The sequence below is a fragment of the Topomyia yanbarensis genome, chromosome 1 (genome assembly GCF_030247195.1).
Source record: "Topomyia yanbarensis strain Yona2022 chromosome 1, ASM3024719v1, whole genome shotgun sequence".
Lineage (NCBI taxonomy): Eukaryota > Metazoa > Arthropoda > Insecta > Diptera > Culicidae > Topomyia > Topomyia yanbarensis.
In genome coordinates, this window is record NC_080670.1 from 185,450,086 (window position 1) to 185,692,042 (window position 241,957).

The window sequence follows — 241,957 nt, forward strand, 5'->3', positions numbered from 1 at the left end:
AATTGCTGATGCATATATTTCTCAAAGAACGAAAAATAGTATTTTTCTAATATATAGAAAATAAGCCGATTCTGCGACGAAATGCATGAAGTGAAAATTGACAACAAGTTTGCATGCAAATTGCAGTAACTTAAAATAAATATGAGAAAAATACGAAAATAAGTGAAATTAACTAAGATTGATAGTTTTATTTAAATTAAATTTGACCGAGGATTTGTCCAAAGTACATTATTATACGACGAAACATTTAAATTTTCCTGTTTCCTGTTATAGTTTTGAGCAACCACGTTTTGTTGTCATGCTTGCTGACATGCTACGACTGTTAACCTTCTCCCAAACAAATTCGACAAACTGGAGTGTGCGCCAAAGTTAGCTATTTGGTCAAATAACGGCCGCAGATCCCAGTATTCTTTTGCACTACTCTACTCTTTTCGATTGTAGTATCCAGTCATATATTCCACCTTTAGATTTGTTTTGCTTTGCATGATCAAAGGTCATAGTTCCCCAATAACGTTTAATCATGGTATTCATAATCGATTTTTCATATTTGGAACCTTTGGCGATTACTTCTGTTGACCTCGTTGGATTTCAATATGAACGACCAAAATTATTTACGTCTTTTGCGTTCCACTTTTGATAACTTTTGAATTTGTTTACGAATCTCGATGAAATTTTCACGACTAAATACACAATTCTTTCTGATCAAAATGCAGTATTGTGCGACTCGCTATGACAATCGGAGGTGCAGTAGTAATTAAAAGTGCGAGTCCAAATTTTAATCTAAAAATCTTATAATCCATCTCCGTCTCCACTCAATCAAAGATTACTCATAACGGGCAAATTCGGGCAAGAATTTTATTATGTTCCAAATAGAGAATCGTTCAAGGAACACAAATTGCCTTAAAACATAGTGGACATACGTGGACAAAAAAAGTATTTCAATAATTTAGCAAAAATGTCTGTTTAAACCGTCTGCTACAAAAGCGTGAAAGTTATTGACATTTTCTATAGACAAACAAAATAATATGTTTTGACATCAATACATATAAATAAAGTACATACCGTCAGCATAACTTTCCATTATTACACATTTGAAACCGACACTTTTATCAAAATCTAGCTACACTTGAATAATACTGATATTTCGGGCGCTCGAAGAAAAATATGAGCAAAGCGCGATGGTTTAAACTGTTTGGATGTGTCAACACCTCAAATATGAAAATTTTGGAGTGTTTCACTTAAAATAGCATGCGGTAGCACCATCTGAAGGACAATATATGTACTAGACTCCAAAGTACTACCATGCAATTTTCGACTTTTGGCCAGGTTTTTAGCCAAATCCGCCACTGTGCGCCGCCTGTCTCTCATAGCATGAACCAAGAAAATTATTATGATTTTGACAAGCACCATATAAATCCCGAACAAAATCAATGGATACGCAGTAAAAACGTAATATTTCTTAATAAAACTGAAGGTATGGGGAAGAAAGTTGGTTTTCTTTGAATTCCAGTCTTATTTTTTGTAAATAAATAAACTTTTATTAAATATCTCTAAATTGCAGTTAAAAGTTTTCATTCGGCTCAAAAAATTTTTTTTAGCCGTTTGACGATTGAATTTGGTACGCAAATGATACCTTTAAAAATAAATTCCCGATTTTGATAACGAAAATTATATTTTGCTTGTATTTTGACAGCTCCATTAACAAACATGATCATTTTGACTGCAGAGCAGCTCTATGTGTCGTTTTGTCGTTAGATAACGAATAGGTTGCGCTTTTTAAACTCTTGGACAGATGTTCATTTCTTTTTCTAAAAATTCTCACTCGACTTAGTTTATGATATCTTCAAATGTGAGTTCGGAATGATTTGAAAATTAAGGATAATGATAAGTTTAGGTTTCGGGCTTACCTTCTTCGTGGCTCTTTTTGTGTCAGTATTATATTTATTAATTAAATGTTAAAAATTATGAGATCACTATTATACCATTTTCAAGATTAATAAGTTTCCGCAATTTTTCGAAAGCTTTTTCAAGGGGGTTTTAATCTTCCCCTCCCCACTTCTCTCTGGTTAAGAAACTGCAATTTTATACACATTTTTGGAACGGAAAAAGTGAAATAAATCAAAATATATCCGTAATACTTATTTAATTATTCTTAGTTTTAAAAATAGAAATATGTATAAAATGAAAAAAAAAAATATTTGAATCTATTGAATAATTCCAATAAAAAGTTTGGTATTTTTGTTGAAATCGACATGAGCGGATAACTAGATTGCCTCAATAAAACCAACAACAGGCATAGCTCATTCACCAATTTTGTCATGTTCAGTGTCTCACCTGTAATAATTAGCATCTATGGACGCCGCCGCCGATCGCAGTCGGTTTAAAATAATTTGTAAACAAAGTATAGCGAAAAAACAATTGTCACTTCCCATCAAGAACAGAAACAGAACTGGAAAATTATTTCATTTGACAGTTCAAGGTCAACATCCAGTAGTTCAAGTTTAGCTCCCAAACGCCGTATGACCTATATACTTGCTCATTCCGTCCCACTCACCAAAATTGAAATTCCAATCAGCAAACACCTGCCTTCAAACGAGAGTAGCGACCGGACTAAGCAGCGCCTAAATAATGGTTGCAACAGTTGACCAACTAGTTTCGATCATCGTTGTCCAAAGATCTGTTATGCAACGCCCTTTTCAAAACAGTGCCGAAAAACTAGAAACACGCTCCGCTGCCCTCGTTGCTTGCTGTCGTCATCTGGCGAAACCCATAGATTTTGGCGTTCCGATTCCAACGCACACACAGATAGCACAAGCGACGAACCTTTGTCGCGCGGAAGGTTCAAATTTCAAAAAAAAATCAAGTTACTCGCAACATTTTAAATCTGCACGTTTGTGTTTTGGGAAGTTTTTCTGCTACGTTGTGTTACATTGATCTTCATGCGGCGACGGCTGATGCTGATGCGGCATTGTTTCCACCGTGACGCGAGATTCGATCAGAAGTTATAAATATATGTTGGCGGCTTAAGACAAGACTAGTCTGTTTTAAACTTTCGGTCGCGGTCGCACGAGTGACAGTTAGCGAAAAGTGATCAGCTCGCGGTAGACGACCCGGAGTTCCGCGTGTTTGCCGATCGATCGGTTGATTGGCCTATTTCAAAAAAAAAAGTGCAAATTCTTTATTGGTCCCCTTCCGGTGATATCCGTTGTTTGAGGTGGGATAGATTCGAGTTCAAGCCGGAAGCAAAGTTGGTTTGTGAAAATGTTGCAAGTTTACCTGAAGAATAGCTGGGTGCTGACGAAAACGTTCAAATTGTTGACGTTTTTTTCGCCCATCACTCTTATTCTGACGACTACGATCCTTGGTGCGATCTATGTGTACAATAAGCGGAGAGCTCGGGTGGTGAAGTTGATAGAAAAAATTCCCGGACCTGCTAGTATGCCGTTTTTGGGAAATAGTTTGCACATCAACGTGGATCATGACGGTAAGGGCACTTATGTTTTCGGGACGATTTTGAAATTAGAATATTTACAGGGAAATGTTAGCAGAATTTCAAATGGTTAAAATTTATTAAAATTATAGCTTGGCGGAGAAAACAATGCTCAACAGTAACAAAACGTAATAGGTGTAATTGATTCATCTGAAACAGTGACGAACGAACGTGTTGAAAAGTTTTGTCTATTACTCGAAACATATTTACTCGCCGTCAGTTTACATTATTACTGGTAAAATAATCGTAAGTTATCTGGCATGTTCTAAATGTATATTATAATCACAGCCAGAAAAAATGTATGCGTCTTATAGAATTACAGCATTTTTTTTTGTTGGACCACTGCGACCAATATTTAGATCTATTGTGGTAATTACAGCATTAGTCCTGCAATTGGTTTATGAGCAGAGAGCTGGTTGCGAAGTCTATTAAAACAGAAAGTTAGTATGCCTTAAATAAATAAATATCGACTTCGTCTCATCATAATCCGACACTAACTTAGTGACAAGACTAAGCCAGTGCCGGATTGACGCTAACTCCAAAAACGAAAAAACTGTTTGTGTTTTCGAGCAAACCCCAAGTCCTACGTGATGTCCCGCAAGAAATTTCTTAAATAGATTGTATACAGGGGCGGATCCAGGAAAAAAAAATCGGGAGCGATCAGAAATTTCGATTTTGAAATGAGAATTGTACAATACCTAATACGTAACACGTTTAAATAAAATCCTTGAAAATTTTGATTTGAAACTAATTTAAAATTTTCCAACGAGTTCAAAATTTTCGATTGATTCCCTAGGATCCACCCGCTGATTGTATAGGCAGTTTTACTACTTTTTTCGTTAATTCGTTAGACTCCACTTCGATTCTTCGCTATTTAATGTATTACAGCCTGAGAAGAAAATTAATATGCGTGAAGGGCACAAAGCTTGCAGCTTTTGTAGGTCAAGCAACACGCGCTTCCACTACGTCTCATCAGCATGCGGCAGAATTGGCTTGGCCACCATATAGACGAAAATTTAAAAAAAAAAACGTAATACAACTTGAGTTCACAAACAAACAACTAATCAGAGCTGTTTATTTGTTACCAAAAATCGTTTATTTTATTCAATTGTATTTAGCGTCTAACTTGTGACGTAATCGGTTCTGCCAGATGAAACAAAGTCAAAACGCAATTCCTTGACTTTAAATTCTTTACTCGATTATTTTTTGGTCACGTGCCGGTTGACCGCTTACACGAATGGACCCTAGACTGATGAACTCTATAACTTTAACTCTATAACTCTATAACTCCATAACTCTATAACTCTATAACGGCCTAAGGCCGTTTGGTCGAACCACAGACTAACAGACATAACACTATGACGGAATGTCCTAAAAAAACATCCGTCCGACAACTTTCTTAGAACACTAGCTCCACCTTTTGTTCACGGTCCCAAACACTCATTTACGGGTGGGTTACCCCTCAGGTTTGGGAACAATTTTTCACTAGTGGTCTATCCCCCATATGCTTGTTCATATGTCAGTGACGCCATAATATCAAATGTGGCCACAGTCCCAACTACAAATATATTTAAAATGACCGTTAAAGCAGGCGAAGCTTTGTTTTTGAGTGTTATGTCTGTTAGTCTGTGGTCGAACGGTATTTGGCCGACTGCCTCTTATCCGAATGCCTATTGGCCAAATGAGTCATGTGACCGAATGCCGATTGACCGAACGGGCCGTTTTGCCGAATTCCATTTGGCCAAAAGCCATTTGGTCGAATGTTGTTTGGCCGAATGCTGTTTGGCCAAAAGCTATTTGGTCGACTGGCAGTTAACCGAATGGGTCATTTGGTCGAATGCCTATTGGCCGAATGAGTCATTTGGAAGAATGCCGTTTGGCCGAACGGGCCGTTTGGCCGAATGTCGATTGGCCGAACAGGCCGTTTGGTTGAATGCCGTTTGGTCGAATGTCGATTGGCCGAAGGCTGTTTTCCCAATTGTCTTTAGACCGCCTAGTTTTGGTACGAGAGTTATTTGGCCGAAAGTAATGCTTACAAAAATACCCATTCCATTTGACTGATTAAACGTAATAGAGTAATAAATAGAACTCACCTAATTATTAACGCATATGATTTGCTTGTCTAATATTGAATATTGTTTATTTATTCTTATATTATTTGTTACTATTGGTTTAAACATTCTGTGTACGTTTTCCTTCTTTTTAGCATGAGCTGTTCTTTCTCTACATTTCATTTATGTATGAGCAATATTTCCATATCCTTCATAGAGTTCGATAAGGTTTCAAGCTTTCAGAAAAAGAGGGAGAAATATTGATGGTCGGTTTCAAGATATTAAACTATTGCTTATTTTTAGAGTTGATGGATTTCTTCAATTTAACTTTTTATGCACGAAAATCGACAAATTTATTTATTTCTCTTCTCAAAAACGTGAAGAAAAGAAATTTAAAGAAGCTTCAACTATTTTATATTATGTCTGTTTTCATAATGTTATTGTCCGTACCTTTGTTTAAGATGCTTGGTAATGTTCAAAGGAATTACATACTGAAGTCATTCACATTTAGGTCTGTTATTCCGTTGGAGATTTCCTAAAAATCTAAATTAACAAACAATTTGTAGCTCGCAAATAATCCTTAAATAGGTCTGGTTGCGCTGAGGCATGATATTGCTCACATAAGCTCATATCTCAAATGAATAGACTTGAACAGTAGCTACGCAAAATATTGGGAACGATTTGAACAAATTGCGGCACGGTCAAATGACATTAGTTTGGGTACTCAAAACATTCCCAGGTTGAGATGGATCTCTTATTTAGATTTTCAAATTGTTTTAAATTTATGGACAAGTTGAAAACCTAAATGTAGTAGAAACATCTTAATACTGCTCCGAAAAACGTCATTTCACACAAATGGGCAATCGTTATATTATAATGAAGCAGTACAGTTTAACATCTTTCCTTATTTACAACATGAACTGTTCTTCACAGCCTATTGAACTGTTTACATTGTTAGCCCTTTCATGCCCAACTTCTTTCTCATGCATTTATGATTCTAAAACTATGGTGGGGCCAAAAATACAAAAAACTTTTTTTCATAAAGATATGTGCTTCCCTCGCAGTGTTGAAAGCTGCTAAATTTTTACATTTCAATTCTCAATACAAATTGCGTGGAAAACGTAGTCGACTACAGTCAAAATTAATAAGTTTTATTAGTTGTCAATAATATTACAAAATAGCGAAGATATACCAAAACTTCATATTTTGTCGTCTACGTAAACTGTCTCTGGCAGCACTGCTCCATCGGAATCCAACAATTTCAGTTCTACAGCTAATACTTGTAGCTACTAGTGCCCAAATGAAATGTAATAGTAAAATGTAAATTATTGGCCTTACTTGTTTTTGTGAGCAAATCTTGCACAAACCATAAGTTATAGCAGTTTAAAAACGTTGTTGTCTGTAAACAACATGGGCATGAAGGGGTTAATATATTGCTATACACTGTGCAAATATAAATAAACATTAATTGTCAAAATCTTATTATTGTTCGATTATTCGAACCGTAATTATTGTATTTTCCTCCATCCACCTCTACAATATATCCAGTGAAACGATATATCGTATATATTAAAAAACGAAAAAAAATCAATAAATTTGACCCTTACGACCGAATGACCCTTTCAACCAAATGACCATTTCAGACAAATGACCCTTTCGGCCTAACAGCTTTTCTCCAAACGATCGCTTCGGCCAAATGGCATTCGGTCTAACGGTATTCGGCTAAATGACGTTTAGCCATACGGCATTCGGCTATATGGCTTTCGGCCAATTGACCTGGAATCGTTCATAGTGTTAGCTCCCTGTACAAAGGTTCGCCTATGTATTGGGCATCAAAAATTTGGATCCTCAATTACTTTACTGCTGGAATGTTTCATATCGGTTAGTATGAATTTCATAAGCGATTTTACAAAGATCACATGAATAATACTCAGCATGCTGAGCAGTAGCCGTAAGATAATTAAGTTGAGTCAACATTTCTCAAACGGGACACCGAAGTTAAATGAAAATACAATTTCGATAGAAGATCTAACTTTTCGGTAGTGATTGGAATTGTAAGATCAAGTCCAAATGGGCCTCGCGAAAAAAAAACTGTTGACTATAATATTGACATTTGAAGTTTTTATCCCGTTAATGTTTAAAAAATTGCTACATGAGACCTAATTGACCGATTATAATGAACTAACCAACAATGAAATTGTTCTAACACATAGATTGATCATGAATTACCCGGTACAGAAAATTACTTGTTTGAATATTTTATTGGAAATTGGTTATAATAAAATGATACAAAAAACCTGTTCTAAACCTCTTTTCCGGTCGAAAAAAAACCACATATACTACTATTAGTACGATACAACATTCCGCCGAGTAAAAAAGGCCCACCATTTATAACTTATTCTATGGCTAACGCAGCTGTGTGCGGATTTAGAACAACGGATTGAAGGCTTGAAATAGCTTGCATACCCGCGACCCCGCATGGAGCAACATGTCTGTTGCAGATTTGATCGCATTATTAAACGATAATGAATGGAAGCGCGGCAAGCAAGCGTGGTAAACATTTGTTCGGCCTATAACTTTGATGATGACCTATATTTATTTGTACATCAATCGATTGCAATTAGTGCATGCTACAATTTATGGAAGAAGGTTTTTTTTTGAAATTCATTGAAAATATGTCGTTACGTTGAATTCAAAGATATTGGCTGAGTCAGTAAAAATTCTAAATTTCTTCGTGTTTCTATTTTTTAATATTAACAATGAATTTCAAAAAACTCTTCTATAAATTTTAGCCTGCTTTAATGAGAATAACTATGTCCTTGTTGTTTAGTTCGTTAAAATCGTTCAATTAGGTCGTCCGTACTATTTTGTTTTTGTACTGCTTGATGCGGTTTTGCATCAGTACTTCCTCGAGTAATTATTTTGGGGCGACTTTGAAGAGACACCTTCTGGCCTTCACAATTAAGCTGGGGAAAGAAAATGTTCCCCCTTTTTCTATTGCTTTTAGACACAGCAGAAGATGTTTCCTCCTCAGGGTCATCAGAGTGACATTCGTCACTAGACAAGTTAGTATAGATACTGGTAGAGACAGGTGGCGTAGCTATCTTTAACATTTCTGCAAATGATCGCTTAGAGTGTCCCTGAAGAGAACGCGTCAGTTACTCCTTGTGCTGTTTGTACGTGGAACTTTTCGTTGGATTATGTGAATTCTTTCCACAGTAGAAACACTTTAAAACAACCCTTTCGCAGGAATCATCCACATGATTCTCAACGCATTTCCTACAACGAACCTTATTGCTACAATGGGACGCTGTGTGTCCCATTTATTTACCGTTAGTACAGTTCATAACCCGCGGCACAAAAAGGCAAACAGGTAGACGAACCTTGTCAAAGAGGAGGTAGTCGGTTAGAGCAGACCCATATGTTCTCTTCCCTAAAACATGGAGTCATTAAAACAGCCAATCCCATATGTCAGCAGATCCACGCTATTCAAACTCGAATCGGTGACGACTCCGTAACATTCAACCTGAATCGCTGGTACATATACTCTGTACTACTTTGTAGAAGGCCCGTATCCAGCAATATCTTTTGCCTGCGTCATACTGTTTACTCGAAGCGAATTTTCGATATTTCTGACATGGCCGATTATCGTTCCATCAGAACTCAAGAAATCTGCAACAGTTTTAAAAAAATGTCTTCAGTCTGGAAGAAGATTACGAATGGCCCGATTGAGTAGGATGGGTACAATTTCAGTCGGGGTGTCAAATTTATTTCGGTATCCATCTAGTCGTGTGGCGAATCATTGCCAGGGGGAGTTATTTTTGCACGGGCCTATTGCCCAGTGAGGGATGGTATTGGAGACAAGAGGGGAAAATGTAATATTATAGCGGTACTAGTAAATGTAACGGCTTACAAGGAAAAAAATCACTGCTCTGCTGATCGAATAACAGTTAATGTGGAGACACAGAAGAAGAAAAAATTCCGAAACCTCGAAGAGGTGGAGAAGCGCAAGATAACCACGAAAGCTGATCAGCACTATTCTTTATTACGTTGGACTACACGGGCTGGGATATACCAGTCTTGAAATATAGTATCCTGGACACCTTCAAAATATCATAAATTTTCAATTCAAGATATGCGGCTGGTACTTTCATGAAACACATAGTGACATTCAGCAAAGGAACCACCCAAATCTTTAATAAATTGTCTGCTCTGAAAACCGATCTGTACGTACGGTTTCCGGGAAAAAAAAATCTACATCCATCGCATTCAAACACCTAGCGCCGATTGATTTCACAAATATTCAGCTCAAGATCGCTGAAGTTTGCAATGAGTTGAGTGACAATCAAACGTGACGGACACAGACATAGCCTCATAACCCTTTCTGATACTAAATAAATTTTCCTTAAGGGGGTCTAACAGTACAAAATTAAAAAATTAGTTCTTTTTTACATATTTTGCACCTCTAGTCTTCCCAGATATTGTTCAAAAATACCAGACAAACTCGGAGCCAGGCCCGTAGCCAGTATTTTGTTTCGGAAGGGGCTTAAATTCAATTCCTGCCCGCCGCGATGAATGAAATGTTTGGTTCGTTTCTCTCGTCATTCATTCTCCCGACATAGCTATCTCTTATTGAGCGAAAATGCACTAGACATAGATTACGCCGCTCACTAATGCTCGAACTGCCCACATAATAACAAATGAATGCTTTGGTTGGTGAAGGAATTCATATTTCCTCTGCACTCAAACATTCGATTTTGCATGAAATTTCAGTCAGTTGGAAAGTTAATGAAAGACCGAGGCGTTGAATCTGAATGTCGGTTTCGATAAGCAGAAATAGTGAACTGATTTTGAAATTTAGAAGCACTGAATGTAACATTGATGACACCACTAGAATTACTCGAAATTATAAATATGGATGAGCTAAATAATTTTAGCATCACACTTGCTTCCGACAAATCAAAGAAAACACATCGCACTTACTTCTCCTGTGCCGAAGAGACTTTCTTTCAGATTTCTATGTTTTTAAATTATTGTAATTTATCCAATTTCTGTGCATCTTTTTCAAATTTTTTTGTCAGCGGCAGTTTTCATGATGCGAAGATGCTTGCAGTTACACTTTCTAAGTCAATTCAAACAATCTGCTCAGTAATTGGTTCGTTTTTAATTAGCTCAAGTTTTTTTACAATTATCATCAAGATTGGAAGAGATACATGATTTTTGCTTTGATGCTTTTTGATTACAGGTTTGTTTTAATAAAATTTAGGAAACAATTTCAATCAAGGTTGTTCCACCTAACGTTGAATGTTGTGCGGATAACGAAGACGTAATGTGTTTTCGAAAATGCGGTTTTATTCAAACCGAATTGAGAGAATCAGAGCGAAATTCCGAAAGCACTCGTTCTAAGTGCATAGAAAAGATAGAAGAGGTGCTCTTGAGGCTTCTTAGATCAGCTGGTTCTTTTTTCCTCCTCCGTGATTTCTAATCAACTCTTATTTTAGTCCAAAACGAATAAAAAACAGATCGTGAGACTGCTATATACTGAAGACATACAATCGAAATGATTGGACTAATAGATTCAACCAGTCACAACATATTAGTCGCAACAGTGTTGCGAACTCGCATGAACGGAACGAATTCCTTGCATGAAAGTGCCAATGAAAATGATGATGCGTTAAAATGACGCGAAAGCAAAAACTGTCGCCTCAGCTATATCGTTCTCAGTAAATTGAAATATTTTTTTGCCTAGTACGCTTGAATTGTATGTCTAGTATTTATACTAAGAGTACAGAGTGCACAGACCTGATACAGTAATTCAAATTGGGTACAATTCAAAAACCTGTCATTTAAATTTAAAATAGAGTTGCCAATATCGAGTAATACATCCGAGTTTTGTTAAACGGGACAATCACTTACGATGATGCGTTCACTTTTGGAGAGTTTTAGTACTCAGTTGTCTATTAAGCTTCTTCTACTATTTTTCAAATAAATTCATAAGTGAACTTAGTTCAATGCTTTAGCTAATCGAACCAGTGGTTCTGTTATCTAATTATATCTATTTCCAATGATAAAAATAATAAAATGAGTTTTGCTGGTTGTCCAACAGATCTCACACAAGCTCTTAACCATTGCACGTAGATACCTGTCTACGAAGCAGGGAAATATTTTTTCCTCACCAACTACGTATAGGGGGTCGTTCATATCTATCTTGTTATTGAACACTTCCGTGTCATAATCGTGGTTGCTGCCTTTATGTTCAAATTAACCTCTACGCACCAACCCGTGTCCTTTGTTCTCGGACACTGCTGCACTCTGAAATGCACAACCCTAACTAAGCTGCCAACAACCGATATTAGAAATGACCCGACGCTTCAACGATTATAACGACATCTTCGACTTCGTCATTAGTTCCGCGCACGCCACTTTAGGTCATTTCTCTTTATTAAGACTCAATTATTTAAATACAAATACCAATAGAAGAGAATTTCGAAATTCGCTCCAAATCTTCTGGAAGGCGATATGTAGATGCGCAGAAACGGTTCAACTCCTATTCAACTCAAATTTATAATAATTTTCAATTTAAATGATGATACATTAAAGACTATTTTCAGACAAGTGAGAACAACTAATTATTTATCTATTTAAGTATTCAGATTTTTCACATCCTACTCCTTTATGAAATTAATATTTTTTTATATCATTAGATCCTTGAAACTATGGCAAAAGACAGAATAGTAATTTTTTTTGTTGACATGCCTTTATGTTCGCAAACATGCTTGCTTGTTGCCTTTATGATTGTGAATTTCCTCAATGATTGTGCTGGCTGTAGATTTTGAGATATTGACGCAGCTTTTGTCGTTGTCAATATTACCTGAACATGTGCCACATATTTGGTAATTGTTTGTGTTCAGCGGTAAATATACCGTACTGTGACGTTTTTTCACAGAACTGGAACGTACTACAGGTCGGACTCGATTATCCGGGGATTCGATTATCCGGGGATTCGATTATCCGTGATTCGATTATCCGGGGAAAATGATTCGATTATCTGGGTGTTTTGAAAAAAATCAAATTTCAACTATTATGTCTTATTATAGTGCTAATTCGATCATTGCAGTCAATAGAACGTTTTTTTCTGGCAATTGGGGGGTCTAGGGTTAACCTCCTCTCAAATTTTAACCTGCCTCAAAAATAGCTTATATATGAGTTATTCCGCGCAAAGTGACCTAAAAAAACAAAACTTGGAATCGACCATCATGGATTGGAACCAGTTTTGAAGAAATTGTTCATTTAGAGATAATATATAATAACCTAAATTGTTGTGTCGTTTAAACAGCCCCTCAGTCCATGGGAACACTCCTAACCGTTATGTGTCCGACGCGGTACCCGGATACCTTTTTAGGTTACAAATAATGATATTCCGATATTTTATCCGTAGCTGAATATTGAAACTTTGTGATATCTTAGAACTTCACTAAGTCAAGCTTTTGGGGATAATAATGTTTTTGATATAGTAAGAAGAGAGTGAGGAGGGGCTCCGAATTTTTTACTATGTCACAGGCCGACGTGGATACCCGGATACCCCCAAAACTGAAATGCCAATAACTAAGGTAATTTCCAACCGATTTTGATGCTTTTGGGTGTTTTGGATTCAAGAACTCATCCACTTTTAGACTTCGTAAAAATGAATCGGGTTATTCCAACCGGTTTCCGGGAATCCGGATGTCCGGAAGCATGTTCCAGTGCTTGGATACTATTTGTGAATTTCAATGGAATACTAGCAATGTGGGTATCAAAATTCTTGGCATAGCATCAATAGGCTGTACCTCGTGGTATTGGACCATTTGGTGATTTCACCCCGAAACAGACATTCCGGAGCAGGCTCCCGTAGGGCCGTGAATGGCCATTCCATTCCAATTCCATTTTTCAAACTACCATAGGATCCCGTAACAATAAATAACAGACTTCCGAGACAATTTGAAGAGTTTTGATACTCATTTTGCTAGGGCATTATTTAAATTTACAAGTCATACCCTAGTACTGGAACATTACTCCGGAAAATCCGGATTACCAAGCACCAGATTCATTCATTGGGTTCAATGTTACAGAATCCAAAAGTGGACGAATTCCTGAATCTAAAACATCTAAAAGTGTCAAAATCGGTTAAAGGAAGCCATAGTTATGAGCATTTTAATTTGTGAGTACCCTGGTACCCTTGTTGGCTTGTTATAGGTGTTTTTTTTTGTTGGACACATAACGGTTAATTTCAACAAATTGTTTAAAAAGATGTTTTTCTTCGGATTATATCTCTGGTACTGTTTGCACTAGAATCAATCAGCGAGATATTTTTTTTTAAGATTTGTTTAGTGATTGCAAAAAAAATTAAAAGTTTTTAATGCCAATTTTGCCAAATATGCAACTTTTTAATTTTACACTAAAAGTACATTTTTCTCGTAATACATCGGTTACTGTAGGCCACATAAAACGTCATTATACCTACATTGCTCGGTCGGTTTCTGGCTATCTCTTGGGATAATGATGACATGCTTCTCAGGATTCTGTTTGGGATACTTTTCAAGATTCTGATCGAAGTTTTCTTAGCATCCCAATGGATTCTATTTCAGAACTTCGATTCAATATTTATCCGTATTGCTACGGTTTTTTATCTAAATTTTGATGCAGAGTTCTAGAGCTTCTTAAATGTCTAGTGGAATCTTTCTCAAGATAGAATTCCGCTGAAGATTATGCTTTATTCCAGATACTGACAGAATCATGGTCCTATTATCATTGGAATCCGGTGTAATGTTCTGATGAATATTCTGCTTTGAGTTCCAGTGGACTTTGACACAAACAATATTGCTCTTCTCCCATTGTCCTCTTCAATAAGTGATTTCTGCTCAGAATTCCAATAGAATCTTTATCCCGTTCGTGCCCTTCTGGTTGATGAACAACCATGTTTCTATATGACTTTTGGTTTACACAACGTCAAGTAAGGCTAATAACTGCGACTAAGATCTTTCATTTGAGCACTAAAAGTTATAAATATTAGCATTAGAACAGAAGTTATTACAATTAATCTGATTGGGTTCCGCTGAAGCAGTGCTGCCAGGAATAGTTTCTGTTAATGGCTAAAATGACATTTCGGAATATTTTCTTAGCCTGGGAATATTATTGAAAACTGCTAAAACTTTCTAATTTAAATTGCCCTCAATTACCTTTTTTATGCAATTGCACTAGATCGGAAGGTAAATATTGAGCAGCTGCAAAAGAAGAACCTATCTTTCTTAAACCAGGTTTTTCGTGTTTCTTGACGCCAACAGTTTTAATGAAAAATAATTTTGGGACCCTATACGCGGTAGAAAAAGTTGGTCAAGAAACGGTTAACGAGATTCTGAAAAGAGACCCGGCCGTCACTGGAGGTGATTTCAATTCTAGGGTAGCTCAGGCAAAGATGGATGATAGGCTTTGTAAAGAGGGCGCCAGCAGTGCTTCTCGCTGAGGCGCCCGGGAACCTGGTAGTCCTTCGCTAGTGACAAGTATGAGTGGGACAGTTTGCGAAGACTACGCGCGTAGTTATTACCTGACAATCCAATATTGGTCAACTAAATGATGCTACAAGGACAAGGACAAGGATCTCTTTGTGGGTGCGAAACACGCACTCTTCTAATTAGAATGACTAGACATATTAGCTGTGCTATGTGTCACTCCACGTAAATTAAACTGGAGCCAAGAAACAGACGACCCCCAGTTTACTTACTGACTTTATGTTTTCTGGTATTGGAGTAATCGAATCAGTTACCTCGGAAAATCTAAGCTCTGGGTAATCGAGTTTGACTTGTATTGCAAAAGACACACCTTATTAAAAAGTTTATCTTAGAATTCTTGTACAAATAGCTATAAACAACTGATACATATCGTTAAGTCGTTACCAATATGAATAATAAATGAAAACCAACTGAAAATGCAAATCACACCCTGAAAGTCTGAAAAATCGACTAGGGGCAAAATAGGTACATTTACCATAATAGGAAAATTTGCCCTGGTCATTTTTTTTTTATTTATATATATAGGTCTTCGACTATTAATCGCACAGACTGGCTTATCAACTAATCCTAATACTAAAAGTACATCTTGCAACATTAAAATCGAAAAAACATGAAACTTGATTAAACACACGACAACATACATTTAACGGGTTGTTTCGTCCGAATTGCGTACGGCACAACGGTAAACGGAAAAAGTCCACTTGGCGTGTTTGTCTTCTAGGTGCATTGAAATTAAGTTGACCCAAGAGTTGGCTGCTTTCAATGTTCCCGTCCAGGATGTCAAAAATAAGCATTCGTTGATGTTTGATTCTCCTGTCAGCAAGCGTAGGCAGGTGGATTAATGCGCAACGTTGCACATACGGCGGTAAACGAACTGGGTCGGTCCAAGGTAAAAGGCGAAGAGCATACCTGATGAAACATTTCTGCACCCTCTCAATGCTGTTAATGTGGACTCCGTGATAAGGAGCCCAAACATTAACGGCATACTCCAAGATGCTGCGTACAAGCGAACAATAAAGCGTTTTCAAACTGTACACATTCTGGAACGACTGAGTGTTTCGCCTTAAAAATCCTAACATGCAGAACGCTTTGGCGATAGTAGACGCTACATGCTCGGAGAAAGTTAACTTGTTGTCCAAATAAACTCCCAAATCTTTGACGACGAAGTTGCGGTGCACGTTGGCTGACGACATTTTATAGTTAAACATGTTCGGCGATAGGATCCGAGTGAATGTAATAACGCTGCATTTTTCTATATTCACCTCCATTCCATTGATGGTGCACCAATTTAACAAAGCGTCAATGTCTAGCTGAAGTAATTTACAATCCTCCAAAGATTTTATAAGTCGGTAGAATTTCAAATCATCGGCAAACATAGATTTCGGAGATTTCAAAACCGTGCCAAGATCATTTATAAACAAAATGAAGAGCAATGGTCCAAGATGACTGCCTTGTGGCACACCAGAACAGATATCAAAAGGTGTAGAAAGTGTATCACCTAATCGAACAAAAGCGCTTCGTCCTGCGAGATAAGAAGCAATCCAATCTGTTAACCAGTCCGGAAATCCGATGCGTTTAAGCTTCTCGACAGCAAGGCGATGCGGAACACGGTCGAAGGCCTTTGACAAGTCAACATAAATGGAATCAACTTGTTGTCGCTTGTCAAGTTTGTCGATGATGCTGGATACATACGCCATACGGTTTGTGGTTGTAGATCGTTTACTGACGAAGCCATGTTGTTCCTCAACGATGATATGACGCACGGACTGATAAACAACATTTTATTTCCAATTTCTCCACTAATGAAGCTTAAATTCATGAAATAACGCAAAAAAAAGTTTGATTCGATTATCCGGGTGATTCGATTATCCGGGGTGAGATTTTTTTCAAATCCCCGGATAATCGAGTCCGACCTGTAGTTTGCCTTTGATATGTGCAAAGAATAGATACTATGTGATATGTATCTGCAAGTAAGCGGTATCCGATCTTGTAACCGAACATTGATTCTCTCACCGTCCATTTATATGAAGATCTTAATTACAGCATTGTCACACACACAACCATTAAAATTTAATGGCTTTAAATTATTCCAAATCAATGATTTCGCCTGATCCAATTGTTAAACGCTATGAGCGCAGAATACCTGAGGTGGTAGAGCTCAATAAAGGTGGCTATCGTAAGTATAGCCTCCATTTTCACCTTCAGAAAATGTTCCTCATCACAAATACTTGGTCTTATGCGAATCACCACTAATCACAGTATTTAGCCGGTGCACCACTTCTTGCTTCTGCGACTCACTCATCTCGACAGATTACTAGGGCATAGTATAGTAGAGTTTTCCTTTGTTCTTCAGACAAAGAACACAATATAAAAGTAACTTTATTTGTCGTTCGCTTCACACCGGCTGGGACAGAAGCATAAACCACACTGAATTTCGTGACCATTGATTTTGGTTGTTGGAAACAGTAATCTTCTAACTTTATCTCAAACCAAACGAGCTACAAGCTAAAGTCGCTGATAATAATGTTTTTGAAATTTATTTTCAAAACATTTCGGGGGGGCTTTAGCCCCCTATCTCCCTCTCTAGCTACGTGCCTGCTCGGAGCATTCTTGCGCGGTAGCTAGACTCCTGGTGAAATCGACACAGGAGTAAGCCTACGACGGTCAAACTATTGAAGATTAGATTTCTATCTGCTCCGCGTAAAGCATTATACGCTATGAACGTGATTGAATATTCTCTACAACAGACGGTCAATTAAGGGTCTCCCACAGAGCACATTATCAATACAATACAACTACTTAGAATAATTATACACTTCACGGAACCTACAAGCATGGATAGCGTTGTGTCAACATAGTTTGCACATCTCAAATTCAGAACCAAATCAGAATCGCCTTACCTTGAATCAATCAATATTCCCCCCGTATGCTAACATACCGTGTTCAGCATAGAGGGATGATTTACAGAAGCGGCCATATAAGTATTCAAAAACCGTGAACTGAATTTAAATTGATTCATTTTGCAAACAAACACTGTTAAAATCACTCTTCGAGTGCGTACTAGTGTCTTGAATGAACGAACCGTCAAAGGTGCGGTATGATCTGAGTTATAAATATTGTTTGTCATCTTAAAATAAACTACATTTTAAATTGCACCGGTAGACACAGCCTTCGAGCTCACACGGTGATAATTTGAGAAGCGATTTGGGATATTTTTTGCGAACCATGTTACTCCATCCGAAACGAAAATTAACCACGGAATGCGGGCTCTTCACTTAACCTTACTTGTTTTTTTTTTCGTGGAAAGATGTACCGAAACGGGCTAATTATTATTCGTCGTACTACGCTGCTTGTAGGTAGGCACGTGTCCTGCCTTGTGTAGGGGAGAGAGGGTAACAGTGGATCAGCAGGAACTATGAAACATTCGCAATAAAATCACAATGCATGATCGCAATCGTCTAATTCCCTCATATTTCACAATTTCTAATTCTTTACACGTGTTGCTATATTTTGGAAGAGATCTGCTAACTCTATCTCTTTTAATGGATATTTGTTTGTTTTGTGATAGCCAGAGTAAATTTGCAATGATAAACATTATTCCATCTTTATGAATTACCATTCATTGAATAAATGTTTAGTCTATTGCTATTTATAGCAAATTTTATGCTCAACATTTGCCGCGAACAAAGTTTTTTGGTAACTACTCATGGTTCTGTGTGATTTCACAATTTTCATGAATAGACCCATTGGGTAACTGTGAAACGATGGCGTATGGGGAACAGTGATTTTTGTTTGTTTTTGTGGTCTGTCTCAAAATGTCAATGGGTTCCGATTTTCCACACTAAATACTACTCATATAGTGCAAAATTAGTAAATTTGGCCAAATTTTGTAGAAATTGTCTCTTATTTCAGGATTGCAGCTAATATGCGATGATATAGTGGATTCTTTCGCAAACAAACGATTTTCGCCTCAATATAACTTTAATTCAAAGCGTTAGGATCATTCTTCGTCAAAACAAAAGAATAAAATTTATAAGTAGAATATTTCACTATAGATGACATCGTGTTTCATAGTTCCTACCCATGGGGCACACTGATACATTTTACCACCAACTGTTTATTATCCAAAAAATGTTATTTCCCGTGAATTTTACCAGCTGGAAAAAATATATGTATTAGTTAACAACATAGTGGCACTATGTATCACTTTTGATTACACAAATAACATGTATTATCATCAAAATTAAATTGTAGAAAAAATGTGTTTCATTGTTACCCTCTCTCCCCTACATATATTGTAGGAATGAAGTCAGCGCAGATCCTCCGTTTTCGGTTTCCTTCCATTGTGTAGCAATGTGAAATTGCAATTGACGGAACAGCCCAAATATGAAACACTCAGACCACCCAGGCAGAGAAGTGCATCCGTAGAGATGTGCATCGATATCATCGACATGATTAAATTTGTTAATGTAGCAAAGATCAACAGATTTTCCTTAATAAAGATTTGTTTTTAATATCTACATGAAATCCCTTGTGTTTTTTGTTCGTCTTGGATTGCATGAATCAGTGATCGATGCACAAAGCTTCATAAAGTGCTCAAAATTATTTAATCCGAATTTGTTATTACTGTATTCTTCGACTAAATGATGATGCCGGTATCAATATTGAAATATCGTCTCTATGTTTTATACTGTTACTCGAGAATAGTACAACTTTGCAATAAGGAACCAAATTTGACCAAAATATAACTGACTAATTCATTTCAGTGCAGGTTACTACCCAGCTAACCAACAAGCATTGGTATAGGCAGTCAAGTAGCATATAATTTGCATTTCAGATGCTTCTTGCAGTATATTAGCATTTGTTATGCATAACTGCTGGGCCGGCGGATAGCGTGGGTAGTATGGGTAGTACTACCCACTCGAAAATAACCGAGACGGGAAATACCCACTCGAAAGTTTGGAACAAACTAAAACCTGAAATTAACCGCATATTTGTCTTGCGCATTAGTTGCATGCGTTTGAAATTATCGATGCACAATAATTTCAATTTTTTATTGAGATACAAATGTCTTTTGGCTCACAATTTAAATTTCTTGAAAATATGGTATAATATTTAGGATTTGTTTAAAAATTAAACTTTTTAGTAATACTAGGGGGAATATACTTTAACACACAATTTGTTATTTTTAGCACAAACTATTATTTGATTAACAATTGAAACAAGGAGAAACTCTATTAGGCTTATTATAAGAAAGACAAAGGATATACACAAGAGGAATTGATTTCAACATAAGAGTAGAAGAGACCGTATCAGGGAAAGTGAAGAGAGGCCGGACATCAATGTTAGGGAAAAGAAGAAATTAAACTTGCAGATTTTTGGTATGCGGAAGAATACTGCAGGACATCATGAACCGGATCGCCGACTTCCCTCCGCTGGGAACTCTGTAGCAGACAGCATATCAATTAAATGAGAAGAGATAACTAAATTTGGCTATCTATCGCGTTAAAAAATCTGTATATGAGAGACATATAGGAAGATCAAGGATAGCTAGCACATCTCGGACTAGAACGAGGCCGAAGGGATTCGTTTAACGAAGATCTGGCGTTAGGGCACTAGGTGCACGACCAGACAACATGTTTAATGTTTCGATAATTGTCATCATAAGCGCTGAGACCACTCTCCACGACTCCACTACACCGGAGATGATCATCCAACGTATAATGACTTGACATGACCCGAGAAATCATCCGAATGAAGTCACGAGCCTTATCCATCTCCTTGAACCAAGGCTTGTTTGTGACTTTGGGATTTCTAACCTTCCATTGTTCCACGAAATTTCGAGCGTCCTCTGATAAGAAATACTGGAAAACTCGTTGAAGCAATGTGATCTTTCATGAATATCACCTTTTAATGCCCAACTGTACGCCTTTTCTTTGCGCCACTCTAATCTAAGTGTCCGCCTTCTCATTATCAGGAATGGAGTAATGCAAAATAATTCAAACTAAGGTAATCTGATATGATTTATCGCATACATAACTAAGAAACTTCCATGTTTCCCCATAAAATGCAAAGAGTGCATTCCATACTTCATCGAATGGAGAGCATCCTTGGAACTCTAATAATGTGGGCATGGTTGTTAATGTGTAAATATAAAACCATCAGATTTGTGGGGAGAATGTATGCAGCACAGTCTCTTTTATGATCACCCTCACCACTACTGCCCAGTGATGGGAATTATCATTCATTCGCATAATCCTTGGCGAATCCGTTCATTGCTATGACAGCAGCCAGTCGTTCATTCACGATCCGAATCAAACTCTCCAAAAGAACACAACTGAACGTAGGTGGAGATGAACTTTCGAAGATGTGAGACAGGTAAAAGAATGACACGTACTATGTTGAATGAAGAAGATCGTGTTCTTCATTCGCGGATTCAATCGGAAGATTGTACTGTAAACATTCACAAGTCAATTAACTTTGAGTTAACAAATTAATGTGACATTGTATTCTCTGGTTGGGTTAGGTCAACTTTATAGTGCAAATGTACACTATAATCAATTTTGAGAAGTAGATTGCACTACAATCCACTTGAAATTGATATTGTGATATGCACGGAATCGTTTTTTTCACCAGCACATTGCAAACTACTTACTCAACAATAAGAGATCACCAACAAGAACGACAAGTTTTTTTTTATTAGAACGATCCGGTGAATGTTTTCAAATGAATCTTTGTGAATAAAAGAATGCATTCATTTGCGATCCGTTCTGCTTTCATTCAAAACACTACGTATGCGATGGAGAATGAATCATCGCCGGGCGCTGTCACTTTGATCTGTTTTGTGTTTTGCTTCTCGCTTTCGCATAAACGCGTAACTCTGCACAAGAAGGGTTGACGAGATCGGGTTTCACAGTAAGAGCATGTTGGTGGATGATTTCAAATTGATCGTTTCGTGAAATGATTTTTCCCATGCCTGCTACTGCCATAATAATTAGCATTGAAGCGATGCGTAGCTGTCATCATCTAACGAATGCTACAGTGATATGCGCACTACAATGCTTAGAGCGAGCATCTTAGCTGCCATATAAATTTGTGTGTACCAGAGCAATCATTACGTTTAAATGAAGTATTATCATTTCATTGCAAAATATCAATTGTTTGAGTGTAGATCTATATGGAATGCTGTTGTCGCCGAAAAAAGATTCTTGGTTCCGTGCATTCCGATCAACGGTTGAATAGAATACACAACGTAGGACCTAGCCGCCAGATGAAACACTATTTCTCTTGTTAATCCTTCGACAAACCGGTGTCAATAACCGCGTTTCCAGCATTCATTAACTCTTTCATTTGCGTTTCTAACGTTGCGTATATTCGGAAAAATTCGGGCGATCCGACATTCAAAAAGTTCTTATAGGACCTTTTCACACACAATTCTGAGCGCGAAGAGAGACCGTCCACTGCTGTTTGCGCCGGATCTCGTTTCTTTAATCACAGTGTCGATAATCAAGCCAGTTAAAACCTTGTATGCTTCCAACGGAGGAATTTTTTGTTTTGATTCGATTGTTTCGGATATAGTGGACGCATAGCTGTTCCAATCACTAATTGAGGCCGAATACAATGATAAATTCAAGTAGTCATGATCATATTGAATTTGTCGCGAATATCATGCAGTAATATAGATCGGTCATCAACGTGAAGACAACCCTATGGCATACCGTGGGAGTTGAAGTCGTCTTAAACCAAATGAGAAGCTATGTATAGGAGAACAATGTCTGCCTTTGATTCGGACTTGACAACCGACAACTTCAATATCTGGTACCGAGGATTAACTCGGCCCTGGCGAATAATGGTAAAATTGTGAAAGATCTACGTCGGAAGACGGAAGATAACCAAACGTTTCGTGTTAAACCTAGGAAAACCATGGGAATGAAATATATTGACAATTGAATGAATGACAATTGGGGTTTTTGATGTCCCATGAAGAAATTCCTGTTAGTTTCTAAGATTTCCAAGACGAGGAGCCACTTACTTCGGTACTAGCACCCATCGAAGAACACTCTCAGGCATGTACGAGGCAGCTTAGGAGAGCAAATGATTATTTTTTTTTTGAAAATTTTTAGGCACATTAGAACATGTTCCCTCAATGGGATTGTTGATTGACTCTCGCTAGTGGAGAAGGGAGCGTAGAAATTAGTTGTGGTTTTTATGTTTCTACATTGGGTAACTGTATGAACCAATTGTTCGTAATGACGGCATACCCTGAGGCACAAAAAGGCGAACAGGTAGACGAGCCCCGTTCAAAAGTTTAAAGTTTAAAAGAGTAGATCCGGCGAAAGTCTTGACATGAGACTGATTGAAAATAAGTTCTTATACTCCTCGATTTATGCTGAACGCATTTACTTGCAAACCAGCATTTTCACTGACTGAAGCAAAGGGTTCTGGAAAGTACCAACGCCATAAGACCCCTGTCGAAGACAACCCATCAATCTCTACTTCCCAGGCGGGTACGTAGACAATATAATTCTTCGTAAACGGCCAAGTGTTGCTTAGCTAGTTTTCGCGATATATCGATGATTTTAAATGGGTTATATGCGGTCCGCAAGTAGACCTTCCAGGGGCCTGTTGTATTAGATGAATATAATCTATATCGAAAAGGAGATTTATTCGCATTATTTTGCAATCGAATAAATATTCAAAACGAAAACAGAAAATTAATGCAACTAAAATTAAAAGAATAGAGTAATTGGTACTTAGCTGTGGAACATTTGTAGCATCAGTAATCAACAAACACATTTTCGCTCAGTGTCGGTTACACAGCCCGTTAACAAAAGGTATTTCCAAAAAGCCACCAGGTATTATCCGGTAATTTTCACTTTTACTAACATACACCATGTCTGAACTTTCGTCATTACGAGTAGAAATCACTCCGAAAAAAGTGTTTCGCCGGCCCTGCATAACTGTTGTTAATCAGCATCCAAAAAACTGTTTAAAAACTTCTTGGCTATTGGCAAGCAGCATTCTGAATGCACATAAGCAGTAAAGCAGCATTTTCATGGCACAGCAGTAATGTAAGTGTATTTTTTGCCAAGAGGTCGCTAACTTCTAAATGCTTATGAGGTAGCCGTAAAACCGCATTTAGCATGCTTATTGGTTAGCTGGGTCATTTCAAAGAGTCTGTAAAAATACATTCTGCTGCGCTGGTTAGTATATTGAACATGGCCTTTTATTGATTACTAGTATGATATGGGTAGAAATATACCCCTCCCTCAAACCCTTTTCATAGACAAACATAAATGTTGACTCTAAATGTTCCCCCTCATGAGCCAATCGGGTTATGACGATGAAAACTGTCAAAGGGTGGCACTGACTATTGTTATGGAATTCGAGCAGTAGATGTTACAAAACGCATTCGGTCACTGATAATGAAATACTAGTAACCGAAACACGATCCACATAATCACAGAAGTGAAAGTAACCCACCACAGGTGAACACATTACAACTAATACATATACGATGATGTATGACATAAGAAAAGTAAAAAAGTGGTCATTTTTTTTGATCACCCAACGAAACAGTGAACCGAAAGTCAAGGTCTCGGCTCTGTACAATATCCATAAACCATCCGTCAATTGCACCTATTCAACTGCTTTTCAACCAGGTAGTTATTTGTTCACCATTCACCCACCCACGGTAAAGACCCGACCAACCCGTCGCAAGTGTTAAGTTTAAGCGAACCATTCATACTTGGCTGTACAACTGCTGCCACTCGAATGCAAGCGCCGTCATTCATAAAGTGGGTAATAATGGATATAATTGGACAGCACTTGTGGGCTCGAGCAACTGCGCGGGTATACAGGGTGTGTACGGTAAAGTCGTATAATTAATAATAGAGAAAAAATGGGACCATTAGAGGCTGCGTTAGACAGACTTAAACTAATAGATTTACATTACTGAACACCGCCAATAAATGAAGAATAATGCGAAATTTTTTTCCAATTGCAAAAAACGGGAAAAATGTAGGTGATCTACAGACAACTATCCTAATTAAAAACAAACGTTTGGCTACTCAATTAATGAAATGGAATCGTTTGGTATATAACCAAACTAGTTTCCCGTAGCAGCTACGAAACACTATGATTTTATATGGATTTGCCAATTTATACAATGTCAAACGAAAAAGTGACTAGTGGAGAGACATTAGATACTAGTTCACCACACCATGCATCGTTCGTTCAAAAAAAAAAAAGAAACCCAAACACGGTATAAGATGAAAATGCAACTTTTTGGGGTGTTTAGTTTTTTATTGGGTCTCACCCGTCTCACAGAACTGGTTTTGGCGATGACAATGACTGGAAGAAACACAAAGACGCACTAAGTAGACACATTTAAGCTATAGGTAAATATATACACACAGAGTGTATATCTTTTCCGTTTGTGACCTTGCGGGGTTATATTTGATTTCTACGTTTTAGCTTATTTTTGTGTACAATTTGGTTTAGAATATTTGTAGCCTATTTTGGCCTTATTTGGAAGAAGACCGTACTGATTTTACTGATTTATTATTCAGTCTCATATCGACGAAATGGCTAAAAATCGATCTCAATATATTTGCTTCGTAATCGTTCTATACACGTCTGATGCTGAATTGAATTATACCGTTCATATTTATAAAATCGAGTAATGTTGTTATTTTGCTTTGAAAGTAATTTTGCGCCAATATAGATCTGTGGGTCACGTGAATATCGAGAACGATGTCTTTAAGCACGACAGAGTGCAAGAACCAAGTCCGGTCCTCCGGTTCGTTGTTCTGTTCGTTTTAATTGTTAACCTCGTGCTGATTATAGTGTCCGTGTGCAGCACCTGCAAGCAATTATGCGCGATATATTCACGATGATTCGTCGCGCGGTACAATAACTTCTTTCGCAAAAACGTGCGATTAAGTATGCGAAATCGGTAAAGTGTACTACACAATTTATTTTGATGATTAGAATAACTTAATCGGATATACGAAACTCGTAGGAAAGCTTTAAAAACTATTTTAAGGGTCATCCAAATATAACGAGTAATAACTTCTAAAATATTTAGTAAAGTAAATTCAACAAAGATATTAGCGAAAGCACGTTGTCGAAGAAGTCAGCTCACTTTTTCTACAAAAATATTATTAAAAAATCCTACTTCTAGAACGATTTATCACCAAAAAACAAAGCACCAAATGACATGCGTTGCTTTTCTTGATAAGCGTTCCGAAGACTTAAACTCATACGTTTCAACATAAACAACCAATCACTGTTTGAATCACCATATTTTAATAACAGACGAAATCATTTCGAAAACACATGAGATAAGCCAATTAACAACTTTCTATGTTACAACAAAGAAACACGCGCTCAAGCACATTTATAACACCCACAGGTGTCCCGCAAGGCAGTCATCTGGGCCCGCTAATTTTTATTCTATTTATTAACGATATCTGTAGTCGGATCAAGTCTGGGAAATTGCTATACGCGGACGATCTCAAAATCTTTCGAACTATCGCTTCCTCACTTGACGCCGTAGTACTTCAAGAAGATATCTGTACTATTCAAGAATGGTGCACGCTTAACGGAATGGAAGTCAACGTTAATAAATGCAAAGTAATCAGTTTCGGACGCTTGCTTACTCCAGGACGTTATGAATACAGCCTAAAAGGAAGAACAATTGAAAGCGTCGACTCGATCCGAGACTTGGGAGTGCTCTTCGATAGGAAGTTGAGCTTTTCCGACCATATCACCGCGACAATTGCTAAGGCTTTCGGAATGCTGGGCTTCTTAAAGCGGACTTCGATGATTACTACGCACTAAAAGCACTTTACTGTGCCCTGATCAGAAGTGTTTTGGAGTGTGCTGTGCAAGTGTGGGCACCATACCATGCCGTTCAAATTGACCGACTAGAACGTATGCAGAGATGTTTTGTGCGATTCGACCTTCCATGGAATGATCCAGTTGTGTTGCCTCCTTATGCCGACAGATGTATGCTACTCGGTCTGCAGACTCTGGCGACTCGCCGTATCTTCCTGCAAAGAGTTTTTGTTTTCGACTTGCTGTCAGGTAATATCGACAGTCCGGATCTTCTCTCGGGCGTTAATTTGTATGCGCCTCCTCGTGTTCTTCGTAACCCCACTCTGTTGTGGATCCCTAGACACCGTACTTCATACGGACAAAATAATCCACTGAAAAAATGTTGCCGCAGATTTAACGAAGCTTCTCCAGTGTATGATTTTAACGTTTCCAAGCATAGATATATGTTATTAATAAGAAATATATAGTTTTAAAATGTGTCTGTACGGTGTATACCGAAGATAAGAAATAAATAATAAATAATAATAAACAATATAGAAAATTGTTAATTTTGATAATACAAACCTCTTTACGGAACATACCGAACTTCTCAGTTCTCCAGCTTCAGAATGGGGACACTTGGACTCGACGACGGATTTGAACATCAATCTTCGACTGATTTCGCAATTCTTTCTGTTCAAGATTTGCCGCTCGATGCATGAAATTAGCTCCAATTTTTATGGTATTAAGAGAAATGATTTAAATACTATGATGTACAAGTTTGAAAAAACGTTTTTACTTCTCAATATTTGTAAGGAAAATTCGATTAAGTTTTATTATGGCTAGCGGGTTTCATGCATCTTTGACCCAACTGACGAAGCTATGGTGCCTTAAACACAGCCAAGGCCATCATTGAAAAGATAAGTTCTGCGTTTCAGATGCACTTCCCCCGGTTTCCAGACGAATACCTGCAATTATTGCGTATGACTATGCGTTGCGTTGTGACGATAATTTTGGCGGATTGCACACTGACTTAATCATGTATGACTGCTGATTATCTAATAAAAGTTGCTTAGGAAGTGGTAAGTAGGAATTCATACCAATCCGACCCATATTAAAACCTCAACAGCATGATAGCCATCATTGCCGGCCGCCCCCATCTCCATCGTTCACGGGGAAGGATAAAGGATAGGGTAGACGAGAAGTATTGACGATTCATCAGACTCTTCCATAGGTGTCGCGGAGTTGGTGGTTTGGAAGGGTATAAGGTCTAGGATTCGCTCCAAGCAAGCGATGCGACCTGTAAAGAATATTTTATTATGTAGTTGCTTAGTTAGTCTTCGAGTACATAATCACTCGAAATAAAAAAGATCTTGTTTAGTTTTTGGTTCTTTTTTAACTCTAGGCAGCCGGCTACCGAGAGTATCCTATGTTTCCTAAACAAAAGCAATTTGAACTCCACACAGCTGACCGTGGGAGTATTGCCTAGAAAAGCTAATCTTATCTGCGTAATGGGCCGGATCACTATCTATTGTAACGGTATTTAGACAGAATTCGCTACTTCTTCTCTACTGTAATTATTGCGTGTGACTATGTATGTAAAAGTCTAATTGTGAGTCCTGTGGTGGCTTGTGCGTGGAAGGTGTGAGTTTTTGCGTCCAGGGGTGCATATCCGTCTGGGTTGGCGTGGGTGTTCACTAATTGCGTAGTAGTGTGATCACGAAGGGCACGAGCGTTTGTATGTTAACGTGCATGTCGCTTGCGCTAGCGCGTGCATAAGTTCGATTTTATAATCGTGTGACCATTCCCATTTTTGCGTGTATTCTTGAATGATCTCGCGTGCGGAGCGTGAATCTGATGTTTAATTTTTAGTGTATGATAGAAATGCTAGAAGTGGGTCAGTTTCCCCATATCATCAGAGTTCCCAATCATGTCGCCATGGAAGGTGTTGTCTAGTGAATTTTTTATTCGTCCAACTGAAGGCATGAGTCTAGGCTGCTATGACCGAGGGTAGAGACTTACAGATGTGTCAGATTCATGATTACGCGAGTGGTGGGTTGATGCTTGAGACCGCGTGTGTTATTTTATATATGCAAAAACGCTCACTTAATTACCGGGGTGTTAGAATTATGGCGATAACGTGGGCGTTCGCGTTTGTAACCAGGTTTATGATATCGCGAAGGCCACGTTTGTACGTTTGGAATGAGAGAGATTGTGAGTGTATATGACAGAATAAGCAATTTATTATGTTAGTGAGTATTAGACTAGATCTAAGATATAGCAATAAAAGAAAAAATAACATTCCGAATAAAGAAAAAAAGGAAAGAAATTAAGTAGAAGCGATATTGATCACTATTATTTTTGGTACACATTAGTAGTGGAAAAGAAATCTATAAAAGCACAAAAAACATAACAGAAAGTGCAATATGCAACGTGCAAATTAATCGTACCTTAATTTATCCAATTCGATCTTTCCGAATGAATCGAATCGAATGCACGAATTGAACACCTGTAAAAAGTGACCACCGAATCCCAGAAAGAATTACCCGCAATTCTATCATATAAGCCAGTTCTGACACATCTGTCATAAATACTCAGACGAACACATACATAGATAGACATCCGACTAGCACATAACAAGTGTACACTAGTACTAAAAACTACAATTATTCAACACAACACAACTAATAGAGTTTAACTGTTATATTTTTTAATGCGCCTGTGCAAGTTGACCAGGCCACAGAGAACAGACATCCATGACCGAACAAAAAAAATTAAAAAATGTGTGTAAACATTTGAATTAATATACGATTAACACTAGCGCCGCCACACCAACGTATCCCAACTATTCATCAAATCCATTCCGGAACCGGTTCGAAATCCTGAATGGATTCAGTATGGAATCCTGCTCAAGGAAAACAACAGATTCTATCGGTTGATGCATTTGAGCTGGAATTCATGCTGGAAGTCCGAACCGGTTCCCCTACTAGTTTGACTGGGTAGAGGAATAAGCACTGTCAATTCTGTCGAACTCAGCCACAAAAAAACATGACGACAGCAGCACACCTGGTTTGGATATCCCAACTACCTTCGAAACCGTTGGAGATTTTACACAAGTTGCATGCTGAAGATGAACGTGACCAGGCCGACCGATAAATTGACACAAAATGACTGTCACTGCGAGCCGTGCTAACAAACACTGCCATTAAGCTGTTGAACAATGTCTGCAAAAACAGCCCACAGAAAAAGTCAATCCACGGTGATCCGCTAATCGGCCACGCCAGTGTGCACAAGATCTTAGCTGACCGTTAGTTTGGGCTGGTGCAGAGTATGAAATGTATAAAATGTAAATGTATAAAAAAGGCTCATAGTTCGGTCTCCTCGAAGCACCACTATCGAGGCGTAATAACCATCTATAACCATCTAAGCAATTGTCTGTCAGAGGATCTTTAAAACAAATGCACAAATATGCTTGATGATGTTTGCAATACCGTCAAACCCGTCAACCTAGGGGAGGAATAAAAAAATCGATTAAGTTTTATTATACTGCATTCAAAAGCTAAGAAAAATGCGCAAATTTCATGCCTTTACAGTACAAGCGATTTCAAACGTGGAAATTCGACACAAAGAATCTCAAAAGTTCTGCCTAAATAATTGAAATAAAAAATAAATGTTACTACTAAATCTAAAAAAATAATTTGGGACAAAATTAGTGGCAAATTTTGCGTGGAATGCCATATGTATGTACCTTCCAACACCACCACGCATGTTCGTACAAAGAGTAACCTCGCATAGTAGATTGAAAACCGCCGGATAAACTTTGCACACAGCTAGGAAACGGGTGCGTGTGTTACTGGCATGTGAAAAATATATAGTCAGTTTAAATGTGTACAGGTTTACACGAACATTGCAGGAAATCGCTTCCTGTACCGTCTACATGTTGCTCGTTCAAAAACCAAGCAACGAACTGTGCAAACGGCTCATATTGACAACTCTGCCTGGAATAGGCAGCGTTGTTTTGTTTTTTCTACGCCACTTTCGAAAGATGTTATGAATATTAGTTTTTGCTTTATTTATAGAAGTTAGAATTTAATACAAAATTTATGCACATATTTCCAACTGTTTAGTACGAATGTGCTGAATGAAAGTTACTAGCATTCAAACACTCTACCGGCTGTTGCTTCCGAAATTTTGAAAAGGGGCCCCAATATTAAAAGATAAGTCGTAGTCACGACAAAATTTTCGTATTCCTTGATGCGTTTCCGCTGAAAATATCTTAAATGCTTTCAGCAGTACGGTTTTCACGTTTAAATCGGAGTTTCTTAACACTATGTTATTATTGCGATTATTATTTATTGTGAGCAATAAAAAAAATAAGCATTCCTGATGTGATGAAACTGTACCGAGTCGATATCAAACTTCGTTAAAATCACATATTCTCTTTCAAAAACATTACACTTCGTCGGATCATTCAACCATTGAAACCAATCGAAATTGTATTGATTCTAAGCATGCGTATCGCCTTGAGAACAATCAATATCGATCCTCCTAGTCCTTGCTGTAAGAATAGAAATAACGGTTCTTTGTAATAATATACTTTTTTGAAATAAAATACTTCTAACGTTTCGATTCTTGGGTCCCGTTTCAAAAATTTCTGCCGAGTTTTTTGCCCAGTTTTCAAATGCGAATAACTTCCATTGTTTTGAACGGAATCGCGATATTTCTGCTTATCTTAACCGAAATACCTGCACCTGTTTTCTGTTCAATTTCGCAAGATGTGCGACAATTATAAACAGAACAACAGCGAATTTTCAGAAAATCTTTCGAAAACACCGAGGAAAATGCGAAATCTGCAACCCTATTTCAGACAGAGCCGTCAAAAGGGAGCATCGAAGCGTTTCATCACATACGGGAATATCACACAGATCTCGCGTGTTCGTTTTATATCAGTCGTCGCTCACATACCAAACGAGACACATGTTGACCGTATTGTCGTTGGCATTTGGACACACTCTCACCTAAGTGACTCCGTCAAAATACGGATAGTTTACAAATTGAGGTTCCGTGTGTCCGTTTCAATCATTCGTCGCTTCAGCGCCAAACTAGCAACATCATGGCTATATCGTCTGGACGGTACAATCGTTCGTGTACATGAAAAGTTTCAAATCGCACAGCGTGCTGAAGAGCGCACGATCAAAGTTGGAAGTTGGATTAACCTTAGCGTCATTCGCCTCTTTTCGAGTTAGAGAAATCTCTGTGGGAAAATCCCTAACTCTATGTGTGGGGTTGGGAATCGAACCCAGGTGAGCTGCGTACAAGGCATTTACCACCTACGCTATATTCGCACCCCGTTGGATTGAGTTCAACACTGTAGGGTGCGACATATGTGTGCAGCCTGTGAGTTGCGTTGGGATAAATTAATTTACTTTTCTGCTTGTGTATACGTTGGGTTGATACGGGTGAAATTCTCCTGTCAACATGTTAGTCGGCGATTTGTAGGTACATAAGGTAATGAGCCTAATGACACACACATAATTCTAAAAATGTTCATAAAAATATATGTCCTTGAAGATTTGTCCGTTGACGGTCCAGCATAGAAATAATAATTAATTCGGCAAATTTAAGGAGAAAGTATAACTATAAAATATGACTTACAAGCTTTTTCTCTTTAATCCCTTAATATAGAAATATTCAACCGCATTATATCAATCCGTAAACTGTATGGGCGCCACCAGGGCTTCAGTCGTGCATGGAATGGACCAATGCCTTATGTAATGATCTCGAAAGCTAGTGCCGTTGAGGTAAGTTGAGTTCCGTATTGTAACGTTTTGAAGTAGAATATCGTAAATTTTGGTAGAAAAATGACTTGAGACATTCAACGTGATAAAAATTAAAGTTCAATAAAACCATAAAATTAATAATGAAAAACCTTAATAAAACGAGGCAGTGAACATATTCTACTGCACTCCAGTTATGATTATTACAATAGCAACTTTGAGAATTTAGAATAAACATCAAAATACCTGAATTTATGCAGTTAGTCAAAGGACAATTTCTGCAAGCATCTCTAGCAGTTTCTCGAGCAGTGCCGGCTTACAATTCCGCAGAATTATATTTCAGCTTCACAGAAACAAAATTTCGTGTATTTGATATATCAATACATAGATAGGTAAATATAAAACTGATATTAATTCGTATCATCTTTTGATAAAATTAACTAGTTATTGGTACAAAGTTGTTTATATATTATCTAGCTCGAATGACCTGTTCCTCACTTAAAAGTTTTGTTTTCAGTGTTTCGAATTCTCCTCATCAGTAAGTAGCACTATCTTGGTGTCAGTTAGATGATAAGTCAAAACTAGCAACAAATTAGCACCAGGTAGACACAACCAAAAACAAGATTTTGATTCCGCTTCCTCATTAGAAACGAGGACTTCTGTGAGACATTACACGAAACCTGCAAGTTGTTTAGGCATTCACGTAAATCCTATGAGTTTTGTGGTATCAGTGATTTGGTCAGTTCGATGCCAATTTGGTGCTAGTTTTGACTAATCATCCAACTGACCCAAAATCTACTAATTAATGATTAGGAAAATTAGGAAACACTTGAAAACCAAACCTACTAATTTAATGCCCTCATGTAAAAAATTTGGTCCAATCAAAAAAATGCATTGTTCCTAACATTTAATGTTTGCAACAAACTATAGGTACCTCTAAGGTGAACGAATAATAAAATGCCCAGGAAAAAAACAATGACGCAGTTGCTACGTTGCCGATTTCGTTCTCATATGGTCGTATTTCCCCAAATTCCATGGCACAAAGTCGAAGACCAAAAACGAGCAAAATTCTCCTCGGGTGCTAAAGAAACCAGTTTAGCAAGAACAAACTCACAATTTTTACGATAAACATAAAACGAGTCACCGATAAACGCCAAAGATGCGACAAAACAGACTTGAAAACGGATGTAATTTTTGAACTGATATACTGAATTGATATACTGAACCTATCAAACCTGCACAATTTTGTGCAGTTTTCGTCAATGTCTTTCAAGTACAGTCAAACGAACTAGTACTGTAAACTATATCGGCATTAATCAGGTACGGCTCTAAATTGAAAGCAGTGATGAATAAAACCTTGAAAGCACCGGTAATGCCGCAATTTATACAGTTTAGCAGTCAGGAAGTTTACACAACCTGTTGACGCTTCACAATTCGTATCGAGGCGCTAATTCAAATATTCGACAGCCCAAAAGCCTCTTTAAAACGTATAACAACAACATCGTTCAGCTTCGTCAGATGAGTAGACCAAAACAAATCACACCTGAAGTGTGGTGGCGTTGTGTTACTGCCGCATTTCATATCGCACTTGCTGGGGTCAATTACCTTTGCGCTTTAGCCACCGAAGTGCACGTTCATTACGATACACCTACCTGCTCAGTACTCGCGCATTAAGCTTCCCTGACCTATCCAATTAACGAGCACATCCACCGGTCGTTGTTTGTGGTCAAAAATAGTTTGTACATGTATTGCGTAATTAATCCGTTTTGCGTCCCGATATCGCTCGCTGTAGTTACTAATAACTACATAACTGGATTTAGCTACACATTGACGAAAGTAGTTTTGATGAATTGTTCTCATTCCGGTCCTTGGGCTTTGGTATGTCTCCCTGTGCATGGATACGGAATTTTAATCGAGAATAATATAATCGGCCAATATTGCACATTAAAGCATAAGAGTCCCATGTGGATTTCTGTCAAAAATGAGCTACCTGTTGGATTGTATTCTGTATAACCACTGAATCACAATGCACAAATAAAATTACCAGGTTTGTTTTTAAAAAATATCGAAAAAAGACCAAAACATGTTTGTTCCATGAATAAGGAATGAATGAAAATGTAAATGTTGAACGGCGTTGTTCTCGGCTTGCTGTTTTTCAATATGGGACTCTTATGCGGGCAGAATATTACCGTTGTGACAAATGACAGAGATAGCTTAATTTACATTTATTTGATTCTTTGTGTACCGTATCCGTAAAAAGGTTTTTACATTGAGTTCTTTAAATGTTTGAGCTTACTGAATTTCGCCAACATATTTTATGACAAAAGTTGGAATTTTTTTTTTATTTATTCATATTGATTAAGGCAATAAGCATTGATTTAATCACTATTTGGGGCAATGACTGCTTAAACAGGACGCTCAAATGCTCCGCGTTTTACTAGCAGATAAATGAGCTATTCCTGCTTCTCTGATAACTTTTCTCATCGAATAAAGTGTCCGCAACGTTCTGACTTTCACAGGCGAAATCGTCTTGGAGCTTCTGGCGGTCGTCTAAATGTAGGTTATGACGCGACTTACTGACCTTACCATTCAGTCTAACGTCGTCATGCACTTTGCTGCATTAAGAAGTCGTCTCCTGTTCACTTGGTTCATGACTATTTTTCGCCTGCCTCGCAGGGCACAAAGACTTCTCAGGTCTCCTTCAACTTGGTCGATCCACCTTGCTGGCTATGGAGCTTTCCTCATTGAACCTGTCGGATTTCTTTCAACAACCAATTTTATAGGGTTATCGCTCGCCATTCTGACAACATGCCCAGCCGACCGTTACCGTCCAATTTTCGCTGTGCGAACGGCGATGGATGGTTCTCCGAGCAATTGTTGCAGTTCGTAGTTCATGCGCCACCGTAGATCGTTCACAACACCTTCCGTTCGAAATAATCCATGTGTCGTGGCCCTTTAGGTCAGCCGGTCTATTAAGCGTGTTGTGGATGGTAACTTCGGTTGGACGCTCATTTGGTTCGACCGAAGGAGTATTTTTTGCTAGTGTCATTATCGGCTGTCGCCAGTGAGCCCACGAATTGTTCAATCATCTCGATATCGTCAGCATCAATAAACATATTCGGTGGAAGGCATAATGTTTCTTCGTTCGAACCTCTTGCCGTCATGTATTTTGTCTTTGATGCATTTATGAACAGCGCTTTGCTTCATCTTTCATTCGGGAATATGTCTACGTCATTGTCTCAAGATTACGTGCCACATTGTCAAGGTCATCGGCGAAGCCGACGGAACGGACTTGCGGAAATTCGTACCACTTGTATCAATCCTCGCTCCTCTTATCACACCTTCCAAAGCGACACTGAACAGCAGATAAGAGAGACAAGTGTCCCTGATATTTGGAAGCGATACATCACTCGATCCATCGATCCATTGATCAATCGTATTAGTTTGTCCGGGAACCCGTATTCGTGTATTACATGCTATAGTTGATCTCATTCGGTTGTATCATATGCGACTTTGAAATCTATAAACAAGGGAGGAGTAAGCGCGTTGTATTCGAGACATTTCTGCAGGGCTTGTCGAAGCGCGAAGATTGGATCCGTAGTGGTGCATGCACCAGTAAAACCTGATTGATACTGCCCTGTGAACTCCCTTGCTCACGGTGTTAGGCGGCGACAAAGAATTTTGGTGAGCCTCTTGGTAGTTGCAGATATCCAGTTTATCACTTTTTATATAAATCCACCTAATCCTTCGCTAAAATTTCCCCCTCCCAGACCCCAACGTGCGTGAACAACTCACCTGACAGTCGATCGTTGCCAGCGGCTTTATTGTTCCGCAGCCGTCCTATCTCCTCTTGGATTTCAGGTTGATCCGTTTCTGGGAATCTGTGTTCGGCTTAACACGTCTGCACGCTGATTTGTACCTATTGATCACCTCATACTCGTTCGTGAGAAGATACCCATCAGCGTCTCTGCACATATCGATTTGGAACTCTCGTACGTAGTACGGCCTCAGTAGTACTGCCTATTCTGGTTCGTATGTTGGTCCAACCATGCTCAAGAATAACCGCGCCTGGCTACTCTTCCTTTGGTAGCGTTGTATCTAGCTGCAGTGCGTATTCGTCGGCAGCATGAACGTCTCTTAGATGTTTGTTGCTGAGCCTCGACGTCCACGCAAGTTGTGGTCCGAATCTACTTTCGCACTACGGTTTGTTCGATCCGCGGGTTTCGCTTCGTGAGGGCGATGCACGTTGATGATGCTACAGTTGAAGAGCCGGCCTTCGACCCTCACTGATTTCGCTGATTACCTGCCACTTGATCACGCATTGTTGCATCTTTCCCAGCACTATAAAACCGGTCCCCAGTTCTCTTATTGTGCCGTTACTCTGGTAAAATGTAGCCGCTCGATCTGTACTTTACCACACCTGTCCAGTGGCGTAGTAAGAAAATTTTTCGGGGGGGGGGGGATATGAAATTTTTTGTATATATATGAAAAAATGTTCAAAAACATTCTGAGCAGGAAAAAAATGTTCAAAACCAACAACTCAGGGAACGGATTTGGGTAGTCAAGGTAGGAAAGCTGTTGGTATAGAATTAATGCTCTTCCCCTACGAGGACAATCTGGGCGGCAAACTTCAGACTGTCTAATTTACTGAGCCCTCCAGTTCCCTTGTGCCATTCAGTACCACTTCCTCGTTGAGCTTCCGACTGGTTCGCGAACTACTCGGTCTAGTCCCCGACGATAGATCTAGCCTACTCCGACGAAAAGTTCCCCGGCGAGAGAAGTTCGAAAGCAAGCCAACGAGCCAGGTGCTGCAAGCAGTTCGGCGATTCCGGTAGAGTAGGGCATCCGGTTTGCTGGAGCCCCGGCGCGGCTGGTGGTGTATCGTCGCGATCTACGCGGTCTGGTTCCCGGCGGTGAATCTGACTACGCTGACGGAGAGGTCCCAGACGAAAGAAGTTCTCCCGATACCGATTCTTATTTGGTTTCAGTACTACAACTTCTTGAGCCCTTTGGCTCCGTGGCCGGTGCCATTTAGCACCCCAACTCCTTTAAGCCCTTTAGTTCTCTTCTTGGGCCATTTAGCACTACTTCCTTGATGATTCATTCAGCTCCTCAACTTGTTCGCGAACAACTCGGTCTATTCGATGGACGATGGACCTGACCTACTCCGACAGAGAATTCCTCGGCGCGAGAAGTTCTCCCGAGATCGAGCTAATCAGCTAGGTGCCAAGGTCAGTTCGGCGATTCTGGTGAAGCAGGGTGTCCGGTGCACTCGTGCGCCGATGACCCGTGACTAGTGGTGCCTCGTCGCTGTCTACTCAGTCTAGTCCCCAGCGGTGAATCAAGCTTACGCTACCGGAGAGTTCCCTGGCGAAAAAAGGTCTCCCAATATCGATTCTTCTTTGGTTTTCGCTATTTTCTATCGGAACAACCGGTGGGGTGCCGTGGTCCGTCTGACGAATCCGCATGGAGCGTGACGTCCGGTTCGCTGGCGTTTCGACGACTCATACTCGCTGCTCTGTTGCAGTCTACTCGACTAGTCCTCGGAGGTTCGATGTCCATTCCGTTGTAAGACGGTCATGATCTACATCAGCGGTTCTCAACCTTTTTCGTACCAATGACTCTTTAGATATCATACTGGGTTGCTGCGGACCCCTATAGTTAAACATCAATTTTGTATGCTATCAATATGTTATTTTCAATTTGTTAGGAAACATGACTTGAAATTTCAATATGCACTCGGAAAATATATTTTTCTTCGCGGACTCCCAGCAATGACTTCGTGGCCCCCTAGGGGTCCGCGGACCCCTGGTTGAGAATCACTGATCTACATCATATCTCTGTTTACTGCGTTCCACGTCTTTACGTTGCTTGTCATTCTGTAGGCTACATTATCCGGGTTGATGATGGTGAGGACCGTTTTAAGTAGCTCCCTGCACATCACTCCAAACCTCGGACATTCAAAGACTCTCCTCGAACATTCAAAGACTTCAAACCTCGGACATTCAAAGACGCTCTGGTGTCTCCTCGACGATCTCACACTCCAAGCACAGTGTTGACGTTGCGTACCCACACCGATGAAGATACTCCTTAAGCAGCCGTGGCTCGGTAGGAGCTGTGTCAGGTGGAAGGTCATCTCTCCGTGCTTTCTATTGACCCACGCCGATAGGTTTGGATGAGCCGGTAGGTCCACTTTCCTTTCTCCGTATTGTCCCATTCCTGCTGCCACGTCACCATCGAATGGATTCTCATCATCTTTCTCACGTTTCTGGCGTTTCATTGCTTGTAGCACTTGATATCCTCCGTCAGGGTAATGCAGATGGGGATCATCTCGGCGACAAAGCATACTGCCTCCGGTACGCAATCGCAACTCGTACGACCAGCAGTCGAAGCGTCCTGTTCAGCTTTTCGCGGTTTCATTGTCTCCGTCACCGACACCTCCATTTCTTCAAGTGTCTCACCGTTAGTGACACATCGTCCACGAAACCAACGATTTTCACTTTCCTAGGAAGCCGCAGTGTTAAGACTCCATCGTACATCCCATTCCAAAGTGTTGGACAGAGAATGGAGCCCTGAGGAACGCCCGCTGTGACTCGCATTGCATATTGCCCGTTTGTTCGTCTGGTACAGCAGTGTTCTACTCTGGTAGTAGCTCTTCAGAATCTGGCTCATTCTTTTATGTCACGCTGCGGCATTGGTCTATTCGAGGCTGGATGGCCCGGTGACTTCCCTGACTTTAGCAGCAACATCAGTTTCTGCACCTTCCTCATTTCGGGGATTACCATCATCTAAAGACTTCAGCAATAGCATCCTGAATATGTCCGGATATGTCAGGATCGCAGCTTTCAGCGCCACGGTTGGTATTTCATCCGGACAGAGGGTTTTCTCTGATTTTAGTCACATCGACGCTTCTTTGGGCTCGTCGTTAGTCACTTACCACTCGGCTGTGTTACCTCCTTCTTCTTCGCCGTACGGTGTCGGTGACCAGGTAGTTGAATCGTGATTCGGGAAGAGACCCTCAACGATTATCTTTAGCTTACCCGGGTATATTTCAGCTGGTGTCGACGGACCCTCGTCTTCGTCATGACGACTCAGTACGCGTCCCCCAGGGATTGGCGTTTATTTCTCAGCACAGCTACTTATGGCAATTGGCTTGCTAAGCTTGATCTCCCGTTTTAAAGAGTCCCTACATTCTCGAAACGTCGCTTGCGCTATTCTCTCACTCTCCGTTCTTACGATCTGAGCCTGCCTTCTGGATCTATGACAAGAAGCGTGTACGCCGTCTACTGCATGGCCCTAGTTTTCGTGACATTGTATCGTCACAAGCCGTCACAATCCTTCTTGTTAGATCAGCCGCATCAACGTACTTGATTACGTTGTTCGCCGAAGTAACTAGGTTTTCGTTAAAGTCTTTCGTCTTCCACTTTAGCTTGCGGCCCGTCCTTCTTCATGCTGCAGCAGGGTTCCATTGGCTGATGCGGTAGCGAATCGCCTGGTGGTCTCTATGGGGATACTTCTCTCACACTCTCCAGTCCATGTTCGCCGTCAGTCAAGGACTACAGAATGTGGGGAAATTTTTCTCGGTACCGATATCCGTTTCGTGAACCAATAAGCTCCCAGCTCCTCGCTTCGCCGCGATCTACTCGTTATAGTCCTCGGCGGTTGAGCTAGCCTCCACAACGTGCCGACAGGTAGGTGTCGAGTCTGCAATCAATTTCCACTACAAGAAATTTTTTTTACAAGATAACTTTTGCAAATGAAACTTTGAGAATTTTATTTAAAATTTTAGGCATATTTTTGTTTAACATATTGAATTTTTGCAAAATTCTCCAAAATATTTCGGGGGGGGTTTCGTCCCCAAAACCCCCCCCCCCCGCTACTACGCCACTGCACCTGTCCCACTAAGCAAAGTTCCTGTAATGCTATACAACCTCGAAGTTGCAAGTTTGCAGTTCGTCGCGCAGGATGCGGTCGAACCCGCGGTAGCCAAGCGACTTGAAGTTCCTTGTTCCAAGTTTCCAACCGTAGTCCTTTCTTGTCGCGCGGCTCGATTGTTCCTGTTCTATAAACGACGGCCTTTTTAAAGTTTTTCTGATCGGATGTCTTCAAAAAAATAGACTTGAATCGGTTTCATGCGTCAGCGGAGCATCAAACGCAACTAGTCGGTGCTCCGGTACAATCTATGAATATCGCAAGAGAAAACGAGACCGCTCAAGCGCAGCAGTCACGTGCATCTGGGGTATCAGTTCCACTACCTGCACCGTTAGCATTGAAGGGAGGCATGACGGAAAATCTCGACTTTTTCGAGGAAAGATGGTTAGAGTACACAAGTGCTATTGGTATGCAACAATGACTGGCTCGAAAAAGTACTTCAATTTAGACCACTCAACTCAACAAAAAGTGAATCCGAAAGAGACCTTGAAAACTATCAAGGCAATCGTTGTTCCGAAGCGAAACTGCCCACGATCACTTCTTGATGGCTGGCTCAACTACTGCAGTCAACAAGCGGATTCCGGTAAGCCCTCCGATTTAACTTGGGCACGCTTTAAACCTAACTCAATAAAACGGACTTAGTTCCAAAATACGTGAACCGTGTTGGCTCGCTCACAGCTCACTCAAGAAGCACAAAAAAATTTCTTTGTGGCGGCTTCTTCCAAGTCGCTATTGTTGATCGGATGAACGATTGCGCGTCAAATGAGTTGTCGACGCTATCGTTTTTCAACACACTAACCTTGCTGGTGTGCCACGAAACTGCTACTTAAGGAAGTTAGAACATTTTCCTATACAATCAATCCGAGTTTTTGACGGAATGCCACCTGTAGCTCCTATTTGGTGCGAAAATATCACCCCTCTTCACGTGGGGTTTCTTTTGGAAACACTTTTCTTCTTCTCGTTTTCATTGCACTTTTTCAAATGCACTTTTTTCACACACCACTGCAAAAACACACGCGAAACTTTAATCGTTTACTATCAAAACTTTAAATTTTCTGCCAATGTGCAGATGACCAAAGGAAAATGTTCGGAAACTCTCAATTGTGCGTTTGAATTTTCACTTCAGATTTCAGTTTTTCTCAATGTAAACAAGCGAGTCGGTGCCTAGCAACGTGGCTTCCATATCTTTTCTTATCTTCACCTTAACCTCACTTTTCTTGACAGTTCGCTTGTATTGTTGGGCTTAGAAAAATTTGTAGACTACTAGATTCGCTCGAAGCAAATCGTAAAAAAAAATTCTAAGTCCATGTAAACAATACAAGCGAACTGTCAAAAATGAACACTCAGTTCATTTGTGACGTCACCGTAAAGCATTCAATTAGCGCTGGTGGTAGGATGGGGTTTACCAAGTTGTAATTGCATACTTTACGGTGACGTCACAAAAGAACTAAGTGTTCATTTTTGACATTTCGCTTGTACTGTTTACATGGACAATTTTTTTTACGATTTGCTTCGAGCGAATATAGTCTACAAATTTTTCTAAGTCCATGTTAACAGTACAATCGAACTGTCAAGATAAGTGAGGTTAACTGTTTCAGTAAAGAACCTAATTGGCAGTAGCGGTGGGATGGGATAGGATTCACGAACGTTAGGGATCCCATCGCCTGCTGATCACCTCCTCATCGAGTTCATCCCAGAATGCGTCAGGTGTCCAAACACCAGGGAGAATGGATATCAAAAGTATCATCGATTTTCCCCAGCAGAATCGCTACAACCTCCGCAACTTATCATCAGCAGGCCAACGGTAAAGCAGAAACGGCCGTAAAAATTGCTAAACATTTACTGGAGAGAGTGGAACGGATTACTGGCCTTGTTGTGCTGGAGAAATATTTCGAATAAAACTGACCCTAGTCCAGTTGCTCGACTCTTCTACTCGGTGTGCTGTGCCACACTGAGGCTCGTATGTGTCCATCGATGGTTGAAGATGTTCCATCTTGAATTGAAACGAATCATAAAAAAAATCTAAATTCTACTACGAAGAAATAAGCACCTAAGTAACGGCTCGGATCACCGGTTCATGTCCGGTTGAGACCCGATACTTCTAAACTTTGGACACCAACAATCGTCTCTAGCCGCGTCGGTCGTTGTTTCACCTCAAGCCATCCCTCTAAGAACGGTTGGTTTCAAAATCGTCCAATGAAGGACGTTCGTTGGACCAATTTGGACATCGTCCAAATAACCGTTCAACGAACGTCCGTCGTTGGACCCGTGTTGAACGATTTTGAAACAATTTTTTGGACGTCTTAGTGGGATGTAATGATCCCGTAACGCTGACAGTGCCAACACAACTGAGTTGATGCCTGCTTTCCCACTGAGACGTCCAAAAAATTGTTGCAAAATCGTTCAACACGGGTCCAACGATGGCCTTTCGTTGAACGGTTATTTGGACGTTGTCCAAATTGGTCCAACGAACGTCCTTCATTGGACGATTTTGAAACCAACCGTTCTTAGAGGGTTGTTTACACAAACTGAAATTACACCCCCTGCGGGAAACGCAAAACGGGCTCGTCCCTTTACACCGGCAACAACTACACCGTCGTTGAGATCTCGCGCGGTATCGATCACTATATTTAATGAATTTAAAATTATTTCGTTTCAATGAATCGTTGTTTTATATCGGAAAGTATAAAAGTTCCGATCCGTAGTCTCTTCTTGATTGTTTTCTGGACGACTCACTGAGTCTGCACCAACGCCCTGTTTCGACGGAGAACCGCCGTCTCTTTGTTGTTCGACAGTTGTTTTGTTTACGGTAGGGCTAAAGCGACCATGTTCACTCGTACCTTCATATTTCTCTACGACTGTAGAAAGTGGTAGTCGCCGGTTGACGCCAGTCTACAGATGGAATGTCATCAATAGACGCACGGGGATGTATGAGATAGGAACCTTTGAAGACTGGGAAGTATTTACCATTTGACGAATACTATCCTGCTTAGCAAAGAGGCAGAGCGACTCATGAGTAGATTTAATTTCTTTGCTAGCTATAATAACGGATTTTTAGCTTCTGCGCTGAGTAAGATAATACGCCATACTGTTTGTTCCATGCTGAAAAAAACTGCATATTGGTCTGGTCAGATCTTAGTGGATCTTTGGCTGCAACGGGGCAAAATCCTGTTGCTGCCATTTCCGTCAAAACTAGTATACGATTTCAGAGAATAGGATTGAATAGTTTCCTATGGCAGCACCCAAATCATTACCATTTTTCATGGCGAAATTTTTAATTACATCCCATTCATACAAGAATAATAATCCAGGTTAAGATAGATTTGAATTCAACATGGCGAAGAACCTGCTTGGTGTAGCAAAAACACGTTTACGGAATTATTTTAAAAAGGCAGAATATTGTTCCGCATGACTGGAGATAAGTCGAAAAACCGGTAAAACCATCATCCGATCACAATTCGTATCGGCCGATTGTGTGTGCTAAATTCAAGGGGACCTGTGCAACCAAAAGTGTATAAAAAAGAGCTGCTTCTTATTTTGAGTCGTTAAGTTCAGTACGAACTTCTAACAGCAGCTATGGAGTTTTTTAATAAATTGTGTACTTTTCAAGTATGATAAATTGAGCATGAATGGGGCATCATAACTGTCCAGTGCATGATTCAATTGATCATCTTACTTTTCGTTCCGTTTTCGTTTTCATTCGCAAAATAACAACAAGCTGTTATCGAATATATCATTTCCTCTCCTTTACTCCACAGCCAATCCTCGGCAGCCCAAAACACATCGAGAAGAGTCACGACTATGAATTCCTGAAACCATGGCTCGGCACGGGTCTGCTCACAAGCCAAGGTCAAAAGTGGCATCCACGGCGAAAGATTCTCACCCCAGCTTTTCACTTCAAGATATTGGACGACTTCGTGGACATTTTTCAGGAACAGAGCGCGGTGCTAGTGAAGCGACTAGAGCGAGAACTTGGCAATGAAACAGGATTTAACTGTTTCCCGTACGTGACCCTGTGTGCGTTGGATATCGTGTGTGGTAGCTATTGTTTATATTTCCATTACTTCTGAACAACTTACGACATAGATACTTTGTTTTAGAAACTGCTATGGGACGGCTGGTGAACGCTCAAATGAACTCCGATTCGGACTACGTTAAGGCTGTCTATCAGTACGAACTCGAGATTTTGATCTGTCGTGAAGAGTCATAATAACTCTTCTCTTCTATCCACAGAATAGGTAGCATCGTCCAGAATCGTCAGCAAAGGATATGGCTCCAGCCGGACTTTATTTTCAAACGAACTGAAGGCTACCGTAATCACCAACGATGTCTCGCCATCCTGCACGAGTTTTCCAACCGAGTGATCCGCGAACGCAAAGAAGAAATAACCAAGCAAAAACAGTCAAACAACAACCCAAGCGAGAGTTCAGCGGAAGCCAACTCCACCCTAGATGGAAACAACAACCCCGAAGAATTTGGCCGTAAAAAGCGTCTCGCTTTCCTGGACCTGTTGATCGAAGCATCCCAAGATGGCGCCGTGCTATCCAACGAGGACATCCGCGAAGAGGTTGACACCTTCATGTTCGAAGGCCATGACACCACCTCAGCTGCCATCTCGTGGATACTGCTTCTTCTGGGAGCTGAGCCAGCCATCCAGGATCGTATCGTAGAGGAAATCGATCGGATTATGGACGGCGATCGGGAACGATTTCCAACGATGAAAGAACTGAACGAAATGAAGTACCTCGAGTGCTGCATCAAGGAAGGTCTCCGATTGTACCCGAGCGTTCCGTTGATTGCCAGGAAGCTGACCGAAGACGTCCAGATTGAAGAGTACACTATCCCTGCCGGTACGACAGCGATGATTGTGGTCTATCAGCTGCACAGGAATCCGGAGGTGTTCCCCAACCCGGACAAGTTTAATCCGGATAATTTTCTGCCGGAGAACTGTCGCGGGCGGCACCCGTACGCGTACATCCCGTTCAGTGCGGGACCGCGAAACTGCATCGGGCAGAAGTTTGCCGTGCTGGAGGAGAAATCGATTATTTCGGCCGTGCTGCGAAAGTACCGCATAGAGGCGGTAGATCGAAGGGAGAATCTTACCCTGCTTGGGGAACTGATTCTGAGACCGAAGGATGGCTTGCGGATAAAGATTAGTCGACGGGAATGAAAAATTTGTGTCGGTTTTAATTTTAATCACTGTTTAGGTTTATTTTATGAAATATATGGTGTATAAATTGTGTATGATTTTCAATGTCATCGTTTCTTATACGGATGCAGCACTAGTACAGGAATTAGAACCATCCGTTATTATGTAATCCATAGAGTGGAAGCATGCCAGTCGCTTTGATAACGCAGGAGCATTGTACACAAACAGACCAATCGAATAATAAATAATGCTTTGTATAAAATAATAGCTTCAACTGTTCTAGCAGCCACTTTCATTAACTTTTCCGAAATTGATAAATGATATAGGATGATCTTAGGTGTTCATTTTTCTGTAATTCTGACAAGAATATGACATAAGTGTAAACTGCCCCTAATCGCATGTTCGATTCTTGTTCTAGGAAAGTTCCTGTCTATATGTGACTGAGTTGCGAATATAATAGCCAGTAGATAATTAGTTGGAACATATCTAGGGATGACTAAGGAAAGAATCGATGGCCGATGAAGTAATTTTCAATACAGACAAGATATTACACAGTAGAAAATGCATTATATTCTCTTTTTATTTATTTTTGGGTAGTTCATTTGATATAACCGCTTTGATGATGACTCCGCTAACGAATCGGTTGCGATGTATCTGCGCAGATTAATATGCTAATATGCTTTTAGAAAGCTCATATAATGCAATCTTTTAATAACTCTAGTTTGCCTATATTTTCAAATAATTTTTATATACTGCTTCGCAAAAGCGAAACAATGTAAATCGAAACTAAAACAGACTTTTCTCGTAATACATACGCTTTGACGAACATATAAATCGTAATCATTGGAACAGAATAAATATCTTTAAAAATACATCCTAACATAAATCCTTAAGACTCGTTGAGCCAAATGCAAAGCAAAAATATATGATAAATACAACATATCAATATTATACGTTTGATGTGAGGCCCGCTACTAAATATTACAACAAATAGAAGGCAAAATTTACTGCGATCGTAATTTGTTCGGGTCGTGGTAGTGTGACGGAACTACCGTGGGGTGTGGTGGAGGAGGGAAACAACGTACATGTTCCACATTGGAACCTTCGACGTCGTTGCTCTTCAGATACTTGTTCAACACTGCGAAGATCTGTGAGTTCAGCACCTGGAAGCGACGGATGCGGTCGACCATGCGTTTTAGATTCTGAAAAAAAGCAAAATCCTCATCAACTATCTAGTTCATTCAAACATAAACGGCAAGCTTCACTTACGATTCCCTTAACGGTATCATCCTTTCCATCGACACGCTGCACTCGTAGAATGTGATAGCAGAAATCCAGAGCCTCGAACTTTCTCTGTTGATTCAACAGAACAATAATTGCACATCCAGCCCAGTGGAGACCTTCGCCGAAAAGTTCTCTGAAATTAATAAATTCCATATTATCTTTATTCCACACACACGCACTGACATAAACTCACTCTACGGTGTACTCCGTTCCAGCCACCGGTATACAGTACACGAACTGTAGCGCCGACCAAAGTCGATGGAACTCGGAACACTCGTCAATGTGCATTACGCCGTTCACTGGTGGTGGGCCAGCCCAAACTGGATCGTCGAGGAAGGACTTTACCCGACCGAGGATAACTTCGAATATGCTGAGGCCACAGCAGAGTCGTTCGCGGGTCAGAAGATCTCCCTCTCTAGCTATCATTGTTTGCTGTTTGAAAGGGAAGAGAAGGAATACTTATTAGCGTGTTGCACTGAACCTCAAGTCGATTTGGTTTTAATTTTCGTAATAACAGTTTACATCATCAGCCTGCTTCACCATCATCAGTTCAATCAGCTATGACGGAATAATTCAACCACCATCGGGACGCATGTCACTGCGTACAATTTGCCGTTCAGTGGCGTAGTAAGAAATTTTTTCGGGGGGGATATGATTTTTTTTGTATATATATGAAAAAATGTTCAAAAACATTCTGAACAGGAAAAAAAGTTTAAAACCAACAACTCAGGGAACGGGTTTGGGTAGTCAAGGTAGGAAAGCTAGATGTTGGTATAGAATTAATGCTCTTCCCCTACGAGGACAATCTGGGCGGCAAACTTCAGACTGTTTAATTTACTGAGCCCTTCAGTACCCTTGTGCAATTCAGTACCACTTCTTCGTTGAGCTTCCGACTGGTTCGCGAACTACTCGGTCTAGTCACCGACGATAGATCTAGCCTACTTCGACGAAAAGTTCCCCGGCGAGAGAAGTTCGAATGCGAGCCAACCAGCCAGGTGCTGCGGTCAGTTCGGCGATTCCGGTAGAGTAGGGCATCCAGTTTGCTGGAGCCCCGGCGCGGCTGGTGGTGTATCGTCGCGATCTACGCGGTCTCGTTCCCGGCGGTGAATCTGACTGTACGCTGACGGAGAGGTCCCAGACGAAAGAAGTTCTCCCGATACCGATTTTTCAGTACTACAACTTCTTGAGCCCTTTGGCTCCGTGACCGGTGCCATTTAGCACCGCAACTCCTTTAAGCCCTTTAGTTCTCTTCTTGGGCCATTTAGCACTACTTCCTTGATGACCCATTCAGCTCCTCGACTTGTTCGTGAACAACTCGGTCTAGTCCCCGACGATGGATCTGACCTACTCCGACAGACTCGCATTCCCCGGAGAGAGAAGTTCTCCCGAGATCAAGCTAATCAGCTAGGTGCCGAGGTCAGTTCGGCGATTCTGGTGAAGCAGGGTGTCCGGTGCACTGGTGCGCCGATGTCCCGTGACTAGTGGTGTCTCGTCGCTGTCTACTCAGTCTAGTCCCCAGCGGTGAATCTAGCTTACGCTAACGGAGAGTTCCCTGGCGAAAAAAGTTCTCCCAATATCGATTCATCTTTGGTTTTCGCTATTTTTCTATCGGAACAACCGATGGGGTGTCGTGGTCGGTCTGGCGAATCCGCATGGAGCGTGACGTTCGGTTCGCTGGCGTTTCGACGACTCATACCCGCTGCTCTGTTGCAGTCTATTCGACTAGTCCTCGGCGGTGGATCTAGCTTATACCTGCGGAGAGTTCCCTGGCGGTGATTGCTCTCCCGAAACCGTTGTTCGATGTCCATTCCGCTGTAAGACGGTCATGATAGATATCACACAGGGTTGCTGCGGACCCCCATAGATAAACATCAATTTTGTATGCTATCAATATGTTATTTTCAATTTGTTAGGAAACATGACTTGAAATTTCAATATGCACTCGGAAAATATATGTTTCTTCGCGGACTCCCAGCAATGACTTCGCGGCCCCCTAGGGGTCCGCGGACCCCAGGTTGAGAATCACTGATCTACATCATATCTCTGTTTACTGTGTTCCACGTCTTTGCGTCGCTTGTCATTCTGTAGGCTACATTATGCGTACCCACACCGATGAAGATACTCCTTAAGCAGCCGTGGTTCGGTAGGAGCTGTTTCAGGTGGAAGGTCATCTCTCCGTGCTTTCTATTGACCCACGCCGACAGGTTTGGATGAGCCGGTAGGTCCACTTTCCTTTCTCCGTATTGTCACATTCCTGCTACCACGTCACCATCGAATCGATTCTCATCATCTTCCTCACGTTTCTGGCGTTTCATTGTTTGTAGCACTTGATATCCTCCGTCAGGGTAATGCAGATGGGGATCATCTCGGTGACAAGACATACTGCCTCCGGTACACAATCGCAACTCGTACGACCAGCAGTCGAAGCGTCCTGTTCAGCTTTTCGCGGTTTCATTGTCTCCGTCACCGACACCTCCATTTCTTCAAGTGTCTCACCGTTAGTGACACATCGTCCACGAAACCAACGATTTTCACTTTCCTAGGAAGCCGCAGTATTAAGACCCCATCGCACATCTCATTCCAAAGTGTTGGACAGAGAATGGAGCCCTGAGGAACGCCCGCTGTGACTCGCATTGCATATTGCCCGTTTGTTCGTCTGGTACAGCAGTGCTCTACTCTGGAAGTAGCTCTTCAGGATCTGGCTCATTCTTTTATGCCACGCTGCGGCATTGGTCTATTCGAGGTTGCATGGCTCGGTGACTTCCCACAGTTTGGCAGCAACGTCAGTGTCTGCACCTTCCTCATTTCGGGGATTACCATCATCTAGACTTCAGCAGTAGCATCCTGAACATGTCCGGATACGCCAGGATCGCAGCTTTCAGCGCCACGGTTGGTATTCCATCCGGACCGGGGGTTTTCTTTGATTTTAGTCACATCGACGCTTCTTTGAGCTCGTCGTTAGTCACTTACCACTCGGCTGTGTTACCTCCTTCTTCTTCGTCGTACGGTGTCGGTGACCAGGTAGTTGAATCGTGATTCGCGAAGAGACCCTCAACGATTATCTTTAGTTTTCCCGGGTATATTTCAGCTGGTATCGCAGACCCTCGTCTTCGTCATGACGACTCAGTACGCGTCCCCCAGGGATTGGCGTTTATTTCTCAGCACAGCTACTTATGGCAATTGGCTTGCTAAGCTTGATCTCCCGTTTTAAAGAGTCCCTACCTTCTCGAAACGTCGCTTGTACTCCTCTCTCACTCTCCGATCTTACGCTCTGAGCCCGTTTTCTGGATCTAAGACAAGCAGCGTGTAGCGTACTGAGCTACTCATTCAATCCGTAATCTGCACGCCGTCTACTGCATGGCCCTAGTTTTCGCGACATTGTAATGTCACAAGCAGTCACTATCCTTCTTGCCGCATCAACGTACTTGATTCCGTTGTTCGCTGAAGTAACTCAACAAAGAGGTTTTCGTTAAAGGCTTTCGTCTTCCACTTTAGCTTGCGGTCCGTCCTTCTTCGTGCTGCAGAATCGCCTGGTGGTCTCTATGGGGATAATTCTCTCACACTCTCCAGTCCATGTTCGCCGTCAGTCAAGGACTACAGAATGTTGCGAAATTTCTCTCGGTACCGATATCTGTTTCGTGAACCAATAAGCTCCCAGCTCCTCGCTTCGCCGCGATCTACTTGTTATAGTCCTCGGCGGTTGAGCTAGCCTCCACAACGTGCCGTCAGGTAGGTGTCGAGTCTGCAGCCAATTTTCATTACACGGAAATATTTTCACAAGATAACTTTTGCAAATGAAACTTTCATTTCATTTGAAATTTTAGGCAAATTTTTGTTTAACATATTGATTTTTTTTCAAAATTCTGCAAAATAATTCGGGGGGGGGGGGGGGGTTCGTCCCCATGATCTGAATGACATCGCGGGCTTTCGAAGACCACACGCTCATACCTTTCCTCTGTATCACCACACGCGGTGCAGAACGGTGATCTCGCCCGATCGAACCTGTTCAGATACTTTTTGAAACAGCCTTGAAAGACCCGACAAGAACTGCATCATGGGGAAGTTCACTTCATCTTGCGCTCTGGTCACCCGTCGATGTGGGTATGGAATTAGTCTATGGATATATCTACAGTTCACGTTTTCTCACTGATATTTCCACGAGCTTAACGTATCGGCTCGTGCTCGGTTTTGGACTCTTCTCGTGACACGATTTCTGTAACATTCGCTATCTTATTCGAGTAGAATGCTTACGCGAATCGTTCCAGTAATCACGTAGACTGCCTCTGACGAGATAGTTCAATACACACTAATAACCCACGTGGCCCTCAGCCTGAACGTGCTGTTCAGCGGAGATCTGTTCCTCTTCGTCTGCAGTGATGTCACTCACCCAAATCCCACGTATCTGAGGACCGATGTGGCCACACTCGCCAGTGACTTTTTACTACTGCTGATCATGATCCGAGATAGTGACGAGATCACTTTTACGGCGCTTCCGCATACGTAGTCCATATGGATAATAAAACTTAGTCGTTTGTCTCTCACCACTCCCAGCCTGACTGGCCGCTTTTAGCCGATGATAATGTCTCCGACCGAAATTATCGCCTATTGCACGGCCTTTCGATTGGGTACCACCTCAGTTTTGGGATGAGTTCGGCTCTCTCTCATCCAGTCTTCCACAGCATCTACCGTCTCTGTGCCGAGTACTTATTCCTCTATTTATTCGCTGTTCATTAGAACACCACGTTGTCCGCAAAACCGACAGTCTTCAAGCCCCTGAGGAGACTTAGCTCAAACACTCCGTCATACACAGCATTCCAAAGAGTCGGACCGAGTATAGAACCCTGTATAATGCCCGCTGTGAGGGTTATTCCTTTTTCCGACTCAGTTTCCCCTTTTTCCGACTCAGTTTCGTAATAGAGGTACTCGGGAACTCTCAATCTGTTCAGCGATTCCGCGATTGCAGTCCAAATAGCACTGTTGAAGGCATTTTTTACCTTCAGCGTGTTTTTGGTTCCGCGCTGTCTCCATAGGTTCCCCGACCGTTTGTATGGCGTCCACATTGAATCAACCTTTCCGAAAGCCGAACTACATATTGGATAGGCCATGTATGTAGCAAGCCTGTACAGGATTACTGCGGCAAGTACTTTGCCGATTCTATCCAACAAGCATATCTATCTGTATACTGAAGGATCTCCAAGGGGCTTGCTTGGTTTCGGTAACAACATCAGCTTTTGTCGCTTCCAAAAGTCGGGAAGTTACCATCGTCGAAATACTTTTACAAAGCGGTTTTAAACATGTCCGGGTTCGTTAGGATTGCTGTTTTCAGAGCCACGTTGGGAATACCGTCTGGTTCCAGGGCTTTCTTGATTCTCAAGGCGTTTGCCACCGCTATCAACTTCTCCTTGGTTAATCGTGGTCATCCTGTACGGCGTGAGCGGCCATACCACCGGTTCATGCTGTAGAAATACCGCTTCCTATGTTCACCATGGCATCTCTATAGGCGTACCAGGGTTGTTAATACGATACATTTTTCACGATAATTTATCGGCGTTACTCGTTAACGATAATGTATCGTCGCCTTCATCGTCATCGTCGGTTCATCGGTTATCGCGATACATTTTGCGTTATTTTCCCATTTATTGGAGTTGAAGTTGATCCGGTTAACTTTCAATTGTTTAGAAATAAATACCTATTCAAGGACATGTTGTTGGCAGTTGCACAGCGGGGTCCAACGATGCGTCAAAATGAAATTATTTAAACTTTTCGACAAAGTGTATTATATTGAAGGGAAAGTTGTTGGCAATTGAAAATCAATAATTTTGGACATTTCAATACCCAGAAGGGCCCGACGATGTGTCAAAATTGAATTTTTCAACTTTTCGAGTAAGTTTGTCCACAGAAGAGTCCCAGGTGCACAGTGTTTCCAAGCGGCAAAAAGGTGATCCAAATTGTTTTGACCATGAAAAAAACAAATTTTGAGCTATTGTGTAATTAGTAATTTATAGCACGCAAAATTGTAGTGTATTGAAAAAAACTTCTAAACCACTATTATTAGGCCATACACAAATCACACTACACATTTTAGTGGTGTGGTGATTAACAGATTTTATTATAATTTTAATTTAAACTAGAAGATTTCGGAATTTAAAAAAGAGAATATACATACATATTTCCAATGTTTGATTACCTTTTCTAGTTAGGAAGCTTTTAGTCCCCTCTTTCTTCTCTACACTATGTAACAAGATGCTTCATTCTTCCTTCTTTTACCCTTAAATATGTAGTGTAATTTATGAACGGCCTCATAATAGAGTTTTAGTCGTTTTTTGAATACAGTGAAGACCCGTTTTTATCAGCCGAAGAGAATTTCTTTCACCTTTTTGCCACTTCGGAAACACTGTGCACTGGTGGATCCTCCTGTGAATTGAAAATGTCCAAAACTATCGATTTTCAACCGCCAACAACTTTTTTTTGGTGAATTTTAGGCTGATAAATCGATGACATTGGCAATATCGGCACATTTTTTTCTGGTTCTGAAGAGACGAAGTCGAAACGCAAACACCTGGACTAACATATTTTTTCTTTCTTTTTAATAAATCGGAGCGGTTAAAATATTCTTCTTTAGTCCCTCGACAAAGCCTCTTAACCCGTTCTAAAAATTTCCCTTAAGGAGGTCTTACAGTACAGTATTATTATTTTTGTATATTTTGCATCTCTAAGATAAGAAAAATATGCTAAAGAAGGAATTTACTCGAATTTGACTTGAACGTAGGCTAGAGCCCACCAAACGATTTTGATAGTGTTTGTTTTACAGATTCGTATTGGTATTCGTCTGCGGAAATTTGCGGCTTCCATACCAAAATATTGCTTTTTGGGCACTAAAACATTCGATAACTTCTAAGTTGTAAGAGATACAAATAAACTTACATTTCAAAAATTCTGAATTTTCTTATGCTGAACAAAATCTTGGATCATTTTGAAATTCTACAAAATTACCTGGAAAAGTATTTTTTAAAAGCAATTTTCAGGGGTATACCAAAGAAATCTCTACAAATGTAATTTAAAATCGACAGATAGACACATAGTCTCTTCAGCGAAGGTAATACTTAAGATATTCTCAACAACTTTGCCAAAGAAAGTTTTTTTTATTTTCATAAATGACCAAACAAAAACTTGCTGCTCAGCTTTAGAGAGATTAATCACCCAACTAATACTTTTTAAATGCAAAAAATATAAATAAACTTTGCTGAAGACACTATAGCTAAAAATGTTTTTCGTGGTTCAAAGAATTTCTTTCACCTTTTTGCCACTTCGGAAACACTGTGCACTGGTGGATCCTCCTGTGAATTGAAAATGTCCAAAACTATCGATTTTCAACCGCCAACAACCTGCCCTTCAATATAAAAAGTTCGCGAAAAGTTGAAAAAAATTCTATTTTGACGCACCGACGGTACATTGAAAATGCCCAAAATTATTGATTTTCACTTACCAATAACTTCTTCAATATAATAAACTTTCCCCAAAAGTTGAAAAAATCCATTTTGGCACATCGTCGAACCCCCTGTGTATTGAAAATGTCCAAAACTATTGATTGTCAACTGCCAATAACTTTCGTTTCAATATAAAACTCTCCTAAAAAGTTGACAAAAAATTCCATTTTGACACATCGTCGGACCCCTCTGTGCATAGAAAATGTCCAAAACTATTGATTTTCAACTGCCAACAACATGTCCTCCAATAGTTATTTATTTCAGAACAATTGAAAGTTAACCGCATCAACTTCAACTCCAATAAACGGGAAAGTAACGCGAAATGTATCGCGATAACCACCGATGAATTATCGACGATGACGATGAATCCGACGATAAATTATCGTTAACGGAGTTTCCGATGACATTGACGGGTGATTAACGTTATCGACGATGACGATTAATTATCGATTAACAACCCTGAGGCGTACCCACGCATTAGAATGGACATTGCGACAAAGCTCCTCTAGGCACGTCAAAGTGACGTCACACATAGTTTCTACCGTACTGTTGCTGTGCGGTGTCACAGTGATTCAGATTTTCCTGCCGAGTGTCTAAAACCCAAACACTTGAAGCATTTCTCCTTTTGTCCATTTACTCGTGGGGTGGCTCTCAGTGGGCATCTCGATCTTTGCCTACCTCCAGTGCCTTATCTGCAGCGGTCACCGGTAGACGCATCATCGCTTTGTTGCTCCGTACTCCTTCTTTAACAGGATCATCCTGTGCACTTTGTCCAAACTGCACCTTACCTTCAATACACCTTTCACTTCATCTACCGTCGTGATCTCAGTAAAGGCATATAGGTCCTTGCACACAATCACTGTCTCCAGGCTTAAAGCTTTAACTTTTGCTTCTTCGGCCAGTGATTTGGTCATAATTATCGCATAGTCGAGCTGTTAGTAGTTTAAAAGATCCCCCTTCAACCCGAAGTGCGTCTAACCTTCTTGAGGAGCACTGCATACGTCGTCGCGTCATTTGCTTTGACAAACCAGCTTTTGCCTTTGACGCCTTCTGACGAGCCGGAAGTTTTTCTTTCCTCATTTGTTCTACTTTTCTCTCCGTGTTTGCTGTTTCCTTTACTTCTCCTTTCGACCTACATCGATACTACAACCGTCTCCCTATTGAGTGGCGTCCTTCCCTTCGGCAGGGACAAGCGTCTGCCTTTTGAACCTGCCGGGTCTCCTGACGAGGTACCTGCCCTCTTTGGAGCCAACTCCAACCAACTTCTCTTTCCCTTGCTTCGGGGTAGTTAAGTAAACGGTAGCCTTTACTGACGCAGGCGAGCGCTGAGCTGTCGCATCCCTAAGTGTTGCTGTTTTGTACTCCTTCACAGCAGACACTAGCGCCTTTTCCTAGCTTTATCACGATCAATTTGGATATTTCCCGGCGGTAAAACTACCCTACTTCGACTGAGAGTTCCTCGACGACGGAAATTATCTCGGAACCGATGTCCGTTCCGTGAACCAATTATATCTCAGCATTGTTTCAATATACTTGCATAATCCCGGGCGGTGAATCTACCGGACTTTGCATCCGGTACTAATGCTCGTTTTTGAGAACCACTAGATCTCCGCTTCGTCTACTCGAGCTAGTCCCCGATGGTGGATCTAGCCTAACTCATGGCAACCGGTAGTTTGTACACATTCAAACTGTCCGCTGAGGTCATTAGTTCGTTGATCTTTACTCCATTTTCTCTGCAGTTCGGCTAGGATCGGCGCGACTACTCTCTGGAAGATATTTAACGTCCCCTCTTCATTACACATTTCTTGTACGACATTCTATGCGCTTAGAGATGGCATCTCTCTGTACCTCTTGGGACCGACAACTCTTTGCCGAGACTCTGCTAATACTTCAGCAAATTCGTCATTGCAGCACACTATTGGTCGTTATTCTGGCTATACCCTCTTCCGCAGGCAAACAATGCGAAGGTTGGTCCGGCGGTTCCAAGTGGGGCATAGTTTCCGGTACGCTGGTACCCCGACGATCCGCAACCAGTACTTCGTCTCACATCACTGATGTAGTCCGCGTCGATGGACTTAGATTACACCGACGGAGAGTTTTCTCAGTCTCAGTCTATCGTCTCTTCCGTCGACATGTCCACATCCTACAGGATCTCGTCGGTTATCGTTATAACTACGTCAGCAGCAAAGCCTATGACCTCGACTTCAGTATTAACACTCCATTGTACATCATCTTCCACATTGGGCTTAGTATGAAGCCTTGAGGTACTCCCGACATGAGCCTAATCAACTTCTGCCCCATGTTCGTCTCATAGACCAGCATTGTGTTCTGAAAGTACCTTTGCAGATGCTTGCATTGGCGCTGTTGAAAGCGTCCTTCGCGTGGATCGTAGATTACCACTTCTTCTTGCTTTGATGCTTTCTCCGCAAGATCCTTTCTCTGTCAAGATCCCTTTTCGAAATCCGAAATGCCAATGCGGTAGCAGACATCCACAAGAACGGTGCTGCTCCGTGTCCTATTCCTGTGCACTGGTTCATAATGTGTCAGAGCTAAATCCATTGAGCTAGTGTGCTGGTTCCCGATGAGCTTGAGTTTGCAAATAGCACGACCACCGCAGAGCGAGAGCTCTCGCTAGCACGGTGATAGCTAGCACGCTGCACGGAGCTATAGCTCAGCTATGGCAAAGTAGAATAAAAAAAACAATGCGTTAGTGTAATGATACCTGCATCGTTTTTTCAGCAACCTGTCGCACATTTACCAACGCATATTTCTTGCTTTGTCTGCTCATCGGACAAGCTTACCGTGCCAGCTCATTGAGTTAACTCGTGCTCGCTCGTCGAGCTTGCACGTGCCAGCTTACCCAGCTAACTCGTTGTGCTAGCTCTTTGAATCCTACAGCTCGAGCACGAAGGTTACCTAGCACGAGCGGTGTCAGTGCTTATTGATTTTGGTTCGTTCAAAGCGGCCGCTCAGCTCGTGTTAGGATCTCGTGCTGGGCTTCGTGCATCCCTGTGCGGTAGCCCGTCCTCAGTTTCCACGTAGATCATCGGAATGTTATGGATGACCCTTTTCTGAATTTTACCAAGAGTATCCTGTAGAAATATAGGCCGATACGATGCTGGATGTCCTGGTGGCCTCTGGATCTTTCATCTATCTGGGAAATACTCTTACTCCAAGCATGTTTGTAGCACTGTTCAGAACATGTTCGGTACCGGGAGAATGGCGATCTTCAGTGCCACGTTTGGTATACCGTCTAGACCGGGAGATTTCGTCGTTCTCAACCCTCTTTCAGCTGTTAGAAGCTCGTTATTGGAGAACGGACTGTAATCGTACGGTGCAGGCGGCCGTGCGGCTGGGCTGTGCTTTGGGAAGAGTCCATCTACACTAGTCTTCAGTTTTTGAGCGCACATTCCAGCTGGAGTCATTGGACTCTTGATCTTGTCCTACACGACACGGTAAGCGTTGCCCCAGGGGTTGGAGTTTGTTTCTCTGCTCAGCTCCTTGTAGCGGGTCGACGATCTCACGTTTAAAAGCGGTCCTTGCCACCCGCAAAATTACCGTACGCACTGTCTATCTGAACGCGTCTTCTGGTTTTCAGACCGGTAGCACGGAGGGTGCTGAGTCTTTCATTTCACTAATACGCCGGCATTGTTACGTCACACTCCTTCGCTATTGTTTCCGACAGCTCATCGGCATTCGGAATTGATGTGATGCTGTCTGCACGAAGTGCTCCGACAAAAGGTCCTTTATTTTCCATACCCTCTCGCCAAACCATGTTATCCATCAGCGACGGACTGCAGAATGATAAATTCCCGATCGTCTGCGGCATGTGCTAGCGGAGCTTTATATCCAGCTTCGCCAGGGTTTCCAAAAAGCTGCAACGTCTCACGTTGATCAGCCTGCTTCCCGAGTCCATGGTCCAAGCGTTAGTCTCGTACTATGATAACCGATTTTCGCCCGACTAATCCAACATCCGATTGTACTGCTCTGGTATCCACCGTGGAGGATCATAACAGCCACATACGAATTTGCCATTGATCCCAGTGATCACGAAACCTTCGTTTGTACTATCTCCCACCCTTTGGAATGGAAGACCACCCATCACTTGGATTGCCGCCATCCCTGCACTATCCACCACCAAGTTACCGTTGCCGGGAGGAACACTATACGGCCCTGCATTAATTACAACGTCGCACTTCGTTCTGTGCTTGACTGCCACACAGTTGCTGATGAATGTCGGAATGATTGAGATTACGCTGGACTATCTCTATCATCATTGGCCTGCTTTCGCCTTTTTGTACTCTGGGCATAAGAAGCCTCCTGTCCTGTGATCCTTTCTGCCTTCCTTTGTGCAGAGCATGCATTTCGGTTGCTTTGTGCAGTCTCTAGCAATGTGTCCCTTCTCCCTCACATTTTCTGCACAAATCAGATCTGCCTGATGGCCAAAACCCAAGCACCTTAAACACTGCTCCGTTTGTTTAGTGACTCTTGAGACTATCAGACTTTGACCTTACCGGTCGACATAAGCTGGTTGACTGCGGCAGGCAATACGCGTATCGCTGCTGTCTGTGTGCCATTATATGCCTCCCTCAACTTGATTGATATCTGGTCTTCTCCAGGTTCATTGCTCTATTAGTGCACTCCTCACATCGTCTTCCGTTGTAATTTCGTCCAGATTCCTGCACTCGACCACCGCTTCTTGAACTAAAGCTCTCACGTTCGCTTTTCCTCCCACCGATTCTACCACGACCCCTCGAGGTTGCTCGAGCTCTTGATGAAAGGATCCTTCTTCAATTTGAACAGCATCTCACCTTTCTGAGTGGGCTTGGTTCTTACAACGTTCTCCCCCTGGTTTCTTCAGCTTGGGATCCACTCTCACACTTTTGAGGATCGCAGCTTGCATCACGCCGTCGTTGTCTTTAACGACTAGAGCGTCCCCGCAATAGCTCTCCTGACACGACCGAAGGTCTTTCTTCTTTTTTACATCTTTTTGTCTGTTTTTTTTTCCATTTGTCGGCTATTTCGCTGTACTTCACTGACCTTCTTGAGTTTCTTCGGTACCCCCTTCTCTTCTAGTTTTCCTTTACTCTTTTCACAGGACGGGAATACCAGTCACCCTTAGGCGTCTCATAGGCTTCGACCGATTTGATGCTAATCACTAGATCCCTGATCTGTCCGTGGACGTTGCGCTTACTTTTCACGAATTCGTAGAACTTCTCGAGCCTCTGAACTTCTGTCCCTGCTGCGGCACATGTTATGGAATCGTAGCAATGCAGCTATTCTTTGCTCGCTTTCGATCGTCAACGAATCGGGAGTATCCTCACGACGACCTTAGAAAGATGATCGATAAGAATTAGCATTTGGTCCAGCTGGTGTAGATATAGAAACCTTTCTAGTGATTCACGATATTTACTGATAATCTTCAGGCAACTTGGCCTTTAGTTCTGCACAAACGGCACACATTTTCTCAGCAATAGCTCCCAGGTGAAGAAATAGTATTACGAAAACTGGTGTCTTGCTTCATTAGCTTGCAACATTCATCGCACATCTTGAATAAATTTTAGGATTCTCAAAATCGGATTGGTGGAATTTTCCCCGCACCGTCCACCATATTTTATGTAAGCCTGTGCATTCGATGAATTGCCCGATTTGGCGCGCTTGTACCAGTCATCGTATGCAGTTATAATACTGAGCGCTGACAAATTCCGAAATTATTCTCAGGACCCCAATTTCTAAAAACAAAGCAAGTTAATCAAAAACCAACGAACAAAACTTACCTTAGCGGTTCCCAGCTTCTCAATGTTCGGCACAATCTGCAGCGAAGCATACTTCGTTTCCAGCCGCTTCTGTTTCGTTTCCGGCTTCTCGCCCTCCTTACAGTACGGACGGGGCAGTATATTCTGAAAGGGTGCTGCGTGCAACAGATCACACACCTCCTCCTGGGACAAGGCCTGCTCAATCAACAGACAGAACAGAAGTGAGTTTCCCATTTCACGAAACAGTTGAAACAGTTCGGTTTTCGCATCCGGATACTGTACAATGTCCACAAGATGCGCCTGATAGTAGCTTAGCACTCCCGGTGAACCATAATCGCAGCGGGGCAGTTTACATGATTTTGGCATAGCGGACATCAGTGTTTTCGTGAACTGAAGTAGATTACCTTGGATCAATGGTTTTACGATGTCTTTTAGAATAATATCCATAACGACAGCGATTCCTTGGTACCCGAGAAGGCGACAAATTGCGTGGAAATGGGATGAACCTACGAATCCCGTGTACTGGCCGTACTGGGTGGAGAAAGCAGCATTCAGGGGCTTTGAACCCCACAGGTAGTAGTGCGACATGACGGGAGCTTTCTCGCGAGTGATGGCTCCCGAAAATGGAATTTGTAACTTATTGCGCACGAACCGATTTGTGGCGGCGTTGTAACAGTAGTTCGATAGAAAATCGTAATTTAATTCGACAAACACGTGCAATGTAACTCGTCCGTACGGGGCAAGTACGTTGTGGTTTGCCTCCTTCAGCATTGCATCGAAATCATCCAGCGCAAGGAATCGGGACAACAATTTGTGACAGAGTTTGTTAACTGCCAGCAGAGCTTCCAACTCAACGACCCCGGTGATATCACTGGCTTCAAAGCGACAAATCGCCAGCTCCAAACTTTTCTGCATATCCGCATTAATTCTCTGAGTAATCAGTTTGTTTAGATCGATAGATCGGCCCAGCAATTGCACGTGTCGTTGTTTCAGCAATGTTTCATAGCGATTGTTCTTTGGATGAGACTGAAAGTTGAAGCCAAGAACTTCACACTCAACGCGAAAACGTTTGTCCAGATAGATGCTGCCGGCCAACTGTTTGTAGTGAGCAAAAACTTGCTCGCTCAGCTTATACACGAACTGGTCAAAGCATAGATTAACTTCCGCCTCTACTTCATCGTACAAAAACTGCTTTCGGAATATGGTTAATGCATACAAAGCGGAATCATTGTACAAATCCAGTGGATACAGCACGTATTCCATCATCGAAGGTTCCTTAGTACGAAGAATGTGATCCGTTAAAATCCACGGCATGGACATTTCGATTGGAAATTGAATACGTTTCTCCATTGTGATGAGGTCGTTGCATTCCTCGTTGTGTTGATGGCGAACGAGACATTTCTGAAATAGTATAATAATTAGGACAAGTTTATGTATGTTAATTAGTCTGACTTACATTAACTTTACGACCCATAGTCATTTCCAGATAAAACTCTCGATACCAAAGCTGCGACAAATCGCAGCACTTTTGCAATGTCTCACTGAAGCTCAGCAAATACGTCCAATAAAATGACAGCTTATGAAATGCGTCAATTTGCAACAGACAAGAACCGTCGATATCCTTCCGGAGGGTTCGCTTCCCGCCTGATTTATCCGCTATCAACGACTCCAGCATCGTCCTCACCATGTACAACTGTGTGGATGATGGGCCCACATTCAGCCGTGGAACATTGATCTGAAATCCACCATCAGGATCCTTCTTTCCTTTAATCACGGGATCGTGCGCCGGTTCCGTTCCCTTCTGCCAGTCAGCTGAGGTCTCCCGGACCGACATTATGATCGACCGGATAAGATCCTTCTTATTTTTCACTGCCTTTCGTAGCGGCTCACGCAATATCAACTGCACAAAATCCTGCAGTTCGGCGTAAATACTGCGACGAATCGCCTCGCAAAGAACTGTTTCGATTCGAGCCATTAGCACCTGGAGACCTTTAATCATGGCAATCACCTCAATCAGCGCAAACTTCTCATCGTCCGAATAATTATAACGTGTGGCTCGCTCATATTCTTCTGCTTCAACTGGACAATCTTTGTTTTGATGGTGATCTGTCGGATGCAGAAGCTTCCACGAGTACAGCTCCGTTACTACCGATGTCCACTCGGCCAGTAGCTGTAGGCCTCGTAAAGCCAAATCGGCTGTAGCTTTGTTCTCCGCGTCGGTGGCATTGTCCTGTGAAATATTTGAAAAAAAAAAAATGAATTTAAATGCAAAGTTTCATAGAAAATTAAAAAACATACCTTATAAGTGGTCGTAACCTCATTGCTGTACCGCGAAAGCTCCGAAATGTATTTCACATGATCCTCCCGAATCGTGGGTAAATGCACCATCAAATCAGCCTGCGGACTGATAGCCTGCGAACTGGACAACGGCCACTTGCTCGGATCAAAATGTTTGCTTCTCTTGATGTAATTAAACGGTGCAATCTGCATGTCTCCGAACAGTGGCACCACTTCCAAATTTTTAAAAATCCTATCGATCCTATCCAGGCGTAGCTTCTTCTTCTGATCAAGTTTATTGATGTTGCATATTTCCGAATCCATCAGAAACAGTCCGAAGCCCATAACCTTGACCAGCATGTGCTTCTCCTCCGGAGTCATGTACATTTTCGATTCGTACATGTGAACGCAAATATTGACCACGTCCGAGAGCAAATCCTCATAACCCGCAATCTTCTCCAGCGTATCCTTAACCGTGTCACGTATTTTATTCTGCGTAGCCAAGAACATCGATAAATTCTGCGACTCCTGTAGTGTATGTGAATCACTCATCACTTTCAGAAACTGGGCCGCTCGTCTATAGGTACTGTAGTCGTTCTTCACACTCGATTTCATGTTCTTTAACTCGTCCAACACCGCAAACATGTTAATGAATTTACCCAACGTCAACAGATAAGCCTCCGACACAAAATCTTTCCGCTTTTCGGCGTGACATAAACGCTTCACCTCGCCGGAGAAAGCTTCAATAGCTTTGCGTTGAAAGTACATAAAATTTAGCAATTTATTCACCTCCGGTGCTAGCACTTCAACCGTTTTCTCGTAAATTTCCACTCGATTAGGTTGCTCGTTAGATTTTGGCTGAGGGATTGCCCGGGAACAACAACGCCAAGTGTACAACATAACTGCGTGCTTCTGACCCTCGTCCAATAATTGATTCTGCAATAGAAAAAAATACATTCTATACACCATCTAGCACAATTTTAATTTATAACTCACCAAATTAGCATGTGTAGTCGCTTCCTCGATATACTTCGCAATTCCCGTGACGAACCCATTCCGATCCTCAAAATTTGTATCAAAATTAGCCTGATACACCACCGAACAGGGTTGCGCTTCAATACACGGCTGTTCATCGGGTAAAGGCAGCTCGTCCAGCACTTCTACGTTAGAAAGCGCATCGGCCAGGGTGATCTTTTCCTGAGCCATGTCGTGTTTTATTTCCTATCCAGTCGGCTGCTTTCGTTTGAATGAACAGAGCCTGCAACAAAACCGATTGATATTAGAAAAAAAAAACAGCCAGAGCAAACGTTATCAGAGCTAAACGGCTTGATTAACAATCCGCGAAATTAACGAACAGAAAGAAAAAAAATAACACGCGAATCACTCCCACGAAGGAGAATGTAAATAAACCGTAGTGCTATAAAAAATATAGCACACGAAAAGTTTGTTTACATCTTTACTCGTGGGCGAGGGGAAGAAAACAATCACTGGTGTGGGCGGGAAGGGGGAGAACGAGAGGAACAAGAAAAATGGATGACAAATGGGTCTTCGGATGTAATCCGAGCTGAATAAGAATTGCTTTTCTCTGTTGTATTCGTACGTATTTCCCAGAAACTTCATCATATTGGCACTCGGGACACTTATCACTTTAGTTTGTGAGTATTTTCATGTAAAACAACACCGAAATTCCTCTAAAAATGCAAAATATATACCTCACACGAATCACGCCCTCCGCACACAAATTTTTACACATACCTAATCAATGACATGAACTGTTTGTTGGACAGGCAGCATAGAGTGCTCATTTGAAGATGGCGCTGTTCAAGCCAACCGTGCAGTAGTTCGCAAAACTGACCGAATTATAGGGTGACCAATTCTTTTCACATAATATTTTAATGTGAAAATTCCGTGGTTTCAGATGCCAGCTCTAGAGCTCAGTAATATTGACATCGTCGGGAGAACTTGAAAGAGGAAAGAATTTCAATTCATGTTCGCTGCGTTGGAATTTATGTTTCGGTTGTTTGCTTTCGTTCAATTATATTTTATTCAAATTCAACTTCATTTGCAAACCTAATTTTGTTACTTTTCGCGATCTAAAGCTGGATGTAGACCGCAAGATGACACGAAGGTGCAATGATTGTGTTTTTTTTTATCTGTCAAATCGCATCTAAAAGTAAATTTTGAATTTCATAAACTCAATCAATTTTATAATTTACTAGCTAATACCCATCGCGCGTTGCTGCGACTATCAACGAAATATGAGAAAAACACAATTTGTTCTAAAGCGCCATCTGGCGGGCAGATAATCTCCAACCAATAGCACACAAACACGCTCCAGAACAAATGCCTACTATGTATAAATTTTGACGGCAATCGGTTAAGCCGTTTGGGAGTCCATAAATCATATACATACAAACATTGACTTTTATATGTATAGAAGATAGAAGATAGAAGATAGATAGATTGATAGATAGATTGATATTTCTTCTAATGAAAAGTAATATTAATGAAGAAAATATGTTTCCTACCTCTGAAAAATATCTAGATGGTAAATTTCTTGTTACATCACTAAAAATTCGTTCTTCCAGTTTCAGTTTATACTAAAATGAAATGAAGAGATTGAAATCTCGAGAAAAAAACACAATGGTGGGCGAAAATCACTGGATTGCAGAGTACAGCTATTGACAGTCGAGGTTATCCACTGATAAATCCAATTTAATGGGATGAGATGTTTTCCGCAATAAAATATCGAATTCGACTGAATGTTATGGTGTTAAACGAAAGAACGAGTGTTTTCTTATCACCTCCCGAATAGAAAATGCACAACAGTATTACAGCATTTTTTATTGTTACATTACAACGAAAAGCAATGTTATTCTGGAAAATTTATAATGGAAATATAATCACATTTGTTGTTTCTACATCCATTTTCATTGTAAACACGAATGGAAACATGGAAAAAGGGGGGTCGTTAAGGGATATAACAATGAAAGAATTGATCTTTTCCCATACATTTTGATATCAAAAACATCGAATTACATTGTTTTTCCGTTGTAGATTTTGGAGGCATGAAGGACTGCATTATAAGTACATTGATGTTACAAGAAAAGTTGTTGTTAACAAATAAAACTGTTATAAATTCAACGTTTCTACGATCAATTTCGATATTACTTTCTGTTCGGGCTGTAATGAAACTTTTTCGGAAACTAAATAAAATTTATCATAAAACAATTGAAATAGAACAACCGGGTCGTGCGGATAAGTTTCACGTTTGAGGGCCAATTTTGACGTTGAGTTAGATTATCGAACAAAAATGCACCAAATTACGTAGTTTATTAATGCTCGAAAATGTAAACGATGTACGCCGGAAGAAGCCTTCAATTTTGTCCACATATAACAAATTAAATCTTTGGGTGGTGAATGAATTTATATTTCCTCTGAACTGAAGGCATTCGCTTCTGCGTGAAACTTCAGCTAGCTTGGAAGTTAAGCGCATCCGACACTATCCAACAAATGCTGGCAATGGATATCTGTATCAACAAATCGGCCTGACACTCTCACTCAATTTAATTCGCTAGTTGGACCGACTGACAAATGTCATAGAAGTCATTAGTAAAGAAAATTGTGCTGCATATACTCGATCTGATTGTAGTCATCCTGTAGCAGAACATTTCCTCGTACGAAAAATGAATTTCACAGTCACTGCTTGAGTAGCTCCCCACATCGTTCAACTCTAGCAATCTTCTGCTTTTCCGTCAAACTGTACACCCGCTTTTGTATGCATGTCGCCATTAACCTTCGCTACAGAACTCCCATCCCTAATTTCTCTGCGGTGCCAACTGAGGTACGAGCCACTTTGCGCTATTTTTGTTTGAACCCGGGGCTGCGTCGGGTTCTGGTCCAAACCGCTGCCTGTTCATACATTTTAATGGCGGTTGAGGAAGCCTGGCTCAGTTACGTTTTAGACGAAAGCAACATTAGTGAAGATCTATGGGTCGTATGCTGACAAGGAAGGGGAACAAACGACGCGTGCGTGAAACTGTTACAGCCAATTTCTTCATTGGATGAAAACCGGTTTTCGCTGAAAACCAGTTTTCAGCTTGCTGGTGTCCAATTAGCCGAAAACCGGTTTTCATCCAGGTGCAGAAATTGGCCGATAGTGAGTCCGTCATACAAATTAAAGCTTTCTGTTGTAGCTTAGGTTTGTTTACTACGCTCAATTCTTTTTTCGAGATTATTCTTTTTCCTTTTCCTTCTATCAAAAATATTTGTAAAAATATCGATGTAGTATGTTTTTAAACCTTTTCTCGCTATTTAACGTGAAATTCAAGTTCAAGCTTAACGAAAACAAGTTGTATGAAAATTACGTCATTACTCACCTTACACGAACATTAAAAGTGGCATTACTAGCGCCTCGTGTAAGGGGCCCTAATAAGAAGCAACACTCCCGAAGGCCGGCTGCTCGGAGTTCAAGTTGCGCGAAGAAAATTTTCGGAAATCGATCGCGAACGACTTTCGTGCATATAGCTTAGATCGTATTGTCAACCAAGACATACCTCCTGATCTTTTCCCTTTCCTACTAACACAATTCCTTTCCAGTGATGCTCATGGAGATGCAAAGGTAGTCTCGGTCTCTATCAACAGTGAGTGTCAAACTAACATTCCTTCCCTTCTTCGCACAGTGAGAATGGTTTGCTCTTCTCAACCATTCTTTAGGTGCATTGTGCATTTTCACTCATACGGTCAATCACGAATTGCAACCAGTCTACCTAAGCTAAGCTATAAATCCGAGGTTATCTTTCACAATAGTTAGGATCATTGATAGCGGCAGCCTTAGTTTTATGGCCATCTTACAGTCAAACTTATAAGGATTCCGCCAAATTTGCTCTCTCACTCATTTGGTCGCTTCCGATCTCCTAGCAGTGCATTTACGGCCAGGTCTGGTAGGGATTTTTTATCGTTCGATGATGCAATTGATAAATTTCTTTGTTTATTCCGACCGGTTTCAGTTTCTTTATAATAGGACACAGTCGAAAACGTTGTCGAGTCTCAATCGAATGAAAATTCATAACAACTGGCAAGAAGTATTGATGTTTCAATTCACTTTAAAAATGTGCAGATGAGTCTGTGAAAATATAAATTAGAAGAGAAAAAGTGAAACATAAAATGCAAGCGTGAAAATCGCAAACCAATGTATGGTGGCAAATATATTACGAGATCACGAAATCTTGAAGACAAGAATCAACAACAAAAAACCAAGGAACCCACCACAGCAAAGCAGAGCTGCTACCAAATCCAACTAATCAAACTTGGTGCTATTCTTATAAAGATGCAAGTAATGATTGAAAATGTAGCGGCCTAGCAGAGCTTCAGATGAAGGCCAACACAGGGCCACTGATTAAAACAACGGGGGAACATCTCCAATCATGGAGAACAATACACCTACCATACAAAATTGGAATACTGGTAAAAGATTCCCAACGTAAGCTTCAGCTGTCAGATCAAAACAAAATCAGATGCCATAATTCGGGGATCAACAGGACGAGGAAGCGGAGCTACCGTGTCTACTAGAGTGACAGGAAAAAAATGACACCTATCGGCCCACCCCTGAGTTGATTCCGGATCCCACCAGGAGTATTTGTACCAAATTTGAAGCAAATTGGACAAGTCTAGCTACCAGACCAACGTGCCTGAAGTTTGTACAGTCGTGATTCGCTGGTTGGACACTTTTTAACCGGACTGCTTTTTAGTTGGACCTCCGCTAGCTGGACCATTGTCCTACTAAAAAGCATCTGAACGTCAAAATCTCGTTCAAATTTACTTCGACAATCAATCTGACATTATTTAGAGATGTGAACAGATGAATTTACACTGCCAACATCTCCTTTGGAGAGTTTTTGACATTTGTCAGTCGGTCCAACTAGCGAATCAAATTCGTTAGTTGGACAAGTCTGTAGCCCAACCAGCGAATCACGACTGTATGAGGTTTTTCGACAATTTACATGGAGAAAACCCACTTTCTCGCATTTTCGCCGCTAGATGGCACTGTATGCATCGTATTATAACTGTAAGTAAAAATAAGAAGATAATTTAATTGTCTACAACTTTGTCGAAGACTGCTAGTGAATCCGGCTTTGTTGACAGAAGTTATTAAACTTTTAACGAAGTGATGTCTGAGTCAGTTTTGCATGGGGCCTAGCAGAGCATGGTGGACAATTTACAAACAAACTTCAGGTACGTTGGTCCGGTAGCTAGACTTGTCCGATTTGCTTCAAATTTAGTCCTGGTGGGACCCGGAATCGACTCAGGGGTAAGCCGATTGAATGTTCAAAAATTGATTATTTTTCTGGGCAGTCTAGTGTGGAATTGATATTCCTAAAGCTCATCATCAGCCCAAAATGATTCGCATAACACATAAGCCTCCAGAAATCTGAAACTTTTGAATCTTGCTCCCAACAATGTGAAGATCTTCTCTCTTTAGAAAGCTGTTAAAATTAACCTATTTGTAAAAGGAGTGCCAGCAGGTTTTGAAGACGAAAAGAGTCTCGAGATTTTATGATTGCAAAAACAGATCCCTTTGCAGATGAATGGGGCAAGTAAATGGAGAACAACAATTTGGTTAGCACAATTAACCAAGAAATCACGATTGCGTTCCCAGTGTAACTGAAATTTTTTGGAGATGCATTCCGCCGTGAACTATACATCTTTCCAATTCGTCAACGTCAAAATTGCTGCAGATTTGAACACGTTCTCAAAAAGTGAACGAATAAACCAACATGCAAAGTCTGCTGGAAAGGATATGGAAGAATACACTGTGAAAAAACACGAAATGTACCAATTACAAATGTGAACATCTATCAATTCCATATCAACATTAGAATAGGGCTAATAAGATTTGTAAACAAACTTTTATTTTGCTGATTTTTCTTAATTTGTTATATTTTCAACCCAGAAGACATTTGAAATTGATTCTACCAAGGGTGAAGATGTTGATTCATGCGTATCTTTCATGAAATTCGACTCGCGAGCGGAGTAATGAGCGAAATAAGTTTGTTTATAAAAATCTCATTAGCCCTTTTGAAGAATTGATATTGAATTAATAATGAACGTCCGGAGAGGAGATGGAAAAGTTGGATGCTGACGAAATTGGCAGACAGACAGAGGCAGGTTATCCTAAACTTTCCAACCGATTCAGTGATCTTGAGGACAAAGTCGTCGAAACGCCCATAGAACTGATGGAACTTTGAAGACTAGAAAGATTCTGTAGTAGTAAGAAAGCAAATTCCAATGATAGTAACTTTCCTGAGCTTCGTTCTAATTCCAAAGAATTACAAGAAATACAAGAAAAAAACGGTATTAGATCTGGGCCACATTCTTCGAAAGATTTGCGAAGGAACTCTACCATTGTCTAGAAGAAAACAGTATTCAAATAGCCATTTTACAAAAGATCTGGCTGGAAAACGATGAGCAATTTCCAATGTAAAACGATGGAAGAAAGAAGGGTTCAGAGGTGTGTGAATAATGATCCATCAAAGTCTTGAATATGATCTGTTTTGTATCGACTTACCAGCATTTACTCTACTTCCGTCCGGTCGGATAACGCTAAATCCGAAATCCGTCGTAGCCGTGAACTTAGTTGAAACCACCGGCAGAAGCAAGCAGAGGGAAAACTTAGAGAAGACGCTCGGTAAATAAAACGCACTTTATAACTTGGAGGTACAAATCGATCTGAGGCGAGATCGCCTAGATAGAACTTTTTATTCTATCTTTGCTTGCAACAGTGTTGCCAAAAACTATGATTAGTTTTATCTTTAACTGTTTCCTGGTGTATACCAGTTTCTAACAGTACACAACATGATCCAATTACCTTCAATAATATTCTGCCGGTGGAAGTAATAGGCATCTCATCAGGTTTGTATCAGTTCACACCTCTCCGGGACAAGACATACATCGGAAATGTCTGAACAAAATAGATCTCTTTGCAGAGCTTGAGAATCTGCAAGGATAATTTTATGTAGGATGAGATTGAAATAGGAGACTCCACATCAAGCCATGTCAAAAATGTAACATTATCAACAGTCTCAGCCGCTTCTAACCTGATTCTGCTCAACACCGAACCGTAACGAGGTTAACCATATCAAACAGAGAGAGTACAGTCTCCTTAGTAACTTGAGTACTAATTAGAAAGTCAATCTTCAAAAGCTTGGAAGTAGTAACTATTGGCAGTACGATTGTGATTTTCTCTCGCAAGGAAGTTAAAATAAACCAGAAGAAGCTCATTGACAAATTGAAGATGATTTATGCGGATACATTATACAGTCAAAAGAAGAGAGCGAAGTACTTGAAGAAATGCCGATCTGAAGACGGACAACATCAACAAAACACAATCAAATCAAGTAGCTTTCTAAAGGCCAAAATCTATATCGAAAAGCAAGATTAGAAACGCAAATAATACTTTTGTAGGATATAGACGAAACAACGTCAGTTGAACACGCGTGGAACATAGTTAAAGGTCCGGACGTTGCTCTTCGAAAACCAGTTGACCAATATAACAAAATGTCAAAAGAGGAAATTAAGGCCTTCATGAAACACTACTATGACGGGATATATAAATCATAGGATCGACTTGTGCGACTACTACCAACCCTAACATTAAAAAATTCAAAACCTGTCAGCAGAGGAAATTCTAAGGTTCCTGAAAAACAATATGAGACACACAGTACCAATGGAAGATAGGATGTCTTCCACCACAGTAAAATGACTCAACATCGGACTGCCACTCAAAACGTGCGAAATGCTAAACCAAATTTTCGAGACTGAGAAGATTCTTGAACACTGGAGAAACACGAACGTTATATCTATTTTGAAGCCAAATAAATAATAAATTTAATAAACTATAATATCAAATTAATCGACTTAGTGTTGAACAATAAGCCAAACGAAATAGCAGATCAAATTCCCAAACATTCGTTTGAATTCAAGAAGCATTGTTCAGCAACAACTTGTGAAATTTGGAAGAAAACAACCAATTGTAGCTATGAATAATACATTTGCAGCAAAATCGGAATGTAAATCGGTAGAACGGAAGAAAGAAAGTGATGCGTTAATAATATCAGGAATCGTGAGATTCATGACTAAAGGGATCCGTATTTGGAATAGTCGAGGTATAGTTCGGAAACCCAAGGTAACGAGAAAACTCAATGATTCAAATGCGATGCGTTGAAGAATTCTGGAATCTCAATGAGTTTTTTGAATCCGGATATAGAACAAGGTGCTGAAGTGTTAGTCTTTTAAAATCAATCCAAGAATGCCTGAGGTAAGAAATCTCGGAGCTCAGAAAATATTCAAACTAATGTAACCATGAAACTATTAATTTAACAGACAGTTAGCAGACATTACATATAAGCAATCGTACCTGAAAAATATAATGAAATTTAATTAATCTTTCATTCGATAGTGGATAATTTCTCTGGCAGATTAAGATAAATTAAAAGATTGTTCTGAAGGTTCGAAATGTATGTTATATCAATTAAAATGATGAATGTAATAAAAGATTTTTTTCACAGTCGTTAAGCCATATGTTATTGTGGTTATTTCCGATGCCAGATGACGCTAAAGTTATCTAGTCCAACACACAAAATGATAATTTAATACTTATTTTTGAATATTAATTACAGGGTCAAACCTTCCATTCAACCACTTATCAAATTGGGCATGCCACAACGTCACTGACAGAGAATTCTGTATGACTTTTTAGTGTAAATCGGTTCGTAACTCAATCCTGTTGGCTATGAACACGACACCGATTGAAACAACAGTTTTATACTCCACAAAAAGATATTACCAAATTATTTAATTTAATTCGTTCATCATTCCAAACATGTACCCCCATCCCACCGTGTAAAGCTATCTTTCTCGCGATGATGGGGGAATTAGTCACCCAACTACACAATACATTAAAGCGTGTGCGTTGAATGAAATTCACCAATGAACTCCACCATCTCATTCATCATGCAATCCACGAGGCTTGCTGAGTGCTGACTTGAATTCGCTACGTTTCGCTCTCATTATTTATCTCCCTCTCTGAGCTACCTGCCCGACCGCAACGAAGGCAGGCATACCGTACCGAGCAAAGCTCTAGAGGCACAGACTTCACATTCGGCAAAAAAACATTACTCAACGTTTAGCCGGCCTTCACAGTGCACTGGCTGTAGCGGTACACGGTCAGATCTGGGACTATTTGGTTTGGAGTTTTGCATTTGGTTGGATTCATGTGGGATAAAGTGCTGCTTCCATCACGAGTCGAGTCGAGGGTTAATATATTGTGGTTTCAGCACCGTTCATTGCCTTAGTTTATTGTGAGCCCTGTGTTTGTATAATTATTACCGTATATGTGGAGGAGCCTTTTGTGAGTTTATCACCGACCGACCGAGTTGTACCGTGAACAAACTGAGTGTAAATAGTGCAGTGTTTCAAAGTTACGATTGCATCAATCAGGATAATAATCTGATTTATTCCAGCCGATGGACGGTTTAGTGTGACGTTTTGCTGTTAATTGCTATTAGCTGGGGGAAGTGCTATTTTGTCAGTGCGAACCGATTTGGAATGTGCAAGGTAAGACGTTTCGATTCCTTCTATTTCGCGATTGATTCGTCAATGTCGAATTCATACGGTGACGTAAGTTGCAACTTTGATCGGGGAAATGAAGTACTTTTCGATTCAAATAATCCAACTTATCTCTCTAGTTGTAGATAGTGATTATTTTGTCAGTTTCGGATCGTTTGAAATTGTTGAAATGGACGATGCATAGTTTTTTTTTTTCATATTACTGTATGAGTCACAAAACGATCGTCCATTATTATATCTTGGTTAGTTCTAAGCACAGCCTACTACACGCCAGCAAAGATATCTGGGCAAGGGTGCATCGTAAATATAAGTAGTGCCAGCGTGCAGAAGCAAAATTTTTAATACCTAGGCACATTCTGAAGCGCAAAAGTTTTGTGTTTTGTGGTGTTAATTGGATACTACAGGTGCTATGTAGTTTTCATAGTTTGAGGATCTTTAAATAGTCTGTAAAAATGTTGGGCTGTTTTCTGCTATTCTATTGATGACTATAGTGCTTTCGGTTTAGGCCAAAGCGCACCATATGGAGAACGCTCCCTCTTCTCAGTTCTAATTCGATTTCATTCTAATAATTACGGTGCTATTATTTTTGAATATCATAGGTGTACGTACGCGTGTGCCTGTCTATGTATACATGTAGGCGCGTACGCTTTTAACTTTTTGTAAAATGAAAACTTAAATAACTTCTGGGTCTGTAATTAATGAATTTTTACAGATATTGGTATCAATCTCCGTCTGTGTTCAATCCTAGCCAAGGGAAAAAATATTTAGTCACGTCTGCATTCATGGTACTGGGCGTCAATCATAGGTTTAGCAACTTTTGCATTTTCACTCATTTTTGTTCGCGTGTCACATGAGAATTTCTAAGAGTTTACATTCTTCTGAATATTGTCAATTCTTCGAAAATATTTTTGGAATATTTTAGATTTGAATAAGAACTTGAAGCGTCTGAGAACTTGGTTTATTTTATACATATGTAGTTTGCTTTAAACTTTTATTTTTAACGGGTGCTTAATAAAAATAGAGAATGATTTCAATACCTTTCTGTAATTAAAGTAAAGATCGTAAATTTTTTCTCTCCAAGAGGGTTGCTCTCCGGACTCCCTACAAATGGGTGGCATGTTTCTTTTCGCTCGGATGCTGTCAGTTCAATCGAAAATGGCGTCTAAACAGCAAGCACTCCGCGAGCGTGTTGTAGGGTTTTACGAAACGCGTGATTATCGTCAAAAACAAGTTTACGGTAGACTACTTTCGAGACGAAAATGTGTCCGTGAGTACAGTTTACTGGATCATGGCATCCCTGAGCGAGCAGCGAAAGGCCGGTAGCGGCCGTCCGGCGAAGATAATGACGAAGAAGAAGAAGGGAACGTTGAAAATGTTGCTCGACAACAAGGACGGAACGAGTTTGCGTGTCGCCGGCCGAAAATATCATTGCTCCCATACCTTGATTCACCGAACCTTCAAGATGAAGGACATCATCTGTCGGAAGAAGACTCGGTCCCCCGAGTACACGGACGAACAGAACAGTGCCGGTGGATGACGAAGAACTGCCGCGCGACGTCGTTCGTGCTGGACGACGAAAGTTACTTTCCGCTCTCGAAGACCCACATTTGAGGAAATGACAGCTACTATTCCAGCGACAAGTCGGCTACATCCCCCAAAGTAAAACATAGGTTTAAGTATGTTTGGAAAAAAAAGTTATGCTGTGCATCGCCATACCGGACAGAGAGATTTCAAAGCCGTGGTACAAGCCGAGCGGTCTGGCCATCAATCAAAGCAAGTGTCTTGAGAAAATTCTTCTACCGTTTTTAAAGGAGTATCATGCGGATGAGAAGTACGTCTTCTGGCTGGACTAGGCGTCTTCCCATTACGCCAAGAAGACGCTGGAGTATCTTGAGCAGAAAAAGATACCGTACGCGACGAAAGAAAGCCAACTTGCCCCAGTCTCGTTCTTTTTTTTAAGATGAACATTTTTTTTAGATTTGTTAATACAAACAGAAAAATATAATTTTTTCGCTGATTCCCTCCAATTCCCTTGACCTGGTCAGTAGTTTGAAACTAGCAGGCTATCATATCAGCAGATTACAATTGCGGATTTTTTGGTGGATGATATTTTACAAATGTGTTAACATTCATGCAAGATGACCAACATAATTCTAAATGCAAATGTTCTCCATGCTGACTTTAGTTTTCTATGTAAACACAGAAATATTATTCCTTCTTTCAAACATGAGCAGTTCTCGGAATCGCACTTATTTCAGTAAATCAAAATGCCATAAAAATTTGAACTAATATTTCCATACATTACACCAAATGGCTCTTATGCCAAACGGCCCTTCTGACAAACGATTTCTATGCCAAAAGACTATTATGCTAAATGACCTTAATAGCATTCAAAATCCTTAACATTTTATGCCAAATGATCATTCTGCCAACCTGTTATTTTGCTTTTTCTTATGCCTAACGGGCATTATGCCAAACTGGCATTATTCCAAACGATTTTATGCCAAACGACTTTATGCCAAATAAAGACCTTGGCTGACATTGCTCCTATATTGGTCCAACATTCGTCCGACGTTAGTTCTACATTGACATGTAGTTGGTCCAATATTGGTCCGATATTGCTCCAACAGTATTGATCCGATATTGGTCCAACATTTGCCCGATATTGGTCCAACATTGTCATGAATTGACCAAGCGTTGGTCCGACACTGATCCGAAGTAGGTCCAATATTAGCCTGACACTGATCTAACATCAGTTCAACATACGTCAGACGTTTGTCTAGCATCAGTTCAATGCTGGTACAACATTAGTTCGATATTTGTTTAACATTGGTCCGACGTTGCTCCATTGTTTGACGTTAGTTCATCATAGACAAGGTTGATCCACTATTGGTCCAACATTGATCCGACATTGCTCCAATATTGACCTGATATTGCTCTATTTCGGTCCAACATTTGTCTGATATTGGTCCAACATTGTCCAAAAATGGCCAAGCGCTGGTCCGATATTAGCCTGATCAAAAATAGTCTAGTATTTGTCCATCACATAGGAGGAAATTATTCAGCATATGTCCGACATTGGTTCAACATCAGTCCAATGCTGGTGAAACATTGGTCAAAAATTGGTCATGCGTTGGTCTGATATTGATTCAACTTAGGTTCGACATTGGGGCATTGGTCTGCCGTTGGTCCGACATTTGTCTAACCTTGGTCAGATATTCGTCCAACATTCATCTAGCTTTTATCTTGGTCAAACATTACACAAACCGATCCGATGTTAGTTCAACATCGGTCCGATATTGCACCCAGCTTGGTCCGACATTGGTTTGACAGTTATTCAACAGTAGTAGAACATTCATTCGTTATTGGTCCAACATGTGTCCGAAGTTAGTCCAATATTGGGACACTTGTCAGGCGTTTGTTCGAAATTGATCCGACCTCGCTTCATTTTTTGTCCGTCGTTGGTCCAACATAGGTCCAACATTGACCTGAAGTTGGCCCAATATTGGTACTTCATTGGTGCTACGTTGGTCCAACATTGGTCCAATATTGGTTCATAATTGGTCAAACGTTGGTCCGAAATTGGTTCAACATTGGTCAGACGCTGGTTTGACATTGGTTCGACGTCAGTCCAGCATTGGTTCAACATAGGCCGGCGTTAATCCAACATCCTATATTTGTCCAACATTATTCCGATGTTGGTCCAACATTGTGCCTATATTGGTCCGGCGTTGGTGAGATATTGGCCATCAACTTTGTTCTGATATGGGTTCAACACTGCTCTAACATTTATCCTATATTGGACCAACCTTTGGTCCAACTTTGATCACATATGCCCTGCTACGGGCGAACTGTGTTGATGTTAACTTTTCGGAATGTCCTGTAAGAGCATTTGTTCGTGAAGTGAAACAATTGTTGAAAGAGAATGTGAAGCTGAACATAGCAGAAGTTAGCACAGTGCAATTTCACCACCTACGCCATTTGATATGGATTAAACCCAAAACCGATATCCAAGTAGTTCGCTTCGTAGAACAAAATGGAACACACCATCGAATGCAATGACGTTTTATGTAGACGAAGACACAAATGAAGACAGTGTATCGATTTTGTTGGCTATTTTCGGCAAATTTGAGACTAAGAGAAACGAAAGCAATGAAATTGAAAGACGGATAGGTATTCTAGAGCGAATCAGTTATAAACTTAGAACTGAAAACTAGAACTAGGCAGGCTCATATAGGCATGATCGAAAGGAAATGTGAAGAATTCTTTGCCTTCTGCTTAGTAATAGCCAACAAAATCGATACAGTAGAACCTTGCGGCAATTAAAAAAAACATAGTAACATACAAATGAAGACAGGTTACATGATCGGGTATCACGCATTAATTTGAGCGTTTCAAACATGGAGAGGGGTAAATCGATCACCTTGTACGCAGCTCACCTGAGTTCGATTCCCAACCCCGTACATAGTGTTAGATGTTTTCCAAAAGAGATATCTCTAACCCGAAAAGAGGCGAATGACCCCAAGGTTAAAACCGCTATAATCAAAATAAAAAAATGCGGAGAAGTGGAGAGAGTGTTAAGGATGATGCAGGGAGTAACTTTTTTCAGATTTTAGTTTAGTTATTTATTTATCATTTATTGAGCTTAGTTTCAGTTGGCTTCTCTCTACCAGCAGCACCTTCAATTAGGCGTAAAAACCACTGTCTTTGCGTACGGTCAAGTGTAACATGTACAATATCTAGTAAAATCCTGCTTGAACTCGTTGTATGTACTACCTATATAGGACATTCCTTGTGACTACGAAACACCCAAATTACCGGTAGAGATATCTTGGCCGCCCTGTCAGTTAGGGTCCGCCGGGCATATCAACTAGAACCCAAGTACATATTGGGCAAATCCCTATTTACATGTTTTGTCCCAAAGAGCCCGCAGCGACGATGTACTCCACGCTGAGGAAACATGCTGTCATTTTACTTCAAGATTATTCTTTAATCAGTCCAAATTATTCTGCAGATGTTTACAGTAATTTCAACCGCATCAGTGTTTTCTAGGTGTGTTGATCAATCCATATGGCGCGAATAATCACAGCTCGAAAAAATCAATCCTACGGTGTCGTGTGATCAAATGCGTCCGATAAAGCATATTTCATCCTACCTGATTATCCTGAGCAAATCAATCTAAGGCGTTCACAATATTCAGACAAAGTTGGTCACGCATCCAGGGCAGATCCCTACGTGCGAATCTGAGATCAACTGATAAAATTTCATCTACCATGAACAGGACCGTCTTATGCTGCACCACAAACGATTGCTAAACCAATGACTGACGCGTAGTACCACGAAAACAATCAACGATTGCACCTAGTATCTCTAAATCAAGAGTCAGCATTAACTGTAAACAAGCGAATGCCAATGAAGATGGATTCACTATACAGATCTGTAAGAACAAGAAACAAATAATGCTGTCCGACTGTGAATTGCAAGAAAGCAGTACCCATAACGACATGAACGTAAAGGATAACGCGAAATAAAGCAGGCTGGATGATACAGACAACGCAGTTAATGCTTCACCGCCAACTGAGTCGTATAAGAAGCAGTTCAGTTTTCACCTTCTGATTCTCAATACAGTTCCTTATAAATAAAAATCCAATTACATGGAAATTGTAGCCAAAGTTTGTACGACAAACCTTGATAAAAAGGAAAAATAAGTAATCAAAACAGATCTCCGTATAGTGTGAAGGACCACAAGCTGGTAGTCGAAGCTTTCAAGAGGAATCCCAATAGATCAATAAGAGACGTGGCGAAAAACTATGTAATCTAAACTGTTCAGCAAGATGCGAAAAACGTAACGAATTCCCAGGTATAAAGTCTAGAAGGCACCGAATCGCGCTAAATGGCAAAATAAAGTGGGGAAATCACGAGTGTGGAAGCTCTACACTAATCAGTTGACGACACCGCTTTGTCTCACCATGCATGACGAGACTTATGTGACAGTAGATTTCCGGCAGCTTACTGGTCTACTTTTCTTCACTGCTCGTCATAACTTTTATGTCTCTGAGGAAGCTAGAAAATAGAAGAAGAAGTTTGCACAAAAATACATGATTTGGCAGGCTATTTGCTCTTGTGGAAAGCGGAGCCTCCAGCTCGTGAGAACATGAACTGTTAATGGGCAGGACTATTTGGAAGAATGCCCCAAAAACCGTCTACTTTCAATTCTGAGGTCATACAATGGTCCTACGCTTTTCTGTCTAAATTTCACCTCATGCTATTACTCGAAAGATATTCCGGAAAGGTACCAGGCTAGTGAGGTAAATTTCGTGACAGGATCTTAGACATTCGGACACATTGAGGGTCTTCACAAAATTGGTACTCCAGAAGAAAGAAAGAAGCGGAAGTGAAAGCGGAAGCAGAAATTGAGGAAAATGCATTTCCACACAAAAACAAGTTGACCCAAACCTTGTACAAGATAGCTATGTAACTGATTGAAAGAAAAGATGGGTGGGTAATGTCTGCGACATAACCGGAGAGATGTAGAATACATAAGGAACACGTTCTTCAAATATGTTGATACTCATTGGAATTTTCGGACAAAAGGTGATTTGGGCGAGGAATATTTCAAATTATTCTTTACAAAAATGATGGTGGTCCTGAAAAGGACCGGTTTTGTTGGCGTTGTTGGCCTTGGTGAGGGAGATGGCTAACGATGAAATTAATTGTTAGCATGAGGAAGTCGCGTAGTACTGGCCAATGGAAGAACAGATAATAATTGATTCCTGAAAATCAATTTTTCTTTATTCATGTAAATTATACATACTTACAAATCTAACAGAAGATTCCTGATCATATTTCTGAATCATTAGTGCGAACATTGTGTAATTTGGTTAAGTACAATGAAAGTTACAAACTTTCCAAACTCGACCTTCTGTTCCTTCAGAAATATTGAAATGGGGTGTCTATATTAAACCGTTAGTCGTGGCCACAATTAAAAAAGATGGGTGGGTAATGTCTGTCACATAACCGGAGCGTCGTGATTTCAATTCGAGACGTTAATTTAAATCTAATAATATTCAACAGAATCACGTTTGAATGGGAAATTTTCAAATAATTCTCTATGGTAATAATGGTGGTTCTGAAAAGAACCTTTGGTATCGGCGTTGGTGTTGATGGTGATGCGCTGGATCGTTGGATATTTTTGGCATGATAGTTACGTGCCTGGCGAACTGTTTTGTAGCCTCGAACAAAACGACAAGACTGGCTTCTACGGGTACCATTACAGCTGAACTTATTAAGCTTAGCTCGACTTTGAAATCCTGCACAATCTCACGAATCAGACACTGGTAGGGCCATTTTGTTTGCTACTAGCACGGAGCTGCACAAAAAAATCATTTAATGCAGTTAGTTCACGGGGGCTGCCAAAAAGCTTGAATAGAAGCATGCGACTTCAACGTTTCTCTTAAACACATGCAACAACACATTCGTTTTGGTAATACTGATAATAACAGTAGAAAGGAATGGAAAAGCAGTGCACGAAACGAGCGAGAGGATAATTTAAATTTTTGTTCCGTGTGCAAGCTACTTCTTTCCACCCAACGTATTATGTTGCTTGTTGAAAATTTGCTACACACCTTAAAATGAAAGTTTCAGTTTAACTCTCACTAGAACACAATTGATTGGTCCTGAAAAGAACCGTTGCTTTTATTGTAATTTACGCCCACTCCCACAAACCGACCAAGTAGGCATCAGTGGCTTCATTACGGCTGAGTTTTGTAAGCGTAGCTCGACTTTGAAGTAATACACAACCTTACGAACCAGACGCTGGAATGTTAGCCAGCGGATTAGTTGCTCCGTTGCCCTTTAGTTGGGGCGAAATACTAGCATGGCGACAGTTCCTGATCGGTAGTTGGTTGCGATGGGCCACCAGTAGCTGGGGCACTTTTGCGGACCGTCATCATCGCCAACTGCTTTCCTCCGGTGGACTGGCTGCTTGCTAGTGCTTGAACGAATACGAATGATGAGAAAAACCGACCGACCAATATTCATATATGAAAACACGAGAAAGCACTACTATCGCTCTCCCGCTCGTTTTCGTGCCATTCCTGTACCTTTCCTTTCCGTTCGGCTACCAATACTAGCATAACCAAAACGAATATTCTGTCTTTCCATCGCCTTCAATCTAGTGGCCAGTGCTAGCAAACTTGCATGTTCAGTTTTTCAATAACAACATTCCAACAATATTTTCAAAGAATGTTGCAGATTTGAAAAGAAGGAAGGAGAAGATTTTCACAAATTTAAATTCTTTTGTTTTATTTGTTAGCGCTGATAAAGGCTATTTAGTTTGCTACTAGCAAGGAGCTGCACAAACAAATCGATTTATGCAGTTAATCAACGGAGGCTGCCAAAAAGTTCGAATAAAAGCATGCGACTAGTGTACTTTGCATGTTCTATATTTTATCAATACTAGAGAGGATCAATAAAATAATTCAAATTGTTATAGCGACATGGAATTGTGGCAACACTGGCCATGAGATGGTGGGGGAACACGCACATTCGTTTTAGTTATGATGGTAGTAGCAGCAGAAAGGAATGGAAAAGCAGTGCACGAAAACGAGCGAGAGAAGATAATTTAAATTCTCTTTCTTTCTTTCCACACATCGTATTTCTTATATTGCTTTCTGAAAATTATTTGTTATACACCATAAAATGTAAATTTCAGTTTAACTCTTATTAGAACACAATTAATTGGTCCTGTAAAGAACCGTTTATTGTTTTATTGCGGGAGCATAATTCAGACGCACTCCCCGCGGACACGGTGAGCTAGAAAGCACTATTTTGCATTCTCGAACAAACCGACCAAGTAGGCATCGTTGGCTTCTCGGGGCATCATTACGACTGAGCTTTGTAAGCGTAGCTCGACTTTGCAGTCCTGCACAATCTCACGACCCAGACGCTGGAACGATAGCCTACTCTGTTGCCCTTTAGTTGGGGCGAAATTCTTGCAGGGCGACAGTTCCTGATCGGGTTGCGATGAGTCACCAGTAGCTGGGGCACTTTTTCCGCCGTCGTCATCGCCGACTGCTTTTCTTCGGTGGACTGGCTGCTTGCTAGTGCTTGAACGAATACGAATGATGAGAAAAACCGACCGACAGATATTTATATAATCGCGCTAATATGCACTACTATCGCTTTCTCCCTCGTTCTCGTGCCGTGCATGAGCCTTTCCTTTCCGTCCGGCTTCTAATGGCCTAACCAAAGGAATATGCCGTCTTTCCCCCACCAAGTGCTCTCGTCCAGCAACCCAATGCGAATAACCATACGAACAAACATGTAATGGACCTATATATAAACTTTTCATTATTTTATTGTTCGGTTGGTCTACCATAACGACGGCTCTGTGCGGGATGGGCTGAAAATTTTCACTTTTCCGAGTCGTTTTCGAAAGATTTTTCAAAACACATTTTTTTTGTTATTAGTACATGTTATACATACTTCAAATTTTAATACAGCATAGAGGAACATATTTGCAACAAATTGGTCTAAAAATCAAATCATTCTGTTAAGTATGATAAAAGTTATTAACGTTCAAAATCTGACGCGGCGCCGCAGCCGATATTTTGAAACGGGACCCCTATATTGAAACCTTAAATGTATTCTACATTAAAAATGGAAAAAAGTTTAAAAATATGCTTTATTTTATTCCCTGAAAGTCGATCGGTTAAATGGGTCAATTTTGACAAGTTTTTTCTTGTGATGCAATTTGATTCCGTACACCTTTTATTCCTCATTTTGATGTTGAATCATCGGAAAATGACATGAATAGAGAAGCTGAGATGAATTAGGGATCAGCTACCCTACCACTACATTCCAAATGTGTAAGAACCAATGAGTCATTAGCTCCAGACCATCGCTTGTTTCCTTTGCTCTCGGCATCTCCAATTCGATTAACTGTTCATTATTAATTTATTGCCTATTATTTTAATGGCATTCTAATCAAATGGACATGCTAATTCCGCAGCAGAATCTAGTACCGAAATTCTATTTCCATTAAACATGTACAAATGCGTCATCACTATTGCTCAAATTTCTACCAAATCACTCACCATTTCGTTCTCCGGTGTTATTTGCGAAGGATAATGAGATGCAGCCTGATTATATTTATCTCAGGTTAACAAGTCGAACCATCCACAGGGAAATACCATTGTTATCGTGTTTTCTTTCCTTATATACGAGTGACAATCATACTGCTGCATCTATATTATACCCATAATAATCCCCTGAAAATAGGCCTCCTTCTAACACAGAACGTGTATGTGTTCAGCACCCGAACCGAGAGTGTGAGTTCATTTTGCCAATCGAATTTTTATAACCCACCTAATAGGAAAACGAGAATGAGTTCGTTAAAAATTTTATGCTTCTTCGAAGTGTTCATCAACAAATATACATAAAGGAGGCCTTGTTCGAGTCTTGTGACCGCATGCCGAACCGAGAGTAGCAAATAATGATGAGTCAACTACATATAAGGGCCCTTACACGCGCAATAAAAGTGTCATTACTAAGTAGTGTCATTACTAGAATTGTATAGGAATTCCGTCATTACTCACCTTACACGATCATTAAAAGTGACATTACTGCTCAGTAATGACATTACTAGCGCCTCGTGTAAGGGGCCCTATACGTCACGTATCGGGAAGAGGCACTATCGCCATCATCGTCATTGAAAACGAGAGTGGCTGTTCATCCAAAGTAAATCAAAACTGTTCGGTGTGTGGTTCCGATTCATAGTCAGTCAGTCTAAACGGTATAAAAACGGTGGTTAACTTGTAACTTGTCGATCGACCGACCGACCGACTGAAAACAGTGAGACGAGATAAATTGAAGCACACTATCGTCGTTCGCGGTCATACCGTCTGCTCGTGAGCCATATCGTTTGACACATGTTTCATAATTGCAGCATATTCTGTCGCTTTCCCGAACGAAAAAGTACTGTGTGAAGTATAGTGAAAGCCATTGAAGTGAGAAGACAAATTGTGTCATGCAAGCAGACATTCTTCGTCGAAGCAACTAAGAAAATTTTATTCAAACGAGGACGGAAATTGGGTTTTTCAATTTTTTTTGTGAGCTCTTCTTTCCGCACTGGCCTGCTTAGGTAAGTTTTATGTTTGCAGTGCAGCGGAGTGGTCATACGTCAAACCGTCATCATAGCGATACGGATTTGTTGCTCTTATATACTACATAACATGGCTACTTCGAATGAAGTGTCTCTTTTTCTACCCGGTCGAAAAGATAAAGCAAACCTCGTGAAAAGCAGATAAGGTCGGAATTCTTTATTAAATCTAAGTTTCTTCCGTCTCATATGTATGTTGTTAATGTAGGTGTGTCATAATTGTTTGCAAGGGCAATTTCGTAATTTTTGTTGTAAGTTTATAAATAAGCTATGCGACAACACACATCAGCTGCATCCTAGTACAACAGACAAATGGTAGTTTGGCTACGACAACCGGTATGTTTAAATTGCGCTAAGATTTTGAAAATCACTCGATTTGCATTTTGATCAAATTTGCGAACCCATAGGAAGGCTGGAGAAACAGTTTGGTTCAATTCGTATACAGTGGTAGACATTCCTTTAGGCATACGCGATAAAAATTAAAATCCGTTGCATGAATCTTGCGTGTTTTTTCACAGTAAAACTTATTTTTCTTTGCGCTAGCGTAACTAAATTTTTTTCATAGGATGGGTACCACGTATATGGCACCCCTATCCCATTTATATTGAACTGACGTAAGTCAACATCTCAGCGGGCACAGAAATTATGGGCCCCACTGACAGTTCAAATTGTTCTGCTCGTTTTGCTCGAAGCTCGATTTTCACTAGTCAAACACCGTACGGCCTGATTCAATTTTTGAACATATGTTAAAAAGCGAAAATATTGGAAAGCTAATTGAAGAAATGTGTTGTTTTGGACATGTTAGTGAATAATAAAAACTTTACACTACGGTGCACCAACAAATTAAACGAACTCGACTATCACAAAATTGTGTCGAATTAAATTGATTGTGTTTATTGTGGATCGACCCTAACGCGACGTTTTAGATGTTGGCTTGAAAATCATGGCGGCGTAGCAGATACCTGATGGGTACTCACTCACACACCAGATCGGCAGCGCCAGAAGTTAGTATACGTGTGTCATTTTTGCTAAACATTCGTTTAGATCCAGTGGACGGAAATTGGGGTTTGAATACCTTTAATTTACTCTTGCGTTTATCGTCGGTTCGTGTATTGGTGTTTTGTTTTTAATGTGTGGTTTTCAAGTGAAACGCGGTTTGTATTGTCAGAAGGCATTGTTGTAAATCGCAAGTAGGCGCAAGTCGTGCCCACTTTCGATTCGTTGCCAATAAAGCGTCTGTAATTCGATTTTCTTGGTACGTTTGATATACTCGGGAATCAGTCTACCTTCTCATCTCGCTCAGAACAGTAGCTAAAAACTGCTGCTCTGTTGCCGGATTTTTTGTACTTTTTTGGTATATTAGCAGCTAGCAACGTAGGATTTTTATCGTTTTTTTATTTATCGAAAAATGGCGCTAGAGAAGGTAATTCTGAATAAATAAATAAAAATTTCAAAACGGTCAAAAATAATTTGTTTGCGTTGCACTTCCGCCAGCTCGAAAAAGTGGTTTAAAAAAAAACACGGCTAATGTTTTCAGTGCGCTCAGGATATACAGTAACGACGTGTTTTTATCAGCCCCTTCGCGAATTTTAAGCTGATAAAACAGGGACATTGCTAAAATCGGGACATATATTTTCCTGTCTTTTTAATAAACCGAAGCTCTTAAAATATTCTTCATTGTTCCGTAGATATAGCCTTGCAACCTTTTCTGATTATTTACTTTAAGTTTCCCTTAAGGGGGTCTGACAGTGCAAAATTTAAAACAAAATTATTATTTTTGTTTTTTCATTTTTCGGATCTCTAAGATAAGAAATATATGCCCAAGAACTGATTTACTCGAATTCAACTTGGTTCGTCTGCTAGAGCCCATCAAACTACCAACTATCAATTTTCATATGAAGCTGATAAAATCGGGTCAAAAAGCTGATAGAATCGGGAGTAGAAAATCGGGTCTCCATTGTATTTAAGAGCATGGCGGTAGAATTGACAATTCGAGCATTTAGATGTTTCTGCCGCCTTCCATTTTTGAAGTGTCATGTACAAGACCCTAAAGCACATTTCAAACCAATCAAAAGTTTCGATTTTTTATTAATTATACTGTTGCGTAGCCCCTAACTGAGTAACTGTCGAGTTTTCGAAATGTTCCGTATGACCGGCTATCAATGAAATGAACCATGATAATCGAGGTATTTCAAACGGTGTTTTTATTATGAGGATGCTTCCGACCAAACCAATTCCGTCCTACCTGACCATCCAGTGAAAATCTTGCGATGTTGCTACGTACAGCAAGAAACACTGCTCACGCCCTCTGAGTAGAATCCTGCGTGCCAATTCTGTGATATTAGACACCATGCACAGATGCTAATAAGGAAAATGCATCTACCAACCCTAGCACACGTTGACCAACTTCTTACTAGCAAACAAGCCAACAACAGCAAACCGAAAAAGTTGAATACACAACAGCTACCCGTACTAACAAGAAACAAGCAAGAACATGTGATCGTGAACAACAAGAGTGCAGTACCGATGACGACATGGCTGTGTGTGTGATAACGCAAAAGAAGATAAGCGGATTTACCCACAGGTTTAGTGAATAACGCAGCTAATGCTTCACCGCCAAGTAAAAAAATCTAACACGCAGCAGTAAATTGCGAACACAGGATCCAACGGATAGGAATTCAGTGCTTTGTTTTTCAATTATTACACAATTAAACCCGTAAATACTTACATTGTAGTATACATCATTAAAAAATGACAATGATGACATTTTTTATGTATTGCAATATTTACTCAAAAAATAGTTCATTTTTGGTTAAAGGTATATACATGTTTCTATCGAAATTGAGATAAACTATTCTCTTTCAAATTATCTGGAAGTATTTCTAAAGTCATGTTAACGAAAAAATCAAAACATCCTTATTGTTTTTTGAAAATTTTTTTGCAAAATGAAAAGTACAGCTCCAGTGTCTTCGGCAATGTTTTTTAAATAAAATATACTTCAATTTTCTGAAAAGTCAATTTTCAGATATTAAAACATTTAACCCCCCCCCCCTATTCATTATATGAAATAATAGAAAAAGTCTTGTAAAGTGCAAACTTTTGTCGGGAGAATGAAGCAATATCTTCTATATTGTCCACCGTGAAAGTAATTTAAAGGGTCGATTCATGAAAAACCATTTTTTATGTAATTTTTGCAGATTTTATTTATTACTATCGAATCTTTTACATGATTTGCAGAGTTTTTGAAGGCGAACATTTTCGAACTTATCAAAACTCTAGCTTCTACTTTTGAAAAAATAGGGGTATTTACACGTTCGAAATTTTTTTTAGATCGATTTTGTGAAATTTAAAAAATATCGCAATTTTTTGCTCAATTATACCTCTAATCACAACCTTATATGTAGAGCCATAGTGTGGTATTCTGGCGTCTGAACTGTATATTCGTGAAATCAGTTTGCGTTAGGTGTATGAAGGCGATGAACTGAGCATTCATAAAGGAGATTATATCAAGACCCGTGATATAAAGGTGCTTTCATGATCTGGATTTTATACATTCTTTTTGCCGTTTGCTAAAAAAAAATCGGTTGCATCAAGCCTTACATCGAGTAAAGATAGGTGAACACATTCTCCTGACTTGTCTTTCCATTTTTTATATCTTCCGTATTTTCTGTTTCTTCCTTCGTGTCCCTAATCTTTTCACTTTGCGCTGGGTAACCTGAACTGATTCGGACAATACCTGATGTTCAGCTGTGACGGATATCTGATCGGATTCGTCCAGAAAAGCTCAAAATGGTGATATTCTGTCTAAAGCAGCAAATGTTATTACTGACAAGTATTTTATGAAGGACTATCTTGTCTACATACCCGCTCCACAAAGTTGAGATCGACGGTGTAGTCACCGATTTGAGTTTGCCTTGCGTGGATCTAGCGAAGGTATTAGGTGACGATGAGACTGTTTTACCTCTATTACGTCTAGTTTGACAAAGTTCGTCTGTCTGTTCGGCTATTTGCACTGCGCCTAATATATTCAACCAAATACAAGCAAATGAGCCTTTGTACCAATAAGCCCAGATGTGACATGTGCACAGAGAATTATTAGGACGACTCTTGAATTTGAAATGCTGGAAAAGATGCCTATTGCGGGGCGAGTCCACATGATCTATGAGCATGCCTCGCATACAAACTCGCATACAAGAAGGCAAGATATGGTACAACTATACTGACTTATTTTATGACTTATACCACTTATTTTTTCAAGCAGGTCAAAATTTCAGCGCTCCCTAAGGCTTATATGGTCAGTGTTAGTCAGACCGGAGTAAGTGACATTGTATTAATTTCGAGAGAAACAATTTTGAAGTTTTAATCTCAGCATTCCTTTTTCAAAATTAATTTCGCCAGAATTCTTGCTCATAACATATTTCAAATTTGGCGAAATTCGAATGTAGCGGAAGAAATGTTTTATCCGTTGCTTTCAGTATCTCATATTTTGAGATTTTGCGACTTATTCTAATCTGACTTGACTCCGACCATTTGCAATTGAAAAAAAAATTGTCTTTCGTTTCCCCAATCAGCGATATTTGAACTGAAACAAATTATACGTCCTGAAAAAATCTTAGTTGCCAGAAGACGACCTCCAATTTTAAATTAATACAATACAAAAGTTATAGGGGAGAGTGGGGATCGATAAACCACGGGGATAGGTGAATTAATATGGATATTATATCACATTCTACCAATTTTAGTGCAAACCTTATGCGTTTTGGTAGCTCTCTCGGTAAACTAACCTCATACATATTTGCGATAGCATCAAGTGTTTGTTATCACTTTTACCGATAATCAAAGTTATTGTACGTTAAAAGTTGCCTCAATTGACACTTCGCGTTTTTTTTTTTTTTGGAAAACGTTTGTGGTGTCCCTTCTCTGAGACTAAACATCATAGAGTTCTTCGTTATTGTAAGTATGTGCAAAATCTGTTATTTATATGCAGAAATTTGCGAAGATAAATATTTCCTGCCAGCTTAAAATTAATTCAAATTTGATTATGGCATGTGGGGATACATAAACCACTTTTTGCGGGGATACATGAACCTCTTTTAGGTTCGGATTTTGCAACTATAAACGCTAAACGCAAACAGGTTTGACTATGAGTGTAACTATGAAGTCTGCGCCAATTTACAATCTTGTGAAGGGACATAGAGTACATCGAGCATGTAAAATACACAATATCTCGTACCCTATTTTAAGTCGTTACGTCAGGAGCTTAAAAAGACGAGAAACGTAATTGGAAGCTGATTTTGGACAACAAGAAACAGAAATAACTGCGCTTATCTTTTTCATTGTTTATACATAAGATTCGGATTGAGCAGTGTGGAAACTCCTTTTAGAGGAAACGAATCAAATCAGTCTGAGATCTCGCTGAATATACCTGTAATGTTCCATCGTCAGGCAGAAAGTATGGGTTTCTACTAGGTTAATCACCAGAAACTTGCGCGGATTCCCAAAAAACTTCAACCACGTGAGTCTAGAAATTAGGAAAGAAGATGAGGAAGAAGTAGCATCATGATCGACTAGCCATAAATGAAATTTATCAAAGAAAAACACGATGGGAGAAAGGAAAGAACCATTATTTTGCCATTATCGTATCTTTCCTAAAGTAGACATTTAAATGTAGCGAATGCAGTGGTCTTATTCATATATCGAAGCACGCAGAATATTGTATTAGTAGAATAAAAGTAGATAGGCTGGGTGGAAATAAATCACGTGGAATCAATGAATGTAAATAATAAATTTTCGTTGCGCTTTCCATCGATTCGCGTAAATTTATTGCTACGAAAGTTTTCATCTCTGCGCAACGAAAGCACAGATTGTTATCATGGACGCATGCAACCGCGTATACACGTATACGTAAGCGCTAAAGAGATTTTTGTAAATAAACTTGTTTCGATGATTCTTCCGCTGCAGAGTGTAATTCCATGAAAACTATACGTTAATCCACATCTTTACCCTTCGTAGAAGCTATTTCAAATGTTCTCTGCATTGAAATTATAGCAAATTTAGAGAAATCTACAAAACAAAAGTTCATTTACAAATCTTATTAGCCCTTTCGAAAAGTTAATATGGAAATATGCTTGAAGTAAAAACAGCACAAGGGTTTGATCAGACAAAGTCAGTCGCCTTTTGAATGGCACCGCGAAGCGTACCTCCAGAAAGCACGCAACGAAGTGCTCTGCCTGCAGTTTAACAGGCATGTGAACCTGGCTTGTCCGACCAGATTTGTTCCTTAAATAGTCGATGATGACGTCATTCATGGAAGCGTAGTGTGCTAGGTACCTAAATCTGTCGTGCCAGACTTGGGATGCGCTACTCTCTGTGTACAAATGCGTGGTATTTTGACTATGTTATACATTATTTAATTTTTTAATGCCATGATATCAAAAATCTATGTGTTTATCCATTGTAATCTGTTCTTAGAAATATTTCTGAGCGATATGTGCAAACATTCCGAAAATTTATCGTGAGATGGTTACAATATAAGCGTTTAAAATCTGACCACTTTTCGTTACATACCATTTTTGTTGAATTTGCAACGTGCATATCGAAATCAAAGACGTAATCCTACGTCAAAAGACAGAATGAACGAACTTTTTTCGTATGGTTCTACGTGTTTTTATGATAGTCTGGATAATAGTTTAAATATCCCCGTGGGGATACTTGAGCCATTTAACATACTTAACAAAAATGCATATAATTTTGATAACAAGTTACTTTTGTTTACAAATGGTATTGCTATCTTTCAGTGGTTCATCTATCCCCGCTTTTCTAAGTAGTACTCAGAAACACCCTAAGCTTTGATTTTAAATTTCTTGTAAACTGAAAAGTATGACAGATAGAAGTCAGCACTTAAAGGGATCAATGTGACTGTTCCCGAAAACTGAAAATAGCAGTTCTCGCATAAGTTTAGAAATCAACATAACTGAAAATAAGAGCCTCTCATGGCATTCTTTTCCCATTACTACGGCATTATTACAAAACTTACCAATAATTTTACAGAACGTCTGATAAAACGGGGACATTGATAAAATTTTCTTTCTTTTTAAGAAACCGAAGCTCTTAAAATATTCTTCTTTTGTCCGTAGACATAGCCTCATAACATTTCCTGATTATTTAGCTTAAACTTCTGACAGTGCAAAATTAAAAAAAAAAATATGTTCAACACAGGATTTACTCGAATTTTACTTGGTTCATCTGCTGGAGCCAACTATCAATTTTCATATGAAGCTGATAAAATCGGGTCAAAAAGCTGATGAAATCGGGGGAAGATAAAACCCGGGGCTGATAAAATCGGGTCTTCACTGTAGTACAAAAAGCAAACGTAACAGCGACAGAGTTACGGACAAAATAATACCACTCCGGTGTTAACAATTCCTTTAGCACTGCTAACTTCCACGTTATAACTAAAACTATGCCGTATAAGGGCGGACACAAGTACACTAAGGTTTTTTACACGGGAGATACATACCGTGTAAAAAAACCGCGTTACATTCAATGCAAAAGACTTAGACGATTTTAGGAAACGGGGTTATTTCGTAGTTTTATCAACAATGTTCTTTTGAAGGCAAAAGACGATTTTTGAAGAAGTTTTTTTTTTTGCACGGACTTTGCAAGTCTGTGACCTTTTTGAAGATAAAGATTCCGGTTCAGTGAAATTCTCCAAAACCCGTTATTATGAACATTTTTGCAACGGGCTTTAAGATTAGACGCCAAATATGGATGTCTGGGGCCATTTTGAATACCAAGATGGCGACTTTCAGTCTAACGAAATTTTCTATAACCCAAACAGTATGCATATGTTCAGAGCGGGCCTAATGAGCGCATGATAGAGATCAATGTCTGGTCATTTTGAAATACAAAATGGCAATCTATTCGTAACTCATACAGCGTGGAGTGTTTTGCAACTTGATTGATAAATATGCAGTTGTCAAAGGTCTGACGTCATTTGCATTTATAAGATAAGAAAAATGTGCTCATGCATGGATTTACTGGAATTTAAGCTAGTTCGTATGCTAGAGCTCATCGAGCGTATTATCATGCGAGGCTCATAAAAGGACCATCAAACTGACAAAATCAGGGAGAATAATAAAATCAGGTCTTCGTTGCATTATTAAGATGAATGTCCACGTATCCACTAAAACAGAACTTACCATCCTAGATTAATGACTTCCGGAATTGACATCCGGTATTTATTCATCAACGCTGTTCCACAAATCCTCACATTGTTTTGGTAATTGAAAGTTATACTAAACCAAACAGGCCATCTTGGTTTTCGAAATGGCCTCAGACATCGATATTTGACATCTACTCGTCAATCCCGTTCCAAAACACCCATATCGATGGCGCATTAGTGAATTCCACTGAACCGGAAGTCGCCATCTTGGTTTTTAAAATGGCGTCTCACAATGATCTGTATCATTAAGCCCGTTCTAAAAATTTGCATACTGATTGGGTTGTAGAGAATTCCGTTAGACCGTGAGTCGCCATCTTGGTATTCCAAATGGCCTCAGACATTGATGATATTTGACATCTATTCTTCAAACCTGTTGCAAAATGTCCATATTGATCGTGTTTTAGAGCATTTCACTAAACCAGAAGTCGCCATCTTGGTTTTCAAAATGACCCTAAACATCGATATCAGATGTCCACTCATCAATCCCGTTCCAAAAATACCCATATTTATGGGATTTTGGAGATTTCCACTGAACCGGAAGTCTTGCCATCTTGATTTTTCATATGGCTTCAGACATGGTCATGGAAAACTTGATCAAAAATCGTGTAAGTCTTTTGCCTTCAAGAGGACTCAGAATTGCGAAAACAGTGCAAAAAAACCGTACTAATTGCGAAAACCGTGTAAAAAGCTGCGTAAAAAACCGTGCAAAAAACGGTGTAAAAAACCTTAGTATAATAATGTGTCGAAGAGCGTTAGCAACTTTGTGGCATGAAAAGTAATGTGATGCAAATAGATCAGATATTTTAACGGGATGCAACAAAAAAACATCATAAATATAAGACCGCATTCGTTATCTGATCAGAATCTGAATATTTTAAATTGCTTACAGTTTACTCTTGTTAGTATATTTAACATAGGAGAAAACAAGCATTTGTTGCAATCTTATAGATGAAAAGGAATCGAAAATATATATGAAGACTTTTTTTTCATAAGGTCCAATCTGCAAATGAGAGCCCTCTTTTTTCGCTTTCTCTTTTGATTATTACCGCAAAACTATTAAACTTTTTAAACATTTATCAGTATGTTTCGAAAGACCATGGTTTTTACTAGCTTATTATGCATAGGCAGTAGACGGGAAATCAGAAAGGTGACCGAGTAATTCGCGGAAGAGAAAGTAAATAAAGAGAGGCTCTATATTGACTTTTTCGAAAAAGCGACAGATGTTGATGAAAGAACTGCTGAAAGACAGAGTATCACTTTCGTCTTCTAGAATGGCCAACAACATGTTTCCAATGTTAATACTCTATTCTCATCTCATTAATAAAATGCAATAATTAATTGATTTGAGTAAAAATAACTCGTGGTCCAATTATTTTGTCCGACACTGTACGTTGTTTTAAAAATAACGCGAGAGTTGGTGTTGTAACGAAGCAAAATGTTTCGGCACATGCCCGTGTTTTACCGAGAAGAGCAGATTAATTAGCTTGGTTTTCTCCAGTATTAATTGTGGCAAAACTAACGTTTCAGAGGAGTGAACAATAACTCCCCATGCGACAATCGGAATAAGTTTTATTAGCTCTCCAAAAGTGTATTAGTCGCAGGTCGTAATAGCACATACTCTAGTACATCAGACAAAAAGTATTCTCATGAGCGACACCGTGCGCCTTTGAATGAATTTTTACGTTTAAAGTTTATAGTCGACTACTACATTCTAATAAAATTAAACAGGTTTTACGAAGCCTGTCACTTTTATTTTCTACCGTTCAATTTGTATTGCACCTTTTCGGTCTTTTCTTTTATCAATATGCCGCCGAAATCACCGAAGAATGGAGCAGCATGTATCGGTAGAACAGCAACTGTTCCACAGCACTCCATAGATATGAGAAACACATAATCATGATTGAACAAATCATGTTAGCAAGTTTCATTCATAAAACATATGCATATCATCATCACTACGTCCACTCTCAACATGAACAACCAGATTACACCTTCACTTAGCGAGAGGCACTTCGTCTCGTGAGTACCACCCATCGCATGAAGTGAACCTTTCCTTCCCGTACGTGAATATGAAATGAACGAAACAGGTCGCTCTCTCGTGAATTTCCACCCTTCAGTCTTTCGCGTACTGTTGTTCGAGTTGGATCGTGGTTCTTTCGGTCTCCGTACATCGCCTGCTTAGTGTCGTGCAGAGTACCTTACATAGTCCTATATCGATAGTAAAGAAGAGCGCGTGGCTCAACAGTTGCCGTGGTGTTTATTTGCCACTAAAACTGTGTTCTATCAACAACAGTGTAATATCATCGGTTAAATTGTTAGTATTTTTCACTCACACCCACTTGTTTGTTTCTCGCTCTCATTCAGTTAAGTGTTATTGCTTACTTAACATTCAGTACCCAGTCAGTAAATGTTTAGCAAGTTTGAAGTTTGGGACGAGAAGCAATAAGCTGTGTGCCGCGATAGAGAGGGGTGTGTTGAAAAATGTCCCACGCTGAGGGAATGCGTTTCGCAACTTTTATTTTTGCTATAGGTACCACATGCCGCGTTTTCCTGGGTATAAAGGTATAAGATAGCTAAATTTAACTAATCAGTGATTGACAGTGACCACTCGAGTGTGATGATGTAAGATTTTTCCTCTAAATAGGAAGAATCGATTATGGTGGGTCGTGAGTGTATGTGAAGTTTGTATAAAATTCACGCCCTTCAACGAACAGACCGTGTATGCAGCCTACCGAATTCAAATTTAGGCTAATTAGAATTATTGCGGTAACCTAATAAGTGGAACCATCGCGATGAATAGGATAGTGTTTTTCCTAGTAAGACCGTATGCCAGTTACGATGTGCACGAGAATCATTAAACTAACAACCACATGGTCCTTCGAGAACGCAGATTATTTTTGCAATTGAACCCGATGTCGCCAGAATAATGTTCCAATCTATATTTTTCAATAACTGTATGTATTGAAATTTATCTATGAGTTTGTGTGTACATATGTCAAACAGCAGTTGAATTCATGTTCATCTTGATTTCAATTAGCACATATGTATTAAGAAATCAAAACCAGATTTACCGTCGATCAGCTTTGTGTGGAAAAGTGAGCGATTCATCATTACATTGTACCTACATCACAATATCCGTACCGGGCTCGGCGAAATGAAACTACAATTGTATGCTTTTTACAGCAGTGTTTGAACTACGTCACTTAATTTAGCAGTGTGAGCATTTTGAATGCGTATGGTGTGCCGATAAATGTGTGCGATGTTTTGGTTTCACATGTGCGCTAATTATTGAACTAATGAAGATTTTCACTGCAGAGAAACAATCTGATCGTACTATACTTCATGTTTTCAGTTTCGTGCGATTTAGTAGTGGTAATAGAGTGATGATGAATTTGAAAGTCTATCTCTCCAGCATTCTTTGAATAATTGAAAGCATTCTTTATGGCTCTGCTATAGACTGTAGCTATTTCTCGTTTTGATTTTCTCTTGAAATTAATGCTCGACAGAATCTACAAAGTGTGCTCGTGTTACATTGTGTTCTTGGAGATGACTAATCCGATTTGCACCAGTTGAGGCTTTTATTGCGAGTTATCTACCTACATAAGTTTTAATTGCATGTGATCCTTATCGGATTTTTGGCTCATGTAATACGGTGCGGTCCTGGAATATCTGAACATTTTAGTTCTAGAATTTTGCATTATTAGTGTTATCATATGATGAAATTCCTCTGATACTTGTTTTCTTCCTTTCGAAACTTGTTGCATCAGCTTGTATGCGAGAAACATCAAGTGGCCGAACAGGAGCCAAAGAAAATAAGTGCGTCATTGAAGACATTGACATATTGCGGTAGAGTTTAAAATTAAATGTAAACTTTTCTTTCTCCCAAGCGCATTTTTTTAATGAATGCTTGATATTTTGTTCTAAATTGCTTGAATATTTAAACTAGAACTACTGTATAGATTTCTTTATTCGAAGTGGCTTGTGTGAAATTAGTGTGACCATATCAGACGAGTAAAAGCCCAGGACAGTCGTTGGTTTCGCCAGGTTTTCGGAAGTCATTAGACATTTATGGGGGCCTTGTAGGAAGAGCTCTGTCAGAATGTCTTTCGTGAGAATTCGATCACCTTTTTCGGATTTATGCTACACAACAATCAGTGAACATTTTAAGCTGTTGTTGGAGAATTTTACAATACTCAATTGATCGAAAGAGATGATATATTTTGAGATCATCTGCGAAGGTCTGGCGAAGAAACTTCAGCACTAAATACAGGTTATTGAAGTAAAGTAAAAACATCAACCGTTTCAAGTAGCTTCCCTGGGCTATTCCTGACGCCGAAGAAAGCGTTTGTTCTTGGCGATCTTCAACGTTGATTACTTTCTCTCGATTTATGATGTAGAATCGAAGTAACTGCAAAAACTACCGTTGATTGAAAATTTCTGCATTTTGGCCATTTTTATAGGGTGGTTCACTCTATCAAAAGTGGCAGAGGTGAGTGTAAATAATATAAGTTTGAGCGCAACGTTCCATATTACCTGTTATCTAGGCTGATAGACACGGAAGGTTCGTTGTTCAATGTCTGAATATGGCACCGGCATCTCTCATATAAAGAACGATTGTGCAATCGCTCTAAAATACAACTTCTCCAGCAATGCTTGGCTGAATGTCATATAATTTTCGACTCAGTACGTCATGATTCTACAACTCTGATTCGAGAAACTTAAAATTCGAGGAAAATTTATCAATGCTAATCAAATTATAAAAATACCGTGAAAACCCGTTTTTATCAGCCCCTTGGTGTAGAGGCGTGCGCCGCCGGTTTCGGGTAAAAATCGGCGCAGCTTACTATTTTTACCTGCAATCGCAGGCGCGGCGCACACCTCTACCTTGATGTATTTTATGCTTACAAAATGAGGACATTGTCAAAATTCCCTCGGCATGATACTGTACCTTGATGTGGTCCGGGGGCTTTTCCACCAAAGCAGTATTACAGTGATTATATCACAGAAACTTGGGATACGATTAATTTCTTTTTAGTTAAGCTACATTGTGATCAATTTTAGTACTTAACTTGGCGACCTTTATTATTCACTGCCATGGTCAAATAATATACAATGTGGGTTTAGGGCCCAATTCTCTCTGCAGGCACCCTTCTTTTGTTGCTATATTTTCAATTAGATCCATGCTAACACTCACTAACACAAATTGCTTATTCTCTCATATACACTAACAATCTCTCATTCCAAACGTACAAACGTGGCCTACGCGATAACACAAACCTGGTCACAAATACGAACGCCCGCGATCTCGCCAATATTCAAACACCCCGATTGATTAGGTGAACGTTGGAACCTAAGAACCTAAGCTCACGCAATCATGAATCGGTCACCTCCGGAAGTCTCCGCCCTTGATCCTAGCAGCCCAAATTCATGCCTTTAGTTGGATAGAAATAAAACTAGACAAGACGTCCACGCGCGATCATTGAAGAATACGCGAACATGCGAATGGCCACACGCTTATAAAAATAATGTGTCCACGAGAAGTTACATACATACTAGCACACGCGACAAAAACGTCCACATACAAACGCTCGAGTCCTTCGCGATCATCCACGCACGACCACACCCACGATCTCATAAAAAGTATAACACCCCGGTGACTAAGTGAATAGTTTAGCACTTATAAATTAACAATCCCAGTCTCGAGAGTGAACCTCCAAATGCCCGTGTTCACGCGATCATGAATCGGTTTCGTCCGGAATCCCCTATTCTCGGCCCTAGTAGCATAAGTCCAATGCTTTCAGGTGGACCAATCAAAAATATAATGCTCATATCCACTAAACTACATAAAATCGAATGTATACACACAAAGTCACATACACGCGACAAACAAATATAAAAATGCTTGAGCCCTTCGCGACCATCCACGCAACCTATACTCGCACTCTTCCAGACATCATAACATCCCGGTGATAATATGAACGTCTCAGCACTTGTAATCACTCAAACGCAGTCTCAAGCGTGAACCTACAGTCTCCCGCACTCGCGCATTCATGAATCGTTCACGTCCGGAAGTCTTTATCCTCCATCCCAGAAGTCTAGGTCCACGCCTTAATTGAATCAAATAACTCCACAGCTCCAGTAGGACAACTCTAGAAAAAAAATCGGAATATTATTAATACTCAATAACAATACTAACTCTTCTCTTTATTTTATTTTTATTTATTTTCGGTCTCATGCGTTATATTCTTGTGATGACCTTTTCGAGCTCATACATCCAAGAAGAGCAACATTGCTGCCAACAATGATTCTTCTCTGCCATCAGCCGTCGCCAGGTTTTAGAACAATGGAGATGAGTATGAAAATAATACTTGATGGAATCAGATAAGTAGGAACAATCAACAAACTGCAAGTAGTATATGACAAATTTCTTGTTTTGACGTATAAATTATTATTCGTATTAGAATATTATTTACAGGCTCCACACATATCTCAACATACACAAATACACAAATGCTTGACAGGTGACTAGGCCAAATGCATTCACTCGTAGGATCTATCATTTCGATGATCGCCTCGATTCTACGAAACCAGTGCACAAGTAAGCTGACATAAGCTAGTCTCATCTGGTGAATGCATGTAACCTGGAAACCCCAGACACGACAGGACGAGACTGACAGACTGGACTCGACGGCCTAGTTCAGAGTTTTCGGGCATTCTGCAATGCACGGTTAGTGACCTAAAAAAAGAAACATTCGGCATGTTATTTTTCCTTTTATTACTATATCTTAAGTTAGGTTCATACTCATACTCACTAACACAATCAATAGCATATTCTCCCATATACACTCACATCCAAAGCGCACAAACGCCCCTAACTTTCGCGATTACACAAACCTGGTCAAAAACGCGAATTTACATTACAATTTCAATCATCCACACACACCTACGCTCGCAATTTCGCCAACATTAAAACACCCCTTACTTAAGTGAACTTTTCAGCACCTATAACTTTACAACCGCGGTCTCAAGCATTAACCCACCACTCGCGCGATCATAGACCAGCTACGTTCGGAATTCTCTACTCTCGACTCATGCCTTCAGTTGGACCAATCAAGAATGATGCAATGAATGATGCATATTTACCAAACAACACGTTCCTCTACCATACACTAAAAATTAATTATCATATTCACGGTCCGCGCGTGATCGTTCAAGAATACACGTGAATATGCGAACGGCCACACGAATCTAAAATCGAATTTATGCACGCAAAGTTAGAGACACGCTAGCATTCAAATGCTCGAGCCTTTGACGATCACACTATTACACAATTAGTAAACGCCCACGCTAACCCAGACAGATATGCACTCCTGGACTCGAACGCTAAAAACCACACCTTCCACGCATACACCACCCAGGACTGAACATTAGATTCATACACACAAAGCAACAAGTAATAATTGCAGGTATTCGTCTGGCAACCGGGGGAAGTACATCTCAAACGCAGAACTTATCATTTCAACTTGGATCTGCGTTGCCTGTGTTCAAGGCACCATAGCTTTGTCCGTCAGGTCAAGGATGTATGAAACCCGCTAGCCACCACCCTCGGCCCTAGCTGCCCATAAAGGGATAAAAAAAAAAAAAAAAAATGAGGACATTGTCAAAATTGGGGCATATTACAGTAAAGACCCGTTTTTATCAGCCTCTTGATGCATTTCAGGCTTACAAACAGGAACGTTTTTTTCTTTCTTTTTAATAAACCGAAGCTCTTCTTTAGTTCCTAGACATAGCCTCATAATCTTTTCTGATTATTTTGTTTAAATTTCCCTTAAGGGGGCTGACAGTGCAAAATTTAAAAAGTAATTTAAATTTTTTATTTTGGCGCATTTCGGATCTCGTTAGGATAGGAAAAATATGCTCAAGAAAGGATTTACTCCAAATCAACTTGGATCGTCTGCTAGAGGCCATCAAACTACCCACTATCAATTTTCATATAAAGCTGGCAAAATTGAGTCAAAAAGCTGATAAAATAGGAAGTAGTCAAAATCGGGGGCTGATGAAATCGGGTCTTCACTGTATTTTCTTTCTTTTAAAAAAAACCGAAGTTGTTGAAATATTTTTCTTTAGTCCGTAAACTAGTCCTTTCTGATTAGTCCTCCAGTGAAAAATCGAAAATAAAATTGATATGTTTGTATATTTTGCATCTTTTAAAGATGCAAAATAAGCAAAAAGTGCTCAAGAAGGTTTTACTCGAATCTGACTTGGTTCGACTGCTCGAGCCCATCGAACGGATTTCCATGGGAGACTGACAAAATCACACACATCTTATGGAAAGGACCTGATTTAAAAATCAAATTTTCGTTATTGCTTATTTACTTTAGAAATTTCTAAAAATTACAATTTTTTTTAAAATTTACAAAATTATAGGTATAAAAATGGCGAAATTTGTAAAAAATGCATAATTTTGTACTAATTGCAAATCTTTGTAAAAAAAATGCAAAATGTTGCAAAAATGCGAAATTTTGCAAAAATTACAAAATTTGGTAAAAATCTACAAAATCAGGAAATTTTGTAAATGTTAGAAATTTTATTATAATCACAAAATTTTGTCAAATTTTACAAAATTTTGTGAAAATTTATGATATTTTGTAAGAATTGCAGTTTTGTTAAAATTATAAAATATTACAACTTTGTTAAAATTATAAAATTTTGTAGACTAATTACAAATTTTGCAAAAATTACAAAAAAAGGAAAAATTTTGGACTACAATTTTTATAATATTTACAAAATTCGTGATTTTTAAAAAATTTTGTGATTTTAACCATATAACGTAAGTTTCTCAAAAAATTTGAAAGCAATTTTTACAGTTTTTCGTAATTTTCACTAAATTTCAAATTTTTAGATTTCGTGACGCTTATCGTAATTTTTACAAAATTTCGTGATTTTCACAAAATTTCGTGATATGTATTTACAAGATTTCGTAATTGTTGCAACATTTTGCAATATTTACAAGATTCCGCAATTTTTTAGAAATTTTGCAATTTTTGCGAAATTATTATTTTTTTTACAAAATTTTGTAATTTTTGCGAAATATAATTTTTACAGAATTTCCAAATTTTAACAAAATTTCTCAATTTCTACAAAACTAGTTTTTACAAAATCTTGCAATTTTTGAATAATTTTGTAAGTTTTATCCTATTTCTTAAAAATTTGGAAATTTGTGAAATATTAAGCAAGTGTTTACAAATTTTCATAATTTTCACTAAATGTCAAAGATTTCATTGTAATTTTTACAAAATTTATAATTTTTACAAAACTGCCATTTTCATAAAATTTCGTAATTTTTACAAAATTTTGTAATTTTTACGACATTTTGCATTTTTAACAAAATTTTGCGATTTTTACAATATCGCAATTGTAACGAAATATAATTTTTACAAAATTTCTCAAATTCCACAAAACTATAACTTTAACGAAATCTTGCAATATTGAAAAAAAATCACAATTTTTACAAAAATTTGTAATTTTCTCAAAAATTTTGAAATTTACGAAATTAAGCAAATTTTACAAATTTTCGTAATTTTCACTAAATTTCAAATTTTTAGAATTCTCAGCGCTTATCGTAATTTCCACAAAATTTTGTGATTTTTACATAATTTCGTAATTTTTTCAACATTTCGTAATTTTTACAAAATGCATTTCGTAATTTTTACAAATTACATTGCTGCACAATGTTGAAAAATTTACAATATTTCGCAATTTTCATAAAATTTCGTAATTTTCATAAAATTTCGTAATTTTTACAAAATTTCGTAATTTTTACAAAATCTTGTAACTTTTACAAAATGTTGTAAATTTTACAAATTTCGTTTCCGCAATTTTTTCAATATTACGTAATGTTTACAAAATTATGATTCTTTACAAAAATTTTTAATTTTTGCGAAATGTAATTTTTACAAAATTTCGAAACTTTTATAAAATTTCTCACAAAACTAACTTTTACAAAATCTTGCAATTTTTACAAAATCTTGCAATTTTTCAAAATTTTGTAAATTTCACCATATTTCTCAAAAATTTTTAAATTTGTGCAAAATTAAGCAAATTTTCGTTATTTTCAGTTTTTCACTAAATTTCAAATTTTTAGAAGATTTCGTAACTTATCGTAATTTTTACAAAATATCGCAATTGTTGCAAATGCCTGCAATTTTTACAAAATTTCATAATTTTTGCAAAATTTCGTAATTTTTGCAAAATTTTGTATTTTTTACAAAATTTTCTAATTTTTACAAAAAATTTGTAATTTTCACAAAATTACGAATTAGTTGTTGCAAAATTTTGCAAATTTTACAAGATTTTGCAAATTTTACAAGATTTTGCAATTTTTACAAAATTACGATACGATATCGTTTACAAGCGAAACCAAAATTACGAATTCTTGTAAAAATAGCAAAATTTTGCAACAATTTTGTAAAAACTACAAAATTTTGTGAAATTTGCACAGTTGTTAAAATTACAAAATTTTGCAGAAATTGTAACTTTAACAAAAATTACAAAAAAATATAAAAATTGAGAAGTTTTGTATTAATTTGGAAATTTTGTTAAAATTACATTTCTTAAAATTTTACGATTACAAAATTTTGCAAAAATTACAAAATTTTGTAAAAATTACGAAATTTTGTGGTAATTGCAAAATTTTGTAAAAGTTGCAAATTTTTCTAAAATTTTGAAATTTAGTGAAAATTACAAAAATTACTTAATTCTACACAAATTTCAGAATTTTTGAGAAAGTTACAGTTGGTAAAAATAATAAAATTATGTAAAAATAATGAAATTTTGTGAAAATTAAAAAATTACGAAATTTTGTTAAAACTGCAAAATTTTGTAATTACTGCAAAATTTAGTAATTTTAAAAAAAATTGGTAATTTTTACTAAATTGTAATTGTAATCGGAATTTGTACGACATTTTGTATTTTTTATAAAATTTTGTGTTCTTTTACTTATCACAATTTTTGCGAATTTTAATTTTTACAAAATTTCTCAATTTCTACAAAACTGTAATTTTTACAAAATCTTGCAATTTTTACAAAATATGATTTTCTCAAAAATGTTGAAATTTGTGCAAAATTAAGCAATTTTTACAAATTTTCGGAAATTTTCACTAAATTTCAAATTTTTGTAAGATTTTGTAACTTTTATCGTAAATTTTACAAAACTTCGTAATTTTTACAAAGTTTCGTAATTGTTGCAAAATTTTACAATTCTGCAAAATTTCGTAATTTTTACAAGATTTCGTCAATTTTTCAAAATTTTGTAATCTTTGCGAAATTTTTTTTTTTTACAAAATTTTGTAATTTTTACAAATTTTTTGCAATTTTTACAAAATTTCGTAATTGTTGTGAAATTTTGCAATTTTTACAAGATTCTGCAATTTTAACAAAATTTAGAAATATTTACAAAATGATGATTTGTGTAGGTTTTACAAAAATTTGAAAATTTTGTTAAAATTGCATTTCCTAAAAATTACGCCATTTGGTAAAAATTTCAAAATTTTGTAAAAGATCCATGATTTTGTAAAAATCACGAAATTTTGTGAAAATTACAAAATTTTGTGAGTTGCAAAATCTAAAAATTTAAAATTTAGTGAAAATTACAAAAATTCGTTCAAATTAAAGTGAGTAATTTTGCATAAATTTGAAAAATTTTGCGAAAATTGCAAGATTTTGTAAAAATTTCTTTGTAGAAATTGAGAATTTTTCTAAAAATTGAAAAATATTGTATAAATGAGGAATTTTTTAAAAATTTGGAAATTTTTTTGAAAATTACATTTTGTAAAAATTTCAGAATTTCGCAAAAATTACAAAATTTTGTACAAATTACAAAATTCTGTAAAAATCACAAATATTTGTAAAAAAACAAAAAAAAATCGTAAAAATCCTGATTCGAATTACAAAGTTTTGTGAAAATTACCAAATTTTGTAAAAATTACCAAATTCTGCAGAAATTACAAAATTTTCTAAAAGTTTGAAATGTTGTGGAAATTACAAAATTTTGTAAAAATTTCGTAATCTTTCAAATTTTTGTTAAAATTTTCAAATTTTGAAAGAATTTTAAAATTTTGTCTGCGTTGCAAAATTTTGTAATTTCTACAAAATTTGGTGATTTTTACAAAATTTGGTAACTTTTACAAAATTTGATAATTTTTACAAAACCCTAATTTTTACAAAATTTTGTGGTTTTTACCATATTCTGTAACTTTCTCCAAAAAGCAAAATTGCAAAATTAAGCAATTTATACAAATTTTCGCAATTTTCACTAATTTTAAATTTTTATCGTAATTTTTACAAAATTTCGTAATTGTTGCAAAGTTTTGCAGTTTTTATAATTTTTACAAAATTTCGTAATTTTTGCAAAATTTTGTGAAAATAGTGTAATTTTGTAAAAATGGCAAGCATTTGTAAACAATGCGAAATTTGGCATAAATTAAAAAATTTGGTTAGAGTTACGCAATTCTGCTTAAATCACACAATTCTGTAAAAATTCACGAAAAAATTAGAGAATTTTGTAACAGTTACAAAATTTTGTTGAAATTCCAAAATTTTGTAAAAATCGTAGTTGTTATTACAACTTTGTTTTTGTTGCAAAAAATTACCAAAAAAGTTGTAAAAATGGAGTTTTGTAAAAATTTGGAAATTTTGTTAATCTTACATTTTATAAAAATTACGATATTTCGTCAAATTTTGTAAATTTTACCATACTTCGTAACTTTCTTAAAAACTTGAAATTTGTGCAATTTAAATTTCAAATCATTAGAAGATTTCGTAGCTTTTATCGTAATTTTATGAAAATTACATTTCGCAAAAATTGCGATATTTCGCAAAAATTGCAAAATTTTGTAAAAATTACAAAATTTTGTAAAAAAATACAAAATTTCCTTAAAATTCGGATTCCAATTACGAAATTAAAAAAAATCCCAAATTTTGTAAAAATTACCAAATTTTGCACAAATTACAAAATTTTCCAAAAATTTGAAATGTTGTGGAAATTACAAAATTTTGTAGATTTCGTAATCTCAAATTTTTGTGAAATTTTCCAAATTTTGTACCGAATTGCAAAATTTTGTAGTTTCTACAAAATTCGGTAATTCATTTCTACAAAATTTGGTAATTTTTACAAAATTTGGTTATTTTTACAAAACTTCGTAATTTATATATTTTATACTTTTTACAAAATTTTGTGTTTTTTACAATATGTTACAATTTTTCCAAAATTTCGTATTTTTTGCGAAATATCGCAATTTTTGCGCCATGTAATTTTTACAAAATTTCTCAACTTTTACAATTTTTTTCAATTTCTGGCAAAATTAATTTTTACAAAATCGTAATTTCTATTCAAAATTTTGTAATTTTTACCAAATTTCGTAGCTTTCTCAAAAATATTGAAATTTGTGCAAAATTAAGCAATTTTTGCAAATTTTCGTAATTTTCACTAAATTTCAAATCGCGATTTTAAAAAAAAATCGTAATTTTTACAAATTGTATAATTTTGTGAAAATGGCAAGAATTTTAAAAAAATGCAAAATTTTGAAAAAAAATTAGCAAAATATACGAAATTTGGTATAAGAAAATTTTCTTAGAGTTACGCAATTTGGCTAAAATTACAAAGTTTCGTAAAAATTTACGAAAAAAATAGAAAATTTAATTAATAGTTACAAAATTTTGCTGAAATTCCAAAATTTTGTGAAAATTGGAGTTGTTAAAATAACAATTTTGTAGAAATTACAAAATTTTGCAAAAAAAATTACAAAAAAATTGTAAAAATGGAGTTTTGTAAAAAATTTGAACTTGTTAGAATTACATTTCGAAAAAATTACGATATTTCGTAAAATTTTGTCATTTTTACCATATGTTATAACTTTCTCAAAAACTTGATTTTTTTTGCAAAATTAAGCAATTTTTACAAATTTTGGTTATTTTCACTAAATTTCAAATCATTAGAAGATTTCATAGCTTTTATCGTTATTTTTGCAAAATTTCGTAACTTTTACAAAATTATGTATTTTTAACAAAATTTTGCAATTTTTACGATATATCGTTATTTTTAGAAAATTATAACATAAATTTAGATGAAGGTTCAACAGGATCAACACGGACGGATACAATATCGTTTACAAGCGTAACCATTGCAAACTCTCGACGCAACTTTATTGTTTGAATGCTGAAGCGCACGCATCGTGCTTTATAAGATGAAAGCGGAAATCTATTCTAACCTATACTATCAAATGGAATTACAAAGTGGTTCCATAAAACAGACTCCTAAAGATTTTTTAAAATACTTTCTTTATCTTATCAAAAAATTGGAATCTTTTCCAAAATATTTCTCTGATAGTTCAGATTTATTCACTTTAAACTTATTCGAAATTGGAGCTTTTCAACTTAACTATTTGCGATACTCTTCTAGGGACACTGGAACAGATGACTTCGGAATATTGTTCCATGCTTTTTTGATTGCAGTCATTAGAGCATCCTTATTACGTTTCGGTAAAGCGTTGGTAACTCTCTCAACAATACTCTTTTCTGCCTAATAAAGTTTTCAGCTACAACTATATACTATTTATTCACAGAAGACCTCAAAACTATCGTCACACCTCGCTCTGCGAGACTGACGAAAACCCCGGAGCACGGAGCTGTACCCGAAAACGAGTCTCCAAGTCAAATTTGGAGATGGCATCTTTCTATTTTGCAATAATTTCTATCGAACCTCTTTACAAGCTAACGAGGTCGACTACATTTAACATGCTAAAATTTCAGCACCATTTACAGATGCTTTGGTTCAATGACTAAGAACCGTTATTTGTTCTTGCATTCAATGCAAGCTGGCCGTACAATTTTGTTCAATGACAAAGTCGTCATAAATTCAGAGTACAGATTAGCTCATTTAATCGATGTTACGTGAACATTATGTCAATGTCTCCAAACTATCCGCATGTGGTAAACGATAGCGTTTCAAATATTATTGAACGTTCTATAATCACAATTCAGTCCCATGTAGATAGGAAACGTTATACAACATGGGACTGATTTGCAATTATGGGCAGTGAAAGCGTCTGTATTAAACTATCAATTATTATAATAATTATTTTAATTGTCTGTGAATTCCATTACTTCATTCACAGAGTTTTCAACATAACATAATTTATTTAATGAATAATTCCAATTCTTCCTTTCAGAATTTCTAGTCGATGGCCACCAATAACGCTCTGAATCCAACATTCCATCTCCACACCATCTTCCACGTCAAGTCATTGTCTGTACAGTCTTGAACCAGCCGAACCATGTGATTTTCAAGCAACCAAACAAAATCTACCAACACCGAGTACCTAATAGAATTAGTACGTCCTAGGAAGCTGTAGTTCCTTCACAAAAAACAGCAAAGAACGGTTCAGCAAAATGCGCGCAAAAAGCGACACACTGGACGAGATTAGGAAATCGATCGCCGAATCCGATGACGATGCAACACGTTCATCGTCCGGTGGGGGCTCAAGTGCAACCCACCAGCGACAGATAGATTTGAGTTTGCTTCGGAAGCCGATTCTGACGGCAGTGACTGGGTTTATGGAAGCGCAAAAAGCCTACCAAGCCGGTACGGAAGAAATTCGCAAACTGTTGGCCAGCGAGTGCGATGTGCTGTACGAGTGCCGTGTATGTCGGAACATTTTTCGTAGTTTGACCAATTTCGTATCTCACAAGCGGGTGTATTGTCGAAAGTTGTTCAATGCGGCGCAGCATTTTCATTTTCAGAATGATGGATTTTTGGTAAGTCTTATTTGATTGTTGTGAAATGCAACCTATTAAATTCGTTTTTTTTTTCAATTATGTAGGATCAAGACATTGCAACCATTGTGCAAGCAGAGCAGGACAGTCAGCACAAGGCGAAGAAAGTTCACGCCGACGTGCTGAACAAAGATCTTTCCAGTATAATCGAACGGCTGAGGCGAAATCAGCACCGATTTAGATCCGAATCAACATTGACTGACTATTACGCTAAGATTAACCATAAACTAACACAAGATGATCTCAACCGGCAGCAGCATCTGCTTCAACTGGATCAAGTTCCGAATTCACAGGCAGCGGTTTATCAAACGATCCGGCATGATGTCATTGAAGATAATATGCGGTCCCAAGTGCGTGAGTTGGAGAATTTAGTCGACAAAGATAACATTGTCGTGGGACCGGACGGGAAGGTGATAGAACCTATGCTCAAAGGGTCATCAACGACACTACCGGTCATTTTTGATCCAACGAATTGCTATTTCCAACCGATTGAGCTAGACAGAGCTAACGATGAAGACAGAGTGAATCGTAGTACAAATAATAGTGAGAATCCATCGGTGTATAGGTGTCAGGAATGTAAGTTTCCATGTTTTAACGATGTTGAGACAGGAATTTGGGATATGTTTATTTTGTAGGCAATTTACAATTTGACACGGAAAAGATGCTCAAACTGCACGGTGAAATGAAGCACACACCTTCCACCTATGTCTATAGCTGTCCGTCATGTACGCGAACGTTCCTGCAACCGGGGTCCGTCATTCGGCACCTGAGCAATGACCATCAGTGAGTATGTTTCATAACTGTATTTGCTAAGTTATTTTGGTGACCGTAAAGGGTAAGAATGTTATGTTTCACAGTTCAATATGAATCACAATCAATGTCAGTGGCAGATGGTGAAATTTGTTTCCAAATTGACCACATTTTGACATAGTCTATATCTCTTCGATGGTATTGATGTCTCCCTTTCGAGATAACCGACCGTTGAAGTTTCCTGATGCTGTGTGCTACTCGCGCAATACTGTGTATCTTAAGAATACCTCCATAAACCCAACGAGGGTATCAAAGAACGGAGCAGAGATAATCCGAATGCAGCCTGGCAGCAGATCTATGAATCGTTTAATACAGCAACCACACTCTTAAGAGTGTATAGTGTTTGCAGTGGCGACAGGCTTCAAAACAGGGGATTATGGTCCCTGTCCTCACAAGTACGTCATCTAGCGACTCGAATGAAATTTCATTCTTGTAATTAACTAGGTGACGCGAATATGAGAATAGGGCCCTTCATGTAAATTTTTCTCATGGTCAATAGGGATCGGCCTAATACACGATGAAACGTATGTACGATGAAAAAGATCTCGCGAGGGTAAAGGAAAGCTTTCCAAGATAAACAATATGAGGAAGAAAAGTGTCCTGACACGTGCCATGACGCAATTTTGGCGACAGAAAATAAAGAAGAGTCTACCAGATGGAATATGTACTTCGTTAAACGGACGAACGGTTACAGAAGGCATACATAAAATAAGGATGATGGACAAATTGTGAATCTACCCAGGCCAAACGAAGTGTGAAACGCTATCCGCGAGTTGAAAAACTAGGGACGGATGCCAAACGAGTTTTCAAAAGTTGAGAGGGACCGGCTGTTCAAAGTGATCAAGATTATCTAGGTGTAAGGAGAAATAGATCTCTTATGTCATACCTACAGGATGGGTCATTAACTTCAGTGTAGTATCTATCAAGGCATAGCGATCTTCAATACCGCTATTCTTATTCGTGTTCTCTTTACCAGACTGCGCCTGTTGGTTGAATCCTTTTTTGGCAAATATCACAGTGGGTTTAAAAAAGTGCGATCGACGACGACGATGTTTATCTTTCGACAAATTCTTGATGAGTTACGGGAATACAACTTTTGGATTCCGAGTGGATTTTTAATGCAGCGCACGATTCAATGAATCAAAACAATATGTTGCTGATCAGAAGAGCCATCTTTACCGTTGTGTCGACAAATGTGCTTCACACGTACGAACAGGCTCCGTATGCCATGACAGAGGATACAGAAAACTGCATTGTTTGTCACACATCTAGGAACTTGGATTTTGGTGAGGTATGAAAACGAACCCCTGCCACTGTTGTACATAATTTTCATCAACATGGTCAACCTGGTACCTTGATTCTTCAAAAACGTTGCGCTTATAGCTTGGTGAGAACGATGGCTGCTGTGTACAGTCCCTGAGGATAGTAGAACGGCCCAGGTCCAATGCACAACATATTTTGTTGCTGGCTTGAACTGGTTAGTGAGGAGTTGTGTATCTGCATCTGGAACCGTGAGAGGACCTAGAACCCTAATGATCTTATTCATTTCATATTGCATAAACAATACTTGGGTCTCTTCATTTTCCGGTGACACGTGCTGGAGGAACTCCAATGAATTGGAACTGAATTTGTGGATGATAAAACCACAACCTGGTAGCAACTGATTTAGTTTCCGTTGTACTTCAATAGCCTCCAACACAGAATCGGCATCAAGAAGCATATCGTTCATGTAGATCTCCGTTTTGATTGTTGCGGCTGCCATTGGATATTCAATCTTCTCTTCCTCGGCTATCTATGTCGTGTTGCTTGGTATGAATCCGGTGCTGTTCCATACTGTTTGCGTCAGAACATTCGCTGGTGATATTGATGTTCAGGTGCCATCACAATCTGAATCCGACGAGGAGCCTGTCGTTTAAAGCCAGGATTGGTTGGGAGCAATATCGCACTGACATTGAATATTACACAACATTTTGTGTATGAGCTGGACGAGCGCAAAATGTCGTAATTTGGCAAGTAAAAACTCTTGTGGTTTTTTGGTCACTTTATGGCGGCGACCGCAAGCCTCGTATTCTCGGATTAACTCGTACTGCGACTGGAGCTTGCGTTACGTAGCAATCTTCTCTACTATAAGGGATTTCTTCAATGCTAAATCTCGACTGTCGCCCAACGTTGGCAACGGTCATTCTACAAGTTGTGCCGCATCAGCAAGCCATAACAAATCAACTCCTTCTACAGCACGAAGAGTCGCGACAAATTCCTCATTTTTGTCAGGAAAATAACTGTCTCTCGAGATAAGCTTATCGAGGAGTGTCGACGATTAATAAACCACAGGAACGACGCGGCCATAATCGAGAGTCAATCCATCGCGGCAGACCCCACAGTACAAGTTATCAAGGGGAATCAGCCACGCTGGAAGCCTTTGCAGAAACCCTTCAATGAGCAACGCAGCTACAAGCAGCAGATTGGATCCTGTCGTTAGCTGTGCCAGTGCAAAGAGATCAACGAAGGGTAGGCAACCTCAAAGTAAGCAGTTTTCCATTCAAACCGTCGTGTCTGTGTAAATCTGAGTTATGTTCCGGTTCGCCTTGAGTTGGACACGGCATCAGACATCACCATCGTGCTAAAGCAAGCGCATGGGATAAGTAAGCTAAGCAGCAGCAGCTCCAATTTGTGCAAGATGCTAAGACTGCATCAGGGAAGAGGCCTCGTCTCGAATTTGAGTATCCTTGCACTGTTTGCCCCAACGAATACGAGAGTACTGGTCACATTTTCGTCTATAATAACTCTGAATCTTTTGGCACTCTGTCATACATTGCATTCCATAGAGTCGAACCGAGTACGCTGTTACGGTTACACTTCTTTTTTCCGGCGTCAGTTTCGTAGATCAGTGTCCGGTTCTTAAAGTAGCTACTCAGAAGTCAACAGAGGTACTAGGGAACTCTCAATATCTGTGCAGTGACTGCAGCCAACCTAGTACTGTTGAAGGCATTTTTTATGTGCAGCGTAACCACCCCTCAGTAACGATTCTCTTTTCTCTTTTGGTTCCGCGTAGCCTCCATAGTTTCCACGACCGGTCGTATGGCGTCCACAGTGGATCTACCTATTCGGAAGCCGAACTGCATATCCCTCCGTGTAATCCTTAACAGGCTGTATCCAACAGCCATATTGGTCTGTATGCTGAGGGATCTCCCGGGGGGCTTGTCTGGCTTCGGCAACAACACCAGCACGTGTCGCTGCCAAATGTCGGGGAAGTTACCATCGTCGATACACCTTTGCAACGCGATTCTAAACATATTCGGGTTCGTTAGGATTGCTATTTTCAGTCACATTGGGGATACCGGCTGGTCCCGGAACCTTCTTGATTATCAAAGCTTCTGCCACTGCTATCGGTTCCTCATTAATTACTCGAGCATCTTCTTCGTGGTCATTCTTAGTCCCGTACGGCGTGGGCGGCCATGCTGTGGAAATAGGACTTCTACTATGACTCATCCTTTCCAGGCACCTATCCAGCTACTGTACCTTAATTGACCTTCTCTTGACATGGTTGCATCGCACGGTCTTGCTAATGCCGTTAACACTGAAGTACATAAACCTACACGCTTCAACGAAAACCCTCTTACCGATATTCGTTGTTCTGCCCTTCCACTCGTTTGATTGAGTCACACTCGCTTCCAACTGCCTATTGCTGATTCTGATAGTGTGCCAGATCACTTGGTGGTCACTGTCACTCCTTGCACATTTTCCAATTAAAACTTTCCGCCAGCCCTGGAATGCAGTAGCTAACGCCAATAACTGATTCTCGACCTTCCCGGCGGTAAATGCAGGTTGTACCATCATTGGCAACATCTACTAACTGATCAAGCGTTGAAATCTATGATTACTGGTCTTCGATCGGCCAGCTCTGGCGGTATCTGACATCCAGTTTCCATCGCTGACCAGGATAGCTACATCGCAGTTAGACTCCGCTACAGATTATCGCAGCAAGTGTTGTGTTGTGTCGCTGTGGTTGAGGTTGATTTGATTTACTTCCACTGTGACTTCGCTGCAGCCGCCTGCTTGAAGTCCGAACATCATGGGCCTCCTGTAACGTAGTTGCTACTTTCTTCGTTTGCGCAGATCTGACATCTCCGGGGCCTGTCGGTAGTCTTTTGCATTGCAGCCTTCTTCCCCGCAGCTTCTGCATAATTTGCTCCTGTCAGGTCCACTGCAGTTTCTAACAAAATGGCCGAACTCTTGACACTTGAAGCATACTTCCGGGTGTTGGCAGACACTCAGTGGATGTACCATCTGATCGGTTTTAAGTACCTTGTTTGTTGCTTCAGCTGGAACCCTAACCGAAGCCACTTGCCTGCCGAAAGGTCCCTTCCTCACACTATCCTTCATATGGTAGGGGTGTTCAGAGCTAGCTCGGCGTAAAATCGGGATTGTTCCATCCAAACCTAGCATCACCAGGTATAGCTGATGAGTTTTGAACGTATCCGAAGACCTGCTAAGGTTTTAAGGGTACGGAGGCAGCCGTGCTGTTAACCCACTTGCTATGTCAAGTCGGTGTCGTTCTTCCCCTTATTCAGGTAGTAAAACAGCCCGCTTGTCAGTCTACAATCGCCGTGCAATTCGTAATACGTGTCTTGTCCGCTGACGTTCGTCAGGACCAGCATGCTGTAGTTATGATGTTACTGGCGTAGATCCTGATGTGCTGGCTGGCACTTTAGTTTGGCTAGGGTGCTTTTATGCTAAGATTTTTGATAGATTCTTAGCAAAAGCGGTACAGAATCGCTACTTTCGGAGCTACTTTCGGAATTTTTACAGAGGTTTGCTGCATATGATCGGTCCCATAAAGATAGGAAATCCCATAGAAAATGGGCAAATATGCGAGAGTGGAGAGTTTAATAGAGTCCAATACTGTCCAAACTCCACCATGCCCTAGAAAGATTTTCCAACTCACAGTAGGCCGGGGAGGAGGTGTAGTTAAGCCTCTACTACCCCCACTGCTGGAATGAGTTGCAATAGCGGATATAAGTTTTACGAGAGAAGACAACAAAGGCCATCGGTAAATCAGCCGCCGGATAAATATTCTAGTAGCACTCCTAAGTCGAAGAAGACACACTGCAATGTTGGCTGTAAAGGAATGCGAGTCAGGTTGGTCGGCATATACGAATCAGTTGACGACTCGGCAGATCTGTTCTACCGGGAAGATTGGGCAGGGTACTTCCTGTTAAAAAAATAAGGTATTATCCCAACCCTAGCTGGGTCGAATGGTAATCGAGACTCGGTCGTTCGGGAAGAATTCTTCAATATTTGAGCGGTGGCTTAACCTTTATAAGGAAGACATAAAATCGAATATTTTATAAGTAAGGACGAGTTTGTCGTAAATAACCGTTTCAAACGAAAGAAGCTTTCGAAATTTGCTTCCAAGTATGTGATTTGGCAGGTCATACGCATTTGTGGAAACAATAGTGAACCATTCGTGATTAAAAGCACCATGAACGATGAGATACACAAGATTGGGTGCCTCAAAAAATGGCCAACGGAGAGGGAAAGGCCGAAAAGGAGATGATCAGGAAATGGAAAAAATTGAGAAAAACTTAGCAACGACTGGACAGGCTCTGATGGAGAGTTTCAATCGCGAATGTTGAGCATTTCATTCGAACTCTTTCTAGAATATAACCAGTGTATGTAAGCTGAAGTGCTGAACTACTGTAAAACCTTGGTTTCCTTTCAATAACTATCACCGATTGACCAATCCATAATTATCGATTCATCCTTAAGTTTTCAACTCACTTACAGATATCAGATCCTGCCGAACGAAATTCATTCAAGACCCTCGGAAACCATTGGATACCTCATCAAGCTATCCAGGTGAATCAGATGCAAATATGTGCGACAGTGTTAGTTCGAGCGAAGGTTCAGCAGTATCAGCAGTGTTGGCTGTATGATTTGAAGTATCACGACCCGGTACACCTATCCGTTAAAGGATTCCCAAATAGACAGCCTCCACGGTTTCTTACATGCGCCTGAAGAAGCATACGCGGTTGCTGAATGCCTTTGATCGGTCAGTGACATCGATCGTGCACAGATTTTCCTGGTTCCTCCTTGAAATCATGGGGCTGAGGCTGATGAAGCACATAGTAGATTAATCTTTTAATCGATTCCACATTGTGAAATATGCCTATACAGCCAACAATAGAGTCAGAGAACTGAGTCTCATGAATTTCAGAAATTCTGCCACGACGATAGCCCATGCTTACGTCCATTCACAGGAAAATACCGCGAATTACTCGTTGTGCGGGTTGGTGGAAGTAACGACGCCGAATCTCTGAATAGAGAAACATAGATTCGGCGTCTTCTTGGGTGCGGAAGAACTGGATCTGCAGAATGGTCGTGCCGGTCTGTCGCTGTTGATGGAAACACATTCATCGTAACTGGATCAAGGGCTGCCAACGGATCGCCAAGCAAGTGATAGGCAGCTATCTGAAGTGCTGTTGTTAAAAGACTAAAACAGCCAAGTAACATATTAGGACTCTTCAAGCGATTCGATCTGCGACGATGATCTGCGATCTAGGGATTGTTTGGAGATCCATTTCCCATCTTGACCTGACACAGAAGGGCATCTGGCAAGCGGCCGGTGAGAGTGCCAAAGGATTAGTTTGGCCGTTGGTTGGGAGCGCGAAACTAGTCTTGGAAAAGTTGTCCACACTACATATAACCGTAAGTCAGTACCATATAGATAGGGAATCCCATAGAACATGAGATATGACCTGCGATTAGGGACAGTGCAGTGCTGAACCGGCGATGCAGCAGACGACAAGGATGGCACGGTAACGCACCTGGGAGCACGCGCGGAAGACATTACACTACCGGCTCCGGATCTCCAAGAAATCCAGGAGGAGATCAGCCGGCTCAAAAATAATAAAGCCACTGGGGTTGACCAAATACCAAGCGAGCTACTAAAACACGGTGGCGAGCCACTGGCTAAAGCACTGCACTGGGTGATTACCAAGATTTGGGAGGAGGAGATTTTACCGGAGGAGTGGATGGAAGGTGTCGTGTGTCCTATCTACAAAAACGGAGACAAGCTGGATTACTGTAATTACCGAGCAATCACCCTGCTGAACGCCGCCTACAAGGTACTCTCCCAAATACTATGCCGTCGACTATCACCAATTGCAAGAGAGTTCGTGGGGCAGTACCAGGCGGGTTTCATGAGCGAACGATCTACCACGGACCAGGTGTTCGCTCTTCGTCAAGTACTGCAGAAATGCCGCGAGTACAATGTGCCCACACATCATTTGTTCATCGACTTCAAAGCCGCATACGACACTATCGATCGAGATCAGCTATGGCAGATTATGCACGAGTACGGATTCCCGGACAAACTGACGCGATTAGTGAAGGCCACGATGGATCGGGTGATGTGCGTAGTACGTGTCTCAGGGACGCTCTCGAGTCCCTTCGAATCACGCAGAGGGTTACGGCAAGGTGATGGTCTCTCGTGTCTGTTATTCAACATCGCGCTGGAAGGTGTAATAAGAAGAGCAGGGATCGACACGAGTGGTACGATTTTCACAAAGTCCGTTCAGCTACTTGGCTTCGCCGATGACGTTGATATTATTGCACGAAACTTTGAGAAGATGGAGGAAGCCTACATCAGACTGAAAAGAGAAGCCAAGCGCGTCGGACTTGCCATCAACACGTCGAAGACAAAGTACATGATAGGAAGAGAATGAGAACCGCCCGCTTCGAGTTTGCATCGGTGGCGACGAAATCGAGGTGGTTGAAGAGTTCGTGTACTTGGGCTCACTGGTGACCGCCGACAATGATACCAGCAGAGAGATTCGTAGACGCATCGTGGCAGGATATCGTGCTTACTTTGGCCTCCGCAAGACACTTCGGTCGAACAGAGTCCGCCGTCGTACGAAGTTGACCATCTACAAGACGCTGATTAGACCGGTAGTTCTCTACGGGCACGAGACCTGGACCATGCTCGTGGAGGACCAACGCGCACTTGGTGTCTTCGAACGGAAAGTGCTGCGTACCATCTACGGTGGAGTGCAGATGGAAGACGGCACATGGAGACGGCGAATGAACCATGAGTTGCATCAGCTGTTGGGGGAGCCGCCCATCTGTCATACCGCGAAAATCGGACGACTACGGTGGGCCGGGCACGTAGCCAGAATGTCGGACAATAGCCCGGTGAAAACGGTTCTCAATTGCAATCCGACCGGTACAAGAAGACGTGGCGCGCAGCGAGCACGATGGATCGACCAGGTGGAAGACGATTTGCGGACCCTTCGCAGACTGCGTGGCTGGCGACGCGCGGCCATGGACCGAGTGGAATGGAGGAATCTTTTGTATACGGCACAGGCCACTTCGGCCTTAATCTGTTAATAAATAAATAAAGTGCTGAGCCAAATTGACCAACCAAACTGATGAACTGTCCAACTCTAGCAAAAAATCTGAGTATGGTGAACGAATATGATCCGTTGCTGAATGGTAGGTCAGCCTTTGACGCCCATTATATGTCAACCAAGTACCAATTACCTAGCTTCATCGTTGGAAGGGAGTTCACCGTTACACCGCCAAATTCTGAAATCGATAGCGTGATGGATGCATCACAACTGACAGACCAGGGGAAAGTAGAGATAAAGCTAGCAGGGCAAGCTGGTGCTGATTGAAAACATACCGCCTTCGGTGTTGGCTTGGTGTATATCTGTTTCTACTTCATGGTAGAGTCGCTGTCTTGGCAAACTTCACTTTATTTACGAACGTGACGCGAAAAATACGTAGCTGATAATGCTCTATTTTATTCAACTTACAGTTATTCATAAACTTCTCCAGAGTATCTCCAAAGTCCTATCTACAGTCCACCACGGTGGAAATGCTAGTCACAAGCGAGTCTCCAACGACGAGCTCTTTATAGGGTTGAAAGCGAAGAATGCTCCCGATCCGGACGATATCACCAACGTGGCACTGAAGACCGCGATCCTGGCAACTCCGGACATGTACAGGATAGTTCTACATAAATGTCTGAACAAAGGCAACTTCCCGGATAGATGGAAGATTCAGAAGCTGGTGTTGCTGCCAAAACCCGGGAAGCCACCAGAAGATCCAGTATCATATCGGCATATATGCCTGCTGGAAACTCTTGGTAAACTTCTGGAAAGGGTCATCCTCAACAGGCTGACCAACTACGCTGAAAGTGAGAACGGATTCCAGAAAGGGTTTTCGATAGTGGACACCATTCGTAGTCATCGCGAGCGCAGAGAAGCGGTAATCGTATTGCGCAGTGGTAACGGTTGACATGAAGAACGCGTTCAACAGCGCCAGCTGGGTGGCTATCGCTGTAACGCTGCGCAGAATGCGGGTTCTCGGCCCAACGCTCTGGAATATAATGTACACCGTAGTCTTAACAAATGCTCCAAGGAGTCGAGATCGGGCTAGTACTGGTCAGCAACCGTAAAAAAAATCCAGCGTGTCGTGATTAACGTCGGAGGACACTCAATCCTACCGATGCGTGCGCTGAGACACCTTAGTGTGATAGTCGACGATCGGTTAAATTACAACAGCTATATCGACTATGTATGTGAGAAGACTACGAGAACAACTAACGTATTGGCAAGGATCATACCGAACATCGGAAGACCAAGATGCAGCACAGCACGTCTCCTGGCGAGTGTCCCATCCTCAATACTGAGATATAGTGTACTTCATCCCAAATGTGTCGGTGTAAGTGCATAGGAAGCATGGCAAGGTGAACTTTTATTTGACGCAGTTTTTATCTAGACACGGATGCTTGCGGAAGTAGTTTTTTGGTTCAGTGTACTCCTACCGATTAGTTGTTTACAAAAATCGCTACAACTATTTTTACTTTTTGACGAGATTTGTGAAGTTTTTATCGTTGTCTGACGTGTTAATCGACTGAGAATTTTGTTTTTAACATTGTTATTGTGCAGTGTGAAAGTGTCTCCTGTTTGATTTTGTGTTGCGAAAAAACCAGCGAAGAACGCAATTGAGTGAACTTCTGTGACTTAACCACCAAAACTTTCCACCGAACGCAGCGCCATCTATATTTCATTGTTCGCATTCTCAGATCGGCACGCATTATGGCAAGTGCATGCGATCACTGCGCGAAAACTGTCAAATCGGATGACGACTTTATCGAATGTATGGATTTTTGCAAAAATGTGGTACATATGCAATGTGGGAAACAACTTAACAAGCCGTTTTTGAAAAAAACTTGCGGAAAACCCAAATTTATTTTGGATGTGCAATGAATGCGTCAAGCTGATGAAGTTTGCTCGCTTTCGCGACACCGTTTCTTCACTTGGATGTGTTATCGCTGCTATCGTTGGGGAAACGAATGACGTCTGTGCTGAACTAAAGGCCGAGTTATCCAAAAATAACCAGCAAATTTCGCGTCTCGCTAGAAAGGTTTCAAGAGCTACTCCAATCCGGCCAAACTCCGGCACCTCTCGACCACCTCAGAAACGTCGTCGCGAGGATGGCCCTGATTCGAGCAATATTCTTGTTGGTGGTCGAAAGCAAGTCGATAATAGCAACATTGTTACGGTTCCACCTCCCGCGCCGTTGCTCTGGATGTATCTTTCCAGCTTTCATCCTAGTGTTAGCAAAGAGACTGTCGAAAAAATGTCTAAAGAAAGGCTAAATTGTAACGAGGAGATAAAGGTTATTCCGCTTGTTAAAAAAGGCATAGACGTCAGTACTTTGAACTTCATATTCTTCAAAGTTGGAGTTCACCCAAAGTACCGTGATGCAGCTCTTAATCCTGACACATGGCCGCAAGGCATACTGTTCAGGGAATTTGAAGACAGCCGTACCCAGAACATTTGGAGCCCGCTGACTGATTTTCCACCGCCTCCAGAAGAAGCATGTACTTCTCTAATGCAACCCGGCCCATCAATGGTCTTGCAGAGGACTCCGCAACGATTGGCCATGCCACTATACCAAGCTACACTGCCCTTGTGAAGGAGTCGATGTCGATCGCATACTGGGACGCACCGCAGTTGGCACTATGGAAGCCCTCGATCCCCCTGTCAGCGTTCAGCAGTCTTTGCTTTACCGCCAGCGTTCAGCAGTCGTCCCTGTCCTGTATGTGTGGGTGGAGAAAGGGTCTTCCAAGCCGCCTTTCTCGGCAAGTATTATACAAATTGTAATGATACAACGGTTGAACCGATTCACGCGTCTAGCTCATCGTACGACTTTCCCCGTAAGCTGCAACAAACCCGTTCCTGCTCTCCGCATTCCGCCACCGGGTTTCAACGCATACGGGGACGCACCGCAGTTGGCACTATGGAAGCCCTCGACCCCCCTCCCCCGGGACAGTCGAGCACTTGCAGCCAGCGGTCATCAGTCGTCCCGGTCCTGTGTGTGGGATGGGTGAAAGGGTTTTCCAACCTGCCGCAAATTGTTCCGAACACTTCAAGCGCTGATATATTCTTCGCTTCCAGTTTTTTGCCTTTTGCTCCGACATCTTGTTATCAGATGCCAACCATTTCTCTCGACGATGACGATAGTCGTATTTTGGGGGGCGACGCAGTTGATTCGGGATGCCTCGAATCCCTCACCACAGTCGACCAAGCGACCGGGAACCGTTCCGATACTGTTCGTGAGATTGACGAAATTATCTTCCTACACGGCAGCATGGCTTCGCTCTCTGCTGTACCTGATCCGTCCTCCAACAACATTACTACCAGAATGTTGGTGGCTTAAATTCATCAACGGACAGCCATTTGCTCGCGACCACGGGTTGCTGTTACGACGTTATCGCCTTGACCGAGACGTGGCTCGACAACCGTACTCTGTCTCGCCAGGTCTTTGGTTCAAAATTCGATGTCTACCGCTGTGACGGCAATGCCCTCAACAGCCACAAGACATCAGGCGGTGGTGTGCTTATCGCCGTTCGCCGTGGTATAAAAGCCCGAGTGATCAACAATGACCAGTGGGTGAGCTGCGAGCAAGGGTTTGATATCAGTGAAACTTGCCGATTGCAATCTGTTCCTGTGTGTTGTGTATTTTCCACCTGACAGAATTCGTGATTCTAGCCTGATCGATGAACATCTTTCCGCCGTTTCTTTTATCGCCTTGATCGCCGCCCCGTCTGATGATATTGCTATATTGGGCGAATTCAACTTACCTGGCTTGACGTGGTGCCAGGCAAGTAATGGTTTTCTACGATTGGATATCGAAAAATCTGCGCTTATTAACAATGCCAGTTCTATTTTGGACTACTACAGCAGCGCAACTCTTCGGCAAATTAATAATGTCACCAACGAGAATAGACGTACATTGGACCTCTGCTTTGGAAGTGCCCGGGACTACGCTCCGTACTGCTGCACTTTACTGACTCCTTTAGTCAGGCAGGTGCGTCATCATCCCCCACTACATCTTGTATTCGCTGGTAACCTAGGAGTGAATTTTGAAGACGTCTCAAGCTCTATCGTCTACGATTTTAAAAACGCTGACTACGACAGCATCGTTAGCACGCTGTTGGATATAAACTGGGACGAAAATCTTAACAATGACGACGCGAACGAAGCAGCGATGACGTTTTCTAGTACCTTATCGACCGTCATGTGCCAAAACGAACAATTAGTACCGATGAACACCCTCCCTGCCAATCAACCGTCCTTAGACGTTCAAAATCTGCCAAACGAGCTGCATTTAAAAAATTCTCGAAGCATAAGACACTTGCATTACGAAACTACTACTTTCAACTCAACCACGAATACAAACAGCAAAGCAGACGGGCCTTTTTTAGACACCAGCGAAAAGTCGAACGTCAACTGAAATCCAAGCCCAAGTCGTTCTGGAAGTATGTTACCGAGCAGCGAAAAGAATTCTGTTTACCATCTTGTATGTCGTTTAATGGAGTTTTAGGCTACGACACTAAGGAAATTTGCCAAGTGTTCTCCGACAAATTTTCAAGCGTTTTTTTTTTCCAACGAGCGCCTGCCACCACAACAAGTCGCTGCCGCCGCCAATTTAACTCCTTCTCTAGGACGAACCATCAACCGAATTTGTGTCGATAATGCTGCCATTCTTGCAGCAAATGCCAAACTGAAAGCATCTTGTTCCCCGGGTCCAGATGGTGTTCCCTCGATTTTTGTAAAAAATGCATCAGCGGGCTTCTTGAACCACTTCGGCGAGTCTTCGAGCTATCACTTACTACTGGTACATTCCCTTCCTGCTGGAAAGCGGCGCACATGTTTCCAGTTCATAAAAAAGGAAACAAATCGAATATTGACAATTATCGGGGAATCTCGTGCTTAAGTGCTGTATCAAGACTGTTCGAGTTGGTTGTGTTAGATCCTATTTTCTTTCACTGCAAACACTACATTGCAGATGACCAACACGGTTTCATGCCTAAACGATCGACAACGACAAACCTGCTCTCGTTCACAACATATGTAATGGATGGATTCGCTGACGGATTGCAAACCGATGCTATTTACATGGATCTATCTGCGGCCTTCGACAAAATCAACCATGATATCGCAATAGCGAAGTTGGACAAACTCGGCATTCATGGACAACTTCTGCGCTGGTTTCGTTCCTACCTCGATGGAAGGCATTCTTCGCTACATCCGGCATACCACAAGGAAGCCATCTCGGGCCAGTAATATTCCTCCTCTACTTTAATGACGTTAATTTCACATTACAAGGATCCCGCCTTTCTTTCGCTGACGACATGAAAATTTTCCAACAAATATGGGATAAAACCGATGTCGAGCTTCTTCAGAGGGAACTGGACAGCTTTAGTACGTTGTGTGATCTAAACAGAATGGTTTTAAACCCGAGCAAATGTTCACGCGGAAACGCCATCCGACTTAGTGTAACAACCATTTTTTCGACTCGAGCATTCCAAGACACTCTCACATCAAAGATCTCGGAGTCATCATAGATTCGGCACTAACATCCAAACCACACACGTCATACACCGTGGATAAGGCATCACGACAGCTTGGGTTCATCTTCCGAACAGCGAAAAACTTCAGGGACGTATATTGTCTTAAATCGCTTTACTGCGCGTTGGTCCGCTTAACGTTAGAATATTGTTCAGCTGTTTGGAATCCGTACTACCAGAACGGGATTGACAGAATCGAGGCTGTCCAACGCAGATTCATACGCTTCGCCCTTCGGCATCTGCCATGGCGAAACAGATTTCACCTACCGAGCTATGAAAACCGTTGCCAGCTAATACACCTCGATACACTCAGCATTCGGAGGGACTGCTCTCGAGCCCTGTTCGTCTCGGACTTACTCTCTGCCAGAGTGGATTGCCCTACAATCCTCGGACGTCTGGATCTTCAAGCCCGCGTTCGAGCTCTACGCAATAACTCCCTTCTGCGAGTTCCGTTCAGGAGAACCAACTATGGTTGCCAGAGCGCTGTTACCGGACTCCAACGAATTTTTAACAGTGTGGCGACGGCCTTTGACTTCAACAGGACGCGGAATGCGATAAAAGTGAAAATGTTGTCAATACTAAAATGTAATTAGTTTAAGCAACCACCATTGGGGCCAAGGAGCCTGTTGGTGAAGGTAATAAACAACATGAAGTGTTTAGCATAATCTTTCTGATCAAAAGCTTGTTCAGCTTTCGTTGTTTGTTCACGCACAGAAATATTTTTTAACTTCAACAATATACTGTATTGAAATCAACTAAAAAAATTGTTGTTTCCCGGCTAACAATAAATATTGTTGACACCAACAATTTTTTTTTTGTTGGATTCAATGAAATATTTTTTTGTTTTGACGTAGGACTACGTCTTTGTTTTCGATATGGGGGTGCACTCTGCAAATTCTACAAAAATGGTATGTAACGAAAAGTGGTCCAATTTTAAACGCATATAATTCAGCCATCTCACGATAAATTTTCAAATTTTTTGCGCAAATCGCCCCGAAATACTTCTAAGAATAGATTCCAATAGATAAACCCAAAGATTTTTGATATCATAGCATTAAAAAATTAAATAATATACAACCTTGTCAAAATATCGCGCATTAACACACAGAAGATAGCGCTTCCCAAGCCCTGTACGACGGTTTGGTGTACCTAGCGCGCAACGCTTCTATGAATGACGTCATCATCGACTGTTTAAAGAACGGACTTGGCCAGACACGCTCAGTTCCCTGTTGAACGGCTGGCGAAGCAGATCACTGCGCTGTGTTTTTTACAGCCAGTGTAGCTGAGCTAGAAGTCCGTTACACTGGCTGTGGAGGTACGCTACCCTGTGTCGTCCAACAGGCGACCGCTCCAACTGCTTCCTAAATGCCGCTGTAATGTTGCCAGTAAATTTTTGGTTTAACTAGCACATGTATTTGCTATTTGCGCTTGAAATTAAGTAATGTAGTGGTAGTAATAAGCTTCCCATTTTGGTTTAAACGCAAGGACAGTTTTTAAAACAGGATTTGATTAATTAGTTTAGCTCATCTAAGCAATTTTATCAATTCTGCAATTTAAAAGGAATTTTACGGAACTTGGTGAATTTGGCCCCACTTGCAACTAGTATAATCAACCTGCACAAAGTGTTGCATAACGCAGGGCTGTTTTTGGAACAAAATCATTCAGCCCTTCGCTATGCAAAATCACGACATTATAACAGATGGGCTAAGCGCGGCCGTTCCTTTCAATCGGGAATGGCCGCGTTGAATTTTGGTGAAATGCGCTAATAGTGTCGTGGTGGTACTAGTTGTCTCTTTCGCTCTACCCATCATCATCAGCGTTGACTTATTTTGCATTGTGCGCTTGGGTTCAATGTTTGGAGCGAATGTGCAAAGCAATGTCATTATTTTCTAACTAATAAGTGAATGAGATATTACAATCACCTTATATGTTTCTTGTTAGACATGTTTTGTACATATCTGGTAAAAATACTTCGTCATAAACACATTTTTTCAAACATGATTCTTGATTTCTAAACATGTCCAAAAATAAGACATGTTTATAGCAAGTGGGTAAAATGAACAGCTTCTGGTGACCTGCAAAATTCCAATGCGCAGCGTTGGAAAGCATTTTCCGATCAATGCTAATACCCAACAAATCATGAGCTTTGCATACACACAGGGCATTTTGCAGGCAAAAAAAAAATGGTCACGGAAGAATTGAATTTTCATGACGTAATATTTACCATTTTACAATCCTGTGGCATCGAAAACACATCTACAAACTTGGGGTTATCCATGGGTGTTTGAACTTTTACGATCTGTTTGAGAGCAACTAGAAAGCTTGTCCTATACATGAGATGTGATTATATTGTCTAAAATTTGATTTTTCTTCACCGGTCCGGGTGTTTTTCCCACACACTAAATATTTTACATTAAGTAGTATAGTCCTACGTCTACAGTTCGTGCAACCCCATAAGGCTGCCCCTTGTAGTTTTTAAAATACAGATATCCCATGGGTCAACAATTTTTTTTTTTTGAAATCACAAAAAATTGTTTGAACAACAATGTTTAGTTGCTGAATCAACAATTTTTGTTAGTTGAATCAAAAATATTGTTTTTTGAAATAATAAAATTAATATTCGAAGCAACAAGTTTTAATTTATAAAACAACTATTTCTGCTAGTGGAAACAAAAAATCAGTTTTTGAAATAATATAAAGAAATCTTTAAAGCAACGAATTTAAGTTTCTAAATTAACCATTTTTATTGGTTGAATCAAAAATATTTTTTATTGAAATAATACTCAAATCTTTGAAGCAGCCATGTTCATTTGTTGAATCGAAATGGAACCTTTGTTGAATCAATTATTTTTAAATATCGATTCTACGATATGTAAGTCAATAGTATTCGTTTTTTATTGTAGTTTGAAAGAACAATATTTTTTAATATTTTATTTATTTTAAATATTTAAAATATTTACAAAATTACAATGCCTAAAATAGAGTCTACCGTCTACTCTATGTAAATTTATAGTTAGTGTTTGCAGCTTTTCTATATCAACAACTATCCTAGGTTCATTTATTATAATTACTTCAAAAGATTGTAAATGTTCCACAAATTTTTGCGCGTGAATGCTATAGCAAACTAAAAATAGTTTTTTATCATCGTCAGTTAGAATGTCTTGTACTTCATACATGCTAATCAAATCTTTGTTGCTGATATAAAAATGGTTCCTTTAGTAAACAACGAACCTTGTTTCCAAAATTTATCAATATGACATGCTGAATCTTTGTTAACTTGAAATTTTTCTCGCAGTAACATTTGAAATTCATGAGCAAGCGGTCAAAATGAAATTTTAGATTCGCTGTAGTCAATTACAGGAGCAATAAATATATTGTTGAATACGCTGTAGGCGAACTTATAAGCTCCTTTTATGCCTAATGATTTACATAAGTTGATCTTATTATTATTTATCCTGCTATACTGTTTCGCGTCGCGGTGTTTTGCTTCGCCCCTCATGGCCCACTGATGACGGGGTGTGCCGGAATGCATAATAAATGAAGCGTAGTGGACAATGTTATGGTGCTTAGGTTTGAGAGTATCTTTAAACAATATTTGGTATTGTTCATGATGAATAATTACTAACTGTCTTAAAGTTTCTATTAGACTTTTAGGAATTTCACGCAGCATCACAATATGACAAATTTGTATTAATATGCAAAAATGTTGCCATACTTCGTCATGTTCAGGAATTAATTTTCCCACAATGAGCGGTAGAAACGTAACTAATGTCTTGATTTCGCTTGCTGTCATTTTAATTTTTGTTTTCAATATGTTAATATCTTTAATGTCGTTGGGAATATTTGAAGAATTCAAGCTCCCAAATACGAAAACATTTTTTCTATTATTTAGCTCATCAAGAGTAAACAGTTTTTTAATATTAATAGAATAATTCAATAGATGTCTGAGACCATATACACATATTCCTTCCCATACATCATGCATAGAATCAAAATATACGTTATATGTAATATGAAAAGAAGGGATGCAGTTAAAAATACTGTCGGTCTTAATACCGGTCAGTGAAACGTCATTCATTTTTAAATCTTGTTCGTAATTATCTACTGTCCTAAAAGTTTCCTCGTATTCACGGACATCAGTCTCTCTCTCTGTTCTATTTCTTTTACATAGTCTACAATAAAAATGAGCACGTACTGATTCTACCATATCTAGGATTCCTGACAATCCTAAATTATCGCCCGTAATAAAACCTATCATAAAATGAACATGTATTAGTTTGTTTTCATATCTTACTTCTAATCCTTCCGTTTCAAGTTCAATTAATACATCTATCAGATTGCTGCACAGATCTTCATTGCTGAATTCTTTCCTATCCATGGACAGTACATATCCTGCTACAAGAATATTCACTAATTTGGCTAATATGTAACCTGGCAAACTTGGTATGTAGTAGTAAATACCGCATACCGAGGTTTGAGTAGCATGTGGAAAAACGGTGTCCCCTGAAGTAAAATCATCAAAAAAAAGATTTAATGGTATGATGATTTTCGACGCCGCATCTTGTGTCCGTTTCTTCCATACAGAACCATCAATTAAACTGCGAATGTATCCATCGTCAGATGGGGTAAGATTGTCTAAAACAGTTTTCATCACGTTATTCGATTCCAAATATTTTCGAAGATGGAATTTGATAGGCATTAATATTCCTGAAATATAAAATTGTGTCATTAAGCTAAGGTAAATTTAAAAATCGCCTTTATACTAACCTGTTATTGGATCACTATCCATTAACTGTCTACTTCTTACAACTCCTGGGCGCAGTTCATTACTAATAACAAATTCCTTTGGTGCAATGTAGAGGTCAGTGGATTTCAATTTTTCAATGCATTTATATTCTGTGTCAACGCTACTAAATTTTTCACACATTTTATCGAACATGTGTTTCCCTTCTTTTGTAATTAAGCCTCTAACTTCCATTAGTTCTGATACCGTCACGAACGGCTTTAAAATTTTCGTCTGTATATCCTTGTGTACTTCAAACACAGTTTTTCTTGGCATCGAATTCATATTTAGCCATTTCAAATTGAAATCAATTGACATTTTTTCTATTTTTTCTAACACAGTACTCATATCACTTGTATCGGACGATAATGAATTTTGTTGTTCTAATGATTCCAACGAAAACTCTTCATTAATTTGTACACTTCTACTCTCCTCTACATATTCGTGTCGTACATTTTCGGAAGTTTTTGTTACAAATTCATTTATGCTATATTCGTTGCTAACAGATACGCTTTGAGCTTGTTCATCTTCTTCCAGGTGCTTTTTAAAATGGCGGAAAAACGAATATCGTACGCTAAATCTTCGGGTACAGGTTATGTGATTACAAGCATATATAGGCAGTTGATCGTGGAATTTATTTAAATGATCATAAAAACGATGTAAAAACTTCGATTGCCATGGACATTGCGGTACAATACAAGAAATCATGACGATGCTTTTGCACGAATAGCTGTAACCATAACCGTGATGTTGGTTTGTTCACTCGGGAGAGTAAAATCGTACAAATAACATGCCAGTAAATGCCAAACAGAAGCGGTCTGTCGTGGAAAATCAAGAGAATATGATTTATAGAGCTTCAAGCATATGTCCAGTGCTTTTTGAAAACTAGGAAGCTTATACGACACCACGTTATTCCACACTGTGAATCCTGTGGGATGTTTTAAATCTTCTCCATGAACAACTATGGGTTGATGCTATGTCGTAATCACGCCAGGAGCTAAATAGTTTAGCAATTGTTGCTTGTAGCTCTGACAGGTCTTTAACAAGTACTACGATGCTGTCTCGGGATTCAAGAATCGAAGGTTTCCATCGTCGTTTTCCCGAACAGATCAATAGGGGGCTAGGCAGTACGTGAGCCAACAACCAAACAGTAATCAAGGATTGACCATCTATGGATGAAAATGAACATATAATTGAGTCATGCAATTATTACTAAATCTAGTTATTTCCTTACCAACGGATATATCATCGGCTTTAAGAAGCTCAAGCAATGCTTTTCCTTCTGTATCTGAAACTTCAACCTGCAAGATATGACGAATTCCTTTTAGAAAACTCGACCAGCGATCGAAAAGGAGTTTTTCTTTATCAGGAAATTGCAGCTGAAAGTCTATTTGTATCAATTGATATCCTTGATGGTTTCTAAAGACTGGATACTCAGATAATAGCAACGAAGCAGTGCGGTTTTTGAGTTTTAATATTTCGTAAATCCTCTGTGCACTTGTGTTTTTCCATTTATGTTTAACTTCATCCCATTCATCCTGATTGTGAGTTATCCAGTTTATAGTTTGTTTAAAGTCGGCAACTATAACAGGAAGCATATTATTGGTAATATAGAGAAGCACTTCAGTTTTTGATTTGGCTTACCTTGCTGATCCGTAAAACAATGTCCTCCTTCAGCTTGTTGATGCTGTTGCGATGATGATGGCTGTATCGGTTTGTCTTTCGTCGCTTCCTTATAATTAACGTTACGATCATATAATCTTCCCTTTGCCTGTTTACGTATTTTGATTTTTTTTACCAGCACTGTCCTTGGTCCATGTGGGCTGATACCAAATTTCCTGTAAAAAATATCACAAAATTGCAATATTTACTTTTATTTTCTACGAACAATACACGGTTACGCCTACTGAGTAACGTACAAAAAAGTATATATGATACAAGATATGATATCAATAATCTATGAGGCACAAAACATGCGCAGGTCTATGGAAAGGAGGGTTAATTACAAAACAGTGAACATTAATAGGAATTACATACACACAGCACCATTCTGATGATTTGCAGGGATGTCTTACCTGTGGCTCGCTTGGAAAAAGTCTATGCAGTTCGATCGCTCTATCCAGCAACTCAGTAGGAGTCAGTTTGGAAAACCGATCCTTGAACTCATCTACAACAATATGCGTGATGCTTTTTTTGTCGCTTCGTGACAGTAACTTCTCGTCCCTATATTGCTGGATAATTTGTTGTCCTTTGGGTGACGAGCCAAGCAAATATGCAGCTGTGCAGTTTTCTCGGGTTACAGTGTTCTCCGTGGAAGGCAAAATTGACTGCAATGGTATACGATCTACCAGCGTGGGGAGGCCTTATAGGAAAGAGAAAAGAAAACTATATAGTGGCAGTTATACACAAAAAATAATTTCTTATGGGTAACAATTAACGTGAACAAAAAATACCTGAGCTTTTCTCCAGATATTTAACCCGTTGATACATTTCGTTCGCTCGGCCAGAAACGGAACCGGAATCAGCTCTTCCACCTCGCGTCGCTCGATGATGCGCAATGTTTCAGCGGTGTATTCGTTAGCTGAAAACAATAATACTTTAAAACAATTGGCACAAATAAATAATAACTTACTCACCGATAAAGCTCTCAATTATCGACACCGATAACCCAAATCCATTTAACAAATCGACGGTTTCAATAATTTCAGCGGACACTTCTTCCACTGCAACCTCCTGCTGTACATGTTCTTCCGGCGAACACATTTTATTTTTTGAATGTTTGCAAAATGGCGGTTTCTTTGCTGACTATACTAGACCTATCCACTGAAAAAAAAAATCAACAATTTGTTTTGTTGATTCAACAATTTATTTTTCAAATAAAAAAAATATTTTTTTTTAAATTTACCAGCGAGTATTGTTGATCCAATTATAATTATTTTTCGAAATAACAATAATGAATTGTTGAGTTCAAAAATGGAATTTTTTGATTCAACTACTCGAAATTTCTCTGCGTGTTGGAAAGGGGCCAACAAAGTAGCGCCGTTGGCTAGAAACCCGCCGTGAGACCACAAATCGGGTTGCGAGAGAAACTCCACCGCCGGGAACTGGAATCGCGGCACCGACCTCGACTCCCTGCCGATTGGCTCGTGAGTAGGCTAGATCCACCGCCGGGGATTAGCGCGAGTAGATCGCGTCAAATAGCTAGCATTGGGTTGTTGGGATGTCAGCGAACCGGAAGCTACACTCACCCGGAATTGCTGGACAGACCTCAGCACCTACTGGCTGGCCCGTGGAGTAGGCTAGGTCTACCGTCGGGGATGAGATTGAATAGATCGGGACGAAGCGGGGAGCTAAATGGTTCACGAAAATGAACATCGGTATCGGAAGAAATTTACCGCCAGGGAATTCACAGTAGGATAGATTCACTGCCGTGGGCTATCCGACAATATCGTGACAAAAATGGGAGTTAATTGGCTAAAGAAACAGACATCGATATCGAGAGAAATTCCGCTGCCAGGGAACTCATAGTCGGAGTAGGTTAGTTCACCGCCGGATAATATCCGAGTAGATCTCGATAAAGCTGGGAGTTAAATAGCTCATGGAAGCGGGTAACGATGTCGGGAGAAATTCCTCCGTTGGGGAACTCTCAGTCAAAGTAAGGTGAGCACAGCGCCGTGACTATTCGAGTAGATTGTTATAAAGCTATGAGCTGAATGGCTGGGACGAGAGCTAAATGGCGACGTAATAGATAGAGACAAGATGCAAGAGAAGAGTCGAGAGTTAAATCAAAGCTCAAAGGTCGAACCATTTCATAGATCAAGTGACAATAAAACAAAACAAAAAACTTGCAGTTCACCCATTTGCAATCAGTAGAACAAGTAAAAAACTAATCAACCATTACAATCACTGTAAGATTAATTTATGCTCTTATCCCCTTCTCCCGCAGAAAATCAATGCGCCGTATCAAGCAAATGCGCGACACCATCCTCAAGCGTCGCACCCGCATCGACGAGGTAGTGGTGAAAGGTCCCTCCCGCGAACTCTCCCGCCTACTGCAATCAACCGGCGGTTCCACCAACAGTACAAACTCGTCCGCGGACTACAACCAACATCCGGACGAAGAACGCGATGAGGCGGCAGCCACCCGTGCCTGGATGGAAAATCTGGAACATTTCGACCAGGGACCAATGTGTTCGTACTGTGGAAAAACGTTCGAGCGAAAGGCCGTACTTAGCACGCACATGCAAACATGTGCGCAGAAAATCCGCCAAACCGAGAACGGTGCTTCATCGGTTCCGCCCTCCTCTTCGGCGTCATCGGCATCCGGTAGGCGCAGTAAGGTGAAGCATGCATCACCAGCGCTAGCAGTAACGGTCAAACAGGAACCGGTGGATCCGCCCAGTAGTGATGATTCGAATTCGATTGATGTACCACTGTCGGCGCTACAGGCACGAATCAGTCAGCAAGTGAAAAAGGACGATAGTAGTCAAATTGAAAGTGTACTTACCATTAAGCCAGAAGAACTTGTTCTGTCGGGTAGCAACGAGGAAGGTAGCAGGCGAAAGAGAAAGAAACCTACGATAATGCTGCGAAATGCTAGCGATGACATTAGCTGGGAAGTTGACGAACAGGAGCCGAAATCCGTTGAAGATAGTACCAATGCAACCGTGCAAATCAAACAAGAACCGGTGGAAGTTGTTGAGATGAAAGCTCCGAAAGCAAAACGTGGACCAAGAAATCGAAAGAAGCAGGCACCGGAAGAGGAGATGAGTGATAAGGACATGAAAGAACGACTTGAGGCAGATGGTAACATAGTTTGTAGGTGTAGCAAGCGATATGATGATCCTGAAAAGTACAAAAGGCACTTGCGAGTGTTTCACAGCCGGCAGCGACGCTTTTGGTGTGCGGTGTGTGACTTCAAGGGTTACCGGAAGATAGATACCGTTAACCACTTGCTTCAGGTATGTGATTGATTGTTTATTCTGATGAATTAAAATTGATTTGTTTTCGTCTTTCTGCAGGAGCATAGTTATAAGGGAGATCCGGAGGATATTTGTTCTCTGATAAACTTCCAACCGGTTGAAAAATTTGAAAAATTATCAATTGAAGAACCTAAACAATCAATTGAATCTGTCATTGAAGCTGTGAGTCGAAGTTGTGATACGAATGCTACGGACATATCCTTCGCTGAGTTTAGTGCTGATAAAACTGGTATTTTGAATTCTAAAAGTATTTCCCATAAAGTGCCAACACTTGAGGGTGGCTCCCCGAATAAGCGGAGTCGTAGCAAAACCACTCAAGACACTGTCTGTTCTTCGGACGACTCAAAGAGTAAAACTAAATGCAATGCAACCGAAGACGATAGTTCTAGTCCTACCTCGAAGCGGCCTATACGAAACCGCGTTAAACCCGTTGACAAAGATTTCGTTTATGATCTGACACATTTTATGTACAAAGATGAAGAGATATATGACTACCCCTTGCCGGAACCCGTCTTGGATAAGCCTTTGAACAAGCCAAACAAATTCGAGCCTAGCCTACCACCGGCTGTCAGTCCACCGGAGAAACGAGAAACCAAACGGGAAGCTCTCCGATCACATGCTCCAAAGCCAAAACCTGTCCCATCTGAATTAACTCGAGGGGCCGCTTATCAGATGGCTAAACGACAGGTCGATCTGGGCTTAGCAATGTTTTTCCGCCCACCTGACATTCCCCAGGAACGTGCCTTCATTCCGAAGAAAATGTCCCCGCTAAAACAACAACGCTCGCTGACATCCCTTCACGATTGGCCGGTGGTGAAGAAGGATCGTAAAATCGGATCCATCACCAAGCAGCCGTCGGATACTCGAATCAAACGCCAGTATACAAAACGTGCCTCAACCGTGCTGACCGGTACTACCAGCCTACCGGAATTGATCCGCGAAAAACGAAAAGCCATTCCTCGACGCAACAGTGTCGTTCCGTTGCCGCAAAAACTGTCCGCTTCGATTGAAATCCTTAACAAACTGAATGCTTCTCGGAGTGCCGCCGGGTTGGATGTAGTACGGATGTCCGATATCCCGGTTATGGCTAAATGTCCAACGCAAGCCGAATTCCGACGGTACATTGAGGCTAACCTTAAAGATCACCGTGCGAAAATGTCTCAGGTTAATTTGAACGGGACGACTGCGGCTGATTTGAGCGAACAGTCTGTGCCGCGGAAGCGAATCACGCTGATGCAACGGTTAGCAGAAAACAGAAGTAAACGGATGCAGGTAAACATTGGGAATTAGAAGATTTAAAACCATTTATTAAAACATACTATTTGCAACAGGAAAACGGCATTCCAGTGGTTACGGAGCAGCAAACACAGTCAATAGAATCGTCGCCAAGCGGAGCTTCCAAATCTATTAATGTGACTGAGCTGCTGCAAGCCAAATTGAAACGGTTTTCATCGATGTAAAAGGAAGGGGATCAGGATTGATTTCTCTCAACACAATTTACACGTCATTAGTTACTCTCGTATTTTAGGTGTTTAATTACTATTTTGATTTCAACGTTTACTGAAGATACTAAAACTGTATAGTTTAACGAAAAGGCATGCTCGTCTACACACTTGCATGGTCTAGCATTTCAATCGTTTTAGATTCTAAACACGTTTCTGTTCGATCGTACAAATACACGGTCAAATTGTTGTGCGTTTATATTATTAGCTCGGAAACTAATAGGTTTAAGAAGTTCAATAATACATATTTGTCATTCGATGATAGGATTAGATTTTAATTTGTGATGCTTTGGAAATTGGTTCGTTACTAAATGGAAACCAAAGTCTTGTTGAAAATCATGTATTAAAGAAGTGGAATCTAGTTTCAATCATGTGTGCGTATTGTTATGTAGAATGAATTCGATCGTAAAGAGAACGTGTATAAATAAAAGACATTTCTCAATCCAATTTTTCTAATTGCGTTTTTTATCGCCTACGACAACATTCTCGTCATTCGTATCGGTGGGTGAATTTTTCAATAGTTCAGAAGCTTCCTCCTCAAAGTCAGAGTCCTTTGCCTTGCTTTTGTTGTTTGTGGGCACATTCCTTCTGTCCTTTGTCAATACATTCCGAGAAGTTTTATTTTCCAACTGCTCGTACAATTTGCCCTGGGTTTGCTCTAAATATCCTGGTAGCCAGAACACCGCTTGTACTAGACTTAAAAAATAATATTTTTATTTCTTACAATAGCACCATGAACTAGCTAACTTACCGAAAAAGTACCCATCCTGAAATTACCAAACATAACACAGTTCCCGAAGTTTGTACCATCGCTGTGTAATCGGGAACCACTTGTTGATGTCTCATAGTTGCTGTTTTCCGTCACTGACAAATTGCTTACAAGAAGAGATTTACAAATTTCCTCGAATTTTAAAGTGTTATGGACCTACCTGACGATATCAAGGGAAATTGGTCCACGTCAATACTCTGTTTAGCATTTTCTACCGACAGTGATTGCGTGATGGCCAGCACAAGGGCAACCATGTGTTATGGTTTTTTCAGTTTCCATGGTAACACTCGATAGATAGCTGGGTGTAAAGGTCAGTCAAACAGAAAATTCAGTCACTGACGTAGCGTCCGGTCCTGTTTGAAAAGTTTCAAAGTTGCCGTGACGACACCGTCTCGTTCACTACAGAAAGCAATCCATGATTTCGGAGATTTTTCAAACTGCGCATTGGCGCTCCGTCGGTGTCAGAACGTTCTGTTTGACCCTTGCAACTCCACCGTTGTTAAGCGTTCTTTGAAAGGTGATCCTTAAATTATTAATTCGATCAACTTGCATTCCTGTTGATTAACGAAATTAATTTAGAATAACGTACCCGAAAGAGTAGTCAAAATTGAATACAAACTGCTTTCTTTAATTTTTTCCTGCAAACATAAATTCTTTAAATTCAAACTCCGAATTTCATTTTATTATGATAATATGAATTAAGAAATAAAACAAAACGCATCTGCTACTACCGCTACTATTCTAACTACTGATCTAGAAATTCAGTTTTATTCAATCTTTCTGAAGACTAGTAAAACAAAAACAAACATCAAAATACACATCTAATTCAACAACTGCCCGTCAATCTAAACCTTTCTAACCCTATCCATCCAGCTGCAGTCGCAAAAACTCCTCCACGAACGATTCCTCCCCAAAGTCCAACCCCTGTTCGGCTGTTTCGAGCATCAGCTCCTCAACCAGCTGATCGGATATCCGCGAAACCGTCTGCCAGGGTCGTTCGAAATTGTCATTCACGTAGACCGCATTTTGGGACATCCGGCGTACGGCTTGGATGCGATCGCGGCACACTTGCTTTTTCAATTGCGCGTACAGCTCCTGGCGCCGTTGCTTGCGTTGTCGATTGGCAACCTCCGTGGCGAGATCAAGGTGGGATTGAACTACCGGAAGATTTTGCCCGATCGGACCGGCCTGTGGTAGGGTGATCTGCTCGTCCGGCGGCGACACTATCTCGAGGTATTGCAAATTGTGTGAGTAGTTGACTTTTTGCTGGTGCGGAAGATTGTGGGTGGTTCTGGGGAGAAAAAGAGAGGAAAAATCAGATCGATTTGTTGTAAATAACGAAAATAGTTTTGTATTGTTTTGTATTGTTTACGACTTTCTGAATGAAAATAACAGGGTGGCAACGAATAAATGATACACCCATTTTTTTCATAAAACTCAAACCGACTTTTAGGTTTGTTCCAGTACACGGAAGTCACTCCCTGTTGCTCCGGAGCAAAAAATTTTTGCTCCTTTTCACTCCGATTTGCTAACAGAAGATGAAAAAGAAAAGAAGATAATACAGGAACGATTTTCTCCCTGTTTTGTTCCGGAGTACTTCCAGTTTCTCCTGGTACTGGAACAAACCTTTTATTTGCTTTATACTGAACGCGCAATAACACAGCAAAGCATGTCAAATCTACTAATATTGCTGTCATTTTTTCTGTACACAACAGGATTGCTACGATTGGCGAGGCATTATTATATTATACAGCGTATCACTATATACACACTCAGTCATATCAAGTGAGTAGGGCAGACGAACAATCGCTAGTGCAACGGAGCGCTCAGTCGTTAGGACAGTCGGGAAAATCAATATTGTCATCTCTCTATTTTCTGCGTATAAAGCGTTTAATACAAAGTGTGTATCTAATAGTGATTGTGTTATTTCTCGTGTTCATATCACAAGGTTGTGGTGAGAGTATTCTGAGTGAGTTTTAACTTCATTTTCGTATCCTGGTAGGTTGAGCCGTACGCGTACAGTAGAGATGGGCGGGTACAGGTATTTTTACCCGATACCCGACCCGTACCCGTAGGAATCGGGGCGGGTTCGGGTTTTGTTATCACCGGGTACGGGTCGGGTCGGGTACATTCAAAAAATATTTATTCCGGGTACGGGTCGGGTTGGGTTTTTACGAAATATTTCGCATTTACCCGTATAAATATTTTTGAGTGTTTGGGTGACCTTTTCCCGTCAACATCAAAAAGTGATAACTTATCCACGTAGAAAAATATTAAAACAAGCGTTAAATTCCCATTTTGACATACAGTCGTCCTATAGGTCAGCGTGTATTGAATGAACGGGACTATCCATAGATTTTGAACTGGAAGTTCATAATCTAAATTTTGCTGTACCCTTAAACGGGGAAACAATGCTTTTTGTGAAGTTCCTCGAGCATTTTTTTTTATTAATGTTGTAAATTTCCTTCATCTTACCAACATTCAGAAAGAAAAACAAGTGTATGGGATGTATGTTCCTATCGACCTGTTTAAGGAAAATAGTCTAAATTAACACCAAACATAAAAATGTAGATTTTTTATGGTTTTATTGACAAAAACGTTTAGCGTTACTACAAAATTCCCTGGGCTTGGGTGATGAGCCTAATGGGCCTAATGCTTGGCCGATAAGAGTGGGAGATCCGAGCGAGTGCTGGTTCATTGATCTCTGAATCTCATGACTAATAATCATTCGATCGAGTGTTTTGGCGGACGGCTGATATGGATGTTTCTACTTTCAAATGGGGAACATACTGGTTCGTTTGTTCGAGGACTCATTTGATCTTGAGCATAGTGATCGAGTTATTCGATTCGGATCAATGGACTGTCATCTATAAGAGATGATCAGACTGAAGGTGTGTGTGTTTTTATCTCTTAAATCGCTCTGTCGCTCTGGCTCGTGAAGATGGCGAGTAACACTCGTCTATAACGAATCAGATTCGCTATGGATGGAACCATCTCTTAAACATACTGTTCAGCCACTAGTTAATGCTCAACTAGATCAATTTAATAAACTGAAACACGTAGTTTTTGAAGAAATCCAATCCACGTGAACCACATCGCCAAACACCTAAAAGTAGTTTAGATGCATGTAATATCTATTTCTTTATCGCTCTCGCAGGTTGATGAGATTGACAATATTGTAAACATCATCAAGCCACAATAGATTCAATAGAGTTATCTAAATATAAGGACCTGCGCTCTTTTTAGTTTCTATTTGCACCAAGTTCTACTACTACAGGTTAATTAGTTCTCAAGTTAATAATCCACCAATCATTATGACTACTCAGGATTTTATTTATATAAGAAATCCGCTTCAAGATGTTGATTACAATACGCCTCGATAGTGGTGTATCGAGGGGGCCGGGAGGGCTGATATGAGCCTTTTTTCTGTTCCATACCTTTCCTCTATTTACCCTCTCATAACCGACAATCAACCAGTAACAAATAGATAATTGAGAAAGGATGTGCTATGTGTGGTGGTTGACTATTCAAGTATTGGTAGAGTTTGAAGTACTAATGTATGTCTTTCATGTGATGATCATGAATTCAGCTGTGTCTTGTACCTATCTAATCTATTACGTCTCTCATATGTTGTCCTTTATTTCTTCTTTTCGAGTCTTATACTGCCATTCTACACCCGCCTTCAGCTGGGTCAGCAAAGATGGTGATAGCGAACGTCTTAACACTCACACATTCTCAAACGCGGTCTCGAGCGGGAACCTATAAAAATGCCCTCGCGCACGCGATTACGAATCGATCACTTCCGGAAGTCTATCCTTCAAAATCGAATTTATACACGCGAAGTCACATACACGCGAGCACACGCGACAAACACGTCAACATACCAACGCTTAAGTCCTTCGCGATCATCTACGTACACCTATGCCCGCGATCGCGTAAACTTGATAACACTGCGGCAATAGTGTGAACGTTTTAGTACTTACGAAGTTACAAACGCGGCCTCAAACGCGAACCCGCTAACGCGCGCGATCATTAATCGGTCACGTCCGGAAATCTTTAGCCTTCATTCTAGCAATTTAGGTCCATACATTCAGTTGGACCAATCAAAAAAAAAAAATAAAGCTCATATCCACTAGACCACGCGTTCTACGACGACATGATTGAGAACTCTTATGATATGGAAGAACCCACTTTCTTCTGGAATCTGAACCGTACACAAAAAATTAAGTATCAGATTCACGGTCCGCGCGCGGTCATTCTAGAACACACGCGAATATGCGAAATGAAATAGAATTTATACGGGCGAAGTTACATACACGTTAGCACACCCGACATACAAACGCACACGTGATCGAACACGTTAACGTACAAATGCTTGAGCCATTCGCGATGATACACGCGATCGCGAGTCCCTACGCCCGCACATACCTGTACCGTACAATGAATATCACATTCAGAATCACGGCCCGCTACAATTGGCCTAATGCAGTGTTTTAGTGGGCGACATTGCCTGTCTCGTCCGCAAATTGTAGTATGTGATTCTGACGGGGAGCCCTTCCGAGAACCTAGCTCTATAGCTCCAGTAGGACAACTCTCGAAAAAAAAAGTTTAGCGTTACTACAAAATTTATTGATACACAAGATTATTCCGATTAATCAAAAATTATCAGATAAATTGTACCCTTTTAAATTGTAAGATCACTTAATAAATTACAAAACAATCATGGATAGAAAGTGGGCGTGTTTAGAATGAAATTGATTTTTGTTTAGATGTTTTTGGAAGAATTTATCTTATCGAAAATTTACTGAAAGAAGCCCATATAAACTGAAATATACCCTGATTTTAAGGCAAAATAGTTTCGTAAAAAATGTCCTCGCATCTCACTAACTACACCGTGATTTGTGACAGCTTCTATGTAAAATGTTGTTGCCGAGAGGAATCTGGAACTGTGCCATTTCTGGTTTCGTTCACATGTAAAGATTTATGCCGAAAGATAAGCATTTCTGAACTCAATAAATTGATAGTCATTTTCAATGCAAAATCGTATACTGAATCCAGAATCCAAAAAGTCCAAAAATTTTACCGTAGAACAGTTTTCGACTTAGAGTGAAGAAATGAATTTCATCTTTAAAATAAAATGTAAGTTTGGTAAAGTACAAATATCTACGGTTAAAGTGCATCGACATAGAATATTATTATGTTAAAGTTAGGGTAATTGGATGTATTTTTGGTTGTCCGAGCATTCTGTTTTAATGCGACTAATAGCTCTGACCGTTTTTGCGAGTTTGTTGAACTTTTTCTTATTTTTTCCTCGTTCCTCTAGAAAAATGAGTGCTTGGTCAAAATTTTGAGCAAGATAAAGCAATTTTAAAAAATTATTTTTGAGGGAAACTGAAAGCTTGCTAACATCCAATGAAAATAAACACTTGTTTGTTTGAATCAGATGAAAATTGCGAAAGTTCTTTTTTTTTGTAAAATAGAAATTTTTTGAGTTTCTCAATTTATTGAACAGTCTCGAACTTTTCTAGGGCTCATAAAATATGAAGCGCTCAAAACTCTGTTACAAAAATGAATTTTGAGAGATTTTGAGCTGTGGTAATATTCAACAATAACAATAATTTTAGGCTCATTGAAGTGATAAGTGAACACTGAGAAACAAAAATATGCATAGTTAGCATACTTTCTTTTCCCGTTTATTTTCTTCTGTTGTGATTTTTATACATTTTCATGCATATCTTGATCGGATTCAGCACACAAATCTACATCGAAAATGGAGGTGATATATTGAAGTTCAGAATTTTATTATTATTTTGTTTACTAGTGTAATAATAGGAGATCCTTGGCCTAGTTCGCGGAAGGCGAAAGTTGGCGGAGTTTCTTTTTCTTTGTTTGAATTCAGCTCATGACACTGTCTCTTATTTTTTACCTCAAATTATACAAAATATGTTTTCATATATTGTATTTCATTTTGTTCTGTAAAATTAATGGATAACAGTTTTCGAACGTAATAAGCGACATTTTTTTAAAAATAAAATACCGCTATGTAGCCTTGGGCTCGCCTACTCCTTCGAATCAAGTAGATTAAATTAATTGACTGAAAATCGGGATCGGGTCGGGCACGGTTTTTAATTTTTTTTTAATGCGGGTGCGGGTCGGGTTTGGGTCGGGTTCGGGTCGGGTACGGGTCGGGTTCGGATTCTTTTTCATGCCCGGGTACGGGTCGGGTTCGGGTTTTGCATTTTTATAAAATCCGGGTACGGGTCGGGTTCGGGTAAGCTTACAAAAATAATATTCGGGTTCGGGTCGGGTCCGGGTACGAAAAATCTCATACCCGCCCATCTCTAGCGTACAGGTCTGGTCTGAGAAGGAATTCCTCTAGCCTGTTCGCCATTCTCCTACCATTCTATTCTCATAAATTCACCATAATAAGGCAGGATAATCGCATGAATAATCGCTAAAATCAGTCCATTTTTTTAAAGCGCAAATGAATCCTGTTCAAATATTTTGCTTTTGCATTTGATCGAATGTAGTGCACCTGTTTTGGAATCTGCATACGTTTCCCGGAGTTAAATCGAAAGTTTGATAAGCTGCCGCTACTTAGTCGTATCTCTGCGTGTACCGACGATTTTAAATTCGCTATAGATCTGTACGAATCGAGTCACTATCAGCTATTCTCCGAGTTCCCAATCGATATAGTGACTATCGAACTCGAGAGGCCCATTTCGTTGAAGGTTTAGCACGGCTAAGACCTTTGCAGCATCTTCGATAGGGTGACCATATCAAGAGAGTATAAAAACAAGACAGTTCGAAGGGGACTACCTCCATTCATCACCTCCCCGGTCAAACCATTCGGAATTTGATTCGGAATCCTGAATGGAGTCATTATGGATTCCAAATCAAATGCAACAACCGATTCTGAGTCGGAACCGGTTGTTGCATTTGATTTGGAATCCATAATGACTCCATTCAGAAATCCGAACCGGTTCCGGAATGAGTTTAACTGGGTCATAATCGATTTGCTTTTCGGCAGCCAAAAGGTTCTAGGTTCTGGCAGGCAGAGCTTCATTACGTTGCGTTGTGACTATGATTTTGGCGGATTGCACACTGACTTTATCATGTTTGACTGCTGATTATCTAATAAGAGTTGCTTAGGAAGTGGTAAGTAGGGATTCATACCAATCCGACCCACATTAAAACCTCTACAGCATGATAGCTATCATTGCCGGCCGCCCCCATCTCCATCATTCACGGGGAAGGAAAAGGGATAATGTCGTTCTCGATTAAGAACCTAAAACTAACCCAGGTTAGTTGCTTCAAACAAAAGTTTTTAATGAAACTGAGTTGGGTTCTCGCAAAACAGCGGTGGTGTGAGCGAACCCGAAATATATTTCAGGTTAGTACCCAACCCGGTTTTCAGTTCAGTGGCGCATAACCTAGGTTCGAAACTGGGTTCAAACAAATGGTTTGACGGCAGTTAGGTCCAAAACTGAGTTAGTTTCTGCCTCAAGCGAAAACGACATAACACAGTTTCGGATCTAACTGCTGTCAAACCGTTTCTTTGAAGCCAGTTTCGAACTTAAGTTACGCGCCACTGAACTTAAAACCGAGTAGGGTTCTAACCCGAAAAATATTTCGGGTTCGCTCACACCACCGCTGTTTTGCGAGAACCCAACTCAGTTGCAATAAAAACGTTTGTTTGAAGCAACTAACCTGGGTTAGTTTCTAGGTTCTCAATCGAAAACGACTTAAGTTGCAATTGTGTAACGCAGACAAAAAAGCACGAATATTTTTGCTCTTTATCGGCGATGAAGTTTGGTAAACGGATTGATTGGATATTTTTAACGCTTTATTTCTAACTTTATCAGTACATATTGTCAATCTCAAGATGATTTAGCAGTATGTCAGATTATGGAAAATACTCGAGTGTGAACGAAACAAAAATTACCATCAAAAAATGTGCCAATAATGTTCAAATATTACCCTAAGTAAGATATCACTGGACATTTCCTGCTGAATTTGTGTGTTTTGATCCAAGTGCAGAGTGTTGAAACCACGATACACAAGAACCAAAATAAATCAGACACCAGATGTAGCGTTCGTGATGCAAACAGTGAATAATGTTCGGAATAATGGTACGAAGCAAAAAATATCATCCTGAGACTTCGATTGAACAAGTCATTTCCTGCCTTGGCGAACGAAATCAAGCCGATCAGTCATCAATTTGAAATGCCATTTCCTTACAACGTGATGTTGTATTTACCGATCGAAGCGAATGCGGAGGTTCCCAAGATTTTAAGCAGTGCAATTCTATCATCACATTGCCCGCGTTTCATTTTTTCTCCCACGACATATACGACATTAGGTTAGCAGAAAAATAGTGATCAACCTATTAATAAATAACATTTCTAGCAGTCAGCCTGTGACCAGTGAGAACGACAAACTTCAATGAATTCGTTGCAAATTTGTCAATACTAAGCACATTCACCCATTAATTACAGTCGAAAATACCTCCTTGGAAGTAAGCCTTGACGACAAACATCGTTTTTCACGCCGCGCGCCGCATCGTCTCTCGCGCGGGGGACACATGATTGATCTTAGAAAATACATATACCTACACGGAGAAACTCGTAGATAAATAATAAAGAGATTTTCTTGTCCGCAGAATCTATTAGTGCGACAAGGTGGGTTGCACGTTTATTTTATTTATCTATTTGTAACTAAAATCGCTAATGAAGAAAAACCTTAGTTCAACAAGAATTCTGTTGCGAAAGTTGGACCTTCTGTTAGAATAACCACAGATAACAGACGTTTAGGCTCGATTTGAATCGTGTGTAAATACCCGCTACTGAAATTCCGAATAAATAAGACGCCTGAAACACGTTTGGCAAACGTTTGTAGATGTCGCAGTGATCGATACAATGCAGTTAGAGTGCAGCTGTCAAACATGTGTAGCAAACCGTTGCGCAGATGGCAATAGTGAAACACGGATTTCCAACGTTTATCAATTTGAAAGTTTACACAGGTTTTTGAAGAAATTTTGTTCTAGCCTAAACGTCTGTTATCTGTGGAATAACCAAGCAGCAGATTCACACTAAGAAGAAAAGCAATAAAAAGATGTTATATCATGAAGTAAGATCACTACACAGAAATGTAAAAATGAAGTGTAAATAAAGGTACATTTAACTTACTAAACACCTGCTGTAATGACCCTTTTTAAAAGTAATCGAGGCTACTGGACAGGAGTAGTTTATTTATTTGATAAACTTGAAGTGAACAAACGTTTTAAATTGAAGAAAAAATTAGATAACCCTACTTTATTTAGGAGACAATTTGCGTCTCCTAGAAGTATTTGGTCATGTTGGAAGAAGCACAATGAAAAGCCATCAAAATGCCGTCAATTTTGTCCAATCGAAATGTATTGGATCGTAATGAATCCAGAACTCACAGAAAAACCAAGGAAACAGTTAGGAATATAGAAATAATATGATTGAGAGAAAATTAATGGATCTTATGGATGACGTGAAGCGAAAGTGTCGTAATTCGTGAATTGTGTCAAACAACCTCCAATAATTATATTTATATACCGGGGTTCGGCACTCAAAGTGTAACCAATTAAAAATTAAATTTCTATTTGAAATACTATTTTTATTTAGTTTAAAGTACAGAATGTGTGAAAATAGTCAAAAATTCAGAAAAAAAAACGCTTTTACTCAAATTAAGTCATATTTTTTGTGTATCGGATTCTCCTCTTCGTACACATAACTTATGTGTAGGGTAAACGACTGATCTAGACTGATGTCCTGGTTAGCACAGAAGTTCTTTTTTACTAACGAGGACCAAATTAAACCGAAACTGTTTGTGGCAACTCAAATTAAGTCATATTTTTTTGTGTTTCGTTATGTTTTATGCATAAATACAGGGGTTTACGCCAATCAAGATTCTGCATTATTTTTCCACATTAGCGTGTAAGCCAATATTTCCATCGGTTGTTATTGAATTTTGTGTCGATCGGAATTCCGGTTCCGGAGTTACGGATCGAAAAGTGCGGACGAATAACAATTTTCCATATAAACTGGTATCACTATAGACGAATGTCGAGCCAACTCGAACAAATGTTGGCAGCACCCTCTCAGATTTTAATGAAACTTTCTGTACATTAGAACTTTGTTACAAAAAGCCACTTTGCATACTTTGTTTTTCCAAAATTGATCTAGACTGTCTTTTGAAAAGGGCCAAACTTTTTTTTACCAATTTTTTTCAAATGGCTATAGTCTAAAATGACAAATCCTACAAAAAATGTCGTAGGAGTGATTTTCACAAAATTAGTCTATTTTTTGAATAAAAATATTGAAAAAATTTTCACCGACTCCCACACTGAAAAAATCGATTTTAAAAATATAAAGTCGAATTACAAAAAAACCCATTTTTGATTTGGATGAAATTTTGTTGCAAGACAGGTTATTATGTTCCCTACCTACCGTCAAAAATTCAAGTTGGACACTTTCAAGAAAAAATGTTATACATTTTCCCAGATGATAGTTGCCTGATACATGCAAAAAGTATCAGTAACGAATTTGGTATGAATATATAATAAACTTGAATGAAGACTGGAAGACTGGACGATTGGAAGACTAAAAGACTGGAAGACAAGAAGACTTGAAGACTGCAGTTTATTTGTTCCTCTCAAAACTGATAAATTTTATGAAACAATTGACAAACTTTTCTAAAATTTATTTTATGTCTGATGGAGCAGCAGCACAGTACAAAAATAAGAAAAAACTTTGTAGATTCCAGCCAAAGTACGAGTTAAGCGCAGAATGGCATTTTGTTGCAGCATCCCATGGAAAAGAACCCTGTGTTGCTAATAGGGGCACTCTCAAGCGAATGGCAAAAAGAGCCAGTCTTGCTCGCGACTATGGAAATACCATAACAACTCCCCGAGAGGTATAAAACTGGGCAGTTGAACAAACTGATAAAAATATCACAAAATTGATTTTCTGCTACATATTCACTGAACAGTACAACAAAATGTCAGAAGAACTCTAAAAGCTGTATAATAACGCCAAAACAATATCTGGAACTCAAAAATTCCACAGTTTTGTGCCTGTGTTTTGGGCAAAGTAGAGACGAAAAGGTATTCTAATTCAGAAGATGAACCAAAAATATTTTTGTTGTATAGAAATAATGCTATTTTGTATGAAGAATGTATGCATGAAAATAGTTTTAAGTCAAATGTAATATATAAAAATAAATAAAAAATTATGTAAAATTCAATACATAATGTTGTGGTGGTTATTTCTTTCTTTGCTTCTTCCTCAGCACTAAAAATGAAATTAAAAAAGTAATAATGGAATAATTGTTTAACGATATAAACTCTTTGCTTGATTAAGGGGTTACATACCTTTTAGTGATAAAAATGCCAAGAAAGTTTGAATTTACGTAAAAGAATAAAGCAATGATTTCATTACATAAAACTTACAATATTTTGGTAGTACATTTTTCAGTAAAATAAACAAGCATAAGTTTATAAAAATAAATTGATAATTGGCGGAGCTATGGCTTTTTCCCCGAAACCCTTGTAGTCCAATTTTAAACCATTAAAATTCTGCCATTTCACGATAAATTTTCGAAATTTTTACACATATCGCTCAAAAATACTTCTAAGAACAGATTCCAATGAATAAACCCATAGATTATCGATATAATGGCATTAAAAATTTAAATAATGTATAACATAGTCAAAATACTACGTATTTGCACACAGAAGGTAGCGCTTCCCAAGCCCGGCACGACAGATTTGTGTACCTAGCGCGCTACGCTTCTATGAATGACGTCATCACCGACTATTTAAGAAACAGATTCGGTCGGACAAGCTCAGTTGCCTGTGGAACGGCGAGCAGACAACTGCGCTGCGTGCTTCTACAGCCAGTGTAGCAGACTGATAAGTCCATGTACACTGGCTGTGGAAGTACGCCACGTAGCACAGTGGGACGAGCCCGGACTTATGTCCATATATGAATGTTATGCGATATTTTCGCAAGTATTTTTCTCCTATCCGCTGGGCCACCAGAGACAATTTTGCGAGATTTTAAGTGATTTGAGCGTAAAATGAATTTTTGGTAGCTTTTTAAAGAGCGTAATTCAAGTGTTTTTTGCATATTTTGACCATAGGAACTACATCCGGTTATTTTCGTTTGTCAAAGAAATGGTTGATTTTATGCATTATATTGCTTCACCAAAATTATCGGTGTGATAAAATTACATCATAAAATCGCCAGAAATAAGTCACTAGTTACTTTTGTTAGTGTTTAGTTAACAGTTTGTCATGATTTTGTATTGAATTCAAACTTCAAATGCGATAACAACAACGACGCCCGTGAATGCTCGCGATCACACTATACTCATTCGAAAGCCTTTAAGTTTCTCTTTCAAATGAGTATATGCTAGTTTTGCGAAAACTTGCGATAAGCACTCAAAATTAAAAAAAAAACTGAATGGAGACGCATGGTTATTAGTTATATTGAATTTGAATAATCACTTTATAGCTAGAATAATTACATGAATACATGCACAACTTTCAAATAGCATTGAGAGCATGATCTACAAGGATTTTACTAGTGATCAGGACTAAGGAGCCGAGTGGGAAGTATGTTTTTCTAGATGGTAGAGGTATTAAGACTGATTGAAAATCAGCAAATATTTTCAACCATCTGAAATAGGGTATAAAATGTTTCTGGAATTATTTCTTGCCAACTTGCGCAATAACTGTCAAATAGAGTGAACACAGTTGAGTTCTAGTCATTTGGTGAGACAATTTTGATCTGAATTTGCATACCACTAATATAGCTTAAGGGTATGCGATATTATCCAAATAACATAAGACCATTTTTAAATGAACCATATACACGAAAAAGGGTTTTGGATTTATTCTCATTTATGATATGAAATAAGCAATCTAAGTAACTTAAAACACCCTTACGAAAAAATCGTTAATAATCTTGTTGATTAGTGAATGTAATTAAACATTCCACTAAGATGCTCAAAATGTTTGTTTTGAAAATGATAGAAAATTCAGCTTTCATATCAAGTAACCCACTAACGAAATAAATATTCCAAAATTAGTCGAAAACATATTATTTGATTCGTAAAAACAAAATAGTCATTTCTGAAGTCCCATTATGAGTTGTCAATTAATTCATTTCAATATGGAAAATAAATTCCAAAATTACTATTGAAAAAAATCATTATAAAAGACAGTATATTTGAGCCACTCTAATAAGTAGTAAAGCTAATTTCTATTTTTATAATTAAAATAGAAATTTAGCGCACAAACTTTTTTTAAAAGAATTTTTTATCTTCACTACAAAATAATTCTTTGAGCCACCCTAACGTACAATGAATTTTTTTTTACATGTGTTAATATCAAAAACGATTTAGTACACGAAAATTAATATACACAAATTTTAAGAACGACTTCGAAAAAAAATATTTTGAGGCACCCTAATGAATTGTAAACGCTTATTTTTGAAATGTTTTAATATCAAAAACGAATTCAGCGTACCAAAATCGCATAAAATCGTCCTATTTAAACCGATACGGCAAAGTTTGGACTTTAGTCCATCTTTTGTTCTAAGTCGTCCCACTGTGCGTAGTGCCGTTCAACAGGCGAGTGAACTTGTCTGATAAGGCATTGTGCTGTGCTCGTTTCAAGCACACATTATATGTACCGGTGGGGAGGGGGGGGGGGCAATGGGGAAACATTGATCTTATTTTTTTTTTAAAAATTCGAATAACTAGCTTCAAATCAAATAGATGTAATTGTTGCATTTTTAAACCAAGTACTGCTACCCATAGATTGAAAATGTTCAAATTGTTGGGATATAGCTGTAACATTCGATGTTGATACTTAAACTGTACGAAAGAAATATATTTGATTTATTATTAATGTACTAAGAAATAAAATATTTCACATTGAGTAGTGTAGTCCTACGTCTAAAGTTCGTACAACCCCATAGGGTTGTCCCTTGTAGTTTTTTATTTAAGAGATTTGCGGTGATCACTATTGGAGACCAGCAGATCATCTAAAATCCCAAAACTCAAAAAATCCCATTAGTGTTCCATTAGTATAGTACCTTAACGATTAGTTGAATAAATAATTTATTCCTGCATTCGAGAACGTTTTTAATAAAAATTGTATTAAAAAATTCTTATCCATGAAACAAAAGTTTATGAATAAAAACGGAATCTTTCAAGTACGAGAATAATCAAGAAGAATGATCAATTAAAAAAAATTAAGAAAATTGATTGAGTAGTTTTTCGGCAATCGTGATTACGGAAAACCCATTTTAGTAAAACGAGATAATCGAGTTTAAAATTTCAAATTACCACTGCTCTTGGTAGACGAAGCGTGTTTGGAAGCGCTGTAACTTTCGATCTATTTCTCGGATCTTTCAGATAAAGCAATAAAAAAATTGCGATTTCATGAAAAATGAAAAAGTAGTTCACCACTTAATAAAAATATCCTTAGTTGCTAAATTAGACAACATCATCTCACAAACTAAGTTCAGTTTTCGATAAAAATGCCCTGAAGAAAAAAATTCAGTTTGGACAAGGAAAAGTTTTTTTCAAATAACTTTTTTTCCTTAAAAGTGCTCAACTTGAATTTTTGACGGTAGGTAGGGAACATTATTATCTATCTTGCAACAAAATTTCATCCAAATCAAAAATGGTTTTTTTATAAATCGATTTTAAATTTTTAAAATCGATTTTTTAGTATAGGAGTCAATGAAGATTTTTTTTCAATATTTTTATTAGAAAGTTTGACTAACTTTGTGAAAATCACTCCTATAACATTTTTTGTAGCATTCGTCATTTTAGACTATAGCCATTTGAAAAAAATTGGTAAAAAAAGTTTGGCCCTTTTCAAAAGACAGTCTAGATCATTTTTGGAAAAAAACAAAATATGCAAAGTGGCTTTTTGTGACCAAGTCTTCATGTACAAAAAGTTTCATTAGAATCTGAGAGGGTGCTGCCAACTCTGAATACGATTTGGCGCGAAATTCGTCCCATTAATCTCAATCCGCGTCAGCACCCCTGCTCACAAAGTTGAGATCGATGGTGTGGATACCAATTGGGATTGGGTGATCTATTCAAGCATAGGATTGGCTGCTTCATGAACCTCTTCCTCAACTGAGAAGATTTTTAAAACAAATGACACTAGACGGGGTAAAAGTGTGTTGACATACATGTAAGCTCATATCTGTTGACCTTTGGTAGGAGCGCTTTGCGTTTAAGCACGTCTTCTTCGACAAGGATTATGTGCCTGTTTGGCTCTTTGTACCGCGCGTCGTTCATTGCAGTTTTGCACTAAATATAAGCAAATGGGCCATGGCAGAAATTGACCTTGGTGTCTAAATAGAATCACGAGGCTCTGGCTCTTGCATTGGGAATGCTAAAAAGTGTGCATATTGTGGGAAGAGTCTACATGATCCATTACCATGTCTTGCGTACAAACAGCACCCAAGGAATCTAAAGCGTTCCCTTAAAAGGCGCTTTTCTACAGAAATACTAAAGAGAACTACGTCACTCGCCATGACAAATCATTGTGCTCTATTGGCTCAGGAAGAGTGTCACTTTTACTCCTCCTAAAGGTTTAATTTTTCCGCTTGAGAGACTGCCAAATATAACAACTGGAAGAGGAAGCTCTGATAAAAAAAAGCCAAAGCAAACAGCTCCCGATCTTACAAAAATTGGAGATCATATCTAGAGAAAATTTTCAATGGGACGTAAGTGACATTGAAAGTCTCTCTTTGTTTACTTTCTGTTTCGTTTATTACAACGTCATTACAACACTTTGCACTAATTTTCCAGTACCGTAAACCGGGGTGACTTTGATCATCGGGGTGACTGATCACTCGAAACTTTTTTCGTAGATCGCTTATTAAACCAGATTAGTCTACCGAATCATTTTAATTTGAAATGATTTTTACTCTAAACTTATAAAATACTGATTTGTTATACTTTTTGAGCATATTGTTCAGTTTTTGGGTACAAAAACTACAAAAAACCGGAATTTGACTTTACCTGATTTTTACGTCTATTTTTTATAAAACAAATTAATCTCAGATTTGAGCAAGAGTAATAAATTACAAGCGAGTTTTTATTTTCCTTTGCGTTGGGATATGCTAAATTTAGTTTTAAGAGTTTGTTTATTTTTAATACATTTTCTGTGAAACTAGTTGGCAATTATTTCAAATTATTTTAAGCTAAAATTCGCAACATTTTATTTATTGTTCAATATTCCAACGTGTTAAAATGGATGAAACTTTTTGTACATTGATAAAACACTGCAACAAAGCAATTCTAGCAGTTTTAAAGGTTTTGAGAATCTTTTATTCTAGTTGGACACAAATTATACGAATTTTGGTTACTCGAATTTTACAGTACATTGAAATACTTTGTATAATACTAATTAACAATGAGTATCTTTCCAGAATTAGATTAAACAAACATTTGAATGAAAAACATTGACATCAATAACTTTTTTTTTTTTTTTTTTTTTTTTTTTTTATTTCAATTATAGAGGTTTTAACCTTAAGGTCATTCGCCTCTTCGGGTTAGAAAAATCTCTTAGGAAAAATTTCTAACCCTATGTACGGGGTCGGGACTCGAACCCAGGTGCGCTGCGTACAAGGCAATCGATTTACCAATACGCTACGCCCACCCCCACATCAATAACTTAATGTAGGTGAACATGCAGGTTATCAAAGTCACCCCGGACTACGAAAACGGACTTCAACTTGAAATCATTTTTGAAAAAAAACCTGCAAGAGGACAATTTTAGGTAAAACCATCCAATCTTGTTCTCCATACATCAGTACATGGTTCAAAAATATTAAACTTGAAAAAAAATGTGTTGCGTCTAAAAATATGTAATGATTACTTCAAAAAGTGATCAATGTCACCCTGGTTTACGGTACATATCGAAAGCCGACGGTTTTTACTAGAATATTATGCAAAGAGTAGAGTAGTAAATGTTGAAATGCCCTAGTAATGAACAGAAGAGAAAGACCCCAAAGAGAATCTCTCATTGTTACTTACGTCCTATTGAAAATTTTCTCTAGAAATAAGCAGTTCAAAGCATTTTAGGAACCCAAAAATCTTATGAGACATTTTAACCAGAGATTCAACTTAGTGTAGGACTAATTGGACTACGGTTGGGCACAACTTTTTGGCGACACTCCTTCCGGCAGCGAGGAGACTTCAATTCACACAGAACGGTATGCCTATGACCATATATCTACCCCAATTGTGTTCGTATTCAACTTAAAAAAAGAGCCTAAAGTTTGCAATAATGTTGGTTTGAAGTCTTTGCCGATGAAATTTTAGTGCCGTGCAATTAGCGCACGTTCGTTTTTGCCTTTCTCATACAAAGAAAGGCTATGCAATCACTGTAAAAATCGACTTTTTAACCGAGGCCCGGAGGGCCGAGTATCATACACCATTCGATTCAGTTCGTCGAGATCGGCAAATGTCTGTGTGTATGTATGTGTGTGTATGTGTGTGTGTCATTTAAACTCACGCAATTTTCTCAAAGATGGCTGAACCGATTTTCGCAAACTTAGTTTCATCTGAAAGGTATAACGCTCCCATAAGCTGCTATTGAATTTTTAGTTGATCCGACTTCCGGTTCCGGAGTTACGGGTTGAAGAGTGCGGTCACACAGCAAATTCCCATATAAACTGGTACCACCATGATGTTAAAATGATGTAAAACATATTAAAATTGATGTAACATTACTCTAGTTTGCGGGTCTGGATCACTAATGATCAATCAAAGCAGCTTTGACCACATTGGTCACCTATGACAGTTCATGACGCCCCCGGGGAACCCGCCAAGTTCCTAAGCTAATACCACACTCATTCCCCAACGAATTCTCTACCGATTTTTACAAACTTGATTTCAAATGAAAGATACAGTAATGCCATTGACTGCTGCTGAATTTCATTCGGTTCTGACTCTTGCTTCCGGAGTTACAGGGGTGTTAGTAAGGAATTTCCCATATAAATCGGTACAATCGTAATACCTCAGAGGCTAAAAACTATTGAAATGGTCACCAAATTACTTCTAATCGCAGATCTAGATCACTGATTGCCAATCAAACATTCTTTGAATATATTGTCCACTATCGACGATTCCGGAAGTTCGGAATTCCGGGCATATTCCACAATTAAAGTCACATCGGTTCATCGGTGATGAATGAACCGATTTTCTCAAACCAAGTCTCAAATGGAAGGTAAAATATGCAGTTGAGTATTGCGTCGCCGCCACTCCCCCCCCCCCCCCCGCCTTGCTCTTACACCTCCCTCCTTCGTCACTCCCCTTCCCTTGGACCACCCTCACGCCCGCATTTCCTTCATCCACCCCGTATACCGAAATAAGATGAAGGATTTCTGACTCATCCTCCACTCCCACTCTACTAACCCCCCATTCCCTCCACTTTCAAACCCATTCCACCAACATTTCAAAATATAATCACATGAAGATAACATTGCACAGTGGTCCGAATCCAGAATTTAGGATGACAAAAACATTTGTGACTAAACTACTGGCTCTAGAGATTTCATGTCTTCGGAACAAATAATCTGTGTCAATTGAGGCATCTTTTGAGGTGGGTGACATTAGGGTGGTCCTTATTGTTTGTACGATCTGAAAATTATTTTCGAAATAAGAAGAGATAGAACAATGAAGTGTTCCGTAAAATTTTAGTACAACCTTTTTCAAGCAACTTTGCTGAGGACGTCATATTTGTAACTTTAATGGTTTTAGTTTTACAGCTATTAAAATGTTGTGTGATAGGGTATCCCTAACAAAATCAGTTTTTTCGTTATAACTTTTTAAATAATTTTTTTTCGTCAATAGCGTCTTCACAAAACTTTTAGAGCTTATTGAGGCAAATATTATTTACCTAGAAATATATGAGATAGCGCATTTAGTTCAAAAGTTATGAGCTATTTTAGCAAAAAAACACAACCTTTTCAAATATTGATATCTTAAAATGGAGTAAGTGAAATGGATTTCTTCTTTTTGCATTCGAAAGACCACAATTGATAGTATGTTTTATGAAAAAATCTCAGAGGTCATTTTTGTTTAACTCATTTTATTTTAGTTTGAATATTGAGAATATTACTACTATTTGTAGCATTAAAAGTAAAACGGTCAGTGTAACCTAGCAACTATTTTTAAAATAAGACCAGATAGAACAAAACCTCAAATAAAACTGCCCGAGTGTGACAAAGGGTCCACTGAGTTGTTGTTTCTAATGTAGTCGTGTATCAATCCATCTGAACAGCGGAGAACGTAGTGTGATGTTTGGCTAGCCATCCTAGTCACACATATTTCAATTTACAGTATCAACTTTGTTAGCTATTTTCGGAAAATTTATGAATAAGAGAAATGAAAGATGTTAAAATCGAAAAACAGATAGGTATTCTAAAGTTATTCATTCGTAAACTTAGAACGGAAAGCTAGAGCTAGGCAGGATCATATGGGCATGATCGAAAGGAAATGTTAAGAATCGGTGGTCGATGACGACGTTTTGGGAAGGAAACACCAAAGTGGCGTGTTGGAAAGACGAGCCTTCGAATTAATGAGCCATTACCCAGTTCCAGCAATTCCAATGATGGCAACGCGACAAGAAAAGTTTTTGCTGAATGGAGTTTGTGAGATCACGGGTTTGAATGCAGATTTATTGGAACGATTGCGTATTATTCTCGCCGTTATCAATAGCAAAGCAAAAATAAACGCCCAAGTTTTTGCAGGCTATTTGGAAGCAACGAGCATGATTTACGATCACGAGTACGGTTGGATCCTCTATCTCCATCTCCATAAACTTTTGGTACTTGGTTCGTCTATCGTCAAGCATGCTTTTCTTCCTGTTGGTAGCGTATGTTCAATGTTGATGTCCGAATCTTTTTCAAAAACAAAAATATCAAAAAACCAACACAATACTCTTGTTCAACATTAATTTTTACGTAAGAAACAACTCACTTGATGTTTTTTACGTTGATTAAATGTAATGTACTGAGGAAGAAAGACAATTCGTTTCCGCAGAACAACACGCGAAAACATAAACGACATCGTAACTAATACAGCTGTTCACGGCAACAGCCGAAATGATAGTCGTCAACGATGCTCTCTACCGTGTATCTAATTCACGCAACAGGAGCTACCTCTGCAATAACATTGCAAAGATACTGCCCTATACTTATTGTACACCCGTACCTGTTTGACCCCATTCTACTCTATGTATTTCTATGGGTTTCTCGAAACTTGCGGATAGACTTATTCCTCGTTTCTAAAGCCATTTCACTGAGGCATTAGAAACGAGGAATAAGTCTATCGGCAAGTTTCGAGAAAACCATTCAACAAAATTTAGCAGCGTTGCCAATATTGAAGATGTATTAAAAAAAATTGCTGCTTACTTCGGACCCTATGATCTTGTTGAAAAATAGGTCAAATAATGTTCCAGATTTCTAGATCTTCCGGATGCTACCCGGATCTTGATTACTCGTGCCAAATTAACAGCATGCATGGGCCTTTCGCCGCACTTAAGCAGGGTGCTGGGAAGGTTTTCCGATTCCCAAATGGATTCTACCACTGAGAACTGACATACAAGTAAAGTTTTCAACTTGTGTAAGAAATAAAACTGTCGCTTTGAAATGACAACAGCAAGTAGCAACTTGCCACTGGCCGGCGCTGCGATCAGCCAGCAATCGCTATACGGGGCTTGTATGCAAACTTGGATACAATGGTGATTCACGCATGCGAACCTGTATGCGATGGTGATTTTCAACGTATTTTCATTTAAATGTTTACACAGGTTTTTCGGGAAAGTTTGTTCCAGCTTATATGTCTGTTCTCTGTGATTCTACTAAGGCTGTGACTAAAATAATAATTCAGTGGACTCTTCGCCACATTATGACGTAGTGCTGGAAAGGTTTTCCGCGGCTCAGGCGGAACGAAATAAATCGGAAACAACTCAGCGGGCTCTTCGCCACACTCGAGAGGTTTTATTTGAGATGTTGTTTATCTATATGATCTTATTTTAAAAATAGTTGCTAGGTTACACTGACCGTTTTACTTTTAATGCTACAAATAGTAGTAATATTCTCAATATTCAAACTAAAATAAAATGAGTTAAACAAAAATGACCTCTGAGATTTTTTCATAAAACATACTATCAATTGTGGTCTTTCGAATGCAAAAAGAAGAAATCAATTTCACTTGCTCCATTTTAAGATATCAACATTTGAAAAGGTTGTGTTTTTTTGCTAAAAATGCTCATAACTTTTGAACTAAATGAGCTATCTCAAATATGTCTAGGTAAATAATATTCGCCTCAATAAACTCTAAAAGTTTTTTGAAGACACCTTTGACGGAAAAAAATTATTTAAAAAGTTATAACGAAAAAGCTGATTTTGTTAGGGATACCCTATCACACAACATTTTAATAGCTGTCAAATTAAAACTATTAAAGTTACAAATATGACGTCCTCAGCAAAGTTGCTTGAAAAAGGTTGTACTACAATTTTGCGGAACACTTCATTGTTCTATCTCTTCTTATTTCGAAAATAATTTTCAGATCGTACAAACAATAAGGACCACCCTAATAGCACCCATCTCAAAAGATGCCCCAATTGACACAGATTATTTGTTCCGAAGACATGAAATCTCTAGAGCCAGTAGTTTAGTCACAAATGTTTTTGTCATCCTAAATTCTGGATTCGGACCACTGTGCATTGAACTCATGCTGATTAAGCTAATTAAATATTATTCTTTTGCCTTTTTCATATAGAAAGGTTATGCAATTGCTCCAAAAACCGACTTTCTAACCGAGACCCGGAGGACCGAGTCTCATATAACATTCGACTCAGTTCACCGATATCGCAAAATATCTGTGTGTATGTATGTGTGTATGTATGGATGTATGTATGTATGTGTGTGTATGTGCGGATTTGTTAACAAAATGTACACATCGGTTTCTCGGAGATGGCTGAACCGAATTTTACAAACTAAGATTCAAATGAAAGGTATACTATTCCCATAGGTTGCTATTGAATATCATTTTCAACCGACATCTTGTCTCGGATTACGAGTTGAATAGTATGGTTACAAAACAAAATTTGTTGATTTGTCCACATCGGTTTCTCGGAATTTTCTGAACCGATTTTGACAATCTTGATTTTAAATGAAAGGTCCATCAGCTGCTGTTGAATTTTGTGTGGATCCGAGTTCTGGTTCCTGAATTACAGGGTGATACGTACGATCACGCAGCAAATCCCGATTCTAACGAATTCTGCGATGAATGTAAAAAGTTGAATTTTTTTCCAAAATGTAAACACAACTGTTGAATTTGTAGATCTAGGTCACCAACAGTCATTCAAAGTCTCTTTGGCCACACTGGCCACCATCGACGGATCCGGAAGCATCCATATTCAGAATAACGGTTATATTGGTTTCTCAAAAATGGCTAGATCGATTTGATCATCTTAGTCTCAAATGAAAGGTGTTGCGTCCCCGGAAACTGATATTAAATTCCATCTCCATCCGACTTCCGGCTCTGGAGTTACGGGTTATGGAGTGCGATCACATAGAAAACTCCGATTAAAACGGATACCGCGCTGAATGCAAAAAAGTGCTCTTATATATACTTACCAAGTGTAATAAGAATGAAAGACATTTCCATAATGTTATATTGTACGAACCAGCTATTAAATCATGGTTTGGAGAAATGAGAAAGGCACAATTGCACCTCTAGGTGGATTAAAACAGGTTTTTTTTTCTTTTACTCACTTTACAATAGATAGATTAATTGTGAATAAATCTGAATGGGATTGACCGGGTCGTAAAACGGTCTTTTGGCGTCTCAGCGTAATGAGACCTATAATCCTGTTACGTAGACTAACAATGTTTTAATTAATGATAACGGTACTGGATTTGATTCCGTGTACAAAGAACGACGACAAACGTTAGAATTGTACACATTTTTCCACTTTCCGTCAGGATCAGCACAGCTGCTGATAGTAAACTAAAAATTTTCTTTTCGTTAACTACTGTGAACGGTGCTTTGCCAAAAACGGATTATTCGGAAGTGCACCTCAAAGTGCAATTTGACAGGTGGATTTTACGCCCTACTCCTAAATTAGTCCAAAAATGTTTTTCCTTTTATTGTTTATTCGCCGTAACCGCTTTTGCAATAAAAACGGACAAAATATTGTTTATCCACGGGCACTCGAAGAATCAAACGATCCGCACCTGCCGGCGAGTGTTGACAAATGAGCTATACAATTTGAACAACCGCCAACATCTGAATGCCATGAACCATTACTTCACGATTTCACCCACATGCACGGTCAATTAAAACAAGTGAGAGCCGTTCACCTGTGCGAAACAATTTAATTGGCTGTTTGTAACCGGGACTTACTCCCATGCATAGTACATAGACAGGATCGACGAAATCCATTTGTTAATGGCGTTCGATGTCGTGCGGATGTTTACCTACCATCAGAGACCACACCACGCTAGCCTAGCTAGAAGGTGTTTGATCGATGTATGTAATCTCAAATGAGGTGTCAGAATGGTGCATGCTCAATCTAAGCTCGTACACGAATGGTGTCCGCTTTATCGTCCTTGCAAATCAGCACATTTCTATTCCAATTAGAACGACGACATTGAAATTGCCCTGCCGGACGAATCGTTCTCTCTTGAAGATCCTAACTCGTGCACCCAAAACTGGAGTCTATTGGTACACTCAAAATTATAGTAAAACGCCGTTTAAATAACACGTTGTTAGCAACAACTAGTTAGTCTGACTAATTCTACGTAGAAAAATTTATATTCAATTTGAAGTTAATTTATGTGTAATTTTGTGGAAATAAGTACTTGGCAAAAATAGTAATGTTGTTGTATTTTACGACTAAAACTGTAAGGAAATTCAGCTTACTGATTCAGTTAATAATCCAACTGAGACAGGCTGTGTACAGAAAATATTGCGAAGCAAATTTAATTTTTTTTTGAATAGAAATTTGCGCCAAACATAAAAATAATATTTTAAGTGTCATAAGCCCCAACGATTTAGTTGAAATCCAATTTATCAACAACGATAACAAATTGGCTAAATAACAAACGATGTTCTTTCACCAGCCTGCAGTAAATCGCTTTTCGTCGACATGCACACGCCTTAGCTATCGCAAATTGTTAGCCCGAGCAGCAACCTACGCGCAAGCACCTGTCGTTAAAACAACACCGCAGCAGAATGTCAGAGCGAAAAAAACCCAACCGACTTACCCATGTTTCCGGTCCTCGAGTAAGCACTGTCGTACATTCGATGCTTCAACCGCATCCTTGCTCCTGAACCTGGTCGAGGCCGCTATGAAATGTGCCTGCGAGCTGGTTTCCTCGTTAAACCGATTTCCACCACTAATCTCCAAATCAACGCCCTTCTGGACTATTTTCCCCAACACCTTGCCGGAATCGCTCCCCCGACTGTCGCCCACGCAATTGATGATGGCAGCGGCGAATCTTTTCGCCCGATTCGAATTCATTCCTTCGGCATCGTCCCCACTGGCACCACCGTTCGCTGCGTGAGAAATTCCTCCCGGTTCCTGCTCCTGGGGCTGTTGTTGTTGTTGTTTGTGGTGCACCAGCATGTTGGATGGAGGTGGTGGCGGTGGCGGCAGCGTCGGCGTCGGCGATTCAACGGAAAAACGCTTTTCCACACATTTGGACCGATCAGTTGCACCCGTGACTCCGGTTGCTTCGGACGATTCTTCTGCGGTGGTTTTGGTGGTGGATTTGTGATTGCTTCTGGCACTTGCATGCTGGAAATATATAGTGACGTGTAGTGAGAGATTTTTCCGGTTGAAAAAGGAGATTTTGAATAATTTTTCAAAATGGTACGTATTTCAAGGCGGATAGTTAATAATTATCTAGTTAGTCATTAATTTATATGTTTATTGTAGCAAGGATAGAAAGCCTTTATATTCGTGGACATTACAAAAGTGTTGTAGCTAAACCTAATACAGTAAATTTTAATATGCATTAACCGAAATTTTTCCAATAATAGTGTTTTGTGTCTGTCCGAATTAGATAGCTGCTAAGCCAGTGATTGTTTATTTAACAATGAGTCAGTGAATAATAACAACCAGTTAGAGTGTTACCTTCGAATGTTTAAAATATCAATCCGTCTATTATTTATGATAATTGAGTGATTTCACGTTTTTCAACTAAATTATATTTATAAATTACCAACAGTGAAAATATTAAGTTAATTTTTTTCTGAAAACGATTATTTATTGGCTGTATTAAGAATACATCATTGAAATAGTTTGACCTCTAATTTGAACATTTGTGATGTCTATCAATGGATATTTATGTGAAATTCATGTTTTTACCAGGGCCGTCGTAAGGCCACTCGAGACCCCTGGGCAATATTGAACGAAGGGGCCCGTATAGTTGAACAGAAGTAAACAGATTAAGAGCATCATTCGATGAATATGATTAAGCGTTCCATCACAGAGAAGAAATCGGCATATCAGGCCATTAGGATTTTTTGTTCGGGAGGGGCTTAAAATTTATTGCATAAATGTATTAATTTTGATGATTTGAGATAGTCAAAACTAAGACAGTAGACACTAAAAACCCTAAAAATATGTTATCGGTTACAAAAAAGGCTATAGTGCACGGACGAATTGAATTTGATTATTATTATAAATTTACAAGTTACAATTAACTCTAGTTACAAAAATGAATATTCAAGACTTCAAAGTATTTATGGGTACTTCAAAATTCTAGACGTTTAGGTGGAGAAGACGCTAAATTGGAATCGGTAGAAAAACACATAAAAAACCCGACTCACGAAACTTTACACGCTTTCGCTAATCAAATCGGGTTCCGCAGCGAAGGAGGACGAAACCAACATTAAGGTTGTCTCCATGGATAGGAATAATCAGTGTGAGTGTCCGATCAAAGTGGATGTCGAAATTTGCTTTAAATCTTCTGATCAGGCAGGCGATTTGTAGATGTGGAAAATAGGTTTCTGTTCCTATTTTCATGATCCGACACCTTGCTACTATTACCAGCTCTGTGACTTCGCCTGAAGTTTGCGTTAACTCAACTTTATGAAATTTTCAATTTAAGTGATTCTGATCGTATTGTAATCTTAAATATCCTGAGAAAAACACATGTTTTTTCGTTCGACTCTCGTGGGGATCGGGGGAAAGACTATCTTCGACAATATTATCAGACAACTCTCTTATTTCTCTATTTAGGTAGATTCATTCACAGATCCTAATTTTTCAAGAAATTGATACATTTTATATTATTGGACTTACGAACTAAATATCGTTTTTATAATTCGGAAGAATTCCTAAATCCCTGAAACTATGGAGAGGAATTACACGAAGATCTCCGAAAATCTCCAAGTTCCAATGAAACTTTATACATTTCACCGGCATGGAAGACTAAACATTTTTCACAATCAGTAAGATTATTTTGACTCAAGAGCAATTTTTTAAAAGGGCGTAGACATTTCTACGTGCATTAATTTCAAAAAAATTTTGTTCGATTACTATATTTTATACAGTAAAACTTTCTGAGAACGAGTTACAGGGAATGAATATTTCTGTACGAAAAATATACGCTAAAAATTTTTTTCATGAAAACAAAAATTTGTGTTAAAAATTTAAGTTGCAAAAAACATTTTTTATCATTTTTTATATTTCATCAACAAAAACCTAAAGAGAAAAGGAACATTTTGAATGTGATTGCATGATCGAGAACTTATCGGTAAAAAAGTTTTTCTAACAATAAATTTATACATGTTTTTAAATTCCATACTGATTGACATACAAAACTGTAATTTTATTACAGAATATAATTCTAAGTTTCATTTTAAATCAAAATGCATTTAACAAAAAAATCTTCCAAAATACGATAGTTTTCGCGATATTTTTTTTTAGCAACCAAAATTTCTTATAAGGGACCTGCTTAATCTTCTATTTTGTCCGATCCGTTTCGTGTTCTAATAGCGGCATTTTATAGTTGAACATCTTTGGCGATAGGTTCCGAGTGAATGTTTTCAGGCTCTATTTTTCTGTATTGAACTCCATTCCGTTGATGGTGCACCAAATTAGCAAGGCGTCAATGTCCAGCTAAAGTAGTTTACAATCCTCCAAAGATTTTATCAGTCGGTAGAATTTCAAATCATCAGCAAACATAGATTTCGGCGATTTCAATGCCGTGTAAGATCATTTGTAAACTAAATGAAGAGCAATGGACCAAGATAACTGCCCTGTGGCACACCAGAATAGAGGCGTAGAAAGTGTGTCGCCCAATTGAATAAATACTAGGGTGTCCCAAAATGACATCATGTTAAAAAAGTCATCGGGCTCACTTCTTAAATGAAAGGTTAGGGTATTGGGACCAGTTTCTTCTTCGGAGTGAGTTTACTAAAACGCTTCCTACTGGTGGCGACTTTTGATTTTTTGAAAAATGGGCCGATTTTGGATAAAATTTCAAATTTATGCCTGTTGATGTGGTCCTGAACTGTCTTAGATTTTTTTTCAGCATTTTTAATTTTTCTGGAGATCCAAACGGAGAAGTTTGGTTAGTTAATTTGTACAAATTTGGAATTATAAGAGCGGCAGGGCCATTAAAACTTAGTAAAAATTGAAATTTTTGGTGCTTTTAAGTATTTTTTCTTCAAAACTGGGTATCTACAAAATTTTAAAAGTACATAAAACACTTTATATAGTTGAGCCGAATTCAGGGGCGTAATTTTGCTAAAGAAAGTGTATAGCTACGGCCAATGGGGTATAAGTTATTTACGTTTTTGTTAAATAACCTTTTGACATTTTATGATATTCATAAAAAATAACACTGTTCTACAAAATAAAACAACTTAAGTGGGCTTAGTCCGCATATTATTTTTCGGAAAATAGAAGGAAAATGATGAAAAATGGCGTTTTTCGCTTGTCTCTAGTACATCAGAAGCGGTTTTTATGAGCATTTGACGATTTTTTTAAAAAATATTTTCTATACTAATAGCCACTTAGCGGGTTTGAAAATCACTAAAATTAAACAAATATGTCGAGTTAATGAAAAGTTATGGCGTATATTTGAAGGCTGAATTGATTAACGTACTTACATTTTGTATATAAAGTCTTATTTTCATGTTAGGAACTTTGAAGTGGAGAAAAATGCAGAAGAGTGCGGTGAATGTTGAAAAACTGATATTTACTGTTTAGATCATATAATTCCGAAATAGTCAAATTTGGGCAAATATCCTTGAAAAAGTTTTACAACAGAATACAGCGCATCTTCTGACACAATCGTTTTGTTGAAGATGCCTCCTAGAAGTAATTATGGAGAATTAACTCTTCAAAAAATAATTAGAGACTTGGCGTCATTAGCAAAGTTATTATTTTTATAATTTAAGTTACAAAAAAAATCATCAGATGCTCATTAAACCTCGTCCTGACATACTAAAGACGTACAAAAACGTCATTTTTCATGATTTTCCTTCTATTTTTCGAAAAAAAATGTGTGGTCAAAGCACATTTGACTTGATTTACTTTTTGGAACAGCATTATTTTTGATAAATTGCTAAAAATGTCAAAGGTTATCTAACAAAATCCTAAATAACTCATACCCCATTAGCCATAGCTATACACTTTCTTCAGCAAAATTACGCCCCTGAATTTGGCTCAACTATATAAAGTGTTTTCTGTACTTTTAAAATTTTGCAGATACCCAATTTTGAAGAAAAAATACTGAAAAACACCAAAAATTTCACTTTATACTAAGTTTTAATGGCCCTGCCGCTCTTATAATTCCAAATTTGTACAAACTAACTAACCAAACTTCTCCGTTTGGATCTCCAGAAAAATTAAAAATGCTGAAAAAAATCTAAGACAGTTCAGGACCACATCAACAGGCATAAATTTGAAATTTTATCCAAAATCGGCCCATTTGTCGAAAAATCAAAGGTCGCCACCATTAGGAAGCGTTTTAGCAAACTCACTCCGAAGAAGAAAGTGGTCCCAATACCCTAACCTTTCATTTAAGAAGTGAGCCCGATGACTTTTTCAACATGATGTCATTTTGGGACACCCTAATAAATACCCTTCGTCCTGTGAGATATGAAGCAAGCCAATCTGTCAGCGAAGGCTGAAATCCAATGCGTTTAAGCTCCTCGACAGCAAGGCGATGCGCAACACAGGCAAAGGCCTTTGCCAAGTCTACATAAATTGAATCAATTTGTTGTCGCTTGTCAAGTTTGTCGATGATGGTGGACAGTCTTCCCAAATTAACATCTAACACCATGTTCGCTCTAGTTCTGTGCTCTTCTTAAACCCACATTTCGTGTGCAAACTTGAACGCGCTAATGCGTACCAAAACACGTGCACATGTTCGCCTGCACAACCGAACTCCATGTACATACGCGGTGTTTGTGCACACATTATCTTGGCACTAGTTTCTCTCACCCATCATCAATAGCAAAAACTCATTCTGTTTTGTGTTTGTGTCTTTTTTGTGTACGTACACGGTGTTTGCACATTGTTTGTTTAGTTTCTTTGTTCGAAGTAAACCTGTACACAGAGGCGTAGCGTGTTTGAGGTTGAACGCGTGTTCGAAATTTTGTACACAGGTGCAAACTTGCCGATGTTCATGGGAAGACTGATGGTGGATACATAAGCCATAAGGTTTGTAGTTGTAGATCGTTTACTGACGAAGCCATGTTGTTCCTCGACGATGATACGACGCACGGACCGATAAACAATTTCGTATAACATACGTTCAAATACCTGGGGGAAGTAGCTGAGGATCAAGGACTGATTGTGCAGCGGAAAAGTGCTCAGCTACAAGTCCAACAAAGGTGGTAAGTTATTACTTAACACGCTTTGGAAGAACGACTAAAACAACTCCGAACTTTCTTTATAACGAACATTTAGAGGTATTTCTTTCGAATTCCTACCACGGTTGACGGACGACCTGAAGGATTTAGGATAACGAATCGATGCGTCGAATATAGTTGCGATAGCATCGCGCATGCAAATTGTTGTGTTGGCCCTACAAATCACGGAGTTCAGCTTTGTGCAATGTGCTCCTAGACTTCAGGTATCTTTTCCTCGCTTTCCTTACCCGGTTTCTAAAATTCTTCAATTCCGCATCAAACCATGGCTGATTCTCCCTTCTGCTAACACGGGTTCCAGTCAAATCACATCGATTGAAGCCAAAATCGCCATCGACTGCAGTATCGATACATTCCATCTCAACATCCAATATCATTTTTAACGGTTCGTGATGCGAATCAACTCTGATCAATAACAAAGGGCGCTCAGTTAACTCAAACACACTCGGAACAAAATCAAGATCAATTAATCCATTGCTGTGATTTTCGAGATAATTAATTCGTTTCAATCCGAAAGAAACAATAAACTCAAAAAGAGACGATTTTCGTTCAGAGATTGCATGCTGGACAGAAAAGTAACTATATCATTCTCGTATGGCCAGTTCAGATGTTGTACGTTATAATCTCCAACTACGACAATAGTTTCACACTCAACTGCTCGATCGTTTATTTGCTGCAGGGCCGTGCGTAGAAAATTCTTAAGGGAAGTGTTTTGACTTCTTTTGCGATTCTTATAAAAGAAAGGAAAAAGAAACCCTAAAACTTTAAAGCTTTTGCCGAAAATGGGAGAGCCGAGTCTTGTGTACACCCAAAACAAGTACTCGGGAGCGATAATGCATCAGTTTTTGCCTTTTTCAATAGAAATGTATTGCAATTGCTCTGAAAACCGACTTTTTAACGGAGGCCCGGAGGGCCGAGTGACATATACCATTCGATTCAGTTCGTCGAGTTCGGCAAATGTCTGTGTGTGTGTATGTATGTGTGTATGTGTGTGTATGTGTGTGTATGTGACCAAAAATGTCACTCATTTTTCTCAGAGATGGCTGAACCGATTTTGACAAACTTAGTCTCAAATGAAAGGTGCAACGTTCCCATAGGCTGCTATTGAATTTCTAATGGATCCGACTTCCGGTTCCGGAATTACAGGGTGATAAGTACGAACACGCAGAAAATGTCGATTTTAATAAATTCTGCAATGAATGTATAAAGGTGAAAATTTTTCCAAAATATGACCACAACTGCTTCGATTTGTAGTATTAGGTCACTAACATCCATTCAAAGTCTATTTGGCCACATTGGCCACCATCATCGGTTCCGGAAGCCCCGGCGGAAGTATCTAAATTCAGAATAACAGTCACATCGGTTTCTCGGAGATGGCTAGACCGATTCGGCTAAACTTGGTCTCAAATGAAAGGTATTGCGTCCCCGTAAATGGCTATTTAATTTCATCCCGATCCGATTTCCGGTTCCGGAGTTACAGGCTGTGGCGTGCGATCACATAGCAAATTGTGATTCAAACCGATACTCCGATGAAAGCAAAAAAGGTAAAAATTTCGCTAAAATGTCTCTCAAATAACTTAACTTTGCAGTTCTAGGTCACCGACGGCCAACCAAACTTTCGTTGAGTACATTGACCACCATAGACGGTTCCGGAAGTGCCCGGGAAAAGCGGCTTTCAAAAATTTACGAACTCACATCAGTTTCCCGAAAATGGTTGGGCCGATTTTCACAAACTTAGTCCCAAATGATAGCTATAATATCCCCATAGATGTCAATAAAATTTCGTACGGATCGCTTATATGGGTCCGGAAATATAGACTAAATCGTCCGGTCACATATGAAATACCCATATAAGCCGGAACTCAATTTTTTATTTTTCAAATGGGGGACCTCATGAAATTTCAGAAATCGAATTCGTATTTTTGATGCCAAACATCTTTAAAATGCATGAAACGTCGAGATTTTATGTTATCTCGAAAAATTTTTTTTTTATAAAAATCGACTTTTTGGGACTTTGCCGATTTCGCACCTTTTTTCAGTTCAATATTACCATGGCTGTTTTTTCTTTTTCAAAATTTTAGAATGATGTATAATAATAAAATGTAATATATGCATTTAAAAGTTTTTAATGAATATAAACAACGCACACATTCTCGTGATTCATGATTGAGAAAGGCACAATTGCACCGCTAGGTGGATTAAAATAGGTTTTTTTTCTGTTCTCGAACTGTGAGTTAAAAACTCCCAAATGATTCGTTAGTGTTCAACCAACCTCATACTTGCATAATACAATACCGAATCCCATTACTATACGGCCTTGGCTGTCCAGTGCAGAGATAACATGAATAACACATACCGACGTGTCCATGGCGTCCCACTTGTGGTCGCTACTGAAATGATGACAAGTTTATGTAGATCATTCGAAGAGCTAGTAATCATGTGTAGTTATGGCCTAGGGTATAAAAAGGCGTTTTAACGAGTAGATACTTTTCGGTTCTAGTCTTAATGGTATAGGATTAGTTCCAACACATACATACAAAGTTATTTATAACAGTAGGAAGGAAAATGGTACAAAAAAATGAGTTAATGTCTGTTATCGAGAAGGAACCTTCAACAGACAGCGCTGCCTGCTAGCTCGTGGTAGTGTCGGATTGGTTTGTAGTAGTTAAGACTACCGGCTAAACCTAAACCTTTTGTATCTCGCAATCCTTATCCTTCCGGGGCAATTGTTAGGCACTCCTTCAATAGGGGTTGCGCTCTTGTTCTTTTTATTTTGTGTTAATCGTTCATGTTTTTCCATCACTGAGTTTCCTTGCATGCTGTCCAACCTTCGCGGTACATCTTACCTGCTCAGATCTGCTGTAAATGTAGTCATCTGTTGAAACACAAATCGATCCGGAGATATCGACTATAATGATTAACATCTCTTTACAACAACCTTCGCAGAGTTTCTTATCCTTGGCGCCTCACGTTCCTATTTATCTGCCAGCTTGTGCTGAGAGTTCCTTAGCGGCGGAATTTCTCCAGATACCGATGCCCATTTTCGCGAGCCATTAAGCTGTTTGCCATTACGACGGAGGCTCACAACTGTTGCTAATATCGAAACTTGTCAAAACTACCTATCCAGAGAAGCCGACAAACTTGGCTTAAATCCGTTCCCTCGCAAGATTTCTTCCCGGTTTTTTTTCAACGACTTCTTTCTAGAGTGACCGAACTCAAATGAAATTTTATGTGTCAATACGGCTCGTTCGCAGCATAATTTTTTTTCTGAACAGGAAGTTAATAATATTTTTAAAATAATTCAACTGCCTCATGGGAGGGGTTTGAGAACCTCCAAAACCTTCCTCTTGCGCACGGATCTGATTTGCTGTATGCACAACGCTTGCTATTCGTATTTGTTCAAAGCTATCATCATCGATGAGGGAAACTTTGCAGCTGTTCAAATGATGTTTTACATCTACCATAACACAGTCGCCGCACCGGTGTGTACTGGTACAAGCAGTCTTCCCATGAACATCGACAAGTTTGCACCCGTGTACAAAATTTCGTGCACGCGTTCAACCTCAAACAAGCTTTGCCTTTGTGTATAGGTTCGCTTCGAACACCGAACCCAAGCGAACGAAGTGCAAACTTAGGTTTAAACGTGAGACGTATTGGCATTTTACTGCAAAGTTCAATTACGTTCTGCGACATCTACAGATTAATAGCGTAAACAAGATAAGGTGGATGTTTGTGTATTTTCATAGCTACGCTAAGTGTTTTGTTTCAATTTTTTGATATTTTTCCTGAAATACACATCAATCATGGTGAACAGGCATTGTAATTCTCTCTCACTCACGCGAGAAGAGGCTTATCCGATGTCCAACTTTTCCGAGATAAGATGAGTCGCAAAATTCTCCGTCTCGATAAATAGCGTGAGAATAAATTTTCCGGATAAAGTTTAATTGATTTTTTCCTTCTCACCGGAGAAGGTGATAATATTTTAATTTCGTAGAAATCAATGAGAGCGTCAAAATATTAACTTAACTTCAAAGAAAAGCGGCAAAGAAGTACGACAGACTTTTTTCGTGTTTTGGAATAGCGACAGCAAGGCAGCGAGCACAAAAAGGATACCATGATAAACTCATTCGTTCATTCTCCGGTGGTTTTCTTTATCCGGAGAAATAACACGTTGTATTTATCCGGAGAAGTTGTGTGAGTGCCAATAACTTTTCGTGTGAAAATGTGATTTTTTATTGTCGCAGTAGCAAATTATCCGGACGCATTTACTCATATGAGCGATAAGTGCAATTCCTGATGGTGAATAATGGGCTCAGAGGGGAAGAAAAACGATTTTGAAGTTGAAGATCATATGTTTTGGTAGATGCACTCAAGTTAAACAAAAGAAATTTTAAAAAATGTGTATACTATACTTTTAGGTTAGGGTTCATAACCATTCAAGAATATTTAGTCAACCCATCATAGTGTGACAAATAAAAGTTCACTTTTGGCAATTATTAGCTCTCATTTCGAGCATACAAAACTTTCTAAGAAGAGGTTTTATACTATGTTCACACTACAGAGTTATAACACGTTATAATAATTAGCAACAAGAAAAATGTCATCAAGATAGCGTTAAAACACGTTTTAACTCGTAGTGTGAACGTAGTATTATACCAGCTCTGAAAGAAAAATTAAGCAATAAACTGTAATCTCTCTATTGCAGAAATAGTCTATTATCATCTTAAAGGAAATCAGTTTTCTTTCACTTTACTTTCGGTTTTTTTTATGGAGATATTGTCAACTTTCTTAGAAAATGCAAAAACTACACAAACTTTTGAAAATGTCCTACCGATTTGACAGTTCATTCGCAAAACATCCACCTCAAGCATGTAGCGCCCCCTATATATATTTTCAGCGCAAAGATGCCAATAGGATTCAAAGAATCATCATTCGACCAAGTCGCGGTAAACGTTATAATATTGCGACCCACCAACCTGGACTCCGCACTTTTAAAGTGCGAGTGATCAAACTGTTACTGAAAACTGCGAGCTGTCAAAACACATGTATTTCAAGTGATAGAGATGGTACTTTCATAGACAAATCAGTCGAACTAACCAGTCTATGAGAAGAATTTATTACAAGAATAGTAAGTGCGGTTATGATCCAGTTTTTAGTGCCACAAGCAATATCGTACTCACAGACGGTGAGTACCGCATACAAGTTGTTTGTTTTTGTTCGGAGGCCTCGTGATTTACCATGAGCTCGCCTTACCGTTGCTGAGAAATCAGGAATGAAATTCAAAGCCTTAGCCTTTTCCCAAGCGAATTATAAATTCGAGACAAGTGCCGCAATTTTCACATTACATTGTGTGCCATCGTTATGAATAATAAAAATTAATAACGTGTTCGCATAGTTCCACGAAAAACCTATACACTTCAATGATTGACACACTGATTTGGATGAAACACTTTTAACTCATCCTGATCACTACAAATACTTCTCGCTCTAGTAGCATTCTCCGAAACTCGAACGAATAGTAGTAAATAAAATGATGAATGAAGTACGCTCGAAAAAAGAGCGTCCCCGTAAACCATGAATTAATTCGTTTCCCCCCTTCGCCACGCGACCGCACACGAGATGGAATAATTCAAAAATACAAATCGGAGTGGCAGTTTGTTTTGATTAATATATCAATGCTAAGATTTTCCACACGGCTCTCGAAGAAAAGCGTTCGGCAGAATTGCCCGCGTGCGGTCATCAAGTGGGGATATAGCCTCGGGGCAGTATCTTGCTCACACCGCACCGTAAAGAGCTGCGAATCGAAACGGTTTACGAGCGACATAAAGAAAAACTATGTACCTACATCTACAAACCGCATTATATGGTGGTGCAGACGATTTCGTTTTCAGAGGATTGTTTGGGAAGGTGATGATAGAAATGTTGAAGGTTCGTCATTTAAAAATAACTTGTTTTGTCATTTATCATTGCTGGTTATGCAAACAGGCAGTTAGTCTATCCAAATTTCAGTGGAAAAATTAAATATTTTTTCTATTTGGATTATCTATTCGAAATCGGTCGTAGCTCTTATTATTTTTCTTCTTAGTATACCGGTCTGATGCACAGTCTCCTGAACAGGTGTTCCATCGCGTATGAACACGTGACTTTGAATGATGTTATAGACAAAAATTCACTTCTATTGTTTAGTGGATGCAGTTTACATAAAATGAGCCGTACCCAATCAAGAAATCTGTTGGATATGTTGATAATCGGTTTTTCACGGTGTTCAAGCATGTTTCCAAACATCCAGTATAAATATAATGATTATTAAAGGAACATTCTTATTATTCCAATATATTCCTCAGATTGTCCGATACTAGCTCTAATAAGTTTTTAGTTGTATGGAAAATGAACTGATTCCGCTGCAGAGTTTTTTTTTTCTAATTGCCAACTGCTAATATCACGGAAGACGGAACAGTATCTCTAATTGAAACAAAATCCACCAACCGGTCGCAGCGTCTAAAATATCTTCTCCTTAAATCGGTGTTAAACTCTTTGAACAAATTGTACGTCTATATTAGGGTATAAGAAAAAAATTACATCCATCGACCCACCCTTGAGTAGATTCCTAGTCCCTCTGCTCCAAATTTGAATTCAGTCGGACACGTCTAGCTCACGGGCCAACTTGATTAAAGCAACAATTTACAGGAGCAAAGATGGGTGCGAGTTCCTAATGTGGCACGTTTTTTCCTCGATTAAAAAATAGTTCTTGGTACTGCAAATTTTGACGTTTTATACTGAAGTAATGAGCCGTTCAAACTGTGAAGTATTCCTGTTCTAGTGTGGAAAATAATAGTGTTAGTTTAGTGAAAACATCAGCAGCAGAATTGGTGAAGGAAGAGTAGGCTTTGACCAAGGTTGGACGTAATTTTTTGATCTGTCACGTTTTTTCACAAAAGAAAGTTCTTGGTGCTGCGTCTTTCGGATTTTTTCTCGCGCTGAGGAGATTTCAAAACTGCGATGTATTCTGGCACATTCGAGTCTGTTGTGTTTAACAGTCTACACAGCGATATACTCTGCCTAGTGGGAACGTCAGCAGGTATCGGTCTGTTAGTGATTTGCAGTCAGACCATCCACCCGGATCATCATCGATGCCTTCTTCTTCAAATTCATCTCAGATTTTTTATTGTTGCGGAATCCAATCTAAGCGAAATGCTCGGAAAAACTAACAAAACGTTGTTTCCTGAAGCCTACACCTGTTACGGACCAGCAAAGTAAATTTGGTGAGATCAATCTAATTTATAATTAATTTGCATTATCCAATTAGTTGAAAATCATAAAAATCACTCCAAACCCACATTTTCCTTCTCTACTAATCAATTCTAACATCCGTAATGCCCATGGAGATTGCGTGGGTTCCCCGCATCTTTTTAAGTAGGTATTCAACTAACATATCCTTCCCTTTGGCGCTCGTAAGGACATGGCCAGGTGTGCAGTGAACTATACTATTGTTTGAAAAGATTTCACTGTATCAGCCACCCATGATGAGTGCGGTCGTTTTTGCTATGCTATACTATTTGCTGAAGACATGCAAGCTTTAGTTTTTATACTTTCCCTTGCTCGAGAAATTCAAATGTAAGCTTTAGGGTGTTCCTTAAAAACGGTTTATTCCCATAAATTTTGTAGTTTTTATTTTACACTAAAGTACACTTTGGACCATTTGAAGATTATTTTAGGGCGCATAATTTGCTTTCAAACATCAACTACTAAACTTTTTTCGTTTGAAAGTTATGAGAACTTTCATATAAAAATATAATTTTTCCAAATAGCATTATCTTCGATTAGGATATTTGACATTAAATACCGCTGCTGTCATATGAAATAGCGTGCTTTGAAGTTTGGATCACTAAAACTGGCAAATACGATATTTTTTATATCTTGCAATATTTACTCAAAAAATAGATAAGCTAGAGGTACGGTATGTTAAAACAAATTATTCTCCTTCAAAATATCTGAAAGTATTTCTAAAGTGATGTCAATGAAAAATCAAAACTGCAAAACTTATATAGCAAAAACCATTTTTTAAGAAACACCCTAATTTTTTTTTTGGTAAATTTCTTGTAAAATGAAATGTACACGACATAGAGTTCCAGTGTCTTCGACAAAGTTTTTTTGCAATTCTATTTCATTCAATTTTCTGGAAGACAGCGAAACTCTATCGCGAACCATTAAAAAGTTAATTTTCTGATTTCAAAAAATTTAGAATCATCCTACTCACTGTTTTAAATAATGGAAAAGTATTGTAAAGTGGAATTTTAAATCATGAAAACGAAACTACATTTTTTATATTGTCGGTCGTGAAAGTAATTTAAACATATTACAAAGGGTCAATTCATGAAAACCGATTCTTAATATAACTTTTTCAGTTTTCATTTTTTTCAACTTATCCTTCAGATGTTTTTCAGAGTTTTTGGAGACGAACATTTTCTTCTAAAACACCAAAACTCTAACTTCTATTATTCAAAAGATATAAGCACTAAATATATTGAAGAATGATTTTTTTAAAATCAATTTTATGAAATTTTAAAAAATATTGTGCTCGCTATTTTTTGCTCAATTATAAATCTAATAATGATCTTATGAATTATCGTTTGTTTGCCCCAATGAATTGTTATACTAAAAAAACCCATTTTTATCGAAAAAGTACTCATAACTTGTCAACGAAAATAGCTAAGGGACCATTCATAAATTACGTAATGCGTTTAGAGGGTAGGCGGGTACGACAAGTTGTGACATATGGGAGAGGGGGAGTAAGCTAGATCGTTGCGTAACATGTTTTTACTGAACAAAAAAATCGAAGGGGTACGAGCATAGCGTAGTTGGTAAATCGATTGCCTTGTACGCAGCTCACCTGGGTTCGATTCCCAACCCGCACACAGGGTTAGAGATTTTTCCAAAAGAGATTTCTCTAACTCGAAAAGAGGCGAATGACCCTAAGGTTATAACCTTCATAATCAAATTTAGAAAAAGAATTCGAAGAATTTGTTACGTAATAGGGGAGGGGGGATATAGAAAATTGTAACAATTTGTTACCAGGGGGGAGTCAATTTTGGGCAATTTTCGCGTAGAGTAATTTATGAATGGTCCCTAAATATGTGGTGCCATGAAACAAATTATTCGCCTTAAAACAATCTTTAAGTTGTCCGAAGACTACTTCGGTTTTTAATCAATACCGCAAAAGTTATTTAAATAAAACAGTTTTTCTAAGAAACACTAAGAAACACCCTAACCTTCGATTTTAAATTTGCTGTAAAATAAGAAGTATGACAGATAGAGCTTAGATGTCTTCAGCAAACTTTTCCAAAATTGGTCGTTCTACAACTTCGCTGAAGGTCGTTTGGCTCTAGCTGGAATGATTGAAAAGTTAATTTTTTAATCTTGGTGAAATTAGAACCACCCTAACTGTTGTTTTAACAGAAAAAAGGAACTCACAAACTTCGAAAACTTCTCCAAAGACTTAATAAGGCTAAGTTGTTAAGTTTTAGTAAAATCTCAAAATTCCTGCTAAACTTGCATTCTGGACCACTGTGCACCTCACTGAAAACTGTGAGGAAAAAGTCTTTTTCTCTTTCTTTTCTTCATGATCTTTCTGTCCCTTGCACCGCTTGAATTTTTTTTAAGAATGGCGTACGTTCCAGGCGCGAAATTCTGCCTTTAGAAACTATGCGGTTTATTTTGCTCCAGCACGCTTGCCATTTGATCCATTTGGGCATTGGGTAATATACATGATATTTGTCGTTCATAAATTGAATGATTTCTGTTGTGATTACACTTATAAACAGGCGCCCGCAATAGCATCTTTTTAAGGTGGCGCCCATATTCGATCTGCCTCAAACCAATTCAAAGTTCTGTTAGACATGCTCATGTGAAAGGAACGTGCCTGTCACCAATGAAAGCGCGTCAAATGTGTCGCGTGGGTTAACATAATAATAATTTAAGGTGTTTAAGATAATAGAAAAAACATGATCGGAAAAGAAGAGGAAAAAGGAATCCAAAAAAATGCTGCGAAGCACAAACGTGGTCGCCCAACGGGTATGCAACCATGTGAACCGGAATGCACAACTTCCATTCCACACTCTGGCGACGACGAGGACACCGAAGAAGTCATTCGAATAAACAAAACCAGACGCAGCTGCTTAAAAACACGTTTTTAGCACTTTCTTCGGCTGTTTTTCATGATTTTTATGTGCCTTTTGAAAGACTTATTTTAGTTGATGGAGAATCGCGAATAACTTATGAAAAGGTCATAATAAAACAAAATAATTGTGTTGTCAAAATAAAATTTAGAATATCTCGATAACTTCTACATTTCAAAAAAAAATTGTTATAAGCATTTTGATTTAAAATGGCGTTTAGAATCATATTAAAAAATAAAATTGTATTTTTGACTGCATATAGTAAGAATTATAAAAATATGTCAAAAGTTGTTGTTAGGAAAGCTTTTTTATTGAAAGGTTCTCCATGATCAAAAGTTTCTTTTATGTCTTCAAAACGATAAACATTAGATTTTTGACACTTTATGATGGGGTAACACAAATAACTTTTAAAAATGGCAACAAAATTTGGAACAATATCGCATATCAAATATCGCAAAAACTATCGTAGTTTGGAAGATTTTTGTTAAATGCATTTTGATTTAAAATGAAACTTAGAATTATATTCTGTAATAAAATTACAGTTTTGTATGTCAATCAGTATGAAATTTAAAAACATGTATAAATTTATTGTTAGAAAAACTTTTTTACCGATAAGTTCTCGATCATACAATCACATTCAAAATGTTCCTTTTCTCTTTAGGTTTTTGTTGATGAAATATAGTAAACTAAAAAAATTGACGAAAAAATCGAACCGTTCAATGACACGGCAAATAAATTACGAACAGTTAAGAAAATTAAATCGGTTAAAAGCTTCTCCGGTAATCGTTGTTTGAAAAACATATTTTCGAGATAATCTCGTTTAAAGCTTGAAGTAAATATGAACTACACCCCAGTAAGGGAGCAAGATGAAAAACGCTAATGCTTAAGCTTCTACTGCTTAGATCTCTATAAAAATTTAAGACGACATTCTTAAGAAGTTATATTTTAAGATAAAAGAATCGATTTTTCTATAAAAGTGGTGACAGCACAACAACTTGAGGACATCCGCAGACATTTAGTTTCCTTAGTTTCTTGTCTTAACGATGATCATAGATGTCGCTTGCTCAGCATTGCGTGTATCCAGTACGTGATGCATAAATTTATTCCATAAACTTGTGCTGCTTTCAAGATGGATTCGGAAAACACGTTGTCAAAAGCTTCCTCAATCTCAAGAAAAACTCCAATCTTGATGTAGTAAACTTCCCCCACTGATATACATGTTGTATTGCATGGAACGGATGCTCAACCAAGACGCCGAATGTAATGATCAACTGACGATCCACTGATGTGAGAAGGAAGGAGATCAGACTAATCGGTTTACAGCTCTTTGCATCCTCATAGGCATCTTTGGGAATGAATTCACCATGAGCAGCTCTAATTGAACTGACATGAAAGTAACCATGGTGGTTTTTCTATCCACTTCGCTCAAAGGATCGAAGGGCGTTTCTGTAAACCGACTAAAACTCCGCCGACCCGAATGTTTTGTAGGGTAACAGCTCCCTGATTCATCTTAATACCTTAATCTTAATAATTCATCCCAGCCATTTAAACACAATAGTCAGAGCGGTGTATGCTATCTCTGTTCAACACATTAGCTTAAATGGTAGGATGAATATGGGTGCGTTGTACTCGATTTTGCACTTCGCTTAAACGCGAGTATTTTACGTTTTCCAGGCCAGATTTTCCATTGTATTACTTCTTAGGAACGAAGCAAAGATGTTGAAACCTATTTAAGTGCAATCCAGTTACAGTGGGTCGATTTATCAACGAAATGGTGTGACATTCTGACTATTGAGATGAATAAGGGCTCGTCTACCCTACCTAATCAGGCACGTAGCCAGAGGGGGGGCTAGGGGGCTAAAGCCCCCCCCGAAAATTTTCAAAAATAAATTTTAGAAACAACATGTTTTTCGGTGACTCTTAAAAAAATTGTATCTTGTTTGGTTTCAACAAATTAATGCGAGAATTGTGAGGAAGATTGCTATTTCGAACCACCGAAGACAGCGGTCAGGATATCTACTCAGTATGCTGAGTGTGATAAAACAGTTCCCTTCATATTGTGTGACTCGTCGGAAGACAAACGAAACTGTTACTTTAATTCTTGCTGTGGGGATCTGTCGAATGATTGAGTCGCAGAAGCAAGAAGTAGTGCTCCAGCCAAATACGGAGGCTATTGACTTCAGGTCTTTTCGCATAAGATCGATCTTATGCGAAAAGACCTGAAGTCAATAGCCTCCGTATTTGGCTGGAGCAACATTAATGATGTGAAATATTTGCTGAAGGTGATTATGGAGGTTATGCTTACGAACATCGCCTTTAACGAGTTTAACCATGTCAGGCGTTCAGTGCTGATGCCATTTAACAAATTAGCCCAGACGAAACCAGTCATTTTGCATAACAACTTGTAACATGTGGTTGATCCTCATATATATGGACGATGAGAAAATCAATGCTCGGCTACAAGATCTGATACCACTTACTTGCACCGTGGCTATTAAAAGATTCCTGTCACATTTGGAAAAAAATGGTATTCATTATAAAGGACACATCTAGGAAGTATATTAAATGGTGTTTTTGTGGTGAAAATCTAGGTGAACAGACATATTTCCTCCAACCTGACCCTGCACGTAAAAACTGAATGCGATAGTATTATTTTACACATTATATCTTTGCATATACATAGTCTCCAAAACCATTTCCTGAAAAACAAACATTTGCCAAATTTTGGCTGCTGTTCGGATAATATTGACGGCAAAAACTGCGTCTAGTATCTCAAAATCAACGGTCGGCACCATCATTGAGGAAGTCGACACTCGTGACCCGTCAGAAATTCGCGAACATGGACATGGCAGTAACCACTATGATGATAAGGAAGTGTACGAGATAGAAATGAACACCACCGCGACACTGTTGGTTAGGAAAAATATTTCTCAGCCTAGTAAATAGTTCTCCACATGCAATCGCTAGTTGTTCGCACGAGATCTGTAGGACAACCATTTACGTTTTATCACTTTCATTGTTCACATCATGGAAATATATTGAAGACACAAGGCTTCATTTAGCTAATGCATTGAACCGAATAAAATAAACGAAATATATAATAAAATTGCAGAAGTTTTATAGAAAAGTGAGCTCAAAAACTGTCCCAAAATGAGAACTTTATCGCTAGTGGTTGTGTCTAACAAAACTCAGATATTATGTTATATATTAGCCAGAATAAAGTTAGTTAAAGCATAAGCAGATTGAACTTCTGTAATAGGTTAGTGCACTGTACGCTTAGTAGAAACATCAGGCATCTCACTCAAGCGTGCTAGACAAAAACATTTCCGTTAGTTGATGACAATATAGTCGAGAAGACAGTTTTTGTTTTCGCGTCATTTTAATGCAATAGTATTTCTGTTGACATTCAATTTCATTTTATGCGGAGAATGCGGTCCGTATTTAAACATTATTAGTCCGCAAAGTAGTGATATTTCAAACAATCGAACAATAAGCAAGAAAAATGCCAAAAAATAAACAAGCCAAAAAGTGGTAAAACAGCGGTTTTTCTGAGGTGTTCATCAACCCAAGAATTGTTGTTCACATACAGAAACGTACATAGTAGCGGTAGGACTATCTGTTGTGATTTTATCCTTACTTTTCAACGGATGTCAATAGATGCTAAACCACATATTAGTCAATCAATCGTAATAAACTTAATGTTGTAAGCAGCAGCATTTCTGTCTCTTTCGATGGTTTCCAATTAATGTCCATGTAAGTCTAAAAACGACGTGACGATACAGTGAACAAACATCAGTAGCCTATCACGGAGAGCGACTAAAATGTTGTAACTAGTTGAGTCTACAGTCAATAAATTGGGATTAATGTTTCGATTTCATGTTTTCGTTTTATTTGTGTTCGTTATGGAATAAAATGAGAGAGATGAGCAGAGATCACGAAGAAAAAGAGAGAAAAAATAATAAATAAATTGAAATCGACCCAAGAGCAGCTGTTCTATATTTTCTGGGCACTCAACTACAGAACAACAGAAATCATCAAAGAAAGTTGGCCTTACACCTACGTTACTCTTCGACAGAGGTGAAGTAAGTGCGATGTATACCCGTCCATATGTCGGAATAAAGAGATGCTGAAATTATTGAGCTTGTTCATATTTATAATATTTCTTTTTTTTTTTCAATCTAAAATTTTATTTGAAACGGCTCAATGCGTTAGCACAACTGATCCGTGGGTCTTTTAATTTTTTTTACAATAAGTAAAAATAAAAAAATTCTAAGAATGTCGGTCTGCCAGATCTTGTTGACGCAGTTTGCTGCTGCGTGTTGAGATCTTTTTCCTTGGCGGTGAGGCCGCTTGGTGGTCATTCAGTCTGCCTTCTCTCGCGTTATCGTTCCCGTCCATGTCGTCATCGGTACTGCTTTCTTCCTGTTCACGATCAGAGGTTCTTATTTGTTTCTTGTTCTTATGGGTCGCTGTTGTATATCCGTCTTCATCGGTATTTGCTTCTTTATTGGCGATGCTAGTTGTTGGTTTGGGAGCGGTTGTCGTGGTCGTTGCACCTGCATTATTGGGTAATTGGATCGTTGTTTTAGGTTTATCTGAAGGTATCGCTGGCTGCTTGTTAGAGTTGGCTGTAGTAGATGAGTTTTGACTAGTTGCTTCGGCGCATGTTTTTCCGTAGTAGGCTGTATAGTTACAGAATTGGCATGTTGGGGTCTGCCCGGGATATGTAATTAGCGTTGTTTGCTTATAGGTCATGCCATCCTTCGGTGATTTGCATTCGATAGTCATGTAAGAAGGTATTGGTTTAGTCACTCGCATTCTCACAATACGAACGCCATTGGGAATGCCGGAGAAAAAATTTCTCCAGGTGTCATTCGTAATAGATTCTACTTCTCCATATTGCGACATGATTTGTTTGATGAAATCCTCCTTCGTGCGCGGGGCCAAATCATGGATACGCACGTCCACCATGTCGTTTTCCATATGCACGGGGATCTTGATTCTGGTGTTATTAAATTCGACCTCGTGTTGCATGTTGTTCTTTGCAATAAAGTTTTCGGCCTGTGCTAAGCTTCTAAACGTGATCAAAACACAGTTTTTACGTGATGTAGCTGAATGTAGGTAACTTCAGCGAGATTAAGCTCCATTTTCACTTTATCTAATTGTTCCACTTCCTTAACTGTTCGTGTTATCCCGTAGCACAGGCACTTTTGCTTCATTTGGCAAACTCATTTTACTCCGCAGCCGGGGGCAACGATACAATTTGTATGTGCACTGATATAGAACAATAGCTAGCTTGATTCACTGGTGCCTGTAGCCTGCTATAGCGTAGCAATTTTTTTTGCTTCTGCTTTTTGCGACATCAGAAGGTAGACCTTCTAGTTCTTTTGGTAATACATTTAACAAATTTCACGTACCGTCAAGTCCCCAGTTACCGTGCGTTTAGGTGGATTTGACGTGACTTCAAATCCTGTTTTTTTTATCAAAATGAAAACCGCCCTCATAGTCACCGTAAAAATACCTATCTAAATACGTCACAATTTAGAAATAATATAAAACTATTACCAACAAAACGAGAATAAGTAGTTGAGGACATTTGTTTGGCACCAGTGCACGTTATATGATCAACTTACGGTGTATTTAAAATTTTGATTCAACTTTAGTTGGAATGTTTCAATAAAACGATGAAACGAAAGGATTTGGGATCTGGATCTCTCCGATGGATTTAGGGAGCTAGTTCTTTAAATTTCGTGATTTTGAAACTGCACGGTGAACGACACATGCACGGCGACTGGCGATTTGAAGGAAAATTAGAAGATATTAGTAATCAGTGTTTTCATTCGATTTGTAGACAATTTTCTTTAATCAATTAAATTGTGGGCAGTTTCCTTCAGTTGATTTAATCATTTAAATTTATATTTTGATCCTATTGATTACCAAAAATCCTTCCTAACTGGGGTTCTAATCTACCCGACCAAGGCTAGTCTTGAAAATAGTTTCATTTAAATAAAATATATCAAAAAATTGTGTTAGCATGATGCCTTGGAACTGGTAATACTCGCAGAACACCAGACAAAGAAAATGGAAGTTGAACCGTCTCTGCGCATCTACAAATCGCTTGCTAAATCAGAAGATTTTGTACGAATTTCGACATTCTCTTCGTTCGAACATTTTATGGATATTTTTCTACTCATTTCGGTTTAGCATCTTCTACGCCTTTTAAAGGTGTAGCTTGGAACACCTGGTGTTTTCCAGCACCGTCAAGCATTGTCATATTCGGTTAGCGCATAAATACTGTGAACTCTAGAATATACTTTGTTGTAACGAGAGTAAGTACTATAACCTTTCTTGTGACAATGAACATATTTTTAGGATTGTCTTTGATTTGGAATTGATTTCATTATGAACTTTTCAAAATTTAATTTAGTTTCTAGTGACTATATCAAATTGTCAGAATTAAAAGCTTTATGCAAATTTTTTTAAGCCCCTCCCGAAACAAAATCCTGGCTACGGGCCTGTACCTAATTAGTAATGTTATTATTGTCTTATTGTTCTTATCTATTCGTGATAAACTTTCTCTTTTTAGTGGTTTGAATGGTAATAAAATACACGCGCGTGTACAAGATAAGGTTCTCGGTGCAGTAGGTACTTATTTTGGACCCCTCAAAATTATTTCATATTCTCGTCTCGAAAACAATCGATATTTGTTTGGTTAAAGCCAGTTATTTGAATTTAGTATGTTTCTAGACATTTTCTCCCTATTCTTCGTTACAATATTTGGTCGGTGTTAAGTCAGACCGGACTGACAAAATATTGATTTCGAAAAAGTGTTTAAAGTTTGAATCGCAGCACCTTGTAATTGAAAATTATTCTTTCCCATAATTCTTGTTTATGGTTACATATTTCAAATCTGGCAAAAGTCTAGCAAAGTAGCTGAAGAAATTCTCTATCCAGTGTTATCATTATCTCATTGTTTGATGTTTTACGACTTAGTCCGGTCTGACTTAACACCGACCATTTCTAAAACGTGTTTAAGGGATCTAGCGAGTCTCCTGGTGGCCGGTCGCTCAGAAACCGTTCAAAACTAGAAATCACACGTAAATCCCAGCACAATTTTGTATCGAATCCCTATTCCTACTAACAGTCTCCATCCTCTCGTGGCACTGGTGGAGTGCACAGTAATAGAAACGGCCTCTGGCAAAACAAGTGTCGGACTAACATTCTTTGTCTTTCCTGATGCGAACTACGTTTTGGGGCTAGCCGGATCAATAATCAACTTGGGATTACCGAGAGTTGTAAATTGAAAGATTATTTGTTACTCCCAGGTATTATCATGCATTGATTTTCTATGTAATTCCAGCTAGCTTCGGTCAGGAACGGAGTAGCAACAGGCTCTTTGAAAAAGTTTCATTTTAAAACATTTGCTTTCCAACTGAGCATTGGAAGAATTATTTCTGTTTACCCTGCGACATATTTATTATTGATAGATATCGAAAATACAGCTTAATCTCTTCGTGCATTTCTAAGTAGTGTAAGATTCAGTGAAATGAAACGAACTGCGGCAGATAGTACTAGAAAATTCAGTAGCGAACATGGATTTCGAGTCTAGGTCTGGATTCATTATATTTGAATTTTGGTTTTCATAATCAGACTTTTGCCTTAAAAGTAACCCACACATTCAGCTTAAACATTATCCATTAAACTTGTCAGTTTGTTCTTATCCACTTTACTCTACTGCTTACAGAGTACCTGTTACGGCTGCAAGGAGGAAATCAAGGATAAAATGCTGGAAGCCCTCAACAAGTGTTGGCATCCGGAGCATTTTGCCTGCAAGGAGTGCAAGAAGCGCATCATCGAGAACAAGTTCCACGAGAGCGACGGCCACCCGGTGTGCTCCAAGTGCTTCGACTCCAAGTTCCAATCGATCTGTGCCGCGTGCAGAAAAATCGTTACAGAGGTTCGTATATTACGCATTTTTACCGAGGTGACTATCACTGATCACGTAGACATAAATGAGAATAGCTCGCATCAGGTGTCAGTTGGTCCATTCAGGTGCCGATAATTTGTCACTTGATGGACAAGTTATGCGACGTACCCGTCGCGTAGAAAAAACAATCTGGACCAGCAGTGTGTCGTAAAGGTCACCAGAAATATCCGACTACGTGCGGTACTTGCGAACCGTGTGCATCTTTTTCGCGCCACCCCCGCAGCGAAACGACCCATAGATCACTGCCATTACGGCTTGCGTGTACATTAGCGGGAAATTTCGTCGTGATTCCAGAAATAGATTCCAATACGGTGATATCTCAGTTTCATTAATACCCTCCCCGAGTCCGAGTAGATCGGCTCTTACCGCACTGAGCGTCGGGATCTTTCTCACTATTCCCGGCATGGCCGGGATGGTAAATATTTACTTAAAGCGGGCCAACCTCCGCTCCGCGCCACCCACGAACCTGCGCTATTTTGATACAACAAATTCATCAGAGCAGTTTTGTCTATTTTTCTGGATACACTTTTCCCACGGAAACCAGAGAACAAGAGCACTTTAGGAACCGGCGAAAATCGCATGTTTTATTGGGTGTGAAAAATACCAGAAAGCAGCGCGTTGATGATCCGTGGCACTGAGGAGGATGAGTAAGTCAATTCACGGTACATGTTTGATGTTTTCCGAGTTTTAATTGGTTACGTGATGTCACGTGGATGAGTTGGAGGTTGACCACCAGATGTTTTTTGCCAATTTGACAATGATAAATTTTTAAACAAGTGTTCCTATTTATCAGTGGAACATGTGAATTATGACAAACAAACCATAAATACTTGTGTCCGTGGTAGATCCAGAAAACTGGATCTGGAAAATAAATGTTATTCGATTCCGCTCAGACTCAAGTTGATTCCGAAACAAACTGTAATTATAAGAATTGGACTGTTCACATTCCATAAACAATGACTCACTAATTCGTGATTTTTTTCCGTTCAAACCCCTCCTACAGAAAGTGGTCAAAGCAATGGGTAAGACCTGGCACCTGGAGCATTTCATCTGTGGTGGACCCTGCAAACAGCAACTATCCGGTCAGACCTTCTTCGAACGCAACGGCAAACCGTACTGCGCGGCCGACTACGAACGGTTGTATGCACCGAAATGTGGCGGTTGTAAGAAAGCTATCGCCGAAAAGGCCATCTCGGCACTGGAGATGAAATGGCACAAGGATTGTTTCAAGTGCAAGGTGGGTACTGTCATCGAATTTCAATGATTCTAAACTAAGGAACCGTTCATTTCAGCTCTGCAAGGCACCGATCGGTGTGGAATCCAAGTTCCGTTCCGATAAGGACAAACAACCGATTTGCGAGAAATGTGGAGTTTAAGCAACTAACTGATCGACGACAGACACGTTTCCATCTCTCTATCCAATAGAATTTCAACACAAGCAGAAAGAAATGAACAAAAATCCTCTCTCTCTTTTCACCTTTAAATCTTTGCTGTTAATGTGCTACAAGTTTATTGTTCGAAAGTGTTTTTATATAATTTAAATAAATAACCTACAAGAAAAGCACCGTATTATGAAAGAAATCAAACTTACCTCCAGTGACGGGATCAACTGTTTCAGCTGCTGCTGGGTAATGTTCTGAATCGTATCCATGATCAACTGCCGCAGCTGTTGGTTAACTTCCGGACTAATGGCCGCGTCTCGGCTAGTGGACATCTTCGTCAGAGCACTGGACACTTCCTTCAGCAGCCGGGAGTTGGCCAGCGGATCAGACTGATGCTGAACTTGAGTCACTACATCGTCAATGGTCCCAGCTGGTGTCCGTGCCGAACGCACCCGGGTTCTACTTTTGCTTTGACCAAGCGAGGAAGAACTTGATTTGGTAACAGGAACGGCAATGATTTTGCCACATTGTGGCTTTTTCGTAGTATCCTTTGGCGGTTGTTTGGCGTGGTGAGGTTTTGAGCTTGAAGACTTTTTGGTAACAGAGCTTATACTTTTATGAGTAGGTACACTACGTTTCTGAACGGAAGTTGTTACACCATACATTGACAGTTTTGTGGTCAGCATCGGTGATGCCGAAGGGTGACTTGAAACTTTAGATCGTTTTCGTGAATAATCCTTCCTCTTTTTCCTACTTGCTTCCTCTTTCAAAGAGTATTTTAACAGTTGACACTTTTCGTTGATTTCTTCGACTATCAAATCATCCTCGTCAAAGATTCCTTTCTGCATGCAGACCTTCGTTGAACTAATTATTTGTTTCACCAACGTCCAAAGTTTATCCGGGCTTACGTTGATGACAAAGTATTTCATATTTTTCAAGTAAAATTTAAGGCCTTGACAAATAAGCTTATACAATTGGTAAACTTTTTGGGCGAACTCAAATGAATTTTTGGCCATTATATAAACATCTTCTTCCAATCGATTGATTTGGTACAGATAATTTCTTTGAAATCTAATAAAAAATTCGGTAGTTCGCTTTTCTCGCTTTCGTTCTTCGTACTCGTCTTCGGGTTCTTCAACTTCCTTCCCCAAGCAGTGCCGAATATCATCAATCAACAAACACGCCTTTTTCTGCAGTTCAGTAATTTTAACGAACGTATCAAACTCTTCAACTAGTGACTTTCGCGACGCTTGCCGTATTAAGCTATTAGAAGGAATTTTCGGTATTGGCTCCTGTTTGCTACCGTGGCTACTTTTGTTACTGCGTTCAATCGCAGCAAAGTCTAAGATTGGCTGAATACTAGTCACTGGATCGGTGTCTTCTACCTCATAGGTCTTGATAATCGCTGAAGCCGGTCTCACAGGGGACCGTACCCGAATCACAGGTGCCACATTTATCGATCCTTCCGAATCACCATCGTTTTCGTTATTCTCCTCCAGCTCTTCAACAATTGATTCGGAATCTAAAAACTCGAAACAGTTCTCCATGGACCTGGACGCAACTACCGGTGGATTCTTGGAGATCATCACAGAATCGTTGAAATCATAATCTTCATCACCAATCAAATTATCTTCGATGTCTGCGGTTAGCTCATCCGAAGTCGCTTGAAATGTGTCCTTCGAAGGTGAACAAAATACGGACGAAGCTGAAGAGGAACAAATCGTGGATGCTTCGTCACTGAACTCGTCATCTTCCGCTTCTGTTGGTCGATTCTCATCAATAACGAAAGAGATTGGTTCCTCCATCCGAACTGATTCCTCATCTGGAACTGGTTCCTCCTGAAGATCCATTTCAGCTGTTCGTAATATTTCATCTATTTCATTATCTGAAAGCATTCGAACGTTTCCCTGTTTCGATTCAGCTGGTATTTCTCTGGCAACCGGTAGTTCAATTTGCACATCGGAATTTTTTTGAACATTGCGAATGATTCGGTCCAAATGATTAATGTCGAGATACTGAAAAATTAACGTTGCAGAATAAAATTACACGTAGCCTAACAACCATAAATACCTGAAAATTGTAAGCTTTTGTGCTCTTTCTCATAAACTCATTCACGTTAATATCCATTTTCAGTCGTTTAGCAAATAAAAATACTGGGAAAGCATTCCTTTAGAACTTCCCGCAGTCGGCAAGCGATGCACAGTGACACTAATAAAAATATTCAGCGACTACTTTGTTTTGGTCTCGCCGGTAACTAGGTGAAACAGAACCGGGACGCTAAACAACTATCAGCATATACACATGTTACAATAATATGTAGGACAGTGACTGCTTATGCACCAGCAGAGGTGAACGATTTCGCGCTTCAGTGAACACGTTTTTGTTGGCGCAACTGCATGCTACCGAACGATACTTTACATGCATGCAAGGCAGACATATTGCATACAAGTAAAGCTTAAACCCAGTAAAGTTCAACCGGAAATGAGTCGGAATTCCGGCTGGTTCCAGTAAGTTAGATTCGGTTGTGCCACTGGAGCCTGGAGCCGGAATTTCGGCTAATTTCAGGCTGAACTTTACTGGGAACTAGCAGTACCCAAGTTCCGGCTGAACTAACTGGGACACTGTGTCATATATTCGACGAAGAAACAAGTTTTGGAACAGTTGTCGATTGCCCAGCGATTCCCGCCAGAGATGTGCGTACGTTAAACGGAATGTCAGTCGATTCCCTTGGCGGGAAGAAATCGACAGTGCATAGGGTTTACTACAGAGCTTTTGCTCTACGCTAGTGTGCTATAATAAAAATGTCGATAGAAAGCATAGAAAGGGGTAGTTGCAAATTCGCAAATAAGAGCCTCTTCTTGTTTACTCTCTCTCTCTCTCTCTCTTTTGATTATTCGTTAAATTTTTCAGTCAGTTTTCCTGCATACTAATCCGAGGAAACAAAACTTAACGATTAACTGAGCTGAGAATGTGCAGATACAGAACAGCTGCTTGGTTGTTTGGTTTTTACTTCAGTTCTGTAAGTTTTCCCATCTGTTCTATAGTGTCGCGACTCGCAAAAATTATCTGAAATGCATGACAAAAGAAAAATAGTGGTTTCTCTTTTCGTAGCTGCAGCTTATGAAGAGGGGAAAAGTGAGAATACCCACTGAGACGTCCAAAAAATTGTTTCAAAATCGTTCAACACGGGTCCAACGATGGACGTTCGTTGAACGGTTATTTGGACGTTGTCCAAATTGGTCCAACGAACGTCCTTCATTGGACGATTTTGAAACCAACCGTTCTTAGAGGGTAGTGTGACGCAAGCAGTGGTTTGATAGCACCACTTTTAATGACGTGTCTTCGAGCAATGTAACATTTATGACAGATTTGGAAAATAACGTAGAAGTACATTGCAATACGCTTAAAATTGATGTGAGTATAATCTGTTGATATACATGGATGACATTTGACGAATGCCGAACAGTTGGCCAAAATCCATGACTATAAATTTGGATAAACCTCGAGCATGTTACTATTTTTGCATACCTTAATACTTTTTTTATATTGTAACGACATATAATTAGCGAGGGACTGGAAGGTGAAGTATTTTTCAAATATCAAGAGCCATAGTACTCAAGGAAGAGCAAGGATTTGAAGTAAGAAAGTTTAGAAAAGCGTGGAGTAGGGTCAATGAACAAGCTTAGAGTTTCCCGGCTACTTAACTCTTTGTCTTCTGCAACGTAGGAGTCAGGATCTTTTGGCATTAAATGCGAATCACCTGAGTCTGCGGCATGTCCGGATACTAACGGCATCGAATGTCGACCGGTTTTGACAATGCCAGTGATGTTTACAAACAAGGTTAGTTATCAAAGCTTAGCAACAATTTGCCAAGTGCATTTCTTTGCTGCTTGCCCAACGAACCAATTTCACTAATGAAAGTAAAGATTTTTCGAATCGCTGAATATTTAAATTTGTCAAGAAAGTTTGTCCAGATTCTGCTTCTGCGCAGAAAATCATGCGCGATGCACCCACAAGTAACAATTCCATAGATTCGATCATGATGGAATTCTCAATCGCACTCCTTTCCTGTAACGATAATGCTCTGGGTCCAGACAATTAAATTCAACTTGGTGAAGAATCTGCCCTACTGTGCTAAAAGTTTCTTGAACAGAATATTACCACGCGTGACTGGAGACAAGCGAGAGTCATCGCAATTCAAAAACTGGGAAAACCAGCTTCCGACCATAACTCGTATCAACCGATTGCAATGTTATTCCTGCATCAGGAAATTGTTGTAAAAAATTAGCCTAAGACGTCTCGACAATTGGGTTGAGGCAAACGGCTTGTTATCAGAAACCCAGTTTGGATTTCGGAGGGGAAAGGAAAAGAATGATTGGCACTACTTTTGTCAGAAATCAAACTCGCCTACGCAAATAAGACCAAATGGCGTCTGTGTTCTTAGACATACAAGGAGTGTTCGTCTCTGTTTCCATTGATGTCGGAGAAACTACATCAATGTGGCCTTTCACCAATATTAAATATTTATTTATACAACTTTTTGTCAGAAAAGCACATGCATCTATCATATGGCGACTTGGCAACATTCAGAATAAGTTACATGGCCTTCTACAAGGTTCTTATTTAAGCCCCTTTCTCAATAATTTTTACGTGAATGACATTGATAATTGTATTGTCAGCCCATGCACTCTAAGGCAACTTGCAGATGATGGCGTGGTTTCTGTTACAGGACCAAAAGCTATAAAATTACAACAACCATTGCAAGATAGTTTGGATAATTTATAAATTTGGGCTTTGAAGCTAGGCATCGATTTCTCTACGGAGAAAACAGAGTTCGTCGTTTTTCTAAGGAAACGTGATCCAGCTCAGCTCCAGCTTCAGTTGGTTGGTAGAACGATAGCCCAATTCACAATCTTCAAAGGTCACATTAGATATTTGATAACGAAGGACCAATAAAGGATAAATTTTCTCCAAACAATAACCAGACCCTGGTAGGGTGAACATCCAAGCGACCTGATAATAATATGGATGCTTCTGTTTCCGTTCAGCTGCAAACACTCACATTATTAAATTGGAACGAATGCGGTATCGTTGTTTACGAATCGCCAGTCGACACATACGATAAGTCTTTAAGTACTAGCGGGGGTTCTTCCTTTAAAAGATTTGTTCTGGGATCTCTCCTTTCGTTTACTTATTCGATGTGAAGTTAGTAGATTCATAACTACATTTTTTAAAAGACTTGTCGATTTTCAATATTCAAGGAATGTTTGATTAGCCATCAGCGATCTAGACCTGCAAATCGAAGGAATTTGATGTCCATTTCAATAGATTTTTAACCGCTGATGTATTATGATAGGACCGGCTAATTTGAGAAATTGCTGTGACCGGCTTGGTTGGTGCCTTCCTATTCCAATAGGGTAGGCACCAACCAAGCGGACAGTGTTCGACGGATACCGAGTCACCGAACTATAGTACATGCAGGAAGGGGCCCCAACCGAAAAAGTTAAGGAACAGGATCCTAGACTACCACAAAAAACTAAGCAGCAATCAACCTTCAGCGAAATGGCCGTAATTCCGTTTGGGTACCCTGCGAATACCCTCAGCCATGAACAGCTGACTGCTACATTTAAGTGGCTGCAGGATGCCACCGCTGCGATAATTGATCGCAAGGCGCTTAATTGAAGGCCGTTGAAGTGTCGTACATTCCAAAACAGGCGATGTACCGACATGCGGTAGCACAGATATAAACAATAGAGGTAAGTACCTCCTAGAATAAATCATGTCAATGAATGTGACAAGGATGTTGAACCTATATTTATAAACGAAGTTAGTTAGTACTGGACTTCACGTTATGCAGCGCTCAAATAACGGAAAAGATAAAGAGTTGTGACGTTTCTGACAAACCTAGTCTGTCGGATAACAGACTAATTATGTTTGCCATTGTGGATCGCTAAGGAGGGGGGGGGGGGGGCGAAGGGTGCAGCCGCCCCGAGCGGCAAAATTTGGGGGCGGCATTTCCTGCTCAACAGATTTCACTTTCATTTTTGTAATTATTTAAAGTTCAGTCCTCCTAAATCTTTGAAATTGTTCACTGGAGTGCTCTTACGAGTGCCACCTCTTCCTTTTGGATCAGTTTACATGGCAGTTGATCATTGCCATCCGATCTCCTTCCGGACCTGAAGGTTGATCCTTGCGCTAATCTCAACGTCACTGATTTGCCATTTAAATGTTCGCCATAACACTGCTTCCATCTATAGATCACTTCACGCTGGTTCCCTAGAAGGTTTCCATGAGCAGCCCTGCACATGTCGGCTTGTGGCCTTTGGGCGAACGAATCTCCGTCTCGTAGAACTTATCACAGCATACCTGCTCCATCGATCCATCGGATCGCTCACTGATTTGTACATTGCCTATCTGGCCATCCACGTCGACGACAATGAGTATCCCATCCTGTCACGAGCAGTTGCCATAGCTACACTCCAGGTGTTACTGCCAACACTGCTCTTGGTAGTGTAACAGTTGCTGAATAGAACTGCCATTCGACTGAAACGTCATCCGTGGACGATGACGTTACCCGACGGCGGGAGGATAGCTGTCACTTTATCAAAAAGCGCTGAGAAAGGCATCGTGGACAGGAGAAAAATTATCTTAAAATTCAATTTGTAACGGTAAAATTATAGTCAGTACAGTTAAAACCTACTTATATATACACTTTGAGTTCTGTAATTATACACATAGCTTAAAACTAAATTTCTAAAATATTATACCTAACCTAAATCTAAAATCACAGGTCAGCTAGTACGGACGAAATCCACGTTAAGTTTAAAGCGATTGTGGCTCGAGACCGAAAATTGTAGATATCATTTAAAATGTACACGGTTGATGCTAATAAAATTAATTTCAGCTTAAAGCTGTCTCACACCTAAATACTGAGTTTGTGAACGGCTAAAAAGAATCGGCCAAGAGCCTCCTTTGTTCTCGGAACACCAGAAGCGTGTGAAATGCGTTTTTATCCTTGGATCTTGCTTCGTGTATGCAGTGCACGTTGATGATACTTTAATTGAATCCATGCTTTTATGGACAGAAGGTGACGATAACCTACAGTGATTAAATATCATCAATGGGCGCACGGTGTAACACGTTGGGGCAACCATTTTGCACCGGGTGGAAAAATACCCGAATATATACTATACAGTCCGTAAAGTGTATTGTTTATGCAACATAATAATCACCGCTGTTCCCAATAATTCAAATTTCCAGGTAAATTTTGTTTGTTTTACCTTTTTGAACAATTCTCTTGGTCAAAATAAGTGTAGGAAGTTTAGTTTTATACTTATGTATAAATGTTGGGGTTTAGTTTGACTACAATTCTTGTTGCGAAGAAAAGCTTCTGAATTCGCTATTCTGCGATCTGTTGATATCACGCGGAAGGCGGCCATCGACAAAAGGGAGTACATTTTGGACCAAACGTTGGAGTTCAGTTCGTTTCCGTTCAATCGTTAACGATTCCTTGCTAGATACCTAGTTCCTGCCCGCGAAAATACGCGTGCGAGTATGAAAGTTTTATACCCGCTCAAGTGCACAGTGGGACGAGCCCAGACTTAAGTCCATATATAAATGTTATGCGATATTCTCGCTACTATTTTTCTCCTAGCCGCTGAGCCATCAGAGACATTTTTGCGAGATTTTAAGTGAACGTAAAATGAATTTTTGGCAGCTTTTCTAAGGGCATATTTCAGGTGTTTTTTGCATAATTTGATCATAGGAACTACATCCGGTTATTTTCGTTTTTCAAAGAACTGGTTGATTTTATGCATTGCATTACTTCACCAAAAATAATCCGTGTGAGAAAATTACATCATAAAATCGCCAAAAATAAGTCACTAGTTGGTTTAGTTAGTGTTTAGGTTACTGTTTGTCATAAATTTTTATTGAATTCGAACTTCTAATGCGATAACAACAACGACGCCCGTGAATGCCCGCGATCACACTATACTCATTTGAAAGCTTTTAATTTTCTCTTTAAAATGAGTATATGCTAGTTTTGCGAAAACTTGCGATAAGCAGTCAAAATTTAAAAAAACTGTGAATGGAGACGCATGGTTACTGATATTCAATTTGAATAATCACTTTATAACTAGAATAATGACACGAATACATGCACAACTGTCAAATAGTAGTGAGAGCATGATGAACAAGGCTTTTACTAGTGATCAAGAGTAAAGAGCCGAGTGGGAAGTATGTTTTTTAAATGGTAGAAGCATTAAGAATGTTGGAAAATCAGTAGAAATTTTCAACCATCTGAAATAGGTTATAAAATGTTTCTGAAACTATTTCTTGCTAACTTGCGCAATAACTGTCAAATAGAGTGAATACAGTTGAGCGCCAGTCGTTTGGTGAGAGTATTTTGATCCGAATTTGTATAGCACTGACATAGCTTAAGGGTATGGGATATTATCCAAATAAAATAACACCATTTTTAAGTGAACCATATACACGAAAAAAGGGTTTTGGATTTATTTTCATTTAAGATATGAAATAAGCAATCTAAGTAACTTAAAATACACCTACGAAAAAAAATCGTTGACCATCTTGTTGATTAGTGAATGCAATAAAACATTCCACTAAGACGCTCAAAATGAAATAAATGTTCCAAAATTAGTCGAACACATCTTATTTGATCCGTAAAAACAAAATAGTCATTTCTGAAGCTCCATAATGAGATGTCCATTAATTCGTTTCAATATGGAAAATAAATTCCAAAATAACTATTGAAAAAAATCATTATAAGAGACAAAATATTTACTTTTGAGCCACTCTAATAAGTAGTAAAGTTAATTTCTATTTTTATAATTAAAATAGAAATTCAGCTCACAAAAACTTCTTTAAACAAATTTTCGAACCTTCACAACAAAATAATTTTTTGAGCCACCCCTACGTATAATGAATTTTTTTTGCATGTGGTAAAAACGATTTAGCACACGAAAATTAATATACACGAATTTTAAGAACGATTGCTAAAAAAAATATTTTTGAGACACCCCAATGATTAGTAAACGCTTATTTTTGAAATGTTTTAATATCAAAAACGAATTCAGCGTACCAAAATTACATAAAATCGTTCTATTTGAAACGATACGGCAAAGTTTGGACTTAAGTCCACCTTTTGTTCTAAGTCGTGCCACTGTGAAGTGCGGCCTGTGGTCCGGAGACAAGGGTGTTGGAGCCACTCGCTTCCTCGGCTAGCTATAAAGGCCTATAGACGACACCGATTCTCTCTAACTGTGGTGGATCATCCAAACGAGCCTTGCTCTCCTCCATTGCTAATCGCCAGAGAAAGCCAAGCAGGTGTCCACTTGGCCATTCACAGAATGAGTGGACTCGGCGATTAGTTTCCCAGCTGCCGAGGCAGCCAATGAAACAACCAAAAAAAGAATGCGGTCGCTGTGTTGTGATTATTGTTTACAAAAATCCTAAACTTAGATAGTTGAAACTTGGCCGCCCTGTCACTTAGTGTCTTTGAAAACACGCTTGTATAGGATAAGCTACTTTGTTAGAAGAATTGCTATGTGTTTAATTTTGAATAATTTCACAATGTCGCAAAAATGCTTGTTTCTTTGTTTTTTTTCTATTTCAAATTCAATTTTTTAAAATTTTAATTCATACTTTTATTATATAATTATGATAGTTGTAGCTAGTAGCTTATATATTATAGAGATTGTACCAGGAACTGCAAATCATATGAAAAAATGCCTCTTTACTCGCTACTAAGATATTTCAATTCAGTAGAAATTCATATAAATTTTCTTCAGGTGAAGTGAAGCCTCTACCTACAGCAAAGACAGGAAAGACGCAATTTAAAAATTTTATAGTACAGGGTCCGGCAATCGAAGTGTAACCAATTGAAAAAATCATAAATTGGGTTGGAAAATTATTCTTTTTTACTTTAAATAATCAAAAATTCAGAAATAATTCACTTTTGCTCGATGCAACCATCTTTTACCTTGAATATGGCCTTGAGAAGGTCGAAAAACAAATCGTTACCCACGCCACTCACGGACGCCACTGATGGACAATGCTTTTTTTAGCGTCTCATTTCATCATCTGGTGAAATGAAGTTCGGAACGTTGGTTGTCTGCCATTCTTGGTTCACTCGTGCTTTGTGAGACGGTGCTGAGTCTTGTTGAAACGTCTATGGTTTGCAACGGAAATGTTTGTCTGATGCCACCGGCTTCAAAGCAGCCTTCACAGCACTTTCCCGATCGCATTTACTTTGAGTCCAGGCTCGATGAAAATGATTGGAGAGCGGTTGCAGCGGCCCTAACCATTATTTGTGGTGGGTGCTACCCATTTCGCGGTTAACCAATGACTTAAATTCTCTATGGGTCAAGTAAACACTATCGTTTTGAGCGTTTACGAATTGCTACATCACTTTTTGCCTTCACTTTTGGCTTTTGTAAACAATACTCGGAACTGTCATTCAGTCAATTTATAGACAGCTGATGCCAGTGCGACAGTTGCCCGAACGGTCTGAGATTGGTTACACTCCGAGTGCCGGACCCTGTATATAAACAAGTAATAAATAATAAAAATAAACAATCATTACATGCAGACAATTGGCCGGAAGCCATTGATATTTTAGCCAAATAGACCGTTTAGCCGAATGTTATTGAACCAAAAGAGACGTTTGGTCAAATGCTAATTGGCCGGACGCAATTTAATCAAATGTCAAACCTTTATTTACATCTCTCAGACCTTATCGAGCTCTACTTTCATAATTGCAGAATTTTCTAGTAGACTTATATTAAAGAAGTATATAGAAAGAAGAGCTCATGTTAAAAAGAAGGAAAATATCCACAGAACATTGAAAAACAACAAATATTACGACAAAATTAGATTCATTATTATTATGTACGTATCTATGGATTTCTCTATTATGGTTATTCCATAGAGGCTGTCCCCAGGCAGGTATGGTATCACCCCTGCTCTGATCACTAGTGGTGGACGATCTCCTCAATGATCTGACTGTAATGAAATATGCATCTGTACTAAGCGATCGGATTTAATTGTCGTTACTCAGTGCTGTACGTATATCACGCTCAAATTAAAGTGAGGTGCCATATTATATGTCGGAATTTTTTCGATACGTCTTGGCAGTCGTATTGGAGTTGTTGAAGAGCTCAGGCAAAGAAATTGGCCGAATCAAGCGATTGTCGAGCTGTTGTTAGGATCCTAGCTCACAGATCGAGAGATAATGCTTGTCATTAAAGATTTCCAGGCATCCACAGTTACTTCTACATCACGAATAGCCTAGGGAAGCAACTTGGAACAGTTGGTGTTTCCGCTTTACTTCAGCGCTGAGGTCTCCTCACCATCTCAAAATATTCCGTCTCATCCACTCAATTGAGGTTTGCAGATGTCTTCAAAAAAAGCTTAAAACTTTTGCTGATTGTGGTGTAGTAAGAATCGCGTGCCTGGAAATCTGGAGAAGTGCTAGGTGCTCGAATTATGACGAATGGCATTCTTGCAGTAGTCTGCCTGCCAGGCCCACAGATTTTTTTTAACTTGGCGAGAATTTCGTCAGGCACATTCTAACGAGTGGGTACGGGGGTAGTAGGGCAGTTGACCCCTTTTCGACTTTTACTGACCTGGTACGGTCACCCTAGGTACTTTCGGACTAAAGAAATTGTTATGCGCATTTATTTTCCTTGGTGTATTTGACGACTTTTGTGCCGTTATTATCGTAATAAATAAGTCTTCATCATCTGAATCTATAATAAGTTCTTTTAACAGTAATTCTAGGTGCCTAACAACGAATTTGTGAGTTGGAAGCGATTCATTCGATTATTTTGAACAATAGCTCTTATTAAATCACTAAAATGTGAACATAGTTTGGAGAACGCCTTCCATATATCGAATATCTTCTGTTGCATATGCATTTAAATATATATCCTTTTCAAGTTTTAACTAGTCTAATGATTTGTTCTAAGTCGGATTGTATTCATTTCAAGTTTTAAAAGTTATGTTATCGTCATATCACTGGAGCACGCACATTATATCGTCCTGTTTATGCTAGCCGCTGTTTGTTAGAGTGCAAAAATAATTTGGTTTGCCAAGCAACCAATCAATAAGCATGTTATCTGATGAATACCCTCGGAAGTTTCGCTTCCGAGCTGAATTTTTGTTGTTGTCTATGCCATTTTTTATTAATACTGCATCCGATTACACTGCCCTCCGGCGGAACCCCTGAGGTCAGTTGATTGTGTGCTGTTGTTTAACCGAAAATGTTGTTCACCAAACTGTTGAAACCGTTGCTCAGTGTCGAAAGGATACCCTCGTCGGCTGGAGATCCAGCACCCGCAGTTTGGGCAGCCGGGACGGCTAGCTGCGGACGGTACTGCGATGGGGATGATTGGACGGGACGATAGTAGGCGCCGTCGTTGCGCTGTAAGATACGAGGGGGGAGGAAAACAGCACTTTAACTGGCTTGCTGGGATGGTGAGAAATATGCTGTTTAGAAAGAACTGATCATGCTAGCGGCTAGGTCTAGCTCACATACAAACATATCTACAGTGTCATTGCATACCGAGATGTACAGGTGTCCACATTTTTTTTCTATGTTTGCGTCGGCTGTCACATTTTTCGAGTAAAGAAGAAACGAAGAAGAAAACAGAAGCACATGGTCTCTTATTTACTTCTGAAAACATTTACCCTTTAGTGGGCCCGGCCACCATATTTAATTTCACCACGTGCTTGCAAGCTTCGTTTCGATTTGTCGATGATGTATTCCGCGTTCCCGGACGCCATGATTAATTTCACTAGTAACAAACCAACACACTCAAACATAACGAAAGTGAACACCTATACTATAATGCCTCACGATTTCATACATTCATTCATTCGAAGCGTTATTTTGCCAAATAATAATCCACATAACACAACATGATTTTAGTACATTCCAAGTATTTTCCAGCAAGCCTAGGACTTTTGACGAATCCGATGTAACTGGTAACACTGAATAGGATATTGTATATTCTTCAAATAATTTTGAAAACGATGAAGCAAGGTACACTATGTTACGCAGCGTTACTTTCAGAGCTCCAGCTCGACTGTAATGACATTTGCTGTGCTCTTTGTTTACTGTTTACGTAACTTTTTGTCACCAGCGTATAAAAATGACTTGAATTATTAAAAAAACGCATTCATACACTATCAGAATAATTTTAAATAAAAAATAATTCACTGTACAAGTCCAACAATATACACAATTTTCCAATCGTTAGTAACATAGGTAAAACATATTTACAGTGGTTTCCGAAACCCATGCAGCAATTATGTGAAGACCAGTCGATCGCTACTCTCCGAGTTTCGGTGTGGCAGTTCCAGCTCGATCGAACCATTCCCGAACGTTCTGCCGGCGGTCGTACTGATCGCGGCTTCCGTTGTCGTTGCAGCAGCAGTGATGATGGCCGCCGTTGGTGGTTTCGTCGTTACCGTGGCTGCAGTTGTGGTACTAGTTGTGACACTACTGATCGAACCGGGCCGAGCTAGTGAAGCGAACACGGGTATCTTTTCGAATGGTGGCGGTGAGGCATCGGCACCACGCTCGGGAAGAGTGGGCTCAGCTGATATTGACTGTTAATGGTGATTGTTATAGGGTTTTAAGTGATTTACAAATAAGTACGGCTGAAATTGATCGATTAGGGAGAAGAGTAAAGTGACAAGCGAGGTTAGTGGACCAAAACCGTGTGCCGAATAGAATACCGTCATCCGTGCGATCGGAAGACAAAATTAGGTGTTAGGTATTTACACTGTGGGTGGATTACATTACAAATAGTTTACCTTCGATGGTTGCATGGTTACGTTCAGCAGCGTCGGATGTTGTTCAACAACCATAAAATCAACATCTCTGGGAACGAACCCGTCGGCGAACACCTCCAGTTTGTACACGCCGGGCATCAGAATTCTCCAGAATTCGCCGTACTTGGTAGTGACAAAGCCGACGTCTCTACTCTTGATTTTCAGCTGAGCCCGCTCGATCGGACTCCCATTCGGATCAACGACGAAACCTTGAACGCCCCGATGAGCTTCAGCTAGAAACTTGATCAGCGACAGCTGATTATCGTCCCAGTACTTGCGAAGCTCGTAAGCCGGAGGGAACTTGCAGCAGGACACCTCCAGCGTAATCTCCATACATCCGTGCCACACGTAGTTAAAGTCCTGCATTCCTCCGGTCAACGGATACCAAGCAGCCCCGTTAGTGATTCCGTTCTCGAACGAAGGTGACGCCGATTTGCAGGCAACTCCACGGGACATCTTGGCGTGATTGTTGGAGTACGTCAGCGACAGATGTTTGAACACGTCGTCGTCCGGTGTCAGCGACGGCTGCTGAACGTAGCTGTTGAATACTGAGCTCAGGAGGGGTCATGTTGGAGTACGCGAGAAAAAAAAGGTAGGGGAAACTTGTGAGAATACGAATGATATCTAGGAACTAGGTTTTGGAATAGAAATTGAAACAAATCTCACCGGCACACGTCGACGAAGATCGACAAATCTCTGTTCCCGTGTTAGCATGGGTTTAAATCAAATCGGGTTTCTTTTTATAAATCCTAAATTAATTTAGATACTTACTAGCATTAGGTGTGTTATCGTACGGGTAACTGGCAACCAGTGCGCCACCGTGCAGTGATCCGCTAAGAATAAACTGAATCTTCGAGATCCACTCCTTAACCGCTTCCGTTTCCGGCTGAGATCGCTTGTTATTCTGCTTGAAGTAATCCGGGAAGTTCCGGTTCAAATCGAACCCTCGCGAGTTGTAGCGTCCCTGGCCTCCATCGCAGGTACCCTCCTTGGACGCGGCATACCCATCCGGGTTCAGCGAAGGCAAGATATGAATCCTAGTGTTATCCAGCAACCACTTAATGTAAGGATCGCTAGTATAGCTGGTAATCAGGTACTGTATCAGATGAAGCAGCAATTCGCGACCGACGGCTTCGTTACCGTGGATGTTTCCGATGTACTTAACATCCGGCTTGCCGAGCATGTGTTCGTACGGGGAAGCCGAAACGACCATCACCCATAGGTCGCGACCTTGAACGGACTTGCCAATGGAGTATAAGGCAGTTAGGTTAGGGTATCGAGCGGTCGTCGCTCGCAGATATCTGGTCATGTCCTCATGGTTATGGTACACGAAATCCAGAGACGACGTATCCGGTCGGTAAGCTCGCGGTTCATCTCTGCCACCGATTCCAGCCGGTGCTTGATGATAGGGCGAGGCAAAATCCTGCCGATCGTTGCTGGCAATGCTCAACTGATCGACGGTTGGAACCTGAATGGCATAAGTGATCCCAGCATACAGCACGGCCGCTGCCAGCACGATCGATTTGAACGACAACATTTCAGCTTAGGTGATGATCTGTAATGGAAGGAAATGCAAACAATCATCAGTTCAATGACACCTTAAACGATTAGCAGGCGGTGGTTCTCGTTAATTCGACGTCTCCTAGTGACGATGACCGTGAAACAATGCACTTGAAAATCGCTTTGGACTGGTTTGTATACCAGGCACACACGCGGAACCAGTTTCCAACGGCGCAATGCTGAGTGGTTAAGACGGAACCGATTTCATTAAACAATATGGGAAAGACAAAACAAGAGCTGTTTTATGACTTTGATTCGCACTTTAGGATTAATCGACGGTAGTGCACCGAACCCTGAAAATGGTAAATTTTGTGTTCTGTCGGTGATCGTAAATTGGTGCGATCAATTTTGGACACGAAAAGAATCAGTAATTGCTCTTGTTGACTCAAGGTAGGTGGATCTTTACGAGTGAATACACATTATTTTTATTAGCCGGTAGGTTCCCTAACCTTTCTCATCGAAGAAAACAATCAAATCACGTTCTATGGATCGCTTCCCCCCACAAAGAAATAACAGCTATCGTTGGAACTGTCCCATAACTTTCTAGCGCATAATTACTAGCTGTACAACGGTATGCAGTCGCTGAGCTGTCTGACTAGAGAGGGTTGACACCGCATATTTTCAATACACTCACCAGCGTCACCGCCTGCTGTTGTTGTTGTTGTTGGATCCCGGAGGCCCGATCGTTCGACCAAGTCGCGATCACGCACAAATGCCGTAAGTGGCAAAGCCTGGTCGATCGGTGTGAGCGACAATGTGGTGGAGTGAAATTGGCGCACGTCGCGGTGTTCACCTGGTTTAGCCCATTCAAGCACCGGAGAGGGAGAGGAAGGGAGAGAAAGAGAGAGAGAGCGAGCGAGCTTATCGAAGTGACGCGGAAATGGGATCACCTCATTTTCGATCGGCATCGGTCTGTGCGCTGAGGTATGGCGGTTTTTGTTTTGCTTTGCTCCAGTCCAGTTTCGTTTCCAGTGAAGGGAAGCGTCTTTAGTTTTACTTTGACTTTCTGTATTACGTATATTGGGTTTGGTGCTTGCTTGCACAGGATTGTTACATATCCAAGTGTTGCATTCGTATTGGATGGTGTTTTTCAGTGAGTCATTGATAAAACCCATCTAAAGGTGCAATAATTTTGTAAAATCATATGCTAATATATTCAGTAAACCTTGTTACGCAGAGCAGCCACCGATAAGTTTCACAACAACCAACGATCTAGACATGTAATTCCAGGAATTTATATTAATATGGTTTGAATAATTTTTATAACCCGGTGAGAATTTCACGCCTGACCGAACTCATCGATTCGTATATCAGGAACCAGAAATTCGATTTAAAAACTAGCAACAAACGTAACGCACCTTTCAATTGAAATCAGAGCGCATCGGTTCAGCTATCTCCCCGTAGCATACATAATATGCTTGGAGTGATTACATATTAGTAAAGGCTAATATTTTATTCATACAGCAGAATAAAATATTCAGTGTTGGTACAAGTGAAGCGATCTTGTCGATAACAACTATGTTTTAGTCATGGTTGTGTTCTGTTTCAGTATCTATATGCGTCTATAAAAATAATAAAATATTATAAGATGTCACGCTAAGAAGCTTAACATTCATTGAATACCGATTCGCTGGACTTTTTTCATCACCGCCCAGTACAACAGCAAACGATCTTGTTTTCAGCAGGGTTAAAGATTGCGAAAAAAGAAAAACGTCGAAGAAAAAACAAGAAGCCAGTTATCACGTCTCTTTTTAGGGTGAACCTGTTCGTACTTTGCACAGAATTTGTTCTGAACTAACAACTCCGTTACGCGCACAAACACCGCCAAATCGTTTTCTGCCAAGAGATCGCAATGTTGGAAGTAAACTTCCTGCAAAATATCAAAATAAGAACTTTATTTTGTCTGATTTATTACTATTATCCGTTGAAGCCACCTTCAAGGTCATTGTATGTACCTATATGCATTCATCCATAACATGTGAGAACGCACTCCGGAACCTTTTTGAAGGTCAGTGCGACCAAACAGTGCGTCAGCTGATGTTGGCACCAACAGCCATTGCTTTTACCACATCTTCGTTGTCGTTTGTCACCCACCATCGCACTGTTGACTATTGACCTACTATTTGGAAATTTCTCTTTCGTCGTACAATGAAAGCGAATACAAGTACGAACTCTACACGATAAACTAAAGGCGATAAAGATACAAGGCACTAAACGCTGCTTTGAAAACGCCTCGTTGCTTGAAGTATTCAATTTACACCCTTGAAAGTCCCAAAACATGTTTGTTGTGGGGAGCGTTGTTGTTTACATTGTCTCCAAGAGAGGTGTGAAATCTGATCGCCTGCTATGTTCTATTCTTACACCAATGTATCGGGTTACGGGACTTCTGGTGTGGGTGCACATACTAAATTAGTTCGACAGCTGTTTGCGAATTGAATACTTGACGGTGACGTCACAAATGAACTGAGTGTTCATTTTTGACAGTTCGCTTGTACTGTTTACATAAACTTAAAAAAAATTCTTTACGATTTACTTCGAGCAAATCTAGTCGTCCACAAATTTTTCTAGGTCCATGTAAACAGTACAAGCGAACTGTCGAGAAAAGTGAGGTTAACTGTTTCAGTAAAGAACCTAATTGTAATCCAGCGCGTGTTGAATAGAATTGAGATTGGTTTCGAATAGTCACCTGTTGCATGAGCACTACAGCGAATCGACAATGATGACTACAGATTTCTCCTTCAAATTATTGATATTGAGCACTTGAGCAGATTGGATAGGATTTTCTTCCGTAATGCACGGATTTTACATAATCATGTTCAAGTAAAATAACAAAATTAACAAAAATTGTTCGTTTTTTCGGAAGTATACAGCAATTTTTTTTTAAATTTCGGTAGATTTTAGAAGGTAAAACAAATTTTGGCATTTTACTAAGAAAACTTTTTTTATGTTTTAAGGGGGGCATCTGGTATAGTGGACAAAAAACCCACTTCTTTTTTATCCGCTAAATTGTTAGTATTCCACCTCTAGAATAGTCTCCCACAATCTCGGTGGCCACGCTGAACTTCTTTGGCTTTAAACAGTGATGCATTCCCCGCGCGTATTTGCTGTAACATACGCAAATTTCAGGTAACTGGCATCCCTATCTCTACATACAGAGTTTGACCAACGACACGACTAGACACTACCTTTCCAAAAGTGTATCGCAAATATGACTACCCCCCAGTGACTCAGGTAACTGGTACTGTCAAATATGGCATTCGGTTAGAAATTGTATCAAACTAGCAACATTGAATGTTCCGTTGTTTATTTCACAAAACTTTACTGTTGCAACCCCTGGTTACGCAGAGAAAAATATTAACAAAACAAACCGCTAGCTTTTGAAAATCGGTAGCAATAATCTAGTGGAAAATACATAACTTGTAGAAGTACGTGGAACGTGATGTTTTCGATAAGAATTGGAAAAAAAACATCCTGACCCTTGCTTGCTCATATTTCACATTTTTCTAAAATGTATTCCTTCACCCCTTTGCTTTTTCTTGAGAACTATGATTTTTAATATAAAAAAATAATATAAAATAATATAATACAAAAAATACGCACTTTTCAGTCCCCTGCTAATTAAATGTCGTTACAACACAAAAAAAAACCCGAGATGTTATAAACACGCTAGCATACGCGACATAAAATCGCCCACGCGATCATGCGATCGATGATCGGTGATCAAGTCAATATCTTAGCATTAACGAATTTATAAACACCGTCTCGAGTGTGATTATACCCACGCGAACATTATTCGGAAGCCTCTACCTTTGGTTCTAGTAGCGTAGGTCTATGCCTTCAATATTGGTCGGAAAATCCAAACTCATACACTAAAAGGTTTAGGGCCCTATACTTTAGTTATATGTGGGTACTCCCTTTTAGATCTGAACAGTACACTCAAATTCGCCGCACGCTCACGTGATAAAATCCGTTAACATACAAACGTTCGAGTCCTGCGCCCCACCCACAGTGGCACGACTTAGTACAAAAGGTGGACTAAAGTCAAAACTTTGCCGTATCGGTTCAAATAGGACGACGGTTTTATGTAATTTTGGTACGCTGAATTCGTATTTGATATTAAAACATTTTAAAAATAAACATTTACTATTGATTAGGGTGTCTCAAAAATATATATTTTATCGAAATTGTTTTAAAAAATTTTGTTTATTAATTTTCATGTGCCAAATCGTTTTTGATATTAACACTTGGAAAAAAAACCTTTATTATACATTAAGGTGGCTCAAAATAACTATTTTGTTGCGAAGGTTCAAAAAAAAAATTTAAAGAAATTTTCGTACGCTGAATTTCTACTTTGGTTTTAAAAATAGAAATTAACTTTACTACTTATTAGGGTGGCTCAAAATGATTTTTTTAAAGTAATTATGGTAAGCTGAATTAATTTTCTATATCGGAACGAATTGATTTACATCGCATTATAGGTCTTCAAAAATAATTGTTTAGTTTTAACGAATCAAATAAGATGTGTTCGACTAATTTTGGAACGTTTATTTTATTAGTGGGTTGCTTGATATGAAAACTACATTTTCTTTATTTTTCAAAGCCAACATTTTGAGCGTCTTAGTGGAATGTTTAATTACATTCACTAACAAACAAGACGGTTAGCAATTTTTTTCGCTGAAATTACATATATTGCTTATTTCAGATCTTACATAAAAATAAAACAAGCGTTTTTTCGCGTATATAGATCACTTAAAAATGGTCTTATTTTATTTGAATGCAGTGCTATACAAATTCTGATCAAAATAGTCTTACCAAATGACTAGAACTCAACTGTGTTCATTCAATTTGACAATTACTGTGTAAGTTAGCAAGAAATAGTTCCAGAAACCTTGTATGACATAATTGGAAAGGTTGAAAATATTTACTGTTTTTTAAACATTCTGAATACCTTTACCATACAAAAAATCATACTTCCCACGCGGCTCCTCGCTCTTTATCACTAGTAAGATCCTGCTCTCAACGCTATCTGAAAGTTATTCATGTATTCGTGTCGTTATTTTAGATATAAAGTGGTTATTCAAATTTAATATAGTAATAGCCATGCGTCTCCATTCAGTTTTTTTTTTAATTTTGACTGCTTACCGCAAGTTTTTGCAAAGCTAGCATACTTATTTTGTATTTATGTATTTATGTATTTATGTATTTATGTATTGAGTCTTTTAAAAAGAATATTAAAAGCTTTCGAATGAGTATAGTGTGATCGCGGGCATTCACGGGCGTCGTTGTTTTTATCGCATTAGAAGTTCGAATTCATTAAAAATTCATAACAAACAGTTATCTAAACAATAACTAAACCAACTAGTGACTTATTTTTTGCGATCTTCCGATGTAATTTCCATTACATTACAACCATTACATTCACACTACCTACACACGACATACAAACGCCCACACCATCAAACACGTTAACATACAGTCGCTTGAACCCTTCGCGATCATATTCGAACACTTAAGCTAGTGGTCTCGGAAACATGAAAACACCTCTGTGAACATTTTAGCACTTATAAATGCGGTCTCAAGCGCGGTGATTCGGTCATGTCCGGAATTCCCTGCACTCGGCTCTAGCAGCCTCAGTACAGGGCTTCAGTTGGCCCAATCTAATCAATACACTGATATACAACAAGTTCCATGGCGACATGACCGGGAAATCTAGTGACATGGGGTGATCGTCATTTTTGAAGCAGAATATTGAGGTATGAATTTAAAATCAGCGTACCACAACTATTATTGAAAAATCAAACGACCCGTAACAACAAAATACTTATTTTTGAACCACCCTAATAAGCGGTAAAATTTAATTCAAATATATTTCAATATCCTAGAAAAGTCAGCACACAAACATCTCTTTTAAAAAATATGAACCTTCATGATAAAACAATTATTTTGACTTCAGTCCACCTTTTGTTCTAAACCGATCCACTGTGTCACGGTTCACGCGAACATTTAAAACACAAGCTTGGATGCAAATGGGCAAATGGTTGTAGAATCGAATTTAAACGCGCGAAGGTACATTTACACTAACACAAGCGACATACAAACGCCAACGCGATCGAACACGTTAATATGCAAATGCTGGAGTCTTTCGCGATGATACACAAAGACGAACATGCGATCGCGATCATCCACGCACAACTACGCTCAAGATTTCTCACCCCGATGGTTTGGTGAACGCTACATCACTTATAATCTGATCAACACGGTATCAAGTGCGAACAAAAAAAACGCACATCAGAACCGTACGATCAATATCACAACCAGAATCACGGCCCGTTGAAATTGGTCTTAGGCAGTGTTTTAGTGGGTGACATTTCCCGTTTCGTCTGCAATTGTTGTGAGGTATTCATTCATTTATTCATTCAGTTCTTTTTTGGCTGAGAAAAATGTCTAATCCTATGTGCGGGGCTGGGAATCGAGGCTTGGTGAGCTGCCTACAAAGCAATCAGCCTACCAACTACGTTATGTGCGTCCCTGCGATTTGCCTTTGTCCTAATCCATTCATTCTAGTCTATCGGTCTCCTTCTCCTACAATATCTCAAAATCAGATTACATGATTTTGTTCAAATGCCACACAGCTGTCGCGTACGAAGATGATCCAGTGTAGCTTCAAACTCACACAGTTTTATCGACGACTTTTTTCAACTTTGTGTGAAATATTTAGCGTGAATTTTTGGCACTAAAAAGCTCAAATGATGCGTTTTCAATGATCATATCTCAGGTTAAAAGAAACTACAGTGAAGACCCAAGTATATCAACCCCCGATTTTGTCAGCTTTTTGACGCGATTTTATCTTCCAGCCAGGGTTATTAGACTATGTCTAGTGGCTAAATAAGAATATTTTAGTAGTTTCGGTTTATTACAAAGAGATAAACAAATATGTTTTGTCATTGTCTCCATTTTGTCTACATAAAATAGAGCAAAGGGGCTGATAAAAACGACTCTGCTGCATTAACTTTCTGTCGAATCAATATAATGGAATGCTACACCTGTCAAGTATAATTGAATGATACATGTGGTATGGAGATTCCCACGTATGTGGTAAAACCAAATTGTAAAAATAAAACAAGACGTAATTCCCAACTAACTGCAATAAAACTGCTACAATAGGCATGATGAAATTTGTGTAAGCTAAGTAATACAAATTACTCGTAAGTAAATGTAATTGTTTTTCTAGCTAGTTTAAAACTTTTCTTTCTACGGTATATGTTTGAAAATTGGTAGAACTTTTTGAACTTCACATTGGCCTTCTACCGGCAGCACATCATCAGCACTTCACTAATCGATCAGTGCACGCTTTTCTCCGAAGCTCCCGCCCTCGCTACGCAAACAAAAAAAAACTATTGCATAGTATATGTACAACGCGTTGACCAAGCTCGTTTCCATATTTTCATATGTGCGGAACCGTGCCAAGTATTCCGCCAGACAGAAGGTCCCGTATCTTCAGAAACCGACCTGATAGATTGGTAGGAAAATCTTTTATCGATGCCGATTTGTTCCGTTTTCACCGTTCAATTACATGCATGAAGCTTCGGAAAGTGAAAACTTTTTCACTTTTTCGATTCTTTCCGGTGCTAAGTACCATTCAAAATATGATCGTAGTGAACAAAACATTCAATCTACCGTTTAACTAATTCGCCGTATGCGAGGTTATGTAAAAAATGAATAGTAGAAAATTTTGGTAAAAAATAAAAAAGGTTACGCATCGTTGGATTTAAATGAATGCAATCTGAAAATGGGTTTCCTTCGTATATTTTAAATACATTGTGTGTATGCGAAAAAAATGTGTTTTCCGTTTGTGGAGATTCAATGCTGGCATGCGCAATCGTCTCAAACAACAGAGCAGCAGCAGCACGATTAATCGCTAAACCAGCGTAACATGTGCATTGTACCTACATATATTTCGTCATATTTCCATTCAGGGCTGGTACCTTCGAATGTTTTTCTCCCATTGTTCGCGGTAATCGTGTTGAATAAGTTCAGGGTGCTAATGAAGAGAGATTAGGTATTTATAGTAAAATATGTATTGTGTTTGTTCGTGACATTAGTCCGAAGCGGACGAGCATTTAGTTCAATAGGTGAAACAATTGGTGACATCCGACATTTGGTTGAAAATTCATGATGGATAACATATAGCGAGGCTACTGTCGTTTAGTGAAATCATGTTGGAACGAAAAACGAAAATTATGACAAATAGATCGTAATTACTACGTTTTTCGGGCTATTTTCGTATAATCTGGGAGTAAAACGAAATGTGTTCGGATCGGTTGGATGTAATAACGCGTTTAAATTCGATTTTACAACCGTTTGGCAATTTGCATCCTCGCGTGTGTTTTAAATATGCGCGTGGACCGTGGTAGAAATACTTACTGAATTTTATACAGTTTGAATACTTTTCAATGAACGCCATATCACTAGAGTTCCCGGTCATGTCGCCAGGAAACGTGTTGTATATTGGCGCATTAATTAGATTGGGCCAACTGAAGCCCTGTACCGAAGCTGCTACGACCGGTGGCAGGGAATTCCGGATATAACCGATTCATCGTGCTTGAAACCGCATTTATAAGTTTATAAGTGCTAAAATGTTCACTTAATCACCGAGGTGTATTCAAGTTTTCGAGACAGCTAGTTTAAGTGTTCGAGTATAATCGCTAATGATTCGAGCGATTGTATGTTAACGTGTTCGGTGGCATGAGAGTTTGTATGTCGTGTGTGATATTGTGAATGTAACGTCATGTATGAATTCGATTGTCTTCCCGTATTTGTATATTCGCGAGGATTCTTGAATATTTGCGCGGACCGCGAATCCAATATTTTAATGAGTGAACGGTTCAGATGTTAAAACTGAAGGCATAGAGCTAGGCTGCTAGGACCAAGGGTATGAACTTCCGGACGTGCCCGATCCATGATCGTCCAGGTAATCGCGTTTGAATAATCTCACTTGAGACCTCGTTTACAAATTGTAGGCAGGTTTGTTATTTGCTCACACAATGTGCCACAAAGAGCGAAATACACCGATGAACAATAGAGCAGCTCAAAAACACTGCGATGTGCGGAACGACCGAACAAAAAGAAACTTGAAAACGAAAAAGAGAACGGTCTGTGCACCAAGAGCTGCACAATTTCGTTCAAAGAGTCACCTTGGCAAGCAGGTAGGAAGGCGAATCAAACTACAAGTCAGATAAAGTTTATTCGGAAGAACGTTTTTAAAGTGATTTTTGGTTACCTTCTCTGCTTCTGTGCGCGTGGGACCAAGATTCACACTAAAGAGTCTCTTTGTTTCTACTCTTTGAGGTGTGCAGACATGGAGTAGAATGCACGTATGGGAGCAATACACATCAGAGTGCAAAGGTTTATTGTGAAAGAGAAGAGCGGTGGTTCGCCCGAAAAGTGCAAAGAGCGTTTTTTTATTTTTCTCTTTATTTGCTCTGAGGTGCATTACATCCCTGATTGTAAGTGTTGAAACGTTCACTTGATTGCAAGAACGTTGCGTGGATGATCGCAATTTCATGTTCGAGTTTGTACCTAGGACTGTATTATAGCGCAAGGCTCGAACGTTTGTAGGCTAACGGATTTGATCACGTGGGCTTGCGGCAAATTTGAGTGTATGGTTCAGATCTAGAAGGGAGTACCCCCATATCATTAGAGTATCCGATCAAGGAGACATCTAGTGTATGAGTATGATTTTTTAGACCAAAATTGACCTAGGGGACCTAGGCTATTTTATCCAAAGGTAGAGGCTTCCGGACGCGACCGATTTATGTTCGCGTGGGAACGCGCGTTGGTCACACGAGACGGCGTTTATAAATTCGTTAGTGCTAACATATTGAATGATTAACGGTCATCGATCACATGATCGTATGGGCGTTTTTATGTCTTGGTTTTTTTTATCTTGCAACGATAAGGTGCGAAGTATTTTTTAATATTAAAAGCCATATTTCTCATGGAAGAGTAAAGAGGCGAAGAAATACATTTTAGGAAAGTGTCAAATATCAGCAAGTTTGGAGTGTCCCGACGATTTAACCCTTTGTCTTCTATCCCAGAGGTCAGGATGTTTTGGCTTTTTTTTTATCAAATGCGAATCACCTGAGCATCCTGTCGGAATTCCCGGGTTTAAATTCGTTTAAATAACCGTGTAGCCGTTTGCTTATTCGCGTAGGCTTGTTAATGTGCGGTTCAAACGAAGGAAGAAAATGAGCTCCCCCATCTCGCTGGGGTCTACAACTATGGAGCCATGTGATGTGGTATCTAGTGAATATAAGTTGTGTATTTTTGAGTGGAAGCTTCCAGATGCGTTTGTTTCGAGATCGCGTGAGAGCGGGCGTTTTTATGGCAGCACATGAGACCGCCCTTTAGAAATTCGTAAGATCTACCACGTTAACTTAATCGCCAGGATGTTTATATGATTGCGAGATTGTGGGCGTGGATATGCGTGAATGATCGCGTGTGAAATCTAGTTTGTATTGTCGTGAAAGGCTCGAGGGCTCATATGCCATTGTTCGCCTTCTTTTTATCGTGTGGGTATTTGTATGTATAACTGTATAGACGTTTACACATTTCTGTGTTCTTTTAAGTGTCGCCAAGAAAGAAACAAAAGAAGAAACAACGTAAATTCATTCAGTAAAGGTGTTCTGGGCTAACGACAGCAGATTGTGACAATCGTGCGTGGAACGGCAAAAAATAGAAATAAACGGTGAGAAAGGCAAAAACATACAGCACACGAAAAAATCAACATATGTATTACGAACACCTCATATACAGTAGAAAGACTTACTAAGGGCTGAACTTTGATTTAAGCAGGTGAAAGTAGGAAAGAGCATGCAACATAAAAAGGCCCAATAAGTCCTCCCGGCCTCCTCGATGCACCACTACCAAATTGATATATGTAATCTAGACACATCATCTGTTCATAGATTTCAAGGCGGCGTACGATTCAGTGAAACGAAATTAATTATGGCAAATTATGCTAGAATATGGTTTTCCAACGAAACTAATACGGCTGATTCGTGTAACGCTGGATGGATCGAAATCAAGTGTAAGGGTTGCGGATGAGATTTCGACATCCTTCGTAACCTTGGATGGATTGAAGCAGGGTGATGCACTGTCTAATCTACTGCTCAACATAGCGCTCGAGGGAGCGATTAGGAGAGCTGGTGTACAGAGGAGCGGTACATCATCACACGATCGCACATGTTCCTGGACTTTGCGGACGATATAGATATTATCGGCATCGATCAACTTGCCGAACAAGAGGCATTTGCGCCTTTTAAGAGGGACACAGCGAAAATGGGACTCATGATTAATACCGACAAACCAAAGTACATGGTCGCTGGTAAACAACATGGGTGGTAGTGGTGCTAGATGTTGAAATATTTAAAATTATAGATGAATTTGTGTACCATGGAACTCAAGTGACGTGCGATAACGATGTTACCTGCGAGGTGAAAAGGCGTATTGCAGCTTCAAATAGGGCTTATTACAAAGGCAGGTTAAGTCCCGTAGTCTACGAACGAAGACGAAATTTTATATACGTCCTTGATTCTCCCGGTGGCTTTATACGGTCATGAAGCATGGGCGTTAAAGGAACCCGACCGTACAGCGTTTTGAGTACTCGAGCGTAAGGTGTTGCGAACAATACTCGACGGTAAGTAGGAGAATGGAATCTGTCGGCGTCGCATGAACCATAAGTTATACCAAGTATGTAAAGGGACGGATATTGTGAAGCTGATACAACACGGCAAACTGCGGAGGGCTGGACACCTGGTCCGAATGCCGGATGAGCGTCAAGCGAAGACAATATTCATCGGTTTCGTGACAGGCCGCGTACACGATGGCTTTGTGCGGTTGAGGAGGTCCGGAGGGCGCTCAACGTACAGGGTGACTGGAATTGGCCCAGGATCGAGTCCAGTTGAGGAGGATACTCAATTCAACGTAGGCGTATCGAGGAGCTGCTGTAGCCCAAGTTTCAAGTAAGTACATGCAATATTGCTTAAAGATGCAATACCGTCAATCCAACTATCCTAATGGATGGCGAATCCTTAATTCTAACTTATGAACTTAAAAATGCAACCAGTCGCAACACTTTAGTCACTCTCTCGAATTTCTTATTGATGTCTCTCTGCTGTTATAACGCGTCATGCGGAAGCTTCCATGGACACCAATTGGCAATCAAAGATCGATACTTTAGCGATTGATTGCTAATGCATTACTTGGCAGCAATTGGCATCCAATTGAAAGAAGCGTCTAAATTACGACAGTTTGTCTTATTGTTCCATTTGTTATTTATATAATAATCTTTATGCTGGTCAAAATGAACACATCGTATGCTCTCGTCATTGGAATCGCTTATAATTTACATATTGTTGACCGCATGCTTTATTACATCCGAATTTTGACAAACGTGACAATACAAATCTTGAATAAAGATTTTATGCAGGTTTTTATTCTTCGTCGCTGTAAAATCTTGTTTTCAGTTCAAATAAATATATGGTATATGCACTTTCGTTTTCAGCTATCTCAGTCCTTAACAACAAATTGAGCTCTACTTTTGAGAGTTTTTTGTTACTTTGGCAGTGAGGAATACGCATGGTCTTGTCTGAGTAAATGATGACTTTTGAATTATATATGAAGATGCAGAATTGACAGTTCGCGAGAAGAATCCTTAACCAGCAGTCCAGAGCAATACACTTCTGAGAGTTGCATAGATTGTATCACTTATCAAGGTGAATCCAGATTTGTTTAACGCTTTATCCCGCCCTACTAACAATAACTCCTTCCCGTGGCAAACTTGGAGATACACGGTCTCTATAACAACGTTTGTTACACTAACATTTCTTTCCTTCCCCGATGACTGTAAGCACGTGGCCTGCGCCGTTATTGGCATTTCAAAGTATAGAACTCTCGAAACGTGAACATTGAGGATGGATAGCTACTCCCAGCACAGGCCCCATTCGTTGATTTTCTGCGCAAATTTCGCTTGTTGTTCACGGAGTAGCAACTACGAGTTGTACTGTCATCATGCTCTTAATTTTGTCCGTTTTGTGTGGATCAGTCTTCCCATATGCACATCGCACACAATGTTCGCTCTGGTTCTGTGCTCATATTAAACCCACACTTCGTGTACGAACTCAAACACGCTATTTCGTACCCAAACACGTGCACCTGTTCGCCTGCACAACCGAACCCCATGTACGTACACGGTGTGCGTACACGTAGGTTTTAGGCACTAGTTTTCTCTTTCTCACTCTCATCATCACTAGCGTTGACTCTTTTTGCCTTGTGCGAATCGTTCTCGTGTACGCACTCGGTGTACGTGCACGGATGTTTGAACTAGAGTTTGCACATCGTTCGCTTGGGTTCGCTGTTCGAGGCGAACCTGTACATCGAGACGAAGCATGTTTGAGGATGAACGCGTGCGTGAAATTTTGTACACAGGTACAAACTTGTCGATGTTCATGGGAAGTCTAGTGTGGATCAAAAAATGCGATACTTTAGTAATAGACTTTTGAAGTAGTAATGTTCGTCCATCTATCAAAGAATTTTTCGCCTCTGCTGACGTAAAATAGTCAGATGTTAAGTAATACGCACTATCAAGAATTTAACAAAATATAAATAGCCGAGTGCTTCGTTTTTAAAAACAACCTTGAACACATAATAAAGTTCGAAATATTCTTCGGTGGTTTGGTGTTCAACCCATCTTCTTTATTTCTTGAACAAGGCTCTCAAACAACGACAAGTATCTTTATAGGTTTTATTACCAAGTATTAATTCTATCTGTATACTGCTAACTGCGAATTTCATTATTTAAATGTTTTGCTATCTGCCTAATTTCCATTGCGCTGTCTCAGAAACCTTCGTTTAAAACACGGTATGCTGAAATGAATCCTCTGTGTTATGTGATACTTTATCATTTTCATCGGATGAATCTCCACATCTGTTTACCTCTGTTCAATTATACGAGCTCCGAGTGGTCTTAAGACGGTTCTGCAACTTTTTGGCGAACTACAAACAAGTATCCAGGTATCCACTAGTCTAGTGGAAATCCCCTAGGGTTCCAATAAACCAGTTTATTTTCCACAAGCCTCCTCTAGAGAAATCTAGACGACACGGATTATTTAATCTGAGATACTGGTTTGGATCGTTCCATAGTGCATAGTCGTTTGAAATAACCCTCGGCAACAGCAGTTGAATTCACGGACGAAGAATATTAAGACTTATTCCTCTAGCGTCCTCTTCCGCCAGATTTTTTATCCAAATTCGTTGCTTTTTACAGACTCGCAGCGCCCCTTTTTTCACGCATAATAATTAATAAATGAAGTAATGCAAAAACAAAGAAATGCCAGCAAAAAAACCGACAGAATGAAAAAAGTTTTTAGGATAAATTAGGATTCCTATTTTAGTGAATAAAACTCCAAGTAAGAACAAAATGACTGCGGTAAGAGAAGTAGTGCCTTCAGCATAATTGTTGAAAACGACTTTTTCTGCAACATTTCCGAAGGCGGACAACTTCTATCTGGCTACCGTAAAAAGTGAAATTTTATAAGTAGCTTGCCAATGTAAAATATGGATGTCGTTTTGGTAATATTTCAAGATCCTGCGGAAGGTTTACTGATCACACCAAGAGACTTTAGCTGATTTCGTTTTTGATGTCGGGTCGCTCTAGATTCGATCTAATATTTTCAAAATCTATGAAAAAATGACAGTTTTGAACGAAGCTAGAGCGACTCTAATTCAAAAACAAAGTAAGCATGATTTTGCTTGAGAGCAAAAGATCCAAACAAACGAATTTTTAAATAAACAAAGTAGGCTTCGCTTCATTCTTTATGAGTACTGTGCAGATGTTTAAACACATTCAAAATGAGGGTTCCCGGTTTAAAAAGTACTCAGAAGACCCAAATAGACCAAAAGCTACTTTGGTTGACATTTACTTCGTAGAAATAAAGACCTTAGGCGAAAATTTTCACACTCTGTACAATATTTGGTGTAACTTCCTGACAATTCAAAACCACTTATTCCATAACATATATAACAAACTTGAAATTTCACTGACACAAATCTCCCGCCAGTACCAGACTGCCCGCGGAACCAAACCCACAATCACGGGAGGCATACCTGCAACAGACCCACTCTCTCTTCCTCCTAAGAAACAGATCAGATGATTGTCGTCGTCTTACCCTTGCCTCTTCACACACCGGTGGTGGTAGGTAGGTGGTAAGGTATGTCGTGCTCCACAGAAATGAAAAAAAAAACAACCGTTCGTTCAGTTCCGAAGAAAGTAAGCGAAATAACTGTTGTTTATAATCGGTCGTGTCATATTTTTATACGCCCAGTAGGGTGATGCGTAGCGGCACACCGCGTGCCAATGAATGGGCGCTGGGTAGGATATGCAGATTCGCAAATTGGCCTCTTTTCCAGGTTACCAGAAGACTTCAGACGATCAGACGATCGAACGCCACCGCCGAGAGAGAAATCCCTAAAAATATGGGTTTTTTTTCTTAAAACACTCACTTTTCGTTTACGAATCAGGAACACGGGTTTTTGCAACGATCGGGTTTTAACTTCGATTATCGGACGCTTCACTGCATTTCTTATCAACGGTTTACATTTAATTTCACTTAATACCTCACTACTCTATACAATTCGCACACCGATTCGATCAAGTTCTAATCTTTTGCCCAAATGTTTACTTCCAGCGCTCGGGTCGTCGGCTACCGAATAATTGTTTAGGAACTTTCACACACTTTATCAGCTGCTGCTCTTTCGATTGTCCAACGAGCTCCCGTTCCAACTAGTCGACCATCAGCCAGCATCTAATCACCTACCACAGCCTACTAGTACTACTTCATCGATTCAGGCGACTTTCGCAAGAAAAAAACACGTCCGCACGATCTGGCCGATCGCAACCAACTGAGCGAAATGTGGTCGGGTTGGTAAATTTTTATATATTCATTCTCTACTGGACTGGACCACGCGCCGCACCGCGCGGTGCCTGCAGACGAAAAGCTCTTCCTTCCTGTGTGAAAGATTCGTTGGTAGGTAGGTAGGTACACGATGAGGCAGCGCATCGGGCAGCAGTGAATTTACACGGGCTGCAGCCGCAGCAGCAGCAACGACGAGTGTGGAGCCTATTCGCACTGTATGAATGGCTTTCGATTAGGCTGGGGAAATAGTTGGCCATGGCCATGGGTGACAGTCAACTTTCTTTTACTCGAAGCGAAGATCATCGTATAAGTTGGTTAGAATGCGAGAGCTTTGCTGTTTCGCGCACGTTATCCTTCTAGAGGTTTACAGGGGAATCTTTTTGACTTTGAAAAGTGCCGTACTCCGTGCATGGGGCACAGGTTATGCAACTATAGCAACAAAGTTCGAAGGCTTGTGAATTTGTTATTTTCCAACCACCTATAAAAAGAATTAATATATTTATCCTAATTCTAATTATTACAATTATTTTAATAATTGAAACTATAGTTATAATTATTGTAATCATTACATAAAACTTATAGGAGAACCTGGTCCAATTAGTACCGTTTGGTTCATTTGTCGAACATAGTCGTAAAATGGTACAGCTATTATATTTATTACATTGCAAGTAAAACTTCGTAATAGACTTTATTTTCTGCGACAACTGACGACAGACTCGCAGCGCCACAAAATAAGTCTACCACAGTAGTGCGGAGGACAATTCGCTTTTACGACAAATTATATCCGCATTCGGTGAAAACCACCATGTCGACACATTAAAAATCACCTCAATGTTTCCTGCAGCAGCCGTATGCCCTGGGGAATTCGATCATTAAATTTTAAGTAGATCATTTTGTGCCGGTTGTTATCACGGAAATTTTTTCACTAAACTGTCAAAACAACTACTCTACTGCTTCTAAAAATTACCGTTTCCTGAATAGAGTTAAACGAACGGAAACCGTTTATGTTAATCCTAGAACGTTGCATTGGGGTACAAATGTACCCTTACGCCATCTTTGGAGCCGTGTGAAAACGAGAATATGGCATTTGCCGACCTGAGACCATAACCATAGCTCAATTTAGAGCTTATTAAGAGTAGGAAAAGGTGGAAAAGTCAGTTTGCTTTTGGCCTTCTTGGAAGCAGGAATTAAAGATGGCGTAGGGTACACTTGTACCCCAGTGTACCCCAGTTGCTGTTTTCGTTTCATGCTGTTAGTGGAAATGTGACTCATGACAATACCAGATTAATTACCAGTTGTTTTACTACGTAAGTAACAATTGGTATAATGTAATCGTTCAATTAATTTAATTTAATTTTGAAGTAGACAACATTTTCACTCGCTTTTACGCTGATTTTTATTTTCTATTTTTTCTAGTATCGTTGCGTGTTACCAATGTATTTCCGAATTTTTATTTTTTTCATTTCAATGTCCGCCACATTTCGTGCTATTTTCCATACAATCCAATTTTTCAATTTTCACTCTTCCAAATAATTGCACTTTTTCAAAAATTTCGAGATTCCATTTTATACCGCTTCTAGACCATTCTTTCACCTTTTAGAATACTTTGATTTATTGCAAATCGGTTGAAAATTCGCAAAGTTATAGTATTTTTTGTGAAAAAAAGCCATTTTTTCATTTTTTTTTTGTTTTAATGCCATGTTGTTTGTGGAAAACAACGTTTTTAAACAGCTATAACTATTGATTTAGGCAAGATTTGCTCACAAAAACAAGTATGGCTAATTAATGTGACTATTGCCTTTCATTTGAGTATTAACAGTTACAAGGATCAGCTCTAGAACTGAAGTTATTGCAGTTAGCCTGTTTGAATTCCAATGGAGCAGTGCTGCCAGGCACAGTTTACGTTGATGACGGAAACAAAATTTTTCATATATCTTCGTTATGTTGTAATATTATTGAAAAATAATAAAACTTATCAATTTTGACTGTTTTTGGATACGTTTTCCACGCAAGTGAACTATTGTAACTATTCTAGGAGAATTTTATTGAGTATTTGAAGATAAAAATTGAGCAGCTTCTAGCACTGCGAGGGAAACACCTATCTTTATGAAAAAAGGCTTTTCGTGTTTCTGGAACCCACCGTTTACAAGGAAAAATAGTTTTGAAACCCTACCTGCACTAGCAAAAAGTTGGCCATGAAAGGGTTAATCCAATTGGGTCATTAAATGAAAATAAAAAAATCTTTTTACATTTCTTATAAAAGAAATGTATAGAATTCGCTCAAACTTTCAAGATTTTTTCCGAGGCCCGGAGGGCCGAGTCTTATATACCAATCGACTCAGCTCGACGATTTGGGACAATGTCTGTGTGTGTGTGTGTCTGTGTGTGTGTATGTAACGGACAAATTCTCATTCGTGTTTCTCAGCAATGGCTGAACCGATCTTATCCAAACCAATTTTAAATGAAAGAACTAAAAAACAGTATGAACGCTATTAATTTGTTTTTGATTCTGATGTTTAGTTTCCAAGATATGAATGTTTGAATGCGCAAAAATGGCGTTTTTTGCAGTTTTTTTAAATTATCTGCCGAAATTGACAATGTAGATTAACAATTTATATGTTTTTAGACAGCTTTAACGAATACCTTTCGAACAAGCTATAGATTGTTGAAATCGGACTATTATTAAAAGAGATATTTAACATTAAATGCGGACGAAAGATTTTTATCATTTCCCATTGCCAGAAATATGACCAAAAACATGTAATCTATTATTAACGCCAAAACGGCTTATTTTAGGTCAATAGTATCTTCGGAGAATTTAATGGAGGCAATGTGCCCCTTTCTTTTGGTATTGTGCTTTTGCTGATTAATCCCCCTACGAGTGAGATATTTTCACAATTTTTTTTGGAAGTGATTATATCGAAATGATGCCTTCAGCAAATTTGTAGCTCTTACTTTTGCGAATAACGTTACTGAAGACTTCAAATATCTATTTTGAATACTTTAAAAGCTATGGCTTGTTGTTTGTTGATTACTCTTTGTCGCTTATTTATTGTTCAATATAGTAATAATCCATTGAAATAAGCCAAACATTATTTCGATAAAACGAATTTTGTATTTCATTTTACTATCTACAACCGCTAGAAATAATCACCGAACACTTCCAAGTTATCTGGAAGGAACTTGATAACTTATCAGTACAAAAATGTTCATTTGTGCGAACTTTCTGACTGCAATTTTGCTAACTTATAACCATCGGATCGATCTGAAACATATCGGAAAATGAGAAGCGAAATAAATAACTTCAAGCAACGGCGTAGCCAAGAGAAGGTTTTGGGGTTTAACACCATACAACCCCCCCCACAACACCCAAAAAAAAATTGGATTGAAGTTGAAAATTTATTGATGCAGACTGATTTAATTCAATATTACAATAACAATTATCTGATCCGTAGATTGATAACCTGTTGTTGTAAACATCATGAGGACTTTTGATAAATTGTCGGAATGGGGTCCTGATATGTAACTGATCTCTTGGTCTTGATTTCACAGTTGTCTAATAGCATCAATATCAAATTCCTGTCTGAAAACATTCCAATAGAAAATTCCAGAGTTCTGTAATCAATCATAATCCTCAGATTTATTTTCAAATTGATCTCGTTTTTGTAGAGATGTACTGTAATAAGGGTTTTTATTTAATAGGAAGCGAAGTTAAAATTGATTTAATTCTATGAAACATAGAACTGCTCAACAAAAAATGCATAAATTTCAACAATTGCTTAAAATGTTTTTGCCTTTCTCATTCACCGGAGGACCGAGTGTCATATGCTAATCGACTCAGTTCGTCGAGATCGGAAAATGTCTGTGTGTATGTATGTCTGTATGTATGTGTGTGTATGTGTGTGTATGTGTGTGTATGTGTGTGTATGTGTGTATGGAAAAAATGTGACCTCTGTTAATCAGAGATGGCTGGATCGATTTGCACAAAGTTAGTCTCAAATGAAAGGTACAATCTTCCCATCGGCTGCTATTGAATTTTTTATTGATTGGACTTCCGGTTCCGGAGTTACGAGTTGAAGAGTGCAATCACACAACAAATTCCCATATAAACTGAAATGAAAAATTTTCAAAATCAAATTTGTATTTTTGATGCCAAATGACATTATAATGCATGAAACATTGAGATTTGATGTAAACTCGAAAAAATAACGTTTGACAAAAATTGATTTTTTTGGACTTTGGTACTTATTTGCTCTGTTACTATTTTCTGAAAAATTAATTCTGCATAATTTTAAAACTTCAAAAATTACGGTTTCGGAATTATGCCGTTTAGACATTAAGATCGATTTTCACCAAACCCCCACCAATTGTAAAATTGGTATTGTAAAAAAACGTAAGGGCGATACTTCAATGCTGATAGGTGGGACCGTAAAAGTAAACAATCGCCAAAGGGACTATATACTATATATACAATCATTTTGTCAATTTCAATAGCAAACACAAATTTTAATTTAATAATTTCAAATACTTCATGAAGTTTTGGGTTTCGATCACTGAATCATGCAATCTAGGATGTAAAAAACACAATAGTTCTAAATTGGAAATAAAACCAAGTCTGGAAATATGCACTGTTGATTTTCTTTGAATGCACTATGAGTCACAAGGGCGATTTTTCGGTACAAAAATCAATAACTCCCAAACCGTTCATTTTAGAGAAATTATGCTGAGAGAATATTTTTGGGGATTAAATTCGCTTTCTTTTAAAGTAAAATGTAGCTAGGGTGGTCCTCTCAAACATTCTTTTCGAAAAATTATTTTTCGAACAAAATGGTATAGCAAGGTACTTACTTCAGCAAAGTTGTAGAAAAATGTTTTTCAGTTAACATTTTCAAATGAATTAAAGTTATAGCACTATCGGTTTTTATGTTATAATTATTTTTATTCTTTAACTTAGGGTGTTTCTGAAAAAGTCAGTTTTTTAACTATAACTTTTTAAATAGTTAGTCTATCTTCATACTCTCTATGAAGCAATTTTAGTACTTTTCATTGCGCATATTTCTGCTGAAGAATGTGAATCGATATCATTTTTCGTTATCGAGTTACGATCATTTTTTTTAAATAAAAATGATAGTTTTCAATGTCCTCTAACTCAGAAGGTTGCAAAAACTAGCAGCTAAGTTTGTACTCTTTTGAAAGTGCATCAAAAATACTATAAAATATTTCAAAATCAAAGTCAGCATTTTTGCCCTTCGATGTCAAATATAAACAACAACACCACGAGTCGTGACAGTTTAATTGGTATCAATCTCATTCATGAATCGAATCGCAGTAGCCGACGACTGCTTTGATCAACGCGTGTAGTGCTTTGTATTATTAGTGCTGTTAAAATGGATAAAATAAAGTTGTTCGATCTCTGGAAAGTGGCCAAAGGTGAAAATAAAAATAAAATAAAAGTTGTGTTTGAGGAAATAATGAGATAATTTGATGTGGGACAAAATGAAAAAAATAAGTTCACTCAGAATGCAAAAGCTGTAACAATTAAAACATGTAAAAGGTTTGATCAATTTTGGAAAGACAGTAATCGAATTGAGACGAAAGTGCTCGATAAAAATTCGAAATATTTTGAGAAGCCGTTAACAGTTCCTACAAAAGATTCAAACTGCACTTCCTCCCAAACCAGCATTCACAGAAATTCGTCGCTTACTTAGAACAGAATGAAGGGTAATCCTTAATTCATTTGCTTTTTAAGGCAAAATGCGCTACATTTTATATTATGTCAACACTTCCATTACCAACAAGTTTCATGAGCGAACAAGGAGCTGAGGCTCGGAACGATCGACTGAGTCACGGTAGAAATTGTTCAAGAGTCGCGAACATGGAAGATGTTTTCTTTAGAGCAATGGACTCGTCTAATCCGGTTCTTGCAGTTAGAAGATCCCGATACAGTAAACGCACTGAAATAAGTTCAATATTAAATGAGTTAGCACTTTGAGAAAAGAGACACGATTCAAATAACTATAACGACGACGATGCTGATGATGTTGATGATTGTGATTATAATAATTATGAGGATGACGATGATAATAAAGTAGTTACGTAGAATAGTAAAATAAATATCTGTCTGAGCCTAACGTTTTCAATATTTGTGTACATATATTTGACAAGCTCAAAAAATCATTTAACAACTCGACTTTTTGATCTAGTAAAGCAGGTTCTAAATGGCAATGACCAGACCCTTAAAAACAGCCGTATGCTGATGTCATTTAATCATAATGTTGATGTCAACATTTTTCGCTGAATGACAAAAAAGCAAAAGTTGATTTTGAGATATTTTACAGTATTTTTGATGCACTTTCGAAAGAGTACAAATTTAGCTGCTAGTTTTTGCAACCTTCTGAGTTAGAGGTCATTGAAAACTATCATTTTTATTTAAAAAAATGATCGTAATTCGATAACGAAAAATAATATCGATTCGCATTCTTCAGCAGAAATATGCGCAATGAAAAGTACTAAAATTGCTTCATAGAGAGTATGAAGATAGACTAACTATTTAAAAAGTTATAGTTAAAAAACTGACTTTTTCAGAAACACTAAAATGACACCCTAAGATAAAGAAGAAAAATAATTATAACATGAAAACCGATAATGCTATAATGCTATAACTTTGATGCATTTGAAAATGTTACTTGAAAAACATTTTTCTACAACTTTGCTGAAGTAAGTACCTTGCTACACCATTTAGTTCTAAACATAGTTTTTCGAAAATAATGTTTGAGAGGACCACCCTAGCTACATTTTGCTTTAAAAGTAAGAAAATTTAATTTCCAAAAATATTCTCTCAGACATAATTTCTCTAAAATGAACGGTTTGGAAGTTATTGATTTTTGTACCGAAAAACCGCCCTTGTGACCCATAGTGGAATGGTGGGTTTTTTAAAGAAAAAGCGTTGATTTCTTAATTCTCAGTCGCGTTGGAAATTTGAGTAAAGTATAAACTTCAAATCGATTAAAAAAAAATCGATTTTTTCTGGCTCAGTACAATATACATAACCCCTTTAGAAAAATCAGTTTTCCCACCACAATGCATTGATTGAGGAATTTAGATATTTTATTAACAGAGCATTAGCAATAATTCGTTTGTATGTCTATTTTATGGGCCATTTTTTCGCCTTCCCATTGATTTGGTTTGAGATTTCTAGCACTGATGTTGTCCTATGCTGATTTGAGTGATTCTCTGAGTCCTGCCACTATCCCATGTAGTATGTGTTATCAAAAACATCGCGAAGCATCAAGTTCTAAATGTTCTCAAACGATATAATATCCGAAGAGAGTGATAAGAGTTATAAGAAATGTCTCATCACACTGATAGGTGGATTAAAAGCGTTTTTTATTACATACATCGATAAAACTGATTTTCGTGATTACAACAATATTTTTTCCAACTCAGGAAACGTAAAAATAAAATTTAAATTTAAAAAAAAAAAGAAATATGTTGACAGTTTTGATTTGACACTATCATTTGACATACGACAAATGATGCCCTGTCAGAAAAAATGAATAGGATGTTTCCCGGTTTTCCCACAGGGTTTTGTTCGTTTAGGGTGTTGTCTTGATAGGCCAGATGTAAACAACAACAGTTTTCCTATATATGGTTGCATATGTTTATATAAGATTTATTTTAAAAAACAAAAAAATCGTTTTTACGTATTACAACGAAATTGTATATTGGACCGAAAATTTATCGAATTGAACGGAAAACTGTATATAGCTTAATGACCCAATTTATGTATCATTCATCTACCCAGCTGTTTTTGCAATCAACAAACGAAGAAAATGATATATTACACATTTCTTTTGTTTGCATTTTCACATGCCAAAATTGCGAACGGAAGGGAGAGGGGGTGTACGTGGAATACGTTGGTACCCCTGTGAAATGCTCTACACGCTCGTTCAACATAACTCAAAAGTGAGTTGCCAGCCACTCATCTTTATAAAAAGTGCACGTAGTCAAAAAGTAAGCTTTTCTCGCTTACTCAGTTTTGAGTTCGAGTTGAAAATGTCAAAATTAAAGCACATTTTACTAAAAAATAAAATATGATGAATAGCCGTTCTTTGTTCATAATATATCTATATAGAAATTCGTCGGGATTAATTTACTTGAACATCCCGGCGCTAATACGATATCTAGACCTCGGTCTATCCACATATTTCCGGGATCTTTTCTCTTCCTTGTTAGCATGCAGATTATAATCTCGTAGTAACGGCTGGATCTGAAAAAAATCAAAAGAAATTAAACTTTAAAACTTAAAAAAAACTTAGCTTTGAAACTTAACGTTTATTCAAGAGATGAGTTAATTTTACTCAACTCAAAACTCATTTTTTACAGTTTGCCTCGATTTAGGCATTTGAGTACTCGGAACTCAAATTTTGTTTAGTTTTTATTGAGCGTGTAAGGGAAAAAATGGTTAAATCGTGTTCTGTCGGGTTGTTGCGTAGAGATTTATTAAATCCATGACGCAGTCTTCGGGTAAGTTACACTTCGAGGATCTTGATTTTTTGTGCACAATTTTTTCCATTACGGGAATTCAGAAGATTTTACCACAGAGACTTTTTTAACCGGAAAAGGGCGCGAATGACACTAGGATTAACATTTCTATGATCGAAATTAAAAAAAAATGGAGAAGACAACTCCTTGCCGTACTTTGAGAATTAAAGTCGCTGCAATAACACAATGTGCCCAGTGCTCAACCTGAGCACACCCAGTCCTGCACTTTTGTTGAAGTTTTGTTGAATCTTTTGTTGAAATTTTGAGCCACTTGAGATTTTTGGTATTCCTGGGAGCTGGAAACTACTCGTTGGATTTCGAATTACTAAAATCCGAGGCTGTTTGCTTAGGATTTGTATCAAATAATCTCAGTAACAGATGTCCCCGCATTGGGATGTCATAGTAGCACTTTTCTTATCCCATTCCATCCCAGGAACCTAGGACTAAAGGAGTGACATTAACCCTCTTAGCCAAGTCACTCCCAACGATTTATGAAATCCCCATCAAATTTAAACGGTCGGTACGGTTGTCCACGTTTCTTCCTTATTCAAGGTTTGGAATAGTTCGTTGACTAGTTTCTTCATTAAATGAATAATTTAATTATCGTATAATTTTGAATCATCTTTACTTTGTACGTTACACAGTTTGCCTGGCCGCTGTGTCACATACCATATGTACCACAAACATTAATATTGACAAGAAAAATTGTAGGCGAACGTCTGCAATTTTCCAGGATCCCTACATGTATTGGCTGTGTATGTGTAGACTAGACTAGACTAGACTAGACTAGACACAGGTTGCTCGCGGTGAATGGTCATATATCATGGGGACTCTCCCCAAAGTAGGTAGGCTTTTGAACATTCCTAATTCAAGAGTCATCCTAAAGATTATCTGTGCGCTTGCCACACCGAGTATTTGCCATTCAAAATTTTCGCTCACTGGATAAAGGAGTCCATGAAACAGCCAACGCCATGCTTCAGTAGATCTACGCCTAACAAACTCGAATCGGTGACCTCCGTCGATCTCAACTTTGTGGGTGGGCATATATACGCGAAAGTTTTTTATTTTTCAACCCATTTTTAATTCTCTAAGAGTTTTGGGAAGATGAAGAAATGACCTTTCCAATGGTATGCTATTTTATGTTTTCTTTGTTGAAAATATTACGCGGTTTTAAAACAACAATATGAAAGTAACCATTATTTTGCAATTTTTTCGCTTAACATTTTTATTAGGAAGCATCTATGTTTTAACAAAAATTGAGGGAGAATTTAATTTCGCATCCAACGACATATTCATGATCAAAATCGGTTGAGAAATGACAGATTTATTGTTTTTTCCAAATTTGAAACTTGCTCACATTAACTTTTAAGGGGACGGTCTTATATAAAATTTTCAAAAAAAATAGATTTTTTTTAATTCGATTACGTATGCATTCAAAAAGAAGACATAATTATAGAATTCTATAGTGTGCGTCAATACCTCACTAACTGGACGAAAGTGACACTCAAGAAAGCAGACCGAATGACCCTCAACCTCTACCAGGCGAAGCTGAAAATGCTCGTCCGCTGCGGAAGAGAATTTCCACACGCACTGGTACATTGCGTGCACAGAATTCGATGGATACTCATTAAATGATCTTTATTATTTATTTGTTGTAAATATTTGAAAGACACACGACTCCGTCAAACTAACTGTCAAACTGTTTAGAGCAAGGCAATGTAATTTCGTTCATGTCTTCGTCTTTGCGGTAGCCAAATTGTGCATCTGACAGTAGGCCATTTGCATCGACCCAATTGTCGAGACGGAACAGGATAATTTTCTCGAACAACTTCCAGATACAGGAGATATCGGTCGATACGGGTTGTGATCGGAGGCTGGTTTTCCTGATTTTTGGATGGCGATGACTAGGGGTGGATCTAGAAAAAAATTCGGCGGAGGTCTGAAATTTCGAGTTTAAAATGTGTATTGTACAATACGTAATACTTAATAATTTCATTTAATAATAATCAGTTTTGGTGGTCGAATTTGGTTTGGAATGATTTTGAGTTTGGAACGAATTCAACTTTGAAACGTATTTAGCATATCACATCAAGTTAAAAAATTTCTGGGGGAGGGTTTGAACCCCCAGGACCCTCTCCCTGGATCCTCCACTGGCGATGACACTCACTTACCTTCAGTTGTGTGGAATAATGTTATCTCCAAGAAACTTATTAAATAATTTTGACAAGCGTCTTTCGGCGGACTCAGGAAGACTCTTCAACAAGTTGAATTTGATTTCTGTCGGGCCCTGGAGCTTGATTGTTACTAGGTAAGAGAGCAAGTGGAAACTCCACCATTGAAGAATGTGTTTCGTTCGCGGTATCGTGAGGGAACGCGGCGTGCCGGAACGAAATTCAGACAAACCTTTTTGGCGAATTGGAATATCCACGCTCTCGTTAGCATTGTTTCGGTTTCGCATACATCGAGCTGTGCTCCAATGAGTGCTGCTCGATGTTTCTCACGTTAATCCATCAACGAACCGACGCCAGTAACCACGTTTCTAACGTCGCGTCCTGCCGATAGCTACTAAGTAACCCATCTTCCCGGAAGGTTTGGATGTTGAGAGCTATTTCGGAAGTTAACCAAGCTTCACCTAATGTAAATGTATCACATCTCAAATTACTTATTAAAATATTTTATAGAAACGATTTTTGTGATAACACCTTTGCAATTTCACTATAGACCAGTGGTCAAATCAGTGAACTTGTTCTATGAGTTATCCATCAAAGGGTACGATCGCTGGAAGAAGGCCCATTTAGCAGTCAACTGCTTTAAAAATGTTCTTATTTTGGGCAGAAAAGTTAACAGCAGACTTTAATAGGATCCGCAATATTGATTTTTTTTTATCTAGCCCACAATAGCAGCGAATTTAAGAATTACATTACAGCACATAGATCATTCTCGGACTGAAACAAATTGACACTTGTAATTTTTGGTTCGCCGGGAAGTGTTGAGAAATCTTTGTCCGATTTTAATTTTCCGAGGCCAGAAGCTACTTGCTTCAGTTTTCTTGCAGCACTTCCAAAAGATGTTACTTTGGGAGCCCCCGCAAAAAATACCTTCTGGTCTTTACAGGGAAGCTTAGGAGAAGAAATGTTTCTTCTCTTCCTATAACTTCTAGGTACTCCAGTAGACGATCCCTCTTGGGGGTAATCAGAGTCACCTTCGTAGCATTCTTCAGCATTTCTGCAAAATGTCGCTTCGAAAGTTATTTTAATGTAACGTTTCAGTTTATCTCGGCGTAGTTTGTACGCGGAACATGTCGAGAGATCATGCAGATTCTTCCCACAGTAAGAGCACTTTTCAGAATTCAAACTGAAAGAATCGTATTTATGACTCTCGCCGCATTTTCCGCAGTGGATCCCTTTGTTACAAAGGGTGGCTGTGTGAACCAATTTTTTTGCATTAATACTGAATTAAATCGCTTATAAACCAGTACTATCACCGGCCGAAGTGAATGGTTCCTTAAAACAACACGCTCTATATTCCAGCAAATGTTCACATGTCAAACTCTCGCCGTGGACAACTCCAGCTATTTTTACTTTGTGAGTTGGTAAATATACAAAATATTCATTCGTAAAACGCTCGAAAAAGCAATCTTATTTAGCTGCTTTGAGCTGGTTAACACGACCTTGAAGCAGTTGGGCACAGTTTAATCCGGGGTTTTTCAGCAGGGCCAGCCTAAATTTTGGGACTCGAGTCGGCCTCCATTTGGCCATCCAAAAGGGAAAATCGTCATCGCACTGCACCCACGCAAACAGGAAAGAAGACTAAAACTGACTTATTTTAGCCTATTTACAAATTATAGGGAGGGGAGAATGAAAAAAAACGGTTCTTATCTACTGAATCCTGATTCCAGCCAACAGCCGACGATTATTCGAAACACACACACGGTGCAATCAAGTCTGAAAATAGTAACGAAAGCGATGAACGAATAAAATAGATTATTTGCGCAAAAAATTAAACACGACCAACGCGTATGCTTACTGCGATCAGATTAAATATTGACATCTTCGAACCGGTTTACAAACAAAAACAATAAAAAAGTCAAGTTTTAACACGTTCAATAACTTAAGACTTTTTACGAAATTTGCGAATTTTGTTACAATGAGCATAAAACTCGATTTACGGAAGTTTTTTAGTACGATTCTGATCTCAAAATCAGAGTCAGCGATCCCGAAACCCCCCTTGTAAGACGTTTTATGCCAATATAAAAAACATGAAATTTACCCAAGCACGGTCGCCATATTGAATATGATACGATATATAGCATGGTGTGATAATAGAAAGGGAAACACTCAGGGTAACGAAAGATAACAAAGCTCCACAGGAACTCCGTTATCCAATGACCTGAAAAAATATCCCAAGACTGGTAATAGGCCGTGTAGGCATTGTGTAATCGTTACCGTGCGCCGTTACCATTTTGTTCGGTGATTAAAAACCGCTTCGACTGACATGAGATACAACAACCAATATGATCAAATTTACACTTCACGAACAGAGTGACGAATCTTACTCTACTTAAAATCAACTGTCACTGTGAGCGGGAGTAACACTTTTTCGCATTGAGGTTAACATTTCGCCTGCATAGTGATATTAATGACGAGTAGTATGGTTTCTGAATGCCAAGTATTTACAATTAATTTGATGGTACTAAAACGAATATGTAGTAGTGAATAGCAAATAGTAGAACTTAGTTAAAGGGTAAATTGAACAATGATTCAAATTTTTGAGTTTTTTTAGATATATTTAAGGGAAAGTCATAAACTGTTTGATTCTAAAAATCTTATAATAAATGTAAACTAAAGTCAACCATGTTGATATTGAGTCAACAAATTCCAAACAAATGTGAAATCAGCTATTGTTTAGTATGCCATAGTTTTCCTGATTATATTTACCGGACCCTCAGACAAACCACCTTTTGAAAAGCACTTAGAAGAACTATTTAAGATAAAGGATGTAGGTATGTTCTTCGCCATCAATAATATATTAGAAAAGAAAGTCATCTAATGAAGAATGAAAAGCTATTCTAGATTGATGATTCAAGTTGCCACGATATTTTTAGACTTGGATGCTCCGGTCAATATTAAATCTTGAAGGGACTCCCACTCGAGCTAGTAACTCTGACACCACAGGAGGCTGTGAAAACAGTTACTGAAAGTGAGTTAAGTGGCCCTGTCAGTGGGGTAGGAAAATACAGAAAATTGCATCATTGCAAGTATTTATTTCTGAATTCAACATTCCAGTACCAGTACACAGAGCTACATCTTGGTAAGGAAACCTTCGGTTATCAGCCTCAATACCCAATTAAAGTCGCTTCCATTGATAAATCCTAGATAAATTACATCGCAGCATCGAATTTCCAACCACGTGTTCCTTCGGGAGCAAGCAATCTCCCCTAGCAACCGTTTTTTTTTCTCCTCAACCACGAACGCGTCATAACCGGATAGCAATTTCAGGGGCATCTTAACCTTACACACACACACGCCGTGCTGCTCCCCATTCACGGTCGTCCATTCCCAATACCTCCCGCGAAGTCCTTCTTCCGCGCTGCAGAAGTGCAGAAAAGGAACGGGAAAACGGATATGCGACTAAAAATAGCACGCGCATGACTGACATTGGAAAATGGGAAATGTTTTTGAATGGGATGATTTATGCTACGATCGTTAGAGCCAGCCACCGAGGTCGCTCCGGAGCCCACCGGGGGAGCAGGCGATGAAGCGGGAGCCGCGGCGGCAGGGGGGAGAAATTTGAGGACCTGTACACGTACTCGCTTGTTGGTTCCGTGTCTAGAGTTCAGGGTTTCTGTGCCAAGCGCATTCCCATGCGAGGATGCGTGCTGCATGGTGGTTTGTGGATGGTCAAAATAAAGCGCTTCGCTGTTTGCGAGTATTTATTAGTTTCTAGTGGATTCTTACATGGACTTAGAAAAGACTTTTGCAATTTGCTTCAAGCGAAATAATTCTAAGACCATGTAAACAGTACTAGTGAACTGTAAAGAAAAGTGAGATTAACTGTATCAGTAAATAACCTAATTAGGTTCTTTATTGACACAGTTAACCTCACTTTTCTTGACAGTTCACTTGTACTGTTTACATGGACTAAGAATTTTTTTTTGACGACTAGATTCGCTGGTAGAAAATCGCAAAGAATTTTTCTAAGTCCATGTAAACAGTATAAGCAAACTGTAAAAAATGAACACTCAGTTAATTTGTGACTTCATCGTAAAGTATTCAATAGAAGGTTTAAGAAAACAATTTTTACAATGAACAAAATTCGTGGCGAACGTATTTACGGCACTTACGCCGAAGACCAAACCACTCAAGGAAGCGGTTGATAACATTTGATCCTCCAACTTTACCTTTTTTCCACTTCCTCTTCTCTCTGGCTGCTTCAATTACCGACGTCGATCGGTTTTAATCGCAACTCGTTTGTCATAAACCAGCTAACCAGTGAACTTGAACGCATTGCTCTTGCAAGTGCTGCTTTCTGTGAAGCGACCGCAAAATGCGGAAGGAAAGTTGGTATTTAATGAATAAGTCCAAACCGTCCTCTCTCTGTCTCCCTCTCGGAAGATAGCTCTGTCAATGCAAAATAGTTGACGGTGAAATTTTTACGGCTTTAGTTAGCCGGTGTATCTAGCAGAAAGGTTCAACGGTCCGAATGTGATATTTTGTTTCCTCGTAACCTGCCGTTTGCTTGTTTTTGAAAGCCCTTCTTAACCCTTCGGAAGTTAAGTAAATGGTTCATTGAATGAGCAGCTGCTGGTGCTCAAAAATCGGTTCAAAACGTCTGCGAGCTGGAAAAGAGGATCCTTAAGTAATAAAGTTGAATATGAGCAAAATAAACAAAATTAGCAATCGTCACTTCACGAGCACCAATCTACGACTATCATTTCTTTTGCCGCCGGTTCTCTGCGAACAGATTAGGTGCAGTTATCCTACTGACACTAATGCTGATTTCGGTTTTGGATTGGTGCCGCTCTAGGTTCGCTCTAGAATTTACAAAATCCATTAGGTTCATTATTGACACAGTTAACCTCACTTTTCATGACAGTTCACTTGTACTGTTTACTTGGACTTACAAAAAATTTGTGGACGACTAGATTCGCTCGAAGCAAATCGCAAAGAACTCCATGTAAACTGCAGAAGCGAACTGTCAAAAATGAACACTCGAGTTCATTTGTGACATCAGCGTAAAGTATTTAATATTTATAAAAATGACAGCTTCGAGCGAACCTAAAGCGACTCTGATCTAAAACAAAATCACCATAAGAATAGATCCTTTCAATTAAATGATCTCTAGATTGACGCACTACCCTTAAATAACTGCCACGGGCTGATCCAGTGCAGAGAGGCTACTTCCTATTTTAAAAAGCGAAGACATTGCAAGTTTGTCACTAGCTTGCTACCGTTACTCCGTGGCGCTGAGAAATTTCCCATACCTGATCGAATCGCTTTCGTCCAAAACGGGGCCCCAATCATGCTTAGCCGCTTCTGTTGCCCAGGAATACGTCTTCGTTCGTTATTTATGATCATCCAGCAACCGTCTCGTTGGACAAGAAATGAAAAGGGGGTTAGCAAGGAAATGGGCGAGCATCGAGTTTCATTCCGAGTTTCGCTGGCTCCTATTTTGACGCCAACCAGTAGTCCAATTTGGCATTGCCTAGAGACTACTCGAAACCATTAACCGGTCGTCACTGTTGGATTGATGCATTGAAGGTATCGAGCTGAGTTGGTTGGGATCACAGCATTAATATCGGGCGAAGTCAAGCGCCTCGAGTTTTGTGTGAAAGAAAGCAATTATCATGATACGGAAATACTATGGATAGTGTGGTTGATAGAGAGAGAGAGAGACAGAGCGAATAAAAAAACAAGTCGGTGTGATCTATTAAGTCATTGTGAGCTGGTTTGGAGGAAAATGCATTTTGTGCATTACATTACAGGCCAACGAAAAGTGCTTTCCTCTTTCTGGACTGTATAGGTAAACCGCACCCATTGTTAGGTGTCCACTATTATGCAAGTCTTGTTTAGCTAAATATGTACTGTTATTAAGGACATTATACAAGCGAGCCACAACATAGCTCCTACGCGGCACACCCCTCTCCCCTGCCTAACCATGTATCTGACATGAGCAAATAAAAAAATACGTTTTTCAATACACTAACCTTGCCGGTGTACCACGAAACTGCTACTTAAGGAAGCTAGAACATTTTCCTATACAACCAACCCGAGTTTTTGACGGAATTCCATCTGTAGCGCTTATTTTGTGCGAAAATATCACCCCTCTTCACTTGGGGTTTCTTTTCGAAACACTCTTATTTTTCTTCTTCTCATTTTCATTGCACTTTTTCAAATGCACTTTAATCACACACCCCTGCAAAAAACACCCACGAAACTTTAGTCGTTTACAAACAAAACTTCAAATTTTCTACCATTGTGCAGATGACCGAGGGAAAATGTCCGAAAACTCTCATTTGTGCGTTTGAATTTTCCCTTCGAATTCCATTTTTCTCAATGTAAACAAGCGCGTCGGTGCCTAGCAACAAGCGTGCGTTCCTGGCTTCCCCATATCTTCACCTTAATTTCGAAATCTTTGCCTTTTTGGTATTCCTAAAATTTAACACCGATTTACACAATATTTTTAAACCCACCTATAACGATTTCATTTTTAGCCCAAGACAGACGCAAAAGTGTTCTACCTTTTAAAATCCTAAGTCGATCGAGAGTTCATTTCATTATCATCACCCGCCCAGGGACATGTGCTAGCATTAAACGCCGCCCGCCAGCATTGGTACCACAAGCATCACAGCTTTTGTGCCGAAACCTGTGGTGATGTTCGAAGCTCTGCAGAAAGATGCGAGCCGGTTTCGTTTATGTAAAAATGCTAAGCTTTCAAGTCTTTCCAATGCAGAAAGCTCACAACATTCACACTCGAATTCATTGTTATCTAATACTGGGTAGTTTTCTTATTTTATAGCATCTTTTCAGCGTGGTTTCGCTTGTGTTTGCATGGATTTTATAGGATGTTAACGGTGATATTCCATACTTGGGCTCAAAATAATTGTTATTGATGTCAGGCTTTATATTTATTATTGTCCATTATTGATGTCAGGCTTGACTTTATTTTTGTTGTGGTGCATGAGGGTTTATTGAGTCTGTGGGACTTAAAATTTCATGCAATAACCGTTCTTATAGCGTTTTCGTCTTTTCTTGGTGCTACACAGTGTTGGGCAAATAAGAGATAGACTGATTATGTCCAGGGAGTTATACAAAATTTGTGGCTAGAGAGAGGGTAGGGCAGAAGTAGTGCGACGTAGCATTAAGTTTAATTGTTTTTTACGGGCTTCAAAACACATTGGTTAAGGTGAAGTTATGTGGAAGCCAGGAAAGCACGCTTGTTGCTAGGCACCGACGCGCTTGTTTACATTGAGATTCTTTGAAATTGAATTGGGCAATCCATTAGACGTTTGTTTGACAATTCAGCGGTGGGTTCGGTCAACAAGTATACTCCTGCGAACAGAAAAACTCGTCCGACAAACAACTTTGTTAGTCCGCTTCGTTTGATGTTGGATCGAATCAACGATATTGTCGTCGACGACGTCGCACCCCTCGGAGTAACGTCAGAATAAGTAAACAAGAAATAATCAGCTGATCAGAAACGTCTCATGGATTGCCTAATTCTAGGTGAAAATTCAAACGCACAAATGAGAGTTTTCGGACATTTTCCTTCGGTTATCTGCACAATGACAGAAAATGTGAAGTTTTGTTTGTAAACGATTAAAGTTTCGTGTGTGTTTTTTGCAGTGGTGTGTGATTTGAAAAAGTGCAATGAAAATGTGAAGAAGAAAAATAAGAGTGTTTCGAAAAGAAACTCCAAGTAAAGATGGGTGATATTTTCGCACAAAATAAGAACTACAGATGACATTCCGTCAAAAACTTGGGTTGAATAGGAAATATACAAATAGGAAAATGTTCTAGCTTCCTCAAGTAGCAGTTTCGTGTGCCGCAAGGTTAATGTGTTGAAAATCGCATTTTTGTATTTGCTCATGTCAGATACATGGTAAGGAGAGAGGGATGTGTGTGGCGTAGGAGCTATGTTGTGGTTCAACAATTTAATTTTCCTCCATTCCTAAGAGAAATTTAAATTCACACAAGTTACTTTCAGGCGGATTTTTATGTACGCTTTTCGATTGCAAGCTAGCAATAATAAACGGAAGGATTTTGTATGCGGATTCAACTTGTTACATTAATTAGCTAAACTTAGCTGAATTAAATTTTCATCTTCGGATTCAACCAAACAAAATTTAGTAGTTCAGTTGAACGTATGCTTCTTAGAATCATTGGCAGCTGCAAGATTGTGAACTGAGAGAACTTTTATTCATGCTCCATGACATGCAATTTAAAACAAAACTATCAACACTGTATTCGCCACGAAATGGTCTTATTTTGTATGCAATTTACTGTCATAATGAAAATATTGACAAAAGCCGTTAAAAAGGAGGACATGCATTTGAAAGAATTGTAAAACATTTAATTTGTTTTTCATCCCGGTCGGTTTTCGTGGGGTGGGGGGGGGCTTGGTTTGTAGTTACTACGTTATTTATAGGATGTAGGTTAGAATTTTGTGACAAAATGCTACAAGGGGGGAGGGAGGGGTCAAAATCGCTGAAAAAAGCTACGTCATCGTTTCTTATGTTTTTTTTCGGGTAGAGTATCTTGACTGACTTCTTCTGTTTCAATTCAAAAAGAATGTTCAATGCATTACAAGAAATATCCGCGGTACCCGGAATTGTAACATTCAATTCAAACAATAGGGATCTTTAATTTGGAAAAATTGTGTCAGTTTTTCATATGTGTGGATAGCGGGTGTCCTTACGAGTTCACTCACATCATTTTTAAACCTTAATTATTATTTTCTGATTTTTAAATTAAAAAAGACCAAATTAAATTCAGCCAACAAACTAACACTTGTCCTCTTAAATGACGTATCTGCAAATATCTCGTTCGCCTCATTGTTAACCGGGATAGCACCCCATACAGCATGATCTGGTACTTTGTCAATCCGCTAGCAGCCTGCCATCCCAAATTTCATCTGCAAACTATGGTAGATCTGATAAGGCAACCTATAGAGTCGTGCAAGTCGCATGGGTTTGGATGTGTTATTGTCCTAAAAGAAAACAAACTAAAAAAATGTTTTTTCATTAGTTTCGGGCCAAAAAATTGAAAAAGGACTGAGATATTAACTCACGGTACTAATCTGCATCAGAATATGCCTTAACCCGCACACCCCTAAACATTTCTTTTCCTATTGTGGCAATTTTTGAATTCTGATTCTTTGCACATTGATGAGGAAGCAGTTTCCGTGTTTTGTTTTTCCATATAGAAAGGTTATGCAATCACCATGAAAATCGTCAACCTAATCCCAGCCCGGAGGGTCCAGTGTCATGTACCATTCGACTCAATTCGTCGAGATCGACAAAAGTCTGTATGTTTAAAAAGCTTCAAAAGCCTGGCCTTTAGTGTTTTCACTCCCGTAGTTAACCACTAAAAACACATTTTTTGACCTTCTTTCTCACGGAATCATATCAAGGTGTGAGTGCGCTCGTTGTGCTTTTGTCACACCTGTTTCTTCTGCTTTATCACGGAGCCTCACTTAGTTCATGAAATGGCTAGATCTTTGAGCTTTGATTCAACTCTCGACTCTTCTCGTGCTTTTCGTCTCCACCTATTACGTCACCATTTAGCACTCGTCCCAGTGAGCTGTTTAGTTGCTGATTCCATGAGCCATTTAGCTCCTGTTTTCATGAGTCATTCAGCACTCAGCCTTATCACGATCTACTCGGATAGTCCCGGTAGTGAACTCACCCTACTCCGACTGAGGGTTCTCAGACTGAGAGTTGCCCGACGGAGGAATTTCTCCCGACACCGATACCCGCTTCGCGATATTTCAACCTACTAAAACGTAACTCAACAGGAAAAACGACCTACCAAACGAGTGACTTCATTTTCCTGTTGAATATACTATATATCACTGGAAAACTTTGAAAAATATTGAACGTTAACAACAACGTCCAGGCGCCACTCCAAAACTATCGGCGCCTGTTCATACCAAGTTGTAACAAAATTATAAAAATTGGTTTTTGTGGCTAAAAATTGGGTTTTTAACTAATTTTGGGATGCTGAATCCATTTGTGCTATCAGTTTCAAAATTCCATAATTCTTTTTTCGACTACTTTCATGTGAACGCATTTGAGGCGTTTCTCGTTCAAGGGCCAATATACGCGTTAGTAATAATAGCCAATCACAGCGGATAGCAGGCATGGTTGACAAAACTAGTAAAAATTATTAATTTTGCAGTAATATTGTTTAGGCAACCAATTTGTAAGAAAATTTATGAGCTACAGGGCGTCTCCATATGGGTATTTTCAAAAACATAGACATAACAACTTCAGCGCAAAAATGGGCAAGATGAGGTCTGTATATCTTGAAACTACTCTAAATTTTGAGTTAGATTCATGATAAATGACCCATGGAAGACCTTCTCCAAAATTATAAGACGTATAAAGATAAATTACGGACATGACATGGAATTTCTCAATCGCTTTTTCTTGATGCAGAACAAACGTTACCCATTTCTGCGCAGAAAGTTCACACCTTTAGTTTAGCATATTGATTCTTCTTTCCAACATACTAAAAATTACTCCAATCGGCTGTGTAGTTCTTGAGATATCGCCATTTGAAGTTCGAAGATACGAAAAATTTTAATGAACTGAATTGAACAGAAATCCTCGACATCACTTACTTCAACGACATGTTAAAAATCAATTTTTCATCCGATTCTCGTAAAATTTTGAGACATTTTAATTCAAACTAAGAGAAAAATAAAATAAAAATATTTACAAAAGAATTACAAGTCCCCGGCGGTGGACCTAGCTTACTCAATGGCCCAACCAGTAGGTGATGAGGTCTGTCCAACGCTAACCCGGCGTAGTTTCCGGTTCACTGGCGCCCCAACGACCCGCTGCTAGCTATTCGACATGATCTACTCGTTCTAATTCCCGGCAGTGGATCTTGTCCACTCATAAGCTACCCGGTAGGGTGTTGAGGTCGGTCTGGAGATCCCGGTGAAGCCTGACGTTCGGTTTACTAGCGCTCCACCTATTCGAACCCAGTGCTACGTCGCGTCCTACTCAACTGATCCCAGGCATTGGACCTAGTCTACACCGACGGAGAGTTTCCCGGGGGCGGAATTTCACCCGAAACCCGCTTTTCGGTTTCACGACCCCTTCCTAGCCAATGGCGCTACTTTGTTTGTCCCTTCGCCACTTTTTCTGCAGCTCGGAGAGTATACTCGTAACCATTCTGTTGACGGCATCCCAGATCTGTTTGTCGTGGCACATCCCTTCGACGATATTGTCAACTGTCACACCAGACATACCGCTTCGAACCTAAAGCATTCGAAGGCCACGTTTTCAGGTGTATTTTGCACGTTCACACACTCCCGCCAAAGGGGTGACGAAGCATGTCCAAACCGATGCAGATACTTATGCAAGCCTCCGTGCCCGGACAAAAACTGCGTCAAATGGAAGCTCATCTCGCCATGTGTATATGGGTATGTGTCTCATTTTTCTCAGAGATGGCTGGACCGATTTGTACAAACTTAGTCTCAAATTCAGGTATAACCTTTTAATCGACTACTATTGAAATTTGAATCGATCGGAATTCCGGTTCCAGAGTTAGGGGTTGAAGAGTGCGGCCACACAGCAATTTTATATATAAACGGATACCACAAAAAAACAAAAACGCCTGATACTTCGGGATTTAATATAATTTCGAAAAAAAATAAAGTTATGCAATCCCCTTGAAAATCATCAACGTAATCCAGGCCGGAGCGGAGAGCGGCTGGCTAATTTTTTTTCGACTGATATAGGGTTGCTGGATTTTATCAAGGGCGTAGCTAGGAGTCCACGATCGGCCCTTCCTCAGGAATAGCCCAGGAAAGCTACTTGGGATCGTTGATGTTTCTGCTTTACTTCAATGAGGTGTATTTAGCTCTGAAGACTCCTCGCCGGTCCTTCGCAGATGATCTCAAAATGTTCTGGCTCATACGTTCAATAAAGCGTACTGCCGGGTGAGAATGATCGCGTCACACGAGAAAATACAAATTTAATCAACCAAAAGGTCGTGTTAGGGTAACAGTTCTGGGATAGAAATTATTTTAAATGCACCCGGATCTATTATAATATCTTAATGCATTCTATAAAAAATTTCACAGACGCCCGATTTCTTCTGGTCCTTGGTGGGCTTGCCGACAAGGTCTTTACATCTGCGTAGGTATATTAGAGACATCTATTTCACCAGTTAAAATTTTCCTAAAAAAACGGCTCCGAATAGATTTCGCCTTTTTGCAAGGATGTCCATGTCAAGCAAACGACAACGATCAGTGTAAGGTGGCAGAGATTTAAGAGCATATCGGAGAAATCTACCTCTCATACAGTAGGGAACTCTTTAGCTATTCTAATAATAAAACCAATTTCCTGTTGGCGTAGGCAATAATGTGAGAATATTCACCTCTGAACGACAAGTTAGAATCCAGCTGTTCACCAAGGTTCTGACAATCTTCCAAGTGATTTCCCAGAGATAGTATAACACCACAAATCGGCTTTTTTCAACGTATGAAAGAAATTACTAAGCATTCGGATACACTGAATTGAATTCGAGTACACCAATTTCAATACTCCTCTAGTTGTCGCTGCAGTTCAATGCAGTCCAATTCAGATTGCATAATGAGAAACAGCCTACGGTCATCTGCATAGATAAGTTTGCATCTTGGCGAAAGGACATCACAAACGTCATTTGGCTTCCCGGAATAACCTATTGCTTACTAGAATTTAGAGCAGCTAGAAGCTCGCAAAGCGGAGCACTTATTCTTGGTCGTTATTGCTATAATTATTTTGTTTGAACCTAACCAATTAGAAACAGCGATTAGTACACCACCGCCGCTTTTATACCAGCAACGATTGGATCACGACCGTATATTCTGGTTTCAGGTGCAAACTGGAAAATCCAACCAGTGACAATCTTATTTTCTCTTGTTCTTAGCAATGGAATCTGAAGCAGTGTGCATTATTCGTGCAATGATGAGCTATAATGCACACTACTTCCGTCGTGATGAATTGGCACTAAACAAGAGAAAAAACGATTGCATTTATTGTTTTCAACGGTAACGATAATATATTGGTTCGAACAGCTGTAGCGAGTCGATTTTGTCGTTAAGCCATGTTTCTTTCAGGATATGGACATTGTGTTCTGCGTCAGATAGCTTCGAAAAACCCATCGTTCTTTGTGCCTAGTCCTCTCACGTTCTGGTAGTGTAGTCCGAGTTGGGAAATGAAATTCATTTCTATGAAGGCAGTATCGGTATGTTCAGCTTTGGAGCAACATATACATTTCGGAACCAGCCAGTTTCTTTAGACGTTCACACAAATTGTGACTGTTTTGAATTTGAGGTCTAACTTATGTCAACTTGGTCCCAAGTTAGTGCTAGTTAGCGAAGAGATGAATGCGAGATACAAACATCCAACTTTACGCGTCTCTTGTTGTTTTTTCGATAGAAAAACGAAATTTTTGGAAGCTCGAGAATTATATTTTTTCTAAAAATTATCGCAATTTAAAACGCTTGATCCAATAGAGCTGATCAAACGTATTATATTCAGTATGAAAATGTACTCTTCTCGGTTCTGGTGTTATTACTAAGGCTACATCTACATAAATGTGAGGGATGCAATGTGGAATTATAGGGTACAATTGCTCTAAACCGATCACAAATGCAAAATAGGTCTGAAGCGCGTTTAATGATTTATTTTGTTTGCAACATATGCAAATTCTTTGAACAAAACGCCTATCTTTCCATTAAGGTGAAAAGCTATGGAATTTGTGTTTCGATTTCGTCTCATCAGAATCCGACACTAACTTAGTGACAGGACTAAGGTAGCGCCGTATTGACGCTAGCTCCAAAAAAAACACTATTTGTGTTCCTGGGCAAACTCCTTGTCCTGCGTTATGTCCCACAAGAAAAGGTATTCTGATTAAGCTATCGAGATCTCTAGACCAACACATGAAAAGGGCGTAAGCGCAAATGAGAGCCTCTCTGTGTTTACTTTTTCTTTCGATTTTTATGGCTTCATCATAAAACTCCATCATAATAACACACTATTAACGCAAGTTCCATACAGCTTCAAAATCAACTCCACAGCTGTCAAAACGGTCGACAACCATAGGTTAGAGTACAGGAGGGGAATGGTGTCCGAATTGTTGGTTAAGTAAGAGCTTTCAAAAGGCACCACTGATAAATTCGGGTGAATAACGATACCTGAGAAACGTCCAGAGGTCGATTGCGGACCACTCTCTACATTCCCAGCATTTTCCTACATTGTACCAAAACAAACGCCCGTATCACCGCGCATGCTAAACATTGTCTGGCAAACACCTGGTACCATCTGGTACCTCAGCTAGTAGACCAAGAAATGCGCAACTGGAAACAACAAGATCCGGATAACAATTATTTGCATTCCAGCTTGCCTCAGGTAAGGGCAGAAACCAAAGTGTAACACCATTCCTAAAATTTCAAAAGACCGGATCGTTTTCCAGCGCGAATTTTATTAGGCCGTGATTATTTTGCATTTTCACAATTTAGCTCTATTTGTTTGCACGCATTATAGAAAACATAATCGGTGATAATGCAGATGTTCATCAGATTTCATGTAAATAACAACGGTACTTAAAGGCAGCAATTAACAAAAGAGGAGCGAAATTGAGACTGAAGATTAAACCTTTTGGTACGTTTCGTTAGGTCAAGTCAAGATCTTATACATATATAAATTTTAAAAATTCAGATTTAGTAGTTTCCAAACCCGACCACTACTATGGTAACGGGTCTTTAATAATGAAATAATAATAATTATTTTCCTATACCACCTAAGACGATGATTGTCTAATAGAAACCACCATCACAAAGTTGCTCGATTGTGAAATTGATCGACAATTCTGTAAATCACCTGGAATAGAAAAACAATAACAAACAAACTGGGCCAAACTGTCTTGTTTTGTTTTCACTTGATTACTGTCTCATGCATGTACAGAAAAACAACAGAACAGCAACAAAAAGACTAATCATTCACTTATCCGGAAAGAAAGAAAAAAACCCTCATTCGCTACCCTACATTCCAGCAATGGCTCCACTCCCGGCGGAACCAATCAAATAGATTTGATCGTAACAGT

The 241,957-nt window shown here is 39.1% G+C and overlaps 7 protein-coding genes across 18 annotated transcripts; 3 read left to right on the forward strand and 4 right to left on the reverse strand.

The window, feature by feature from the left end:
* Window positions 1-3,055: 3,055 nt before the first annotated feature.
* On the forward strand, window positions 3,056-45,942 carry LOC131684180 (cytochrome P450 4c3-like). Its single transcript, XM_058966834.1, has 5 exons — window positions 3,056-3,484; window positions 32,592-32,707; window positions 44,374-44,653; window positions 44,716-44,785; window positions 44,849-45,942. The coding sequence occupies exons 1-5, from the start codon at window positions 3,262-3,264 to the stop codon at window positions 45,783-45,785; spliced, it is 1,626 nt and encodes a 541-aa protein (XP_058822817.1). The 5' UTR covers window positions 3,056-3,261; the 3' UTR covers window positions 45,786-45,942.
* LOC131684167 (cytoplasmic FMR1-interacting protein) lies at window positions 45,800-64,332 on the reverse strand. 2 transcript variants are annotated; one of them, XM_058966814.1, is made up of 8 exons: window positions 64,281-64,332; window positions 63,565-63,826; window positions 62,590-63,504; window positions 61,748-62,521; window positions 60,313-61,692; window positions 47,242-47,480; window positions 47,034-47,181; window positions 45,800-46,966 (listed from the first exon to the last, which is right to left on the reverse strand). In XM_058966814.1, the coding sequence occupies exons 2-8, from the start codon at window positions 63,772-63,774 to the stop codon at window positions 46,769-46,771; spliced, it is 3,864 nt and encodes a 1,287-aa protein (XP_058822797.1). In that variant the 5' UTR covers window positions 63,775-63,826; window positions 64,281-64,332; the 3' UTR covers window positions 45,800-46,768. The 2 variants fall into 2 exon arrangements, with proteins under 2 accessions (XP_058822797.1, XP_058822805.1); XM_058966822.1 differs by having other exon boundaries at window positions 64,169-64,286.
* Window positions 64,333-72,744: 8,412 nt separating this feature from the next.
* Window positions 72,745-134,858, forward strand: LOC131684188 (uncharacterized). Of its 8 annotated transcripts, none has more exons than XM_058966857.1 (7): window positions 72,745-73,182; window positions 107,807-108,392; window positions 108,458-108,986; window positions 109,046-109,193; window positions 131,874-132,888; window positions 132,949-134,181; window positions 134,241-134,858. In XM_058966857.1, the coding sequence occupies exons 2-7, from the start codon at window positions 108,027-108,029 to the stop codon at window positions 134,367-134,369; spliced, it is 3,420 nt and encodes a 1,139-aa protein (XP_058822840.1). In that variant the 5' UTR covers window positions 72,745-73,182; window positions 107,807-108,026; the 3' UTR covers window positions 134,370-134,858. The 8 variants fall into 8 exon arrangements, with proteins under 8 accessions (XP_058822840.1, XP_058822866.1, XP_058822830.1 ...); XM_058966883.1 differs by lacking the exon at window positions 72,745-73,182 and adding an exon at window positions 84,123-84,337; XM_058966847.1 differs by lacking the exon at window positions 72,745-73,182 and adding an exon at window positions 94,709-94,893.
* A 994-nt stretch (window positions 134,859-135,852) lies between these two features.
* LOC131684236 (uncharacterized) lies at window positions 135,853-160,069 on the reverse strand. Its single transcript, XM_058966931.1, has 2 exons — window positions 159,529-160,069; window positions 135,853-136,471 (listed from the first exon to the last, which is right to left on the reverse strand). Exons 1-2 carry the CDS (start codon window positions 159,888-159,890, stop codon window positions 136,042-136,044), a joined length of 792 nt encoding a protein of 263 aa, XP_058822914.1. The 5' UTR covers window positions 159,891-160,069; the 3' UTR covers window positions 135,853-136,041.
* LOC131684245 (paxillin) lies at window positions 159,993-184,877 on the forward strand. Its single transcript, XM_058966942.1, has 4 exons — window positions 159,993-160,136; window positions 183,074-183,286; window positions 184,320-184,553; window positions 184,609-184,877. Exons 1-4 carry the CDS (start codon window positions 160,134-160,136, stop codon window positions 184,690-184,692), a joined length of 534 nt encoding a protein of 177 aa, XP_058822925.1. The 5' UTR covers window positions 159,993-160,133; the 3' UTR covers window positions 184,693-184,877.
* LOC131684226 (uncharacterized) lies at window positions 184,734-186,957 on the reverse strand. Its single transcript, XM_058966921.1, has 2 exons — window positions 186,769-186,957; window positions 184,734-186,713 (listed from the first exon to the last, which is right to left on the reverse strand). The coding sequence occupies exons 1-2, from the start codon at window positions 186,823-186,825 to the stop codon at window positions 184,854-184,856; spliced, it is 1,917 nt and encodes a 638-aa protein (XP_058822904.1). The 5' UTR covers window positions 186,826-186,957; the 3' UTR covers window positions 184,734-184,853.
* Window positions 186,958-196,396: 9,439 nt separating this feature from the next.
* Window positions 196,397-216,082, reverse strand: LOC131684256 (carboxypeptidase D). Of its 4 annotated transcripts, XM_058966954.1 has the most exons (6): window positions 215,680-216,082; window positions 199,330-200,113; window positions 199,225-199,254; window positions 198,541-199,106; window positions 198,005-198,333; window positions 197,004-197,143 (listed from the first exon to the last, which is right to left on the reverse strand). In XM_058966954.1, exons 2-5 carry the CDS (start codon window positions 200,093-200,095, stop codon window positions 198,031-198,033), a joined length of 1,665 nt encoding a protein of 554 aa, XP_058822937.1. In that variant the 5' UTR covers window positions 200,096-200,113; window positions 215,680-216,082; the 3' UTR covers window positions 197,004-197,143; window positions 198,005-198,030. The 4 variants fall into 4 exon arrangements, with proteins under 4 accessions (XP_058822956.1, XP_058822937.1, XP_058822946.1 ...); XM_058966973.1 differs by lacking the exon at window positions 198,005-198,333 and having other exon boundaries at window positions 196,397-197,143; XM_058966963.1 differs by lacking the exon at window positions 199,225-199,254.
* Window positions 216,083-241,957: the final 25,875 nt, after the last annotated feature.

Bases quoted from the DNA above. Each gene is read 5' to 3' on its own strand.
- LOC131684180 (XM_058966834.1), top strand. From the start codon at position 3,262: ATGTTGCAAGTTTACCTGAAGAATAGCTGGGTGCTGACGAAAACGTTC. The intron at 3,485-32,591 runs GTAAGGGCACTT...CCCTTAATATAG, and splicing joins CATCAACGTGGATCATGACG to AAATATTCAACCGCATTATA. The intron at 44,786-44,848 runs GTACGAACTCGA...TTCTATCCACAG, and splicing joins TACGTTAAGGCTGTCTATCA to AATAGGTAGCATCGTCCAGA.
- LOC131684188 (XM_058966857.1), top strand. From the start codon at position 108,027: ATGCGCGCAAAAAGCGACACACTGGACGAGATTAGGAAATCGATCGCC. The intron at 109,194-131,873 runs GTGAGTATGTTT...CTTCTCCCGCAG, and splicing joins CACCTGAGCAATGACCATCA to AAAATCAATGCGCCGTATCA. The intron at 134,182-134,240 runs GTAAACATTGGG...TATTTGCAACAG, and splicing joins ACAGAAGTAAACGGATGCAG to GAAAACGGCATTCCAGTGGT.
- LOC131684256 (XM_058966954.1), bottom strand. From the start codon at position 200,095: ATGTTGTCGTTCAAATCGATCGTGCTGGCAGCGGCCGTGCTGTATGCT. The intron at 199,107-199,224 runs GTGAGATTTGTT...TCCTGAGCTCAG, and splicing joins ATCTTCGTCGACGTGTGCCG to TATTCAACAGCTACGTTCAG. The intron at 198,334-198,540 runs GTAAACTATTTG...CACCATTAACAG, and splicing joins TAACCATGCAACCATCGAAG to TCAATATCAGCTGAGCCCAC.
- LOC131684226 (XM_058966921.1), bottom strand. From the start codon at position 186,825: ATGGATATTAACGTGAATGAGTTTATGAGAAAGAGCACAAAAGCTTAC. The intron at 186,714-186,768 runs GTATTTATGGTT...TTAATTTTTCAG, and splicing joins CAAAAGCTTACAATTTTCAG to TATCTCGACATTAATCATTT.
- LOC131684236 (XM_058966931.1), bottom strand. From the start codon at position 159,890: ATGCTGGTGCACCACAAACAACAACAACAACAGCCCCAGGAGCAGGAA. The intron at 136,472-159,528 runs GTAAGTCGGTTG...TTTTCTCCCCAG, and splicing joins CTCGAGGACCGGAAACATGG to AACCACCCACAATCTTCCGC.
- LOC131684245 (XM_058966942.1), top strand. The intron at 183,287-184,319 runs GTTCGTATATTA...CCCCTCCTACAG, and splicing joins GCAGAAAAATCGTTACAGAG to AAAGTGGTCAAAGCAATGGG. The intron at 184,554-184,608 runs GTGGGTACTGTC...CGTTCATTTCAG, and splicing joins AGGATTGTTTCAAGTGCAAG to CTCTGCAAGGCACCGATCGG.
- LOC131684167 (XM_058966814.1), bottom strand. From the start codon at position 63,774: ATGGCTCAGGAAAAGATCACCCTGGCCGATGCGCTTTCTAACGTAGAA. The intron at 61,693-61,747 runs GTAAGTCAGACT...ATACTATTTCAG, and splicing joins CTATGGGTCGTAAAGTTAAT to AAATGTCTCGTTCGCCATCA. The intron at 46,967-47,033 runs GTAAGTGAAGCT...GCTTTTTTTCAG, and splicing joins ATGATACCGTTAAGGGAATC to AATCTAAAACGCATGGTCGA.